A 210,766-nucleotide genomic window follows, 5' to 3' on the forward strand; every position below is an offset into this window, starting at 1 on the left:
TGGAAATGGTGAGATCTGGCTAATGTGGAAAATTTCATTCTGATTATTTGTTTGAGGTTAATTCACATTTAATTTTTAGATCTCATAAGTCCTTTTAGTCCTAAGTCAACCATTGTATGGAGAAAGTCCTGCTATGTTTTCTGTGGCTCACTCCCAGATTTTTTAAACTTGAATAAAGTAATGTAGGAACAAGAAAGTGGGAGGTGAGGATACTTGAGAACCCAAAACATGTACTCTGTTGATACTGTCTTAGCTATATGTACACAGAAATAAGTTTTTATGTGTTTATTACTAAGTACTGTGCAGGCTTTCTGTATACATTTTTTTTGGTAATGTGACCATATGAGATTTTTGCCAGTAAAAATAGGAGATGCAAGCTACACATGTGCAGAGACCTAAAATATCCAAACTGTTCCATAAGGGCATCCCATGCATATAGCTTTCAAGGCTTCTGCCTTGACCTGAAATGATATTGTACAACATCAGGGCATATCAGTGTGTTTCCAATAGTTAGCAATTTAAATTTTTGGTGAAATGCTTGCAACATTAAACATATTTTAAATGTATATGAAAGGTTAAAAGAACACATTAATTTACAGTTTATTTAGCTGTATTTATCGAATTTGCAGCAATTAGCTGTGCTCACACAACATACTATACAATATTCTTAAATCAAAAGTAGAGAAATTACATTATGGCTTAATATAATTAATGTTTAAACCCAGTCATAATTTCTTTCAGGAACAAAGTATGGTCTAGTTGTTAAAGTGCTAGATTATGATTTTGAAAATCCATATTCAAGGTCATCCTTACCACTGGAAACTCACTCAATAACTTTGAACCACACTCCTTTAGCCCACAACACTCTCATAAGCTGACTGGAACTCCTGGAGAAAAGGCAACACAATTCATCCTAAATCAGTTAGGAAAGAATGTCTGTGAGCAATAAGATATTTAAGCTAATTCAGTATGAAACCAAGTGTGGTTGTGGTTGTGGATGTTGTGGTTAAATGCTAAACTAGAGGTAGGAAACCCTGAGTCTAGTTTTCCCTTAGACATGGAAGCTGGCTGAAGGATTTTGCCTAGTTGTTGTGTTTGATCATGGGAGGTTGAAACACACTCAACAGGGACTAGAGCAGTGTGGTAGATTTGGTTTCACAACCTTCAGTGAATGAGGCCTTCAGTGAATGAGGAATTCTTTATTGGCCAAGTATGATTGGATACACAAGGAATTTGTCTGTGGTACATAAGCTCTCAGTGTACACAGAAGCAACAAGTGACAAATCATGATCATAATCATAAAATACAATCATCATAAATCATAAGATACAACACATAGTGGTAGTCATAGGATACTAATCAATCAACAAAAATCATAATAGGATACTAAATAAAAACAATCAATGCAAATCATAAGATACAAACAACAAAGTTATAGTCATAAGAAACTAAGCATTTAGGTAATAGGAAAGATGAGAAGGACCATAGTAATACAGCCCTACTAGATCATATTACATCCCAGGGGCATAAGACAGTGTTGTGGGAATTAGTTGTTTAACAGAGAGCATGGGGAGGGAACTGTATTTCTAGTTGTTTTGGTGTACAATGCCCCATAGTGTCGTCTTGAGGGAAGAAATTGAAATAAACTATGTCAAGCATGTGTGGGATCTGTAGATAATTTTCATTTCCTCTTTCTAGCTCTTGCAGTATGCAGATGCATCCATCACCATTTTCACTACGACTTGCTTCTGGTCATCCTCTCCTCTTTCCTCTCTCCTTTATCAGCTTTAGAGCCTTTTCTAGAGAGTTGTGCCTACACATAATGTATCTTTTTGATGTTGGATAGGTTGCTTTTGCAGTTCACAGCTTGCTGTCAAAATAGTGAAAGGTTGTCTGAAGATGTAAAGCTTGCCTGTCTGCTTATGTACCAAATTTAATGCCATTCTTATTCTTCAGATTCAATTGAATCACAAGTTTTTATATTACGCTGAACATAGTATTGTGGGGTTTTGTAGCTTGATCATATGCATATGCATAGTGATCAGGGCTGAACCTAGCAAAATATATTTCAGGGTAATTATCCAAAAAAATGCAAGGTCTATGCAGGCCAATCTTATTCAGGTCAATTCAGAGTCCAGGTAAGTGAGCTGAGGTTTATGAGATCCTTAATTAATGAAAAGATTCGAGTAAAAGGAAAGAAAGTAAGGAATTGTTCTAGCTCAAGATGAGAAATGCTTAAAACCACTACTTACAAACACTTGACAGTTACCATGGATATTGGAGCTAATAAGTAAGAATTGAGTGAAAATGTTGCCATATAGAGCACTACATTGTGGAATTCCAGCCACACCATTTGATTATCTATTATTTTCCCTTTTCTACTAATATCCCATTTTGTGACATAACTAGCAACCTGGTATTTTTCATTTCTTTTCAAATTAGGAGATGTGTGCCAGTGGTATGTTTTGCCACAATTAAACATAAGTGAACCTCCTTCCCACTGCAGACTGATGGTTTCTTAAACATCAGAAATGCTTCTATATCAATTTACGAGATGCCCTTTACTACAGAAAAAAACAGTATTTAAAGTACTCCACATCTAATGCAGATAGAGGAGAAGTTAAATTTAATTTGGTGCACAAAAAAATAAAAGGAATATTTTGTTGTGATTGAAACTTTTTGGGGAGGGAATAATTACTATTTCCTTCCCCAGCAGTGATCAAAACTGATCTATTTCATCACATGAATCTAAATTTGACTCATGGCGGGAATGATAAAGCTTCAGACCCTTGAAACATGAAGCCTAATAGATCCTAATTTGCTGCTTTGCTCAAGATTCAAGCAAAATATTTTTTCCAGTCCTGTGAGAATTTGGGTGGAATGACTCAAGCAGAAGTTGAACTCCGAAATAATGAGTGGCTGTTTGTTCTTTGGTGTGATTCTTAATCAAGTGTCACAGTTGCTGCTGAAACAGCCTACAATTTGGGGACAGTTCTAGACTCATGACTACTGGTAGTGGATGAATATGGACAGGTGGATAAACAGTCTTTGTCCAGCTGATGCATTAATTATAGCTTTACCTGAGCATGAGAATCTTGCAATCTTATGGCTGCTTTCTTATGCCTGCTTTCCCACCAGTGTACATTACTGCCATGTGTTGTACATGAGCCTGCCTTTGAAGGCTGTGCAGACATTTCATTTGGTCCAGTATTTGAAAGCTGGCTGCTGACTGGCACACATCCATGCACCAGGCCCTGCATTGGCTCTCTGCGATATTTGCTTCTAGATGTACTTCAAACTGTTGTTTTTAACTGTGAAAGCATTACATCTCTTGGCACTGTGTTTGCAATACTAATGATTTTAACCCATCCAATCAATAAGGTGAGGATAGGATTCCTTCACTTTGAAATAGCTTCTCTCTGGGAATATGAACTTTTTGGGGCAAACCTTTTGTCACATGAACTAATGTTACAGGTTACATTATTCTGCTACTATGTATGTTAGATTTCTTATGCTATTTGGTTTTGTTATACAAATATGTGTAGTTTGTATTGATGGATGTTGCAAACTGCTCAAAATCTGACTGCAGCAGCAATAAAATAATACTAGGATCTGAACCTAGTATAAATATTTACATGCAGAATAGATGTTCTGCCACTGAGTGACAATATTGATTCCCTATCCCAGTTTCTCACCCAACTGAATTTAATTACATTTCTGCAAGTCTTCTTCTGGAAGAAGAATTTTGGCAATACAATATAAATGGTAGTGTTGACAGCATAAATTATAGAATTAAATGGTCTGCCAAGTTAAAAGTCCATATTAAATGTGGGAAAAGGTAGTTATACAACAGTGAGTTTACCAACAATGGAGTTGGTGCTTTAGAATTACCTTGATCTATTACTGAATGTATAATTTACAGTACTTTGTTTCAAATCTGATCAGAGTAAGGTCATTCTGACCTCGTCAGGATTTCATTTTCTCTTCACCATTTATGGTGGGTTGTTTGACTAAAGCAGTTATAATAATCTCTTTCCAAATCTCTAAAAAACATGGAGTTAGCAGATAATATGCAAATATATGTTGCCTCTGACTCAGTTTACTTGTATGGAATGTTATGACCTTTTAACCAATATATTACTTTTGCCTGCATGTGCTGGCTGGATTCTTTACTTGTTCCATTCAATATATCCAATAACTTCAAGTGCAGAACATGAATATATGAACAGACTTCGATATCACAGTCTGCTTAAAAGATCTTTTGAATTAGAATAAATTAACTTCTTTGACCAAAGACCTCATCTATATTTATTGCTGACAGGAAGCTCTTCTGGACATTTTGTGTAAAAATGAATTTGTGATTTATGGTCTTTATAATTAGATAGGATAGATTATAGCAGGAACAGTAACATGATTTAATAGGGGCACAAGTTAAAATATATTTGGAAGTATAAATGCTGTAAATACCGAAATGCATTTCTGTGTATTTTTTCCTTGCTATTTTTCTTTAACTTTTCTTTTCTGGTACTTTAGCAGTAGTATCTTAATTATTTCACTATGCAAATAAAAGCTTTCTTTTTATTCATTCCATGTCTGCATCTTTAATTCACACCCAGATTTTAATACTGTTTTCAGTATTTATAGTATTTTAGATATTCCTTGATGTAGTGTTAATGACAGGATAGAGGTGAATCTGAAGTCTGCAATTTCACGGGTTCTTACATTTGGTACTTAAGAACATGCAAATATCAAACAAACTAGATTATTCAAGAAAATATAAAATAGTTTTAAAACTGCCTCAAGAGTTTTCCAAATGGGCCATATTCCAGTAAGAAAAGAAATAAAGTTTGCCTCAAAAAATGCATTAATTGGTATTTTTTTACACTACTCAACAAAGTTTATCAAGACCTTGCCCCCTACGTTTTTCAAACATATTGTCCAGTTCCTTGTTAATCTGAGTTTAGAAGATTAGGGATTGTGTTTTAGTTTATACAGCATTTGTGAAAGCACTGCTCTTTTAATAGGCTGAAGCAGAGGTCACATAATCACTTCTGGGAAGAAATAAAAGCAAATGAAATATTCATTTTCCCCATTTTCATATCACTAATCTGGCACAAAACATACCTTCTTCAATGTTTTATGAAACAGCATTGGTGAGTCTAAAATATTTTTTCATTGAGACACAATGATTGTACAAATCAACCACATTAGAAAAAATATGCACAAAGCATCTAAAACAGTTAACATGTACAAGTTAGATTTGCATTTTTAATGACAGTTCTCTTTTTAGAATTCCCCAGTTCAAAGAAATTCAACAGTTACCATCATGTAAAATGCAGATTCAACCTAAGTGTTAAGACACCTTGGAATGTAAGAAAAATCCTACAGCCTTTTTTTTTTAAAAAAAAGACCACATCAGGTTACAGCATTAGAAAGCAGGTCAAAAAGATCCTATTGGTTTACATATTTTATAATGTATATTAGGATGATTAGTTCTGCTTTACAAATAAATATCACAATCCCACACAAGAATCCACAACAGTAATTTTCCCTGAACGTTATTTCAATTGTATGCCTTCAAGTAAGAGACAGAGAGATGGCTCCAAAATTACATAGGTAGCTTTTCTTCACAAGGAAGACTAAAATATAGTCACCCCCCATTTCTAGCCTTAACCACAACAGCAAACTGATATATTGTTTGCTTAATTTTAAATAAGTACCGGAATTACGACTGGTTGACACCACCACCCCGTCAGATAAAGCCCCTTGGTGGTACAATGAGTGCACAGAGCAACGGTGTAATTGTAAACTGATCCCCAAAACGAGCCCTACTGACTTCAGGAACGCTTATCCTACGAAAAAGGAATGCCACTGCAGAAATCAGTCCCGATGGGAGCGCATCGCGTTGAATTTACACCTGTATATGGGGCAGGGAGCCAACTTTGATTCTCCCCGCCTTTTCTCTTGGAAGATCAGGATGCATCGCCCGCGTTCATGCAGGGAAAGCGGACTGGGATTTTGTAATAACACTAATATCGCAGGTTGGTGCAAAAGAGCAGCGGGACAAGCTTCTCCTCCAGTTCTTCATTTCCTGCCCCAGAGGGACGTTTTCCCTGACCGCCGGCCTCCCACACACACCCCGGTCATTTTCTCAGTGGACTTTCCGCACTTCCCCACGGCCGCTGAGGACTTCGCGCGCTCTTTCTCTCGTGCAGCGAACACGGCAGATCCTCGGGGAATGCAAAAAGTGGGGAGACGCCACCGCGTCACCGCCGACCGCCCCGGCAGCAGGAGGCGGGTTCCCTTCCCCTCCCCTCTACCTTCCCCCCCCCCCAAAAAAAACCCGCCCACTTTCTTTTTAACAGCCGCCTTTTTCTTGCGGCGACTCTCAGGTTACTTGGCGGAGGGCGCGCTCCGATCGCCGGCCTGTTTTTGTTTCTCTCGCGCTTTCCCTCTGTCCTCCCCCCACCCCACCCCACCCCTCACGCCTGGCCTCCGGAGCCACCCAGCGCCGGCGATTGGGCAGCCGCGTCTTGACACAGCGCCGCGCCAAGAGGGTCGAGGACGTGTTTCAACAGATGGTCGGGGTTAGCGTGTCATCTCGTTCGAGTGGGGATTAGGGGAGCCGAAGGCTGCCGACCCGGAGCTGTGTGGTCTCCCCTTCCCAACTTCATCAGCCAAGGTGCCTTTTTGTTTCCCCTCGCTTAGGAAGGTGGGAGGGGGGAAAAGACCGGGGCGCGAAAGAGGGCGCCTTTCTCCCCCCCTCCCGCACACAGCAGCAGATGCTCTCCAGGTAAAGGGGCGCAGGAGTCGTCGAGCGAGTCCCCCTTTTTCTTCCCTCATCTCCTTCCCGTCTCTCTCCCCCCCTTCCTGTTTGAATGGGACGCGCGCGTGGTCCACTTGTCAAACGCCGCCTCAGTGCCGCCGCTGGGGAGCTAACAGAGGAGGTTGGGCAGCCTGGGGTGCCTGCCTGTCCCCGCAGACCAAACGCGCTCCGCGACGCGATTCGAGCTCAGGCCAGGGAAGGCGTCGATTAAGAAAGCTCTCGCGCCCGCGGGCGGGAGTGGACGACGCGTGTATGTCCCGCGTGCACACGCTTCCCGGTTGATCTCTCTGTGTAATTTTCTGAGCTTTCTGATGCGGGGCCGGGGTGGTGGTGGTGGTGAAAGAGCAGTTCACTTCGCCAGTGGTTTTGCTGGGGTGCGATACGTCTTCCGACTGCACGCAGGCAGTTTTCCAAACCGGGTCATCCCCAGGAGTTATATTTCTCCAGGAAAGGGGCCTTTTTGGAGAGAGGGGAATTTTAAGGCTGTTGAAATTGGCAGTAGAGCAGCGCGCGTTTGTTTGTTCTTTGACTTTGGGGGAGAGTAAGAGTGTTCCCCGTAAGACAGAAAAAAAAAGAGGGCTGGTGGAGGGAATGCCAGAGTCTTGGCAGTTTCCTCGTGGATTTTCCACGCGAAGGGAAGGAGACGCTAAAGACAGCAACCGCCCCGCAGCTGGGAGTAGTTCCCCGCGCAGTTGCGACACAGCGGTGGGATGTAATTCCTATGAAAGTTTATTTGTGAAAGTTTTAGCAGTGGCTGCAAACTAAGTATCATCATAACAGTCATTGAAATCTAGCAGTTATTTGTGGATTCTAAGCAAGCTATCTGAAGTGTTAATTAAACTTGAAAGATTTTTTTAAAATGTGGTGATTAAAGAAGAAGCAGAAACCTAACTGGACATAGATGCCTGGTTACCTGAACTTTCACTAGATGTCTTGTAATGCAATGGTTTCACTTCAGGTGTTCTAATACCTCATTAAACCGGCGGTTGCAGAGGATTCAAGAGGTGAAGAGAACTACTTAAGTAGAATTCTCAGGGATGCTAATTGGACAGGTTAGAATTAGGGTAGGTATTCATGTAGAGAATGTGAAAGCCAGTGTACTATTAATGTGTTGCTAAATAATAATTCCCCCAAAAGATGAATGTATATAATTCCTGCATTTTCTCATGAATACAGAAGAAAGGCTCTCACTTCTCTGTGCTTTTGTAGCTCGAATTTGCTGTGCATGAAATGCTAAAGTTTGTGTACTTTCTGAAAAATTATTGGGGCAGCTAGATTATGGGATACGGGTCTGTTGAATGATTTGTGATTCTGGCATTTGACCAAACATCAAAGAATCCATACAGCTTGAAGGTGAAACTTGATATATCAGCCTCCCCTTACAAATATATTTGTTGGCTTTAATTTTTGATGCATGCCATTGCAAGAAAATATCCTTAAAAAAAAAAACTCCTCTAGAAGTATGTGTCTGTGTTTGTATCAGAAACTGCTAATTAGTTGAGTTAAATGACTAATGACATTTTTTAGTTTTCCACTCAACTCAAAGATGTGATATAAACTTTCCTAGATACTAACACTGACAAGAAGATCATTTGTAAATGTATGGCATCCATGCATCAATGAGAGATATACAGAAACATAGTAAGTTGTTTTCAAACAGCCTAAGTTTGGTGCAGATTTAGAATTTGATAACCACATTGTTAAAATGCGGGCAGGAATGGTAAAATTACCAGCCTGAAGTTTGTGCACGGATGCAGTGTAACTTCTTTCTAGCTGTATTCCAGACAGCTGAAGTTTATAGCCTAACCTTGTGTCATATATTGCAAAGGTAATTCTCTTACTGCATGTGCTTAAGGCGTGGTTTTTTTACAAAAAAATCTATTGAAAAATGGTCTGGCAAAAAACATTCTGTTTAAAAAAGTATTTGGTTGGGTTACAAAAAAACACTAGGCTAAAACATGACTGCCTTGTTGATCCATGTGGCTAGTTATGAGTCACTGACTTTTTTTGTTAATTCACCAGTCATAGTTAACTAAAGGCTAGCATATTGTGCAAACAAAACTTAAGCCAGAACCCACACCTTACAGTTCAGCATGTGGTCACAAGGCTGGCACAATGCATAAAGTTCAAACTTAGAAAAATCCCCCCTGGCATAACAGAATATGCAAATTTAAGCAGTATAAGGAATTTCATCTGATGCTAGATGTGCCAATCATTGCAGTCTTATCATTTTCTTTGCAAATTCCAGAAAACTGAGTGCTGTATTTCTGTTTGATAAGACACAGTAGAAGAAATTGAATGTGAAACCATGTTTTTACATCGCTGACCTGATGGGACTTCTTTAAAAGAGGGGGAGGGAAAATGCCCTCAAGCTAGTCCAGCTCTTTGTCAAGCTGTAATCTAGGGTTCCAGATGGTAAATGTTCAAAAGAATATTTATGGCTACTGCTGCATACCTCTGGTTGACATTTGGTTCCTTCCTGACAGCACTTATGCTGGGCACAAACACATGAAGTTCCCATTAGTAACTTAACAGCTGTAAAACTATTCAAAGACCTTAAAGGATGGTGCAATACTACATTATTTGAAGAATAAGGAAAAAATATTCTCAAATGCTAGGGAGAACCACTTGTGGCTGACAAAGTTGCCAGTATGCAAAAAGACCTTCCAATTTCAATTTCTTTTTTCTCAATTTTGAAGTATGATCCTTTTTAAATGAAAAGTTGAATATATCAGATGAGTCAAAAGCTTTTATGCTGAATGGCTAAACTGTCACATTTGGACAAGAAAAGTGTCAAAACACCGCTAAGCTTATTAAATGGTTTTAGATGAGTTAAGAATATAGGAAATTGCTGGGTTTACATAACTTGCTCAGACAAAATGTAGTTTGTGGCCAAACACGTTGCTTGAACTGTGGTGTGACCCTGACCAATAGTGGTTTGCTTAGTAAACCATGGCATGGTATATTGGAGGCTTAGCACAGACTCAGTATTGGCATGTTTTAGAGAGGTTTTTAGGGAGGATTTTTTTCTACTTCTGTCTGGAAATGACAAACTATTGGCATGACTACTGAGCTGTCCCCCCCCCCCCCAGATTATTAGGAAGCTTTATACTTAATCAAATCATAGCCATCTGGCTATGAAAAGTAAAAGTTCTCCAGACTTTATGAGGTTTGCTTTCCTCCTCAACACTAAATAGAAATAGCTGACACTGGTGCTGTGAAGACAAATTTCTTGGGTTGAGGAATGATGGGATATGAGTAATGGAGTGATCACAGGCACGTCTGGAAAGAGTTGAATTGAACTAAAACAAGCTTTTTTATGCTTTTTATATACTTGCTTAGGATTTATAGTCTAGCACCCTCCGCTTGTGATTAGATTCAGAAATGTAATTTAATTGAACCAGATAGTAGTACCGGTAGTTGCTTTAATCCAGCTCATTTCTCCCCTCTCTCTCCCACCTTAATGTCAGGCAAATGGCAATGCAGTAACTTCCTTGAGGCACAAGGTACTTTGATGTACACTCACTAATTATGTATTAGTTTATTACTTGGCAGGACATTTCTCCTTTTGGCACTTCATTGTCAAGGTAGATGAGTCTGCTCTATTCATCATATGTTGCTTGATATTTTTGTGATTTGAACTTTTTATTAGCTCATGCAGTTCTTGCTGAATAATCTATACTTTTTAAAGCATATTTTTAAAATGTGCTAAACCAATGATGCAGGCATGTCATCTCATCTTGCCAAGTGTCTGAGTTGCCCCAGAGAACTTGAAAAGAAATTATTGGTTCCTTTGAAATAGCAGCATATATTGGGAGAATAATTATATCAAATTATGGTTTTCACTCAGAACAGGAATCAATGAAAAGATACCATGAAATACATTTAAATGAAGTGGCTTAGTGTTTTCAAATATGGAAGGTATTATAAACCAAAGCTCTCAAAGGAAGTTAGTCAGCCATGGGAATAATGGTTTTTGAATCATTTTCAAATACTGTTCTCACTAAATCTTCTATTACAAAGGATTTTAAAGACGTTATTATCAATGTTTTGAAACTTGCAGAGTAACACTCAAATAGTTATCTAGGCAGATCATATTTTGCTTTCTTATGTTATTACTGGGTGGTAAATAGATGTATTGGTTGTTGTCCAGTTATGTGCTTTTGCTAGTGAAACTAGGCAAGTTGATTTCAGCTCCCATCCACTCTCAGAATCTGCAGATGTTCTTTCATCTTTCCAGAATGGATGTTGACAATGTGAAGTGTTAGGCAGATTAAAAATCCATCATGCTCATGCAAGTCTGCTTGTAAGATACTGGATCCTGTTATATTATTACCATATTAAACTGGATTATTTGTTCTGATTTCTCATGGTTTGGAAAATAAAAGGATGACTTCTTGATACCCAACAATTTATCCTTGGATTTACTGTATACTCTGCTGTAAGAGCTAGCTTTGTTCTTTGACTATAGTAGAAGCAACATCATCATCCCTGATGTTTAGTCAAAATGCTATAAGCAGGTTAAAGGAATCCAAGAAGATAGGTTAATGTTGTTATTCAAGGTAGGTCAAAATACCTGCATTTGCTGGCCTTTGCTCATGTGCTGTTTGCTCATAATGTCCCTTGTTTCAATGGAGGAAAATACAACAATAATCTACAGACCAGCTTTTTCCAGATAGATTAGATCAGCCACAGAATTTTCATGCGTTTATATTCTCTCTCTCTCTCTCTCTCTCTCTCTCTCTCTCTCTCTCTCTCTCTCTCTCTCTCTCTCTCTCTCACACACACACACACACACACACACACACACACACACACACAGGTTACTATATGGGGATGGTTGCTAAAAAAAAGGGCTTTGTGGTGGGGTGAGGACATTTCACTAATGTTATACCGTAATAGTTGAAATTGATTAAAAGCTTAAAACTGCATGAATGAGATGTTCCTTGTGAGCATGATTCTTAATAAACTTACTGATGTTAACAGTCGCCTGCATTTTCCACGCCTCCCTTTAATTACAAAATCAGTTCAAAACCTTCACAACCCAGTATTATAAATTGGTTGTGTTGAGAAACTGTTTTTGATTGGTAAAAACATTAATACTTCATATTTCAACAGTAACTTCTTTTACAATACTCTGCCTACTAATAAGAAATCACTGTGCTTTGTAAGTGCTTCCTAACAGTAAAAAAATAGTTCAACAGCTACTTTTTACCATTTACCAAAGAAGATAGTTGAGGTGATGAGCTGCCATCCATTGGAAATATGTTCAAGCAAATGCTGACAGCTTTCAAGGATCTTTAATTTACGTATCTGAAAATAGCAGGGAGGTTGACTTGACATGGTCCTTTCTTATTTTGTGCAAGGAAATATAGAATCTCTTTTCTTTAGTATGTTTCTATGAGATTGAAATTTATTAAAAACTCTCAAGCTAAGAGTTACCAATTAAGGATTGTAAATCACATTTACTGCCTATTTGTCAGACATGAACTACCTGACCCACACTTGCAGAGTTCAAGCTAACTATTTTATTATGTTCTGCTTATAATACAGGAATTTCCCTGACCTGGCAGCCTCTTGAGAACAATTAGATAAGGATTCCAGGAACTTGGGGGAGGGGTGATGTTTATCCAAGCTCTTTTGCAGTTGTGCAGTATCTCCACATTAACTTTGTGATTGATCCTTCTTCCCTACCAGGCTGGGCACTTCCCAATACTCTTCATGCTAGCTTAGTTTAGAAGTCATTTTTCAGAGTGAGATGAGTGGCATATACATTTAATAAATAAATAAAGGATAAAGTTGGGCTATGGTAGGGTCACAACTAATTATACAGTGAGATGCATATTACCTACCTTATCATTGTGCAAATTTACTTGAAAATAAGCCTCATTGGTATCAGGTGACTTGCCCCACAGTTTGATTTAAGGTATAAAAACTCTCCTTGCCTAATATAGAGTAGGCCCTGAAAGCATTTAGTAAAGGTAAGTGAAATATATAGTTCTATTAATTATCACTCTGTTTGGAATGCTGAATTTAGTGTGTAATAAATCACTAGAGATCATTTTGCATTTAGGATGTTGCCTATTTAAGAACTGTCCAAGAAGTACTGCCATATCTTAAAGATACTTTAGGACAGCGATCCCCAAGAAAATTTTGGTGGGCCACAGAGAAATCTCACCCCCAGAGCACCTCCCCAAAGCAATTAATCCAGGCTGCACAGAAACACAAGGCTGTGCCACCCACATGGCCTGCAGGAATCCTCCTCACCCACTCACTCCTTACCCAGCAAACTTGCCTGCCAAATTTCTATTTTTCCTTTTTCCGACCATCAGCTGTTCTGCTATGCCAGGATATTTAGATTAGCTAGGAAGTAGGAAATGGTTGCATTTCTTGCTTTCTAGCTAGTCTTTAGATCTTTGGTTCTGCGTTTAAGCACAGCTGAAACTCCCTGAAGGACTGACTCATGGCAAGCAAATTTTATGTGGCAGGTAGCCGATGGCAGATAGATAGATCTCTGAATGAATCTGTGATTCTGCGAGCAACTCAATCTGCCTCCCGGCTTTGCTTGATTTTGGGTAAAAGTTGCTCTTTTTTTATAAAAAATTCAATATTTATATAAATATTTATAATATTTACATACTAGCCATTCCCAGCCAGTCACATGACCACCAAGCCACACCCACAAATTAGGCCACACCCACAGAACCGGTTAGTGGTCCCTGGGATTTAAAATTATGAGTTTGGTGGTCCCTGAGGTCCAAAAGGTTGGCGACCCCTGCTTTAGGATACAGTTCTTATAAACTCAGTTATACTGGTCAATAGTTTTGGATTACTGGAATTCTAGTCCATTGCACCTAATTAACATCAGGTTGCCTAAACTTGCTGTAAATGTTCATCTAGCTCAGGGGTGTCAAACTCATGGCCTGCAGACTGGATAAGTTATTGCTGACTCCGTCCCCGCCCATTTAGCAAAGGGGAAAAAAGTTCTGATATGTCACATGACAAAGCTGTGATGATACAAGTTTGATACCCCTGATCTAGCAAGATACAGCTCATCTCAGAAATAGTACTATTGCAGTTTTTGTCAAGTAAACCTCATCTCATACATTTATAATATCATTAGAAGTTCATCTCATTATTGTAATATAACATTTCCATATACAGTTTTAGAATAATTTAATTGTAGCATCTGGGTGGTTTAATATACTACCAAATAATGTATAATGCAATGCCAAATTTTCTGGAGAGTCTGTATGCAATATATTGGTGGATTAATGTGTTGATTATAATTTTACAATTTTTTAAAATAACTAATTTTTATAATTTCTGGAGGAACAACATGCTTCCAAGCTTACTAAAATTTATTGACTTTCTGATGAAGAAAGCCAGTTAAGCTTTCTACATCTTTGATAAAGAACATTATTTCCACTTTCAGAACAGGACAAAAAAGAATACTACTATTGTCAAACCTGAAATTGACATAAGTATAGCCATTTTAGTTAGTCTTAGTATATATTCTTTTTACTTTCTCTATGGCAGTCATGGGGGGAAGGATTTTGGGCTTGCCACATTCCTAAGCGGGGAGGAGTGGAGATAAAGAGAGTGTTTTCTATTGGAGAATGTGACTTTGGGGGTTATTTTTAACTTGTAATATTGTGGGGTAATTTTGGGTTGTGTCAGATCCGGAATTACCATGGACTTTGCCAATTTGATGCTTTGCTAAATAAAATAAATCTTTTTTGAAGATGGACTTTGTTCTTTTCTTTTTAAATGGATTTCATCACTTGGAAACCTGACAACTATAGTATGCTTGTATATTATTTGTATACTATCTGGCTACACATTGTGGATAAAGTACCTTAAAACACTTTGCTGCTCAAAAATATTAGATACTCATGAAATAATCACTCAAAAAAATGGGATGTCAAGATTGGTTCCAAATTTTGGAGTCACTAAGATAAATTTATATAGCAGAATTATTTATTTTCTGTTTGCCCAGTTTGCATGATTTCGTATAAGGCAAGACAGGTGAATACTGATGTTCCTCTTTCTACTACATATAATGACCCCATAATTGGAGTGCACAGGTGAAAGAAAAATAGATTGAAAATCAGGATGGTAAGTCTGATGTGGGACTTCCTTTGAGGTATGAACCCTGTCAGACAGCACAGATCTATAGTATGTATCCTGTAGGAATGAATCTGTTACAAAATGCTTATGAGTTGTACTTATTAATATCCTCTCTAAATCTCTAATGGAGTAGTTGCTCATCTTCTCTTGCTTCTGAATCACTGAGAAGGATGTCCTACCCATAGCAAATTTCTGGCATTAATTACTGCATGTCCTATTACATTATTATTCTTATGTATTATGAATAATTATGCATTATTCCTAAAGAAGAAAGTCTACAGATGCATCTAATATCTTAAGCAATAACCACAAAAATAGGTATTTCACATTAACAAATACTTTTTTTTTATCCTAAAGGGATGTGTTTTAAAGAAACAAACCAGCAAATTATTAGCCACTTCTTTTCTTCAGTTAACATCCCAGTTAATAATCAGGGATTACAGGGTCATATAAAGGGGAGTAATATTGAATTGAAATTGAATTGAATTCTTTATTGGCCAAATGTAATTGGACACACAAGGAATTTATCTTCATTGCATAAGCTCTCAGTGTACATATTGTCCCAAATATAAACTTGAGCAAAGAAAAACAAAGTTTGGATTCTTCTTCAAATCTTTTTTTTACAATTCAATCTGTTTTTTTTATAATAACAGAATTGAATTCAACACATTTTAATACAGAAAGGTCCATGTTTTCTTGAAATTGTCATACCTTTTCAGTTGCCCCGGGGTATTGAAGATTACTCAGACCCAAATTCATTATAAATGTAAATTCTCCATTCCAATTATTATGGAAAGCAATTGCCAAGGTGTAATTGTACAGCTCTGCATTCATTAATTAGTCTATGTGAACATTTGAAAAAGTGCTTTGCTTCTGTTAAAACATTGATGAAGCAGCTCTTTAAAGAGGTGTCCAGCATGGGAAAAACATTTTGGTTAAAATGAATTGGCTGGCTAAAACAGGTATTGAGATGAAAGTCTGTTTTTTGTGACATGGATTTGAGGTGGCTTACAAATTAAGACCCACTTTCCTCAGCTGTAGTAAAGAAGGACAAAGTAGACATACAGCAAAGAACAAAAATGCAAAAGATCCACCTTGAAAAATGTGGCAATGAACAGGACCAGGACAGATGGAGGGTATTTATTCTTTTCTCTTGCTTTTCAGAAGAAAACACCTCTTCTACAGTTATTTGTTTTGTAACGAAATCTCTCCCAATTTATATTTCAAATTATGTTATACCTGCAGTATGATCAAACCACATAATCTCTTATATGCCTGGTTGGTTTCTTACATAAATAGATGGTCATCTTTGCCATCCTTAAAACTTGAAAAGGCAGTACTTATTAGTTGATTTTTAAGTCACCTTTCAACAAATATCCCACACTCAACATTTTTTGTTCTTATGTCCCTTGCTAAGTTACTATTATTATTAATAGTAAAGTATTAAAGTTGTGTTAACACAACTTTGAAATAATAATTCATTGAAATATATTAAGCAAATAATCAATCTAGAAAACTGATGCAGAATTTCCTTCTTTCCCACAAATAGTCTCTGCAATTGAAATGAGTCCATGAATAAGGTAGACTTAATTAAAAGAATACTGAATTAATAATAGGAACAATTTCTTTTTTGAGAAGAGACAAACTGGTATTGCAATGCTGAAATGTCTAAATGTTGTACGTTGTAATGCTAATTTTTAATGTATAGATACATGATTATCTGGAGTATATACTCAATCCTAGTAGAAGAAAGGATACACATTCCTTTAACTTTAAAGGATCTGCTTTTTCACTGAGTAGTTTAATGCCTGACAGGACCTATGGACAGTGGCGGATTAAGGCTCACTGGTGCCCTAAGCATTGACAAATCTTGGTGCCCCCCTACATTGTACATACTGTACAAATGAAGCCATATTCTCAACTTTGTGGTGCCCCCGTAGTTTGCTTAATGGTTAATACACCACTGCTTATAGACAATTTGGAGTTGGTTATATGCAGAGAATGCCTAGCTTTTTCTCTTTGGTTCTTGTAAAGGCCAAATCAACCATGAAAGTCCTGAATCATTATTTAGGTACAGGAGTTAGTCCGTAGAGGACCTGGCTTGGTTTAGGAGTTTTGATGCGTGCCTGCTGGCCCTTTTTCATAAAGGTTTAACTGCTATCCTATTCACATGTAGATTGGACTACTGCAATGTGCTGTTCTATAAGAGTTTCCAGAAATTCCAGCCTCTGTACTGCAGTGGCTACAGTGGTTTTGTATTCATTTCTTACAGCATATTATACTAATACATTTCATTTGTATTGGCACAAAAACAAAATTGGTTATTATGTGTCAAACTCAAAATGTCCAGATTGTCTGGAAGGTTGCCTTTTCCAATGTTAATCTTTCTATGCAGGATAGTCAATATTTGACATTTTGCTATTTATTTCAAGATGTTTAGAGATGCTGAGGTGATATTAGAGTAGTGCGTTTGAGATTAGTATTAAGATAATGAAATTTGTTACCATATTTAAATTTTGGAAAAGTTGCAGAGACTGATTTATTCTACTGTATTTTATGTTGAAAATTTTTTGCTCTGTAAATGAATTTTAAATTTGTTGTTTTGTGTCTCTTAACACAATTACTTATGGGCTATGAATTCTGTTGGGAATAGCTGCATAGACTATTTTGAACATAACCTGTTACTGTGCTACTCCAATTGCCAATTAGTTTTTTTCATATGGGTGGATTTCTGGCCAACATATGCTCTATATATATGTATATAGTATGCATATGCAGTTCTACCATTTTATCATATTTTTAGTCACTTGAAATAGAAGGATTTCAACCCGCTCCCCTCTAATATCCTGTAATGAAAAAAATAATTATTAAAACTCTTATTTACGGACAATTTTCTTCTTCCAACAGTTGAATTACACACTGGAGAGTGCAGGTTGATGTTTTGTTTCTTTCAAACTACAGGTGAGGTATGCAAACAATTTTCTTACGGAATATTGGGAAGTACCTTTCATTTGATGTTAAGAAATTCTGGCAACTTATGAAATTACAGTACCAACTTTGCGTATTGCTATATTTATTCACAGTAGTGGGTGGAGAAAAATCATATGGTTAGAGGATGGACACAAGCTTGCAATGGTCATTGAAGATATGAGAAAACATCTGGAAGGCACTAACTTGGAAAAGGCTGTCTTAAGGCATCCTCTTCTTGGGTGGCCAAAGTTGGTGCTTTCTTAATTTTATTTTAAGAAATTGATTTATTCTGGTTAGGCCAAACTTTCCATGCACTTTGTAATCGTAGGATGCTGTGGAATACTGTATGACCTGACTAGGATGCACAATTAGTTTTTCCTCTTCAAGTGAAAAGCTTCCAGTTAAACAATGCTATAAAAAAAAGCTAAAGTTAGTTGGGGAAATATTGGTGTAGCCACTCCTTCAATATTAAATAATAAGTGGTTATTAATACATTGGTTTAAGGCTATTCTCTCATTGAATGAATTAGTTTCTTACTATTTAGACCTCAAATATATTGCAAATGTTCCACTATTATTATGTTAACATAAAAATGGCAGTTTTAATTAATCTAAGTGAATCCATACTGAGGAAAGTTGGTTTAATGCATGCTTTCAATTTCAGAAGAAACTTTCAGATCTTATGGAAACACACAAGAATACCTGCCATAGCATTTATTTGTTTTTCTGTCAGCATGCAACTGAAAGCCAAGTTGTCATATTCTGATAGAACTGCACACATTATGGAAGAGGAACTTTTATGAAATTAATATGGCTGCCAGTCCCTTATATTTATTTATTTTTTAACAATAAAATTACAAGTTAAACTTTTGAGCCAACTGGACTACAAATTTTGCATTAGTTCAAAGTATTTTACCTCCAGTATCATATTGTATTTTAAGAGCTGGACCTCGGTAAATTGCCTGCAGTAAATCCCAATCTAAGGGTGGGGAAAGGGCCTGCCAGAAACTATAAAGCTGCTGTCAGTTACTATCAACAGTGCAAGGTTAGATTAATTAATGATTTTCGTGAAAAGAATATCCTTCATTTCTCCATATAACAGCAGCCATGCTTGATGGAGTCAGAAACACTTGCGGAGTAATTGGGGACTGAGACTGATAGAATACCAGTAGTTCTCAATATACAATCACAATTAAGCCCAAAATTTTTGTTCCTAAGTTAGATAATTAAGTGAGTTTTGCCCCATTTCCTGACCTTTCTTGCCACAGTTGTTAAGTGAATCACTGCAGTTGTTAAGGTGCAACATGGCTGTTAAATGAATCTGGCTTCCCCATTGATTTTGTTTGTTGGAAGGTAGCAAAGGTAAACACATGGCTCAAGGACTCTGTAACTGTTGTAAATATGAACCAGTTGCCAAACATCTGGATTTTGATCATGTGACTATGGGGATGCTGCAACGGTTATAAGACTGAAAAATTGCCATTAGTCACTTTTTTCAGTGCAATTGTAACTTTGAATGATCACTAAATGAATGGTTGTATGTCGAGAACTATCTGTAATAAGCCTAATAAATTCATAGGAAAAGTGAAGATTTGTAGCTGGGTCTGAGAACTTTCTGTACTGCAGGTCCAACACTTTAGTATACTTTGGTTCAAATGGAATAGCTTGGCTTTCTATAATTTTCATGTCCATGAAAGACTTATTTATTTTTGATTTATCCTTATATGTTTTATAGTGCTGACTTTTTTAGTATTTAAAACGTTTTGTTGAAAATGCCAATGGAAAATATCAAGCAAATAATTTGTAACTGTGTCTTAAGTTTATAAATGTGTTTCCCTGAAAATAAAACCTATCTCAAAAGTAACCCCTAGCTTGATTTTTACATGTGCAGTCAATATAAACCTTACCCCCGCAGTAAGCCCTAGTTAAGACTTCAGGAAAGGTCTCTGCAGCCAATTACAGAACTCTGGATTGGAGCAGAGAAAGGAGCAGAGAGCTGGCAGAGCTCTACTAGAAGGCTATCTGTACTAGTGATATTCTTAGTTGAAGCACTAAATTGTGGGGTTTTTTAATACTTTAGGCAAACATTTTAAAAAAATCTCTCAGAAATAACAGCATCTTGGCCCTCTTGGCAATGGCTGGGAATTGATCAGATGCGATTGCTTCCCATTTTACTGACCATCTATGACTATGCCTTGCTGGTGGATGTAGAAAATATTTTTCGTAGCAGCTGATTTGGTGAGTTGTTTTATACAAACATAGTTTGTACCTCATCTACAATCAAGTAATTATTCATATAGAAAGTGTTTATTAATTGAGACCACACTTTATGTATCAATTTATTCAATACACAGAAAAGTATTACCATTACCAATTGCTTCATAGAGAAAATAACTTCAGGCACTTGTGAATGGGAAGTAGGTTTATTTTTAAAAGTCTCTATAACTTGATAGAACTTTGGTCTTTTTTTTTAAACCTTGTCTAGCTAGAGTCTAGCCAATATATTCTAATATATGAATGCCATGTTCTTCTGGAAGTTCCTGTACTATGAGGCACTGTGAATAATTAAGCAAATTTGTAACATATGAAACTGAACAAAGTCATTATGTGCTACACAGAATTTAGAGTGGCCGTACTAAAAATGTTTTTGGAATTTTGAAACACAAGTGTATTGGACAGCCATCTTAAACTCTTGTGGTAAACTGAATTTATTATTGAATGATATCATTTAATTTTTGATAAATAGAATTTGAAATTTCTCAGCATTAATAATGTGAGAATATTTAATCCTTTACTGAGCTATATACTTTCCCCCCAAAGTATTAGCTCAGGTGTGTCAAACTCTTATTTCATTGAGGGCCACATCAGGGTTGCGTTTGACCTTAGGGGCCAGGAGGGCATGGCCAGGGTGGGCATAGCCAGCTCGACATCACTCATGTCAGGAGCATCTGTGGTGGCCAAAGGGCTCTGTCAGTGAAAACGGAGCTTGGGAGGCTGCAGTGGCCTCTGCAACCCTCGGACAGCAAAAATGGAGCTCAGGAGGACCTCGTGTGGCCCTCCATTTTGTGTGTGATGAAGCTTCATTCCTAGGTAATTAAAACTGTGCTTAGCACTTCTGAAAAATTGGGTCCGTAAATTTTTCAAGACTGCATACTCTGATTTCTTACCACAAATATATATTTTCCAATATTAGTCTGTGTCATATTTTTAGTTTTGTATGGAATTTTTAATTTTACTTTTGATACAGAATGTTTAGCATCCAAATAGCTTCTGTAGCTGCTAAAACATCTGGGCCATATTGTTTTGGTAGCATATGTTTTAATTGTATGTAGTGTCAAGCAATGGTTCAAAGAGATTATATTTAAACTATAATGTCTCAAGATTCTTAAAATAGCTCGTACTAAATAATTAATTCAAGGTGTTAATCCTTTGCTTAGTCCAAGATTTCCAAATAAAACATTTTCACTTCCTCTGTCTTCAAGTTAGGATTATTCCATGATGTTGTTATCTTATGTGAATGTGGGTCAAAGATTAACTACATCCCAATTAATAAATAAATTTTTAGTAACTTCCAAAGCTGGAAAAAATCAGACTTTTCTTCTGAAATCTCACCCACAAACTTTCCAGAACTTGAAAGGAGTCACACATTGGCTTTTTAAATGAGCCCAAAGGAAGCAATATGCCTTCATTCCATAATAAAAACCCATTGATAAACCTAAATGAGCCACCATTGTCATAAGGCAATTTAGCCAAAGTAAATTGAGAGGCCTTGTCCTTCTATAAACTTTTTCTCAATAGTTTATTGCTGTGTATTAAATATCTAAATGAAATTAACATCTATGTTCCTTGAAGGTGTACATTACTCTAAATGCTATATACAATTGGATTACATTAATCTTACTCCAGAGGCTCAAAGGTAAATTTAACTGATTTATATCCAATACAATCATATCTATGCATTTAGTTATAATTCAACATATTTTAAGATAGAGAAGGAAATCCATTCCAAGCATTTTCTACAGTTTAAGCAAATTGTAAAATCCAACTTTTGACACTGATTTGTTGATTTTTTTTTAATCTTAGAGAAAGCAGATTAGATCTTTTTCCAAATAAAATCCTCAAAATGTCTTGCATAGAAAGCATGTATTTAGTGCCCACTACAACAGCACATTGATAATATCCTATTATTGTCTAATTTTAAAAAGCCAAAGGTTTTATAAATAATTGAAAATTAAAGAGGACAAGGGGAAACTCTAATAAATTGATTAATAGGCATAAAAAACAAGTACATTTATGATCACTCTAATGATAGGATAAAAATCCCAAATTGTAATCACATAAATAAAATGTGATGGAAAGCTAAATCTTTCTAGAACACCTAGAAACTATTACCAGAAGATTTTTCTGTCCTTCACATCCAATTTATTTTTTTTCCTTCACTTTAATGGACAACTGCTATTGTTACTTAAATGTACTTGAATCAAACTTTTCAAATAATGTTTTTAAAGGAAGTTCCTTTATAAATATAGAGCTTTGCTAAGTTACCACTTTTTGTTTCCTCCATAAATACAAGTAGAAGAAGAATATGTCTTGGTCAACCGCTTGCTTTAATTTTCAGTAATATTATCCTGTTGTATTTCAAGCTCTCTAATATAAATGAAACTCAATAGCATCATTTGGATTACCACTACATATTCAAAACATGGAAAAAATCTAGAGAATGAAATCTCTTTTCTGGCTTAAATCCAAAATAGAAACAATTTACCACATCAGTATCAAACCAAACAATGCAGCAATATAGTGGCAAATTCGAGTTGATTAAGACTTAAGTTCAGAATGCAAACAATGCCATTATTGTAAAACAGGCAAAGAAGATTATATAGCTATGTACTAATTTCTGCATGGAATATAATGCGGAGTAAGTTGACTTCCTTTTCAGGTTGTTGCATAATCAAAGTTTCCACTGGTCAGATTCTTGTTAATTGATGACAATGAAATCTCTCTCTAAATAAAAGTGAAATACCACTCACGCAGCATCACGAAATCTCCAGAACTGTGAAGCCTACAAACCTGAAATTTGGCACCTATGTTCCTCTTGGCTTCTAGGTGCTTGCTAAGAAAGGATTTTTCGAAAGGACCATCAGATCATTAGTATTTCTTAATACAGTAATTAACATGCTCTGATGCTAAGGAGTTCTACTCCCCCTCCCCACCTGAAAAGAACTCTGTTCCAACTGCCAGTTGCCTCACATTCCGTCACCTCACGTTCCGTGACCTTAGTAATGACACAGCCATCTTCACAACTCAGGTGACCCGAGAATACAGACAAACCTCCATATTGCCTCAACGATTCTCTAAAACGATGAAACTACACTTCCAAATAGGAAGCTACTTTGGCATCAAAGGTTGTAGTATTTTTATTACTCACCATCCAGTCAGAGCTGAAAAAGCTCCTTGGATGAGAAGCAAAACATCTTCAAAGATAAACCAGAAAGTCCAGTTGCCTCCTGAAAAAAACACCTTTGGGACAGCAGTTGCAGGATTGTATTTTACAACACTTTTGCTGGAGAGATAGATAGATAGATAGATAGATAGATAGATAGATAGATAGATAGATAGATAGATAGATAGATAGATAGATAGATAGATAGATAGATAGATAGATAAGATAGATAAGATAGGTAGACAAATTGGAAAGAAATGGAAAGGAGAAAGGAAAGGAAAAGAGGAAAGAAGAAAAGGAAAGGAGGAAGGGAAGGAAAAAGAAAGGAATAAAGAAGGAAAGAAAAGCAAGGGAAAGGAGGAAAGGAAAGGAAGACAGAAAGAAAGAAGGAAAGGAGGACAGAAAGAAAGGGAAGGAGGAAAGAAGGAAAGGAAAAGAGGAAGGGAAGGGAAAGGAGAAAGGAAGGAAAGGAAAGGAAGGGAAAAGAGGAAAGGAAAGGTGGATGGGAAGGGAAATGACGAAAGAAGTAAAGCCTGCATAGTCCGATCACATAGTTTTGTTGTGAGGAATGCATATCCCACTAGTAGCACAAAATTTCTGAGCCAGTATACTGCCTAAATTTATTAATTTCTTTACCACTATAGTCAAAATTACTGTCAGTGGTATACATAGAATATAAAACCATTTAAACATCCATGCTCTGATTAAAATTCTGAACAAAATGCAAAAAAAAAGTGTAAAGAAAAATCCTTTTAATTTATATAAAAATAAACATTTATTTATAAACAATAAGGGGAGGAAATGGGCAAAAAGAGTAAAAAGGAGTAAAAGTTTATATATAAACTTAAGAAAGTACTATACAAAATAGTTTGATCCTTAATGTTTTACTAAAAACCAGCAAGAAACTTGATCTCCACCATGAGGCTGATCCAAAGCACTAGTGTTTTATATAAAAACATTGCCTTCTAACTTCAGTTCCCAACTTTTTGGAAATGTGGGGCTATAAGTTTCTCCATAGATGTTCTAATAAGATCAGATGATTCTGTATTGCAATTTGCATACATTTTTGAAAGATTCTGCTATAATTGAAGCTATTTTTATTTTGTGGAAGACTAATGGATGGAAGAGATCAAAAGGTCTTTAATTTTCAACTCTACCCTTTCACCTTTTGAATTTTTCAGTAATTATATGTTAGAGGAGAGGACATCTTTCATAATATATTAGAGAACAAAGCAAAATATGTCAGTATAATTTATGAAAGGCTGCATTGAAACTACAATATGTACTATATGAGTTCATTCATTCAGACTTCTATATGTGCAGATTTAAAAGAAATGCTATAGGAACACTTTCAATCTTTTTTTTTCTACCATGAAATTTATTTAAGAAAATACAGATTTTCTAGTTTTTATTATTGATGGCTAGATATCTTGTTACAAAAGCACTATTTGTGAAAGTTCTTTATGGCACAGAAAATGATTATTCTCAATATTAATTCCAGATTTCGAAGGGCCCTCAAGTAAAATGTCCTTACTACCCTTCCTTTCTAAAGGGCAGTTATGTTTTCTACTATCCCAGCTGTCTGTTCATTGATACTATAGCTTTACTACTTCTAACTAATGCTACATCTCCCCACTTAAGTCCCCATATATTTGAATAAGGAAACAAATAAGCAGCAACCTCAAGTAGGAGACGTGATAGGGTCAGGACATATTGGAAATTAACAAATAGAATCCCTAAAGGTTTGTCTATTTTGGCATATTTCCAAGAATGCTACCTCTTCTTGCTCACTTTTAGTTCTTATAAGTCTGAGCCTATCGATTAAATTTCATATAGAAGATTGAAAAGAAGTATATAGAAATATGTGGGGAACTGAACTAATGAGCAGAGCATGATTGTAATTCTAACCCTTATGCTGCATACTAATATTGTCCCTTCAGTAAAGCACATACATGTTACCAAACACTTAGGAAAAAAAGGAATCAATCTGATTTGGAGGTTTTTTTTTAAAGGTAGTCAGATTTTAAGTCACAACAAAACCCTCAATTTTATAGACTAATTCAGGGGAATAGACAGCTTTTATAATAAGGATTTTTCCTTATTTTAATGAATAGGATAAAGTAGTAGTAGTAATAAGTTAGTAGTAATAAGTAGGTAAAGTCTGTTGTACCAATAAAGGAGAATATTTGTAGCTCAGGGTTGAAATGAGAGGTCGTTGTTGTTCTCTGAAGGTGGCTGTTTTCTTGCAAAAGTTTCATTATCCAAACCAGGTAACATAATCAGTATTAGTAAAGAGTGGGGTTTGCTCTCAGTTTATATTTTGGTATCTTGCCCTGTCCCTGTTGATGGAGAGAGGGTCTTAAAGGTTTGGTTGGGCTATTTACTGTTGGCTTGTTTGGCATTCCTTAATCGGTGTATTGTTTATTTAATTGCTGGTATGTTAATCTTGGAGTAAGGATTAGGGCACCTAGATGAACAGATTAATTCATGGGAGTAGCCTATACGGCAGCACAGTGGCTCTTTCTTTTGTGGCCAAACTTAGAATCATAGAGGTGGCTATTTAGACTACAGCAGGGGTATCAAACTTATTTCATTTTGGTGGTATCACGTGACATATTTGGACTTTTTTCCTCTTCACTATATGGGCATGGGCATGGCCAGCGCATGACACGTGCAGCCTGTGGACCTGGAGTTTGACAGTCCTGGACTATAGCATCAAATCTAAAATATTGTCTCATTCAATAATATGAATGAAAACATCCCTAACAGATGGCTATTAGTCTTTCTTTGTATCTAATGAAGGGGAAACAATCACCTTTCATCAGTTTTGCTTTTATTATTGGGATTTTTTTTAAAGCAGTCATAGTTTTCTTGTAACTTGTATCTATTCTAAGTCATCTCCAAAAAGAAACATTTGCAGTTCCTTGAATTTTTTCACTGGGTTTGTCTCTGAATTCCTTGATCATCAGCATTGCCTTTCACTGAACAAGTGTATATATGAGTGACAGGGGTTGAAATAATATTTCTTTATATAGATATAATGATACAGTTTCTTCTGGAGCAGTCAGGCAGAAGGGATCTCAACACAAACCAAATGTTTATGTATTCATTATTAATTTATTCATCACCAACTTTCCAAACTAACATAAAATCATTATCTTTAAAAACTGTTCACATTAATGCAAATAGTTGATACACTGCGATCAAAAAACATAACCATGCCCAGTTCTAAAATCATACTAATTAAAGCTCAGCAGAAAGAGATTCAATGAACAGCAACAATACTAATTTTATATTTGCAGTTTTTAGTAATATAGTACAGTAGTAATAATTCATAGTATGTCTCCAATGCAATGTCTAACATAATAAAAATTTATGTAATTATACAACATTCATAAACAATAGATTAATTATAGGATCAACATAAATGTGAAGAAAGCTAATTAAAGATGCCTGTGCATGAGACAATGCTATTCATTAGCAGCAGAGGTCACATCTTCAGGCATAGATGTGCAGGTAAGTACAGGTTGTTCCCAAGTCTGGTGAGGGAGGGTCCCTTGTAGCATACATTCAACAAAGCTAGCAATCTGCAGTGTCTACTTGAGAGAGGCAGTGGGCCTCCAAGATTGTTTCTGAGGGAATAGAATAAATCTCTACTAGACTGCAATTTATATAGCTTCATTTAGTTCTCTCCACACCCCACACTCAGGAATTTATGTACCTTTTACTAGACAGTGAGGAATTTTGGATGTAGCTACTGAAGAAGTTGGCTTATTGATTATGCAGTGAGGTGATAGTGTTATTTTTTGCTTTAAAAAATGAGCCAACATACTCAGATTAATCAGGAAAGCAAGTAGATGGTAAGCAGATTGGGGTTTTTACTAAATTGTGCAGAATATTCCTATTGTTTTGCACCCAACCTTTTCTGTTATGCAGTAAGTTGATAACTTAATCCTATATGCATCAAAGAAATTACCATTTAATACAATGGAGCTTACATCTAAACAAAAAAAAAAGTCTTTCCCTTCTACTACTGTTTGCTGGATTCTTCTCTCCTACATTTTCCTGCCTATTTTTTAAAAAAACCAAATCTTCCCTAAAACAAGGAAGGGAGGCTGGTTTATGGGTTCTTAGGGCTCTGTCTAATTCTTGAAATGATATGATTGAAATGAAATGATAGGTCTTACAGATTTTAAGTAGAAGATATGTTAGAAATGCTGCTCCTATATTGTATATCCAACCTGGAACAGGAGGTTAAAGTGTCAATATAAAAGAAAAAAAAATGACATGGCCATAGGTGTATATTATAGGCCACCCAATCAAGCAGAAAAAATAGATGTCCTTTTTGCCAGCCAACTAACAAACATATGCAGGAAATACACAACAATAGTAATGGGAGACTTCAATTATCCTGATATCAATTGGAAAACTAATTCTGCACCAAGTGAGAAATCAAATGTTCCTAACCAACCTAGCTGACAACTTTGTTGTCCAAAAAGTAGAGGGTGAAACTAGAGGGATAGCCATATTGGACTTAATTCTTACAAACAGAGAAGAAGTGATAGAGGGAGTCGAAACTGCAGGAACCTTGGGTGAGAGTGACCATGTCATACTAGAATTCAACATAACACAAACACAAGCAACAGAACATAATGACACCAGACTCTTGGATTTTAAAAGAGCTGATTTCAGTAAACTCAGAGAGAACTTGGGCAAGATTCCATGGATGAAAATCCTAAAGGGGAAAACAACTCTAGAATCTTGGGAAACTCTAAAAAGTATGATCATAGAAGTCCAGACCAGCACAATACCACTGAGAAAGAAAAACAAGAAATCCAAGAAGGACAAGTACAAAAAATGGAAAGAAGGACATACAAGTAAGGCAGATTATCAGCAGATAGCCAGAATCTGCAAAGACGAAGTCAGGCTAGCAAAGGTTCACAATGAACAAAGACTTGCAACAAAAGTCAAAGATAATAAAAAAAAGTTTCTTCCAACATATAAATAACAAGAAAAAAATCAAGGAAACAGTCGGTCCACTAAAGAGAGAAGACAGCAAGGAAGTAATAGGCAACAGAGAGAAAGCAGAACTGCTTAACTCATTCTTTGCATTCACGCAAAAAGAAACTGTAGCTCAACCCACCAAAAACATAACTGTAAAAGACAGACCAGAAATAAAGTTAAAATAAGCAAAAAAATAGGAAGAGAACACCTGTCTGATCTTGATGAAAACAAATCACTGGGGCCTGATGGATTACATCCCAGAGTTTCAAAGGAGCTGGCAGAGGTCATCTCAGAACCACTGCACCATATCTTTCAAAAATCCTGGAGAACCGGGGAACTACCAGAGGACTTGAAAAGAGCTGATGTGGTTCCCATCTTCAAAAAAGGAGAAAAAAACAGACCCAGGAAACTATAGACCAATCAGCCTAACATCAATACTTGGGAAGATACTGGAAAAGATAATAAAAAACCAAATCTGCCAACATCTAGAAACAAGTAAAGTAATAACTAGCAGTAAGCACGGGTTTGTTAAGAACAGATCATGCCAAATCAATCTTATTTCATTCTTCAACACAGTGACTAAATTAGTAGACCAGCAAAATACTGTAGACATAATACAGTATATTTAGATTTCAGCAAGGCATTCGACAAAGTAAACCACAACCTACTTCTTAGTAAGCTAGAAAGAAGTGGAATAGATAGCACCACCACTAGATGGACTCACAACTGGCTGGCAAACCATATTCAAAGAGTAGTCCTTAAGTCTACATGGAGGGAAGTAAGCAGTGGGGTGCCACAAGGTTCCGTCTTAGGCCCAGTACTCTTCAATATCTTCATTAATGACTTAGATGAGAGAATAGAAGGGGAACTTACAAATTTGCAGATGATACTAAGCTGACAGGAATAGCTAAAACCCAAGAAGATAGGCTCAAGATCCAGATGGATCTTGACAGACTAGAACACTGGGCCATATCTAACAAAATGAAATTCAATGTAGAGAAAAGTAAAGTCCTACACTTAGACAACAAAAACCAAAAGTACACATATAGACTGGGTGAAACCAGGCTCAATAGCAGTAACTGAGAGGGATCTTGGAATCTTATTGGACAACCAGCTAAATATGAGCCAGCAGTGTGCAGCAGCCAAAAAAGCTAATGCAATCCTAAATTGTATTAACAAAGGGATACAATCAAGATCAAGGGAGGTACTAATATCACTATAAATCCTTAGTAAGACCACACCTAGAGTACTGCATCCTGTTTTGATCACACATTATAAAAAAGACGTTGAGACACTAGAAAAAGTACAGAGAAGAGCAACCAGGATGATTAGGGGACTGGAGGCTAAAACATACAACGAACGGTTGCAGGAACTGGGCTTGGCTAGTGTAGTAAAGAGAAGGACCAGGGGAGATATGATAACAATCATCCAATACTTGAGGGGCTGCCACAGAGAGGAAGGGGTCAAGCTATTTTCTAAAGCGCCTGTAGGACAGACAAGGAATAATGGATGGAAACTGAACAAGGAGAGATTTAACCTGGAAATAAGGAGAAACTTTCTGACAGTGAGAACAATCAACCAATGGAACAGCTTGCCCTTGGAAGTTGTGAGAGCGTCATCACTTGAGACCTTCAAGAAGAGATTGGACTGCCATTTGTCAGAAATGGTGTAGGGTCTCCCACTTGGGCAGCAGGGGTTGGACTAGATGACCTACAAGGTGCCTTCCAACTCTGATTATCTGTTATCTGTTATCTGTGTATGATCTCTTCTTTTTAACAATCTTCCAGTATGCAGTTCAATTAAAAAAAACCCATGGAAATAAAAACAGACTTGAGAAAAAAGGTTCCTTCCATCTATTTTGCTTTAACAAAAATGCTTACTCTGATACAAGTTTCCTGAGATACTTAGCAAGAATAAGAAAAGAGAATTAAATGAATTACTTAGCATTTTTAACTGGATGTAGGCTTTCAAGACATATTGTTAGAACTTTTTTAATAAAATAAAGGGAAGAATATAAGATTATAAAAACAGAGCAGCCATTTTATCTGTATGTTATTGGTCTTACTTTGCCCTCCAAAATAATGCCTTTAGGACATCACAAAATGAACATGCTGGTTTTATATACCATGCTAGGCTTTTTTAAATGTCAGAAGGGTTTTGGCATCTTAATACCAGGGTCCAAGGATTCCACAGTGAAGGGGCAGCTATTGAAAAGACTATCTTGATTTCACCAGAATGGTTATGGCAACCACTCTTCAGGGTTCCAGAAAGCCCTTAAACCTACTTCTGTTACCAGTGAATGGGTTTATTGATCTATTGGGGTTCCAAACATATTTTTTGCTTATTATTTTGATTGTTTTTATTATTTTCATCCAGGCTACTTGAACAGGTGTATTTAATTTTATAAAATTGCTGTATTATCTTTTAGATTCCATAAGTCACCCTATCCCTAATGGAGTGGGTGGCTATAACAAATTTGATATAAAGTATTATCAGAGGGGTGAATTTTCAGAATTAGGCGGAATTGATTGGATACAATGTGTGGATATATTTCCATTTATAAAAAAACAAAAGTCACTGAAGGCTGAATATCTTTAGCATACTAGGTTCATTTTATTAAAATCCTTAATTACTATTCAGATCTAGACATATTCATATATTTTTTTCAGAAGCATGAATGAAGAAAGGAGACAGGGAAAGGATCTAAAAAAATATGGAAAAATGAAGAGAAATGCAAGCCAAGCACACCTATTTAGATATGTGTGCAATTTAAATGTATATGAACATCCTTGTGTAACTATGTTCAAAGTTTCTGTTTTATAAATTGGCTTCAGAGTACAATTGAAAGTTGAATAGATGAGATGAGATACCTATATACATTTAAGAGATATAAAGGAAGTGTTTTAATAAGTTTGAAACACTGATGTTTTAGAGTCATGAAAATCCAAAGTTTATATGTTCTGCATTTTACTTAATTCTTAACGGTCCCATTGTAAAACAAGTGTTTCCTGCTCATTGATAGGAACAACCAGGGCTTACATGTTTATGATTTAACACTTTCTTTCTGGAAGATTGAAGAGAAAAAGGATTATAGCTCTAAAAACTCTCAGGCTGAGTTACTGCACAGCATGATTAAATGGCTATTCTTTTCTTTCCGCCTTTATAAATAAAATGGCATTGGAGGAACCTTTTCAGTTTGTAAGATAATGCATTTCATATAGGAGAACGGGGGGAGATCTTGTAATCTGATTAAATAAAACTGACCCAAGTCTTGGGAAGAAAGAGAAATTACTTGCATGAACAAGGAAGCAGCTAAAATGGGCTGATGCTTGTTTTTTCAGTAACGAAGTGAAAAATTATTCACAAAAACCATTTATATTTTTTTCCAAGATATAACATTATTATAGTAAATAGATACGTACTGCAGTATCAGTTTTGTTAACCTTATGGCCTCCAGAAACCAGGTATAAACTCTTATAACTATATACTAATGTATAAATAAATGAATGTGTTGAATTAAGATGCTCCTTCTGTGCTCAGCAGACATAGCCATCTATATAACAATGTAATACAGGAAAAAATTAGTTCATTTAAGAGGTACCTATCTGACTCTCTCACAATTTGGGATGTACCACATATTTATATTTAAAGATATAACGTATGTTTATAATTTCCTATAGATGGAAAAAAATCAGTGTCATTTTATCTTGTTTCCTAAAACTGATCCGTGCCTTTATAATCTAATTAATGTACCACACCTTTCTATATTTATCACTATTACATTCATTTGTAACAAAAGCACTAATAGTGTGCATTCTGCATTTGTTGTAATCATAATTTGATGTCTCCACCCAAAAATCTGATTCGGGAGAGATCCTTTTATGCACAATCTAGCAGAAACTGCCTATATGGAATGTTATAATTCTTTTAGGATTATTTTGCCTGTGAAATTTGGCCCATTGGCTTTTAATGTATACAGACTGTGTCATAGTGATATTTACCAGGATTATAATTCACACAATTCATTAGTAAAGTACAACACAATGAGTTGAAACAATGACTGAGAATCTGGGAAATGTAATTCCATTGCATCTGGAGGTATCAGGCCGGGAAAAGCTATTCCATGAGAAGAGAGAATTTATAGAGTGAACTAGTTTTACAAAGTTAATTTTATCTTCAACATGTTTAAGACTTTCTGCTCATAAACATTACTGCACATCTTCAGTATTTTGAGTTGAATATGTTGGATTGCTATGTTGGATTTCATTTCAGGTTTATTGCTAGAGCAGAAGCATACAACATTTGCTCTTACAATGGTTTGGGATTAAATTCTGAATTAAGATATAGTGCTGGCACAACCTTTGGCAGGAGTTGAATTGTAGTATTATACAACCAATATAATGTCATGTTGAATTAGGGAGACAGCAAGGTTCAAATATATTTTTAGGCATAGAAATTTGCAAAGTCATTTTGGGTAAGTCACTCCCCAATCAATTCAAGACGGATTGCATTTTAGATAGTCTGTTGGGGAGCTGGGAGAAGATAGCACTGTTAGATATGTTTGCCACCTTGAGTTATGTATTTAAAAAGGTAGATTATAAAATAACATAATAATAAATCAAATTACTTAATAATCTTTCTTGAATAATATGACACAAAAGTCCACATGCTGGAATCATTATGCATGTATATGTAAGGAAGTTTTCCCCCAAAAAGCAATCTAAATTAATGCTAAAGGAGTGGTGTAGTATACCGTTTGCTGAAAAAAAGTTTAATGACATAAAACAAGTTCCTGTTTAAAGCTTGCAATCTGCAAAATGTTTAATAGCCTCTAGCAACTGAGTTGGGATGAAGACCAGTATCACCCAATTGGTGTAAGTAAATTTAGAAGGAAAAGGTAGAGGTGAGGTCTTCTCCCAGAGCCATAAGTGGATAATGGTCTATCAGAAAGACATCTTCTTATGACAGGAGGTAAACATCAAAGACATTACAGGAGTTCTGAAAATCACTAGACAGCTCAATTGCTTCCTTCCTAATCCTGCAATTATTTTTACAGCATCAGCAGCTGGGACAAAGAAAAGCAATTGTTCATCTAACAAAACTGTTCTTTTATTACCTTCTAACAGGAAGGGTTTGTAAGAGGAAGTTGGTGGTGGAGACAAAGATTTATTACAACTCTTTTCTTACCACAGAATATTTTGGATTTCTGGTGTTAGTCAAAATTAGGCTGTATAGTGGCCTGAGTAAAACGTTCCTTTGCTGTCTCCCCCCACCTTCGCATTACCTTCCATTTTCTTCTTGATTATTATTGATAATGCAGAAATTGCTATCGTTGCCTTAAAGTCATGTTGCATTAATTTCATTTAGAGCAAATGACATTAAATTCATTCATTTTTACTGAGAACAAATGTCTGAAAATGAAACAGAAACAAAGCTTACAGATAAACTGTTTATTTTTCAATTATAAAAGAAGTGGAAGAATTTGGAGGAAAGAGGAACAGAAATAGTCAATTCTGCCTCAGTCACTACCACCACCTTCACCTCCTCCTCCTGTTAACCAACATTAAGTCACAGAGCTCAGCCTAGTATAATTCAAAACTTTCTCAATATGATACCATGCATTAATTCTTAATCATTTTTTTACATTCTCCTTATTTCATTTATATTGTATTAGATTTCATATATTGTGCTATCCTTAGGGCCCTGTGACCATGTATTTTTAAACCTTGTAAGTCTGGTGGCATAATCTTTCACTAGGATTCTCCTTTTAGGATCCTAGATAGTGGACAATTCTTGGTGTTCCTTTTGTCCCATGTTATTTTTATTTTAATATACTATTTTAACATACAATTTTTACCCTTGGTTGTATCATCCCTGATTCAGTCAAATAGTATCATCTGTAATCATCTGTAAACTTATAAAAATATATTTCAAAAGGCCACTATACAAAAAAATATGTCCAATGATCTCCATGTTGTTTCTTCAGACTTTAATCTCAGGAATAGTTGCTAGGAATATAAATCACTAACAGGTATTTGGGTTAGAAATATATAAACCAGGATAGACATTTTAAAACTGTATCTTTAAGAAAATGCAAAACTGTAATTAGGTGTGGTTTCTCAAACGGCCATAAGATGGAGCCAGAAACCTGGGTTGTTTAGTCTTAGTCTCAGAAGAGAGTGTGTCTGAGTGAGTCTCTCTGTTTTCTTCTGTTGGAAAGTATTGCCGTTCCTCCATTTTTCCCTATTGACTGCTATTCCTGGATTTGATGTAAGTCTGATACTGAACTGTTTTTGACACTGGAATTTGTTATTGGATTATCCCTGGATTGAAAACTGACTGATTTACCTATGAATGACTTTGGATTGCTATTTTGGACTTTGCTTAATGTTTCTGGTAGTAAAAACCTACATTTACTGTACAGTGTATCTGTGTTCTGTGTCTGTGTATTGTTCAAACACTTCTCTCAAATACGTCTCCCTGTATGTACTCATTCTCCTAACGGGGAATTACCTCAACACTGGTTATGGGCCCAGGCCATACCAGGCTCAGATAACTGAGAGTTAGTGTGAATACACAGTACTGTATACAGACAGCTATTTACTGTTTAATTGTGGGTTACTATTCTGGTAAAGATGGTACAAGAGACTTCAACAAGTCTATCACTGATAACCTGGTTGGATGGAACAAACTATGTTTCCTGATCTATGAAGTGCAGTCTACTTCTGCGTAGAGAAGGTTTATGGAATGTAGTTCAAGACCCACTGGATGTAAATGCTTGGGATCCAGAAAATGAGGATGATGCCAAGAAGCTTGTTGACTTTAAACAGAACAACGAGAGAACTCTTTGTATAATTGGACTAACACTGAGTGACCAGCAGCTAGTCCATATTCGTGGAGAAGAGTCTGCTGCTAAGTGTTGGGAGAATTTGAAGAGGATTTATGTTCGTGACAGTGTAGGTGAACACATACATCTTACACATAAACTGTTTAGAGCATGTCTTCTGAAAGATGGAGATATGTTAGGTCATTTAAACTTCATGAAAAGAACTTTTCAAGAGCTACATGAAAAAGAACTGATATTTTCAGAGCTGCATCAAGTTTACATCATTCTTTCCTCATTGGATGAAAGTTATGATGACTATGTATCTTCACTGGAAGTCCTGCCCAGAGATAAACTGACATTGACTGAAATAACTGGAAGATTGTTAGAAGAAGCAAGAAGACAGCTGGGTGGGGACCAACTGAGGAAGGAAAAACCACAAGAAGAGGATTTGTCTTCAACTGCCTATACTGTTAGGAAATGTTTCTCTTGTGGGGCTAAGGGACATATAGCTAAATTCTGTAAGAAGGGAAAAAGATAGAATACTGGTAATCACCAGAAGGCCAAAAAGAATGTTAGTTTAGCTATATCTAACAATTCAATTGTAAACCATGATTTGTGGGTTGTTGATAGTGGAGCATCACAATGCATTACTAAAGATAAAAAAGGGTTTGTAAAGATGTCCACAAGTAAACAACATGTATCATTGGCAAATGGATGGAAGACCAAAGCATCAGGTCAAGGTACTGCATATTGTTCTTGTATTAATGAACATTTAACTACGTTATATATACCTAACTGAAATTTAATTTATTGTCAGTAAGGGCTTTAGTTAATCTTGGTTATGTAGTAACCTTTAGGGGAGATAATGTATAATAGAGAAAGAGGGTAAAAGTGTTATTGCTACTTTAGAGAATGATTTATATGTAATACATGATGACCAGTTGAAGATGGCTAACTCAGTTTATAACAATGTTAAGCCACATGATGAATGTATACATTTACTACATAAACATCTGGGGTACATTAATTTCAAAATGCTCAAACAAACTGTTGAATTGTCAGAGGGAATAAAATTGAAACCCTGTAGCAAGTATTTAAACTGTAATGCTTGTAGTCAAGAAAAGAGTAAAGTTACTCCAGCAAACAGACTTAATGGGTTTAAGACCAAAGAACCTTTAGAGGTTGTGTTTGCTGATATAACTGATCCTAAGAAACCAAGTTTAGGAAGTGCCTGCTATATTTTGAGTATTATGGACCATTACTCACGATACGGTTTCTGCTATCTTATGAAAAACAAAACAGAAACATTCCAACATTTCTTTAACTGGCTAAGGTTTGCAGAGAGAAAAATGAAAGGTAAAGTAATTAATTTAGTAACTGACAATGGGACTTAATTTGTTACCTCAACAATAGCGATGCTTCTGTGGCATATGGTTTTTTGACATGCCCATGAATGCATTCCCAGGACAAGATAGTGTACTCATTTAATAAATAAAAAATAACCAGCCCTTTCCATAAATGCTTATTTTTACAGCTTTGTAAATTAGATCACAATGGTGGTTGGAGCCGCAGTATTTAAAGTGACTGGACTAATTTCAGTTGGCTGCAAAAATGTTTTCAATTGTTATTCAGGGATCTATAATTCCTTTTTTTAAAAAGGTATTTCAAAATTGCAAATGGACATTCTATTATTTTTTAAAGAGGCATTTCATTTTTTTATATCAGGGATTAGGGACTATTGCTTCTAATGTAATTTTGCGACCTGCTGTAGATGTGTTATCAGTTTTAAAAAACCCTCTTTTTAAAATCCTGGAATGATAATATCTTCCTTTATTTAATTAGCTAGAAGACTCAAACCATATGATGATATTTTCTCTCCAATTGGCTGACAACATTAATTATTTTCAGTTAAGTTGGGGACTGAAGCAGAAGTATAGAGAGGTCTTACCTATCAGAGGCTTAGAGATAAGTGGGCTTTGACCCCTTATCTTGTAGTTCAGCATCAATTTTGTAAACTGCAATGACCTATAATATAGCAGAAAAAGAAAGTGTTTTTGAATAAAAACATGTTTGACTCTGACAGTATGGAAATAAAGTAATGGTTAGGAGAAACAGATATTAAATGAGTCCAGAATGCAAAGTTTTGCCAACTTTGCTTCTTTTTTAAACTTAGCTAACGTACTGTTTCAATCTTTATTAGTCTTCTCCAATCTAGATTCTCTAGAATTCTTCATGCTCTTTTTATATGCTGATATATCAAAAGAGCATCTTGAAAATCAACTGTTCATTTCGTTCATAATCCAAGGGTATTGGCCATTTCCTGATTTTTCTGCCATAATGGCATGTTGTTCTTTAACAGTCCTAGAATTTTATACTTGTAGCCATTGTTTTACCAGAAGGTCTAGTCCGAGTTGATCCCTTGTAGCTCCAGCATTGTCCCATAGTACCAAGTGCTGTTACTGGGCCTGATTGTATCATACAATAATATATTGTTTTATAGAATATGGAGAAGGAGGGGCTGGATAGCCTGTGAGCACATGGAACCTCCCAGCTGTAATAAAAAAAATAGGTTTCTGAAATTCAGTGACAAAAAAAGCCAAATTTATTATTTTTGCTGGTGGGTGGGGAGTGAATCTCAAAGAGTGTGGAGTACAAAAAGAATGATGTTAGACATTAAGAATAGTTGTGCAATTAATTATGTATATTGACTTGTATTACTCACATTATATATGCTGTTTTAAGCTCACATAAATATTGCACATAAACTTTTCTGGGATCAGAGAATCAGTATCTAAGCTCGGATAATTCTGTGGTTAAAAAGATAACCCAAACAAAAAACAAATAGATCCTAACGTCGTGCATTAGATTGCAAATATATTTGTTTCCCAGACTTGTTAACTATATGACTAATAAGGCTTAAATATATTCAAACGGGAACTTTTGACTTATATTTGTTTTGACAGGTGAAAGGTGAGAATGGTAGAATTTTTCCGTGGCTGTGGATTGTGTTGCTTTACTGACAAAGATTTGTTTTTCCATAAAGTTTTTATTTTTTTTCACAAGATTGAAAATAAAAGACTAAGTGGGAATAAAAACTAAATACTGTTTCAGCAACCTAATATGCAAACCTGATTGTATTAATTTTATAGCCTTTTAGTGGTTGCTGTATTTATACTTGCAAAAATCGATGTCACACATAATTAGCGAGCAGCATCCATGCCATAGACTACATCATTTCTGCAGCCACTCACATTAAAATATTTCATGGAGCATGGAAAACAAAAAGCCTCAAAGTACCAAATGGGCAAATAATTTAGATTATCTTGTTTATGATCATTTCACAAGGACATGTGTTTCAAAGTCTACAATAATGCACAAAAAATGAGAACAATAAAGTGGTCTTGATATGCATCGCATGATCCATGTAACAAATTTAACAGCTTCTTGAAAAAAAGTGCACCAAAAATTTGCTCTGGGCAATGACATTCAAGGGAGATTTGGGAATATGCCATTATGTGTGATGTGTTCAGCCTATGAGAGAAAGATAAAGGTACAGCATCCAATGAGTTTAGCTCACTGTCTGGGACTTAATCCCCATGATATTTTTCTGGGTAGCAGTTTAGACGCAGTTTACCACTTCACTCTCTAGCCTATACCCCAGGATTTCCTGGTAGTTTTCCCACTAAGTACTAATTTGGTCTCACCTAAACTAGATCAGCCAGGTGCTGCTACATATTGAAATAATGATAGTTAAAAGTATAACATCATAGTTGGCATGCATTTCTGGACCTGTGTACAGCTGTGTGATCTCATGTAATGGTCTGGATTTTCCATTCCAAAGTGTGCAAATGGCAATATTCTTGTGTGAGATATCATGCAATAATGCCAAAATGTAATGCAGTCCAAAAATGCTCCTTTTTAAAATGTAGGCCTGTGGAACTACCATTACCTAGAGGTTCTGCAAAACTATGAGACCTGTGGGCACAATGTTGCATTTCTTAGTAGAATAATTCCTTGGAGAAACATATTTCTGTTTAATGATAAACATATCATAGATCCCTGTAGCAGGCACAAATACATAATAAGCTGTCTCATATTTAGCCAGATAACCTTTATGTAACCTCATGCTGACTCCTTGATTGACTGTGGGTTTTGAGGGGAAAAGAAGTGTCACTCTATGTTTAACCAAAACATTTATTAGGCAAACTCAAGGTTTACAAAATAATATGCAAACTTCTCAGGAAAAGAAAGTCTTTTGTTAAGATCTCCTGGGAGCAGCTGCCTGTCACAGTTAATAAATAGCCAGATTTGGTGAAATCCTGAGTTCAACCTATTTCAAATCATACATCATTTAAAATACTAAACTTTTCTATGTAATTTTGAACACTTGGAGATTATACTTTGCCATCCTGATCCCAAAAAAGTATTGAAATATTTTGCCAACACTTGTGAAAGGTATGGATTCTTTTTTTAAAAAAATTATGGTGCTAGAAAAAGCCTAAGAATCAAACCCTTACAATATAATGACGAAGTGCTTGAACAAGGCACAGAATACTGAGATTTCAGGCAACCTAAATTCTTGAAAAGAAGATATACCCAATTTAAGACACAGCTATACCAGGTAGCATAAGTTGAAACATTTGAAATGAATAATTTATTTATACATATATACTGTAGTTATATACATACTCCTGCCATGATTATTCCACTATACCGGTTTAGAATTCTTCTATATCGTGTGACAGTAAAGTGTGATTATACAGGAGATACATTCTTGTATTTATTTCAGCAGAACAATTCCATATTGTGAGATGCAGAAAATTGGTAAGTTATACATCCCTTAAACAGTAAAGTTATTTTAGCACAGAAATAACTACAATAATGTGTAGGATATGAAAGTAGAGTTCTAATACTGAATTATGCTGAAAACTTCTGAAAATGGGTCATTTTGAAAGTTTAATTTGACTACAATAAAAAAAAAATCTATAAGTAAATTCACTACAAATCGCAATATGTTTATGCCAATTACTTCGTGGATAATAACTTTTATGGATCGGAGTATTGAAACATCTGTTTTTCATAAATTATTTATGAAAATTTTCTTTAAAGGTCTAGTCAGATTTAGATATATTTTTAAACTAACATTTTAAAGGTATTACAATTACATTTGAGGAATAAATATATCTGATTTCTGACATAGTAAACATTTCTTTATTAAAAAATTATCTATCATCTCTCCCCATCTGCTAAATCTTAATCTAAATATCTTTAGTCACAGCTAATAAATTGAACTATTAGACTTGATATTTGTATTTAGAAGCAGTTTTCTATATTAAATCCACCCAAACTGTAAAACAGCACACAAGGATAAAGTATAAATGTTACAACAAGTACCTAGATCAGGGGTGGGCAAACTACGGCCCGCGGGCCACATCTGGCCCATTGGTCTTTTTAATCCGGCCCACCGAAGATTGGTACAGAATTAAGGTTTGATGTGAATGATTGGACGATTGCATTCATTTCATTTTGACTTGTATTGACAGGTATTTCGACACCAGGTGGCGCTTTAGGCGCAGTGACTTGATTTTGCAGAGATTTTGCAGTTTTTTATATGTACCGTATCTTGTGCTGACCCGGCCCGTCTGTCAAATTTTAAAAGTCAATGAGGCCCCCAAGCCAAAAAGTTTGCCCACCCCTGATCTAGACATTTGTGGCCTAAACTTCTCAACCCAAGATGATTGTTGAAATGCATAAACCAAAAGTTGTTCTCCATTGAGTCGACGGGAGAATCCAGGTTGGGTAGTCTCTAGCCTTGTTGCTCTACAGACTGAGTTGAATTCTGAGGACAAACCTCCCTGATAACGGTCCCCAGTTCTTCAACTCAGTCTCAGCCCGTTCAGACAGCCCTAAAAGGGCATTTGAAGATGATATTTGTAATGCATGCGGGAATGACCTTGGGAGACAATTGAAAGAGCCACAGCCCTAGACAATGGTCTGATAAATGAACTCTGAATCTGAGGAAGGATGGGAGTGGAAAATGACTCAGAAAGTTGTTTTCTTTTTTGATATCATTCAGTATGATAAATGGGCATTACAGTATTAATATCCCTTAACAAAAAGATGACTACAGTACAAAATATTTCATGCCATTGACGTAATAGTTCTTTCTCAGAATTATTGATCAAGGATTCATAATCCTTGTCCATTGCTGACAGAATTCACATGCAGGATAGGTAATGTTCCACTGTATGTTCCACCTTTAAGGTTTTTATCCTTATGTTTCAAAAGTTTAAAAATATAAGAGGTTAAAACATTGTTCTAAATATAAAATCTCCACACCAGATTTTATAAAATCAATTTCAGCCAGATCAGTACAGGTGCAAGTGATTTTATTCATCAACCACTGTTAAACTTCAGTGGCTTTATGATGTGATCGCACAGATACTGCAAATCAAGAGGCCCTTCTTTCCTGAAGAACAAATGAGAAATATCGGCCTGTAGCTGGCTTTTTCTTAGCTCTTTGTCAAATAGCAGTGGAACGCCAAAGGAAAAATATTTATAATACACAGTTTTTCCATATGAACTCCTAAAGTTTTCTCTACCCAAATGTTTTTATGCTGCTGCTAGTAAGAGTAGTAATCCTTATTTGTGTTCTATGATAATTGTTTGCCAATGGTCTTTGTAATTACTTGATTGGTTGCAGTCTGCCAGCTTCAGAAATTTTAGCTCTCACCAAGGGTTTAAGAACCTAAAGAAGAGTGGAATAAATATAAAGACTTCAAGATGCAAATGGTTTCCCCAAATCTCTGGCCCCAATTCAGTATCTTTAAAAAAGTTTGCTAAAATGAGCTTATCCTTTGAAGTAGTTACAAGTTGTTTATTGTTTGCATGGGTTTTTATGAACACAAATACTTTACTTTAAAAAAATCTGATAAATATAAATCAGTGATATAGGGGATTTATGCAGTGAGCTGTTATACAATATTGTATTTTATAAATATATAAATATATTTAGATATAAATATATTAGTGGGGGACTGATTCAAAGGACACTTTTGAAAATTACATGTGTACATATATTAAAGAGTAAAAGAGCCCTTCATCTTGACTTCCAGTTGTTTTCCCTAGATACCTTTTGGTCTAAAAAGAGGTATAATCCTGCTATTATTGGATGTAATAAAAAAGGATTCCCATTTTAATGTAGCAGGATTGCAGACAAAATTTATAGCAGATCCAAGGTTCAACTACTAAAAACATTTTTTTCAATGGCAGAAGTCATATCTATGACAATCATAAAGGCATTGATTCCTAAAATAAAGCTGCTGTGTGTTTCTTCCATGGCTGTTTCTTATACCAAGACATCTTTAATGGAAGTTCAATTTAATAAACAAATTGATGCCTCCAAATAAGTTTTGATTCCTTACAAATCCTGGATATTTTCAGAAGTGGCTTTCATTCCCTTCTTCCTAGAGCTTAAGAGAAAGTGAGTGGTCCAAAGTCACCCAGGAAAAGAACTTGTGGTTTCCTGATTTCTAGTTCCACTCATTGTCTTAACTACTATATCAAGCTGCCTCAGTTTATCATTTCACACATTTAAAAGATTATTTTAAAAGTTATGGGTACGTCATATCTACTGGTATGAAGATATGCAACAATAGAAATCTGAGAGTTGTAGTCTTCTGGAGGGCACCAAATTGGGGAAGATCTTTGAAGTGTCTCCTCACTCCACCCTCCTCAATCTTTAGCATTCTAGTAAAATATAAAAAGGATCACTTTGTTATTTGACGCTTTGATATCCTGACTTCAAATTCCTCAGTTGTACACTGCTGAGCAGTTCAGAGAGAATCATAGCAAATGGACATGGTTTACAAAGGGAATATGAAAATAGCCTAAATTCCTGTAAACACTGAGGTCATTGTTTATGGCTGCAAAATACATGGAGAATTTTGCTGTGGATTTCCTGATAATGGCTAAATCAGGCTATGATGTTCTTTCTTTTATTTTCCCTTTCCCATAAAGTTCAAAGTCCTCATTTATTTAATGAAGTGGATAAGACCTCATTTGCTGTATGGTTTCACTTCTTCATTTTAAATCATCTCCATATCTGATATTTTTTATTTGAAGGATAAGAAACATTGGATTCAATCATGAGTCCACTGCTGTACATTCTCCAATATAACATCAGGTTTTAATAAGACTCCTGTTTGCTCCACACATGTGCTTAAGACTGCCTGGAAACCAAATCAGCAGAGAGAAGGGATTACTTTAGATTACCCTGAAATATGCATTGTTTGAAATAGCCTCTGGTGACCAGCTTTCATGAATGGCTGGTTTTACTTGTGGGCCACATCATCTGGCTTAATTATATCAACATCCTTTTGTGTGACAAGTGCAATCCTTAACAAGCTGAAATATGACGCTTTGAAACAAAGCAAATTAGACAGTGAGAAAACAAGGTTGGGAAAGAGCGTGTTAAAAGCTTATGCCAGAATTGTTTGTAAAAGCTCCTTTTGCTGAAAGATACATATTGGAACATTCCTTTGAATTGTTTCATGTGACATGTGGTTAATATAAACCTCAATCATGATATATTTTAACTTTTGATCATGCCTACAATAAACTGGCACCATGGAACATTCTTCATTGGACTATCATTGACTATCTTTGCTTTTGTAAAGAAATAAAATACAATTTGGATTTGGCTTGTTAATATGCTTTCATATGTGGAGACCAAGACTAAGAAGCTTATAAATGCCCCAAACCTTGAAACAATTTAAAAAGAGAAAATGAACAGTACTATCTTGAACAATAAATTTTGACAGCCATTACAGCAGTTTGAACTAGTGGATGTTTAACAGATTTGAATTATACCTGCTATATGCAATGATCTTTTATTGAAATTTATAGTTCCCAATGTTGAAGCTTCTTATAATACGAAAGACTTATTTATTGGAGTATTCTTTTGAATAGATAATCAACAAATATCCCTAAAATAGTTGATTTTATTTTTTCATTTTTTCATTTAATGATACAATCGCATTAGAGTATTATATTTTGATTTTTTTTGGTGGAAATTGCTTCAGAATTTTTCATTAAAAACTTTCAGAATGTTTAATGAATCCAAATGAAGTATCAGTATAACTTTCTAATAAACAAAGGAATTCCACATTATACTCTAGTTAACAGTGCAAATTAAAAATTTTGGAAATGGTAGTCTCAGCCCACTTGGAAAGCAGTGACATGATACAGTATGGAAATGCAGAGTCTTTTGGTAATTCTGGTATACAAGTACATGGAATAAAGTATTTTTATATCCTAAAAGTGTATAAAGCAAATCAACACTTTTGGTACTAGTCTAAAAAGTTGGTTTCTCTTTCTTTCTTTCTTTCTTTCTTTCTTTCTTTCTTTCTTTCTTTCTTTCTTTCTTTCTTTCTTACTTTCTTTCTTTCTTTCTTTCTTTTTGCTATTTATAATACTGGTGGGTTATGGTTACGATAGATTAAAACATATGAGCATTTTTGTTCATGTAAGAAATATTTTTCAGAGGAGCATATGTGTCAATCACCTGCATACTGCTGTTTATAAAAATTATAATTTGCTTATTATGAGGTTACAAATGCTTGTGCCTACAGTCTAACTAAATTATAATTGGTAGGTGCATTGATTTATCCTTAGGCATAGGATAAAACATTGTAATTATAGGGAGATTATGTTTGGAGGAGAGCAAATAATTCTGATTGACTGGTAAATATGTAGATCGGAGAGATAAGTGCTAGACTTAGACATTTAACTTCATTCTTTGTATTCAGTATAAATCTAACATTTTACAACTAAGATTAATGGATTAACCTTTAAGAGGAGGCAATAGATCCTGCTGTTTCTTGATTTTGTTGTATTGTACATGTATTTTCCATGGTAAATGCCGGATACACCATTGAGTAATGAAATGGAATTTCACTGTGCTATTCCTGATTTACTGAAAAGATTATTATCTTTGTTTTTCAGAGATGCAATATGAATGCTGGATCTTAAAAGCATTATTGCTCCCTTTTAATTTTGATTTTATATTCAGTATATTTTGAACATCCTATGACTGAACAGCACTGTTGATTGTCAATAACTATATTTCCAAAAGAAACTCTCCTAAACATTTGGTTTCTTTTGACTAAAATTCAACAGAAAACTGCACATGTTTTTGTCTTTTTAATGTTTCAAAACTATATGTCACCTTAAATTAGATTCCCTAACAGAGCACCTGTTCACGATGAATTCACTTATTATCTGTAGAAGCTATTAATGCAGAAAAATTAGATTCCTCCTCTCTCAAACGCATTCTGAAGGTACTGTGTATGTGTGTAAGTCTTTAGGGTTTTATATTACAAAGTTACTCAGAAGAAGGAATTGCACTGTGGAAAACAAGCCGGTGATTGCAACCTTGAAATATGTTTGAATTACTTCACATAATTGTAGATACCGGTTATAATTCCAAAATAAAAAAAACCTGACATAAATCAATAAAACCTCTGAAATCGGATACTGTCAGCATTATGGAAGGCAAGTCTGTCTTGGTTACAAAAAATGCCTTTAAAAAGACTTTTTTCAGACATATGGGATAGAAAATGGCCATTGTGTCACTTTTTATCCAGTCCTGATATTCTTGGGTTACTAATTACTGTAAATTGTGAACAATGTGTGATTTAGCTGTTTACAGATTATTTGTGCTCAGGCCATTTTGGCTTGACTGCTGCAACTGCTGCATGTAGAAGGAAATGTTTTTCTATATGCTTACCTGCTACAATGACTAATGAAGACAAAAGTTTCAATTCAAGCAATACTGCTTCAAAAACAAAATTCCAAAATGAATAAATGAAATAAATTATGCTTCCAGGTCAATATCATGCATCAAAGTCCCAATCAGATTAGTTAATTTTTACAGATGTTTCAATGGTCTTTTTATAATTTCTCCACATTTTACTTTTAAACTGAAAGTTATCAAATACTTTATCTGTTGTGGATTGGGTTATGTTGTGGAAATTATAATATATATATTTTTAAGAGACAAAAGCCTGGATAAAAATGGGATTAGGTCATAGGTCAATCAAAGAGCTCATGGTTTGCATGCAAAAAGTCCCAATTTTAAGTTTTGGCATCTCTAGGTAAGACTGAAAAAAGTCCTGCTTTAAGCAATATTTTTTAAAAGCTACCCTATTATTGGGCAGTGTTGGCAGCGTTCAGCTAAAGGCTCTAACGTTCTCAGTCAAGCCAGTCTTCATAACATGGACTCTGCTGAGTCTAGTTCCATTGTACAGTTTTATAGGACAAATATGGCTCAGTCTGGACATGGACCTGTGTAAATACATCAAATGGTTGGATTTCTTAGGGCTTGCTGCAAATCGATCTTTTGGGATATAGTATGTGTACGGCAAAGGAATATTTGTCAGTAAAAGGTCTCAAAATGGAACTAGTCTAATTCTTTCCATCTGAGATCAGTTGATTATGTGCTTGTCTCTATAAAAACACCTTTACATTTTCCATGTAGCATATTTTTCAGTACAGTTAAATCTGTTTTCATTTACCTTGGGGAAGAAATGCAACTTGTAGTCTCTTCTTGAATCTTGGACACTGAACAATACTTTATGCTAATATGCCATGTGTGAAGGAAAAAGGCCTCTTTAATTTTTCCAGCTTTTAAACTGTTTCTCAAAGATAAATTGCAGTGTCTCTGAGAACACTTGCACACACTATATTTTTGTTTCCACTGTGAAGCTTCAGATTTTTTTTTTAGGGGTGGTTCTTTACTTCATTTTCTTCAAGAGGTAGGAGATAGGCTGCAAATAGATTAAGAGCTCATTGTTGAATAGAGAAATCCCCATGCATAAGGAAAAATGTGTCCTGGGTAGGTTGCACTATTTAACTGTTTGTTTTTGTATGAAACCTTAGCTTTTTTCACATAGGAGAAATCAATATATAATCCATGTAGCGGGCTATTTTGTCATTCTTTGCCCATGTCCTGTACAGCCCTATCTGTTTAACCATGCCATTAGAAACCCAATTTTTTTTCAGGATGCATGATCATGCAAGAGATGCTTATCTATAATGCTCATCTATAATATAAACCAGGGATTACCAAAGTCTTCAACTTATCCAGCTGTTCATGAAATTTCAAATGGTTCATTCACCTCCAAACATTTATATCAGGGATGTCAAACTGGTGGCCCGCAGGGTGGATGCATCGCTCCACAAAGGCAGAAAATGTCACAATATGTCGCACGATGTGATTGAGTTTGACTCCCATGCCTTATATGAAAATAATTTAATATATGCTACTTTTATAATATTACAAATAATAATAGTAACAATAATGGGAAATCTCATCAAACCTTGGGAGTTTATACTGAATCTTTGGAGACCCTACTGAAAATGAATTCTATAGGCTAAGGCTAAGGAAATCAAGGTATGAGTGTTGGAAAGCCTGATGTTGAGTTCATACATTGCTTTAGGTTGTAATATTGTATGGTTTCCTAGACTGATGAATAAACAATGTGGCTCATTTAACAATTCAAAATTAAACTATTCCATGACTTGGAATTAATGTGTATCTATAGATATATTGCCACATATTCATTTACCTCTTAACAATTGTAAATATGGTGAGTCTTCATCTTTTCCAACTCTTTTATCCATTGATAGCATGCCTCCTAATTTGTATTTTTATTAATGCAAATAGAAAATCCCTTATGTAGGATTCAGTTTGTATGATGTTTGGATACTTTTACAAAGCTATCTGTTCTGCAATAGCTATACTGTCCTAAATAGAGAAAATGATTCATCCTCTAATTTTCATAGCTTTTAACTTAAATTCAAGATGCAGAACCAACTCAGAAGGTCAGATAGGGAACAAGAGGGAGGAAAAGAAAAGGGAACAATAGAAGAGATGGAGAGAAACCAAGAGCATCCACTTCTCAACTAGATTCTCCATTCCTCTGAGTTATATTACAATATGGATGACTACATAAATCATTTAAACAAATAATAGTCTATGCTATGATAAATTAATAAGTTCTGACAGACTTCAAAGTAATATCATGGGAGAAGACAGATATTATTAGGCAATAATGATGTTGTCAGTCTCCAAACAGTACTTTTATCTGCAACAAAACTATAGACAGAGAAAGGAAAATTATTTACAATTTAGATACTGGAAAATGATGTTTCTTCCTGGAAAAGGGATACTAATACGCAAATGGTCATCTGTTTATTTATAACTATTAGAATAGTTCTCAGTATATATAAGTGCAAGAAGTCCTTTCATTTGAAATGCTTGGAATTGAAAATTTATTTCATTGCTGTCTGGCATCAGTCCTACTGTTGAGCATAGTTAATGCCTGGGTCTTATTTAATTCCACCCCCCTCTCCATATAAGCCTTCAGTCAGTACTGAGTGACTCAGTCTGACATATTTTAGATCTCCCAGAATGCCCTAAAATAAAGTAACTTGAGGTCATTGTAGGAAATTAAATTGGAGATTTAGAGCTAACTGTTGAAAATATTGCAGCAGATAAGCCAGCTGAGGTACATTGATACAAGAGAACCTCACAGTATTACTTAGAACCCCCATGACAAAACGGAAGCCTTAGGATTTTCCCCAGTATTTTATTATGATAATCTTCCTCCAATTTTGGCTGTAAATTCTGGAAGATGCCATCCCAGAACATATGGAAAGGACCAAACTGGGAAATTCTGGTTTGGTGTATTTAGAAAATATATTTTGCTGAGACAACATGATCTGAAACATTTCTAAGCAAAATAATTGATCCAGGAAACGTTAAACATTTGCTTCTTTTACTCTTACATGATCTTCCTTTTGGCAAGAGTTGTCTAAGATTTATTGTTTAGCATTGCTATTGTGAGTCCTAAAGTACACATCATTAACAAGGTTGTTTAGAAAACAACCTGGGGAGAAATATCTGTTTAGGGTTTTTTCCCCCTGTAAGTTCAGGTAGTCTCAGTGTAATATTAGATAATAAAATGCTTATTGGGTCTATTTATTTCTCCTGAACCCAAATGTTCCTAAGAAAAAGGGAGAAAATACAGAGCTCCCTAAACTAATTACCAGTTTCCAATCTGCTTATCTAAACCTCACTGGTCAGAGCAGTGGCATTTAACTCAGAATGTTGAATTCTCCATCATCCTGCTTATAAGTTTCTGTGTTGTCAATCAGAGGTTGGAATGTTTGTTCAGACAATGGAGCCAAAATTTCTCTGCTTAGAGCTTTGTTTTGAAATGTTCACAGTCTCCTGGGGCAATTATCTGCCTGAAGAGTGAGATACATGACACCATTTATAGCCTATGTTATGAAGCTTCAAGTTGGAATAAAGAAAAGTAAGAGACAGACAAAGAAAACTCTCACACACATTATCTATCATCTATCTATCTATCTATCTATCTATCTATCTATCTATCTATCTATCTATCTATCTATCTATCTATCATCTATCTCTATATCTATCTTATCTATCTTATCTATCAATTATCTATCTATCTATCTCTTTTTTTGTATTTTGCAATGAGCAATGGGGCCATTTTCCACTCATCCACCCCCTGCCTGCTCTGCTCTGCTTCCATTTAATTAGTTCTGCTGATTTATTTCCTGCTGGTTAATGTTGCATGTTTAAATATGAAGTCTCAGGTGTGGGAGTACCAGTGGCCAAATAAGTTGCATTTCATTCTCATAAAATCTAGTGTTGCATCCTTTTCAAGTAAACTTTCCCATGGAACCAGGCTTTATTAGCTTTGTTGACTAATGAGTCTTTAGTTGTTTTATTAATACAGAAAATTAAACTGGGAATTAAGTTAGCCCATTGCAAGTTTAGTTCTGTTGGTGAAGTGTCAGAGAATGCTAGTAACTAACTTTTTTAGTTAAAAGGCCAATCAATCATTTTCTGTTGTGGGTTTAGGTCTGCTGCAGCACAAAGACTCCTGAGAGTACCTAGGGCTCACAATAGCAATGCAATTTGATTGACATTTCCTGAGAAATAATTCTGATAGGCTCAGTGAGCCAAATCTGGAAATGGAGAATTATGGACTAGGGTTTTCTCACAGCTTCTATGCATAATAGATGATGCACTAAATCCCATTGCTGACCAAAGAAGGATACTAATACAGGCTGTCATAGCAGTAAGTGGGATCATCTAAACAAACTCTGTTTACATTGAAAAATAAAACTGGAAACACATCAATGTTATGCTGCATATCAAGACGAGCAGCCAAGCCATCCCCTTCAATCTGGAAATGCAGGTGAGTTTACTTAAAATGACAGCTGCTTTATGGGTAGCCTGGGACTCAAAGGAGCACTTGTCCTTTGGGAAGGTTTTAAGAAATGTAATAAAACTCAGGAGAGTTATTTAAACACTTACTGTGTTCATTTTCTCCCTTTAAGAAAATCTGAACCTTTCCAATGAGAGAGTGCACTTATTGTACAGTATAGAAGTCCATTATGCTAAACATAAAACTAAGATTATAAGTTTAGACCTTATCTTTATAGGCATTTTAAAGAATACTTAGACTGCTATCAAGTAATACCTTAGGAAAATGCAACAGATTTTTTTAAAAATAAAGAGCTTTATCTTTTTAAAATCTTTCTCCCGTAAACAAAATGGACTTGTTCATGCAGACACACAAAATTCAGATCCGTTAAAATATGGACATTTGGCAAAAGGAAAACGTATTCCTGTTGAAGAATATTAGCTTCCATTCTGAACACCAATTTGAAGCTTCAAGAGCAGCTTTTGATGCTATCACTCCATCCATTCATCTTTTTCTTTAATCAATCATAAGTCTCATTGCATAGTGTTTCCTCCCAAATAAATTATCCTCAGCTTGAAAGTTTAATGACATACCACCTTGACTAGCTGGCACTTTTTATCATGTGTATCTTGCAGATTTCTGGCTGCTTTGTCTAAAAGTTATGTTTTCCATTGAATTGATTTTTCACTTTTCCCTTTTTATTGTACAGAATCTGCAAACTAAAGAAAAACAACATTTGCACAAGGGTTTAACGGTGGCCTTGGACTGATGACAATGAATCATTATTACTTTGTTTTTATGTGCACTGTGCTTGGCACTGAATTACTAAGGAGCTTTGGCACTCCTGTCAAATCCCCAAGGTTCAGAGGTCGAGTGCAGCATGAACGTAAAAATATTAGGCCAAATATTATACTTGTGCTTACGGATGACCAGGATGTGGAGCTTGGTAAGTCTGTTTTGAATTGCAGCTTCTTTTTACTACCATCACAATTTTCTTTGGCTTTGATTTGTTCTTTTGAAAATCACTTTCTACTCTATAAATAATAGATATTCTGTATAGTAGCCTTTCCTGTCTATTATTGTAACTACTTGACAGATTTGGACAACCCATTCCTAGAAAACAAAACGATCTTGGTTTTTTTCTTCTTCAACGTGATATATCTTATTCCTATTTAACTCAGAATCTAGATAATGTTCAGCTACCTCTGATTAAATGAAGCGTTTTATAAGACTGGGTGGCAAAGGAAAAGAGGAAGTTTCCTGTCAACAGCAGTTAATTTTCGAATAATGGCCATTCATGAATGTGTGTAAAACATTAAAGATCTGGAACACTGAAAACATAATCTCTTGGGTGCAGTTACAGTTCTATTTTATCCGTGTATACAATTACAAGCTAATAATTTTATATATTTATTAATATTTACTATGCACTTTCTGTATGGCCCCAATTTCACTCTAGTTAAAAATATCCCAGTAAGAAGTAAAAAATTAAATCCATCAATTAATATAAAATAATGAAAAGGCTAGTGAGGCCCACAAGAGCACCAAAAAAAACTGTCTGAAATACAAGGTTTTAAGAATCTTAAGAATGACTGCCAGCTGAAAATTTTCGCAGTTCAAATCTTACCAGGCTTAAGGTTGACTTAGCCGTCCATCCTTCCAAAGTGGGTAAAATGGGGACCCAGATTGTTGGGGGCAATACGCTGACCACTTAGAGAGGGCTGTAAAGCACTGTGAAGAGGGATATAAGGCTAAGTGCTATTGCTATTGCTATCTTCCTAAAAGTCTGGAATGAAGGGGCCAAGCATATCTCCAAGGTCAGCATATCCATGGAATTGGGGGTCACAACTGGGACACATTTTGCAGGAGAATGACTTGAAGGGCAGAATCTGATTCAGTGATCTAAGAGGAGAGGCAGACTCATTTTGGACAATATAGATCCCTGGCATTGATAAAGTATTCCACCTGTGGGGTCAGTTACCCCTCTTTGAGTCAACATTTTCTGGAAAGTAAGCAAATGGTGAATAAGTAAGTTCTGCTTTGAGTTGAGCTTAACACTCAGTGATTTCATGGATTCTTCCATGAAATTTATTGGCAATAATAGAGAAGTGATTTTCCTTTCAATTTTCCAATCTGGCCTGTAGCTCAACCAAATGTCAAACATGTCAAAACCCTGCGTATCTTTTTGAGATCAGCCAAAGTCAATCAGTTGCCAATACTTCAGTTGCCATTGCCCTCTCAAACAATGGGAACAGGAATATGTCTTGGTTTTTTTGTGTATGGCACTTTTTCAGGTACTTGGAAAGTATCATCCTTCCTTAGTCTTCTTCTGCCACAGTTAAATTTTACCATTTTCTGCACTCTTTTTTTTTTAGTATGTCTTGATCTGGTCTCTGAATATCCATTTTGCTCATCTCTGAATCTATAGTATTTGTCTGAATCATTTTTAACTGTTTACTCTTCACTACATCTACAAGGAACTGAGCTTTTTTCTTTTCATCCTTTTTGCCAGTTCATGACCATGGTCCTCAAGAATTGAACCAAAGTACTTTGGTCCACTAGAACCACAAGGGCTGACATAAATGGATATAATGGGCCAGCTACTTTCTCTCTGCCCAAACAATGTCATAGGGCTGTTATAGGGAAAATAGAAGGCAAGAGTACTAGATTGGATAGATGGATAGATAGATGCAGGGGTTGGATTCAAAATTTTTAACAACCAGTTCTGTGGGTGTGGCTTAGTTGGTGGACATGGCTTGGTGGTCATGTTATTGGCTGGGTGTGGCCAACTCAACATCACTCACATTGAGGCACGCATCTCCTCACCTGGCCTCTCACGACTGTGGGAATGCTGCAACAGTCATAAGTGTAAAAAATGGTCATAAGTCACTTTTTTCAGTGCCATTGTAACCTTGAATGGTCACTCCACACAAGCAAAGTACCAGCAAAGGAGGGGAAAAAACCTCCAGAGAAGTTCCAGAGACAGGAAGTCTAGTCCTGCCAAGAATGTAATAAGGATTAATGGAGAGGCAGTTTCTGTAAGCAATACCAGAATGTTTCCTTCCTGCCTTCCTTACAGGATTAGGCCAGTAATTTCTTCTAACAACCGGTTCTCCGAACTGCTTAGAATGTTAACAACCGGTTCTACCAAATAGGTGAGAACTAGTAGAATTCCACCCCTGGATACATACATACATACACATACATACATACACACACACACACACACACACACACACGCACACATATACAAAAGTACTTAGAAATCCTTGATTACAGATTACTAATTTGTGACTCTTGAACTGAGAACAAGAATAAACTTAGGAATAGTGCAACTGGGACTTCTATGCAATTGTATATATCAGATAACAACACCAAAAAGGTTCAAATTCTGAACATAGAATTTAAATGAAAGACATTCCTTTGAACAGTGTTGATATGTAAAGTACGGCCTTGAGGGATTGCTATTCTGTTTTGTGTTTGTTTAAAAATTAACTGCATGTTTTTAATAGCACTTGGTTTATATGTAAATAGCAACTATTACAAGGCTCATAGGCTTAAATCTAAATACTTTGCCCATTACCTCGAAACAATAAAATGTGACAATATAGCTTCTATAGTATGTAATATAGTTTTCCCTGTGAAATTAAATGTTAAGAAGGGAAGTTTGTAGTGCTATAAGACATTTTTTAAAAGCTTAAATTGTTCCTTGCATTCTTAATTAAAAACTGATAGCACATTTATCATTACTGAACTTTAAAAAAGAATGTACTGTTTACTAAAAGGAAAACACGAGCTGAACATTTCTACTGAAAATAACCAAAAAAGATTATGAAACAGGCAAAACTTATGTGCAATATCTACATTGTCAACCTAAAGTTTCCAACTCCAGTTGAAACCAATACAGGATATTTATCTTCCACCCAAAAATATTCTGTATGTAGTGTGTGTCTGTGAGAGAGATTAGTATGTGGCTATATTAGGCAAATATCATATGTCAGTTTCTGCAAAGACCTATGTGTACCAACAAGGAACCTGCGAATATATAGTAACAATAAACCTTGATTTACAGTTAAACTTACGCAGCTATGTTGTTCTAAAGAGGAAGCCTATAGAAAAGGTGACAGAATGCTATGCAATCAGGCCAGAAACATATTAACAAGAGAGGTCAGAGCAGCAAAAAGAAGCTACTCTGAAAAGTTAAGGAATCAGTTTTCAACAAATGAACCAGCAAACATGTAGACAACTCTTAAAAACATCACTGGCTACAGCAAACCTCCTTCCCAGGCAGAAGGAAATGAACAACTAGCAGATGACCTGAATGTGTTTTAGTGCAGGTTTGAAAGGAAACTACAGCCACCTATCTCCACAACCCCCATCTCAAACACACCAACAACAGCTAAGCCTCCTACAACTGACCCCAACCCATTGGGTTCACACCCTCTGGTGGTCAAAGTGCAAGATCTATTTCACAGACAAAAGCCAGGAAAAGCACCAGGGCCAGACAAGATAACTCCTTGCTGAAAAGTCTGTGCTGATCAATTGGCCCCCATCTTCACATGAATCTTCAATCAATCATTAAAGATGTTCCTTCTTGCTTCAAATGCTCTACTATCATCCCAGTGCCAAAGAAGCCCTCCATCAGAGAACTGAATGACTACAGACCAGTTGCTCTAACATCTGTAGTTATGAAAATCTTTGAAAGGCTAGTGCTGTCCCACCTGAAAACCATCACGGATCCGCTGTTAGATCCCATGCAGTTTGCATATCAAGCAAATAGATCGATAGATGATGCTGTTAATATGAGTCTGCAATACATCCTACAACACCTTGACTCTCCAAATACCTACGTGAGGATCCTCTTTGTAGACTGCAGTTCAGCATTCAATACCATCATTCCAGACATTCTTCTAACTAAACTAAACCAGCTAGCGGTATTTGAATACACTTGTAGATGGATCATAAGCTTCCTAATACACAGGAAACAGCAGGTGAAGCTAGGCAGAATCACATTTGATACCTGTACAATTAGCACTGCCCCCCTCCAAGGCTGTGTGCTTTTTCCACTTCTCTCTCTATACCAGTGGTGGCTAACCCTTTTGGGCTCCTGTTTCAAAAGTTGTGCACGTGCTTGCATGTCAGCACCCAGAAGGTAATGTGTGCCGCTTACGTCCCTACATATGCGGACTCAATCCCACCCTACCCCGCCCCCTGCCATCCCCTTACCCACACTGCACCTCACAGCTGATTTTGCCTCGTTTGAGGGCTTCTTTTGGCCTACCAAAGGCTTGAGGAAGGCTTCTTCGGGCTTCTACAAGCTTTGTAGGCTGAAATCTAGCCCCGTTTCATCACTTTCTGTTTTTCCAAAAATATTAGAAGTGACGAAATTGGGCTAGATTTCAGTCTACAAAGCTTGTAGAAGCCTGAAGAAGTCTTCTTCAAGCTTTTGGGAGGCTGTAAAAGGCCTCAAACCAGCCGAAAAGCTGTGAGGCACACACATATGCAGTGAGGTAAGTTTGCTTGCAGCTCGTGTGCCGGCACAAATGGCTCTGCATGCCACCTGTGGCACATGTGCCATAGATTCGCCATCACGGTTATATGCCAATGACTGCATCTCAAACGATCCATCTGTTAAAATACTGAATTTTGCAGATGATAACAACAGTGATTGAGACAATGATTGATTACAACAGTGATTGAAACATTTGAGACAATGGCGAATCCGCATACAGACAGGAGGTTGTACAACTTGCCTCATGGTGTAACTGGAACAATTTGGAACTGAACACACTCAAAACCATAAAAATGATAGTAGACTTTAGGAGAAACCCCCCCATAGTACCACCTCTTACAATACTAGACAACACAGTATCAACAGTAGACACCTTCAAATTTCTAGATTCTATCATATCACAAGACCTAAAATGGACACCTAATATAAAAAATGTCATCAAAAAAGCATAACAAAGAATGTTCTTCCTGTGCCAACTCAGGAAGCTCAAACTGCCCAAAGAGCTGCTGATTAGTTTTACAGAGGAATTATTGAGTGCGTCATCTGTACCTCTATAACTGTCTGGTTTGGCTCTGCAACCCAACAAGACAGACACAGACTTCAGAGAGTAATTAGGACTGCAGAAAAAACAATTACTACCACCCTGCCTTCCATTGAGGACCTGTGTACTGCACGAGTCAAAAAGAGGCCTGTGAAAATATTTACAGAGTCCTCACATCCTGGACATAATCTGTTTCAACTCCTTCCCTCAAAACGATGCTATAGACTGCACTGCACTGCACTGCACATCAGAACAACTAGACACAAGGACAGTTTTTCCCTGAACGCTATCACTCTGCTAAACAAATAATTCCCTCAACACTGTCCAATTATTTACAAAGTGTGCACTCCTATTACTATTAACCTTCTCATCACTCCTTTTCACCCATCCCCTCCCACTTGTGACTGTATGACTTTGTCACTTGCATCCTTACAATTTATATTGACTGTTTCCTAGTATGATTTGATTGCTTATTGTACCCTTTGACTATTAATAAGTGTTGTGCCTTATGATTCTTGACTCCTGATGAATGTATCTTTTCGTTTATGTACACCGAGAGCATTTGCACCAAGACAAATTCCTTGTGTGTCCAATCACACTTGGCCAATAAAGAATTCTATCTATTAAACTCATCAAGTCAAAAAAACTTGAGCAACAGCTGTCTCCCACTCCTATTCCGATAGCCACATCTATATTCATGTGTGCCTATTGCTCATTCTATTTTTTCCCCAACAGATTCCTCTTTTCTTCTCAATGAATCTCAGTTTATTATATGGGGGCAAAAGCCTTCCTATTGCAAATGCACTGTTTCAGTTTAATCCCAGGCAGAAATAACTTTTCAATTTTCTTGATCTTTCTGGAATCTAAAAATGTTTTGCTTTATGAATTTTATTTTACCGTGAGAAAAAAACTTAAGAATGAATGTACAATTGAGTAATTAAATCATGTTCACTATAAGCAGTACTGTATACATACAAAGAGACACTTTAATAAATGGAAATTTCTTAGGATAAATTAAAATGTAACACTGAAAATTGTAGTTAGCAATATTAGGGATCAAGATCTAGTTTATATAAACTTTGAATGTGTGCCGTACCTGAGTTAATTATGTGTTTCCTTTTGATGTTTAGGTTCCTTGCAAGTGATGAATAAAACCAGGAAGATAATGGAGAATGGAGGTGCCAGTTTTGTTAATGCATTTGTAACCACTCCAATGTGCTGTCCATCTCGGTCCTCAATGTTGACAGGGAAATATGTTCACAATCACAATGTCTATACTAACAATGAGAATTGCTCTTCTCCCTCCTGGCAAGCAACACATGAGCCACGTACCTTTGCTGTGTATCTCAACAATACTGGATATAGAACGGGTAAGGGATTAGTTTTCACACTCCTTTTTCAATTCGATTTTAAAAGGATAAAGTTTTCAATCTATTAATGCTGCTCATAACACAATTATTTTTGGAACATTGATGGAGCAATTATACCAAAGCTTAATGGTACTGTGTCTTGTCAACTTGTGTGTAGGAAATCAACAGAAAGCTGTATAAAAGAACAAATACTAAATTTATTAAAATGTAGTAGCTTTGATAGATAGAGGGAAGTTATGGTAGCAGTTTAAAGCGGGGTGTCAAACTGGTGGCCCATGGGCTGGATGTGTCACTCAAAGGCCATGCCCACCCCAGCTCTGTGAATGGGGGAAACATTGTGAAACGTCACCTGACGGCAACGTGACATAGCGAGTTTGACACCCATGGTTTAGGGAGTCAACCTGGACCCATGTTAATTTGAAGGTCTTCAAGTAAAAATACAGGAATTTTTTTCTCAGTAAGGAGCCTGCCTATTAATCCTTGTTGCAGTCCAGATAATAGAACCAATTATCTGTCATTAGCATTGTCCTAAAATTTAAATGGAAATTAATAGACAATTTTTTTGAAAATGCAAATTGCAGATAGATACCAGGCCCTAATCTTGTTGTGAAGGAAGTGGAGAAGAGAATCTAATGGACTGCCAGCATTTATCTTGGGTTGTCAGCCAAATGAGGCTGTTCCTGGAACATATTGGGTGCTGACTCTGGTAATAAAAAGTTGGATCCTGATTTTGGTTTAATAATAAAAATAATAAAAAACCCTAAAACAAGGTGGCAGTTAAAAACAGTGATCTGTGTCACTCCCAAAGAGGAAAGGATGTCAATTTAATTAGTTACAGTTGCTGAATCTTCCTACAGACAACATTCTCCAAAGCTGTCTCCTTTATTGGAAGCAACCCCTGCTTTCCTAATCTCAATTTCTTTGGCTTCAAGTTCCTAGTTCCTCCTAGTTTTTTTCCTTGTGGATTGATAACCAGTTTTCAGTTGTGAAGGAATGTGGCTTTGACTCAAAAACAGGGGAGGAGATTTCTGAGCTGTTGCAGAGAAGATACCTGAGTCTTGGGAAAATAGAAAATGTAGAAATAAATCCAAAACAACTCTGCCTTGACTGTATTAGATACAAGTTGAAGTAAAAAAAAGGGGGGGCTTTGGCTTTTCAAGATCTATTCCAATACCCTAACTGCATTAGAGTACATATTTCCTGACCTTGGTGGGCTGACATCAGCTCTTGGACTTCTCTGGCTCTGGACTTCTATCAAAATAATTCAGGATTTTATCTCCTTCAGTTACTTCCACAGAGTGTACATATGCTTTGCTCTAGTCCATAGGCAAGATTCCTCCCATTGTGTGTAAGCCTCAGTTTGATTTACAACCATCAACTTGTGTGTTATCTGTTTATGCATTGAACTGATTTATGGCTAAAGTAATTGAAGCACTTAAACCTACATGCTAATTTACTCCCACCTGCTCTCAGCTCTACCTTGAATAGAAGAGTTTGTTGCCAGTCCTTAAAGGTCCCCTACCTTTCAGCTTTCTTTGCTGAAATAGAGTATATTCAGTTGAGAGCCCAGCTGTTCAAGCTAATTGCTCTGATTGATGCTTTGCCATTGCAGCTGAACCAGTTGACTGCTTCAATTCCTCCATGATACAAATGTTCAGTAGTCATACCTGAAAAATTTGAGAGTTCTCACAACTAGTTTCCAACATTTGCAACACCCTGAAGATTATTTAACAAAATAGAAAGTAATTGAAGCAGTGGCCAAAAATGCAATTCTGTTGCCTTGTACTTGAACACCCCATTAAATCTGCCAATCACCAGATCAGAAAGTGGCAACAAGGGCACCACCCAGTGGCAGAAGCTTTAAATAACTTCCTGCTTTTGACAAGGCTTGGAGCAGAATAAACAGATGCATTCCATTAAAACCTCGAGACCAAATTCTTGATGACTGGGCCTGCATTAAGCAGACAACCACAGTGAAATACTTTATAAATATTTATTTATTTAGCATCTTTATAAGGTGGTCAGACTTCAGATGACTCTATATGGTGTACGACAATAAAAACAGGAAAGAAAACAAGGAAATCCATACAGGACAATAATTAAATGAGAAGGGAAACCACATATTCTTCTGTCCCAGAGGTCTCAAACCTGCAGCCCATGGGCCATGTGCACCCCTTGGTGGTTACCTCTCAGGAACTACTGACTTAGCTTTTCTCCTGGAGACATTTGGCCATGCCAAGCAGCAACTTCTCAGTAGGAATAAGATCTTGTCAGTATCACTTGGTTTTCCAGTGGTGAGCTGAATCAGACTCCAAGGAGAAGGAGGCAGTAGTGGACAATGGCAGAGATATTCCTTGTGCTTCTTTCAGGGGAAATGACATTGCCAGAATCATTTTCTGCCAGTACAACTGCTTCCCCCATAGAAATTAGATGCATGGCAGACCACTTTGGCAGAAAGATACCATGCCATGCAGTAGTATCTAGAATAGCCTTTGATGGAAAACTTCCTTTTGTACTCTGCATAGCTATTTTGAAAATACACAACAGCTTTCAGGTTCTGAAATATCCTTTCTGTCTTTAATCATCTAAGGCAGGGGTGTCAAAATCACATCATGGCAGCATCACGTAACATATTGGGACTTTCCTCCCTTCGCCAAATTGGGGTAGGCACGGCCAGTGAATGACACATCCAGGCAGTGGGCCGGGAATTTGAAAGCCCGGATCTAAGGCATGATATTTTGTGGGATTTAATGGAAAAAAATAATACTATTTATTTGGGTGACATTCTAATTTATTGTCTCTCCCTTGAGATATACACATGTCATGTTGAGGCACTTTACTGTGGGTTCAGGAGCATTATCTAAAGATCAAATTTAAAAACTTAAATTCAAGTAGTCACTATTGACTTCCTGTGCCATCACATTTCACTAGAAAGACTTCAGATGGATCTAATAAAGATGGAAACCTTTATGGTTTGGCAACTCCTCGGGGATTAAAATTGTTCAAAGGCATTCTTTTACAAACTCCATAAATTTCAAGACTTTGCGTCAATTACCTCTACTCAGTCCTGCAGAATAGTATTACATTATTTGGGTTAAGGAGTTTTTGCCAATTAAGATGTCCTTTGGAACCTGGCCTTTGAGACTTGTTTGGAAGGGCTCAACATTCTGTGGAGGTAAGGACAAGCCACTATGGCTTGGAATGCCTCCAGACAGTTTGTAAGCTAAACCAAAGCCAGTAATGGGGATTACTATTCTTTTTTTCCATTCAACTTCAAAGTAACTTCCATCTCAACAAAAGGATAGATGTCTTGTTTCAGAAATCCAAATATTTGTTCATTGATTAAGGCCCACCATAGGCAAAAAATTCTCAGCAGGTTACAATTATTACAATAAAGTATCTACATGCAGTTCCAGTTACACAGCAATAAGCAGTTACCCAGTTTAAAGTGCAGATAAAATTATAAAGCAACCAACTAAAAATAGATAGCACATGTATAAATCAAAGGTTCTCTTGACCAATTCTGAATTTTCTGAATCCTAGGAAGGCAGAGATGAATGTTATTTTTGAGGGCCTGGTGTTCTATAACATTGGCATTGCCATAGTGGGCAATGTTGAAAACTTCCATCTTCTTTTTTTTTTAACAAATTTTATTCAGTTTTTCACATTAAAAACAAAAATCTCTTTTTAGTGGACAACATATTTCCGGGTCATCACCTTTACATACAAATATGACAGCAATTATACATTCATATATGCATACTTAATTCTATTATTACCTTTTCCATTCCAAATTTTCAGTAAGGAGAGAAACAAACACATTAATTCTAGCCTCTTTCATTAATCTCAATCGAAACATCTTTTTGTTTCATTTCAATTATTTCAAATATAATCCTTTAATATTTATTTTAAAAATAAAGATAAACAATATGTGTTTGCCTAATAATAATAATGATGATAATAACAATAATAATGATAATAATAAAAAGCTACCAATGTTTCTCCTTGCTTTTAATAGTTTATATTAACTTATTAATTTAGTTGGTTCTTTATTCTGTTATATTCCCTTTCCATTACACATTCTTTTTATAAATTCTAGATTAATACAAATTTTAACACTAAAAAAAATAACCAAGCATAGGTTTCCCCCCTTTTACTATTTTGAGTGTGACACCTCAGTGATTAAAATATACCTTTATTCCTCATCTTGATTCCCAATAAACCATTATTTTTAAGAAGTTACAATAATAATCATTACATCGTTTCATTTGGATTCTGCAGCATATTTTCCCCACTTGATTTTAATAAGAGTTATTAATATCTATATTACCCTATTTTCTAAATATTTTTAATTGCAGAAATATTCTTATTACCCCTTATCACCCTGCAGAATCCCCTTTTTAATTCATCAACCATTATCTCTGAAAAAACAATTTCTTTTCAACATTTTACTATTTCCGTATTTCTTTATTTCATGCACCTGTTTCTTACTGCTTCTCCTCCCCCTCTTTTTCCCTTATCTTTTCTCATTCCAGTTTATATCCCTCTCTTTCTTAATATCTTCCTTTCCACTTTTCTGCTGGGTCTTTCTGCCTTTCCTGACTTTACAGGTATTCCCCCTTTTGATTGCCTTCTTAAATTTCAACTTTTTAACCTTCCTTCTTCCCCCACTTCTTTGTAGCGTTCTTTGTGTTAATTGTCTATTTAAAATGTCTTCTCCTTGAATCGACTCCTCCTCCTCTGAAGCTCTTTCTTCTTCTTCAATCGCCATTTCCATTTTTTCTAACACAGAGCAAAGTGATTCGCCTCTTTCCTATAGTAATTATCTCATATTTTTAAGTTCCATTTTTAATTCCTGAAGAGATATCATCATTATACACTCTTATATTTTATGATCGTTAAAGTCCACAAAAAAAACCACTTTTACTTTCCTTCTTTCTTCTTTCAATTTTCTAAAGTTCTCAATTATTCCAGCCCAGGGTCTATACCAAAAAACATCAACCAATCCCGCAGTCAGTCGTTCCTTGCTTTTTTCTTTATTCTGGTTCTGCTTTCACTTTCTAAGATTCTTACTTTGTTTCAATATTTCTTTAATGTTATATCCACACAAGTTCATTCAGAAACAGGATGCTTTCCGTTTTGTTTGAGCACAAGTTTTTGTCAAAAGGTGGCACTCTCCATTATACAAAGTCTTCACCTTTTCCCCCTATTTTTTTTATTTAGGGTTTTTTGAACCTCAATATTCCAGCACAGTCCAGTCTCCAATTTGTAAACTTTATTATTATTTTTTGACAATCTTAAGTCCAGCTTTATTTTATGCCTGTTTATTCCCAAAATATTTTAGTCCAATTTAGTTAAATCTTTAGTTCCAACTTCTTCCTTTCCCAGTTCGAAGCCCTGCTTAGCTGTCAAAAATATTTTCTTTTTTTCCCCCTGTCCCTTTGTAATTTCGCCACTCACTTTTCTTTTCTTAAAAATTCCATGTTACCTTAATCCCGGGGTACTTTTGTTTAGTTATATTGCCCAGTTGTCCCGGTTCAGATGTTATCCACCTCTTTCTTCCCTCCTGCACAAATCTTAACCCAGCTGAGTCCTCCTCTTCGGGTTGGCCATTTTAAACCATCGCTGCAGTTGTCTTCGGGGGGAAAAAGACCAAGCCCGGGGGGGGGGGGAGATGCAGCTCCCCTCAACCTGGCTTGCAGTTTCCCCTTACGCCGCCGTCCCTCCAAGGCAGCTTCAGCCCCTAATTGTAATAATTGGGGCTCTCCAACAAAAGAGCACAGACCATAGCTGCAGAGAATCACGATCTATGGTCCATCAGCAAGGAGGCTCCGCCTTCCGACTCCTCAAAACTTCCATCTTCTATCTACATTAATATGAATATATATATATATGATTCATATTACCATTCCAGCAATCAACCAGAGAAGTCTGAAAATCTATTATCTTGATGCATTTTTTCTATCAGCATTATCAGGTTTGTGACTACAATTGCCATTAGTCATCTCCATCAGTTATAGGCATATTCTTACATATCCTTGACTGTTTACCATGTTAATTTAAATCCTGGAGACTTTTATTTTCACACACGCATGTCTTTTGATGTTTGGATTTTCAGATATTCATAAGGCACTTCACTTCACTGGACAAGGCAAATCCAGAAAAACATTTTTCTTAGTTAATTCACCAGTGCCTGAATTTTAGCAACCCTTGGTTTGAAGATATTGTGTTACCTCTGGGGGGAAAAAGAGAGACTTAAAAATATTTGGAGTATTATCATTAAAATGGTGTTAGTCAATAGAGTGCCCTCTAGCATCTGTCAGATCAGCATAATCTTTCAACAGGGTAATATACATTGAAGTATCAGGTATCCAGTGAGCTTGAGGATAATGAATAGAATTTAAGAGAAAAGTGGTCACATTCTCAGATTCAGAGGATATGTCTACACAAAAACTGGAATGATACTGGGAGGTTATTGACTGCTTGAATCATAGCATGAAAACAACTAAAACATGTTAGCTTCCTAAGAGAGAAAATAGATGAAAATTGTGAAAAGTTGCAATTACGGGAGTAAGGTGGGGTTTTGGTGCTTACCATTTCCTCTGTGTACTGACTGTTTTTCTATCTCATTAGAATTTACAAATTAAAATTCTTCCTGTGGGCACCATTAGTTACAATAATGAAAAGGTGGGCAGTGATATTTCTTTTTAATGAGATTTTTTTATTAATTCAGCTGTTTTTTATGCTTATTAATTATATGTAAATAAATTAATTCCTAATTTTCCTTGCCTCTGTTTTTAAATATATTCATTGGCCAGGGGCATCTTAAATAGTACGAAGAAGTGAGCAGCCAGCTGGAGTGTTTTTTCTTGGTTTTGTATGGGGATTATGAGGATTAAAAGTCAAAACATCTGTAGAGTATTTAACTGAGGAAAGCTGGCTTATATTATAAATCACAGATTAATTGATATTACATTTTTATTGCAACTATTGCCATTATATACAGTGACTAAGATCATTTCAAATCTATTTTAATTATTTAGCTTCTAATTTTTTTTCAAAACATCCTTCTAATTTTTATTTTGACAATATAGTATTGTCCTGGAATTTATTAGTTTTGTTTTATTTCTTTATCAGCCTATCTCAACAAATGAGTCTGGGTGGCATACATCATGAAACATAAAAAGAGTTAAAACAATACAAAATAAATATATACGGCACCAAACCATTACTACAGACTTAATACAGACAGAAAATGGGTCCCTTAACATATACTCACGGCCTTGGCACCCAACCAAGTCTTCACAGCCTTGTGAAAGGCCTACAGGACCTAGATCATTCTGATATATGAAGGGAGAATATTTAAGAGGACAGGGGTTGACCACACTTTCTTTAAGACATGGCAGAACTACCTCCTCTCTCAAGCATGCATTTACTATAAGCATGTACTTAGGGCATCAGGCCCAAAGGGGGCAACACAAAGTTGAGAATATGGCTTCATTTGTACAGTATGTACAAAGGAGGAGGGCACCAAGATTTGTCAGTGCTTAGGGCACCAGTGAGCTTTAGTCTGCCATTGCTACTACCAATCCTTGTTGTGGCACTGATTATATAGCAAAAATTATCTTCAGTGTAAGACTGGGGTGGGCTCATTATGGGGAAAGGGTTGAAAATCACACATTTGTTGATTTGCCATTTACAAAATTTGCAATTTTCTGTATTTATCCCTATTTGCATATCATCTTCTAATTGATGAAGAATGTGCCATCATTTCTTGGTCTTTGTAGATAGAAAATACTCCAATTGCCACAAGATTGAGGACTGGACATAGAACTGGGTTCTTATGTTGCCAAATCATGCTGTAACCAACTAGTTCCTTTTTTTACTTCATAAAACTCCACCGTTCACCAAGTACCATTGAATGTGGTTTCTTTTTCTTTCGCAGCTTTTTTTGGAAAATACCTCAATGAATACAATGGCAGCTATATCCCGCCTGGCTGGCGAGAGTGGGTTGGATTAATAAAAAACTCTCGTTTCTATAATTACACTGTTTGTCGCAATGGCCTTAAAGAGAAGCATGGATTTGAATATGCAAAAGTAAGGAAGAATAACATTTATCTTATTACGCACATAGGTTAAACTTATTCTTGATAGAAGAAATGATATTTTAAAATCACTTCATTGAAATAATACTCTTTAATTTTTTCTGTTGACTGTATGGTCAGAATTTTTTTCACATAGTTCATAGAAGGTCAGTTAACACTGGATTTTTAGTTATGAAGAAGAAATAATGAAAATGGGTGGGATTCAAATTTTTGAACAACTGGTTCTGTGGGCATGGCTAGGTGGGCATGGCCATGTGACTGGGTGGGCATGGCTTCTCTGGTTTTGTTTTGTTTTTTGCAGCACCCCCATTTTTTGCCTCCTGGGCCTCAGGGAAGCCTCCTGGGGGGGTATTTTTGCTCCCAGGAAGCTTCCCTGGGGGCCAGGAAGGCAAAAAACAGAGCATGGGGGGGTGCAGCACCCCTCCCACCTCTGCCTCCCATCCCCATGGCCCTTTTTGCCTCCTGGGCCTCAGGAAAGCCTCCTGGGTGAAGCCGTAAGATAGCCAGGGGGATCCCGGAACAGCTGATCATCAGAATAGCTGATTGTCAGAAGGGGGGAAAGAAATACCTTAACGAGAGAATGGGTGGGGGAGAATGCAGTCAGCAATATCGGGCATGCATGCGATGTCACGTATGCGCAATAAGAACTGACTGACTGTGCAGGGAGGGGAGGGGTGGACGGACAGAGGCAGAGCCAGCCAGGGGCATGATTTGCCAGCGCTCAGAATTGCACATAATCGTAACAACTGGTTCTATAGAACCGGTCCAAACCAGTAGAATCCTACCCCTGAATGAAAGGTAGTAAATCCTGGAAACTTGACTGTGGTAACAGACACACATGCAGACACACCCCACAAAAATTACATGGAACACTTTGTTTCCCATAAAAAGCTGTTATCTTTTATCTTTTGAAAGAGATAATTTGCAAAAGATTCTGGTTTCCAGTATTGCCTATGTTATGTATAATAATTTGGCATTTGAAGTTTGGAGAAAACTTGCTCCTTCAGAAAATACCTTTGCCCCAGTTAGTCTTTTTGAGACAAGTGCTAGTGTGAGGGGCTTAATGGGAAAAGATATTTGAAAATCAGTGAAAGTTATCTTTCATACTGATTTGTATATAAAATTTTTAAACAAGCAGGATAAAAACTAATTGAAACTAATAATTCAGGAGATAATTTTTTAAAAAATAATAAAGAACAAAGCCAAAAGTACAGAGAAATAAAGAAATATAAAGAAATAAATTCTGATTTTCTTTTACAACAGTTATGAGTATAAATTTAAATTGACCTCTTACTCGAGAGTTATGACATACTTTCTTTCATACTTTTTCACATGTACTGTGTCTGCAAAGTACTTTTGGTGTTAGTAGTTTGAGAAATGATCCTGGAATGAGGATGAAGTGTTCACAGCTGTTTGGGCTTCCCTAATAGTATTATGTGAAAAAAAAATGCTGCACTATTTTTCACTGTTGCTTTTGCAGCTTTTCATGACCCTGAGTCCACCTCATCTGATTGATTAGACTTGTCTGAAAATGGTTGAAATTGTATGTTCATGTTACCTTGGAACTCCTCACTGGAGTTCATGCCAGTTATTTGATCAAAACCTCCGTAAACCTAGAAATGGCAGATAGTTTAATTCCCAATTTTTAACAAAGTCCTTTCCGTGGCTGTGGGTGGTGGGTGATTTTTCATTTTATTACATTGGCTATATGTTAAGCTGCTTAGTTGGTATGATAGGATTTTGATATTAGTAGCTATGCTGTTCTAAAATGAGCAGAATTCTTTAAAAATGCCAGTATTCTTTTTTAATTACAACTATAGCTAAGATCCTATAGTGTCTGAGCTCAAGTGTGATTTAAATGTTTCTGAGTCTTTGTCTTCTACTTAAAAGGTGTTATTCCTCCTTACCTACACAGATAAGCCTATTGGAATGCAGCCTTTCATCTGCATATATTTGACCTGGGAACTGTGCCCAACTTCTAAAACTAGATAGTTGAAATCCTTTCAAAGCCTATTGGACTAAGCCACTATAATGTGACCTTGTGATATTGGATGCAGTTGGGAAATTGTCACTTATGTTGAATGTTTGTTTCAGGACTATTTTACAGATTTAATCACTAATGACAGTATCAATTATTTCAAAATGACTAAGAGGACATATCCCCATAGACCTATAATGATGGTGATCAGCCATGCAGCTCCCCATGGCCCAGAGGACTCTGCACCACAATTCTCTGAGTTGTATCCAAATGTTTCTCAGCACATGTAAGTGAAACTTTGTACTGTGAACATGCTGGGGATTTGCCACTTCATTGCTGGCTGCCCTTTTCATGTGTGTAACGAAATGAAGAGTTGATGTCAGTCAGTCACCTCTTTGCCCTGCTTCAGTTATTTGAGGGTTCAATGAAATACTCTAGAATATTCCATACTTATGCAGAGGTCCCATATTTTCTTCTTTTTGAAAAGCATAATCTTTATGTTTTTGTTTGAGGAAAGCCTTGTAAGCACTTTTGGCAGTGAGAAATACTGAGTTATCATTTGGCTTGGTGTCTGGACTGTAGATGCCTAAAGTGGTTAGAAAACCTTATTTTTCTTCCATCTTTCTTTTTTTTTTCCTCCTTGGAGTTGCCTGCAATTCTTTCAATTTTCTCTCTGAACATTTTGTCTTATTTCTGTACAATTGATATTAAGTTTGCCCTAAAGTTGATGGAAAAGAAACAGTAAAGTCTTGGTTTTGTGCAGTGGATTTTACTCATTCATGGTCGTAGATGCTGATCACATATTTGCATGCTTTCTCTATTAAAAGCCACTGAGTAGAATCTACAAAATGGGTATGAATTAATACAACAATGATCTTTCTTTTGATGTATTTTCTGGTGTGTTTATAATGTGGTAGGGACATTTGCAGCCTAAAATGTATTTCAGAAAATATATTTCATAGTTTCCCCAACTTATGCTGTGTGTATAAAACTGAGATAAATGGTTACACAAGAAAGAAAGCCAGTTTATTTCATCATTTTAAAATAATGGAAAAAATATGCTCTTTTTTTGACATCTATGCTTCTTCCCACCCCACTCCACCCACATCTCCCTTGCTCTTGCTTTGATATCTTAATTGGTGCAATGAATTCATACCCAAATTTAATACCTTAGAGTAGCACCATTAAGTCTGGTTAAAAAGACACAATTCTTAAAGGTTTGTGAAATGCTTTATTTTAAACTGTTTTAAGTGAAACTTTGTAAAATTCCTCATTTTTGAATATTTCAGATGCAAAACATCTTCAAAATAGCTGTTTCTAGCTTGAAATACTTTCAAAATTATTAAAAGAGCTTACTTTTGTACTTGAAATTAGGACACTCCAATTCCCAAGCATTTATTTTTGTCTATTCCTAGTTTTGAGACCCCAAATGTCTAACAAATTATCAATACATAAATGTATCATAATGGCTGACTGGTTGACTGAAGATGCATGCAAACATAATTTTAAAATACAAATGTTCACCAACATGAATAAGCTGAACCAACCATAGTCATGCAGTCATGGAACTGAATGGTTAGAAAGAGTCATGGAGATCATCTAGCCCAGTGGTTCCCAAACTTTTTCAGTCCACCACCCCCTTTGTGCTACAAACTCTCCTCGGTGCCCCCCACCCAGGGGTGGGATTCAAATTTCTGTGGGTGTGGCCTAATTTGAGGGTGTGGCTTGCTGGTCATGTGACTGGGTAGGCGTGGCTTGCTGGTCCTGTGACTGGCTGGCATGGCTTGCTGGCTGGGCATGGCTTGCTGATCACATGACAGGATAGGTGTGGTTTGGTGGTCATGTGACTAGGTGGGCGTGGCCAGGTGACTGGCAAACCAAATACAAGTGGTCTCACTTAATGGCCAGTTGTTTAGCAAGTGTTCTAATTTATGACTGGCCTCCCCAGAGCTACTTGACCTGTTTTTGGAGTTTTGACAGCCATGCACATACATACACACACACACTCCCTTCTAACCCTGCTGGAGCAGGTCATTGGACTAGAATCAGCAAAGCATCTCTGATTAGATTCTAGTAGTGAATAAAATCTAATCAGAGATGCTTTGCCGATTCTTGTTGATTTGTTTTATTTGTATTTCTTTATTTTATGTTGCTGAATTGCATTGGCATGTGTGTCCCTTCTTGTGCACAGCCCAGAAGCTTTTGTGATTCTTTGCAGCAAAAATTACTGACCTCTGGCTTTGATCTAATTTTCAAACGTGTCGCCACTGCCACTTTCTAAGTGCTGGCCCTGCAGGTCCATCCCATTGAGCCCGCTGCACCAGAGGGACCTGCCCAAGCAAGTCCGAGCGAAGCAGTGCACCAAGTCAATGGGGTGAGCCTGAGAGAGGGAAAGAGAGGGATAGAAAAGAGAGAGAGAGAAGAGAGAAGGAAGAAAAGAAAGAGAAAAGGGAAAGAAAGAAAAAGGGACAGATAAAGAAGGAGGGGGGATGGAAGGAAGGAACAGAAAGAAAAAGAAATAAAGAAGGAGAGAGGGAGGGAGGGAGGAGAAAGATAATGAGATATCTATTCTAGTCCAATCACCTGCTCCACAGGGTTAGAAGTGTGTGTGTGTGTGTTTTCTCTTGTAATTTACCAGTACATTTTGGTTTTGCCTTCTTCAGAATTGGCACCTTAAAACATTGGGGAAAAGTAATTTTTAGGGTGGAGATCTGGTCCAATGGATCCTATTTAAAGCCTCAAGAAAATGTGAGAACTTCCTGATAGTCTTGACCATGTTTCATCCACAAAACCTTTAATAGAAGCCAAAGATGTTTCAATGTGGAAAAGGGCCTCAGACTAAACTAGGCCTCATTTCAATCTGATGCATCAGGGCTCTCGGCCTCTCTCTCTCTCTCTCCCTCCTTCCCTCCCTCCCTCCCTCTCAGATTTGGCTTTGCTGTACTTTCCCAATATGCCTGCGGGGCCGGCGCTTCGAACATGGATGGATGGATGGAGAGAGAGAGAGAGAGAGACAGACAGAGAGACAGAGAGAGACAGGTAGGTAGGTAGATATATTAGTAGATAGGTAGGTGAGTAGGTAGGTAGGTAGGCAGGCAGGCAAGCAGGCAGGAAGACAGACAGACCTTTATGTATGTATGTATGATAGGTAGGTAGGTAGATAGGTAGGTAGGTAGATAGATATTGGTAGATATGTAGGTAGGTAGACAGAAAGACAGGCAGGTAGGTAGGTAGGTAGGTAGGAAGGCAGGCAGACAGATCTTTTGGATGGATGGATGGATGAATGGATGGATGGATAGACAGACAGACAGACAGACCGCGACAGCGGCGGCACTTTGGGAAAGTAAAGCAAAGCCACCGTCACTACATTCGAGGTGCCAGCTCTGGTGCGGTGCAGCAGTCAATGGGGTGAGCCTGCAATGCCGGTGCCTCAAACGCCCCCCTGCTGCCTTTTAGCACCCCTCTGCCAGCCCCCTTGGGGGCACTAAGAGGCGGCAGAGGGGCATTCGAGGCGCTGGCACCGCAGGCTCACCCCATTGACTGTTGCACCAGAGAGGTTCAAGGGGCTCAATGGGGTGAGCCTGTGGAGCCTGCACGTTGAACGCAGCAGCGGCATATTGCAAAAGTAGAACAAAGCTGCCTGCCCTGGGCTTCCTCAACCCTGCCCTGCTCCAGGAAGGAGGGAACAGCACCACCCTCTACGATGTGAGTGCCCCGAGAGGAGGGGCAGCTTGGGAGGCTGATCCCTGGCAGGAGGGGCACCCTGTGAACTTGCTGTCAAGCACAGCAACTACAAAGCGGGGCGGACTTGGCTGAGCAGGATCCTGGATATTGGGCATGTGGTCAAAGCCCCCCTTCCTCTGCCCCCCGCCCCCCCAGGTCAGGGATCTGCAACCTTAAACACTAACAGTGCCATTTGGACCTGTTTCCCACAGAAAACAAAACACTGGGAGCCCCAAAACATGGCTGGGCGTGGCAACTCAATGGCACTCCCACTGAGTCACATGACCCCCCAGGTTTTGTGGTTTTCTGTGTTTTCTATGGGGAACATGTTGCTCTCTCTCTCTCCTCCCTCCCTCTCCCATCTCTATCTCCCTCTATCTCCCTCTCCATCCTTTCCTCCTTCTCATCTCTCTTTCTTTCTCTCTCCCTCTCCTTCTCTCTCTCTTTCTCCTCTAACTCTCTCTCTTTCTCTCTCTCTGTGCCTCTTCCTTCCTCCTTCTCCCCCACTCCCCACCCCCTTCCCAACTCCCACACCCAGGGAATAACAGTAAGGAAATTTGGCCATGTTCTTTCTGTCTCTGGAAAGATACAAAAATAAACCTTGCATTCCAAAAGGAGTGACAGTCAGGCTGTTACCTCACAGTGCTACGAGGTTGCTGCCTTAGATCGCTGCTGAATCCTTGCAAAACTGGGCAAAGACAGAGAGAGGGGAGCAGACACAGCTGAATTGAGCCAAATCTCTCTCCCTCCGTTTGTATCTCTCCCTCTCTGTGTATCTCGCTCTCTCCCGCTCCCTGTCTGTGTCTCTTCTCACTCTCTCGGAAAGCCCTGCGTGCTCTCCTTGGGGCTCTTCGCTGTGCCCTTTTCTTTCTTCCTTTTGGAAATCTGGGCTGGCTGAAGAACAAGAGGAGGAGGAGGGGGAGGAGGGGGAGGAGGGAAGCCTCCACCGTGGCTTCCACTTGTTCCTCAGCTAGCCCGGATTTCCAAAAGGAAGGAAGAAAAAAGGATAGCAAAGAGCCCCAAGTAGAGCACGCAGGACTTTCCGAGATTATGAAAAACTTCTTTTCTTTCTTCTTGGTGAGTTTTTGGAAATCCGGGTTGACTGAGGAATGAGCACAAGCTGTGGCAGAGGCTTCCTTCCTCCCTCTCCCCTCCTTCTCCCCTCGTGTGCACCCTCCAGGCCCCACCACAGCCAGCTCCATGGTTGTTCGCTGCTCTTGCAGCACCTGTGTAGCACACTCAAATTTAGTGCACTTTACTCCATCTCCTCCTCCTCCTCCTCCTCCTGGAGCCCATTACAATGCGGTGCATCGGAGCTGCCGCATTTGAGGCGCTGGCTCCGGAGCGATGCAACAGTCAATGGGGTGACCCTTCAGGGCCTCGAACGCCCCCCTGTCACCTCTTAGCACCCTCCCTGCCAGCCCCCTTTCCTCTTCGGGCCCCCTAAGGCATCCCACCGCCCCCCAGGGGGTGGTACCACCCACTTTGGGAACCACTGATCTAGCCCAACTCCCTTCCAATGCAGGAATCTACTACCATAGCTATCTCTAACAGATGGCTGTCCACCCTGTTTAAACACCTCCCATAAGAGTCTATCATCTCCTGAAGCAATGTGTTCCACTGTTTAACAGCTGTTAGCATTAAGAAATACTTCCTGATATCCAATGAAAAGTTGCTTCCTAACTATTCCATATTCTGCATTAGAATCTTTTGGATTTTGGAAAACAGCTATCACATTTCCCCACAGACTTCTCCGATTTAAATATCTACAGCTTCTCCAATTGTTTTCTCATAAAGATTTTCTTCCAGGTCTCTTAATCATCCTAGTTGTTCCAATGTGTCAGGGTTTGTCCAACCAGCACTGAAATGAGACCACAAATGACTTGATATTTTCACATTAATTCTGTTGATGCAACCTACATTTGCTTTATTTCCATCAACGCTGTTGGCTCATGTTCAAATTGTAATCCACCAAGACACCCAGTTTCTCTCAGGACTCTTCCCTACTCTACATTTTTGCCTTTGGTTTTTCCTTTCCAAATTAAGTACTAGATATTTTCTCTTGTTAAAATCCATCTTGTTGCTCTCAGCCTATTGTTGCAGCTTGTCAGTACCATCCTAAATTCTGAAACTGTATTAATCTACTATCTACCCTATGTATATGTCATCCACATTATGTTTTCTATGTTCTCCCTGAAATCATTAGTAAATATATTAACAGTACAGAGCCTGAGAGCTTTGTAGTATTCAACACTTCTTTCCACTTTACGACCCACTCCTGTAGGCACATTGGGATTTATGACTATAATGAGTTCTATATCCATCTCCTGGGAGCAAAATCCAGTCCACATTTTGCTATCTTGTCTATTAAGGTTTTATGGGGGAGTGGGCCACACTCCCTTGACAGACTGTGGGCCAACAGATTGCTTCTATGCTCCCTCTTAGCAGGGAGTCTTTGATCACCACCACTGGAATAGCAAAGAGCTCTATTCAGGCCGAGCACTTAATTTTTAAATACTGAAAAGATTGACTTTCTAAAATTTTTGACTTTCTAAAAAGTATGCATTATCACTTCAGCAGCTAATGTTTCTTCCCCCACCCCAAAAATAAACAGGATAGCAGACAGGATAGCAGGATGAGGCAGGCGAGGTAAGGGAGGGGAGGGAGGACTTGCCTGAAGCCTCTCAGACATGGCTGTGTTCTAAAATTTTAATTAGAAGCAGATTTCATAGAGTGGTTGAAACTAAGGCCAAGTAATAGCCCCATTTAATCATTTTTAAAGCATGTAAGCTGTACTTTTCCCATCGCCCTCTACATATGGGGGAGGGGGTGTCTGCAGCTGACAGACTCCACTCTCCGGTGGAGGCTGTCTGCACAGTTGAGAGCTCTGATTGACCAGGGTTTCCAATTAAATGAAAGGTCTTCATAGACAAAGGAAGCCCTCTTTTGCAGTGAGTGGCCTGTTACCTGCTGGAAATGATGGAGGGCAAAGCAGAATTAAATTGTTTGTCTTCACACTTGCCCGCATTTTGCATGTGGAATCTGTGCTCACTTAAAAAAATGATCAAAGAAAGCTCTCTCGCATTGAACTTAGCAGCCACTTCCACTCTTCTGTATTAGAAGATTGAGAAAAGTGTTGGTTGCACTGAACACTGTATGATATTAATATCTGAACTTGGTAACCTTGGAAACTTTTGTTAAACTCAATGTGCATTCCTGCAAATATGTAATAGTTGAAGCCAAACTGATTTGTGCTTAAGTGATTATAAAAAGTGTCAAAATACAAATCAGAAATCACTATTTTCTCCCAACCCAGCAGTCTTGAAATTTTGGGAGTATTATGCATCCTTTATTCAGTGGTTGCTGCAGGTTATTTTAATACTGAAAGACTAAACAGAGTAAGATCTTATTTGGAGGAGTAAAAGAAGAAATGGAAGATAAACTGCCAGTTTGCATGGCTAAATTGCTAAAGGAATGGTTTCTGCAGTTTAATATGCTGCCAGCTTATCATGGCCAGATTCCCTGACTTTTCCTTTGTCATACCTCATGAAAATAATGGCAAGAGCAATATAATATTTGGTAAGAAGTGTCATTGTTTGAATATTTAACTATTGATGATTCTTTTTGTGGTCAAATATATTTTGGCAACTTTTTTTCTGGGTTATAGGTTTAAATTTAAGCTGTCTGACTTTTCTTTTTTGGTTTGTTTTCTATTAAGTCAGACTAACAAATGTATAATGTTAGCAATGGGAAGTAATATTAAAATGAAAGACAAAAGGATTGAAAGGCTAGAAAAATATATTATGTACAAAAGAAATATTAAAAATGACTAAATTGTTGAAAGATTTTGTTCCTTGTTACTATGTTGGCAAAATAATATAATTTGTTCATGGCTAAGACTGTCAAAATTTTATCCACAGTCCTTTATTTTCCACATTACTGTATTGTACTTTGCAGAATTAAATGCAAGTAAGAAACTGATAATCACATAAAGATAATATCATTTACTGAGGTCAAATAGAACTTTTGAAACTGAGTCCCAAAAGGAATTGAGTTTTGCAATTCCTTATTCTAAACAGTGTCCACAGCTGGAAAAAATGCCTAAAACAATAGGCTTGAAAATGATCTTTGTCAGCAAACAGTTGAATCCTAACATAGTAAAAATCTTAAAGCATACAAGAAAGTGTTTTAGAACAGCAGTCACCAACCGGTGGGCCACGGCCCACTGGTGGGCTGTAAGAAAATTTTGGTGGGCTGCAGCATGCTGAGGCAGGGAGGTGGGGCAATCCTGCAGTCTCCCTAGCAAACCCGTGTCATGGCTGCTACCTTCTGCCTCAGCGCATCGAAGAGACCGAGCAGCAGTGGGAAGAGCACAGACCTCCTGGGCCGCAGGAAGCAGCTTCCTTCAGGTGAAGATGTTGTGAGGGGGATGCTCGACCCCCTCTTCCTCCTTGCCAGAAGCGCTCACATGCTCAGCGGGAAGGAGGAGGCTTGTCAGGGCTAGAGGAGCAGTGAGCACTTTGTGTGTGAGCGCTTCTGGCGAGGACGAAGAGAAGCTCCTAAGGGGGCACAAGAGATCGCCCTCGCCTCGCAGGCCAGGAAACACCTGGGAAGGGCTCTGATACCATGATCTCCCATGCCCTTGCCCTAAGAGGCTTCTCTTCCTCCTCGCCAGAAGTGCTCACATGCTCAGTGGGAAGGAGGAGGCTTGTCAGGGCCCAGAGGGGCAGTGAGTGCCCTGCGTATGAGTGCTTCTGGCAAGAAGGAAAAGAAGCTCCTGGGGGGGGGTCGAGCCTCCCCCCTGCAACATCTTCCCCTGAGGGCACTGCTGGAAGCCGCTCAACCTCCTTGATGCACAGAGGCAAGAGTCAGGAAATAACACCAGTTCAGAGGTTCCTTTCTCCCCACCCCCACACAGGCCAGGCCTGTGCCGCGATCTCCCACGCGTATAAGACCATCCACCACCAGTATCACTCCTGTTGCCCCACCTTCCTGACAGCCATCTGGTCTTCAGGATGTGGCTCATCAGCCTCCAGAGTGGAGGTTGCCTGCTGAGCTGAACCATGGCGCCCGCACCTGCCACTCTTCCGGGCAGGGGAAGCGACCCCTCTCGGCTTGGACTCTGGGTTTGTGACTGGTATGTCTTAACTGGGACCAGGATGACTTCGCCTCACCTGCAGGATTGCCAAGTAGCAGTTGCCAGCATCTTTCTCCATATGCCAAGTCTTACCACGGGAAAGAGAGCAGCTGGAGTATCAGTGTAGCCGCTTGGTTAGTTCATAATCGCCCTAACTGAAGAAGGAGATGCTGGAGGAGGAGGAGGAGGAGGAGGCAGTAGTGGAGAAGCATACCAGGTATTAAAGACCTGGGGTGAGGGGGAGGCTTCCAGGTGGGGGGAGGCTTCTAGCCCAGCCCTCCTTTCCTCCCTCAACTCTAGGCAGCCACACCTGGCAAAGGAGGGAGAGATTTCCTCTGACTTGGGGAAGATATGAAATGACAGGAGACCAGATTTGGGAGTGGGGCTCTGCTTTTCTTGTTATATATTTTTCTTATAATTAAAAAAGCATTTTTATATTTAAAAAATATATATTTATATATTAAAATTATTTTTTGAATAGTACATTTATATTTAATAGAAAAAATAAAAAATTTATATTAAATATATTATCTTTTTTAAAAAATTCATATTAGTGGTCCTCAGGATTTAAAAGTATGAGTTTGGTGGTCCCTGAGGTCCAAAAGGTTGGCGACCCCTGTTTTAGAAGATATAGTAGTGTAATAAGCTATTAACACTATTAAATAATATAAAAGGAAAATAAACAGAAAGATCTTTAAAAATAAAAATACTGGAGTTAAATTAATTTTAATAATATTAATTTTACCAAGTCTGAGAATTAGATATTCTTTTGTGTGAAGTTGGAGACAAATTTAAATTGAACTTCTTTGGAAATTTTATAGCAAGATAAACAAAGAATTCAGAATACAGCCTAAAATGACTTCCAGTTTGTAAGGCTTCGGCAGCGGCAGGAATCCGCAATCGTGCACGGTTTCTGCTGCGGTCACCGCTGGAGTGCCCCCAATCCAGCCGGATTTGGGGGCTAATAGTTACCCCGTAGAGGTAACTGAAGATAGGGGAGAACCAGCAGGGGTCCGGGGTAATCGCAACCCCCCTCCTCAGCTGGCTTAACTCCCTTTTCCGAAGGTGGTTGAGCGGCGGTCAGCAATGGCCTCCACAAAGAAGCTTGCATCCGGATAAGAATGTGCAGGAGGAAGCTGAAAAAGTGAAGGTTCTGGCTGACCGGGATAATAAGTAGCATTTAAATACCCTGGAATTTTAATTTCGTCAAAGATACATCGTTCCCAAAGAAGATTGGGAAAAGCGGCGGATGAAAGTTAAAAGGGAAAGTTTGTTTTTTCTCACTCTCCTTCCTTACAGTGATAGCAGATGGAAATCGGAAAAACCCATTCTGGCACCAGCAGGTAATTAAATTTGAAAGTTAAAGCCAAGGGGACATTAAAGATTTTTGAACATTGAAGAAAGAAAAATTTTTTTTACTCTTTGCTATAAGTGGGAAGGGAGAGGAAAAGAATTAACATTAAGATTTTTGCTGGAGGAGGCTGCTTGGAACTGATAAGACTAGAGTTAAATTGTAACAAGACTTCTAAAAGATACATTTTGGAACTTTACAATTGAACTGTACCCCAGGAAGAGAAAGTATAAAAAGAAGAAAGTGCTAAATGAAACAGACTGTGTGTATTTGGACTGCTTGGTGACTTTGGGACCTTTGGAAATTATTATTTGAAAGACTAAAAACATTTGGGTTGTTTTAAAAACTTTTTCAGTATGGCATTACTTGTTGATGAACTGAAAATGGAATTCAAAAAGCTAAAAGATGAGGAACAAGAAGGGAAGGGCTCTTCTGGATCTGTTTTTCATTTTTTAGAAATGGCGATTTCTACCTATCAGCAATTACAAGAACAAGAAGGCTGGGGTGAAGAAGAAGAAGCCATCTTTAATGAACAAACAACTTTAGTTGGGGAAGAAAAGGGAAAGAGGGGAAAGAGAATGGAGAATTTAAGACTTAAAAAAACAACCAAAAAAAGGAAAAATAAGGTGAAAAATCAATACAATGTCAGAAAGCAACAGAAAAGAGGAATACAGAAGAGGGTGGAGATTAAGAGGGTGGAGATCAAGAGATGGGGGGTAAAAAGGCTAGACTGGAGAAGAAAGGAAGGGAAAAAAGGAAGAAAAGTTACAAAGGTTTGAAACAAGATGTAAAGAAACAGGATTTATTCAGAGATAATGGGTAAAAATATAATTTTAAAAGAGATTCTGCAAAAGTACATAAGACTGTATTGTTGTATTTGTATTTGAAATAATGTTAGAAAACTGGAACACTATATGATTATAAAATGGGATAAAATATTAAAAGGAATGTGTAAAATGCTTAAGATTTAATGATAGAGTTTAATTTGCTAAGGATTATTGTTTAAATTATATTATAAACTTATCATTTTCCTATTTTAAAATATAGTATGTAGCTTTAGAATGTACTAAGCAGAATCAGAATGGAAACTATATATTATTTTAAGTGTTAAATTTAGGGGAAAGATATAAAGGTGTCATACTTCAATCAGTGATTATAGGAGAAATTTTGTGTTAATGAGAAAAGATAATAGATAATTGAAATAAAACAGACAAATGATACAAGCATAATGATCTAAATTGAGATGAAATAAATAAGATAGAATTAAGAGTAAAAAGTGGGGAGAAGCTATATAGAAAATGTAGAATGATAAATAAGATATGAAATGGTATAAAATGTGAGCATGAATTTGATTTATGTCTGTATAAAAAGATGTAACCTGGGACTAAGCCGCTTTCCAAAAGGAAGTTTTATGTTTTTATGTTTTGTGTTTTGTTTGCGTATGTTTGTTTATTGAAAATTAATAAAAAAATTATTAAAAAAAGAATACAGCCTAAAATGTGTAAATATTTTTATTGAAACCTAATTAATTCTGGCTGATTTAATGTAATTCAGAGTAACCAGGTAAGATACCAGATGAATACACAGATAGTCCCTGATTTATGACCACAATTCAGCTCAAAATTTTTGTTGCTAAGTGACACAATTGTTAAGTAATTTTTGCCTCATTTTACGATCTTTGTTGCCACAGTCATTAAATGAATTGCTGGAGTTGTTAAATTAGTAACACAGTTGTTAAGTGAATTTGGTTTCCCCATTGACTTTCCTTGTCAGAAGGTCACAAAAGATGATCACATGACTCGGGGACACTGCAGCCGTCACAAGTATGTGTCAATTGCCAAGCGTCCAAATTTTGATCACATGACCATGGAAATGTTGCAATAGTCATAAGTGTGAAAACTGGTCATAAGCCACTTATTTCACTACTGTAACATTAATTGGTCACTAAACAAACTGTTGTAAGTTCAGGATTGCCTGTACTGGCAAAATGTAATTAAGAATATATAGTAAATTTCTTATTCCTTCAAAATGTAATTTATAATCTGGATATCACAGAATCTTACCGCTGTTCATGAAATGCCATCCATCAAATATTTTCAGAATTTCTGAGTAGTGGGACATTCTGAAACCAAATTGGAAGGGAGACAAGGAAAAGTTTTTATTTTATTTACACCATTTTATTATACTTTGTTTTTAATCTTTGTACTGAATGAAGGCCTATAAACCACTCAGATCATCAGATGCATTGTAAATAAATGCATAAATATATTTTCACTCCATTTTTCCCTTCAGCAATCTGATTTTTAAAAATTATCAAGTTGAAACATTCCTTTCACATTCAGAATTGTCTCATATATATATTTCCCTCATCCATGCTTTCTGTAGGACTTATTTATTGCTTGTAACTATACAAGTTTTATATAAAATCATCTACACTCTTAAAGTTCAATTGAATAACGAGAACTACCAAACCACAGGGATTAATTAAAATAGGATACAAAGGACTTGAAAGTAGTTTTACATCATATCTATTATAAATATGCAAACACAAGCACCTCTTAGAAAAAATGAGAAAAAAATTAAAAGTGGTTCAACATGCATCATATTTAAAAGTATTATGAAGCATCTCTAATTTCCTCTAAACACATTAACAAATTATATTACTATTATTAATTTTATACAAAACTGAACAAGAGAAAAAATGAAATAAACTTTTTATTTGTGGTTGAATATATATCTTGAGGAAGGCCAGATTAAGATTAAGAAAAAGGAGAGCAGGTGAAAAAAATAAATTAGAACTTAAAAAGGACTGTGGTTTATTAACTTTTCCTTGTAGTTTCAAACTCTAACAGACAGTGTGCAAAACAAACAAATGTGTGATCATGAATTAGAAATAGCTTGAGGAAATAAGTTCTGTAGAAAAGGGAGAAAATTTTCAATCCACTAATGTGACTTTGGTAGCGAAATTTAAAGAAAATACAGTTTGCTTTTTCCTGCTTTCACAAGAATACGGAAAGATTTCTGGATGCCCTTAGCTTGTCAGATAACAAAAATGACTGAAAGTTCAATAACATTTTAAAATTTATCTCCCAAATGGTATTTCTTCCTGTAGGAAAAAACCTGATTACATTCTTGTAATTTCTTAGGGTAGTTTGGACAGAACATATATGGATCTTTGAGATATTTCCCAATAAATGGCAAAGTCTTATCAGCAGGGAGCCCTCTCAGTTTCTACTGATAATCTTCTGGCAGAGCTAATATTCCACCTAATATGTTCTGCTCATTGTGGAATTCCAACCATGTGTAAATTGCACTGGTGAGACTGAGATTTGAAAGACATTATTTTGGCCTGGAGAGTATTAGCCTTCAATAATTCAGTTATGAGTATCTCAGAGGACATTAAAATCTTTGACTCGGGACATTCTGTTTTCAGCAGCACCCAATGAAATATTTACAACACAAACAGTAGCATTAGTGTTATATTGTCCCGTATCATAATGAGAACAGACACAACATCCTTCTTAATGATGGCTGCAGCCATTGTCTTAGGGGCAATTGGGGCAGCTGCCTCTCTCTGTGGGCAGCATCCAAGCATCAACAGATTCTTTAGTAATCAAAATGGAAGATAAACACGATTTTCTGGCTCTAACCATGGCAATTATATAGAAATCAAGATAACGGTGCTCCAGGGAGTGGCACGGCATGTGCATGCTTGGTTTTATTTTATTTGTTTATTTATGTATGCAAAATTGTGATGCTGTGCAACCATAGGAGCTGTCAGCTGTAAAGAATGGAAAGCAGAACAAATGTTGCCTGATAACTTGGCAAAGTTAGGTGAAAAATTATCATTATTACTAAAGAACTATGATACAGTGTCTGTCTGTTAATGAGGAATGTCTGTTAATTAAGCAATTCCTTAATTACATGACATTATTGCACCAGTAGGAAATATTATTTTTGCTATTGAGTAAGGGAAATCATAATTATTCTTAATTTTCCTAATTCTCATGACTGTGATATACATATAGTATAGAAGTTTACCTATATATTAATTTCAAAACTGTTAATTTTTCAGAAATTAGTCAGTGAAAACAAACTTGCTGTGGTACAGCCAGCAAGCCTGAAAGTTGAAAGCATGCTGCCTGGGCGATTCTTGGAGTTTAAGCCCACACCTTTTAAAGTGGCCAAGTTTGAAAAACACTAGTCTATGGCTTGTGAGAAAGAGATTAACTTAGACTTTGGGAGTCACACAGGACACTCGTATCCCTGACAAAGTTGTTTTTTAGGAGCATATTGCCTTTATTATTTAAGATATTGATTAATGTTTATGGAAATTCTCAAGAGTCAAGTGGATTTTCTAGTTTTTCCTTGAAGACGTTTTGCTTCTCATGCAAGAAGCTTTTTTAGCTCTGTAGCTGAAGAAGTTTCTTGGATGAGAAGCAAAACATCAGCCTTAGAAAAGACTAGGTAATTAAAATTTTGGGATTATAAATAAATAATATGCTGGAAGTCAGATCTTAGAATTGTATGAAATAAACTAGCTACTTAATTGTGATTGCGTACTCTCAACTGGTAATCCATAAAAAAGCATTTCATAACCTTGCATTTTTTCTGAAAGTTATTTTGATGTGCAGTTATTTTGATTTTGCAGTTTGATTAGCTTAGTCTAAAGAGTTCTTGATGCTCTCTGAGCATGGTGGTTTGTTTGCATTGATGATGTCACCATGTTGGTAAGATATTCTCTACTATTGGAGCTTAATGTATATTATCTTCTCGTGTAGAACTCCTAGTTACAACTATGCACCCAATATGGATAAGCATTGGATCATGCAATATACAGGGCCTATGCTTCCTATCCATATGGAATTTACAAATACCTTGCAACGCAAAAGACTTCAAACTCTGCTGTCAGTTGATGATTCCATGGAAAGGGTAAGCAAATAAAAATGCTTAAAGCCATTCCGTAGTACTATATTCTGCTCTGTTTTGAATATTGCTGTGGTAGAAAATCGTTGTCCCAGAGTTCTACTTAACATTCCATTTTTATATGAATACCCTAATTTTTATTCCATTCATTCTTGCAAGAATACTGATTGAAAAGCAAACCAAGTACATGAAGAAGGGTAAGTTTTCATCTGGTAAAATAGATAGCATATACACAAGGGTTTTGTAGTGAAGCATTGTAGTGTACAGGTAATCCGAAATCTATGATCATAACAGAGCCCAAAATTTATGTTGCTAAGTGAAGCAGTTGTTAAGTGAGCTGTGCCTCATTTTATGACCTTTTTTGCCAGAGTGGTTAACTAAATTACTACAGTTGTTAAGTGAATTGTGTGGTTGTTAAGCAAATCTGGCTTTCTCCATTGACTTTGCTTGTCGAAAATTGGCTGGAAAGGTTGTAAAAAGATGATCACAAGACCCTGGGACAGTTTAACTGTCCTAACTTCACGCCAGTTATCAAGAGCCCAAATTTTGATCATGTGATCATAGTGATGCTGCAATAGTCATAAATGTGAAAAAAGATCATAAGTCACTTTTCAGAACTGTTATAACTTCAAATGGTCTCTAAACGAATACTTGTAAGTCAAGAGGTACCTGTATGAGTCCCTTGGTGTTCTGTACTAATTAAAACATTCTATAATAGGAGCTTCTTTGAGTTGTTTGAAATATTTAATTCATTCATTGCAACAGTTTGATTTCAGCTGATGAAAAAGAAAAGTTAAATCATATTTGAACACATTTAAAGAGACTTTCTGTGTCAGTGATAGTCTCTAAAGTTTAATATTACAGTCACAGTTGCTTGTTTTGCAACCAAACAGATTCATATGACCTGGAGAATATCAGAATTGCAGAGCCCTGCAAAAACTTCCCAAGGTATACATAAAATGGAAAATGTGGTTTGTTTCAAGCCTGAAACAAACAGCCCCATTTGAAACAATCTAACAGAACAGGGCTGTCAAATGCTCGGCTTGTGGCTAGATGAGTCACGTTCTGGCCACCCTCACCCCCAGTTTAGCAAAGGGGAACAAAGTCCCAATACGTCATGTGATGCCGCCATGACCTTGTGAGTTTGCCCTGTAGAACAAAAATTCAAACCAGATTCAGTCTTTCATCATATCAAGCTTAAAATAAGTTGAACGCTCAGGGATTCCAAGACAATGAGATTCTTACTGCCTTTCCAGCGTTCCATCCGAGGTCTATAAAATTAGGACCCAAGATTGCTGGGGACAATATGCTGACTGGGTTAACTGCTTAGAGATGCTGTAAAGCACTATGAAGCTGTATATACAGTAAGTCTAAGTGCTATTGCTGCTGCCTTTTTTATGGCCAATGAACTTGCATGAAGATTGGGAAAGGTGGCAATGAAAAACATTTAAAAATATCATAAGTAAAGCATTTTTACCCAACCAATATTTAGAAACTGTTAAGGGGTTCAGGGAAGACCACAAAAGTCTTTAATTAAATACCTCCCTGAGATGCTTAGCAACACAGTACAAACCAAAGAGAGGAACCTAGAAAGACAATTTGATATTCAATATTCAAGTTAACAGAAGGCTGCACATACTTGGTGAAAACCAACCAACCAAGCTATAAGTAAGTAACCAGATGCAGACATGGACAAAACATTGATTTCCTATGGGTGCTACCATTCCTATCAAGTTTGTTGTCATCTTTCCAGATAATGTTTAAGCTAAGCACTGTTTGCTACTTAAAATGCTTAATTATAATTCTCGCAGAAAAAATATGGAATATTGGTTGAGTATAAAACAAAACCAGAATGTTTTCTGAAAACTCTGATTAAGCAATAGTTGGGACAATTATATGCTCATGTGTTTATTTATGTTTGATTGTATATTCACAAACATATATCACTCACAACCACAGCTGAATCAGCAAAAGTTAAACAGAAGAGAAATCAAAAGTTCATCAAACAATTCCAAATGTTAGTCTGTATATTTTTGAATACACTCTGGGAACTTAGATTCTATAAGTTATAACAGCTTGCACAAGACTTCCCACTTCCAGATAGGCCCAACAAATCATTCAAAGCAAATTAATCTCAGCAACATTATTTCATAAGGCCTCATTCTCACAAGCACATTTATTTTGTATTTACCTGCCTGCTATCTATATCACAAACTTAAATTTCACCATAGCAGAATTAATTTAAAAAATAGCAATAGTTTACTTACCAAATAGGCAGGCAATGGCATGAAGACATTATGTTAGTTGTCTTTTTTTCTGACTGGACTGTGGCCAATTCTGCTGCTGTTGAGAGAATCGTGTCTATGTTTTTAAGGCAATAAATAAGTGTGTGTGGTCTCAGAGTTAGTGCATTTTATCTCGTAAGATAATTAGCAACCAAAGACACCAACACTGAATACTCACAATAAGGGTGGGATGAATATAGTCAGCCCTTCAAAGTAGATCAGTGTAGGAAACCAATGCCTGACAGATCACTACTACTTTTATTGTAAAGCTACAGTCATAGAATCTTACAAGTCTGAATGCATCCATCCCTTTATCCAACCTCATCCTTCCCTTTATCCATCTTCATGTGAGCGAGGGAAGACCTTGTTTAAAACTTTTATTCATATTAAATTCTAGGCCTGGCCTCAGGCTCCTTTTCTCTGTTTCCTGGGTAGCAGCTCTTCCTTCCACCCTCTATATCTAGTGCGAGACACAGGTGAATTGGTATCTGAAGAACAGCTTTCATGGGGCACCAATAACTATATAACCATAGGGAGTGATGTTCAGGTGCACCCACCAAGCCACGCCCACCAAACCGGTGGTAAAAGTTTTTGAATCCAACCACTGCTTTGGGCAGGAGAGTTTTATAGGGCAGCTAAACTGGATCTAGTTATTTAGCCTTAAATTGGGAAGGTACTGTAAAGGAAAAAAAATAAAAGAAAAAAGAAAGGATTTAATGTAACTTATAAGTTGTTGCTTTATGTACAAGAGATAACCGAAAAGTAGGGTTAAGGGAAGGGAGAATCAATCTCCCCATCTAACACTTGCTACACTACATTGTAGTGAAGCATAAACTCATTAAAAAGCAACAATCTGATCAAGTAGGATGGGATCAGGAATATGGAATTGCCTTCAAGGCAGACAGCTGTAGCAGTCCTGCGTCAAGTAGCCAGTTTCAATTGCTGCAGTTCCCTTCTTTCTCTGGGCCTACAAAATGAATGTCTACTTTTCCTTAAGTGGCCTGGGATGTCTCAGAACAGCCAAGCCAAAATCCTGCTGTTGAATTGATAGGCTTGGAATTAAAAAGAAAAAAATGAATACTCGGCACCCAAATCCATATCTGATGGAATTTGTGTAATCTCTTCTAGAAGCATGTGGTGAATGTTTCATGGTTGCTGGATTTTAATTGGTTTTAGTGACATAGCCCTAACAGAATTGCTTGAATGTAAAATTTGTAAATACTGCTTTGTGTGTATTTATAATGGTTGATTTAGCATTGGTTTGTATTGATTTTTTCCCCATTTATTGCATTTCAGTTATATCATATGCTAGTGGAAACTGGAGAATTGGAGAATACTTACATTATTTACACTGCTGATCATGGTTACCATATTGGACAGTTTGGACTGGTCAAGGGAAAGTCAATGCCATATGATTTTGATATTCGTGTTCCTTTCTTTATTCGTGGTCCAAGTATAGAGCCGGGATCAGTGTACGTTCTCCTATGTCTGCAGCACAGCTGTTGTACCTAATGTATTTGTAAGCACATTTGATTGTCATTCTTGTGGATGATTTATTTCATCAAGATTATTGCAAAGCATGAACAAAGAAGAGCATCTTTTTGTTACTTTTTAAATGTTATTCTTTCCAAAGTTTGCTAGAAATATAATGGCATATTTCTTTTTATCGGTGCAGCCCTGGACAGTTATTTTGTAACTTGCTGCTAAGATTTTAATGGGGTCATTTGAGGATATATTTAACTTACTGTGGCTTTACTGGGTATATAAATATTTAGCCACAAGTCTGCTGACTCAAATAGCATGGCTGCTTTATCTCATTGCATAACTTAATACATTCTGAAATTAGCGTTCCTCATCCTAATTCACTGTCCGGTGAAGGAAATTTGGAAGAAACTTGAAAAGACCATTGCATACAATGTTGTCTTAAGGAGCCATACTTGTATAAAATGACACTCAGATTCTTTTAATTCTACAAAGATTTGAGGTGTTTCTTCTAATGTGCACAATACAGCTCTGACCTTTTCTGTTAATTTGCAGAGTATCTCACATGGTGCTGAATATTGACCTTGCTCCAACAGTTTTGGATATTGCAGGACTTGATACACCTCCAGATATGGATGGCAAATCTATTCTAAAACTTCTGGACCTTGAAAAACCAGGGAACAGGTGAGCTGAAACATTTTCTTGAAGCCTATTTGGCAGCAAATGCCTTACTTAGACTTTGAAGCAGATGGAAAATGAAACATATCTAAACAGTACAAGTGACCCTGGCTTTCCCAGCACACAAAACTATTTTAAAGATCATATTTATAAAATTGTGGAGGTTGTGAGCAAATAATTTGCTTGGAATAAAAATAAATTAGTCATCTTTAATTCAATAGCCAAACATAGCCATGAATGCCAACAGTAAATTATTGCTATTTTGATTTTAGGTTTCGAACAAACAAGAAAACCAAAGTTTGGCGTGATACATTCCTGGTGGAAAGAGGGTAATTATTGAAGTTGAGTGAATTCTAGGAAAATTGCCTGGTGGGCAATTCTGTTAATTCGGTATGGAGGAACATCCTTTGTTCAACCTTGTTTTGCTACTATTAACAGTGCAGGTTGTGAAGCTCATTCCTTGCCATGCCAGGTTGACTCCAATTGTAAAAGAAAATCATCTTGGATACTTTAGAGAATGGGAAGAAGGCAAAACAGGAACAATAGTTGGGCTTTTCCCATCTACTCAGTTTTAGTAATACAAACTTTTTCCAATGGCACCTTTTAGGAACTGAGGAAAGGAACAAAACAGCAAAGCCCAGCATTTTAATAAGAATGAAATTGGTTTAGTTTTAGGACTACACTGTCTCTCACAAGCCAGCATGCCTAGAAAAGAGAATCTGTTCTTCTCTCTCTCTCTTTTTTAATTGTTTGACAAAAGACACTGCTGGTTTGTGTCATTTCATCCTTGCCCCAGTCAGATATTATCACAACTGAAGTACATAAGAAGCGGCCTGCCAAAGTATATGGGCTGAGGAAGGAATCCTTCCAACTCTTGACAGCTTCCATGTTAAGAGCTTATGGTGAACAAGCCAAGGGATGCAATGCAGCACTAAAGGGGAGGCCAGATGCCAACTCTTATTCTGCCCTTTTTTCTCGGCCTGTGCCAAGAAATGATTTTTCAAATGTCATATCCCTGCTTGAGTTTATCCTGCATATTTTAATGTAGAACATATACCTTTCTTCCATCCATGCATTCCTTCATTAGGAGACAACAACTGCAAGAAATGCAGCATTGAATTTTGCCACGTCATTGTAGTTGTGCTTTTAAAGTTGTAGCAACGTTTCGGCAGAATCTCATCTGCCATCATCAGGCTTCTGTATGATGATGGCAGATGAGATTCTGCCAAAACATTGCTACAACTTTAAAAGCACAACTACAATGACGTGGGAAAATACCCGAACAAAGCTGAATACCATACATATACATATATATACACACACACATATACACATATATACATATATACATACATACATATATATACATATATATACATGTATGTTATTCAGCTCTGTTCGGGTATTTTCCCACGTCATTGCAGTTGTGCTTTTAAAGTTGTAGCAATGTTTCGGCAGAATCTCATCTGCCATCATCAGGCTTCTGTATATACAGAATACAGTACAGAAGCCTGATGATGGCAGATGAGATTCTGCCAAAACATTGCTACAAAATGCAAAATGTGGAAATCTGTACAGTGGAAAGAACTGAGCATGCAGAAGCTCTTTTTAAATGTCCTGGGGAACATCTATAAATCATATAAGACTGCTCAAAGATCTCTTTATGCCCATGTTTCTTAGTCTTTGACAACTTTAAGATATGTGTACTTCAGTGTGAAAGCTGGGAAATTCTGGGAGTTTGAAATCCATCCATGCAGGTTGGCGAATTCTGGGAGCTGAAGTCCACATCTAAAAGTTGCCAAAGTTGAGAAACATTGCTTTAAATTAAAGTTCTTCTCATGTCTCACCCTGACTTGTATTTCAAATACATTGCAGTTCAGTTTTCTGATAAACAATTATTAGTCATTGATTTACTTCCGCTTCATAGACATGCTTCTGTTTTGATTCATGTATATTATTTATACATTCTCAAAAGTACTGCCTCTTTTTTTTTTAAAGCAAATTTTTGCGTAAGAAAGAAGAACTGGGCAAAAATACCCAGCAGTCAAATCATTTGCCTAAATATGAGAGAGTAAAAGAATTATGTCAACAAACGCGATACCAAACAGCTTGTGAGCAACCTGGTCAGGTAAGCAGTAGATAATTACATAATATTTAATTATACTCATAATTCTTTAAGAGCTTATGTGATAATGCAGTGATTAATTTGATTCCATATGGACCAGCTTTGTAAGGGACTTTTTAATATCAAGGAAAATCAAGCTTTTGATAGTGTGCTCCATATCATGTGCACTAATCAAACGTGGTAAGGAAGAAGGGGAACTCAGACAGAAAACAGAATATGTAGAAAGTAAACATAGGGTCAGTCAAAAAGGATTCAAATGTCTACAACAATGCACAAAGGATGAGGAATCAACAGGGTGATTGAAATTCAAGTACATGAGGGCAGATATGTTATTGTTGCATTACGGAAACTTGGTGGGATGAAACCCATGAATGGAATATACAGCTAGAGGGATTAAAGAAACAGATCTAACAAAAGAGGAAGTGGAGTTCCATTATATATAAGAAATAACTAATCTACAGAAATAGAGCAGAACAATGATGAAAACTGTCTTGAAAGCATTTGGGTCAATATAAAAAGAAAAAAGAATGATATATAGACCACCCAACCAAACAGATGAAAGAGATGAACTTTTTGCGAGTTGATTAACTAAGGTATATAGGAAGCACATCATAGTAGTAAAGAGGGAAAATATATATATATATATATATATATATATATATATATATATATATATATATATATATATATTCATATTCTGAGGTTCTCAGGTATTTGTATGTGGATCTTTGGTTGTTCGGGTTTTCTCCGCGTAAGATTGAAGTATCTAGGCAACGCGTTTCGATGAAGTCTCATTCATCATCTTCAGGCTTCTGTCTTCAGCTCTTGCTTCTCACTCATTCATCATCTTCATCAAAATGTTGCCTAGATACTTCGAATCTTACGCGGGAGAAAACCCGAACAACCAAAGATCCACATACAAATACCTGCGAAAACCTCAGAAAATATATATATATATATATATTTGTTTTCTTAAGTTTTCGCGGGTACTTACATGTATGGCATTCAGCTCTGTTCGGGTATTTTCCCACGTCATTGTAGTTGTGCTTTTAAAGTTGTAGCGACGTTTCAACAGAAACAGGCTGCCCCAAATTTAAATAGGCTGCCCCAAATTTAAATCTGAAACCACTATAAAAGCCTGACTCACAGATGAACACTATAAGAAGCCTGATGATGGCAGATGAGATTCTGCTGAAATGTCGCTACAACTTTAAAAGCACAACTACTATGACGTGGGAAAATACCCGAACAGAGCTGAATGCCATGTATGTATGTATGTATGTATGTATGTATGGCATTAGGCTTTGTTCGGGTATTTTCCCACGTCATTGTAGTTGTGCTTTTAAAGTTGTAGCAACATTTCGGCAGAATCTCATCTGCCATCATCAGGCTTCTGTATAGTGTTCATCAGTGAGTCAGGCTTTTATAGTGGTTTCAGATTTAAATTTGGGGCAGCCTATTGCTGTGCCAGAATGTTTTTTTCTTCACCCTGATTGGTTGGGAGTCTTGGTCTGTGTTTATTGGTCTTGGAGTTTGCTGTGTTCTGCTTGATTGGTGTTTCTAATATCTTCTGTCTGTTTTTTGGCTCTTTTTGTATCGTGATTGGCTGGCAACATTGTGTTACTTTATTGGAGGCCTTGAGTGCAGCTTGGCTCTGGGTAAATGGACAGCTATCATTAGTTAGGAAGCTAGGTTTCATCTGGGTGCCTGGTTGGGCTGTGTTTGAGCTGGAGGTATCAGGGGGATCTGTCTGTGCCCAGGCGTTTGCCTGGCTTGTGCTGTGGAGATTTTTTTGTTTGTGTTCATCCAGGCAGGTACTTATTCTTCTATTGGTCTGTCCAATGTATGTGGCTTGCCATGATGCACAGGGGACTTCGTATATGCCTTGGTTTTCCAGGTCAATTTTATCTTTGGGGTTTCTAAGGATGGCTGCTATTTTTATGTCTGTTTTGAAGGCAGTCTTGATGTGATGTCTGTGTAGTATCTTACTAATTTTGTCTGTAGTACCTCTTATGTAGGGCAGGACAGCTGTTCCATAGGTCTGTTCATCTTCTGGGTCTCTATTATGTCTCAGTCTGTTTTTGTGGTTTGTGGATGGCATTGCCCAGGGCTCTGGATTCAAATTCTTCACTGCTTAACCAACACATATTTCATATACAAAGGACAAAGATACAAACAAATTGAAGGAGCCCCTATGGGATCACCACTGTCACCCGTCATTGCAAACCTGTTCATGGAAGAATTCGAATCCAGAGCCCTGGCCAATGCCATCCACAAACCCAAACTATGGCTAAGATACATCGATGACAAATTTGTGATTTGGTCCCATGAAAAAGAAAACCTAAACAATTTCCTAACACACCTAAACAGCACACACCCCAAAATCATGTTCACCATGGAAACAGAAACAAACAAACAACTACCATTCCTAGATGTACTAATCTACAAAAAAACAGATGGCACACTAGGACACAACATATACCAGAAGAAAACACACACTAACTGCTACCTCAACGCCCAATCCCACCACCACCCAGCACAGATAAACTCCGTGGCTAAAACACTAATTACTAGAACCAAACGCCTGGCAGACAAGACACACATTAAGACTGAACAATGCACCCTGACTAAAGTACTGACAGCCAATCTGAAACCACTATAAAAGCCTAACTCACAGACGAACACTATATAGAAGCCTGATGATGGCAGATGAGATTCTGTTGAAATGTCGCTACAACTTTAAAAGCACAGCTACTATGACGTGGGAAAATACCCGAACAAAGCCAAATGCCATACATGTAAGTACCCGCGAAAACTTAAGAAAAAAAATATATATATATATGGCATTCAGCTTTGTTCGGGTATTTTCCCACGTCGTTGTAGTTGTGCTTTTAAAGTTGTAGCAACGTTTCAGCAGAATCTCATCTGCGGATCTTTGGTTATTCGGGTTTTCTCCCGCGTAAGATTGGAAGTATCTAGGCAACGTTTCGATGAAGTTTCATTCATCATCTTCAGGCTTGTGTCTTCTGCTCTGTGCTTCTCAGAGTGAGAAGCACTTCATATATATATATACATACACACACACATACATATACATACATACATACATACATACATACATATGTACATGTATATGTATATTCACAAGTCAATCCTCTTCTCCTTGTAAAATCACACAATTGTAACATACTTACTTCTTCCAGTCACTTACTTTTAAAGGTAGTCCTTGAGGTATGATGGCATTGGGGGAAGCTAGTAAGAAGTTGCAAGTTCCACTTAGCTTATAAGGAGGCTGGCAGTTAAATAAATGACTGCTGCTGGTAAGGCACAATGCACAAGGGTGTGGAAATAGCAGGGGAACCATGGCATGCGTTAAGTAGGGCTTGGAGTGGCTGCTGCCAGATGGGGCAAAGGTGAGTGATGGTGTGTGAGGAATGAGGGGACATGGTGGAAGTGCAAAGGGGCTGAGTGCATTGGTGGGGAGGACTTAACCCAAACAACTTGCAGTCTTCCCTACTATTTTGCCCCATCACTTTGCTTACTTCCTTTACCAGCAAGGAAGGTTGCAAATTACGATAACATAGGTGGGTGCTTCAGCTGTCATAATTGCAAACTGGTTGCCAAGCACCCAGATCATAATCATAGCCACTTCTCATTCAGTACCTGAATGAGCTTTAAACAGTAATAATTTAATGGCTGTTACCAGGGACTACCTATGTATTCAATCTACTTTCATTCTTCTATTCATGTCTATTCATTCTTGACCAGCCTCTTTTACCTTAATGGGTCTAAGTCTACATGGAGGGAAGTAAACAGTGGGGTGCCACAAGGTTCAGTCTTAGGGCCAGTACTCTTCAATATCTTCATTAACGATTTAGATGAGGGAATAGAAGGAGAACTTACCAAATTTGCAGATGATACTAAGCTGGCAGGAATAGGTAATACCCAAGAAGATAGGCTCAAGATCCAGATGGATCTTGACAGACTAGAACACTGCGCCATATCTAACAAAATGAAATTCAATGTAGAGAAAAGTAAAGTCCTACACTTAGGCAAGAAAAACCAAAAGTACACATATAGACTGGGTGAAACCAGACTCAATAGCAGTAACTGTGAGAGGGATCTTGGAGTCTTAGTGGACAACCAGCTAAATATGAGCCAGCAGTGTGCAGCAGCCACCAAAAAAGCTAATGCAATCCTAAATTGTATTAACAGAGGGATATAATCAAGATCAAGGGAAGTACTAATGCCACTCTATAAAGCCTTAGTAAGACCACACCTAGAGTACAGCATCCAGTTTTGTTCACCACATTATTAAAAAGATGTTGAGACTCTAGAAAAAATACAGAGAAGAGCAACCAGGATGATTAGGGGACTGGAGGCTAAAACATACAACGAACAGTTGCAGGAACTGGGCTTGGCTTGTCTAGTAAAGAGAAGGACCAGGGGAGACATGATAGCAGTCTTCTGATATTTGAAAGGCTGCCACAGAGAGGAAGGGGTCCAGCTATTTTCTAAAGCGCCTGTAGTTCAGACAAGGAATAATGGATGGAAACTGAACAAGGAGAGATTTAACCTGGAAACAAGGAAAAACTTTCTGACAGTGAGAACAATCAACCAATGGAACAGCCTGCCCTCGGAAGTTGTGGGAGCGCCATTACTTGAGACTTTCAAGAAGAGATTGGACTGCCATTTGTCAGAAATGGTGTAGGGTCTCCCACTTGGGCAGCGGAGGGTTGGACTAGATGACCTATAAGGTCCCTTCCAACTCTGATTATCTGTTATATGTTATAGTGCAGACCAAGTTGAGGAAATTTAAGCCTTGCTGAATCCTATGAACATGTTCTTTACTCCGTGTTTCATTTTTTATGTCTTGGCAGTCAAACTTTCCAGCGTATTTAAAGCTTGAATTGTCAGCTGGCAATGTTTCCTTCCCTAACCTTCAGGCATGCCTATCATTGAGACATATTTTGTAGACGATGTAATTAATTTCCTTATTACATGAAAGACTTTTGTAGCTGTTTCAAGCTGTCACAGCATATTAAATAAACGGTGTTCACTTTTTAGACTTCAGTGGAACATTTATTGCACTTTAATGATGTTGAATACAAAGCTACATTAACACTCTTACAAAAAAGCAATAATGGGAGAGCATCATAATCTACCTCATGTGGTTTATTGCAAAACTTTCCAGAAATATGTTTGTCACCATTGGTTCTCTAATTTCTTCAACAGACAGAAAAGTTTTTTTTTCCAGATAGCTTAGTCTCTGAAAATAATTGTAGAAAAGAATGTAGCAGGAAGATGGAAGCATAAGGTCCGGGATTACTCTTAGAAAAGGCAGAAATATCAGAAAGCTACTATACATACAGTCAAGATAAACATGCCTATATATTCTTACATCTATAAGTTCCTAACAGACAGGAAGCAGCAGGTGAAGCTAGGCAAAATCACATTCTGATACCTCTACAATTAGCACAGGGGGGCCCCAAGGCTGTATGCTTTCTCGTCCTCTCCCTATATCAATGACTGCATCTCAAGCAACCCATCTGTTAAAATTCTGAAGTTTGCAGATGATAATACAGTGATCAGTCTCATGCGAGACAACAATGAATCTGCATACAGACAGGAGGTTATACAACTTGCCTCATACAACCGAAACAATCTGGAACTGAACACACTCAAAACCATAAAAATGGTAGTAGACTTTAGGAGAAACCCCTCCCATACTATCTCTTACAATACTAGAATCACAGAATACTTACAACACAGAATCAACAGTAGAGACCTTAAGATTTCTAGGTTCTATCATACCACAAGATCTAAAATGGACACCTAATATCAAAAATGTCATCAAAAAAGCACAACAATGAATGTTCTTTCTGCACCAACTCAGAAAGCTCAAACTGCCCAAGGAGCTGCTGATACAGTTCTACAAAGGAATTATTGAGTCTGTCATCTACATTTCTATGACTGTCTGGTTTGGTTCTGCAACCCAACAGGATAGACACAGACTTCAAAGAGTAATTAGGACTGCAGAAAAAACCATTACTACCACCCTGCCTTCAGTCAAGGACCTGTATACTGCACGAGAAGAAGGCTGTGAAAATATTTACAGACCCCCTCACATCCTGGACATAAACTGTTTCAACTCCTTCCCTCAAACAATGCTATAGAGCACTGCACACCAGAACAACTAGACACAAGGACAGTTTTTCCCGAATGCCATCACTCTGCTAAACAAATAATTCCCTCAACATTGTTCAACTACTGTATTTACAAAGTCTGCATTACTATTACTATTAAACTTCTCATCACTCCTTATCACCCATCCCCTCCCACTTGTGACTCTATGACTGTAACTTGTTGTTTGTATCCTTACGATTTATATTGACTGTTTCCTAGTCTGATTTGATTGCTTATTGTACCCTATGACTATTATTAAGTGTTGTATCTTATGATTCTTGACTCTTGATGAATGTATCTTTTCTTTTATGTACACTGAGATAATTTGCACCAAGACAAATTTCTTGTGTTTTCAATCTCACTTGGCCAATAGAGAATTCTATTGTATTCTATTCTTGTTTAGATTTCATGGTCAGAATTAAGCATTAGGTGTCTATGAGAAAATAAGTAGAAATCTTTTCTATTCTAATGATGATCTTGGGCAAAATGTGGTTATCTATTTATAATATAAGAATAATTTGCCTATTTCCAACTTCCTGGAGTTGTGAAAACAGCAATGATAAATAAATAAACTCAAATTTTAGCAAATAGCGCATGCTTTATCACTTTGGTACTGGAATTATCTTTCCTCACTTCTATATTCTCCTATTACAATGTAAATCTACCCAGTATTATTCCACATGATTGATATCGGAGTGTAAAAACATAAAGATGGGATTGCTTATTAATTACCTGTCTATTTTCTGAAAATTATATATATAGAATCCTAGCAGTTCAAGTAGTGGCTTCAATATTCAGTGAGATATCCTGTTTACTCAGGGTGCCGCCTCATCAAGGGTAAAGTCAACAAGTGAGTGTTTTATCTATTTAACTCAAGAACTGCTAAGCAACAGATTAGAAGCTATAAATTTCAGTTATTCTACTTCTTTGTTGGGCTAATTAACAGTGGTGGCAGGTGCACCATTCGAAGATCTGAAATACCAAGTTAGGGACAAATCCTTCAGGAGAAAATGTATCTTGTCACTAAGAGTTGACACTGACTTGATGGATCAATCTTTTTGCTAATGATGTAGCTTCCTGGTTATCATGAATGAATCACTTCTCATTGAATAGAGCTGTAAATTTATAAAATAAATTACTACTTTTCTACTAGAATTATTTTTCCACTAGTAGCTGTGCATATCTTTCTCAGAATAAAGGAACTTTGTATGCATCCCAAAACATTAAATTATGAGCAGAGTTCTGCCGACCTCTTTTGGTAACGGTAAGAAGTGCAGCCTCAACTTTTTCAAATCAAAGGCTTTCCTTAGTGCTGCCTCTTTTCTCCTGAAACAGGGTAGATTTGCATGGTGCAACGGTATCTGAGCTCTTGTGCCTTTTTCATTGGCTACAGACCCCAGGGATATGTACACGTCTCACTTTTGGAAACTTAGCAAGCATGGTTTCATTAATTGTTTAGAAATTTCATCCAACTCTGCCCAAAACAAAGCCAACAATAAAAATTAAGTTTAAAGGGACATGAAAATCATGCAAGTACTTTTTGAAATTGGCAAATTATAAATTCCCAACAGAATTCACCTGAAGGACTTATAGCTTGTTTGCATTTCATTTTAAAAATCTAATTTGCCTAAAAACATTTAAATTTGTATTTATATATTGCCACAGGAAGGGTGAGTATAGTCATTTAAAAACCAGAAGATAAATCAGAGTAAAAAGAATAAAAATCTATATTTTTAAAAGCTAGAAAATATAAAAGGCATATGAATTTAAAAAACAAAGTATATATAGAAACAAAAATCTAAAAGAAGCTTTGGATGAGGTGTAGGGGATCTTAAAATGTTAATACAATATGTGGAAGTTACAGAGCATCATGATATAATGAATTGGGTGCTCATTAAATCTAGTTTACAGCACTGGTCATCATCTGACTAATTTTGAGCGCTGCTGCACACAGCCTGCGAACCTGCTTGTTGCAGCAGGGTTGGTATTAGAGAGCAGCTGGGAGGTGAAGAATTGCCCTGTACATCCTGAATATTTATGCAGTAATAGTAAGATGAGGGTAGTATGAATGTCACTATAGTACATAGATTAATGTTTAACAAGGTGCAAAAAGAAATAAATGTTCTCTAGGATATTATTGCCATCTATGTTTCACTGGACTGTCTTTTCTTTCCCCACAGAAATGGCAGTGTATTGAAGACGCATCTGGAAAACTACGTATTCACAAATGCAAAGGGGCCAGTGACATCCTTGCTATTAGAAAAAGAACACGGAGTATACATTCCCAGGGATATAGCAGCCAAGAAAATGACTGTGATTGCGCGGAGGCTGATTATCAGACCAGCCGGGCACAAAGGAAAAATCAAAGAGGCTTCATGAGGACATCCAGTGTACAAAGTAGGTGATGATAGATTTGAAAAAGCCGGAGATCTTGATAGGCAGCAATGCTAAAGAATCATTTGTTCCTTATAGGTTGAAAAAAAAAAAAACCCTGCCACTGTATTCAGACTCAGTTGTTAGAATGGGAATCACATCTTTGAATTATCATCCTAAAAAATATTCAGGTGTTAATCTGGAAGAGCAAAGGTAAAATCTTACAAAGAATGTATTGGTTTTACATTGCAGAGCATTCAAAAATTAAATTTCCCACCTACAGAATTTGTGCAATTCATTTTACTAGCTCATTCTTCTCTCTGCATAAAGCAAGTTCAAGTACAGTATATTCCTTCAATACTAGTTATCTTTTAAAGACATAACTGAATTAAAATTGCCCATCCAGTCCAGCCATCTAGAGAAGGCCTGCAGAAAGTCCTGCCTCCTTGCAACATTGTACATTTGATATAGATGTTAGCTGTATGGTAGCTCCCACTTTGTGGAATATCTTTCTGATGGTTAAGGCACCCAATCTATTTTGCATTTCACTAACTAGTGAAAGCTGGTAGGGCCCTAACTGATTATGGGCAACCATTATAGGCATTTTTATATATCATTTTCATGTTGTATTTAAATGATTTTTGTTTTGTTGCTAGCCAGAGTCTGTCAAGATTACTAAGGATTATAATTATTTTAAAATAAATAATAATTTTAAAAATGTAGCAAACCATCTTTAGTAAAACTGTGCCCAAAATGCGAATTGGAAATAGCTATCACTATTTATATTGTTTATATGGATTGTATAGACGTTATCTAATGTCTTGGTTATCTTTCAAAGAGTGTGCATTTTATAGTTTCCTTTTGATGAGTCTGTGATCTTATGCAGAATACAAACCCCGGTTTGTCCATACTCGCCAAACTCGGTCCTTATCTGTGGAATTTGAAGGGGAAATATATAGTATAAATCTGGAAGAAGAAGAGGAGAAGGAGGAAGAAGAGGAGGAGGAGTTTCACATCCTTCAATCGAAAAGCATTGTTAAGCGGCATGGAAGTTACAGTGAAGAGGAAGAGGATGAAACAGAGGAAGGTCATCCTGAAGATGGTGATGGAATTAAAGCAATGCTTGCTGATGGAACTAACACAGTTGGCCAGCCAGATTCTGTCAGAGTTACTCATAAGTAGGAGTGCTTTACTTAATTGCTTTTCATTATTTATTCAGAATCCTCTACTATATGTGTTATCCCAGGTAGCAAAAGTAAACATAACCCAGGGCAGATTTCAGGGATAGAAAAGAGAAGATTTTAGTGGATACATTTTGAGCAAAAACAATGTCTGCTTTTCATTTGAGGATGAATATCAAATAGTAAACCCAAAGGGGCTTGGATTTATCTAGAACAACTACAGAAGATCTGAGACATGAAAGTTAGAGCAGCACATAAGGCCTTCTGCCAATTTCCCTGTGTGGCCATTCCCTCTTTTCTCAACTTCCCTAACTGAGCAGGAAGGTCTGAAATTATTTTTATCTGAACATGAGCACACTCTTCCTGAATTAGAATTCAAGATAAAACAGGTTTTTAATTGCATAGAGGATTTTATTCAAATTTGGACAAGATAGAGCATTAGAATTAGAATTAGATTAGAATTCTTTTATTGGCCAAGTGTGATTGGACACAAAAGGAATTTGTCTTGGTGCAAGTGCTCTCACTATACATAAAAGAAAAGATACCTTCATCAAGAGTCAAGAATCATAAGGTACAACACTTAACAATAGTCATAGGGTACAATAAGCAATGGAATCATACTAGGAAACAGTCAATATAAATCATAAAGATACAAGCAACAAAGTTACAGTCATAGAGTCATAAGTGGGAGGGGATGAGTGATAAGGAGTGATGAGAAGATTAACAGTAATAGTAGTGCAAACTTTGTAAATAGTTGGACAGTGTTGAGGGAATTATTTGTTTAGCAGAGTGATGGCGTTTGGGAAAAAACTCTCCTTGTGTCTAGTTGTTCTGGTGTGCAGTGCAGTGCGTTTTATACTTAATGCAGAATACTTGGGAACCAAGAAGACAAGAAAAGTACATTTGAGATAGGACTAGTTTATATAATGGAGAACAATATTTTGGGGAGCTTTTAAAGATAGGATAAATATTTGATGGAGGTAGAAGGAGAAAAATAACAATTTTAGGGATAGTTTTGTATCATTTAAGTCCTGGGAAATGCAGTAGATATATTTGAAAGCAAATACCTTTTCTTGAAATGTCTGTGTACTTAAGTGTTCATAAGCTCAGATTTAATGTTTAGATATACTGTCCTAAGACATTAGTATTGCTTTCTCTATAGAAAGCTTTTAGACCAAGCACTAACTACAGTTAACTGTTAAAGTAGTTGGAGTTATTTGCTTTTTTATTGCTGTGCAGAGTCCTAGAATTTGGGCTGGGCAAGTTATCTCAAACATATCACAATTTATTATTTTTTCTCTTTATTCTATCCTTACAGATGTTTTATTCTTTCAAATGATTCTATTCATTGTGAAAGGGAGCTATATCATTCAGCCAGAGCTTGGAAAGATCACAAAGCCTACATTGACAAGGAGGTTGGAAGGACTTTTTCTTAATTTAGAATTAGAACTGGTATTTTGAGACAGAATAATTATCAGAAAATATATATTGAATGAACATTTGGAATGATATTGGAATTGGGTATAAATTTCTGCATGTTTCTGCATATATACAATATATGTTCTTGGAGATAATGGTAAACTATTGTTCAGTGTTATGAGAGTAAGACTTATCTATGATTCTTTCTTTTCCAGTATCTCTTCTTGGATTGGTCCCCACTGTCATTCACTGTGATTTCTTATATAATACTAATCTGGACAAATTATGTAGTCCTTTTTATAACGATACAAACAAGACAGCTTCAGACAATGGGCCATGTTTCTGGGTTTGATTCCCTAAATCAGTCTTCCCCCACATGAAACTTTTAAACATATTGGGATTGTGTAACAACAACTCTGCTCACTTCAAAAAACTAATATAAGAAATGGAACATGAAAATCTAAACAAATAGACTGAAAAGTAGTCAATATCTTGTGGTAATCTAAATCACACTAAAGAACATTCTAAACACTCTATGGCCTTTGGAAAATAATTGCTTAGTGGCAGTTCACCACATCTGAAATTGCTATTGCAGTGGTGTGCTTGTAACATATGAATGATTTAAAGTATTAAAAAGCAATGATAATTTTATATACATTTAGCAATGATATGAAATAGTTTAATGGGAAGATTTATCATGGCCAATATAAGGATTGGGTATATAATATTGCTATTAAACCAGTCATTCTTTCTGCAGATTGAAGCTCTCCAGGATAAAATTAAAAATTTAAGAGAAGTAAGAGGACATCTTAAAAGACGAAAACCAGATGAATGTGACTGTAGCAAAAAAAGGTGTATAAAACTTTCTCAATAACTTACATATTATGATCTAACTTGGAAAGCATGATTAATTGTTCTCAAGTTGATTTTGTAACTATGACAGCATGTAAAAATTTTTATTGGATTTTGTTTCATTATATAATTTCATTATTTGATGGAATTCTACTTATATAGTTAAATTTCAGGAAGATTTTTGAAGTAAGTAATCCTAGAGGCATTTTTAAAACAAAATTTAGAACTATTTTGCTATAGTCCAGATCTTTTATATTATTAATATAAAAAAAGTTTGATATTGTTAATATAAAAAACTTTGACCAAAAAGTTTCTGGTCGAACTAAATGCTTCTGAAATCCAATAAAATTTTACCCCAGATCCATGCTTCTTTAAAAAAGGCCCACTGTATATAGAATCAGTGCTGGTCATAATCAGATTTTAAAATATCAGACATGTTTTTGCTTTTAATAGGCATTTTACAGAAAGTTTTTTATGTTATAATATTTTTATAGCTATTACCACAAAGAAAAGGGGGCAAAAGTTCAAGAAAAGCTTAAGACAAGTCATCTACATCCATTCAAGTGAGTCTTGTTAATTTCCAGCATATTACCTTTCCAGCATATATTCATGATACGTATCTTCCAATCATCTTGTCATTCTCATGCTACGGAAGTTTGTAAAAAAAAAATGTTTCACTTAATGATATGGGATTTGGAATAAGGAAATAGCTTTAAAGAATTCCTTGGTTACATTTCAATTTTTTTTATTGTATCTCGTGTTGATTGCTTAACTTTATGTTCATTTCACCGGAATTGTAATGTACCCAATTCTATGTACTTCAATTTTGTTCCATTTCCAAACATACATTGTTTTCAATCTACCTGGTTACAGTACATTTCCATTTATTTCTATTGGTGACTTAGAAACACATTAAAATGGACAAGGTTAAATATCATAACTGTGTAAAATACAATGAGCCTATAATTACGCCATCTTTCTAGGATTATAATCAAGCATCACTTGTCAGGGCAGATGTATGCAACTGACTATCAAAAGCATACATATGATCCCTAAGCTATGTCAATGGATGACCACATCTAGCAGTTTTATTTATATAATTTAACTTAAGTTAAAGAAAAGTGGAAGAGAATGGATCCCTAAGCTATCCCACCATGTAGAACTGTCTCCCCTCAGCAAACCAGCTGGAATCAGTTCTGGAGATAGGAAGAAAACCACCATTACATTGTGCCTCCTATTCCCTCCTAAGCCAGGAAAGAACAATAACATAGTTGATGATATTAAAGGTCATTGAGAGATAAAAGAGAGTCAGAAGGAAGATATTCCCTCCCCTGCCTGCAATAGGTGTATCAACAAGGGTTAATAAAGCAAATTAATGTCTCAAAACCTGATGCAATCCATATATTTTGCATAACAGTTCCCATGAGCACTAGTGAGCTTAGCCAATGTCGCTGATGATACTGTTCCAGAACTAGGGAAAATAATAGTACATAATGTTTCTAGACTATAAGCCAAATTGCAGTGGTCAGTTCATACGTGAAAAATGCACATGTACATAGACTTAGTTTATTGTACCCTCGATTATTAAAATATGCTGTTGTTTAACATCTATTAAATATTCCTGGATGATTAGGGAAGCTGCTCAAGAGGTGGATGGTAAACTTCAGTTCTTCAAAGAGAATCGGAGGAGAAAAAAAGAAAGGAAAGGGAAAAAGCGCCAGAAGAAAGGAGATGAATGCAGCCTTCCTGGACTCACTTGCTTTACTCATGACAACAATCACTGGCAGACTGCACCATTCTGGAACTGTGAGAACCACTTCCAGTAGATGCATGCTCATGGGAATAAGAATTGATATGAGCTTTTAGGGAGTTGGAGGGCATATTTATTCTGGATCTCATATGGAGAGGAGAGGAAAAGACAATGAGCTCATTAAAAATGGGTATGTTAATTCAAACTAGAATTATATTTAGAGCTGAACTAACTAGATTTAATTTACAGATTTCTGAGTGAAAACAGTTTCAAAGTAAATGAAACCAGAGATCTTGCGTGACTCATGAGTGGTATAAAGGTTTGCCTGATTAAATAGATGGTGGTGGACAAAAGGGACAGCAACGTATGTGACAGTACTAGGAAACCTAGGAGTGTCCATTATCTATTTCGTGATGTATCTGGAGGAGGTCTCATAGGCAAACAGGGCCAACCCATTGCTCAGAGCTTGAACTCATCCAGTTGTGGACTGTCTCGGCTCTGGTTTGAAGAACTCCCAGGAGAGAAAGTTCTCCTGATAGTGATTCAAATTCCATCTGCTCACCATCAGGAGGTTGTTTTTCTAACATTACAAGGTGGGTTTTTGTGCACTTGTAAGAGCTATATCTGTACCTTGTACAAGCATTGTCCACTAATATGCAATATTGTTGCATGAAGCTTGTGATATGCTCATGGAACTATCAATGGATTGTCCTTGCTCAAGTGAAATGAATACATGTATGTTTACATTTATTTTCCCCCTATAACAGTGGGATCATTCTGTGCTTGTACAAGCTCCAACAACAACACTTACTGGTGTTTGCGAACAGTAAACGAAACACACAACTTCCTCTTCTGTGAATTTGCTACAGGATTTTTGGAGTATTTTGATATGAATTCTGATCCCTATCAGGTAAACGTATGTTAAAAATATATGTTAAAACCCAATTATGGGACACTACTTTAGCTAAGCCACTATTAATACATTTGAATTATATCCCATTTTATGTCTTGATAAAACTCAAAATAATGTAAGCTGGTCTCTCCAAACACATCCAAGTTTTGATCCAAGCATACAGTCATGTATACTTTGCAGCTCTCATAGTGCATTGCTTAGCACTGAGAAAAGATTACAGGTAGTACTTGACTTACAACCAGTTGCTTAATGACTATTCAAAGTTATGACAGACCACCCTGGGGTACTTATAACCCAGTCCCAAAGTTTTGAAAGCTGCCCACCTCCCCCCAATCACATAGTTGTATGTTAGGTGTGCTGCATTTGCAGCTTTTTGCTTCTATGGTCACATCATTGCGTTTTATGATGATTTTGCCAAAAACTTGCATTTATTTCCAGTTTTTGGCAAAAGCAGCCCCTTGGTTCATGTAACAATCACTGCAAAAAACATTGGATTGGTCATGTGGGTGACCAGATTTATGACCATTACAACTTATGACCATCAGAGGCAGTAAATCAAGAGTTATTTGTAGATCCTTGCATATGTGTTCCAAAGGGGTTAATACAACTACAAAAGAAATGTGACAAGCAGTTATAACTTGCTGAAAGTCCATGTACGTAAGCATAATCATTTTAAGTTCACACCTTTTGCAGATGCAGGCATTCATTTCTTTCTTTCTATGCCCAGCTAACAAATTCAGTACATACAGTAGAAAGAGGCATTTTGAACCAGCTACATCTTCAGCTAATGGAGCTACGAAGTTGTCAAGGTTATAAGCAGTGCAATCCAAGACCTAAGGGACTTGACACAGGTAATAACCCATGATTTAAAAACTGGAACATTGTGTTTTGTTTCCCCTAATTATTCCAAGGAGCAGCTAAGTTGTCTGTGAAACCTCTTGCTGTGTAATAGTTCAAGGATCAAAATATGGTTCCTGACAACGACTTTTAGATAAGGACTTAAAAGCTCAAGAAAATAATGCACTTCACTGAACATATGAATAATACATAATATCAAAATAATTGTTTTATTTTTATTTACATTCCACCTTTATTGTTTTTATAAATAACCCAAGGTGACAAACCAATCTAATATTTCTTTCTTCTATTTTCCCCACAACAACTACCCTGTGAGGTGGGTTGGACTGAGGGACAGTGATTGACTCAATCATCAAAGGAGCAGAAAAACCTGCAATTTCCTTATTTACCTATATATTTGCTCTACATATTTCTAACAGACTGTAATTTTTTTTCAATGTAAGCTACAATAGATTTAAGAAATCATCTCTACCTTATACAATAATTACCCATTATCAATAATTAGGCTAAATTATTTTCTCCAAAAGTTCATTGGAAATTGTGAGTAAGAATATGATGAAATAAAATAAGAGTATGATAAAATACAGCTGTCATATGTTTTTTATTATACAAATAACCATTAAAATGGTTGTATTATGAGACCTTAATATGTGTCCCTTAATGTTAGTTTGATGTTGCATATCCTCTGTATTGTCATTTAAAATATTCTCTTTAGCTGATTTTAGAGCTTTCTGGTGATTAGGGTTCTAGTCTAATCTACTGGAGATGGTCAAAGCCTGAAACTTGCCTCTTTTTACACATCTTAGAGCAATAATAGCAACCTGAACTTGCCAATAGGAGAGAGGAATTTGAATTGGCATCAGCCTTGCACAAAACCATCAACTCCTATTCCAGAAGTGCACAGCTGAACCAGCTCTTACTTCCTCCCAAAGGGGAAAGATGTCCATTCTTTTATCATCTGTAATATAATTAGAAATTAAGGGTTTGTTCCTTGGAGATTTATCTCCCAATTTTTATGGTTTCATTTTATTTACCAATAAACCTTTCCCTTTTCTTGTAACTTAATCATCTTTTTGTCCTATTTTAGTTATTTCAGAACATACCTTACTCAGGTATCTTTGTTGGACTGCTTCTTTACTTGATTATAACCCCATAAAATTATTATTAGGAATTAGATGCTGTGCATGGAAAGCTACATTATGAATGATTTTACCAAATCTAAACACTAACAAAAGTTACTCTTGTATTTTCCTATATCAGGAAGTAAAGATGGAGGAAGCTATGATCCACACAGGTATCCACACTTTATTATTCTCCTCAGCAGCTTCTTTCCAAATAATTGCATGACCTGGTCCATTTCAACTAACGCCTCTACTTTGCCTGCTGCACATCACATAGCTTTTGCTGCATGCAAGCACTAATGCTGTTCATGAAACCACTGTTTACATTTTTACATTACATTTAATATATTTACATCAAAATTTCATTTTTCTTTTATTCCACGTTAGAATTCACTCTCATCCTCATTTAAGCAGAGGAAGGGAGAGAAGGTATAGTGCAGAAAAAATTGGTTTATTCACCAATCCACCCCATCTGTCTTTCCATCTAAAATATCTACATATCACTCTCTGTGGGCATCAGGCATTTCCATGTGTTTAGGCAAACCTGGAATAAAGAATACTTTCTTGCACTGTTATAATGTACTGTAGGTCATGATGCCCCAAAGAAGGTGTGGTTAAATATGTGTACCTTTGCACAGCAAAGCAAAATCAATTGAGCTTACATTGTATGTAGATGTTCATATATTTGATGAATACTTGTTCACTTTTTCTCTTATAGAACTTGATGTTTTATAAAAACTGATGTCAGATTGCAAGATGGAGACCTGGTCCATAAGACACTTTTTCACATTTCCCAAATAAAATGCAAAAAATGTTATGTAATTCTGCACCAGTAAGACTGGTGTTATAAAGCTGTTGAATTAAGCCAATGTGGACTGGATCAGCACCTAGATGCTATGAGATAATAATTATTAAATCAATTTTCAAAGAAGAGTAACTCCTATGATTATTGGATTGTTTTGCAGAACTTCAGTAAGAGATTGGGCTTTGTTACACATTTAGAGTCAAATAGAAAATAATTATTTATATTGTTTCACTTTTGAGATTTACAACCCTCCTTCTGCTTAGTTTCTCAAGGATTGTTACTCTTTCAAACTGCTTCAAGTTGCCTCTGCTTACTGTGGTATTGGTGGCAACAATTACCAGTCTTTGCACACTTCAAATTGATGGCTCAGTAATTACCTTCACTAAAGATTAGATTGCCTCAGGCTAAGCCAGAGGTGGTTAAAGGCCAGTATTAGCCTTCAACCTGCATTCAGATCAAATTAAGCCACACTTTTAATAAAGAAGAAACTAAAATAAGCAATTGTTTATTCACCAAAGCTTCTATTATCATATTTTTATATTTCTATAAAAACAGTAAGTCAACTTGGTCAATTGGTCATGAATTGGGAGGTGAATGATAGAAAGGTTTAAACTGTCTTGAGTAAGACAGGAAATGTTGAAAACAAAGGGACTGGCATTAAGCTATTTAAATGTTGTAGAATTAGCACTGAAGATTAGTTGGGACTTGAGAGGGTTGTTTGTCTGGTGAATTCAACCTGGTTGCAACACAGAAACAAAGCTTTTTCTGCTCTCTGCAGAAAAGTTACCTCTTTCCTTTTCTACATGGTTTGTCTCACCTTGTCCTTCCTTCTCTTTCCATGTGCAGTTACACTTTCCAGTCATCCCATCTCCATTCCCTTGTTGAGATTTCTTTTGGAAAAAGGAAGGAGTCTGTGTGGTCATCTGTGTGAAAATTCTGCGCCATCCCCTTCTTTTGCCCTCAATTGTTCCCAGCATTAGGCTAATTCTTGATCCATCTGGAAGACACTAAGTTTGGAAACATTACTCTGATATGGCTGAAATTTCCCATATTGTCCTATACTGTTTTAATATTGTTTTTCACCTTCATTTTTAAAAATTTAATTCATTTTTAATTCTTTTGAATATTTGTTTTCGTACCAAGTCCTTTCCTGGAGTAACTTCTGAGGTCCTTCTTCTGAATTGCACCCTCCCTCTTTCTGTAAAAAATTGCTGTTTAATTGATACCACTAATACCAAAGACATTGTAACTCATGTTGCTAATGATTAAATCATTAGCACACAAACCTCCCTCCAACTGCCTCTACCATTCTATTAAAAAACATTCTTCTCTATATTTCTTAAGAATATAAAATCTAAGATCATTATCTAGCTGAGTACTTTTATCAACAGACCTTCTTCTGTTGCTTCTCCTTAGACATTGCATACAGTGGCAAAGATTAAGATTACTGATTTACCTAAAAATTACAGTTGTTGCATATTATTCAATGTCAAGAAACCTATACTTTAATTCCAACCATTTCTGCTTCTCTTTCCAATTCCCCAAATATTTGGACATCTTGAGTCTTCATTGTATAAGATTTGTTTCCTTTTTGATCGGAAAGGTATTTGTCCACAGATTTTGAGATTCTTGAAGCATGCTAAGGCCTTCCTTGGTGACTCCACTGTTGCTGTTTAGTCTATATGTGCATCCATATTTGCAGTTAGTGTCTATAATAAGTCCTCATCAGCCTCTAGTTTAGTGATGTTATTTCTATGAGCACCCCAATGAATCCAGTGATATTGCTAATACCTATAAGGATATTTATGAGTTAAATGCATTTATTTTTCCATTTGTTGTTACAATCTAAAAAAAAATCTATATAACATACTCTTTACCACTCCCAACTACGGACTGGAGATGAAAACTTATGGAAAACAAAGTCAACTGGGCAACATGGATAGATCTTGGAAGCATCTTTTTTAAATTTGTTTTTTATTTTTATATATTTTTTAAAAAATTGTTATTGGTTTTTAATACAAACATAGACAAACAAAACATAAAAACATCAAGCCATCTTCCATATATATACATACAGTGTGTCGGCTGGTTTACAAATTGTTTTGTGCTTCCATTTCGTAGTCTTCAATTAGTTACATTGTATATATTCTCATATTTTCAATCAAATATTAAATACATTAATATCATTGTTAATCAATCATTTGACTATACTTTTATTCATTCATGTTTTACAAAATAATCCATATTTTATTTAATTTGTTTTGTGACAGTTCATATTATCATCTCAAATCTATCCTACAATCATTTTGTAGATATAATAAGAAAAGAATACATCTTTATTTATTATTTTCTAAGAATCTACATATTTCATTACCATGTTTTATTGTCTAACCATTGATAGAATAGATCCCAAATTTTATAAAATTGTTTATCATCTTGTTTTCTGATTTCAAATGTCAATCTACTTATTTCAGCACATTCCAATATTTTCTTAATGATTTCCTCTTGTAATGGTATTTTATCATTTTTCCAGTTTTTAGTAAATACAATCCTAGCCGCTGTTAATACATTTACAATCAGGTATTTCAATTCTTTACTATATATTTCAAGTAAAATTCCCAATAAAGATATCTCTGGTTTCAAGTCTATATGCTTTTTTGTCATTTTTTCCAACCACGTGTGGATTTTAGTCCAATATTTTTTAGCATCCGCACAAGTCCACCACATATGGTAATATGAGCCAGGTGTCTAATGACATTTCCAACATTTTTCAGATTTGTTCTTGAACATTCTTGCTATTCTTGTCGGGGGAAAATGCCACCTGTAAAAGATCTTATACAAATTTTCTTTATATGCTGTTGACATTGTCATTTTATAATTTTGAGACCACAATTTTTGCCATTTCTGTAGATCAATCCCATATCCAAAATTCTTCCCCCAAGCAATCATTGTTTCTTTAACTTCTTCTTCTTCTAGTTTAATTTCTAATAAACATCCATACAATTTTTTAATCATCTTTTCATCAGTACCTGTCAAAATCTTATCAAAATCAGTCAGTTTATCATAGCAACCTTCTGTTTTAGAATCTTTATCATACCTTGAATGTATCTGCACATATGAAAACCAATTCATCTTTATACCTCGTTCCTCTAATTTTTGCATAATTTAAGTTCACCCTTTTCATTCAATATTTCACCATATCTAACTATTTGTTCCTTTTTATATATTATAGGATAAGAAAATGCTTCAATAGTCGATAGCCAGACTGGAATTTTCAAATAACATTGTCTTTTAGTCTTCTCCCAGTTTAACCACAGAGACTCCCGTATATAATGTCTTCTAAAATACCCCTGTGTTTTAGTTCCTTTATACTATAGAAAAGCATGCCACCCCAACAACAGGTCATGTCCTTCTAATGTCAACAATCTAGTATTTCTTAATGTTATCCATTCCTTAACCCACATCAAATTTGTAGCTTGGTAATACAACTTCTAATTAGGCAGACCAAATCCTCCTCTTATTCTGGCATCTTGCAAAAGTTTTAACTTTATTCTTGTTTTCTTACCTTGCCATATATATTTCAACACAATTTTATTTAAATCTTCAAAATAATCTTTTCCAAACCTAACTGGAATTGTTTGGAACAAATATAAAATTCTGGGTAATATATTCATCTTGATTGTTGATATTCTTCCTATTAATAACAGTTGTAAATTTTCCCAGTTCGCCAAATCTAATGCTATCTGCTGTTTAAGTTTGATATAATTATTCTCTTTTAGTGTACTACCTCTTGTTGTCAAATGTATCCCCAAGTACTTGATCTTATTCGTGACCTGAATTTTCAATAGATCCGCCAGTTCTTCCTTTTGTCTTGATAGCATATTCTTTGTCAAGATCTTTGTCTTATCTTTATTTATTTTCAAACCAGCCACCTTTCCATATGCCTCTATCTTTTCTATCAATTTTGATGCTGTTTCTAGTGGATCTTCTAAAATGAAAACCAGATCATCTGCGAATGCTTGCAACTTAAATTCTTCCTTTTTAATTTTTATCCCTTTTATATCCTTTTCTTCTCTAATATTTCTGTTTAGCACTTCCAAGGTTAACACAAACAACAGAGGTGATAGTGGGCACCCTGTCTTGTTCCTTTTCTTATATCAATAGAGTCTGTCAGTTCTCCCTCTATCATTACCTTTGCCGTTTGCTTATGACATATAGCTTCTATTGCTTGAATAAATTTTTTAGCAAAGCCCATTTGTTCCAGCTGTAATAACATGAATCGCCAATTCACATTATCAAATGCCTTCTGTGCATCTAGAAATATCAAAGCCCTTTGCTTTTCAGGGTGTGCCTCGTAGTATTCCAAAGTGTCCAAGATTATTCTCATATTGTCTTTAATTTGTCTTTTTGGCAGAAATCCATTTTGATCAGGATGGATAATATTGTTTAAGTATTTTTTAAGTCTTTCTGCCAATATTGAAGCAAAAATTTTATAATCTGTGTTTAGTAAGGAAATAGGTCTATAGTTCTTGATTTGTAATGGATCGGCCTCCTCTTTTGGGACAAGTGTAATATAAGCTTCTGACCATGATTTGGGTATCTTCTTCTTTAACATAACTTCATTCATAACTTCTAGCAATGGAAGGTTCAATTATTCTTGTAGTGTTTTATAAAATTCTGCCGGAAGTCCATCTGGGCCTGGTGCCTTTCCATTGTTTTGCTTCTTGAGTGTTTCAGTTAACTCCATCATTGTTATATTGATTTCTAACATTGTTTCAATCTCTTTAGGTATCTGGAGTAGATTAGCATACTGTAAGTACTGTTTAACTCTTTCCTCATCAATATTCTCTTGTGTGTTTAGTTTCCCATAATAGTCTCGTATTATTTCCTTCTTCTCTTTACTACCATAGCAAACTTGGCCTTGGTCATCTATTAATTGCAATATTTTCCTTGATTCTTTCTCCTTTCTCAGTTTATATGCTAACTATCTACCTGGTTTATTTGCATCTTCAAAGTAGTTCTGTTTCGCACCTCTGATTTTCTGTGTTAATTCTTCTTTTTCTATTAGACCCATTTTATGTTTAATTATATCCATTTTTAACTTAATGTCCTTCCTCTGTGGCATTTTCTGTAGCTCTTTTTCAAGTCCTTTATACTCATCCTCTAATGCCTTAGAGGCTAGTCTTTTCATGGTATTTCTTTTCTTTGTATAGTCTATTATCAAGCCTCTGGCATATGCCATCATTGTATCCCATACGTTCTGCATTGATGTATCTTCTTTTTTGTTTTCTCCAAAGAAAAAGGCCAATTCTTTCTCCATCCACTGTGTGAAGTCTTTTCCCTTTAAAATAGTATTATTTAACGTCCATCTAGATCTTCTTTGTCCTTTCCATTTAATTGTCATTGGATTGTGATCTGCCCAAGTACTTGTTTCAATATTTATTTCTTGAATATTAGTTAACATCGCATCGAACGAGATACATGGCTCTGGACACCGGAAGTACAAGATGCCGTACACCTGAAGAAAGCGGCTCTAAGGCCTTTCTTCAGGACAAGACCATGAGAAGCTCTGCGAATACAAGACGGCCAAAAAGGCAGCCAAGAAAGCAGTAGCGAGCAGCCAGAAGCTCCACTACGGTGACATCTACGAGAAGCTGAACACGCGAGAAGGCGAGAATGAGATCTACCGCCTAGCCAAAAGCAGACACAGGAAGACCCTGGACATTGACCAGTTTCATGGGATCAACGACTAAAGGGGAAATTTGATCGTCAACCCCAGAGACGCTGCGGAGAGGTGGCGGCAATACTTGAGAAGATTTCCACGAGGAGTTCACACCCACGAACCCCGCGAGGTGACCCAGTTGAAGGCCCAGTCTCAGGCATTTATGCCAGCGAGGTCGCCCGACGCCATCAAGGCCATGAAAACGGTAAGGCAACAGGACCAGGCGACATCCCTGCCGACTTCTGGAAAAGGCACTACCGGGCTCGGCATTGTGGCTGTGCGAGCTGTTCAACAACATCGTCTCCACGGGAAAAGTGCCACCACGACTGGTACGCAGCACCACTGTTCCGATCTGGAAGGAAAGGGCAGCCCAGCGGACTGCTCCAACTACAGACCGGTCAGGTTACTGTCACACACTATGAAGATCTTTGAAACGCGTCCTTGATAAGCGCATTCGGGACATCGTCGACATCAGCGTCAACCAGGCTGGATTCATCAAGAACTGCGGCACCACCGACGCCATCTTCGGTGTGCGGATGCTGATGGAGCTCACAGAGAAGAAAATCCGCTCCACACCGCTTCCTAGACTTGGAAAGGCCTTCGACCGAGTCCCGCACGATCTCATCTGTACGCACTGCGAGATCACGGCGTGCCTGAGCTGCTCGTACAATGGGTCCAACTCCTATACAGATGTCACAAAAGCCGTGTAAGCGGCAGCTGGGATATCAGAGGAGTTTAATATTACCGTCGGCGTACACCAGGGCTCTGCTCTCTCACCACTGCTGTTCATTCTGGTGATGGACACAATTACACACGACCTGTACACGCCCGCCCCATGGACGCTGCTCTCACGCCGATGATGTGTTCCTGGCCAACCTGTGCAAGGCTGAACTCGAGCACCGAGTCCAACAGTGGCACGACCGCCTCGAGCAGTTCGGGCTCCGGCTGAACCTAAAGAAGTCCGAATACCTGACCACTGACAATGAAATGACAGGCTCCATCCACGTGAGCGGGCAGGAGCTACCGCGCGCCTCCACCTTCAAGTACCTGGGAACTACTCTTGGGGAAGAAGGCCTACTACAAACTGAGGTGGCAGCCAGGATCAATGCAGCGTGGGGCAAATGGAAGTCCGTCACGGGCGTCCTCTGTGACAAGAAGATGCCGATGCGCCTGAAGGCGAAAATCTATAACTCTGTGGTGCGCCCGTGGCCATATACGGCGCAGAGTGCTGGCCGGCGACCAAAGAAGTGAAAGCAGACTCCAGATAATGGAGATGCGAATGCTCCGATGGTGGTAGGCCTCACCCTACTCGATCGCGTCAGGAGCAGAAGAAGTGCGTGAGACGGTTCAACGTCGTGCCCATCCCCACGGTCATGAGGCAGTCCCGGCTACGATGGTTCGGCCACGTGAGCCGCGCCAAGGAAGAATCCATCATCAAATCTGTAATGAAGGTGACTGTTGGAGGAGCGAGACCGCGTGGTAGACCTAAACAACGCTGGATGGACACGATCAAGGCGATCTAGAGATCGCGAAGGCAGACCCGACACGCGTGGCAGACAGAGAGGTGTGGAAGCAGTACTCAAGGACATTAGCGGACCTCGCCCGAGCGCGAGACAAACGCTGAAGAAAAAGAAGAAGAAGAAAAGAAGAAGAATATTAGTTAACAATTCTGTTGACATCCATATCATATCTATTCTGAACCATGATAACTGTCTATTTGAGTAGAAGGTGTATTGTTTAGTTTTAGCATTTCTTTCTCTCCATGTATCTTTTAAGTTTATTTCATCTACCATTTTAAAAAAAGATTTAGGGAGAGTCTTTCTGTTTTGCTTTGTTGTTTTCTGTGCTGTATAGTCAAGTTTATTATCTACAATTCCATTAAAATCTCCCATCGTAACTATATTAGCATAGTCCAGTTCAATTATTTTCATATGTAATTTTTTATAAAATTCTTCTTGTCATTCGGAGCATAGATTGCAATCAGGAGTGTTTTCATATTATTGTCCATTATTTCCACCGTTAGTATTCTTCCACTGTCATCAGTATAGATAAATTTCGCTGGGATAATATCTTTAATGTATAAAACCACTCCTCTTTTCTTGCATTGTGTCAAAAAAGTAAACATTTTCCCTAGTTTTGGCTGTATCAGCAATTGTTCATGTTGCTTTTTGATATGTACTTCTTGTAGGCAGATTATATCAAATTTTAATTTTTCTAATTTATGGAAAGTTTTCCTTCTTTTAACAGCTGAGTCCATTTATGTTAATTATAATCAGTTTTTTCTCTTCCATGGTTATATTTTGTAGTTAGGTTTAGCAGCTCTCGTAGATCTTGGTTCACATTGTCTTTGACTTCCACCTTTCCACCTACTTCACCTTCTTCTTTTTCAGTCGCCATTGGAATTCAATTAGTGACATATCTTTTTCTGCCTCCTCGTCTTTCCCTCCAAAATATTCTGTGTAAAATAATTCAGCTTTCTCAATTGAGTCGATTCTATGTCTCTGTTCTTGCCATGTGAACATTAAACCTTCTGGAATCAGCCATCTATAATTCACGTCTTTTTAAAGTAGCATTTTGGTCAGAAATCGGTATTCTCTTCTCATCTCTCGCACTCTTCTGGGTACTTGTTTCAGGACCACAATCTCCTTGTCTTTATATTTCAATGTTTTCTCTCTTGCCACTTGCAATATTTGCATATTAATGGCTTTCTTTGTAAATCTGATGTGAACTTCTCTTTGTAAGATATTTCTCATTGCATATCTTGTAAAGACTCGATAAACCTCGTCTACTCCATCCATCATCTTCTCTTTAGTTATTTCCAAAGCTTCAGCCAAAATTTCTATCATTGTCTCAGCTAGGTTTTGTCCCTTTTCTTCCTCTATGTTTTGGAATCTAAGATAAAATTCTGATCTGTCCATCTCCCATCTCAACATCCCACTTTTATCTTGTTCAACCACAATTAATCTGCTATCAATATCTCCAATCTTCTTATCTCTTTATCTTCTTCAATTTTTTGGAATCTCTCATCATATTTCATCATCATTTGTTGAATGTTCTCCACCTTTTCATCAGTTTTTCCTGTTCTTTGTTCAATGTTCTCTGTTCTCTTTTCAATATTCTCTGTTCTTATTTCAATATTTTGAATTCCTTACATAATCATCTGCAGGGTCACTTTTTCCTGTTCGTTTTCTTGCTGTAACATCGTCTGTATTGAACGTTGTCCTCTAGATGGTGAAGAGGAAGAAGTAGAAGTTGAGGAATCAGGGGCTGTTAGTTTCCTACTCATTTCGGACAATTCAAAATCTTCAGGTTCTTCTAGACCTTAATCCACTTGTGAAATAACCAATTGTAATTCCAAGTAAAAATAGTGGGGAAAAAGAAACCAAATAGTAACAATAATAATAATAACAACAACAATAATAAAATTTCTTCAGGTTCTTGTATACCTTAATCCAACTGATTGGTTAGATAGCAGTAAAAACTCAAAAATAGAAGAAAAGACACAAAAAAAGAAAAAAATTGTTAAATCTTGAAAAAGGCGGAAAAGTAAAAAATAAAAAACTAAAGAAGAGAAAAGAAAAGTTCTTCAGGTTCTTCAACACCTTAATCCAATTAAAAGGTCTCGGGTATAAAAGGATGCACAAGAAAAGAAAGAAAGCCACAAAAATTTAAAAAAAAACTAATATGGAAGGTAAATAGAAAAAAATACAAGGGAGGGAGAGAGAAAAAAGAAAAGAGACTACTCCCTTAAAAAAGAAAAAAAGGAAGGAAATCATTAATACTAAAGCTTTTCCTTTAAAATAAAATGCAAATGTAAAAATTAGACTTCAAAGACAAAAAGAAAGACAATAACAAGTTCCAAAAGGCCAAAAATCCAAATAGCTATTACAAAAAGTACACTAGTAAGGAGGGGGTTTGTTAAAGTAAGAAATAGCCCAGCTTAAAAAAAATAAAAAGAGCACACTGCACCTTGTTTGGTTATCCAAGGCTTTTGTTAAAATTTATAACTCTCTTCTCCAGAGTCTTATCACCCTTTTTTCCCTATAAACTTCAACACCAGACTCCAGCTATTGATAGAAACCCAGAAGAGCACCTGCAATAATGCTCTCCCATGCTCTTCCCTCTATCTTATCAAACAGCAATGTCCTTGAAAAGAAGTCTCAGTTCTTTCTCAGCTTTGTCTGGTCAAGAAAAAGAGAGATAGAATATTTCCAAGCCTCTAGTTGGCAGTGTTACAAAGTTTCTTCTGCTTTCACTTTCCCCCTCCTTTTCCAAACAAGATAATAAAAATTAATTAAAAAGGGAAAAGATATTTAAAAAGATGACTAAAGGAGAGTCTCTAGCCTAGAATATTATAAAGTCAAAAAGGAGAGAAAGAATAGGTGGAAGAAAAAAAAAAGTCCAGTTTCAAAATATAAAATCATGTGTAGAAAATCCAGCAATGAGAAAAAAAAAATACTTTGACTTCCTGTTTAAAATCGCTGCATAATCACTTCTGTCAAAACTTTTACAGATTCTTTCTTTTCCTTAGGGTGTCCTTTCAAATCTTAAAGTAAAGAAAAAGTTCTCACCAAACTGGCACACTTTCTCTTTCCGTTCTCTTTTGTTTCGGAGCTGTCCCAACTTCAGCAGCTTTAATGGCTGCCTCTTTGCCGCTGGCAAAAAGAGCTTCTCCTGGATCTACCAGGGACTTTGCAATATCCCTGGGATCAACAGGATGTGCTCTTTACATTCACCATCTCTTTGGGATAGTTTAGATCTGATTGGACCGTCCTGGAGCAAAGATATTGGCAGCGATCTTAGACCTCCAAGATCGCATGCCGTATCGTCATGATGCCAGCTCCACCCTCTGATCTTGGAAGCGTCTTATTGCCTCCACAAAAGTATTTCTTTTTATAACAATTATAATAACATGGAAATAAAACAACTCTTGGTATCAATTATTATCCTTTGCATGAGAACCTGAAATTTTCAAATGTGTGCTTTTGATCGAAAAATACCTGTTATGTTCGTATGAGACAGACTGATATGAGATAGACTCATTACATGCAAAGCAAGATAGTTCAAGCCGTGATTTGTCATAATTGAGATGATTATGGCTTACAGCTCATGAAAATCACAAATCCATAATCTCAGAAAATTAGAATATTACATGCAATCAATAAAACAAGGATTGTACATAGAACAATATCGGACCTCTGAAAAGTATAAGCATGCATATGTACTCAGTACTTAGTCTGGGACCCTTTTGCAGCAATTACTGCCTCAGTACGGCATGGCATGGAAGCTATCAGCCTGTGGCACTGCTGAGGTATTATGAAAGACCAATAGTGGCTCTTCTGTATTGTTCAGCTCTTCTGTATTGTTTGGACTCATGTCACTCATCCTTCTCTTGGCAATGCCCCATAGATTCTCTATAGGGTTCAGGTCAGGCGAGTTTGCTGGCCAATCACGCACAGTAATCCCACAGTCATTGAACCAGGTTTTGGTGCTTTTGGCAGTATGGGCAGGTACCAAGTCCTGCTGGAAAATGAGGTCAGCATCCCCGTAAAGCTCGTCTGCGGAAGGAAGCATGAAGTGCTCCAAAATCTGCGTTGACCCTGGACTTAATGAAGCACAGTGGACCAACACCAGCAGATGACATGGCTCCCCAAATCAACACAGACTATGGAAACTTCACACTGGACTTCAAGAATCTTGCAGTGTGTGCCTCTCCATTCTTCCTCCAGACTCTGGGTCCTTGGTTGCCAAATGAGATGCAAAAGTTGCTCTCATCAGAAAAGAGGACTTTGGACCACTGAGCAACAGACCAGTTCTGTTTTTCTTTAGCCCAGGTAAGACGCTTCTGACATTTGTTGTTCAGGAGCGGCTTGACAAGAGGAATACGACATTTGAAGCCCATGTCCAGGATCCGTCTGTGTGGTGGCTTTTGATGCACTGACTCCAGCCTCAGTCTACTCCTTGTGAAAGTCCCCAACACTTTTGAATGGCCTTTTCCTGACAATCCTCTCCAGACTGCGGTCATCCCTGCTGCTTGTGCACCTTTTTCTTCCATACTTTCCCCTTCCACATAACTTTGTATTAATGTGCTTTGATACAGCACTTTGGGAACATCCAACTTTTTTTGCAATTACCTTTTGAGGCTTTCCCTCCTTATGGAGGGTGACAATGATGGTTTTCTGCACAACTGCCAGGTCAGCAGTCTTTCTCATGATTGTGATTCCTACTGAACCAGACTTAGAGACCATTTAAAGGCTCAGGAACCCTTTGAGGGTGTTATGGCTTCATTAGCTGATTAGAGTGGGACCCTTTGAGCCTAGAATATTGAACCTTTTCACAATATTCTAATTTTCTGAGATTGTGGGTTTGGGGTTTTCGTGAGCTGTAAGCCATAATCATCACAATTATGACACATCACAGCTTGAACTATCTTGCTTTGCATGTAATGAGTCTTTCTCATATATTAGTTTCTTTTAAGTTGCATTACTGAAATAAATGAACTTTTGCACAATATTCTAATTTTTTGAGTTTCACCTGTATATTCTAACATAGATCCCATTATTGACAGTCATTGTAGCTCAATCCATTTGAAAGGTACAGGATTAGAAGATGTGGTCATTCTTTTTCTGAAGCTGGGCAACAATAGCTTTTCCAATTTTGTGCAGAGAGGTTGGACACTTTTAAAGCAAAACTAGGTTAATATAGCCGAGAAAAGCATTGTTCAATACATTTACCAACTTATTTACTGCTTAGAAATTGTTTTTTGTTATTGTTATTAACTACACACAGCATGCTTTGTTTAAAGATATAAGTATTGCACTATATTTGACCATATTGTCATACACCCTATGCATTGCAAGGATTTGGTAACATGAAATTAGAAGTATTCTACAATAAAAGGAGCTTTCTTATGATCCCCTGAGATTTAATTAAGCCATGGAGAAATGAGTATATAATGAAAGACTATTCATACATATGCTTTGGCTATCTTGCAACTAAATGTCAATCACTATAACAGCAAGAAATCCACACAAATATTTCTGTAATGCTTTTCTTTTTTTGGAAGAATTTCTAAAGCAAATTCACTTTCATCATATTTAATGGGACCTTCTATGAACAAATGCAAGAGAATGTTGCTGCCTGGTATTAACCCACTCATCTTCACACTTGAGCCTAAAATGAAAAGAGCTGGTATTTTCTTATTGCAACCAATATACTAAAATTCTGAAAAAGAGATCATAGCATGTAAGGATTTTCCTATATGGTGCTACTCAATTGAGAAGATGGCAATTATTAAATAGAGTCGTGCAAAGATTAGACTGATATTTAATTCAAATCATTGGTTTTTCAGTTGGATCTATGAATCACTTGGAATCAACAACCAAGTTAGATAGTCTTGAATCAATTTGGAAAATCAGATTGCAGTGCCAAATGGAACAGATTTGACTTTCCAAATTAAATTATTATTTGAACCAAAATAATTTGAATCAGATCCAAACTAAGCTACACATGATTGATTTCTAATATTACAAGTATTACTGTTTCCTTTTTTTCTTTTTTAACAGAGGACACCTATGGCATGGATGGGAAGGCTAAGCTCCCAAATTTTACAGAAAGCATCAACTGGCAAGGACTGAAAGATTTGTACAGTGTGAATGAAAGTTTGTATGAAGCCAGAAACAACTACAGCATTCATTCTGAAGACTGGAGAAATTACTTGAAGGATGTAGATAGAATCTTTGCACTGCTGAACAGTTACTTTAAGCAAAATCAAAGAGCAGAGACTCCCACTTTTAATACCAGTGGAGACTTGGACGAATCTTCCACATCATTTTCCTTGCTGGGAATGAGCTCTGCTGAAATAGATGAAGGTTCGAGTGGGTTGACAACCCTAGAGGCTCAACCTATCATCCCAAAATATTATGGAGACCTGACCTTGAGCACAGTAGTGTCAAGCAAGGATGGCAGACTTGAATTAAGTAATGATATTCCTGCAAAAAGGAGTACAAATGGCCACCAAGCCAAAACATGGCTGAAGATTGAAGAACCAATTCATTCAGAAATGGATTTTAGTGGGAATGATTTGACAGAACTGGAGTCCAGACACAGCTTCATCTTGCAACCAATTAACATTATTCAGAAAGCCTCTATGACAGACAAAGATTTTGCACAAGGTATTTTTGAAGAGCCAGTCTACCTTCCCATGAACTCCGGTGCAAAAACAATCAACTGGGCTTTAAATACGCTTGTTCTACAACATAAAACTGAAATGTTGAGAACAAGGGAAGGTTTCCAGAAAACTCAGTTTCTGAATGAAGGCAGTGCTTCAAATCCAATCCCTTCAAATTAGGCTGTGTTAGCAAGTCAGGTACTCATTAATTAGCTGGCAAATAGAACAACAAAACAGCCAAATAGTGTATATTTTACATTACACATTCTTGTCAATGTGGCTGCAGGTACTAAAATCTGAGAATTAAAAAGGTACCGCTGTGACTTCTTTTAGTAGAGCCCTATTTTTAAAGTAGTGTTAAATGCACCTTCAAAGGAAATAAGTTTGTTTTTCTGTTCTCATAACAAATATTCTTATCCCATATTTGGGTAATTTTTATTAATTTGAACCATTGAAATTTCATATTGTCAAAGTAAATGTACATGCCCTTTTGTAATCTTCGTGCCAGTCTCTATTAATCTGACTTGTCTACATGTTCTTAGTTTTGCTAATGGAATGTAATTTGCAAAACAATAAAAGAAGTTGACAGAGAATACATTATTTACATGGATTGTAAAAAGCAATTGCTATATTGAACAGATTTTCATGTTTGATTTAAAATCTTTATGTTCCAATCAATTCACAGTAACCTTTTTCTTAGATATAATAAACAGGAAACTTAACAGAAAGAGTTAAAGAGAGTTAATTTTCCAGTAGATAGGGACTAAATTGTTATTAAGATTTTTATTTTTTCACGAAAGTTTGATTTCCACTTTGCAACAGGTCTTAATATATTCACAGCTGTTCTAATCATTTTAGAATAAAATCTAGTCCAAAGAAAGGTTCTGTATACAAATATGCTATATATTACCGGTATATTATATCTTGGTACACTTGCAGAACAGCAACACATCCCCCCCTTTAAACACAATCTAACGTAATACTGCACAATTGCATTGTCATATGTAGCCATACAGAATACTGGATTGTAGGTATACCTTTTAAACAGCAAGGTCCTGTACACAAGAGAGTAATGTTATTTGCAAAAGTGCTTCTCCACTCTTCCCCAGAATCAAGGAAAGGAATGCTTCTCACAGAAACATCAGTAAAGTTTGCATATATTGGTTTATTAAAGTGCTTTAGAATATAGCATCTGAGCACGAAAAAATAGATACCGTCACCTGAAATTGTGTGAAGGCAGCTAAATGAGTTAGAAGATTGCTCCAAAATGTGGGCTTTGTTTTTTTTAAAGAAACAACCCCTTCATAACCTTCAGAATAAAGATTAGTTCTTAGTTTTTTTAGTTACAAGATTTGCAGAAAGTAACATTTTAGAAATAATTTTTAGAAACAAGGTTGACATAGAATTGGTTTTAATCATGAAATACCAGATAAACAGTCAAATATTCCATGTTGTTAACGGTTTTTTAAATGCATGCAAACATAACCATGTTCCCTTTTGCAATAAGCAAGAGCATACAAAGCTCAAAAAGTAAACCAGTGGAATTAAAGAACTAACACAGAGGAAAATAGTTAAGTGTAGTTTATAGTTTCCAGTAAATCCATATGCGGCATCCCATACTGACTTTTGGTTTTTAAATTTCTCACTGTTCCTTTTCGAGGAATTTAACTCCAGTAATGATCTTAGCCTCCTGTTTCCTTTCAACGCATTCATTCTTCCTTCATACTTCTGTTTTGAAATTTGTCATTAATATGCCATACATACAGTAGCCAAATTCCAGTGTTGTTCCAGATTGTTTACTCATATTTTTGCATTCAATCCACATACAGAATATATTAACTTTTTACCTTTCTTTCATTCTTTTTCCTCACACAGTTCCTCAATTCCCAATTTCAATTTGTGGTTAGATTATTCCTAGTTTTCCTTATTTCCAAATAACAATGCACATTCTCATATACAGCCATTCTTGGTTCTTCTGACATTCATTCCATACAACATACATTTTCTACCACCATCTGCAGATCTTAAAAAATAGCTTCATTCAGTTATTGGACCTTTTATCAAGGAACACAAATTAATCTACTTACTCTTTTTGCCATTTATATACAAACTTGCAATTGTTTGCTCCATTTTCTCTGTCAGACACAATTGTCTTGATATATTTATGTATTAATATTCAATTATGTGCTCCTTGTTGTATTATAGTTTATGTAACATTTACTTATTGTTTGAAGGCATTTCAGTAATTTTCATGCAAAGCTTTTAGTAGATTCTGTAAACATGGATATTTATCATTTACATATCTCAAACTGAATGGCAGAACAAATTTATTTAAGGATGTGAATGATGCTATTTTTATATAGATTTCATTAGGTTACAAACTGTTTTATGTAAGAATTTTCTGCAGTACTTTTATAGAACAATTCTGGCTTCAGGAAAGTCTAGAAGCAATAATTCTTCAAATAAAAAGTTACTTTACCTGTTTTATAGAAATCAGTCAAGTCAAATTTTCATAAAGGTATTAAATTATTTTAATTCAATGTATTAATTTATAAACCAATAAGAAATGTTTTACTGTGTAATATTTTGCAGTTACTTGATTTAAAATACCTATCCAAGCTCAGATACAAGTTGTAGACGGCAATATCTGTAACACCAGCAAACATCCAGATCTGCCTATCCCAGGTCCTTGAAAAGGACTCAATAGATAAACCAAAATGTCAACCCCAGCCTGATCATCTGGCTAACTGTGATAACCATAATTAATTAATTCATCATCATCATCAGAAAAAAATGGAAATGTGAAAAATGGAAGACCCTAAAACAATAGTAGAATAAATTCAGTTAACAATTACAAATATAAGGGAAAAGCGGATAGGATCTATAGAAATAACTTAGAAGTAAGAACAACAGAACCGCTACAGGCCAGTACTAGAAGAATCCATGAATTCATCACCCATCGCCAAGAAGAATTAAAAGAAAAAAATTATGGCATATGCTGAAAACAGAAAGACAATACTGGCAGCACTGGTAGTGCCCCAAAAAGACAATACCTACAATGAAGGATGTAAATAAGGCACTTGTAATTATTATTGTCAACAGACCTATCAGCTTCCCTGCACTAGAGCAGTGGTGATTACAGAACTGGGTATTGAAATTAGAAAATCAAATGCAAAATCATATTCAATCCCAATGTAAAACATCAGATGCAAGTAATTTTTTAAAAAGAGCAAACACTGAACCTTGTAAAGATCAACACATGCCTAATTAAAAATACTGGCTTAGTACTAGAAAAACTGAAGAAACTTTGAAAATAACAGCAATAGCTGGAAAAATTGAGCACTGAAGTATGAATCATTCAATTTAAGCAATATTGGTTGTTGAATCAGACCAGAGGTGATTCTTCCAAAGTATAAATGGCAATGAAAATACTGAAAATGGAAATCCAAACAAAAAGGAACGTTTCAGAGACCTGAAGACCAATAATAGAAATGATTAAAAACTGAGTGAATATGATTAAACCATCTCCTGGAAATGTTCAGTTGCATGGCATTTGACTCAGATATCTGATCAGCTTACATCCAATTATATTTAAAACAGCTTAATGAAATATTGTGTCAATATTGCATTGGTGATTAGTTAATAAGTGGCAAAAATGTATCAGATACAAAAGGACCCACCAACATAATACAGTTTCCAAAATGATTAACTAGACCAGGAGTGTCAAAGTTGTGTTGTCCCAGTGGCATCATGTGATATATCACAACTTTTTCCCTTCGCTAAACCAGGCGTAGGCATGGCCAGTGCATGACGCATCCAGCTCAAGGGTCGTTAGTTTGACAGCCCTGCACTAGATCATCCATTAAAATTAGCATGTGGCAATAATGAAAAATTGGTAAGTACATAAAGTTGAAAAAGTAGTCAAAATGGGCAGGATAAAATATTGTGAGATCTCAGAAGACAAATTTTATAGTCTTAACTTGTAACACACCTGATTTAACTCTGATTGAAAAGGAAAAAGTGTGGATAATTGATTTGGTAATGCCAGGGGGGAATAGGATAGAAGGCAAAGAATTGGAGAAAATAGTATCAAAATCTGAAAGTTAAAACTGAAAGATTATGGCATAAAGCAGCTGTGGACAAAATTCCCATCTGTTCAATTAACAAAGGTCACACTGCTTTGATTTCCACATATACTGCACTGATATTTTAAAGCATCCTAAATTCTAAGAAAGCTCGATGCATATGAAATCACTTATTAGTCAATTGCAAAAGGCAGCTTTACTTGGAACAACTTCCATTCTGTGACAATACGTTTGACATCATGAAATATTGGACCATCTCAGGTCCTTGAGAAAAACTCAACAGTTGGGTAAAAAATGTCAAAGCCAGTCTAAACCTCTGGCTGAACATCGTAATAGATAGTTGAAGAAAAAAAATCAGCAACCTAAAACTCTTCAAGAGTTTGTTGCTGTTAAACAGTAAAGTAAAAGCACACTCCACTCAACAGGTATAAAATTACTGTTCATAAACGTCCATTGGATGTCACATAATAGCTTGCAGTAATAATGATAAATATTGGTGCAGAGATTCAAATTATTAAATTATAAATACACCTTTAAAAATGTGAATTTTGCAGTTAAGATAATATAAAGTGAAAATAAGAGCCCACATTAAAACTGGCATTAAATTTTATATTATGTAATGTTACAGATCATGAATAAATATAACTCATAGTTTAAAACACAGGCAATTTGACTCATACATAATGATAATTAGATAGTTTTTAGCTAAAAATTTGCTAAATAGTTTTCAAGATTGCTGCGCATAAGGATGCTGTGGCTAACCACTCCTTCTTTCAGTGTATGGTGTGTATGATTCTGTGTGTTTTGGATCCTTTCCTTGATTGAATCCTGTGGGGCAAGGAGTATCTATAGTCGGCAAGCCTTGTTACAAATTGGAATGAAATGTGAAAAGGACGATTTTATACATTCTCATAACATACCGAAGGAGGCAGCTAGGCTTCTGGGGAGCCATGGATCACTATCCCTGTAGCAAGGAGGAAGAGGCGGAGAAAGAGGAAGAGAGGATGCTGTGCTGGGGTTTTGTTTAGGCTGAGTAAGTTTCCACACAAGCCTTCAAGTCCAAGTATATTTCTTACCAATGCAAGATCTCTGACTAACAAAATTGATGTATTAAGGCTACAGATTGCAAAGACTAAATTCATCAAGAACTGCTGTGTTTTGCTAATCACAGAAACTTGGCTTCATTCACTCATTCCAGATGCAGCTGTTGAGCTGGAAGGCTACATAGCTCACTGTCAGGACAGGAGTAGAGATTCTGGCAAGATCAAAGGGGGAGGTTTAAGCCTTTATGTGCTGGCAAATTAGCTGGTGTATCAATAAAAGACTGTAGACAGCCACTGCTCCATGGATCTGGAGTATATGACTCTTAAATGTAGACCCATATATCTTCCATGGGAATTCAGCATGGTTTTGATTACTGCAGTCTATGTCCCTCTTGATACCAATACTACTATGGCTTTGGGATTCTTGTATAACATTGTTAGTAATCAGCAGAATAAGTATCCTGATGCTGTGCATATCATAGCGGGAGACTTTAATCAAGCTGATTTAAAAGAAGTGCTCCCTAAATTCTATCAGCATGTTAAGTGTGCTACTAGAGGAGCAAACATATTGGACAAAGTATATACCAACAACAAACATGGCTATAAGGTTATACAATTACCACATTTAGGACAGACCATATGTCACTGTTTTTAGCACCAGCGTACATCCCTCTTAGGAGACGGGCTCTGTCTATAATAAAAGCAGTGAAATCTTGGCCAGAAGATGCTTACCAACAACTTCAGGATTGTTTTGAGAACACAAATTGGGACATCTTTTACCACCCTGACCTAGAGGTGCACCCTGCAACTGTTCTGTGCTATATCAAACACTGCACAGATACTATCACTGTAGATAAACATATTAGGATCTATACCAATCAGAAACCCTGCATGACCAGGGAAGTCCAGCGCCTCTTGCATGACAGGACCAAGGCCTTTAGGACCGGTGATGGGGCAAGATACAGTGTTGCCAGAGCTAATCTGAAGAAAGGTATTCGGAAGGCCAAGACTGAGTATAAGAGGAAGATTGAGGATAATTTTAATAGCAATAACATGAGGCAGGTGTGGCGAGGGATTCAACAAATTACAAACCATCAACCGACCAATATCATCCCTGCTGAGGCAAAGGAACTGAATCATTTCTTTGCTCGCTTTGAAGTGGAGACTTCAGAGACAGATAAAATACAACTACCAGCCAATTATAACCTGCACCTCATTGTGGACGAACAGGAGGTGAGGAGCATTCTGAGGGCTGTGGACCCTAGAAAGGCTGCCGGTCTTGATGGTATCTCTGGCTGAGTGCTTAAAGACTGTGCTGATCAGTTGGCTGGAGTCTTTACCAGGATCTTCAATTGGTCTTTATCCCAGTCCACTATTCCATCTTGTTTGAAGGCTTCCACCATTGTTCCGCTGCCAAAGAAGTTCTCTATCAATAACTTCAACAATTACAGACCAGCGGCACTCACTCCTATCATGAAGAAGTGCTTTGAGAAATTGGTCCGCCTGCTCATTATTTCTGGTCTTCCGCATACATTTGATAAACACCAGTTTGCATACAGAATACATCTACAGAGGACACTATAGCCATCACTCTTCACACTGCTCTGACTCATCAAGAACAGCGGGGGGATTATATGAGGATGCTTTTTGTGGATTTTAGTTCTGCATTTAACACAATTCTTCCACATAGACTAGTATCTAAACTTCTGGACTTTGGCCTTTCTAATTCAATCTGCCTTTGGATTATGGATTTCCTGTCTGGCCGCCCACAGAGGGCCAGATTAGGTAATCATACCTCTTCAGCCCTTATTCTTAACACTGATACACTACAGGGTTGCTGGTGAGTCCCTTACTCTATACTCTTTATGTGCACGACTGCATTCCCACTCACGCCAGTAATACTATTGCTAAATTTGCAGATGATACAACAGTGGTGGGACTTATCTCTGGGGGGGGGGGGGATGAGTCTGCTTACCGAGATGATGTGGAGACAATAACCTGGTCCTCAACACCAATAAGACCAAGGAGCTTCTAGTGGATTATAGAAGGAACAGATCAGACATCCAGCCCTTGCTTATCAATGGAGACTGAGTCGAGCAAGCGGCCAGTTTTAAGTTTCTGGGTATTACCCTAAAAGAGGACCTGACCTGGGGTACCCATATTGCAGCCCTGGTCAAAGGGGCCCAGCAGAGATTATACTACCTGAGACTTCTCAGAAAACTGAATAAAAAACTGCTGGTGACCTTCTATCGCTGCACCAGAGAGCATTTTAACATACTGCATGGTTTGCCAATTGCAGAGTGGCAGATAGGAAAGCACTCCAGAGGGTTAATGTCATTGCCCAGAAGATCATTGGTTGCCCTCTCCCCTCTTTGGAAGAGCTTTACAACTCCCGCTGCCTTAAGAAAGTTCAAAACATTCTCAAGATCCATCTCATCCTGGGAACCCCCACTTTTGAACTATTACCATCTGGCAGACGGTACAGAATAATAAAAACAAGGACAAATAGGCTGAAAAACAGCTTCTATCCCAGGCCAGTAGCTCTTTTGAATTCTGCTATATAATGCAATGTTGGTGCGGTGTCGGGGGTTTCCGGTTCAATGTGTGAAGGGTGAAGGATGTGTGTTTATGTTTATTTTCGTGGACTGGTCATGATGTGCACTGAAGATGGTGTTTGATTTCGTTGTACAAGGTGCAATGACAATAAAGTAAACTAAAAAAACTAGTTATGAAAAACAGATGCAATTGAGCTAAGCAGCAACAAATGAGGTAGTAGCACTATATCCATATTCACTGCATTGATTTCTGCAGCAAAACTATTTTGGATCAAATGGATTCTTCTGTCCTGCGCCCCAAAAGAACACTTTTAAGCTTGGAATAGTACAAGAAGATGTGACATAAAACACCACAAAGTTAAGAAGTCATTTTTATTTTAAAATGCCAAGTGCTGAAGGTTCATTTGCAAACAGCTATTTACACGTATTGTCCATAAAGATTTACACACAAGCTTGTACATAAAGAGTTTGAAAACTGGTCTTTGTTCCATTGAGATAAATATTAGTTCAAATCTTCAAAAAAAAGGAACAGTACACAAATCCGCATTTTGTTTTTACAGATGCAATTTATAGTTTCCTGACTGACACACTTAAAAACATTTATCAAAACTAACATTTAACTAGTCTGCCCCTTGATTAATAATATTTTTCCTCTTTCAGATATATTAGGTTAAAACAAAATACAATATGCAACATCCTGCTATTTTCCTGAAATCAATGGAAAAAATATACAGACTTTTCTATATATTAATGGGGAGTGTGTGAAGTATAAAAAAGTAATGGTTCAAAATTGCATATATAAGAATATTAAGTTCAACCCTGGATTCTTTTTGAACAGTATTTTTTTTAGATTCTTCAGTTAAAACACTGGTATGTTTTAATTACCCATGGTTTTGGCTAACAGTTCTGTTCTGAAAGTTTATTTTTAAAGTCCCAAAATCAAAGGACACAATTCTTTTGTCTTTGCCACCACAGTTCAACATTAACCAAATGACTGAGGGAGACAGTAATCTGGGAGTAATCAAGAGTCATCCATTGTACATCTTGTGTTCATTTAACAGGTACCATAGTCTGAAACACTGACCATAACACCTGCAGTACAAAACCTTCCCTGCTAAGCTGCTCCTCAGCTGCACCAAATTTTGAGTGCTAGACTTCCAAACCACTATCGCTAAAAGTAAAGCAATTAGCAACTTTGGCAGGACACCAGATCACCATGTCTTTGGCTATCGTTATGCTCTGCCAGAAAATTGTTTCCAGATTCAACAGTTAAAGATTTCCAGTTGGAAAATGAGAGCCAATTCTTTCAGTTAAAACATGAAAACTAGTTCAAAGTTGTGCTGCTTCATATTTGTGGAGCAAGAGTATATTAAGCTGATAGTCCTGCAAGGTAAACGCCTGAGCAGCTATTCGAAGTATTTTTTTCAGCCTCAGGAGGGAATTCTTTTATCCCATTAGCACCAGTTGGATCAGTTTAAAGCTGGTCCATAGGGTCGCTCATTTACATTAGAGGAGCAATGTACATTTTCTAGTACACCAACAATACTTTAAAAAAACTTTGGGATGACTGCACTCTCTAGGGCATTCTCCATTTTATGACTATATTGCAAAAAAAAAAAAAAAAGAACAATGCATAAATGACACAATGAACTGATATGTATATTCAGAAGCACCATTCAAAAGTTTGCCAGAATACACAGTGAGTTCAAAACTAGGCCACCTGTTTTCTATCTCCATAGATACAGAAAGTAGGTCTGAAAAGGAGCTATACTCACATTTGCTATAATAGGAGTAAAGTTGTCAGTGCAAGTTAAGACCTTACATTACACTAAGGTACTCAGAGAATTGTACTCCTATTTAAGCAAACATGAGCACTGGTGCCCCCCTTCAGGCCCAAATGGGTTTTCTGTCCTCCCTTTTGAGTTCTCTCTTTACCTTTTCTTAGTAGACTACAACTAGCCAACAAATTGGATAAACTTTCTACTTCCAAATTTCAAGTATGCAATCAATACTGAATGAATAATGACACTTTTGAGGCAATGCTAGGTTTGCATCAATAATCTTAGTACTATATTAATAAACATATATTAGTATTTATGGCAATCTACATCCATGTACATTGTTTACATTCTTTATCCCTGTACATTATTTATTCTAGGATGGGACAAAGAGATACCAAAATTCTTCCGTTATAAGTTGAAGTGTTACATTGGTGCATGCTGTCTTCCACAGCTTAAAAATGTAATATCTAAGTTAGGAAACAGCATGGCTAAACCTCCTATTGCTCTTTTAAGCTATCGCAGTGACACTACTCAGAATGAAAATACAGAGCCATGCACAGTCCTTGGAAGATGTATATCTGAGAAGAGAGCAACTGGCCATTCAACTAGCAAGCTAACACCATATATGTTCAATTCAAGGCCTCAATTTTCCTCAGGATGCAATGTCACACATAGGCCTAGTTCAGATAGGTTGATGCAAGCTAACACTAGCAAGCTAACACTATATATGTTCAATTCAAGGCCTCAATTTTTCTCAGGATGCAATGTCACACATAGGCCTAGTTCAGATAGTTCAGATAGGTTGATGCTTTCAAAAACTTAGAAGACAATCTGATAACTATAAGGTGTCTCCCCCACCTCAAATTCCTCCATCAACTATATGTATGTACAGTCTACAGGGCCTTAGCAATTGAGCTTTGATTGCATACTCATTGCTTATTATGAAATATTTCACTTTTTAAATTCCCTACTAATAAGTATTTCCTCCCATTGGATTACCACTCTAAAGATTATTTGAGGGGTACAGCTTGGGGTCTGACCGTATTCTCATTTCAACTTTTGGAAAGCCATGCCTCAGAAGCCCATTTTGGATTTACCCTGAACATCAAATTTGTCCTGCTTAGGGAACTGCTCCTCAATGTGTGACTTAAGAGATCCCTTTGGTCTCAGAATCAGACAACAGAATACTGTAACAAAATATTTTAGATTCAAAAATAGCAGTGCAATTGCATGAGATATAGCGCATCCAAAACAGATCTGAACAAGGCTTTTGTGACCTCATCAGGAATACACCCCTGAGTAGTGTCTAGGAAACTCACTCTGTTAAAGTGTATTAGCATATCTATGCAATGGAAAGCTGACCTGTACTTTTGATTGTAGTACTTTGTAAGCCTCAATGGCATTTTTCCCTTAACAGATTTTTTTTTTTTAAAGATGAAATAATTCTGGCAAGCGCAAAAAGCAATAACTGTGGAATCTTTATTCTTCTTGCCATTTGTCTCTTCATAACTCCTCCTCCTCCTCCTCCAAGAAGAAAAAGAGGGCTAACAATATGAAAAAACAGCTAAAATGTATAATTTTGAACGTACAGATTGCAGGATGGGAAATCTATAAGCATCCATTTACCTTGCAAATATTCCACTCTAGACAATCTTTTGCATTAAAAATCCCTAGTGGCAGGATGAAAGAGTTGCACAACTGAATATAATATAGGTTAAGTTACAGTCTCAGGTTTTCCAGATATTGGCATCTATAAACATGCACCGTTTTTCCAGAAATGAAAAAGTGGCGATCAGATCAGGTTGCCCAAGACAATTTCTATTGCTGACAAAGCTAAAGAAATGTAGTGGATGCCAAATGCTGAAATATAAGCAGATCTGTACAAGCCTTTAATATGAAATGGATTCTTAAGGCCTGTAATTCTCCTTCAAGAATCAGTAGGAACCTAAGAACAAACAACTTGGTAAAGCCATCAATATGCTCAGATTGATATTTAGGGCATGATGAGGTATATAAACAGCAATCTGGGCCATATGTCAGAACAAATAACCACTGTCCCATATCAGCAGAGGATTAGATACTAGAGTCATCTCAATTTGCCACACTATCAAGATTAGTTTCTGTATGCACAGAAATAAAAGTAACCTTAAGTTTGGATTTGGTGAACTCAATAGGAGTTCTGTAGCTGATTGTTCCTTCTTGCAAAAGTATGCAAATACAAACCAGTAATTATTGATGTTTGTTATGCTTTAAGGTTATTACAAAATAGTACTGAAATCACTAATGAGTTATAAGTTTGCAATTAAAATGAAAAATACACTATCATATTAAAATAAAACAAATTCTCAATAACTTATTGTGTTATTGATTTTTCTTAAGATTGTTTATCTCTTAAAATAAAATGTTTAACTGGATATTTTATTACTTCAAAGAGCCTCTTTCCCAAGTCAGGTGATTGAAAATTCTGATTTAAAAATACACAGAACCAAACAAATTATCCAGTTCATGTTGCATAGCTAAGTTGTGCTTTGAAATAGAATTAAAAATAGTTACTTGTTCTTACCTAGTTCAAGAATCATGGATGCAATATCTTCACCAGTGGCATACATTTCTATCAGAACTGATGTTCGCAGTAGAGAATCTATTAGCATTTGCCTGGAACATGCAACTTGAATAGACATACCTAAAGGACTTGCAAACCTACTTTAACATTCCAGTTCCTAAAAAGAAGAAAGGCCTATCTAAGTTGTTTGGAGGTAACCAGCCCTCAGATATGCCATGGCTGTATGCATTAAGCTTTTCTGGTTGATTATCAGTGGCAGATCTTATTAGGAAAAAGAAGGCACAGTTGTTTCAAAAGGCCCCATACTTAATGCCAGTATGTACAAATAAATAATGATCTCAAGTTACTGCAAGGGCCTCTCTATTTCAGAAGTGACTTCTTGGGAAGGCTTCTCAACTGATGTAGTTATTGCTTCTATTGTAAGGGGGCCAGGAAAGGTTTGTGCTGTGTAATGCATTGTTGTTGTTAGATTGACACTGTTACCATGGTCACCTTGAGAGCTAAAAGTGGGGCAGGACCTAGTCCTTGCATAGTTTTGCTGACCAACTTTGTTACACACCACTTCGCTCACAGTGCTGACAGAAGCATCTTCCCACATCTGCCTTTGCTGCTTCTTTTCTTTGTACTTAATGGTGTACCAAGCGAGGAAAATGAATAGGAAGCCAACAAACTTGAGACCAGCTGCCAGACCAAAGTACACAAAACGAAATGAGGTCACGTCATATTCCCAACAGGAGCCTTGCACACCACATTCCTGTTGCCACAGCATGCAGGTAGTATCAATGACGGCACCAAAATAAATTGGGGTAGGAATGTATGCTGCAATAAATAGGAAAAGTGAAGTCAATCAACTCCTGTATCAAAACAGTTATTGGGAAATTTCTTGAGAAAGTACGCAGTAAAGCTAAACCTATATTTCTATTTTTAAGCAGTTTTGGCTAGGATATACATCACATTACATACCAACAGAATGAAAGAAAATTCTTTCATTGATGCTTATAAATGACTTGGTTTAGAAGTGTTAATTTTACCGTTGCTGTAACCTCATTGCGGCAGGCACAACAGCTCTGCTTAGACTGCGCTCCCTTATTTGGGCAGGCTGTCTGACAGGCTTTTCGTTCCGGGAGCCTTCCGATTTCACTCTGAGCGGTCTCTCCGTCAGCTGTTCGTTGCGAACAAACTTCTCGGCATTAAAGTCAAATAAAGGTGCCTTCTGTGCTCGGACTGCTTTGTACTCCCTTATATGGGCAGGCTGCTCAGCCGGCAAAAGGTACCTCTTCAATGCCCCCAAAACCCTTTTCCAGGTTTTTGAGAGCGATCTCTGCAAACTCCGGACTGTGGAAGTCTATTTGCTTTAAAAAGCCGATGGAATAGAGGCTTGTGATCGTAGTAAGCACCAGGGCTTTTGAAAAGCCTAAGGTGCTATTAGTCCCTTAAGGACTGTTGTGTGGTTAGTCCAAAATAACAAATCTAAATTAAAAATATTAAATCTAAATTTAAAACACCACTCTATGGATAAAGTATAGAAGACCAAGATTATAAATGTCTATCTCTGCTGAGACTGAATAGAAGAACTGGAGACGGTGGCCCGGAAGTGGTATGTCTTCAGTTTTTCTATTCAGTCTATAGCCGAATAGAGCTGAATACATCCCATGCATGGATCCTGTTGAAACCATTCTGGAGAATACTTAAATTTTAACTCTTTCCAATAGTACATTTTTATTTATTTTGAATTATACCCAATGGAACGCTAGATATGTCTCATATCGATTGATGGCAGACAATTGTAAGAATTCTGTGAACTAATTAAGAAAAGAGCAGAGCCACGATACTTGTGTGCAGATCAACTGTTTGGAGACTCATTGAGTCATGCAGCAGAGCAATGGAGCCAGCAAAGCTAGCTGATAATATTTATCACCACACCATTACACATACCCCATATAAATCTCAATCCAATAATATCACTCTTAAAATATTAGAATTTCAAATGTTAAATTTTTTTAAAGTATTACAATATTAATAATATATTGTAAGTCAACTTTAATAAAATTATTCAAGTTTGGGAGAATAAATATCAAGGTAAATTGGTTAGTCATGTTCCATACATCCAGAATACTTGAAGTTTATTCCAAACAACAGTTACCAAATAACCTCAGCACTTAGTAGCTGTACTTGATTTCATAGTAAGTCCTATAGCTAGTATTCTCACCAACCTTGTGCCTGACCCTGTCCCTGTTTCTTTTACAGAACCATATATTGAATTTTAGCTAACCATAGTATTTGGTTATAAACAAAAACTGTAGAAGTGCAAGGTTGTGTGCATGAATTTAAAAAAATCTGAGAATCAAAATAAAAGAGGGCTACAATAAAATGCCTTTTAATTAAGACCCTATCAAAAGTGTCAGATCATATGCTGGGAAACTTTTTTTTTTTTAAAGTGCTATTTTCAGCTGCCTTGTCAATTCCTCTACCAATTCACATAATACTTCAAGACGGTCAATGTAACCAATTGAGGCACTATATCTACCTCTGCACTTACCAAGAGTTCTTAATAAAACAAATTGCATGCCAAGGGCAAAAGGCCTCTCACCATTTTCCACAGACCTAAAAAAAGATACAATATATTTTAAAGTCTTGAATGGAGGAAATGGTAGGGATGACTACTTAATTGTTACTTGACAAAACTCTTCTCCTTAGCCAATCCCAGGAGAGTGACCCAATGCTAGTGACCAACCATGTAGGAGCCAGGTGTTCAGTAGAATCAAAATCAGAAGTTCAGAGAAATAAAAACTTCTTCCAGGAAGCAAAGTGAGAAATTTTCCTTACATTTCTGATGACAAGTAGATTCAATCAAATCTAGATTGACAAGTAGATTTATTTTCTAAGTAAATTGTCGTCCCATTCTCCTCAGCATTCTGCAACCTACCCAATAACAAATACCCTCTCAGACACAATTACCCTCTCTGAATTCTACAATTCTAAAACATGTTGATTCATACATTAATTATGTATCATCAATTCAACAAAATGAATTATTAAGTGAAATCAAACTTTGTAAATCCATCTATCTCTAGAAGTAACTAACCTAATTCATCATCAGAAAAGTAAAGGTGAATAATGTTTTGTGGAAATGGCAGAGAAACTCAATTATAATAAAGCATGCTATCCTAGTAGACAAGAAATGATCCAGGCAACTTCTCACCTAAGAGTAACTATGATTGCTGATGGTTGGGCACATGCTGTGATAAGCGTTACTATGAAGAGAAAAATGAGGAAAGGGATGAGTGTGTTGCAGGTTCTATCACACTTTCCTGATACAGCATAGCCATTCTCATTGAGATATGTTTTGACGATCACCACTCTTAGCTGGCTACGCTGTCCAACTGTGGGTGGTGTGATAACTTGTCGGCTTTGGACACAGGCACAATCTGTGTAATTTCTTATCTGTAAAAGATGTGTAAAACAATCATGATTTCTTATTTGTATTTTTATCAAGAATGCTTGCATCTGGTACATATGCTTCATCTTAGTTATGACTCTAAGTAAAGCACGACACATCCAGGACAGTTACAGCAAGATAAGAAATGCTCTTCATTTGAAGGCAAAATATTTTATAGAGAAAAAAAATGTAACAGTATTTTAAAATATCAGAATTAAATAAGTGTTTTTTCTATCTGGGCAACCTGGTCTACTCATATATGGGACAAAGCATACTGCTAGAATAGATTTATTTCTTCGTCGGTAAATATAAATTTAACATCTGAAATGAATGTTTTAAAAGGAAGATTTAAGAAAGCCCTTCCTGTTCTAAAGTTATAGTGTTATTGTTGTTTTTGTAAATAGCAAGCTAAATATTTCTTAATTAATTAAATGCAAAATTTTAAAAAATGTTAATTACTTAATCTTGAGGAAGTTCACAAAAACAAGGAAAATGCATACATGAAAGGAGAATACAGTATCAAAATTCTATGTCTAACAGTCCTAGATTGGAAATTCCTTGACTGACAGGGCCCACAGCATGCCTGCTCTGCCAGTGCAGTATTGAAATTACCATTTCATCGAACTATGCAAAAATAATCTCCACAAAGTTATCTTTATCACACCTGAGGAGAAGACAAGGAGAACCTAGAATTCTGCAAGCCTTTCTAATTTTGAGGAAGGGAGTTTTACATGCTGAGAAGTTTCTAATAGCACATACTTTCTGAAACCTTCTCACATAAGAAAAAACTTAGACTACATAATTCATGGGAAGGTGGCAAGTTCAGGGCATATATGGATTTTTGTGGAATTTGCAAGGGACTAATCAATAGGGGATGACTATTGAATGACTATGACATTCAGGCCCTATAGTCTTTGTCGTATAACTGAACTCAATGGTCACCTTCTTGTAGTCTGGGCATGTACTCACAGTCAATGAAATTATAATGCATTTCATAAAGTCAATTAAAGTTATATGTGCCTTGGGTTTTTGCCTTACCAGGAAACTATAAGATTGGTGAATGTGTATAGTGCTCACATTTATATCCTGAGATCTAAGTCTCACACCAAAATACAGTAGATGATGATCTAACAGTAGAAGTAGCTGCCTAAAAACTCTTACACACGCCTCTGTCGGAAACAGATAAATAAATAAATAAAAACATCAATAGCTGCAAATCATTATGACACTTATTTTGGCTATCCCACATATATGAATGCTTCATAATGTTTGATGCCTAAGATTTTTATATGGCATTTTACTATAAAAACAGCTTTGTGATACTGATAATAGAAGTTATCTTTGGTGCATATATTGCTTTTCTAACAGCAACAAAATTCTGTTTAATTGCTTGTAGACATACTCACCCCTGTGCTGTAATTTCCACTGCTAATGCAACCAGCAAGACAAGGGTTAAAATATGTGATCCCATCTGATCCACACACAGGTTTATATTCATGGATTTTGCACCCACAATTAACATTACAGCTTCCAGTCAGATTCCTATGTGCCATGGTAAGAGTAGGTCTAAAAAAAAAAGATGGGGGTATGGTTTATAATATTTATTCATTGCAGAAGATAAATTGATGCCAACAGATACAATTTCTAAGAATTATATTTTCCAATATCATTTACTTATAAAGATACAAATCAAGCTATGCTTTTTAGGCAGACAGATCCACAAATGATGTGATGCTAGAGAAACACCAGCGTTGTTTTTTTTTCCACTAAATCCCCAAACCATCATTTCTGCAGCTCCTAGAATTCTATCTAACCACTTTATAAATTTTAGTTTTCTAACATTGTAAAAGTAGGAAATATATAAAAACTATAATCTTAGCCTAGATAGATTAAGAAATCAGTCTGGTGGAGTGGTGAAGGCATTGGCCTAGAGCCAGAGACTGTGAGTTCTAATTCTGTCTTAGGCATAAAAACTGGTTGGTGACTTTGGGACAGTCATCTTCTTTAACCCCACTCACCTCAACTGGTTTTGTGGAAAAATAGATTATTAATATATTTGTCATACTGAGTTGTATATGAAAAGGGGTATAGGATAAAAGCCTTTAAAAGTGTGTGGGGAAGGGGGAGCATCTCTTTAAAAAAAAACTCTGGCTCCTTCTATCATCCTAATCACTTGGACACTTTGTTTTATCCATTATAGTCCTTTCCCCAACCATTAAATTCAGTCGTGGTCACCATGATTTCACAGCCCTTCACTAAATATACAGAGAGACAAATGTAAACTAGACATTTTGTCTGCTGCTTATTGGAAGATCTCTATCATGCTTTTTACATTTTGATTTTATACATTCTATGAAGACTGATACTTTATTCAAAAAAATATAATGGATTATCTTAAATCTACAACTTGATGGCTCCATTATTCTGAATTATAATTTCCATCATCCCCAGCTGGCAAAATCCCAACACAATTGAATAAATTATTTGGGGAAGGTTGCCAGTATGTCAAACTTTTCTAAACCCATTGCATGTTTCAGAATACCTGAGATTTTTTAAATTATTTTTTAAATTATTTTTGTTTAATTAGCTGAAAAATGAATATTTCCAGCTAAATGACACCAAATGTCATTACAAAAGGATCATTACAAAAACTTCCACCAAGGACAGAAAAAAACAGACTAGAGTTCCATACCTTATTCTATGGATGTTTGAATTTTTAAAAAAGCCTTTTACAATTATTTTGATATGAACCCCAGATAATTTATATTGTATTAAATTTGGTATATTGCTTCTATTAAATAATTGATAGCACTGAACATGGTATTCTTTTAAAGATTCACTGAGTTGGCAGTAGAAGCCATGGTCTTATGTAGTTCCTTTTCTTCAGGGGCAGTTCCAGTCAGTGTTGTGGTGGGAGTGAGAGAGAGAGAGAAGAGAGGTTCCTAGCCCTAAACCTATTTTTCAGAATTTATTTATTTATTTGATTTGTCAATCGCTTACAAGATAATAGGCATAAGTATATACATAGTTATGAATATATGAAATGAGTACATATAAGAAAAATAAAAGAAACAATAGGACAGGGATGGTAGGCACATTGATATGCTTATGTATGCCCTGTACAGACCTCTTAAGAAAGGAGTGAGGTCAATAGTAGACAGTCTAAGGTTAACGTTTTTGGGGTTTGGGGAAGAAATCACAGAGTCAGGTAGAGTATTCCAGACATTGACCACTCTGTTGCTGAAGTCGTATTTCCTGCAATCAAGTTTGGTGCGGTTAACCTTGAGTTTGTATCTATTGTGTGCTCTTGTGTTGTTATGGTTGAAGCTGAAGTATTCATTGACAGGTAGGACATTGCAATGTATGATTTTATATACCATACTTAGATCAAACCGAAGACGGAGTAATTCAAGGTTTTCTAGGTCTAGAATTTCAAGTCTGGTGGCATAAGGTATTCTACAATGAGTAGAGGAGTGGAGAACTCTTCTTGTGAAATATTTCTGGACTTTCTCAACTGTGCTAATATCAGATACGTAATGTGGGTTCCAGACTGATGAGCTGTATTCGAGTATTGGTCTAGCAAATGTTTTGTATGCTCTAGTTAGTAGTGTGATATTACCAGAGAAAAACCTATGTAGGATTAGGTTAATAACTCTTAATGCCTTTTTGGCTATGTAGCTACAGTGGGCTCTAGCACTTAGATCATTAGAGATGAGTATTCCAAGGTCCTTTACAGAACTTGGATCATCAACAAGATCTTGACTATTCAGCTTGTTATTTTATTTTCTGATTTTTTTTTTTTGCCAATGTGTAAGACAGAGCATTTATTTTTTGAGATTTGAAGCTGCCAATTGTTTGACCATTCTGATACATAGTCAAGATCTTTTTGAAGGGTAGCAGTACTGTCTGTAGTATTGAACAGCTTTACATCATCAGCGAAAAGAACACAGTGTTTTTTTTTATTCCACAGGATGGAATGAAAACTAACTGGAAAGAACAAGTAACATGAAATAACTTTTCCAGTTTACCCTTCTAACAAGGAACAGAGACTTGAGAACTTCAACAGTAATTTAACAGTAGTTTGTTCTCTGTTTTGTACATGTGTAGCAGTTAAGAGGCATAGAATATGAAGGCTTCACTGAGGTGTCATGGCTTATAGATTTCCTATTCTCATTTGTAGCTCTATAAACCTGTAATGTTACCACTAAGTTAAAAGTAAATACAAAATGTGTTTCACTCCCTGGATTACTCTGCCTGGCCTTTCCTGCTCAATTTCTAGTTCTATAATAGTATTTCTGAGAGACAGCAGAAATTGGGAACCTGTGCCTCTCCAGATTTTGCTGTACTACAAATCCCATCTCATTGTTTTCTATTTTCCCTCTTGGCCACAGATTTTCCACACGAGACATAATGACCAAACTATACACAATATTGTTTAATGCTAATTTACTAGGAAATATTTCATTACTGTTCTCATATTAAGTTGAGCTAACTAGCATCATCAGTAAAGTTTTACCAACGTCTATGAGAAATTGGGCATAATTTTGGCATAGTATGCAATTACTTTGAACGTACAATCTCCTTTGCTTCCAATTCATTCTATATGAAGACTCCAAAATAAAAACCAACATTAGTAACGTTATAAAATTGGCAACCAAGGAACAACGATCCTAAATAGTTATATACTAACTTGGTAGGTAACAGGAGTAAACAATAAAAGATATTGATCAATAGGTCAATATATGGTAAAAAAGATGGATTAACAAATTTAAAAAGAAAGAACATAAAAGAAAGGATTTCGTTGAACTAAATGAAGATGGTTTGAGCTTGTTGAATGGAGTATAATACTCCCAAATTCTTACACAGAATTGAAAGTATGGATTTAATTATGAATGAATACATTAAAATTTACATCAAGCATTGAATTAGTGTCATGAATGCATGCAAAAGTAGGAATTGATGAAAATTGTTTGTTCTGCTCCAACAAATGGTGACAATAAAAGAACCAGAGATGAATTTAGGGAGGATGGGATATGATCCAGGAGAAAATATTATTCTATTAGGTGATATAAAGGATGGGTAGGAACAAAATGAATAGAGAAAAACTTGATTCAAAACCTCAAGAATGGATGAGGATGGCAACGGTTTTGTTGACTGATTAGAAAAGAATTTCTCAGTTTCAAATATATGGTTGAAGCATTACTTTATTCATACATAGACAGAAAAAGAATGGACTCTAAAAGCATTATTGATTGACTATGAAAGACTGAAATTATCTTCCTAAAGACAAAATAAATAATCAACACAGAACTGAGAAACATGTAAAATTTGAAACAATTTTTTAGAAACAGATGATTCTTATAGCTAGTTTGTATATGTTCTCTTATTTTGCCTAAGTAAATGAATGACAGCAATGAACTAATTGTGACTGATTTTCAGCGCGTAAACTGGTTAGTGTCAAAGCTCTTTTCTCTTTCTTGACCTGAATAAAATTGTGCTTTGGTCATGCATCCAAACATCTACATTCACTTAGATATATTGGCTAAATAAGCTCATAAATTTATATTCTGAAAATATATTTCCTCATCACCAATTTAACGTTCTTGAGCCAATGGTCATTACCATAATTTGCAGTATTAAGTATATATTATGAAAATAAATATTGATGTTGTATAAGAATGTAATAGCATGTGTGTGTAACAGAGGTGGGGGAGGGAGGGAAGGAGGGAGGGAGGGAGAAAAAAAGAGAGATTGATTGATTTTGGATTCATTCAACCAAATGTCTAGATCTGTTCTAAAAATACTCAGATTGGACAGAAAATAGAATACTGAAAGCACTAAATATCCTTCAAAATCCATGTCTTTATGTTTTCCAAGGTCAAGCTTTACAGATTCAAAAAGATTCAGCTGTGAAGGGTAGCAAGGAAATAGGGAAATGTTCTAATATCATATTTCTTCTATTAAAATTAGCTTATCTCACATTCAAAAGAGTATAACTTAACAAATACTATGATCTCCAAAACAATATCCCATGAATGATGGAAATGATCCTTAGTATCCTTTCTTCAAATAAATAACTTAGAAGTGGCATATGTGTATCTAAAACATGGTATATTTTCAAATTAGGTTCTTTCCATTTTGCATATAATACTTACCAGATATTGTTTATTTGAACACAGCCAGTGAATTGTTACTTCTTGTGGAATATTTCAATCCATTATTATACAATATATTTCTTTTTTACTTACTTATTAAGGAACTTTTAAATTATTTAATGTTCTTATGAAAAAGATACTGCCTTTTATGCAGCACAAAAAGGCTGGCTTTGATGCAAAGCATAAATTATTTAGAAAGCTCAAAATATATTTACCCCGTGGTATATGGTATATTTATACCTCCTAGATTAATACTTTCACATCCAACTATGAAGAGTGTTGAAAAACATAACAGAGATACTCCACTGCAAATCATTGCTAGTTTTGCAGATTCTCTTGCACCAAGTTTCAGCTTTTTTATAATGTAACCTCCTAAGACAATACCAACACCAGCACTTGGAACAATAATCACACCTGGTTAAAGAAAAAGAAAAAGGGGAAAGTTTAAACATTTGTTGTGTTAAAATGTATAGTATGGAAATACCTTTTCTATAAGAGAAATATGCCAACTCTCTACATTTTTTATATTAAAATATTTATAACCCTACCCTGGAGAACAATTGAAACTCCCAAGCTATCTTATGAAATAGATAAATGTCATTGGTTTGGTTAGCAAGGAGTTATTTAGTGCTAAATAATTAGAAAATAAATAAACACAACTGTCGTGGAATGAGTTAAGAAGCAGCTAATAAGGTGACCATAATTTCTTTAAAAAAATCACAATACAACAAAAATGAAGAGATTAAAAAATTGTAGCAATGTTAATTTAGAATAGAAATAGAAAAAAAATATCAACAATAAAGAGTTGCACTGAAACTACACATTAGGATTAAGATTAAGATTAAAAGGCCATTACAATGCTATTGCTTATTACTGGAAACGTACTAAGGCCATTTCATATTCAATAGTCCACTACTGAAAAGAATCCCTTTAGCTTAACTTAGTTGGCAATGGCACTTATATGAAGATAGGTATTTTATGAATTCAAAATTGAACAGGTATTCCTCAATTTACAACCAGGCACATTTGCAACTATTTGAAGTTACAACAGAAGCGAAAAAAGAGACTTATGTCCCAGATTCAAAGTTTTGACAGTTAGACTCTTCCACAGTTGTGTGACCGAACTTTGGGCGCTCAACATAGCCATATTTATGGCCGTTTGCAGTATCCCACAATCACATGACATTTTATGGTTTAAGATTTACTGCTGTTTTTTGGCAAAAATCACATCCACAGCAAACCACTGGTTCTCTTAATAAGAGAATCATCACAACATATGACCGTCATGGTATGCTCCATTATGGTCATATGTCAAGGACTATTTGTATGTGTTTGACCTCATGATCTAAAGTCTAATTTTTATTAAGCAAGAGATACAATGATGATTGATCAGTGTTAATTATGGAGTGCAACATGATGGCATATTAATTAGATGGTTGCAAATAGCCATGTTTATAAACTTGGCTATAAACTTGGCTATAAACTTAGCATTGAGGGAATAAGAGAGGCTTCTCCTTTAGATATGAGAGAAGATGATCTATCAATCTGGGAAAATTGATTCTTGCCTCAATTAGAGATACCATTGACATATGTGAACAAGGTTTGAGGTTTAATGCTACAATTTGGCCTTTCAATCCTCTGAAGACTCAAGACTGTGTCACCAGAAAATGCAGTACCAATTTTTTCCATTTTTTATTTCTGAGGGTTACATTTTTTAGAATATAAATGGGAGTGAAAATGGGTGTTGGTAGAAGTTACCGTGAACGTCCTTTCTATCTATACTGCAAGAGAGCCCAGGATGGGTTGTCTCCTTCCTATGACATCATTTAGCTGAGTCTGTACTAAGATATAAAAGCCAGCCCCCAGGAGAGACCCCAGCTTTGGCAAAGATACTTGACAGACTGAAAAGTGTCTCTGAAAGCACAAAATGAATACAGAAATATGTCTTACCCTCTCCGGACGAATCAAGGGAGGGGCTGGGCTCTCTCGCAGCATAGATAGAAAGGGCATTCACAGTAACTTCTACCAATGCCCATTCTCCTCCATGCTGCATCGAGAGCCCAGGATGGGACATACCAAAGCTTGCATGTCCACGGGCGGGTCCTCATCCGGCTCATCACACCGAATGTGGAACCACTTGTTGAAGCACTCGTCTGCCGAAGGCTGCAGTCACTGAGGCAAAGGCATCCAGACGGTAGTGTCTGATGAAAGGAGACGGGGATGTCCACGTGGCTGCATGACAAATCTCCTACAAGGATGCTTGGATCACCCAGGCAGAAGTGGCCGCAGCTTTGTAGGCCCACAGAACGATGCCATTACAGGAAACCATCTTCCCCAGAAGTTTGGACAGCAGCGACAGGGAGACAGTTTGATGTTGCTGGATCTGGCTGATGATCTCTGCAAGACTCTTTCCACAAGCTGGGGACAGGAAAACCTGGCACGACATGGTATCGATGACTGCTCCCAAGTGTTGCAATTTGGTTGTGGGAGAGAGCTGGCTCTTTTTGGTGTTGATGGAAAATCCGTGGCTCTGGAGATATGATGGGCCGTGTAGATGGAAGAGGACAGAATCAAAATGTCGTCCAAGTAGCATTGGATCCTCACTGAGACAGATTGCAGAGATGCCATCAATGCTGCCAGATCCTTTGTGAAGACCCTTGGAACCGAAGGGAGGCCGAAGGGAAATACTCGATACTGGTAATGGGTATTCTGATAACAGAAACAGAGAAACTGACGACGATGAGGCCAAATTGGGATGTGGAGGTAAGCCTCTGTGAGATCAATGGAAGAGAGGAGGTCGCCCTCCTGAACGCTCTCTAAAATAGAATGCAGAGTCTGCTTTTAAAATCGCCTGTATTTTACAAATTGGTTGAGAAATTTTAGATCAAGGATTGCTCGCCACCACCACCCTGTCACTTTGGGAACGATGAAAAGGTGAGAGTAAAGCCCATGTCCTTATTGAGAGGGGGGAACAGGTTGAATAGCCCTGATTTCCAGAAGGTGCTGAATGGCCTGATTCATGAGGGCTTGCCTGGAAATGTCCCAAGAGACAGGACAGATCAAAAAATTTGGGGGGGGTGGCATTAGGAAGTCCAATTGTAACCCTGACCTAATAGTGCTGAGCACCCAGGCGTCTGTCGTTGACTCCTCCCATTTGGAGGCAAAGAAGGCTAGGTGACCTCCGATGGGTGGGGAGAACAAGGGATTACTTAGAGCGTCGGAAGGAATGACACCCTCCCCCCCAAAAGGACCGTTTACTAGTAGAAGGTTGTTGCCTGCCAGATGCTTCCGCCCATTGGTCTTGGCATTGGGAGTACGGCCTGTGAGAGCAGGGGAAGCAAGATGAGGGTCTCTGCTCGGAAGGCAGGAGGGTGATAAGGAGCAAGGCGATAGTTGGCTTTCTTCCCAGAGGAAGAGAGAATTTTACATTTATCTCTGGTTTCGATGAGATAAGGTTCCAGAGCATCGCCAAAAAGCTTATCGCCTGCGAAAGGAACGGAAGCCAGCTTCCATTTTCGGCATGACTCCACCTGCCAATTTCGGAGCCATAAAAGTCTTCTTGCTGCTACTGAAGATGCCATGGCCTTGGATGCAAATTTGGAGGAATTGAGTGGCATCTGCAGTGAATTCCGCCGCTGCGATAATCTTATTAAGGTCTTGGTGAGACCGGAGGTCAGAAGCAAGCAATCTATTCTGGAGTTGGCACAGCCACTGTATGGATGCCCTCGTGAAAAAGGATGCTGCTGTTGAAGCCCGAACAGTCCAAGCAGCGGCCTGGTGATTGCGCTTGAGGGTCTGTTCGGAATGTTTATCATCCCGTTTCAGGATATCTTCTGGCTCCGTGGGAGTGCCAGAAGATGAGAACGAGGCCAGAACCAGAATGTCAACAGAAGGCATTGCCATGGCATTGTCCAGAGCTGCGCTGACATTGTAGAAACGCTTATCCAGAGAAGATGGGCAAGGACCTGCCAAAGGGGAAGCGCACTGTTCCTTGACCATGTCCAGGAACAAAATGGGAGAAGGCAAAACCTCTGCATGCACTACAGGCTTGGAGAAGAGTGAATCCTCTTGACTAGAGGGATTTCCTTGTGGCTCGGGAGCCACTTCCTCTGGCGACAGCTTGGCAGTGACCAAGGCCTTGCTGAGTAATGGCCTGAAGAGAGTAGGTTTGAAGACCAATGCAGAGGATGTCTGCTCTGGGCGAGAATCCTCTTCCTCTGAAAGATTTTGGTCAAAAATCTCGCCCTCTTCACACTCTGAATGAGAGGAGTAACTGTGTTCAGATGGTGAAGCCCTTCCTTCCTCATCAACCTCCTCCCATTCTGGTAGAGAAGAATGGATCCTGAGGTCCTTGGGCCTGTGTAAATCAGGGTGATGAGGCAAGGAACTTATACATTGAGAAGGGCTTGAACCCTTTCCAGAGGTCGAAGAATTTGCTTGAAGCCTTCAGCCAATCCCTGCCTAATGGCCAATGAGACAACATCTTGGATATCCCCTGGTCTATGCTCAAAGGTAGAGGCAGAAGGCCGAAAGCCCACTGCTGTGGGAGTGAAGGTGGCTTCAGGCCTAGATTGAGGAGAGGTTCGAGGCCTGGAGGGAGGGGGAGGAGCATAGGGCACAGAAGCCTGTTGGAAATAAGGCCCAGATCTGCTTAGATCCTGAGGATCTGATTGTACTGCAAGAGCCTCAGGAGACAAGGATGGAGAATGGAAAGGCTCATAGATAACTTCTCCTCCCCTGGGAGGGCTTGGCTGGGGCCCATGAATATCACCTGAAACATGCTGTAGTTGTACTCCCTTCTGTTGAATAGTTCTGTTGAACTGCCTTTCTAGGGCTGCATGTCTGCACTTCTCTGCTCTCAACTCAGCCTGAGTTGCCTTCTTAGGGGCTAGAGCCTTAGCTCTGATTTTAGCAGCCACCTCCCTCTGGACCGCACCTCTGGGTGCGTTGCCTATGTCTTTTTCTCTTATTGGGCTTAAGAGACTGTTCCACTGGCGGGGGGGGAAGCTCTGCCTGAGCCTTATCTTGCTCCATTTGTAGAATAAAGGCTCTTGCGTTGGAAAGAAACTGTTTAGAATTTTTTTGTATTAAGCCCCTTATAGGGTATAAAATGGCTCCCGGGGTTACAAAATGGCCGCTCACCTTGTGGTGGAAGGCTTCAATCCAAGATGACCAATGACTAGAGGAAACAGGCTCCGAGATGGAAGAATCGCTCCTTAGGCTATACAGAGCCCCGAGCGAAGTCAGCAAGGAAAAAACGCAGCAACCAGCCACACGATCAGCTGGCTTGTGCTCTTATTGGTTTGCTGATCGTTTTTACGATCGCTCAAAACTGCAGGCATGGGGGAGGTCTACAGACGCTGCCCAACTTGCCTGCACAGAGCTCTGGTAACGCTGCTCCCAACGTTGCAGGAGAGAGAGCCCTGCTCTCCTGGAAGAGCAGCTGCCCAGATCCCTGGGAGCTGCTTGAAGCAAGGAAAAAGTACTGAAGATCGCTAGTGAGTGCTATCTAACAGAACACTTTCAGAGACACAGCTACTGACTGAAAGGAGCTGAGTCAAAAGCTGGGGTCTCTCCCGGGGGCTGGCTGTTATATCTTAGTACAGACTCAGCTAAATGACGTCATAGGAAGGAGTCAACCCATCCTGGGCTCTCAATGCAGCATGGAGGAGAAATGTTTCGTTATCTACTTCATTTAAAAAAATAGAAAAAACCCTCCTTACAATTTCCCCAGAATCAAAAGAAACTCTAAACAGAGATCTTTAAAGGGTGAAATACTGCAGCCACCTGCAGACACACCATGGACAGCCCACAACCCATTAGATATCAAGGTGCTCTTCAAACATCATCAGCTGGGAAAGGAATAAGCTCCAGGTATTATGAAAAACATGAAATGAAAAAGAATAAAATGTAGGGCTATATTGTCCTTTATTTATAACATATGATTGCTGAATGTAATAGTTAATATGCCATTTCAGAGATTTTATGGGACTGTGATTTTTTTATGCTCGATATACTGGGTTTGGCATTAGGGTTTTTTTAAAAAGTTTTATTTGGTGGAAGAGCAGTATTAAAGAGAAAATCTATTAATTTGGGGTTTTTAAAGCTTGACAAATTATAATCCTTGATTTAAGACCACAATTGGGACTGGAATTTCTGTTGCTAAGTGATAGTCATAAAGCATAATGTCACATGACCACAACACTTAGCAACAGCAGTCCCAGCACTTCCCATTGTCATCATAACTCCCCTGTAGCTGGGAGGTAAGTGAAGTGGAGGGAGTCCCAGGTAAGAAATGCAGATGCTGCAGAGGGATGGAAGAAGCCCTACTAGGCCCAGTGCAGTGTGGCATGAGCTCAGGGAGGCTAGGGAAAGAAGGTGTGAGCATGTATGTGTGAGCATAAGGTGGCTGCAGAAAGAATATGCTCAGGGCTTCTTGGTATGCCATGAGGCTGGGCCTTAGGAAGCCCCTGGGCCACAGCACAATATGAAGGTGCAGTCTTCCCAGGAAGCTCAGAAGCCTAGCCCTAGCCCAGCATAGTCCAGCAATACAAAGGGGCTTCTTCCCATTACAGGAAGTAAACCCAGCCCACTCCCAGCCATAGTTGCTCTTGCCACCCTGCACTCCAAGGCCCCTGCTGATGAGGCATGTCTGTTGCCCTGGCTTTTCACACGGCCACTCCTGCCCACGTAAGACCATCTTCCCCAGGTCTCACAAGAAAACACATTGGGCAAGTTGGGGAACAAGTCAATATCTTCTCCTTTTATGCTTCTAGGAAAATGACAATAGAATATTTACCAGTTATATGAATCCTTTTTTTAGAATGGAAGGCCTAGAAATCAAAAGTCCACTATTTATAGTGGACTTTTTTTAAATAACCAGACTAAAACCAAGCTGAACTTTTAGTAAGGTTTTAAATATCTTATCAAAATTATGTTATGAATAATATGTATGAACTGTTAGACAAAGAGTTCTAAAAATAGCATTCAATGATGCTGTCCCTTGTTCAAAAGAAAATTCCAAGTAAAGCACATGTTTAATCACTGCATAAAGCACCCTAAAACAAAACCAGTTTTCAGTGAGCAGATTCCTGCTTCCCCTTTGATTTGTCAAAATTCCTCACCCAGGGAACTACAGTATTTTATAAAAATGCCTTTCTGATGGTTTCTCATGCATGTAACTACAATCCTTATTATCTTTAGTACAGAAAAAGAAGAATTCGTTTCTTGGTAAATATACATAGAATTGGCTTCTAAAACCTATTTTAATTAGGCTGTGTGTCTTTATACACACACTAACATATGTTTTCACAGAAGTGTTGCTTGTGGCCACTTAATATCTGAACATGGTACAGAGCAAATGGGTAAATTAGCATGATCATCTTAGAAAAATAGTGTTAAGTTTTTTTCCAAATTTCTTTTCTCCATAGTAATTTAATAACTGAATCAGCCTGTATTAATCTTATTTTAAAAGCTTTTAAAATTGTGTGTTATTGTTTAAGAACAAATTAGACAGCCTGATTTTACACAAAAAAGCAAATCTAACTATTTCCAAACTTGTTTATGCATTTTCAACCAATAAATTATAAATCTATTTGATTTTTTTAAAACTAAATACATTTGAAATAGTCATACTACCAGTATTATACTGAGTATCAATATTATTCAGGACTACCATTCAGGAATGGCACTTATTTAATGGCAAATGTACTGAACCAAGTTACCACAAATCAAGAGAGATAGATTATTTTTATTCACAGGTTGTAAGAACTAATGAGCTTAATTTTTTTTATCAGAAGTTATTTTATTATTGAAATGATCTAAGTCAGGTGTCAAACTGGATTTCTTGGAGGGCCGGATCAGCATTGTAGTTGTCCTCCGTGGGCCGGGCCAGGGAGGAGGAGGAGATGGACAAAATAGGTCATGGGGGGCATGGGTGGTCCCCACGTATCCCATTTACAGCCTGGACACCGTCCTGCAGCATCCTGCTGTGCTCCCCCATACCCATTTTAGCTGGCAGGGTGCTGCAGCTAAGCTGAAAACAGGCTGCACAGGAGCTTCCCATGACCCATTTTCGCTAGCAAAGGCACTGCGAGCCATTCCTTTGCTATTTCCAGGCCAGCCCTGCGGGCCAGATCTAAGCACCCTGCAGGCTGGATGTGGGCCGTGGGCCTTGAGTTTGGCACCTCTGATCTAAGTGGTCCAAACAACACATTATTATTATTATTACTTATTAAAATATTACTGACAATTCTACTAAAGTTCTTTTGTAATAAACACATTAAATTTATCTTTGTGAGGACTGACTAGTAGTCTTGCCAAGAAGTAATCTGTATGAATCTTTCTTGTTTACTTATGTAAATCAAATTAGCTGGCTATTAAAAATAGTTCAGCAAGTTCACTGGTTATACTTGGAACACTTTGATAATGATATATTTAACTGCTTAACTGTTTAGCTTAATGTTGTTCTGCTCCAATACATGTACACATTTTAAGTTTTGTGGTTTTGTAAGCTTCTTGGTTGAAAATAGGACAAGCATAAAGCATATGATTTGCTACTACATTATAAAAAATATTCAAAACCTTCAACTGAAGGACTACATCATGCTAAATAGTATGGACAGCATCAGTTGCAACTGTACCAGATATTGGATTAGCTGTTGCTAAAATAGATTTCTGGTCTCAGCCAGTTTGGTAACACTTATTTATTTTGTGTACTGTCATAATCATCACAGACACCTGGCAATTGCAAGAATAAAAAGATCCTAAAGTATAATCAAAATATTATTAAATATATATTAAATATTCAAAGTAAGAATTTTAAAAAGAACAGAGCAATAAAAATGTTATAATTGTGTAAAGGGATCATTCATACATGTACATTGCAGTGATAAATAAAATCTGTGCAGCACTACAAAGAAAATGATAAAAAAATAACGTTTAATTCTTAGTTTTATAAGAGCGAACATTTAAAAATGCTAGGAGTGCCAGAAATCTTTTTCCCTGCTACTGTTGAATCTCATCCGCTAAAGCACAGATCATTAGCAATATCAGCTATTTGTAAATATGTAAGCACAAATCTCAGACAATACCAAATTTTGCAAAAATGATGCCATTTGCCATTTTAATTTGTTAGTATTAATAGTGTAGGGTAATCAAAAAGGCTGTTTGGTGGAAAACCAAACATCATAGCGCCACAAGTCCTATGTTGCTAACGATAAGTGTGAGGCAGAGAATCTGTACACTTAAAACAATTAAGAACAGAATCCTGATTATTTTCCACTGACTTTCTATTTTTGAGCTGAGGAAAATAATCCTTAAAAGATTTATTTACAGCAATATCTTACCAGTGTAGATGCTGGCATTGGAAGCTGGGATGCCAAACTGTGACTCAATGAACTTGGGAATAAAGGTAATAAAAGCAGTAACAATGGCACATTCAGCTGTGTATGACAAACTCACAAAAAGGAATGTCATGTTGCTTAAGATCCTGAAAGCTGCTCTTGGAAGTTCTATAAAAAAGACAAAAAGCAATAAAAGAAGGACAGGTAAATGTTGTCCAGAAAGGATGGGAGGCAAAGAACAATCAAGGTATCACTTGACTGTAAATAGTTGCCTTCTCAAGCCACAAAGAAGTTCTTCCCAAGAATTCCACTGGATACAAAAAACAACTGCTCTCTAGTGTGTTTTCTCAAAGCATTTTGTGAGATAGCATGTATTCCATATTCAGAAAGTTCCAGGTTCAATTATTAGCTTCCCTACTGAGAAAGATCAGGTAGCAGATAATGGCAAATATCACTGATAAAGTTGCTACAAGAAAAGATTAGTAATTGAGTCAATTCTGGACTCAGCCAAGGGCTAAAATCCTTCCTGTGCCCTAGTAGTGTACATACAACCAGATGATTGAGGGGAAGAGACTTTGGCATAAAGATTTCTTATCACTACCCTTGCGCAACTTCCCTTTCCTTGTAGTCCCTTTCTTTACTCAAATAACAATCATATACAATAGCAATGGAGGGGAGGGACTCCTTGAAAAAAATGTATAAATTGGTGATTGCTTTGACATTCCTTCTTGTAGCACAGTAAAATGCAACTTTCACTACCATGTTCAATAAATATTAAAAAACTTTTTTGCTTTCATAGTTCATGACAGAGAAATACCAAATGTCATTGAACCAAAGTCTTCTACTTTAAGTGCTACTTCTAAATAAAGAAATATATTTTTGTATCAGTTTTCAACAACAAAATAACAATTCTAAGAATTTAAGTTTCATCTTAATCTGATTTTTTTCAAACAGGATTTTTTTACCTTTAACATTCTTTCCAAAGCCCATTGACGTAGGAATTTCCGGGTCTAGCTCATTTTTGCGATTCACTTTTTCTTTCACAATATCATCATCAGCTGAAACATCATCAGAGTGCATCTTTTTTTTCTTTTTCTTGTGTCGAGGTGGGAGTTTTTTGGGAAAAGCAAACATTGGAAGTATAACAAGAAGCATCACACTAGCACAAATGAGGAATCCACTCCACCTAAAATCAAAAGGTAAGAAATAACATTTACAAATAGGGTTATATTTATTACATCAAACAGTACAAGAATAGATATCACTGCCTATAAGCATACATATATGAGCCTTGATGGCACAATGGTTAGAATGTACTACTGCAGGCTACTTCTGCTGACTGCCAACTGCCAGAAGTTCGGCAGTTTGATTCTGACCGGCTCAAGGTTGATTCAGCCTTCCATCCTTCCAAGGTTGGTAAAATGAGGACCCAGATTGTTGGGGACAGTATGCTGACTCTGTAAACCGCTTAGAAAGGGCTGTAAAGCACTGTGAAGCTGTATATAAGTCTAAACGCTCTTGCTATATGCACACAAACATGAACCCTCTAGAACAGGAAGCAGAAATGTATACTTGGTGTTATTGTTTGTCTCATAAAACAATTACGATATAAGTGATTTGAATTCAAAGTTACAAGGGATATTCTATTCTATTCTATTCTATTCTATTCTATTCTATTCTATTTCTATTTTTCTTCCTATACTGTTGACAAGCTGTGCCAGAAACTTGCACACACAAGTAGAAACATGCCAGGTGGAAAAGTAACACATCAGCTCCATTATTATTATTACTTTTTATTTTTTTAGAGAGTAACTTTGTTAGTTTAAATATTCCTAAAATATAGAAATAGAATTATAAGTAAATGTTTGTAAAGTTAGTAGCATTTGAACAATCTGTACATCTGTCTTTGGCTACAGCTATTCAAAACACAGCATACAGGATCAAAGAATACATGACCAGATGTTAAATATTACTGATCAAATAATGATCAAATGTTAAACATTATTATTTTCCACATAAAATCCCCATGTTTGCAGCTTACCAGTTACCAATGAACCGTGGATCACTTTGGTCAATCTGAACAGTACTTGTAGGATGCACATAAAACCCAATAAGAACTCCTCCTAATAAATATCCTGCTGCAGGACCAAGAGCTCCCATTACATACATGATAGCTGTAAAAGAGAAAAGAAAATCCAAAACAAATCAAACAATATGTTAAAGTAATTTAACCATTTTCAAGAATAAAAGGGCAGGAGACAAAGCATTTTCCTGGGCTTTTGTATATCCACCACAGTTACTTGTTCTTTTTTCTGCAATTTCTGTCTTTTCCCTATATTCTCTGTGCATCTTTCTTAAATGCAGCTCAACTAAATGAAAAAACAACAATTAAACACATACAAGAATAAAAATTGTACAGTGGAACATTTAAGATTCAAGTATATTCTAGTTCTGTTTTGCTTTGTACATTGATAGGAGAATATAGCATTCAAGAGTACAATTAGATTGGAAAATGTCAACTGAAATTAAAAATAGGTCAATTTTTATATATGTAAACTTTTATTCATTCACTAGCAAATGTGCAGGAAAAATTTCTTGACCACTATGGTCATGGAAAATAAAATAAGCATTCAACTTTGAAACTCAAACTGATAGATTACATTTATTTATTATTAGTGATATTTTGTCTTGCAAAACATTTTAAGGTTTGGAAAAGCAAATTTACCTTTTCAAAAATTCTCAATAGCTCTGGTCTTTAAATACAGATTATTTTCTCCATTTACTCTGAATTTCATTATGAATTTTACTGAACACTGAATATTTAATATTGGGTATACTTGCTATTAAGATATGTTTTATTAATGAATTCTATTGATGAGATAGAATGGTTATCACGTAGCATAATTAACATGGCCTTAATAAAGAAGTAAAGGAGTATTTGTTTGACTGAGTATGTTGTAAATACCAATCTCTTACATTACATTCTTCATCTTATACTTCCTTCTAGTATCAAGAGAACATGACAAGAATTTGCATAATTTACAGATTTCAAGTTAACCAGATTTCAAGTATCACAATTTCAGAAATAAAGAATACCTTGGCTACAGGAATATTATTATTAATATTTATAATCAATTAAATCCAGGAGTAATTAGCACATTTTAATTAACATAGGAATTGTGATTGAATAAGATACAAATTATTTGGAATAGGAATCAAATTCAAATAAAATTGCAAATTAAATAGCCATTGATGAAGTAATTATTTATCTACAATCGATATATAAATGTATAATCCGTCTGTTAGGATGTGATTGTATGTTAGATTTTAATTGTGTTTTTTACATGGATTAAGAAATGCAATTAAAATCTCAACACAGAATAACAATCCAGTCTTGCACAGGCTTTTGAGGAAATGGGCATAAAGGTGAAAAGAATGATAATTTTCAGCCAAAATTATGAGATAGATTATATAACTTAAAAGACATGAAAACTAACAGAATTGAGGAAAATAATTAATACAATTGCCATAAATATTTTCCAGACAATTAATGCAATTAAAAATCCATGGACCCAAAACAAGTTTTAAAATCTTTTACATCAGGATTCAGACATAAGTCACTTAAATAGCTCTACTTTATATCGGTCACACATAATACTACAATGTGCAGCAGCTGTTAGTCAAACAGACATTATGTAAGTTTTATAGGAAGGAGAAATATTGTACAGTACAGATAAAAATAACAGATGCTGTCTCCATTGCTTTCTGTATGAAAATTATTGGTAGGTACATTCTAAATGTTCTTTCAAAATGTCCTACTGGCAATAGCAGCATCTACCACTTCCCATTAAATGAGAGTGAGAACAACATTCAACTTTTAGTGTACCAATAAAGATTGTAAGGAGATCACACATATTTCTCTCCAGATTTACTGAATCTTTTTTTTAATCACCTTTTTGTTGCTACTACTAAAAAAGAGTTTTTAGGCAAAAAGAAAAAAGATTTGTATTATAGAAGGGGGCAAAATGAGAGTGGAAGATTTCTGTAAGGAGTGGAATTCAGATGTGGAATATCAGGAGTGAAAACAGCATTTACTGTGCAAGGAGATACAGTATTTCTACTTGCTATAATATATTTAGCTTTTAGTAACTAGGAAGATGGACCACAACATAAACTCACATTGATCAATACAGATGTAACCTTTTATTATTAGTATTATTATTATCAGGCATAGGCTGAAAGTTAAAAGTCTACCCTAATGCTATTATTTGGTGGTTGATTAATATCCTTTCTGAACATTATCTTAAATCTTCTGATGTTTTAAATTTGGATCTTATAAATCAATATCTCTTACTGGGTGCCAGGAAGACTATTTTTAAAACTTGAAGGCTTACATTAGTATAAATGAAATATGCTTCCAACGGATTACAGAACTTTAAAGCAATAACAAAAATTATAAACTGTATTTTTTGTTATTAAAACTCATCAAGACCTTCTGGTGAAATGTTAATTTTTGTCTAAAATTACACTGGAAAGGATAAGGACAGAAATATTTTCATCCTACAAATATTTTCTTACAACCCAAGAAATAGAACCCAATTGGCTATTGTCACTGGACTATTTGTCACCTTCCAGGTAAACTTTTCTTTTAGAAGAGAAGAGCAAGGCCAGTAGAACTATAGAGAGAAATGCATTTGAGCATAATTGCTCTGCAACTCTAGAGAAAAAAAATGTTTTTTTTTAATTTGCAGCCCTCATATCATCTTTAGTTAGCAGCTTCATTATAAAATCATGTTCTAAACAAGGATTACAGGACATCTTGGTACCAGAAAAAAAGGTTCTGTAGATGAAGCATCTAAATTACCAAAAGGCTGAAGTCTAGATCTTGCTCCCAATTACTCTACAGCTGCTCTAAGCCGAAGACCATTTACTTTAGACAACCATGTTTTCCCTGCATTCTGCATGTTTCGCATAGTACGATAGAACATTCTTGCTGACTAGATTTGATATTATGATATCTAAGATTCTGGAAGACAGGTGTAACAGCTTTATTCAGAAAATTCAATCAGATGGATTTCTCATGTTTTGCTGTTCTACCTATCAGTCATAGACTTTTCTAATAACGCTCCTGAATCCTGATGGCTAAATATTGAATCAACAGGCTCCTGGTAAGAAGCTTCTCTCCTGAAACAAAGAGGAAAGTTGCCAAAGTCTGTACATATCAATTGCTATACCAAAGATTCATCTTATTATTAGATTTATAGGCGAGTGACTTTGACTAGTGTGTAGGACACCGTAGTAGGAGTTGGCAAGCCTGAGTTCTAATATTGTTTTAGACACAGAGGCTGAGTGACCTTGAAACAGTCACTCTCTTTCAGCCCTCATTACAATATAAATGACAAATATGATAGTCTGAATATATGTGTGCAACAGAGATATAGAGGTATCTCATAGAGGAGTGTTGAGGCCATGTAAGCACACAAAGTCATAGCAAGGAGATGGGCAACCATATTAATTATGAATGAACTTCCCTTCCTTCAGTAAACACCAACTGAAATTGGTTCTTGAGACAGAAGAACCACTGCTCAAACCTTTAAACCGACTCAGAAGCACTAAAATGGATGCACCACCACAGAATTAAAATGAAAGTTAAAAGTTAAAAATTACAAGTTTTAAAAGATTCCCCCCCCCCCAAAGGTTGTGTGACACTGTTTGATCCCCAATGCCAATTGCCAGAGCCAGGTCTTGACACCTTTCTGAAAGGCAAAAAACATGGGGGCGCCCTTCACCTCTGGGGACAAGATGTTCCATAGAGTGCGAGTAGCAGTACAAAAAGCTTTATTCCTGGGCCCTGCCAGTTGAAATTTCGAATGGGACAGGTCAATGAAATAGGAATGCGACAGTCCCTCACGTAATCTGGCCCCATACCACGAAGAACCTTAAAGGTAATAACACCTCAAATTGGATCCAGTAAGAAACTGGCACCCAATACAGCTCATGCAGCAGAGTTGTTACATGCACAAATACGCATGCACAAACATACACAAATACATAATATGAGTACCACAGCCCGTGCCGTTAATTCAATTTTCTTGTCTAAAGTTGAAAAATGACAATCTCTGAAAAAACACCAAAAGTCTCTTGGCATCTTACAAACAAATTCACTGTGGTGTCAGCTATTCTGGCCCACAGCTATCCTTTCAGTTTTTGAAAAGACTGACTTTACTGTCTGTTTATCTTCTTCAAGCTAAATATTTATACTGTCTGTTATCCTCTTCAACTTAAACTACTGTCTGGTTTATCTTCTTCAAACTAAATGTTAGAAAGACAGCATTATTGCTACATAAAAATGATAACTCACATTAAGTGAAACTAAAGCTTAACAACCAAAATCAGTTTATGATTCTAAACTTCTAATATGTCTGATTGCAGTCTGGGATCACAGACTGTATCAACATGAAAAAATAAGCATAGTTAATTCTGATTTTACTTTGATTACTTTATCTACATAAAAACTGATAATTTAACCTACATAAAAACTATAAACCCTAATGTCCTCCCTTGCTGATGTGTTGAGAGTTAAGGATAAAGATTCTTATCTGAATAAGAAACTACTGGGGGTTTTAAAGGTATGCTATCTGTATAGTGCTGCAGCTGGGATGTCAATCTCAAGACCCACAGGCTGGATCCGGCCAGCGGGTGTTTAAATCTGGCCTGCGGGGCCCGCTTGGAAATACCAACGGTCTGGCCCGTGCAGCCTCTGGAAGGCCTCCTGCAGTACTCTGCCAGCCAAAACAGGGCATGGAGACCGTCCTGTCTCCCTCCCACCGGCCGGCCCACGGAGAAGAACTACATGCTGATCCGGCCCTCGAAGAAATCCAGCTTGACACCCCTTTGCTACAGTATATACCAAAAGAAAAGAATCTGGCAGATATTCCTTCTTCATGAATTTGTTCTTTCAGGCCCCCCAGCATTTTCTTCAGCTTGGTTTATGAGTCCAAAACATGCAGGTAATTCTCAACTTACCAAAATTGAGCTCAAAATTTCTGTTGCTTAAGTGAGACATTTGTTAAGTGAGTTTTGCTCCATTTTACGACCTTTCTTGCCACAATTGTTAATCTCTGCAGCTGTTTTAAGTTAGTAACATAATTAAGAGAATCTAACTTCCCCACTGACTTTGTTGGTTAATTCCAAATTCAGATGCTTGGTAACTGACTCACATGTTTGATGGTTGAAGTCTCTCGGGATCATGTGAACATTTAAGTAAGTGCATTCTAGGAAAAATGTGTCAGGTCACTAGATATATCAACAATTAGAATGGTATGGGAACTACAGATTTGACCAGAGGAAAAAAGGAGGAGACATAGGTGGTTTTTTCCCCCACCATTTGTATAAAATGTGTATAAAAACAAACGTTTTCATTTGTCCCCTTAAGAAAAAAAAGTGTTCAAAACTTTTTTTTTTGAATTAACCTTTTACAATTTTTTTAAAGGAAAGTTCAGGGGAAGTGGTAGAGATTATCATATGAACTCAAGCATTCCATTCTGCAGATCTTTATGTAACTAAAGCTAAGATCGTTATGGTCTGTAGCATTTTCTAATGTAACCAATAGAGTAGATATCAACAATTATTGCAGAAAGTGGTTTTACCATCTGTTTTGAAAAGTTAACACTAAACTCTTTTTCCAAGTAAAAGAAATCAGGTAGCTATTTCTAGTTGACCCTGGGGGAAAATAGAGAACATGACAAGAATTTTTAAAGTGACTTTTAGATATATAAAGAACTAAAAAAAATTGAAAACATTTGACTGTACTAAATATTGTTACTCCTGGTTTGATTAATCCAGTGTGACAATACAGTAATACAATAAATGTCTGATCAAATATCTAACCAAGAATTACAAAGATTCTGGTCATGCATTTCATGAAAGAGATCATGAAGCTCAGGAAAATTTATAATGCTTTATTTATTTCCATGCGTACATTAACACCTTTCAGATCTAATTAACTGAATGATTATCAATGTGAAATGTAAGTAATTTTATTAAACAATCCACTGAATTGTTTTCCATGCTTCTATAGTTTTATATTTGATGAATACATTTTGTTCTTAAAACTAGTCATTTTTTTAAAATTTACTTTATATTTCAGCGGAAAAAAAGCAAAACAGATTTTGGAAGTTAAGCAGTTAGTTAACCAGTTGCTCATTAAAAGTACATCAGAATATCCTTATAGAGCTAAAGAGCAGTTTGGGGTCAAATGGTGGTTTAAACATTAGTTTGTGCTTAATTTTCAATGGAGTTGGCATTCTGTAAAAACAAATTAATTAGATTTGTAAGTTTTAGTTCATCTGAAATTCCTTTTACTAATATCGCTATAGCAATGCAATGCATCTGGGATAGACAGAAAGAGCTTTACCAATAGCATTTTTAACTATCTTTAATATTCCTGGCTCAAAATTCTACTCAAACAGGACTTTTATTAGGAACTATTTAAAAGATTTGAAACTTCCCAGCAATCTTTGCACTGTATTTTAAAACTCAGAATCTAAAACTGTACATAATCCATGAACATTATACAACTTACACTGTAAATTATGTGTCAACAATAAATTATATTATCACTCTCAGATTTTTAACCAGTTACTATAATATCTGTTATTGCTGGTTCTCCTATTGAAATTTTATGATTGTGTGTATATGGTTTAAAATACATGGTAAAATTTTTTAAATATAAACTGCTTTAAACATTTAATGAAAAAATATATAATATATACAAATTTATTTTATATTACACACACATATGTGCATGTGTGAGGTGTGTGTGTATAAACAGAAAGAGAGAGAGAGGAGGGGGAGGGAGGGAGAGATCATAGATATAATCCATTGGAAAGGAAACAATTGGATATTCCATTTCCCTCATGAAAAAGATAAGTACCACTTCAATTGTTTCCATAGGTATTTCAACATGGAAGAAAATACAGGATATAAGAGATAATGGGACAAAGTTTTTAGAAGATTAAGTAACAGCTATTGAAGTCTTTATTCTGGCAAATATTAGCTACTATGTCTGTCTATCTATCTAAACATTCAAATACATTTAAAGCTGCTGCATTGGTTTGGGAGCTTTAAAGTGGAAGTTGGACTCCTTTCAAAATAATCATACAAAAATCTGGACAAACATCAACCTTACCTAGATAGAGTGATGAGTTTTCTTTCTTGACATTATCATCCAAGTAGGTTGGTCCTAGAGTGTAGATAGGTGTAGAGCCCATTCCAATGAGAATTTGGGCACAAATAAACAAAGCTACATAGAGTGAGTGGCCATTTCCACGTGAATTCTTCATACAGCCTGATGATTCCAGGTGGCCTTTCATTGAAATATTTCCAGTCAAACACAAGCCATCATTAGAAACAGAGGAGTTTAATTCTTGGATTTGATATGGTGCAGAGATGAAATGAGGTAAAGAAAATACGGCAGCCCCAAGAGCAATAAATAACCCACCAATAGCAAGCCACAGAGGCCTTCGCCCTTGCCCACCAAAATAACTGATGAAGACCACTACTAAAAGGCTGCCAATATCGAAGCAGCTGACCAATAGCCCAGATTCAGAGCTTTTCAGGCTATATCTTCTCTCAATGGTAGTGATAACACTGCTCAGGTAACCAGAGACCATTAGCGACTGAATGAAAGTCAGGAAACACATACATATCAAAAAGAATCTAGAGTCTCTCAATACTATAGCAAGGTATTTTCTACCAGGGATTACTAGCAGCGTGGAAGCTGGTGACATGCCATTACTTAATCTAGTGGAGTTGTTGCAATCACTTTTTTCAATGAAATTCCCCATTCTTGAAAAGCTGGAAGCTGTAAAAGACAACACTGCCTTGGAAGAAGTAGCAGTAGCATTACTGTGATGTGCTGATATATCAGGGTCAAGGCCACACCTCTGATCAGAGTCCCCCTGCAAACTCTGTAAGAAGTTCTTTTTGGCTGCGATGAGAGCACTTTGTGTGATATTAATCTGCGGAACAGATCCATTCAGAACTGGCAAACTTTTGGACCGAGAATTCTTATCTTGTTTTTCTGGTCGCTCCTCTCCAAGAGAGTTTGGATGCTGGTGCTTTATTATTCCTGATAAAAGCATACTGAGAGCAAGCTTGGTTTGGGCTGAATTACTAATTCCCTGTTATATGCATGACCTTGTTCAAATGTATGCTTTTTTCAGCCCAAGAACAATCATCCTCTATGGCTTTCCAGATCTCTCCCAGCCACTCTGGAAAAAAGAGACCCTACAATTCACGCTGTTACATGAACACATGAGAGCACATGTCCAGCAGATTTTATTATAGTTCCATACTTCTTAACACTGCTCTCCTCTGCCAGCAGCTGACCTTTAAACAAAGTGAACTGGACCACTCCCCCTCAGCAGACTAATTCCCCCATGGCTCCTAATGATGCCCTGCCATTCTAGATGAGGGTCCTTGACTGCCTGCATCATTGGCAATAAGACTGTAGATTCTGAAGATGTACTATTCCTGTTTCCGCGTTAAAGTCTTCAGATGACATGTCTATCAATGCAGAGGGAGCGGGAGAGAAATCATGCACAGAAGGTCAGCATGCTGCTTTTGTCTTCTCACCGTAGCAGTTCCCAGCTGCTGCTCCCTGAGGCCAGAAAAAAACAGACTATAATCAGGCTCTCACCTCAGAATAGAAACACAGAACGGCTGGAATCCCTGATCTCCATTAAAATCCCTATCCTAATTGTTTAAGCCTAGCTTAAGTCTAGATCAATTTTAATATTCTGAAAAGCATGTCATTTATATACATTCATGTATAATCTGTCCTGTCACATAAAAAGTAGAGACACATTTGAGGATAATACTAGGTAAAGCTTTTTTTTTTCATTTTTCCCAATTTTTATAACATCTACCATGCACACAAACATCAAGCAATAAGTACCTTCTATTGAGTTCTATTACATCCAGAGCAAAACTTGACATATGAATTGAATGAATTATTTTTAACAGCTAAAATTAAAAGACAGAATAATAAATATTAATTCAACAGATTCTCTGAACAGATCACAATTTGTTCCTGATACAAAAGTCTGTAGTTTTAGGAAACTCCCCAAAACAGGGAACAAAATTATACTGCAAACAAAGAGCTTCTGGACTGCATGCAAAACAAAGAAGTACAATTTTAAAGGTGTGTTTTAAACGCTTAGACTGAGTACATTTACCTCCAGCACAACGGAATACAGAACAGAAGAAACTGCCTAAGAAAATGAGCCTTAAAAAAAAAGGACTACCAGATCTGAGCTACAAAAAGCCAGACAATCACAAGAAAACAGCATCATATTTTCTGGTTTGTTTGGGTTGGTTGGGGTTTTGGGGGGTGGGGGGAGAGGGGACAGCCGAGACCCAGCAGCCCTATTGGTGTGCATTTGCTGAGCTGTGTATGAAGACACTGTCTAGCCCTGGAATTTTTTTTTAAAAAAACACCATCTTGGGAAACCCAGTGGAAGCGAAGGAAATCCGTTAACCCGACCGCTACCACCTGCCTGCAAGCAGCCGGAATAACGCCGCTCCCCATACAGGAGAAGCGTCTCTCTGCCCTAAGGAGAACTGCTTACACACCCGCAGCGCGCACACATCTTATCCTCTGGGCGCTTAAGACTTCCCGACCAATCCCAAGCCCGCTTACTCTGAAGTAAGTCCCACGGACTTCATTGGCAGTGAAGGGAGCCTACGGCCATAACCTTAAATACACTCCAGATGACCTCTGCTTCCATAAGCCTCCGCCATCCTCTCCCCATCAGCTCCATGGTTTCCTCTGCCTTGAATTGCAGTCTCTTTAAAATCTAAAGGCTCGCGCGCGGGGACGCGGGGGGAACCGCTCATGTAACGACCGCCAGAGGCAAGAAACTGCCTCAATTTTCCCTTTGTTCTCCTGCCTTGTCCGTCGGACTCGCTCCGAGGCAGCCCGAAGTCCAAAACTTTAAGCATTTCTGAGGAAGGCAGAGCTGGAGGTTGAGGCGACCCACAAAGGGACTGGGAAGGCGGGAGAAGGCAGGCAAAAAGAAGGTATATAATAATACAAAGAAGAGCAATAAAAATAATAATAAAGGATCGTCGTAATGCAAAGTATGCCAGCGGGCAGCTTTCGGTGCTGAAGAGGAATTTACGTGTTACTCACTGAGCTCGGTTGCACGTCTCTCAGAGAAGCGGGGCGGGAGGCGAGCGGTGCGGGGGGAACGGCTGCACTGGCGGTTCCGGCTGGGTGGTTCGCAGATGCAGATAACGATCTCGACGTCACACACACACACACACACACAAACCCCACGGCCCGGCCAGATCCTGACTGAATGTGGAGCTCCCACCATTCCAAATAAAGCCAGGCCGTGCGCAGGCGCACTTGCCTCTATCTCGGAGTGGTCCACCTGCTCCTGTCCTTCCCTGAAAGAAGGACGCTCGAGAGCTCCCGCGGAGACGGTTGAAAGAGCGGATTCCCGAGCTTAAGCCGTTGCGCGCACGGACGGACTCGTGTCTCTTCCTCCTCGTGGCTCCGGGTTTTACCGTGGCCGCGACCTCTCCTTGACACCTGAATTTCCTTCCCAAGACACCGTTTAGGGAACAGCCTGAGCTTTTCCGGTGGGGTCCGGTTACCAGGATTCGGAAGACAGCAATTCAAATCCAGTAGATCTGAAGGGTACCACGTTAGTGTGGGATCACTGGAGCGATTTTAAAAAAAATTAAATAAAGCAAGCATTAATCTTAAATATTTTTTTTAAATAAATGAAAGTGCAAACTATTAAGATGGGGGGGAGGATATTTATAGTTAAAATAGTCCCTGGTTTACCAGCGAATTCACTACTATAATATAAATAATACAATATGTTATTGTAAGATATTGCAGAATCTCTGCCATAGTTACAAACATTGCTGCTCTTCTGATTAATAGAAACTATAGGTAGTCCTTGATTTGCAACCAGAATTGAGCTCAAAATTTCTGTTGCTAACTGGACATTTGTTAAGTGAATTTTATGACCTTTCTTGTCACAGGTGTTAGGTGAATCACTGCATTTTAGTAAAATAATTGTTACGTGAATCTGGCTTCTGCTTCTTAGAAGTGGATAACATGATCCCAGGAGACTGCAACTGTCATAAATATAAACCAGTTACCAAGCATCTGAATTTTGATCAAGTGACCATTCCCCTATTACATTAGCATCTTTAACATTTAAACATGTTGTCACAAATCTATTAATATACATTAATACGTTATCTCAAAGAAGGTGCTAAATAATCACATGTCCATATATGACAGGTCATTGACCCCTCAATTTTCTTACACCTCCAACATAGGAAATCTGGTGTCCAGTCTTTCGATACATTTTTAGGGAATCTAATCCACTCTAAATACAATTTTTGAAGAATCAATCTTAATCTCAAATCTTTAGATACCATTTTAAAAGACATGAAGCCATTGATGTATCTTTTTGGGAAATTCCTGTTATTTAGTCCATGTCTGAAATATCCCAGAAACATTCACTCTAAAAATATTTGTGTGTTTTTTGATAGAGGATTGTTACAGGTTTTATTTGTCATGGATTCCATCAAATAAGAAAACAACTTAGTTGCCTTTGAGGCAGCAAAAGCATCTGATCCATATTTATCCATTAGAACATGCTTACACTGAAGATACCTACACTGTTACAAATTTAATTTGAAATCAGGAAAAATCCTTAAAATAGTCATTACATAGTAACTGATTTAAAGTCTTAATTCCAGTATCAGACCAATCTTTCCAATAAAATTATTTATAGCTAATCCTATGTTAATGAAGATAATTGGGAATATAATTTCCATCACTAAAGAACATGGTTATAAAGCTCAATGTCACATGACTGTGTCACTCAGTGACTACAGTACCAGCACTTCTTGTTGCCATTGTTAAGTAAACCACCATGGACCATGTCATAATTTGCAACCTCCTGCTGGCTTTCCCACTGACTTTGCTTGCAAAAAGCTGCTGAAGTGGAATCCTGCAATGGCTGGACCTTTGAGGACTGATTATAAGTATCATTCATTCAGTGCCATGACATGTTTGAACAATCCAGGGGTGGGATTCAAATTTCTTAACAACCCGCTCTGTGGGCGTGGCCTAATTTGTGGGTGTGGCTTAGTGTCATGTGACTGTGGGCATGGCTTGCTGACTGGGCATGGCTTGGTGGTCATGTGACTGGGTGGGCATGGCTTGTATGTAAATATTGTAAATATTTATGTAAACATTGAATTCTTTATTTAAAAAAGAGCAACTTCTACCCGAAATCAGGCAAAGCAGGCAGGCAGATTGAGTTACTCACAGAATATCAGATTCACTCAGAGGTCTACCTTTCTGCCAATGGTGGGATTCAATTTTTTTTACTACCAGTTCTGTGGATGTGGCTTGGTGGGCATGGCAGGGGACGGATAGTGTAAAATCTCCTGTCAGAGGTGGTATTTGCCCATTCTCCGAACTACTCAAAATTTCTGCTACTGGTTCTCCAGAACTGGTCAGAACCTGCTGAATACCACCTCTGCTTTCTGCAATCTGCTGTCTGAGTCTGCAGACAGACTGAAAAATAGAAGCTTCAGTCCTAAGGAAGGTTCAGCTCTGCTCTCAGGCAACATCTCCCATCCACCCCCCAACCCCCTGAATACAACCCTTGACTGGGCCTCTCAGAGAAGCCTCCTGAGCGAAGGCAAAGCAGTACAACAGTGATTTAGATTAGCTAGAAAGCAAGAAATCCAACAATTTCCTGCTTTCTAGCTAATCTAAATCTTCCAGCACAGCTGATAGTCGGAACAGCTGATTGTTGGGGGGGAAAAGGGGGCAATAGCAACTTACCAAAAATTAGGCAAAAGCACAATGCAGGCAAGTTGGATGGTGTGCATGCCAGGTAAGCAGTGACTGCACAGGGGTGAGGGAAGGGGATGGGAGGGCCCAGCTAGTGGCGCAATTTGCCAGTTCTCCAAACTGCGCAGAATCGTAACAGCCAGTTCTATAGAACCGGTCTGACCAGGTAGAATCCCACCCCTGGAACAATCCCTGAAGGAGCCATCCTTAAGTGAAGATGACATTATAACCAATTTTCAAAGTAGAATTTTTCCAAAGGGTTAGCTATTGATGAGTCTCATTATCAAAACTTAATTTACAATATGGGACAATATGGGCCAAAGATTTCTCATTGTTCATACCCCTTGAAATAAAACATCTTTTCTGCCAGATACTGTTCTCAGCACTTGCATGATTGCAAAGGAAATATATTAAAATTTTCCATCTTAGCCCATAAGGAATAATATTCAGTTATATTTTCATTCCACCAACAGATAGTTGATAAAATATTGGCAGAATGGCATTTTTGTAAATCAAGTTACGTTCTTCAAAAGATAATCTCAGTATAGCTAAGGAAAATTGTGGTGGTCCACTATCCCAAACAAATTTCCTAAGCAACTTATTTATTTGATATTAACATAAGAAAACCTCTCAGAACATAAACAAGAGATAATATTCATTTTAGTAATTTTAATTTTGTTCCACAAGCATAAAGGAATTTAAAACCATCTAATAATATCCAAAGTTATCTAACAATATCCAGTTCAAAAGGTTTCATCATATTTATTTCCACATGTAGAAAGTTAGCACCAGGGGTGGGATTCAAATTTCTTAACAATCAGTTCTGTGGGCGAGGCCTAATTTGTGGGTGTGGCTTGATGGTCATGTGACTGGTTGGGCATGGCTTGTATGTAAATATTATAAATATTTATGTAAATACTGATTTTTTTATTAAAATAAGCACCTTTTACCCAAAATCAGGCAAGGCAGGCAGGCAGATTGAGTTGCTAGCAGAATCATAGATTTACTCACAGATCAACCTTTCTGTAATCTGCTGTCTGAGTCTGCACTGAAAAATAGAAGCTTCAGTCCTAAGGAAGGCTCAGCTCTGCTTTTAGATTAGCTAAATCCATCTCCTGCTTTCTAGCTAATCTAAATCTCCTGGCACAGCAGAACAGCTGATGGTTGGGTGGTGGGGAGGAAAAATAGCATCTTACCAAACGCAGGCAAGTTTGATGGCATGCATGCCAGGTAAGGAGTGAGTGGGTGGGGAAGGGAGAGGAGGCACCAGCCAGTGGCGCGATTTGCCGGTTCTCCAAACTGGACAGAATTATAACAAACGGTTCTATAGAACTGGTCCGAACAGATAGAACCCCACCCCTGGTTAGCACCCATTCCTCTCCTAGAAGAATGCAATATTCTAGGAAATATTAAAAAGGCAGAATATTTCCTTAAAAAGAGAAATAAAAATCTTAAAGGAAGCTCCCTGCCCTAGCAGATATTTTGGTGCCAGCTTATCTACAAGACAAAAGACTTCAGCTCCAGGATGATGGAATTATCCTTCAAGACAAAGCCATTCAGCCACAATAGGAAATTGCCCTTCATTGCATCACCCAGCAAGATTCAACCAAGCCTGGGACACAGACAACCTCAGCTATGACTGCATAGCCCCATGGGAGTCTGACAGCAACCAATAGGTTTGGTTGCAATAGGATCCCTTGCCACAGGAACAGGAAGCTCAAATTCAAAGCCCAAGGGAGGGTATAAATCTCTTCCATGTGGTCAGCTACCCAGGATTTCAAATCCATGTGGTCCTGTTCACCATTAAACCATCCTTCCAAGCACTCTCCATATTTCCAGTGTCTTTCTTCCCACTTGGAACTGAACCCAGATGGACATTTCTTCCAACATACATATTTAGAAATACTGTTTGGCTATACTGCATAAAGCACAAATATTTGATATAATCAGTAGAAATCACAGAACCCATCTTTTTACATAATTGTATTGAGTCCACAGGAAATAAACAAGATTAATCTCTATTTATCTTATAATGAGAATACTTTCAAAAATACTGCACAACCTTTATAAAATTAGAAAAAGAAATAGCATCCAAAATTGCCAAAATATTATCAATAGTCCAAAATTGTCAAAATATAATCAGCATAAAGAAACAATTTATAATCACATCCTGCTGATGTACTCAACATGGTGGCTAAAGTTTGAAGATTCAAATGAAGTAGCAAAGAAGAAAGTGGGAAAGTTTGCTATATTAGAACTGGAATGAAATCATTTGATTTTTTGTATAATTCTATAGAAGGTGGCAGATGGAAAACAATATCTAATCATCACTCTCTTTTAAAATGTAATCCAAATTTCCAATAAATCTCAATCCATTATATAAAACTCCTATTGAAAACCATATCTAGCTTTAAAATTTTAACTTCTTAATTTAAAAAAAATGCTAGTTTAATGAGTCTGCCAGATTGAAGAGTAAAGGAATGGAAGATAGCAAGCAACGAAAACTAGTTAATTTACTACTTTCCAGTAGCTAGTGTATTACTTTTCTCTTATATAATTTAGTATTATATACTAAATTATAATTTAGTAACATTTTTTCTTTTGGGAGGCATGTGCAGTCCTATATCCTTAGGCAGCACCCATCTAAAATTGGGAAAGCTTCAAATAAAATAACATGTTATAATGGATCACCATTTGCTATGGAATTTGGAGTGTGTGTGTAAAGCATTCCTTGCACTGATTTAATCAATAATATATTAAAAAAAAAACCTTATTACTGCTATCTCATCCCATCCTGGCAAGGAGGCATTCGCTTTAGATAAATCCTGTGGAAACTTGTTTGTATTAAGCATTCTTTTAAACCAAAATGTATATTAATTTAATTTACATTACAAAGCACAGAAATACATTTAAATTGTTAAATATTTGGGTGGGAAATGAAACAACTTGCTGTAATTTAATCCAACTAAGGACATTTTCTGCTTTTCTTTAGAGATCTCTTACTAAAATCTCAAAATGGATGCATAGTGAGTCAGATGCAGGGATTCCAGTGACAATAACAAGGATTTTGACTGGTATTTTCTCTACACCTTGTTTGCATCACTTCATGTGATTCTTTTATATCTTGTAATCTATTGTGCAACATAAGTGCTAACAAGCAGGTTTAACAGCCAGATGGAGCTTCAGCAAGCCTGTCAAGCTGCAGGTCTCCTCTCCTCTCCCTACTTCCTTCTGTCTGAAACAAGAAACCAAAAGCAATGGGGGAGGGAGGGAATAGAAAGGAAAATGTTATAGAAAATTAATGGTAAAGAATAATCAAAAGATAAAATATTACTTTAGTCCAGATTACATTCTGTCCACTAGATTAGGGTTGCAGAAATAATTTTAAGCCTCAGAAGAAGAGGAGGTCATACAGATAAAGGGAAATAATCCTATTGTTAAGTATGTCCAGCTAAAGCAAAACCCAATGACGATATGTAGAAGATACTATGCCATTGTAGCTGGTCTTTAGAGAAGGGAATATCCGAATAAATGAAAGCTGCTATTTCGGCCATACGCCTTTGAATGAGTAACCTGAAATAATAAAGTATGGGTTTAGATGTCATTTCAGAATTTATGTTTAGTATCATTTTTTTAAAAAATACGGCTGTGTCTAAATTGCTTCAGAAGCTTCCTTTTCTTCTCTTTTTTTTTACAATTAATTTTTGAGTAACAAGCATGTGATCAATCAATGCCTGCAGACAATCAAAATATAGGTTCCCTGTATTTATTTATTTACTTTAAAGACAAATGCCATTCAATCCACAACAACTCAGGGCAGCTCATAACAACTAAGACAAGGAAGATAAAATAATAACCAGTTTAAAAGAAATCATAAAAATGTATTTATTTTAAAGAATGACAGGGACTAAACAAAGGGTCTTCTCCCACACCAAAGGCCTGGGCAAGGGGCCAGTTCTTCAAGGTCCTTCTAAACAACTGTGCAGTCAGGGCTTTTAGAAATAGGAAAATGTGAAAGATGTCGTGGTTTAATCAAACACTATTTTTATTATTAAAATAACTACTACATTTTAATAATGCAATAAACATTTTTGTCACATTTAAAATGACATTTTAAAATGAATAATGTGTTGGCATCTGGAATTTTAAAGGCAAAGTCTGACAAATTCTAATGTGGACAGTATTATTATAGACACAGAGAGAGGCATCAATGCAAACTATGTCCCAGAGTAGAGAGATAAACTTCAGCACAATTGTCTGGAAAGGTACCCTTAATTCTAAAATACTTAACACAGTTTTATGTAGTAGAATGTACCCAGAACTTTTAGTTACTGTTGTAAGAGGATGGAGATTAAATGACCAGAGCATTTAATTTATGACTTTTTCAGTAAGTATGAGATCCCAAAGACATTTTAGTGGATAATGGTGTTTTTTATTATTTCATTTATTTTATTTTATTTAAAAACCAAAAAAGGATAATGCAACAACAATCATACAAAAATGTTACACATAATAGGGAGGAGAAAGAAAAGAAAAAAAAGAGATTCATAAGGTATCACTATTAAATTAGTACAGTCCTTTGCCTAGATTTTATTACCCTGCAACAATAAAAAAAAAAACTCTTGAGGGATTGCATAAAATATAATAGAACAATTAAAAACATTCATGGTAATATCTAAAACTGCATAAAATATTTCACAAGTGACAATAAAAGTGGTATCCCCCCAAAAACTGTCAAAGTAGAAACATTAAAAAGAACTAAATACAATGATAGAATCAAGAGAAATATTTCCAGCATGTCAATTGTCCCACCAGAGGCAAAAAAACCTTTAGACCACTACTACACAACAGTAAAAGATGCTTATAGGTCTACCATGAGCAGCTGTGGGACACTCTGATCACTGCATGATTCACCTTGTACCTGCCTACAGACAAAATCTTAAAACCATGAAACCAACAAATTAAATCAGTGAGGACTTGGACTGATGAGGCAAAGCTGAAGCTTCGGGCTTGGCTTGATTGCACTGATTGGAATATTTTTGAAGATACTTCTGTAGACCTAGATGAGCTCACAGATACTATAACATCATATGTCCGCTTATGCAAAGACTTATGTGTAGCAACAAGGAACCTGTGAATATATAGTAACAATAAACCTTGGTTCATAGCTAAACTTAAGCAGCTACGTCATTTCAAAGAGGAAGCCCACAGAAAAGGTGACAGAACGCTATACAATCAGGCCAGAAATGTATTAAAAAGAGCATAGCAAAAAGAGGCTACTCTGAAAAGTTGGAATCAGTTCTCAACAAATGAATCAGCAAACATATGGGAAACTCTTAAAAACATCACTGGCTACAGCAAACCTCCTTCCCAGACAGAAGGAAATCAATAACTAGCAGATGATCTGAATGTGTTTTACTGCAGGTTTGAATGGAAACTACAGCCACCTATCTCCACAACCCCCATCTCAAACACACCAACAACAGCCAAGCCTCCTACAACTGACCCCAACCCATTGGGTTCACACCCTCTGGTGATCAAAGTGCAAGATCTATTTCACTGACAAAAGCCAGGAAAAGCACCAGGGCCAGACAAGATAACTCCTTGCTGAAAAGTCTGTGCTGACCAATTGGCCCCCATTTTCACCCAAATCTTCAATCAATCACTAGAGATGTTCTATGTTCCTTCTTGCTTCAAATGCTCTATTATCATCCCAGTGCCAAAGAAGCCCTCCATCAGAGAACTGAATGACTATAGACCAGCTGCTCTAACATCTGTAGTTATGAAAATCTTTGAAAGGCTAGTGCTGTCCCACCTGAAAACCATCACGGATCCGCTGTTAGATCCCATGCAGTTTGCATATCAAGCAAATAGATCAATAGATGATGCTATTAATATGAGTCTGCAATACATCCTACAACACCTTGACTCTCCAAATACCTACGCAAGGGTCCTCTTTGTAGACTGCAGTTCAGCATTCAATACCATCATTCCAGACATTCTTCTAACTAAACTAAACCAGCTAGCGGTATTTGAACACACTTGTAAGTGGATCATAAGCTTCCTAACACACAGGAAACAGCAGGTGAAACTAGGCAGAATCACATTTGATACCTGTACAATTAGCACAGCACACACATACCCCCAAGGCTGTGTGCTTTCTCCACTTCTCTTCTCCCTATATTCCAATGACTGCATCTCAAATGATCTATCTGTTAAAATACTGAAGTTTGCAGATGATACAACAGTGATTGGTCTCATTCGAGACAATGACAAATCCGCACACAGATGGGAGGTTGTACAACTTGCCTTGTGCTGTAACCAGAACAATCTGGAACTGAACACACTCAAAACCATAAAAATGGTGGTAGACTTTAGGGGAAACCCTCCTATAATACTACCTCTTACAATACTAGACAACACAGTATCAACAGTAGAGACCTTCAAATTTCTAGGTTCTATCATATCACAAGACCTAAAATGGACCCCTAACATCAAAATCATCAAAAAGCACAACAAAGAATGTTCTTTCTGCGCCAACTCAGAAAGGTCAAACTGCTCAAGAAGCTGCTGATACAGTTCTACAAAGGAATTATTGAGTCTGTCATCTGTACCTCTATGACTGTCTGGTTTGGTTCTGCAACCCAACAAGACAGACACAGACTTCAGAGAGTAATTAGGACTACAGAAAAAACCAATTACTACCAACCTGCCTTCAGTCGAGGACCTGTATACTGCACAAGTCAAAAAGAGGGCTGTGAAAATATTTAAGGACCTCTCACATCCCAGACATAAACTGTTTCAATTCCTACCATCAAGATGATGCTATTAGACTGCACTGCACACAAGAACAACTAGACACAAGGACAGTTTTTTCGTGAACACCATCACTCTGCTAAATAAATAATTCCCTCAATACTGTCCAACTATTTACAAAGTCTGCTCTACTATTACTACTAACATTCTCATCACTCCTTATCACCCATCCCCTCCCACTTGTAACTGTATGACTGTAACATTGTCACTTGTATCCGTACTATTTATATTGACTGTTTCCTAGTATGATTTGATTGCTTATTGTACCCTTGATTGCTTATTGTACACTTATTATTAAGTGTTGTACCTTATGATTCTTGACTCTTGATGAATGTATCTTTTCTTTTATGTACACTGAGAGCATTTGCACCAAGACAAATTCCTTGTGTGTCCAATCACACTTGGCCAATAAAGAATTCTATTCTGTTCTGTTCTATTCTATTCAATCCTTTTGGGAATATCAACAAAAAAGGGACTTCTTGATTTAAAACAGGTCGCCATTACAATGGCACTGGAAAAATGACTGGTTTTCACATGATGTTACAGTATCTCCAAAGTCACATGATTAAAATTCAGACACTTGGCAACTGACTCATATTTATAACAGTTGTCCTGGAGTCATGTGGTCCCTCTTTATGACCTTCTGACAAGCAAAGTCAAGTGGGAAGCCAGATTCACTTTACAACCATGATATTAACTTACAAATGCAGTGATTCACTTAAACTGTGTGTCAACTCATAAAACATTTTGTATACATGTTTTATAGTTGTCAACAGAAAGAAGGGGGGGAGTTTCAAAGAGCAGGCAGCAGTGTGGAATCCAAAGTATATTCCATTCATATTTTCTTCAAAGACTGATTAGATGACTGAAGCTTCTGCTGTGCAAAAAACTAATTGGAGAGCATGATTTATGACTCTTGGCTATGGACGTGTTACATTGGATGATACACGCAGAGGAGTGGGGGGAAAAGCAGGATCAAGGGTGACATTGAATTACATATCTCAGTGTCTGCTACACCCAGGCTAATGCCAGCATGTTAACTTCTAATAAATCCTTTCAAGTTTTGGGAGTGTGGCTCAAGGCTCATGATTTAATTGGAGTAATTGCCGGAATCCTGACACTGTGAAGCAATGTAAACTGTGTCGAGAAAAGTCATAATATGGGGCAAAATTCACTTAATTATCTGACTTAGCAACATCAATGTTGAGCTCAATTGTGGTCGTAAATTGAGGACTACCTGTACGTAAGGTCATGTTGAATTTCATATCTTATAAACATCTTTCTTATTTTAGAATTAGGTAAATCATTTTTTTGAGAGGGCATAAGTGGCAGAACTGAGCTTTTCAGAGATTCTTGGGGGATTTTCTAGGACAGTGGTGGATAACCTTTTTGGGCTCCTATGCCCAAAATTGTGCTTGCATGGCAGCACTCAGAAGGTAATGCACCCGGGTCCCTCATGCCCCCTGTGCATGTGCGCACAATCCCCACACCGCCCCCATACCTGCTGCACCTCCCAGTTGCTTTTTGTCCCTTTTGAGGCCTTTTTCAGCCTGCGAGATGCTTGAGGGAAGCCTCTGCAGCCTTTGCAAGCCAAAAAATAGGCCCATTTTGTCACTTCCTGTATTTTCGGAAAAACTGGAAGTGATGAAATGGGCCTATTTTTTGGCTTGCAAAGGCTGCAGAGGCTTCCCTCAAGCATCTCGCAGGCCCAAAAAGGCCTCAAATGGGCCGAAAATCAGCCAGGATGTGCATGCATGTGCAGTGAAGTAAGTTTGCCTGGGGCTCACGTGCCTGCACAAATGGCAGGCATGCCATAAGTTCACCATCACAGTTCTAGGATCTAGGCAAAGCAAATGTGTTAGCCATATTGGACATTTAACATACTTGTTAATTTATGAGAAAGGAACAAAAATCACATTCCCATTTTCTTTCTTCAAATTTCAGGAGCCCAATCTTGGAGAAGCTTAGGAAGTAGGACTACATGTAGACCATGAGCCTCTATTCACTCTCTCCTTTTTGGAACACTGTACTTCCTCAAACTTAAAAGAAAAATGATCTATGAAACTGTTATGTTTTGATTGTAAACTAGAAACATATTAATTACTAAAATGTAACATTTACACAAAGGATATAGAAAGTTTATGAATTATAAAAGACTAGATACAGTTTAAAAATCATGATTTGAAAACTGGGTTTTTTAAAATAATACAGAGAGGGAGATTTCATGGTTTGAATCTACAGCAGTTGTTTTAGAGTTGCCCAGAAGGGGGCAATATTTACTTTATGGCTTAAATAGTGCTTTTGGATTTGCGCTGAATGACACAGCCAACTATAACCTGGGTCTTAAGTGTCCATCAATGGAGATGTCTTAGTTCTGCAATGATTTGATTCAGGATTATGAAGATGATGATCGTTTTATAATTAATCACTAGGTAGCAGTTTGAAAGCATGCAAATGCAAGTTGACTAATAGGTACCAGTTTAGTGGGAAGGTAGCAGTGTTCCATGCACCTTTGACATATAGCCATGCTGGCCACATGACAACAGAAAATGTTGGTGGACAATGCTGGCTCCCTAGGCCAAGAAACGAAGATAAGCACCTTGTCCTAGAGTCAGACATGAATAGATAGGGAAATCTTTATCTTTATTCCTGAGAAGTAGATTCTTATAATTACCCTCTCACAGATTCTACATCAAAATATTTACTTATTAATTACCAATCTTCACTTATATCTATACAATTAAATTAGTGATGATCTGTATCCCTAAACATCCGGATATATCTTTAATGATTTTAGTCCAGATACTACTCTTGTTCTGCAGGTGGCACCAGTGAATCATTTTAATGAGAGGCTAGCAACTTAGCAGGAAACCAGACAAATTGAATGACTCATATTCAGTGTCTTATTTAATAACATTGATAAGACTTGAAAATGCTACACTTCTTGAGCTCCTAGGCGAAAGAGTTATATATAATTAGGTTGCTTTTAGTTCAGTTTGTGAAGGCCTTTTTCCCAACCCCTTTTCCTAATTTTTTTGCTGTCCAATGTTGAAAATTTTTGAGTCCATAGAAATAAATGTATTTCATATGTTTGAACTGTCCTCCCTAGAACAAATTAATGTCTTCCAGTTTTCAGTTTCCTAAAGTGTTATTTAGAATTAGTGTTTTCTAAACTCTTTTAAATCCATAAAGTTTATAAAACTAGCACTGTATTAAATTTCTTTGATTAAGTTTCTGGTGATAACTTTTTAAAATCAAGATTGTTTTCTGGTTGATTAACTAATTGATAAAGTTTCCAAAAGGGCTAAATGACAATATTTTCAGCAATAGCCAGGAAGATGAGAATGTTTGTTGAAGAGTCAATGACCGATGATATTTCTAAGTCTGATTGATTTTCAGACAGAGTCAAATATACATTTAAATCTCCCATATTTGAAACACATAATTTAAACTGTACATCAACTGTAACTGGACCATACATTTAAGATTTTTTAAAAGCTATATTAACAATGCAGTTCTATTCCCAAGAATAACTAAGTTCAATGGGTTATGTGGCCATAGATTTGCAATGTTACGAATTTTTTAAAATTAAGATTAAAAATATTTGTCAATTGGCTAAATTTCACCATTAGTCATTTAAACTGATAGCAGCGTTAAATTGTGACAGAATTTAACCATCTTCCACTGGAAGAAAACATGATTAGGAAAAAAAGTTGTACAACCATTCTTTTTTTAAAAAAAAGAAATGTTCCCCTTCTCTTAAGAGTATTTATATATCCAGCTTCAGTGCTTTCTCCTATTCTCTCCTTCCATTTCTCTTCTCCTTCTGCTTCTTTGTGCCTGAAGGGAGAGGCAGGGAGAGAGAGAAGGCAAATCCATTCCACCAACACTTGTTATTCTACTGGCTGAGAGACAGTTGGACCATTGATACAAAATCCTTCTTGGCTTAAAAAAAATCAACCAGGGAAATTCTATTTTGTATTGGAAAATTAATTTGTACTATTGATGTCTTATAAATGATATGACTTCTAGATTTCACTAATAATCATTTAATTTCTCCACCGTAGACACTGACTGATCTAGGTATCGGAGTTAAGCAAATTACCATATTATGTATAACTAAATAAGCAAATAAGCATTTCTGCAATCATGCTGATCTGGTTCTTATAACTTTATAACTTGGGCTTATTTAAACATGGTATATTGAATAAATCACATTTGGTAGTTTTGAACCTGCTTAGCCGTTCATCTTGATTTAGAAATCATAGTTATTTGATTCATACAAAATGCATTTAATGTTTGTTTTCTTTATGGACAATTACTATACATAGGTTTGCTTATGACATTATATTGGTTGAAGACATGAACTTGTGTTACATTGGTATTGTAGACAATACTATTTGGTAAGATGACAATCTGAAAGATGTTCCACAAATGTGAGCTAGATTGTAGGACACACACACACAAACAGAGAGAGAGAGAGAGAGAGAGAGAGAGAGAGAGAGATTGAAAGGGATGATGTTTGTGGACCAGCATCGAATAAATATTTTAATGCCACAATAACCTTGGTAGATTTTTTATTGCCACAATACTTTCTGTGTTTGTTACTTTTTCATGTCATTATCTTTTTTTTTTAGTAAAAATTCAGTTAGCTAATTATTAATTTGTTTAAGCAACAACAACTTTCAAATCCATTATATGACTGCCAAGCTCTCTTATAGCATGAAGAATGCAGCTAATGAAAAGCACACGACTGGTTCCTCTTGTATTAATTAGTTGTCTGTCTATCTCTTTTTCTTGCTGTTCTTTGGCTATAATAAAGTTCTTATTTTGTTTATCATAATTTGCTCCCTCTGGTAAGGAATTATGTTTTATATTGGGATGCATTGAATGTGTTATTCCTGTTTTTTATTTTATGCCTTTAACATATAACTTTTTGCCTATTGATTTGTCCGAAGGGTATTATTTATATCATGAGGCTTACTTTGTTTTTAATATGAATCTACAAAGCGGAGGAATTGTGTGTGGTTTCAGACAGAGCAGTTTATAAGACCTATAAAGAAATAATGTTATACCATCCTTTTAATGTCTTCAATTTTTTTCCTAATGGCAAAAATCTTTTAATATCAACAGAAGCCTTGTCAATTATACAATATAAACTGCTTTATTGTTTTCATTTCTCATACTCCTTCTAAAACCTTGTGTTTGAAACTGGAGATCCATATGATAGGAAAGTTAGCTGTTGGTTTTTAACTTCAACATGAATTGGTGAAGAAATATGCTAACCTTGTACATTTCTATAAATTCAGGAGATTTGTCATTTGCCAAGAAAGGGATAAGGATACCACTACATAAGAAAGAAATAGGATTCAGCAATAAAAACTTTTCATGAGGTATTACTCATGAGCTAAATCATTCAACAGCATAATTTCCTTTTGTGGAAGGAGAGGTTGCCAATAAATGATTGGAAGCTGGAGAAAAAAATCATAGCATTAAGGGAGTTTATACATTTTTATAATATCTGGAAATAGTTTCATTCCAAGCTGAATGTTTATAGGCAGAAAGGCCGGATAATATTCTTTAAATAATATTATTCTCTAAATAATCTCTAATTATCTCTAAATAATAATAATAATAATAATAATAATAATAATAATAATAATAATAATAATAATAATAATTGATAAAAGAAAGCTCCAGAAGGAAGAATAATCTGGCTGTAAAATTTAGAATTTGAGAACAGAAATTAACAGAATTTGATGTGATTTATAATGCAAAATATTGTTATTAATATTTTAATGCCATGACTTTGTGTATTAAAAGCTTTTTAGATTCCTGCATTTGCCTAACAAAAGGTCTGATGGGGGCTTTTCAGGTTATATGTGCATAGATCCATCACAGATGGCATATTTAGAAACAGGATGCACTTGAAATCAAACAATAGCTCAGCAGGATTAAAGTGATGGGCTTCATCTGTAGCATTTTGTTAGAAAAATCTGATAGGGAGGTAGCTTTTTTGCTACAATAAAACCCTTAAGGGGCTAAATCTAAACACACAATGCAAACTGGTTTGGGCAATTAGAGAAGATTGGAGAGTAAAACAATATGAAAAGAACCAAAGCTGTTGAATCACTGTGTAGTATTTACATTTATCAGATTATAACCTAAGGTAATAGGTTAACTGTGAATGAAGTTTACTGAAAAGAGTAGCCCTTCTAAGGAACCATGTTTGGGATGATGCTTCAAAAATAATTTACTGTATAGAATTAAAGTAAAGATATAAAAAGTAATAGTACAATATAATGTATGTTTTACTTCAGAAGTAGGTATCATGTTCAATGGGATTTAACCCAATTTAAAACTGACCCAATAGCTTGTTTATGTATGGCATGCTAAATAGACTGCACATTCTGAGAACTAGATTAATGAAGAAGCTGTAGGTCATACCAGGGACTATATTTCAAGAGACAATTTCCAAGGAATAAAGATCACTCATCCAGTTAACAGAATGACTTATACCCTAATACTAAGCCTTTTTACATGAAAGTAAAACCTATTGATTTCATTGATATAGCTAGGAAAACAATATTGATAAAATTGTATAAGCAGATAGGTGTGTATATATTCCAATTTGATTTACTAGAATATGTGTACCATATGTTTGTTCACATAAATTTGTAGTATAACTTTAATGATATGATATGAGTGTACACCTTTTCAGACTTCAAGAATTACATATTCATTTCATGAAATGAATTGATGAGGCAAGGAGGTGATAAACTTCTATAATACCCCCTTCTCAGAATCAGAATATTCACAATCAGAATCAGGCTTTTTGTATTACCAAGGCACAATCCAAGAATATTTTTTTACGTGAACCTCTTAGTCAGATAAAGCAAAATACTGTATTTCTCGGTGATTTGCAGAACTTATTCTAAATAAGAACCATCTGGGAGAAATAACTAGATACAGTTCTGATTGACACCTCTTATAATCTTTGTGTATTTGAACCTATTAGATTTGAGAGCTTTGAGAGATAAAAGATTATTACAAAGTCATACCCAAAATAGGGGGAGGGACTTGAAAATTGATTTGCATTCTGACATAAAGTGCAAATCAAGAATGGCCACATTGATGCACATTCAAATATATTAGTTGACATTTCTGATAACCCAAATTCAAGATGCATACTTTAGTATATAAATCCCTATACATCTTAAGCCAAACTTACTCACACAAGCAGCAGGTAATAGGCCTTTGTTGAAGGCCCAAGTTCCTCCACTCTCCCAGACTTCAACAGGGCACATTCTGCAGGTCCAACCAGAGATATGATCCTATCTATCAAGAATCAATTCTGTGACAACGCCCATATTATAAAAAACAAATGGTTTTTGGGCTTACCCATGTCTAGAAACACATATTCTATTTGTAGTTGTAATATTTTAATGGCTTTAGAGCTAAATTGTTTAGAATATTAAACAATGTATGAATTCTCGAAAGCTGCTCAAGTTCTTGGAATAGGAACCAAATTAGTAAATAAGACATGGATTTGCATTGCTGCCTTTCAGAATGTAGTCTGTGGACTCTGGGGAGGGGGGGGCGTGATGTCATCACAGGGTGTCCATGAAGTCTTGAAGAAATCACCATTATTTTTAATGACCCCATAATCCCTTGTGGGGTGGAGTCTGGGCAGCTCAATGGACTGAGTGTTTACTGGCCAGATGCCTTTCCTGTCACCAATGCGGAGTTTTATTCAGCAGATATATTCTTAGTGCGCCCAGAGAGAGAAATATCTGCCTCTACCTAGGATCGAACTCACAATCTCCTGATTGTGAAGCGAGAGCTCCACCTCTAGGCCACCTTACCACTCGAGGCCTTGAAGAAATGTTACAATTTAAATTGTGAGTTACGTCTTAGTGGTCCATGATCCATGGCCACAAAAGGTATTTAAAGGGGGTCCATGGTGAAGGAAAAGTTGGGAACCACTGGTTTAGCCTATAACTCTTGGATTTTGTGGTAGCTACCCAAGTATTTCTTTACTGCCAAGCATAGAGAGACCTGGAATTTATTATACTTTCATTAATTCAATAGCCAGACCATTAAATATTATGTTTTTGCCTCAGTAATTTTTGGCTGAATCAGACAGTGCACTTTCATGTAATGTTACTAACTTTGTTTAATACCTAGCAAAATTTGACTCAAGAGAAACAGTTTGACTTGTTTAATGTGCTCCAGTTTGGCAATAATAATAACTGTTAATTTTATTATCTGTTTCTAGCTATGTTTACAATGCCTTTTCATTGAAGCCTTCATGTAACAGTCTTACTTTTCAAAGTGGTTTATCTGAACTATTTAAGTGTGCCTTGTGCTGGCTGCGTTTAAAATATCCTTTATTCCACAGTGTTTTGCATTTCATAATTTAACTTTTATCTCATTTTATTTTTGTTTCTATCTTATTTATTTAAAATATTTATATTGCTATCATATTAAAAAAAAGTCTGGCTTGCTTAGAACCAATAAAACAATATACAAATCATAAAAACAAAATTATTATATAATAATGCAGCCATGTACTATTATATAAGCCTATTCGGTGACCAAAATAAAATACCTTGAATATGAAGGCTTTATGTCATAATAACAGAGGGAAGATTGTTTAGCTAATAAACAATGTTAGCAGTAATGGGAAGAGAAGCAACCACCCATGTTAGACCATTGCAATAGCTGTATTTGAAGCCTGGTTCTCCACCCTTGTCTACCTCACTGCACATTTTATTGCCATCCAATTGAAATAGTGATGTGCATAAGCATCTTATAAAAATCACAATGATGTCACAAGATCAGTTGCACTTTCTTCTTGCTCTCTTGTTCTCTTGCAGTCATCCATGATTGAAAAACTACATTTGATTCTTTGCCTACAACAGCAAAAGTAATGCTCTGTGAATGTGCTGTGGAAGAATCTAATCTCTGTTGCAAGAAATATTTCAAAATCTAGCAATTTTTCAAAGGCATCGAAGTGTAACAGCTCATTAAAAAGAATGTATGCTCAGCAATTTTTTAAAACAAGTAGACTCAACGTCATCAATCCCTTGGAAGAATATTGTCAAAACTACATGGTGTACTTAGAAAGCCACAACTGATTTGCTCTGTGCTGAACAATCCAGGGAATTAGTTGTGGCTTCTTTATATAAAAAGGGTTTCTTCCCCTTCTTTCTTTTCTTTCCTTCCTGTTGCAAAGTCTCGTATACTAGTTCATTTCACTCATAAAGGTATTCTGTGCTAGGCAAGTGCTGCAATTGTAGCATACTTCATTGCTTTCATAAATTAGCACAGAATCTGTCTGGGCTAGGAAAATGTGTTATGGAAAAATAATCCCCAGGCAAAACAGTTGTTTCGGGTGAAGTCTTGGGAATCCAACTTCAATTAGTTTTTCTGTTTTTAGTTCTAATGAAAATTGCAAAACCACTCAGTCACCAAAGTTTTGTCTTCATGTGAACAAGGATGATCTTGCTTGCAGTACTGTAATGATTTGTGGGGGAAGTAATTAAAAATATCCAACTATTGGCAGCCACAAGTGTTTTGATAATATCCTTATTATTGGTATTGCTTTAAATTTGTTCTTTGATCAGATAGGAATAACCATTATGTGGAATTTGTTATGTGATATTGCCCCTACAAGAGGTGTGAGTGTATTTGTAGAATTTTTGTTCAAAGATGCAAAGAAAATATTTCATCTGCATACTGTGGACTTATGAAATAATGCAAAAGAAAGGCTGCACTTTTGAAAAGAATATTTTTCTTGGACAGATCTCACATTTGTTTCTTATCCACTGAATTTAAAATTCCTGATTTAAATTTTGAATCCCACTCTCCATCCCCCATAGTTTGATATATGATAGGACATAGGGTACCTGTGGGGGTTCCCTTCCAATTGAGAGCACTGGATTTTTAACATGTTTATATCTTACCTTTCCTTTAGGAGCTCAAGGCAGTATAACTAATACTTCCTCCTGCCTTTCCTCCTCCATCCACCATTTTTCCTCAGAAAAGCTCCATAAGTTAGTTTGGGCTGAGAAAACATGTCTGACCCAAGGTAAACCAGTGACCTTCTTTAACTGAGGTTGAACGTGAACCTTGCTTTACTCAATCCTTGACCAACAGTTACTCCATACTGCTTTCCCCAGGCTTGTCTGCAATTGCCCTCATCTCAGTTCTTCCAGATTAGGGGAGGATAAAGTTTTATTCTGCTGATTTGCAATACAAATAATATCAAGCAAGATTTTTTTTTAAAAAAAATCTTAATAAATGAATTGCAGTGAACATCTTAAAAAGAATTTGGAACATGTAATAGCAGAGTTATATTTACAGTGAATAGCTATATCACAAATCTCACAATAACTTTCCCATAACATTAAAATAATTGTTCTTATTTAATATTTAATGCTTCCAGTTCCTAAGTTGAGTATTTGTATAAAATCAGTACAGACTCCAGTAAAAGTTAATTAAAAGATGTCTACAAAAGTAAATTAACACCTTCTTTGTAGCCAGAAGGAAAAGCAAAAGATTGGAAGATAATGAGTTTTTTTAGCTCTCATAATGTGAGCAAAGTGGGGTTGGATCACATGGGTGTTCACTTCCCAAAGAACTCCATCAGGACCAGGTAGATCAATGCCTAATTGATCCATTTGTTTCTAGGTTTAGGTTCAGTTGGTAAGAATTGACTAATCAAATAGTCTTGTCTCTGAGCATTTTGATCAGTAAGATAATTCTTTTAATATATTTAAAACTGATCGTTTCCAAAAGAAGTTAAACACTTGTTTTATACTTCATGACCCAAGACCATCTGAATGGGCAGAATGCAGTGGTCTTGCAGTGAGGACAAATATCTATTTCTCTTTATGAAGGCTGACAAAACTATTTTAATTCATGTTGCTTTAGGCATGGATTTCATATTTTTCTCCTGCATATCAGTGTATTTCTACCACTGAACTTCCTTCCGTGCATTTCTTGTTGCAATGAACTAGGTTGTTATTACAGATGAGTCAAGAAAAATGGGTAGATGTGGCCCACACAGTTCTATTAGAGAGCTTTCAGTTTATTAGCTGAAATCATAGTATGAGGTGGTGGCAAAGTCATTAGGCTAAAAACCATGAGTTCTAGTCTTGCCTTAGGCACAAAGCCAGTTGAATGACCTTGGACCTGTCATTCACTCTCAGTTCTAGGAAGTAGAGACTTCTGAAATCTTGTCCTAACAGTTATCAGGAGTCAACACTGACTTACAGGTTAAGAGAGAGAGAGAAAGAGAGACAGAATACATTTTAACTTGTTGAAACCAAGTAAATTTAAATAAACTAGAGTTACCTCTAGATGAGATGGGCAACATATAAACCTAATAAATACATAAATAAAAATAAAATATCAAGACCACAACTGGCCTATTATAAAGGAAAGAATAAAGAATAATAATCTGAAAATTAGTATGAAAAAAATCATATTTATATTGAAGAAACACTCACTTCTTAACTATCAATAGTCCAAACTAAAATGCTAGCTTGAAGACTCAATGGCTAGGAACCTGAAGCTTTGATCCTTTTATTCCTTCTGTTTGAGGGGAAATGAAAAGCAACAGGTTCTGATCTTGAGGAAACCCAAGAAGAGAAAGAGCCATTAATTTTTCTGAACCAAAATGGCAGCCACTTCAAATTCTAGAATTTCCAACACCTCTGTCAGATGCCGCTTGCAGAAGCCTGCTCTCCATCAATTATAAATCTTTCCTTTTAAAAAGCAGCACAACATCTCTGCTCACATTGCCTTGTGGTTCAGCTCCACTACTAGTTCTATCGACATTTGAGGTTTTCAAATACAGACAGTCATCTGTCATATTCTCAATTCCCACTCCTGCCCTGCCAGAAGTTGATCTTTTCCCCAAAGACTTCAAAAGACTGACATGTCCTCTGACCTTTCTGGTTTTGAAGACTTCAATATCTTTAAACCATGCATTATTTTGAAAGTGGTCTTGTTTTGTCAAAATAGATAGAGAACTAAGTAAAGAGGGTATGGCCGTAAATAATATATGAATGGTAGCTCATGAGCACAATTAGGCCACGCTTAATAAGCATCAATTCTAGAGGGCAAAGAATTTCTGTTTTGAAAGTAATCATCATGTAATAAATATACCTTACTTATTGGCTGAAATATATGCTTCATAAGTTAATTATATATCAACATAGAAAGGAAAAACTCAAGTAAAGATCTACAAGTTGTTCTTTGGTGTATTATGCCATGAATTGTTTGGCATCAAGCATTCAGCATCATAGGATATATATCTTATATAAGTATTCCATACAACATGAAGAAAGGAAAAGAAAAATTTGATACATGAAGCATACTTTTAATACTCCAGCAGAAATCAGCATGAATTTATTTTCCCACACCATATCTATTTGTGTTTACAAATCTATATACAGCTTTATTCCTTATTTTTTTTAGAATCTAGCAGTGTCATAATCCACATTCACACAATATCATACTGACTTCATATTAAACTAAGCCAATCACAATTTTTTTTAGTGAATGCATATTTTGTTGTGTCCTTTATTGGGTGACCAAATACACAGGAATAAATAATAAATAAATAAACCTTTCATTAAAAAATACTGAATTAAAAAACCAAGAATATTTTTTTTATTTTGAGTCATATTTATTGTTGAGAATGTTGTAATTTTGTGATTAGCAATATATATATAAATTCATTGGGGATCCAATGTGTGGAGTGGGGGTGGGGAAGCCAAAATAGCAAAGATGGTACTGTAGCTACAACATTTTGAGTGTGGGTTTGTGTCATATGCATAGTGCACATTAAAAGGGGATGACTGATCATGCAGTTGAGGCTATCATCTTGACTTTTTTGAAACTCCATTAGAGATTGCATATCTCACTTTACCAAATTAGGACCTTACAATCTGATTAAAACAATTTGTGTACTTTAAAAAAAAATCTGTTCCCTTGGAACAGTGAACAGATTTATTCTTCCATCCATCAGCTGTATATATTACATATCTGTAACAATATTACAGTCCAGATTTTTTAAAAATAGCATCAGATATGGCGCTACTGATTCCTATGTGGCAACCCTTGCCTGAGAAATCAAAGGAAATTTCCAAATTAATGCATAACATACAAACTGGCTCTTTAAGGGAAACAAAGACATTGTTCTCTCTACCTCACATATTTTGAAGACTGCAGAAAAGGTTTTCAAAGAGTGATTAGCATTATTCTTGAGATATATAAACCTCAATTATCAATCTCAATACATGCATAGAAAATGGAAGATAAAAGTTAGGTAACTTCAGAGAACTATATAAAACACAGAAAAAGCAAGGATAAGGCAGTCAATAGTAGATTAGATGCTTCAAACAACAGAAAAGCAATCCCCATAGATACTGTACCTCTTGTACCATATGAAAGTATGGACCCCATAGTCAGTTCATTAACTCATATCCTCTCCAAACAACACCGTTTTACTAACTGGATAATGTGAATTTGTCTATCTCCTCTGAAGAACACTAAGTCAGAGAAGGTAGGCAAAATTCAATAATGGACAAATGAACTCTCTGAGATAAACCCTTTACTATTTTCCACCCATTCTGGTGCTTTCTGAATGCTACCTCAGTCACATTTTGCAACCAATCATAATGGTCCTGAACAACATTTTCTTTGTTTTTATTTTGTTTCTTTTAGTTCTGAAGGTAATCTAGGCTAGTCTGAATGCAAGAAAGTAAATTTTTGTAATTGTTCCATTTCAATATGATTCAATCATCGTGGTAATGATCTCTGTTCTAGTGTTCCAGTGAAGATTTCCCCGAGATAATGCCCAAAGAGACCTATTAGTTACTCTGATCTGTTGTGTGTTATTCTTACATCTGAAGAAATAAATGTCATGGTACTAATTTGGATGATAATTATCATTTTCTTTTCAGACTGAATCAAGTACCTCAGTGTTCTTAAGGCATGTAGATACATATGCGTGTACCTATTTATTTATGAAAGAAAGTATTCATATTCTACTAATGATTTGTTAGCAGGGAAAAGTGTGTCCCATTGGGAATCTCAAACACACTGTAGCTGCATGTTATGGGGAAATAGAATTATTCTCTTTTTAAACTGAATTCTATACACAATGCTTATCTATGTCTTTATAGGCAAACAGACTATATCAGAGTAAAAATTACAGATGCTAGTATACTTTGCAAATTAAATGAAGTTTCATAATTATTATGCAGTTACTTGGTAAGAAATTTGGAACCAATATGGTACTGAAGAGGATAATCTATTTTGACTTTCAGAAACTTTACTCTGACTCAAACCAGTATGCCGTGCCTGACTGAGAAGCATGTCTACAGTAATTATCTGTAATAAACCCATCATTATCTATAAAAATGTCAGATTCTTCTGAGTGCTAATGTATCACTTAGGTAAACATATTGTACATGCCAAATGTTGATGGTGATTAAATTCATGATTTATAGTCTCTGTATTCACACTTTCATTGAACGATAAGTAAAAAATATTATCTATTTTTATTAGAAGCATCTATACTCATTTGACTAATTATAACATTAAAGAAATACATAATGACAATTTTAATGACTTGCAGATCTAATAAACATGAGTTATTTTGAATGTATTCTACTTTTTTTTCACCTAGCAACAGAACACCTAGCTAATCTTGGTGAGTGTGGTAAAGCTAAAGAGGATTGCACTTGAATTGCACTTACCAAAGCTATATTCTAGAATGGAGGGGAGGATTTCAATAGGAGGCAATGGTAGACTAAGATGTCTTCCACTTTGTTGTGAAGAAAGACCTGAGGATGTGTCCAGGAAGCAAGTTTGACTGTACTGAAGGGGACAACTTTGGCAATATATATTTTTTCATTAACTCAAGTTACGTTGGATTTGGACTGAACTGTTGGTGAAAATCAAGCTGATATAACTGCTTCAGCTAAATTGGATTTTTTCTGTAGTACATCTCGTAGATGGTCAGGATGTTGGAATGGTAAAGTGAGGATGGCACTTTTTAACTCAATCCCTATCCTTCATAACATTATCTAAAAAGTATTGGTATTGTGTCTAACATAAGTTAATGTCTTTCTGGAGGAGAGTCTAAAAGAAGCAATAAGAAGATACTGGCAGGGCAATACAATTTTTCACAATCAGAGTGCTCTGGCGTCTGTGATTCTGACATTCTGAAAGCCAGATTGGCAAGCATCTGGCAGGTTGAAAAGGAAGGAAAGAAAACTTTTGCAGGACTACTTCTCCCATCTTTGTTTGCTAAAGAAGAACATTTGTGCCAAGGCCAGCATTCATTGTATTTTGTATCCAATAGAAGGACATAGTGAAGAGCATTAGACCTTCAACACTGAACCATGTCATTTATCAGCATGCTTTCTTTTGACTTTTTTCCTCTTTGTACAATTTCCACCTTGCTGATATTAAAAAAAGACTAGCTTAGAGTTGGCAAGACGCAATAAAGGAATTCCAATTCCAATATCAAATCTCTGTTCTGAGGTTGCAACCTTTTTTTCTTCCATCTGTAAAAGGGGAAAATCTAATATACTGTACAGGTAATGCCCAGGTTACAAACGTTCCCTTAGTGAAAGTTCAAAGTTACACAATAAGTGCCCCCTAGTATTTTTGAACAACTCCCGAAACTATGAATCTTGCAGCACCACAGCAGTTGTTCTCCCTTACAAACAAATGCAAAGGCTCTGCAACATTCGTCCTGAATGTTGCCAAGCAAAATGGAGCTTCCAAGGGCTGAATCCACCTCTCTGCAGTTCCATGTGGGCTCTGCAGGCCTTGCTCAACACTTGCAGACCGAAATGGAGCTTCTGAAGGGTGGATCCGTCTCTCTGATGCTCTGTTCTGGCCTCTGCAGGCTTCCCCTGGCCCATTGCTGGCTGAAATGGAGCCTCCTGGAAGCTCCATTCCAGCATGCAATGGGCCAGGGGAGGTCCGCAGAGGCCCAAATGGAGTATCGGAGGGGTGGCTCCACTCCTTGGAAGCTCCATTTGGACTGGCAACATGCCAGGTGATGCCTACAGAGGCCAGAATGGAACAGCAGAGGGGCGCAAGCAGTTGTGAGGCTGGAGAAGAAACCGCTTGCTAGATCTTTACAAGGTAAATGACCTGGCATGGCAGGTTGGATGAGAGGGAGCATGAGATATTTCAGTGGGTTGAAGATGTCTTGAGTGATCTTAGGCAGGTGGCCTGTTCCATCACTAGCCCTCCCGTGGCTTTCCCTCTCTGAAATACCTCATATGCACCTAATAAGCCTCATATTTGATTAGCAAATGCGTGGCAAAAGGAGGGAGTGATCCTGTTCAAGGTATGAGATTCACTCCTATGAATCCTCAGGTTACGAATGGAATGGACAGGCTCCATTACAGTCGTAACTTTGAGGACTACCTGTATGATCCTTAGAAAATTGTCCTAAGGACCATAAAACTGTAACCAAAAGAAATCTGCCTGACCCAGCAGGACAATCACAGTACAACTTCAAAAACAACACTTTTGGCCAAGATTTTTTGGCCAAATCCGGGGTGGGTTTCTACCAGTTCTGTCCACCTCTGTAGAACCGGTAGCTCTGAAGAGCAGCAGACATAGAACTGGTTCTATGTCTGCTGATGTTTTTGCCCACCCACCCACCCACCTGGGCTCTTACCTGATCTTTATTTCCTGATTTTTCAACTTCAGCTGCCAAACAAGGCACAGCTGCAGTTAAAGAAACAAGAAAAGAGGGCTGTTTCAAAGGCTGCTTCTCGGCACGCAGCGTGCTAATGATGATTAACAGGTGTGTGGCTCACAACGGGCATGGAAGCTCGTAAATCCCAAACTGGTAGTTAACCCTGTCGTATCCCACCCTTGGGCCAAATGGTTTGAAAAGCATTTATCCCTACTAATTATTGAGATTAAGACAATTGTGCGTACCTTTTCAAGTCAGCATTGACTCCTGGCAACTCTATGGAAAATCTTTGCAGTTTTCTTGGCATGTTTTCTTGAAAAATGTCACAATAGGCTTGCTATTTCCTCTTTCCTAGGACTGAGAGAGAAAGATTGGCCCAAGATCGCCTAGTTGCCTAAGGCAATAGTAGAACTCATTGTCTCCTGGTTTCTAATCTGGTACCTTAACAACTACACCAAACTGGTTTCTTGAGAGTTGTCACAATATAAATTACTAATGACTAATATAACAATTATTAGCATTTCCTTCAGACATTCAATCAAAAGGGAGAAATGTAAAAAGGAATATTTAGTTTACTCACTTATATACTCAAGAGTTCAGAATCTTTTGAAGGATTATGAACAGCCTGCAAGGACCCCAATGCAGCACTGCTCTTCCATTATAATCCTTTAGCATCATTCTTCAAGTAGATGATTGAGTCTGGTAGATCCAAACATGGAACTAAGTTTCTCCATCCCATCCATTTGCCATGCTATGGTTACCAGAAAACTGCACCGCTGTATAAATCTAACAAAGTATGCTGCATGGCAACTTTTTTGGATAAATTGTGTTACATAAATGAAGTTAATAATAACTGCAATGTCGGGGGCGGGGGAAGGGATGCAAGAATTGAAGCATGCACCATGATAACAGCCAGATTCAATGGATGTCTCTGATAATAATTAATAATCTGTAGGGAGGGAACTCCGCCTTTTGATTAGCACTTCTAAAGGCTTAAAGATATTAAACCAAAGGTGGAAAATAACATATTTGAACATATTGCTCAAAATTTTATAAGATAATAGAACAGAACAGAATAGAATAAAATAAAATAACAGAGTTGGAAGGGACCTTGAAGATCTTCTAGTCCAATCCCCTGCTTAGGCAGGAAACCCTGTAGCATTTCAGACAAATGGTTGTCCAATCTCTTCTTTAAAACTTCCCATGTTGGAAAATTCACAACTTCTCGAGGCAAGTTGTTCCAAGATGCTGAATAAACTGGAATTAACTGGTGCACCGCACAATGTTCATATTCAAATGACAGTTCTAGAAAAACAATTTTAAATCATCCGAGAAGCTTTGCAATTGCTGTCAGTTTTTCTGGGCTTCAGTTCAACTTGTTTATTTAAAATTTTAAACACTAAATGATTGAAAAGTTTGCTGACAGTGGAACTACTTCTTTTGCTAGGAACCCATTTGGCTATTAAAATTGAAGAAAAGACTTCTGAAAAAGGCTGGTTGTCACATAAATATGAAAGTTCTTTCTCAGTGGTGCATGAGGATGGAAGAATGTACTCCCTTCAATCAGTACTCCAGTTTTAAAGAAAAAAAGTATTAAAACATACATTACTCATCCTGGGTTACCTAAGACAGGACTTGGGTAAATTTTAATACCCAGTTCAGGCAAAAATTGGATTATACAAAGGTTTCTGGAACCAACATTTTCATGTAAGCATTGAAAATTTCATATTGCTACAAACCTTGTAGTTTTTCATTTTTCTTCATTCATTGTTGTTTAATAACTTGGCTATTTTGCAAAAAAAGTTGAGAGGGAAATGACACAGAATCTAAGATCTATTATCCACAAATGTTACTTGTAAGATTATATTTTATGAAATGTCATATATACATATACATATATATGTGTGTGTGTGTTTTCTTATGTTTTCACAGGTATTTATATGTATGGTATTCAGTTTTGTTCGGGTATTTTCGTATGTATGTATGTATGTACGTATGTATGTATGTATGTATGTATGTATGTATGTATGTATATATGTATGTTGTGGCTCCGATTCCCGAGCCTGTGCTGTTAGAGGAAGAGGACTTGGAAGATGAGGAAGAGGAACTGGGAATGCCTTCCTCCCCAGGACCTTCCTCTCTGGCAATGCCTTCCTCCCTGATAATGCCTCAGGTTTCATCAGACAACCGAGAGGAACAGCCTGAGATTAATCAGGAGGAAGGCATATCGGAGCAGCCCCTGACAGGGAGTCAAGAGGAAGAATGTTGGGTTGATCCTAAGCAGCATCGTAGGAAGAAACGTGAGCAGCAACGTAGGAGGCATGGGAGGGTCAGAGAGTGAGCTGAGTCATTGAGCCACACCCCACAGGGGATAAAAGTGGGTGTGTTGTCGGCTAGAACTTTGTACAGGACAAAGTTTGATCTTACTTCAGGTTTTCTTTGTGAATGATTTTTGTGGTCTGCCTTGTAATTTTCTCTAAGTAGCTTTTTACTTGTTATCAGTTTGGACTTGGCAGGCAGAGCGTGTTGGAATGACAAGGACATTATCAGTTCCAAAGAATTAACTCTGTGAAGTCTGAGCCAGCCTGCCTGCCTGTGTTTGTGTGAGTTTGTACTCTTTCATCTTTTGGGAAAGAAGGAAGGTGAGACAGAAGAGAGAGAGAGAGAGAGAGACGGGTTTCACATTAAACTATACATTTTGCCAGTGCCTAATCTGTCTATTGTCTTAACTTTATTCATTAGGTTTGTAAGCCACACATTAGTAAATCAAACTGCCTTGCAGGAAACTGGCAAATGCACAAGTAGCTTCTGCTGAAGGCCTCCATAGTACCAAAATAAATCTATTTCAAATAAACATAACTTCACTGTCAATTCGACAAGCTGAACTAAATGACTTTTCTGGACTGATTTATGCATTTGTCTGGCCTCATTGACTAAGATCAACCTAGAAGCACTTTCTTCATCATAGGGTTGATTTATACCAGAAAGGTACACAAAAGAAAATGAGGGTTCTCTATCTTCCTCCTTTCCTTTATTTTTTTTCCCTAGGCTCCTGTTACCATATAACTAGCATATTTGTTTTCTCTAATTACCTTTTCCATGGCTTGAGAATTTTGATGACTTGATTAAGCCTTGCAGTGCAGTTCCAGTCCCTACCCATCTGATTAATTAGCCCAAAGCTTATTAACTTCCAAATTTCAATCAATAAGGCGGTGATGCTTAACAGTACAAGGGCATACTGAGGATAGTACTTTTATTTAAATACATATAGAACGGCTAGCCTTCTTTTTCTACTTTAAGTTGTTTCACAAGAGTATTGAAAATGTGGAGCATTGGTGTAATATCAAACATAGAAAATCCAGGGAAGGATACTTTTGAGAAGATTTCTGTACAAAGAGGAGAATTGTAGGAAGGTACTTAGAAATGAGATCCTAACAGTTGTACACAGTCGAAGACAGAATAACTAGTTCAGTTAGAAAAGCTCATTAGAATGCATACAATTGTAATGAGTTATTACCTGTCTTTCTTCAAGGCTCTGTCAAAGTTTCCTAGTTATTTCAGTAGCTCAAAACAGCTATCCATGGGTACGGAGGCAGCAGGCTTTTCCAATCCCATATTTTAAAAAGTCAAATTGAGCAAAACTAACTTTTAAAAAGGAAGCAAATAAGCATCAAATCAAGAGTCCTCTTGATTTCGAAGAATGCCTATGGATCCCCCATCTAGGCTGTATAGATTCTGTCTCTTGGTTTTCATGGCATGCCCCCTTCATACAGAGCAAAGGTAAAGACTATAGAGCTTCCACACTCACTTCATGATGAGGCTGAGCCTGATATTTGTTTATGTAGGTATGTATGCTCATATTAGACAAATTTTAAAATACTGAAAGCTAATAGTGAAGCCATCAAGGATTGAAAAAATCCGCTGAGAAATCTCAAGTGCATGGCAGTATATTAGATTGGCAAGGAGGACCTGACTTAATCAGCTAATCTATCAATCAGTATTCCAGGGAACTGGAATACTGAATTGTGGCAAAGAATGTTTTGTGACTGGCTACACTTAAGGTGTCCAAAATCTGATCATGTGACTGTGGGGGGAAGGTTGTGGTGATCAGAACTTCAAATCTGGGTCATAAGTAGCCCGAGGGAGGATGGTCAGAGCAGTTGCAAAGCAATCGGCTTAATATTAAGTCAAGGTCTACCTCTACTCATCAATTTTTGGAAAAGCTATAGAGTTTGTCATGGCCCATTTTGTAGGGCTGAAAAAGAACCCATATACTCTTTTATTATTTTTCCTACCTGATGAAGGTGAAGGAATCACCCATACCTCTACTTTTATAGAATAAAGAATGATTTCCAGTATAACAAATATAGTTGGAGAATGATTTTTGCAGTCAAAAATTTAATTGCGTTTACACAATACGCTGTCTCATGGTTAACGGAACTGAATTAAAGTAATATCTGCATCTGCAAAATATTCTGAATCAAAAGCTAACTATACTTGTTAACAGCAGCCACCATATTTTACCAGCTGGAGTTGTGGTACTATCTCCAAAAATTTCCTACTCTTACTAATTAGACTTTCTTTCACAAGAGATTCCAAGGAAATTTCTGTAACTCCTATTTTCCTTTTTCTGACATTAGAGAAACAGATTTAAAAGTATTCCATGATAACATTAATTGAAAATAACTTACAACATTTTCTATGCCCGTTTCATAGTTGCCATGCTCAGTGTTACGTACCTTTTTGCCAATGTCTGTATTAACATTACTCTAAGAAACGTTCTATAGATTTTTGCTAACTAAACTGTAAACTGGATCTCATTGCAAAGATGAAACTGTATAATGGAAGTTCCATGTAAGTCAATCTTCATAAATATTCAAGAGAGAGAATTTACATAGGTTCTACTTGAGGAATTGGTTTTATTCTTAGGATATATTTCTAGGACACTTTATTTTGTAGAAATTACTGGAAAATCTAATGCTAAGCTACATAAAAAGCAGAATCTAGCAAATGTATTTTTTCTGATTCTGATAATCTTACTCACTGATTTCAAAATTGTTGAGAAATAACCCAAGCTACAAAATGTGATATGCAGAACTACCCACAGATCTTTGGTCAGACTTCAGTTATGGTCCTGATCAATGTTGAGATTTGCTTATGAACAAGGCAGGTCCAACCATAGCTTAATGGTTTTAAGTTATTTTAATTCTCCTGAGAAGTAAAGTTTAGATGGGGGAAATAAAAGGGAGACAAAGAAATAAGAAATTGTTTATAAGCTGCAAGTCCTCTTACCAGGTAAGCTTGGGCCTTCCTGAATCTCTGTATATGTCTCCTGCTATGTAGAGAAACTAAGATTAACATTTCATCCATCTGATAAACTAAACTCTAGTTTGAAGAATAGCTTCTGAAGTGGTGGTAATTTAGGATCACACAAAGTAATACTTTGCTGCTTGCTTGATATCAAGACAGAAATGTTTATCTTATCTTTATGCTTTGTATCCTTCACATCTTAATTTCTCACTAGACAAGAGTTAGCCCCAAATTTCATAGCATAGAACATCAATGAGATGCAATCTTTCTGACTAACTCATTTCACAATGGAATTAAATAACTACAACTTCTCCATCACACTTAACATACATTTTAACGAATGGATTTTAGTGACCAGAAGACAATAAAATTCCTTTACCCCTCATTTTTCCCCAAGGGGATTTGGCTGTAGCTTTTACCTGAGGACCTTAATGGAAGCATCCTATCCAGTGTGAGATTTCTAATACAATGACAACTGAAGGTCATTCCTCTTAAAATGAAGCATGTTCAATATCATAACTAGAAAACTAGGTACAGCACACAGACATATACTTGAATATGTCAATCAGATTTGTTGCTACTTCTTCAAATATGAAATTTAATGGGGGCATTTATGCTAAAAGGCATTAACAAAATCAAGAAATCAATTTCTAGCAAGAAGCATTCAGAATGAAGAAGAGGAAATGTTCTTCCCATCTGTTTTCTTTTCCTCTCACAGAGACTACAGAAAAATTGCAGAAGGAACGTTACACCAGGTTATTGATGAAAAGTGAGCAAGGACAAAACTGCATTCCTGGAACACTAGCAAAAAATTCAGAGAGCTATTCCATTGAAATATGGTTTTAAGTCAACAATAAGCAAGATTGGTTGCATCTCAACTTGGCTTAGGAGTTGTAAGATAGGAGAGAGTTTAAAGGTGATACTAAATTGAAAATGTAAAGAATAAAATGCAACAAGTAATAGCCTAGATCCAAAGCTGCATTTCTAACAGCTGAATGGGTCCTTCCATGCATAAAAGGTGCCTGGTTTTAGTAGAGATTTTTGCTGATGTTACTGATGCTTATAAAATTGTAGGCTTGTTTGGAAATGTTGCATTACAAATGTAGAAAAGAAAATTCAGAATGTATTGTAGGACAATAATGTAATATAACCAAATTAAAAGTCATGAGTAAGCAATTTTTGAAGTTTTCCAGAAGTTATTCAAAGGAAATAACTAATATTTCAGCTTAAAATATTTTATTGTGCCTCTGTCAAAGGCAGACCAAAATAATAACAGTAGAATAAAACAACAAATAACAGCAAGGTTATCTTTAACTAACTAAAAGCCTAGTAAAAATTCTTAGTTTTTAGTTGCTGAATCCCTCACTTAGAAAGAACATAGGAGCTATGGGAGATGATTGAGTGATTACCACGTGTGGATGTGCATGCATACACACAAACACACAACATCCTGAGGCTATACTTGCTAAGTATCTTCTTGGAATGCAATGCTCCATGGTTCATCTACATATAAATAGGTTAAAGAGCTTCAAAAAAAACCATTACAACCATTTATGGAATAATGGCTATTATGTTGCATCAAAATGTCTCTCATCAGGAATGCAAAACAGTTTTCTTTCTCAATTCATCAAGTTGTATGCAGCCTCCTGTCCTGAAATATTTCCAGATGAAGGAACTCTTGGCTATGGTTACCTGTACAATTCCAAATGTATCCTTAGAAATTCTGCTGCATATCTTTTCTACCATCTAACAAATTATTCCCTAAGACTTAGAAATATAGTGAGTGATTTCCCATGCAATTAAGAGAAGTAATAAAATAGGGCCCAGTATTCATACTGTAATAGTATCTTCCTTGCATAGTAAAGTTATTTTGAGTATTCAGGAGGCTTACATTTTAATGTTGAGATTCAGAGTGTCATGACTGCAATTTTTAAACATTCCTAAGCTATTATTTGGTGTGGAAAGTAAAAATTAAGGTCAGACAAAAGCCCTTTTATTAAAATGCTCACGTTTTATATTCAGGGAATATTGTATGTGGAGAAGCATCCCATTATGGGATGCCTTCACTGTATTTTAAGAGTACAGTTCACAACAGGAGTGTCAAATATGCGTTGTCAAGGCGGTGTCACGTGACATATCACGACCCCGCCCCCCTTCACTAAACAAGGCATCTGGCCCACGGTTTACAGCCCTGGTTCACAATGTTGCTGTGTAATGTTTCTTCAATGTGAAATTAAAGTTTGTTAAGATTCAAATATAAAAGGAGCTGTCCAACCCACTCCAACTTATTACAAAAACTGTCCCTTTGTTTATACTCGTATAGCATTTGAAAGTATTTATATAATGCAGTCTTCCACAGATTTCCACTCTGAAAGTAGGAGAAAAAAGGAAAACAAAACAGCTTTGCCATCTTTGCCTCCTTGCAATACGTCTGTTCCAGTCAGATTTGCCTTTGTGGACACGCTGGTCCAACAGGCATCTGACAGTTACCACAAGCCATAACAATGGTAAACCTGCCCCAGAGACTGAGGGAATCTCCGCATTTGAGAGCAGAGATGATTGTGCTGAAGCCAAGAGAGCTAAGAATGTGCCTGACCTTACCTGTCAATTCTTTCCTGGAGAACAGTCATCACAGAGAGGTCTGACTCTTAAGACTAGATAAACCTCTGAAAGATGGAGACAACCACGAAAGGAGGGAAGCAATCAGGTTTGTCTTAGGCTTCTTTGGAGACTAACTCATCATTCCCTCAACTGGAGAGCAACCATTATTACAGTCATTGTCATGATTATCTTGAAATCTATTGCCTCTGATTCCAGGCATCTATCAGAAAAAGACCAAAGGCCTTATTAGTGTGGCCAATAAAGCTTAGCTGAGAAAGAAGCTAGTGGGAAGATAAATTAACCTTCCTTCTAGCTACACTCCCATCAGCTTTGTTAATTCTGAGTGACATTTATTGATAGGCTACATTTTATCACCCCTATCATCAATCTGATGAATACTCTCTTGCCAAACCTTTGTAATCATTTTGTGGGCAACCCTAGACTATATATGTAGAGTTTTTCTTACCTATAGGGCTCATGGGATTTGCTACTATTAACCTTCTTGCTTGCCTGCCTGCCTTAGAAAAGGCTAATCTGATATACTTGCTCTCAGCAGCACAATTAAAAACAAAACAGTTGTTCGGTTTTAAGGATATTTTGTCAGAAGGAGTTCAAACTGATACTCAAATTATTTCCTATCAATACTTTAGCAGCAAAGTAACTATCCAAAACAATGGTAGAAAAACTCATTGGTTTTAAACCATCTCATTTAATTTTTTTTAAAAAGGCACTCTTAAGCATGGGCATAATCTATGGTCATTATGCACACACAAATATTACCAATAAACTTTAAGTGAACATTTGATTTGTGGCCAATACATTTTTTAAAAAAGTAAAATCTTGTTTTCTTAACTATCCTAATAAAATTATGAAAGAAAGATTTTTCTTCATGTACATTTTTAAAAAACATTAATCTATCTTGGCAAATTTACACGTCTGTTTTTCTTCTGCAGAGATGATGAGATCTAAACTTTGCTCATGAGGCACTTTGGAAATATCAAAATAAATTTAAAGCTGCTAGGTTTAAAATAAAACTCACTGTTTTCAACTAGGAGAAGTGAGGTAGAATTGCAGCTTAGCCTTTGAAGGCATTTTACTTACTTCTTCAAAGAATGATGGGTGCTGGAGGAACTTTTAAAATATCAACAAGACCACACTTTTTATATCCCACCCTAACAGAAGGCAAGTAGAATGAGGTGAGAGAAGCTTAAGGTTATGGCAACACAATAACCTGAAGAACTTAATGCTGAATGATCTGTCCAACATCCTTAACTGAAACTGCTCCTGATAGTGGAGGATGGTGCCCTATTCCTAAATTGCAATGCAGTGCTAATTAGCTCAGTCAGCTTCTGTATGTAAAATGGGCAGAGCGGTGGTAAGTGACCCTATTCCTGTCCTTTGGATCAGAGCTAAAGTCATGATGCAATATACTAAACCATAACCCATTAAGGAAATCTGATTAAACATTTTATCTCTTGTCAGATTATTAATTATATTTCAAATGTTAAGTTATTTAACAAGCCTACTATAGAGAAATTGCAGTGATAAAAAGAGCGATTTGATAGCAACGGGGCTACCAAAACCTTATATAACTTTATACAATAGTAAAAATTTAATAGTTTTCTGAATTGAATCTGTACCAGATCTCATAGATCTGGTAGAGGGCTCTTTAGTCAACCTGTAAAGTTTACCTTTACTGTTAAATTGATTCCTATAGAAGTGGTCTCTTTGAGCTGAGCTAATAATCTTGTTCCTCCAGATCTTAGATAAAAGACAATAAAGAATTACTAACTTACCTTATTATTGGCCAAGCTAAAGAGCCAATCACACCTTAACTGCTTCAGGAAAACTACCATACACTGCCAATTAAAGGAAAGCATTCAATCTATTGTGATTGGTTTTTAATGACTGAACACATTCACCTTTGACCTAAAGTATAGAACTATTCACTAACTGACCCTTGTTTTGTTCCTTGTAGGTATCTCTAAAATTATGACTGAAAGTCTCTGTATGATCAATACTAATATGTTTAATTAATGCATTAATAAGTCTTTTTTTACAGACTAGCCTTTGAATTTACACTACCAATGACCATGCCACATATGAATAGAGTGTTTCAAAATCTAGTATAGATGTTACCTCACAATGACAGAGTTAGAAGATTAGGCTATGTCAAACAGCAGCTTTTGAGGTAAGTCTTTATATAAGGTAAATAATTCCTTGGGGGGGTAAGAAGAAAACATGCCATCTTAATCAGCTATCCCAGAAGAAGCAAGCTTACCATCTGCCCTTGTTGTAAAGTCATCTGTTCCACATTCTTTCAAGCAGTGGATGGAAATAAAGAGAAACTACTAAAGCACTCATTTCTCAATGCACAACAAATAACAGGCGTGAAATGTGAGGCAAACTAAATTGTTTTTCAAATGGAATTCAAAATGAATTGGAATAATATCCCTTAGTCCTGGTTTAGCTGCTGTTACACATTCAAACATTTCACTGTGAGAGCTTTTTCACTCTCTGAAGTTAAGGACCTACATTACTTTGCTTGTTTCTAATTTTCATTATTCCGATTTCTCTTGTACCATAGAGGAAACCAGTAGGATGGGCTAGCTAGACTATAAACCTCAGGCTTGGGGTGGTAAAGATGTTAGAACCACAATAGCCTCAAATACTCTACAGAACAGACTTTCAGCTGAACTTTGATCAATCAAGGGGTGCTTCTTCTGTCACCCAAATTACCAACAGCTGCCCTGAAAAGACATCTGCTACAGCAAGGAAGGAGAATATCATTGGACATAGATCCTTTGAAAAATACAGTATTGTAACAGGTATAAATGTTTCTCAAGGTAATTGTTTAAGGGAAGAAAAAGGTTTCTCTCAAGCTCCTGGTGCCCTCCAAATATATTTGATCTTGTTTCCTATCCTTCATGGCCACTGTTAACTATAATATCTTTGACTAGTTGCTTAGACATTAAAGGATTTGAAATCCAACAAATACCTGGAGAGGATGGGGAAAGCTACATTATCACATTTACAACAAACAAGCCCAAATCTCTTTAGCTCTTATTTGTCCTAAATGAACATTTACAGAAAGAATGTGCCTTTTTTATTTTTCTTGGCAGCTCTGCCCTTAAGTTGAGCAGGAGATTCCTAAGCAACTCTGAGGAGATAGGTTTCTTTTATTATGACCCTGAGGAAGAAATAAGTGCTTTTCATTAAAGGAAATGCTTGAAAACATGAAACTGATACCACCACCATAATTTTACCCTATTGCTACTTCCCTCTGTTATAATGGCCTTTGCATTAGGCAGCTTGCTGGGGAGATCACTGATGTCCATTTACTTTAGTAAAGATTGTTATTGAATGGAAGCTGTAATGGGGAGGGGTGTGTGGTGGGGTGGCGTTTATGATCCTACTTGACTAAGAGCTCAGAGCCTCGTCTTAGAATAGTCTTTCTCTCCACCTTGACAGCTATTAGAGAATCAATACAGGTAATATGTCAGCAGTGGTCAGCACTCATGTAAACAGTAAGGTGAGGCTGAAATGGAAACTGACAGGTAGCCACTTAGGAAGAGTCTGTGAGTCAAACACATCGAAAAGTGAAGCTCCTTGAGGGACCCCCCACCAGCAACAGTAGCAGGTCCCTTGCTGCTCTGGGGCAGGAGATTAGAGGGGAATCCGAGGGCCAGACACCCTTCCAACCCCACAGTGACACACCCTCCGCAAAGAAAAGAAGTGACCTTACTTACATGGCTACTGAAGGACCAGCAGTGCAACTCTGCCAGACTTCAGAGCTGTTAGGATGCAACCATGACAATTCTTCCCCTGTGAAGAAGAGGGGAAATAGCTGAATAGCAAGCAAGCAAACAAACAAAAAATTGGTCTCTGGACTGAATGTCCTAATGCTGGATGTTTTGAGAAAGCTACTCCTGGCTATAATTTAAATGCAATTTTGTTTTCTACTTGCTATACTAGGTGGCCTTGCTGTTCTCAGAAACCTAAACAGGGAAAAGTCTAATCGGTTTATGCTTGGGTAAGAGACTGCCCGGAAGACCAGGGCTGTAAGGTAGGTTGGAAATTGACCTCCTCCTCAAAAAAGCACTGGTCAAACAATTGCAATATTGTTGTCCATGTTGAGAAAGCCCTCAGAGATTGAACATGACTTATGGGAGACTGTCTTTTATTACTCATCTATCTGTAAAGTAAGTTTAAAGGGGGGTGGGGAGCCTTGCCCAGGCATGAATGAGGATAGGACCAAAATCCAGTTCCAAATTGTAAGGGCTGTGCAGGCATAACTGCAGAGCATGGTTTTAAAAAAGGTAATATGACAGCTTCAGCAGATCGACTGAAGCTCCAGCTGTGTTTTAAATGGATGCACATAAAAAAACATGTGGCACTACAATTGCCCCATTATGGCTACCAGCTTGCATGCTGCAGACACCCCTTCTCTTGGATGCAACTGTTCCATGCATGACTGCGCCATCATTCTGCACTTCTAAATAAATCTTTTCCCATGCTTTCCTATACTTTCACAACCAGATCTTGTGGAAAAAATGGCTCCCACTCAAATGTGCAAACCTGGCATTTGGAAACTGCAATTCAAGAGTGCCGATTACTTCAGCTCTGAAATAAAGTCTATTGGATTGAATGGTTTTCTTTGTTTAATGAGCAGTTTGGTTTAATCAATATTTGTTTGCTGCATTATCTGTAACTCACTAATCTCTTGGCTGCTTTCTTCCATTCCGTGGGGAGAAACAACTCTCTTCTTTTTCTTTTTTTTTTTCCCTCACCCCATTCCATTAAGTACAGTAGAGCAAGAGCTATTGAAAAAGAGGTGGGGGAGAGGAAGAAAAGGTTAGACCATTTGGTGACATGCTGGAATTAGCCAAAGGGTAGCAGATGTTAACTCTAGTTGCTTTTGTTTCAGCCTGAGCTTGAGGACCATATTACTGTTCTATTGTCATTCACATTACAGGGGGACCCATTCCTCTCCATTTAAAGCCCAATGACACTTCTGAGTTTGCCAAAAGCCTCTCCTCCTTTCTGTTTAGAATACTCCCCATTCAACATTTAAAATACTCTTACAGGGATCATGCAAAGCAAGTGAAATCAATTAGCTAGTCCTGCAGGTTAAATTCATTGTGATGACCTTCTGCTAGATCTCTGTCATCCTTCTTCCTTTAAAGAGAGGAGTCTTCTAAGCAAAGTATTTCCCATCCCCCCAATGGTGGAGCTACAGTTCCCAGTATTTTAATGCAGCAGGGATATGGGTTGTTCTGTTGAGGTTTACATAAATGCTTGTCTAAATACTTGAGAGACATGGGATGGAAGTCTTAGGCAAAAAGAAAACAAAAATCCACAAATAATGCATGATATGTATTAATATTGCTAAACAGAGACTAACAGTAAAATATATTAACAATATCTAAATTTCATTCTCCTGCAGCCTTCTTCATAAAATCTTTGATATTTAGTCAGTATGTCAAAAATTTAGAAAATTTCTAATTTGGCATGTCACACGCAACACTCTTCTCCAAACAAAAAAGAAACCATTCTCTAAGTTTCCATTATCTAGGCCATCCTTGACATCCTTGATTCAGCCTTGACTCCAGACCTAGTACTACTGTTGCCACTCAAAATGTCTGCCTTGCACCATTCAATTGTTCCCATAGACCAGCACCCCTCAGAATTTGCTGTGCACTGCTCACTTTCAGACAGTGTTCCTTTTCTGTTGATAGGCCCTTACAGCCTACCCAAAACTGTTCCAGGTTGCATGAGATATTTGTTGTTGAGGGAGCTTTGAAAAAGGCTCTTCTGAGGCTTCTGAAAATCATTCAAAAGAACACCGCACAATCATGCAATTTTCGGGGCACCAGAGGTTGCACACCTCTCTTGTGCAACTTCCAGAAGGTCCAGAGACTACACCTATCCTCCTGCAGCTCTGCGTCCTCCAAAAATCCTGTGAGAATGGGGCTTGTTTTCAAGAATAGTTGTAATCAGGTATCAGTAAATTCTGGCATATCACCCAGAACATAGTGGTGGTGAATCACTTTTGACAGACATGCCACAGATTTGCCATCACTGCTCTAGAGATTTCAAGATCTAAAATAGGAAATAGGCAGTCTTTCAGATTTCTAATTTGAAATAATTCAGGCCTTTCAGGAGAAAAGAAAATATAGCAGTGGTATAATGTGATCAAAATACCCAGCCCTGAAGAGTTTCCAAACCATTTTGGGGGGGGAAACATTGCAATAGTCTAAACAAGACTACCCAATCTTGTGAAGGTACATTCAAACTATTGTAATAGGAGTTTTCCAAAACATGAAAGAATGTCAAAAGGCAGAGAATGTGGGTTTATTCTTCCTTATATTCAAAGATAAGCCAAGAACCAATGGGTGAAGCTTCAAGAAAACCAAGCATAAAATAAGAAGAATCTTTCTGACTGAAAACTAATAACCAGTAGAACAGCTCAACGTAATCTACAGTAGTTAAAATGTCAATTTCCTAACTGATTTCCCAACACTGTTTGTCTGGTCTAAGTTCAATCTATTGATCCTTACTTAGAGTATCTAGTACTTGTTCAGGAAAGCTTTTGTCTCAGTTGTCTCTGATGAAAAAAGAGATTAAGTGGGGAGCTTGGGCACGAGACCAGACTGTACTGGAGTGTCTTCTCTCCTCTCATAGATCCACTGCTGCTGCTGCTGGATTTACTGAAGAGCTCAGAAAAGATGTAGCAGAGGAGATGCCTAGAACACCATTGGAGGGAGACCCATGTCCGGTTTGACCTACCACCGTGTTCTTGTTTACAGTGGCAAAGAATATTGAAAAGATTATTTTATCATTCTGATTGTATCTGCTCAGTGCTGCCCAATGGCTGTTTCAAGTGGCATTATTCCCTTTTAAGGAGATATGATAATCGCTGCCCCTGTGAAACATTCTGAGACTTGACTGGCTGACATAATTGTTCAGATTTAAAAAGGAGTTGGACTCCACATGTACAATGCCAATGGGTAAGCCTGGGACTTGGTATTACTTCAGTTTGTGAAGCCACTTCCTATTTGTTTCTCTGTCCCTCATTATTGGTTAGTCTCCTGTGGGATAATGGGCACTACTTTGACTGAGAGAGTCAGTACTACCAGTACTTTAAGAGCGCTAGTTTAGTCTAGTGCAGGGCAGGGGTGGGATTCAATTTTTTTAACAACCGGTTCTGTGGGTGTGGCTTAGTTGGTGGGAGTGGCTTGCTGATCATGTGAGTGGATGGGCGTGGCCAACTTGACATCACTCACATCAAAGGGCGCTTCTCCTCGCCTGGCCTCTCATGACAGTGGGGATGCTGCAACGTTTGTAAGTGTGGGAAATGGTCATACGTCACTTTTTACAGTGCCATTGTAACTTTGAATGGTGACCAGTTTTAAACCAAAACTCAAAAAGGGTATGTAAACTCACATTTGAATGTCAATGTTTCAAGCTAGCCAAGAAGCCTTGCTGAATGTCACTCATCTTGGTTCCTTGTCATTAAAAGCTTTCTGGCAGCTCTGCTTCATTATTCAATTATTTCTTCAAAGAGCTAACTCCAACAGGGGAGTATTTCCTCCCAACAGCAGTGTAAAAAGCTTAAAACAACCCTTCCCCTTTAAGAAAGTACCAGCAAAGAAAAAAAAAACTTTTTTGGAGACAGTAAGTCTAGGCATACTACCAAGAATGCAAGAAGGGTGGAAAAAAACAAAAGGAGATCTCTTCCAACAACTGGTTCTCTGAACCTATAGAATCCCACCCCTGGTGCAGGGGTACCCAACCTCGTGTGCTTGCACACCCTGGGGTGTGAGATGATATTCTAGGGGGTGTTAAAACTTGGGTTTAGAAATTTCAAAATTATAGTGTATATGCATAATCATATGCATATAATTATTTATTTTTGTAAGGGGTGCAAGAATATATCAGAAGTGTTCTAAGGGTGCGGGGTATGGAAAAGTTTGGGAACCCCTGGTCTAGTGGTTAAGGCCCAAGGCTAGAAAGTGAGACATGACTTCTGTCTTAGCCATGAAAGCCAGATGGGTGACTTTGGGCCAGTTACTGTCTCAGCAAAATCCATCTCACATGATTGATGTTGTAGGAAAAATAGGAGAATATATATTAGGTTTGTTTGCCACCTTGACTTATTTGTAAAAATAATAAAGGAAGAATATAAATAAATAAAATGTTCCCATTGTATCGGTGCCTTCTGCTCTGGAAAGAGTTGCTTGGATCACCTATTCTGGGTCATTTTAGATCTGTTTTTAATCTTCCCCATTTGGAAAGGTTATAGAGAAAGGGATAGCCCTGCAACTTCTGGAAGCCATGAAAACTAGATTATTTGGGCCTTTGTCAGTCAGGTTTACAGGCCAGGATATGGCATGGAAACTACACTGCTCACTTGTGGATGGCCTATGGAAAGACTAGTATCAAAAGAGTACAAGTCTCCTAGTCCTCAACCTTTCATCAACTTTCACTAACATTAGACATGTATCCTATTGAGATGTTTCTAAAGGATTGGTAAGGGGATAATCTTTTTCAACAGATCTCCTTCCTGATGGGGAAGTTCCAGTTTGAGAAGGGGGAAAATCTGCTGGAAGCTTCTATCATGTGGAATGCCTTACCACTTTCCTTTTTGACATCTGCATAATATTGATGAGGCAGGTCAGCTCTGGTATCATGAATATGTCAATGAGATACAGTGACATATTTCATCCCTGGGCCAAACAGGTGTTGTGACAGAAGTGCTTGGCTCAGAGCCTGGAGGGTTTCAGGGTATGGATAGATAAGAACAGATTCAGACCGAATACCTCCAAGATGGAGTCGTTTTGGGTTTGTGCACCTAACGATTCCAGAGAAATGCCAACTTTGAATGGAGTTGTACCCCCCATTTACAGGTGGTTTGCAGATTGAAGGTTTTCATTTTTTATTTTGCTAATGAAGGAAGTAATGGTTCTGGCTAGGGTTAGGGTTAGGGATGTGTGCAGCAATTGCCATCATTTCTAGATGAGATTCTAGTTACCCACATCCTAGTCTCATGATGGCAAACATATGATACACGTTGCCAGCTGCTCTTGTGGTTTCTGGCATGCACGTGCATGCCAGCCAGCTGGTCTCCAAAACCAGGCCATTTTCAAGCCATTTTTCAGGCCCCAAAATGGCCCAGGAAACAGCCTGAAAATGGCCAAAAAACAGGCCATTTTTCAGGCCAAAATTGGCCAAACATGGCCAAACACCCCCAAAAAACCCAGGCAGTTTTTCGGGCCATCTTCAGGCCAAAAACAGCCTGTAAAAATGGCCTTAAAATAGCCAAAAACAGCCCCCCAAACCAGGCCAATTTTAGCCCCAAAACAGCCAAAAAACAGGCATGCACGGAATGGCCAGCTGGTCTTCAGTTTTCCGGCATTTCGGCAAGTGCACATGCACAGGCATGCACGCGCGTTCCAATTTGGGCACTCAGTGCTGAAAAGGTTCACCATCATTGCCCTAGTCAGAGGACACTTGAACTACCGTAATGTGTTCCACATGGGACTGGCCTTGAAGAATATTTGGAAGCTACAAGCTGGTTCTGAATGCAGTTGCCCAGGTGGTGATGGCTGTATCCCAGTAAACGTGGGAGATCTAATTAATAAACTACAGGAGTTGCTCTACTGCTTCTGGGATCCAAAGGACTGATTGTGGCCAGAGACCTGCTTGGCTCCAGACTGGTTACCTGATAAGATGCTTTCTTTCATATAGATCTACTTATTGAATAGGGTTGAGTTTCTTCAGGCCCTCTTTGCCATCACAGAGGGCCTCAAAAGACAGCTCTTTTGATAGCCAGCTCCAAACTTCCTGCGGAGATTTTATCAGCCTCATACTTCCTCAGTTTCAGGAAAGCCATCAAAACTACTTGGTCCACCTGGAACAGGAATGCTTTGATTGGCAGTGAGATTGCAAGCACCCTATTGTTATTCATTGGCTTAATTTTTTATTCTGGTACTTTTGATACTTTTTGGTGTTTTTGCCTCCTTGTCTTTTTTATTGATGTTTTTACATTGTTAGCTGCCTAGAGCAGAGATAATTTATTCAGATATTTATTCACTCCCAGAGGGAAGAAGTTATGGGCATCTCTTTCTCAGCCTACAGTAAAACAAAAGTGGAAATAGACCAAGTTGTTTGGCATTTTGCAAGCTGTCTCGTCCCCTGCTGTAGGGGGGAAATAGAATGGGGATCTTGAGAATTTACTATTATTCTAATATCAATATTCTGCACTTAAATATGAAGCATATTGACCCTCTGGGATCAAGCCAGTTCAAAGAGCAGTGCATTCATTTCTAAGCATAAACATTCAATAAGTGGATGTATGAAATGAATACTTGATTTGGCTACAAATCCTTGCATTCGTTTCCAAGCTTAACAGGGCAGATGTTTATTGCTTAGATGATGTCCTCTTTGCAAGTATGAGGGAAGTCACATATTGCAGCAGCACATTTCCAACTTTTTATCAATTAACTGAAGACTCGGGAGATTTATAATCCTAGTATTAAAAAGGTAATTGCAATATTATTATTTTATCAGACTTGTCAACTCAGGTGTGCCTCAAACGTTTTACACTATTGTTGCCCACTTAAGGGCTCCAAATGGGTGGTAGTTATTTTGCAATAAATGAGCCTGAATTCATGGCAAGGACAGAACTAAATGTATAATACAAATTCTACTTGTGTGAAGCTAGGTTGGATTAGAAAATGTTTTCAGATCTTTTAATCACCTTATCCCCTACAAGGCTGTCATCTTCATACTGAAACTGGAAAAAGTTAGCAAAAATTGACCCCCTGAGGAACATCCCTTGAGGGGGTCTAGATCCAGATCAATCTATGGACCCATATAAAGATCTTTTCAATCAAAAAAATTCAGTAAATAATACTTTCAGTTAATAATCTGTTACAATAGAATCCTTTATATAGCTACATAATGCTTATTTATAAGCATTGTTTGTGTCAATAAAAATGATATATTTGTTTTCTGTCCCCAGAAAAAAAAAGAAATCTGGTTACAAATACTAAGAGCTATAGACAAACAAATCTAGAGAATGCCACATTATAGAAAGCTGGTTCACAGGCCTGATAACATGGATTTTTCACATTCATAGGCTGCTTTTCAGAAGTCAGTTCAAATACATTTTACTGTTTATACATGAATTATCATCCATATAAACTGTATAAAATACATATCTTGCAATAAAGAATTTCAATAGAATAATCCCTTGCGAGTATTTTTAAAATTTGTTCAAGAGGGTTGTGATCTTAAAAATGTGTAATTTTGCTACTGACTGTCAAGAAAGAGACATAGAAGATCATAGAAGATTATTTTAATTATTTTGTATCCTGTACCTTCAGCACACAAATGTTCTCAGGAAGAAGGCTAAGAAAGTAAAAAAGAACAATGCTTAACAACACATGGGAAAAGCAAAACAAAAACACAGCAGCATAACTTTAAAAATCAAGGGAAGTTATTAATTTTAGTAACTATGTTCTGAGGTAAACAACTTTGTATCTCTTCTTAACCACCACTCTGCAAGCATATTATAACAGCTCAGTGCAAAACACTTTGAAGTTACACATTTATGATAAGTACAAATATGCAAAAGCAGCAATATAAGACTAGTGCACATTTTTGTTTCTTAAAAACTGTAGTTCTATTCAGTTATGTATTTGTTTTACAAGCCTTAATTATTCATATAAGAATTTTATAAATACATCTCTGTAGGATTGCAACCATCAAAACAGCAGGACCAACATAATTTCTGATAAACAAAAACGTTAGTGCAAACCGTTTGGTAAATCATTCCTAAACATAATTTTTTAAAATTTCAATAGTCAGCTAAGAACCAAACTATATTTAAACAATTCTCAATCCTTATCTCATCCCCATTGTTTCCACTTGTGCAAGAGATAATATACCCAGTTGGCTGAAATAAATGTTTCAATATTTTAAAATAACATTCCCCATAAAAACAAAATATCTTCTGCGTTTTAAAATGCAACCCATCTTTTACTCTAAATCCCTGTATGCATGCTTGTTAAATACTTGTTTCACTTGGAGTCACTGTTCTACTGTATGTTATTTTCAGCATTGGATCATAATGTTGCTGACTGATCAGCATTATTTATTCCATGGGGAAAGGAGGTATATAAATATCTGTCTTGCCATATTAGCATATTTCTGTTTCCAGCTGTTTTCTTTTAACCAGTTTTTAAAAAAATATTTTAACCCATTTTTATATTGATTGATCTAACTCTTAGGAATAAACTAGTTTTTATGCCCTGCTTTCCCCATGCAATTTATCAGATGACTTTATATTGTTTCTCATT

The 210,766-nt window shown here is 36.9% G+C and overlaps 2 protein-coding genes across 6 annotated transcripts; one reads left to right on the forward strand and one right to left on the reverse strand.

Moving 5' to 3' along the window:
- The first annotated feature begins 6,378 nt into the window (after window positions 1-6,378).
- Window positions 6,379-121,666, forward strand: SULF1 (sulfatase 1). Of its 5 annotated transcripts, none has more exons than XM_087931346.1 (20): window positions 6,562-6,682; window positions 17,864-17,922; window positions 51,213-51,449; window positions 57,687-57,926; window positions 65,872-66,023; window positions 68,126-68,295; window positions 83,002-83,152; window positions 86,728-86,903; window positions 87,469-87,597; window positions 87,864-87,920; window positions 89,590-89,719; window positions 98,083-98,299; window positions 99,162-99,453; window positions 100,775-100,871; window positions 101,633-101,727; window positions 102,222-102,290; window positions 103,361-103,533; window positions 104,245-104,387; window positions 105,118-105,241; window positions 120,462-121,666. In XM_087931346.1, the coding sequence occupies exons 3-20, from the start codon at window positions 51,272-51,274 to the stop codon at window positions 121,244-121,246; spliced, it is 3,378 nt and encodes a 1,125-aa protein (XP_087787472.1). In that variant the 5' UTR covers window positions 6,562-6,682; window positions 17,864-17,922; window positions 51,213-51,271; the 3' UTR covers window positions 121,247-121,666. The 5 variants fall into 5 exon arrangements, with proteins under 5 accessions (XP_087787474.1, XP_087787472.1, XP_087787471.1 ...); XM_087931345.1 differs by having other exon boundaries at window positions 17,864-17,917; XM_087931348.1 differs by lacking the exon at window positions 17,864-17,922 and having other exon boundaries at window positions 6,379-6,682.
- Window positions 121,667-132,857: 11,191 nt separating this feature from the next.
- SLCO5A1 (solute carrier organic anion transporter family member 5A1) lies at window positions 132,858-162,701 on the reverse strand. The gene is made up of 9 exons (XM_026706112.2): window positions 161,222-162,701; window positions 154,073-154,205; window positions 152,997-153,217; window positions 152,035-152,199; window positions 142,903-143,101; window positions 137,939-138,098; window positions 136,296-136,537; window positions 135,633-135,697; window positions 132,858-133,912 (listed from the first exon to the last, which is right to left on the reverse strand). Exons 1-9 carry the CDS (start codon window positions 162,174-162,176, stop codon window positions 133,437-133,439), a joined length of 2,616 nt encoding a protein of 871 aa, XP_026561897.1. The 5' UTR covers window positions 162,177-162,701; the 3' UTR covers window positions 132,858-133,436.
- Between the last annotated feature and the right edge of the window lie 48,065 nt (window positions 162,702-210,766).

The sequence above is a fragment of the Pseudonaja textilis genome, chromosome 3, assembly GCF_049901715.1.
Source record: "Pseudonaja textilis isolate UNSWEBS1 chromosome 3, rPseTex1.2, whole genome shotgun sequence".
NCBI classification, from domain to species: Eukaryota; Metazoa; Chordata; class Lepidosauria; order Squamata; family Elapidae; genus Pseudonaja; species Pseudonaja textilis.

Excerpts from the sequence above, each read along its gene's own strand:
- SULF1 (XM_087931348.1), top strand. The coding sequence starts at position 51,272 with ATGACAATGAATCATTATTACTTTGTTTTTATGTGCACTGTGCTTGGC. Across the intron at positions 83,153-86,727 it reads TTGATGATTCCATGGAAAGG|TTATATCATATGCTAGTGGA; the intron begins GTAAGCAAATAA and ends ATTGCATTTCAG. Across the intron at positions 103,534-104,244 it reads GACTGCACCATTCTGGAACT|TGGGATCATTCTGTGCTTGT; the intron begins GTGAGAACCACT and ends CCCCTATAACAG.
- SLCO5A1 (XM_026706112.2), bottom strand. The coding sequence starts at position 162,176 with ATGCTTTTATCAGGAATAATAAAGCACCAGCATCCAAACTCTCTTGGA. Across the intron at positions 153,218-154,072 it reads CCACGGTTCATTGGTAACTG|GTGGAGTGGATTCCTCATTT; the intron begins GTAAGCTGCAAA and ends TTTTGATTTTAG. Across the intron at positions 135,698-136,295 it reads GCAATCATAGTTACTCTTAG|GTCTGTGGAAAATGGTGAGA; the intron begins GTGAGAAGTTGC and ends ATCTTTTTTTAG.